The 258,769-nt window shown below is 43.1% G+C and overlaps 4 protein-coding genes across 10 annotated transcripts; 2 read left to right on the top strand and 2 right to left on the bottom strand.

The window, feature by feature from the left end:
• The first annotated feature begins 73,139 nt into the window (after nucleotides 1-73,139).
• CLUL1 (clusterin like 1) lies at nucleotides 73,140-93,715 on the top strand. The gene is made up of 8 exons (XM_030549552.1): nucleotides 73,140-73,184; nucleotides 74,555-74,664; nucleotides 75,927-76,075; nucleotides 78,877-79,044; nucleotides 86,942-87,386; nucleotides 89,706-89,843; nucleotides 91,433-91,647; nucleotides 93,536-93,715. The coding sequence occupies exons 2-8, from the start codon at nucleotides 74,562-74,564 to the stop codon at nucleotides 93,713-93,715; spliced, it is 1,398 nt and encodes a 465-aa protein (XP_030405412.1). The 5' UTR covers nucleotides 73,140-73,184; nucleotides 74,555-74,561.
• Nucleotides 93,716-101,696: 7,981 nt separating this feature from the next.
• Nucleotides 101,697-124,663, top strand: TYMS (thymidylate synthetase). Its single transcript, XM_030552875.1, has 7 exons — nucleotides 101,697-101,985; nucleotides 103,226-103,299; nucleotides 104,794-104,968; nucleotides 110,647-110,748; nucleotides 114,334-114,509; nucleotides 123,006-123,077; nucleotides 123,764-124,663. Exons 1-7 carry the CDS (start codon nucleotides 101,829-101,831, stop codon nucleotides 123,899-123,901), a joined length of 894 nt encoding a protein of 297 aa, XP_030408735.1. The 5' UTR covers nucleotides 101,697-101,828; the 3' UTR covers nucleotides 123,902-124,663.
• An 89-nt stretch (nucleotides 124,664-124,752) lies between these two features.
• ENOSF1 (enolase superfamily member 1) lies at nucleotides 124,753-155,131 on the bottom strand. Of its 6 annotated transcripts, none has more exons than XM_030552870.1 (16): nucleotides 155,003-155,131; nucleotides 153,915-154,023; nucleotides 148,233-148,348; nucleotides 147,497-147,583; nucleotides 146,266-146,292; nucleotides 145,474-145,546; nucleotides 145,213-145,251; nucleotides 144,594-144,676; nucleotides 143,666-143,700; nucleotides 143,063-143,150; nucleotides 141,162-141,296; nucleotides 140,470-140,511; nucleotides 135,332-135,461; nucleotides 134,906-135,005; nucleotides 126,516-126,597; nucleotides 124,753-125,824 (listed from the first exon to the last, which is right to left on the bottom strand). In XM_030552870.1, exons 1-16 carry the CDS (start codon nucleotides 155,084-155,086, stop codon nucleotides 125,729-125,731), a joined length of 1,326 nt encoding a protein of 441 aa, XP_030408730.1. In that variant the 5' UTR covers nucleotides 155,087-155,131; the 3' UTR covers nucleotides 124,753-125,728. The 6 variants fall into 6 exon arrangements, 4 of the variants coding, with proteins under 4 accessions (XP_030408730.1, XP_030408733.1, XP_030408734.1 ...); XM_030552873.1 differs by having other exon boundaries at nucleotides 124,956-125,824; nucleotides 153,915-153,983; XM_030552874.1 differs by lacking the exon at nucleotides 153,915-154,023 and having other exon boundaries at nucleotides 124,956-125,824.
• Nucleotides 155,132-163,793: 8,662 nt separating this feature from the next.
• Nucleotides 163,794-235,316, bottom strand: YES1 (YES proto-oncogene 1, Src family tyrosine kinase). Of its 2 annotated transcripts, XM_030552869.1 has the most exons (13): nucleotides 235,084-235,316; nucleotides 229,112-229,221; nucleotides 196,823-197,095; nucleotides 190,134-190,233; nucleotides 188,358-188,456; nucleotides 182,649-182,752; nucleotides 182,400-182,549; nucleotides 177,229-177,384; nucleotides 176,397-176,576; nucleotides 172,735-172,811; nucleotides 172,242-172,395; nucleotides 171,087-171,218; nucleotides 163,794-166,014 (listed from the first exon to the last, which is right to left on the bottom strand). In XM_030552869.1, exons 3-13 carry the CDS (start codon nucleotides 197,085-197,087, stop codon nucleotides 165,806-165,808), a joined length of 1,626 nt encoding a protein of 541 aa, XP_030408729.1. In that variant the 5' UTR covers nucleotides 197,088-197,095; nucleotides 229,112-229,221; nucleotides 235,084-235,316; the 3' UTR covers nucleotides 163,794-165,805. The 2 variants fall into 2 exon arrangements, with proteins under 2 accessions (XP_030408729.1, XP_030408728.1); XM_030552868.1 differs by lacking the exons at nucleotides 229,112-229,221; nucleotides 235,084-235,316 and adding an exon at nucleotides 228,053-228,240.
• Between the last annotated feature and the right edge of the window lie 23,453 nt (nucleotides 235,317-258,769).

The raw sequence follows: 258,769 nt of genomic DNA, 5'->3' as shown, positions 1-258,769 counted from the left end.
ACATCTGAATTAAAGTTGAGCAGCTTGGCTAATGTAAAAATAATTAATACTGCTGTAAAATAGTGATATTAGTGAAGAACCTGGGGGCTCATTCTTCAGGAAGGAAACCTCAAAAGCAGCTTTTTGTGATAGCATGTGCAATTGCCAAGAGCTTAAGATACTAAAGGACAGAACATAAACAAACAAAATGTTGCTGAGTATTGCAATGAGTTAGCTGATCTGGCTGGAAAAAAAACTGGAGAAGAAGAAAAACTAGAGAATTTGCAGACATATGGACCATGCTTTTAGACATTTATGAATCTGTTGTGTATTTTCCTGTGGTTTAAAAATATACATTTATTTATTAAAACTTGTATCCATTGTGGAACTTCATGTTTTTTAAGTGTATATCCTTCCTTGATCATCTGAATTGTATATTCTTTTTAATTAAATATATAATCCCTGCCAATCTTTTGCTAATATTTAAATAGCTTTTAAAATCTCTATTAGTGATGAGTAAAGAAGTTCAGAAAAGATAAGAACTGCCCCCAAGTCTCAACTCTTCCCTCTGACATAAATCCTTTTATGGTTCAGACTGCTTGAACTAAGTATTTCCTTTTTCTTCCCCACAGAACACTCTCCCAACTCCTAATCAGACCCCTGGATTGTGGACAGTTATAACAACAGTCCTTGTTAACTCTAACATTTATGAATCCTGTTGAAAGGCAACTGTTTGGACTTGTGGACTTTCCATGGAGACTCAGGGACTCTAGTGGACATAGTTAGTGTATTTTAAAATTTGTTTCAGAGAGGCTTAACTCTGGCTTCCTTGACTGCAAGGATTATTGATATAGAAGTGCATATATTCTAATAAAAAAATCCCTTCCATCAAAGACTGTTTGATTAGAAAGATCAGCGTCTGTAGCAGACTAAAACACTCTGATAAGATATTGTAGAAATGCTGGCTGTTGGTGGGGTGACAATATTCCCCACAAAAGTGATGCTGTGCCCCAGCATCTTGCATTTTCTCCCATCTTCATCTGACAATAATGAGAAATGAGGGTATGGCACAAACATCTAGAGTAGAATCTTGGACCTCAGCTTGTATTTCCCTTTCCTGTTGTCCAAGGATTATGGAACCCTGTACCATCCAGCTGTTGAACCAGGAGTTAACACTGTATGCAGTAATAAGGGTATATTACCATGCACAGAATGTTCTAGGCAGTTACTGAGCGCACTGTCTTTGTGGCTTCTGAGTCTTGTTTAAGGGTATTGTGCAATTTGCTAAACATGACTACAGCTGTTTCCTTATAAAAATTGTAAAGCTTCCTTATAAATCTCCTTATAAAACTGTTCATGTTTTCAGAAAATATCTCCGCAAACATGCTTTTATTTTATTTTATTTTATTTTATTTTATTTTATTTTAGGACAGTGCAGATACCTAGGTTGACTATCCTATAGTAGCATCTGATTTAACAGAAATATTTCATTTTAGATATTTTGTTTTTGTTCTAGTTCAATGGATGATTTGGAGACCCACTTTTTCATCACATGGTGTTCATAGAGAACCACAAAATACTGGCAGAGGGACAGTCTGCTATGACACAGCACTGTCATAAAGTGTCATGAACTGATATCACATTGTGGTCAAATGTAGAGGGGATGGGCAAATGTAGAGGTGGTGTAAATTACACTCCCTTAGTCTTATACCCATTTACTGTTGCTTGAGCATTAGGGTATCTAAATTCGTGCAGTTTACACATTAAGTTGAGGAAGTTGCTGGACTCAATTCAAAATGTTCATTTAAAAAAAAAGTTGAGTATTATAATGTATTTTGGAGATACATCTTCTTTCTCCTTAACAATTTCCTACTGTAGTTAATGACCTTTTTGGAGCTGTGCCCAAAACAAAGATATTTTCCTTGGATCTGGGTAATAAGTTTGTAAATGATCCTGAGCAAATGATGACGTTATTTACTAATCATTTTGTAAAGTCTACAGATGATCTTTTCCTTAATCTGGATATGTTGTCTTTTCTGTTTATCATCAGAATTTTGAAGTATTTAATTATTTGGACTTGTCCTGTACAAATGAGTTTGTTTTCAGCTGCCCCGCACCACTCTTTTTTATTCTCTGAACATCGGAAGTACAGATGGGCAAGTCCAGAAACAGTGAGCCACCAGGTTAGTCTTGAGTAGCTCTGTCATAAATAGATAGTTAAGGGTTAGTGCCTCTTTTACCTGTAAAGGGTTAAGAAGCTCAGTAAACCTGGCTGACACCTGACCAGAGGACCAATAAGGGGACAAGATACTTTCAAATCTTGGTGGAGGGAAGTCTTTGTTTGTGCTCTTTGTTTTGGGTGTTGTTTGCTCTTGGGACTAAGAGGGACCAGACGTCCATCCAGGCTCTCCAAATCTTTCTAAACCAGTCTCTCATGTTTCAAAATTGTAAGTAACAGCCAGGCAAGGCGGATTAGTTTTATTTTTGTTTTCTCAACTTGTAAATGTCCTTTTTTGCTGAGAGGATTTTACCTCTGTTTGCTGTAACTTTGAACCTAAGGCTAGAGGGGGTTCCTCTGGGCTATACAAATTTGATTACCCTGTAAAGTATTTTCCATCTTGATTTTACAGAGATGATTTTTACCTTTCTTGTTTAATTAAAAGCTTTCTTTTTAAGAACCTGATTGATTTTTCCTTGTTTTAAGATCCAAGGGGTTTGGATCTGTGTTCACCAGGGAATTGGTGAAGCCTCTCAAGGCTGCCCAGGGAGGGGAAGGTTTTGGGAGGGACAAGAAGTGCTCCAGACACTGAAATTTCTGGATGGTGGCAGAGTTACCAGATCTAAGCTAATAATTAAGCTTAGAAGTGTCCATGCAGGTCCCCATATTTGTACCCTAAAGTTCAGAGTGAGGAAGGAACCTTGACAAGCTCAAGCTAGGCACGGATGTAGATTTCCATTTTATATGTCATTCCCTCTACATTTGAATGTTGATGCTGCTAAGACCCATATCCTAATGGCAGCTTGTCAGGCTTTCCTTGCTGTGAGCTCTTCCTTTTGGAGACTGTACATTGTGGAATATCAACATTTCAAACCCTGGAAGCCTAAGATACAGAGATAGATTGGATGCTCCTATTACCCTGGATTTAAATAAAAACAAAATGCTTGAATGAAATTAAAACTACAATCGTTATAATTAGCTGCAGATGACATTTGGAAACCACTAATTCATATTTTTAGTATTTGATGAAGCACTTCATTATACTTTTCATATTTGGAAGCAGGAATGAATTTTTCCTGTTCATTAAGTGTGGGGAATTTTTTCCTGGCAATTTATAAACCAATAGGTTTGGGGTATGCAGAACAGGGAAGAGATGAGATCTGCAAAGACACAGGCCAAGTCATTCCTTCCCCACCCCTCCCCCCAAGGCTGGAATCAGCTCCTATCCCTTCCCTCCTGCATTGTGCTGAAAGGCTGCTGCTGGCCACCTTCTGGTGTGAATCCCCCGCCACACACATATGTTGCCTTGGGAAGATGCGGTGCCAGGTACCAGAACAGGCTGGTCCATCCCGGGGACCCAGCCAGGCATGGAGGGCGGAGAGTGCAGGGCAGGGAAGGTTGGGTTGATCAGTCACGCCCACTGTGTGAGAAGTGTACAGGACTGTTTGTGTGACCTCTCCCTGTGTGAACCCAACAGCCTTAAAGATAAGAAGGTAAATAAAAAGAATCCAGCTACGCAGTATTTCTTTTTAACAGGGGCTCAGTCAACTTGATGTTAATTTGAATGTTTGTACTGCATAGTTCTGAATGAATGTCGTTGAACTCACTTGAATATAAGTAATTTTACCAGATGTCCCGTATTCAACAGAGGGAAATATGGTCACCCAATCCTCAACATGTAGCTTACTACTACTAGAATGTAGCTTAATTCCTCTAGAATTCCATAGTTTAATTACCTTCCCTAGTTTTATTAATGAAGACCCCCTTACAAATGTATAACTTTCACTCCCCCTTACTCATCACCTCTGAATTTGGACCACAGAGCCTAAAAGTCTAAGCTGATATAACTCACATGCTGATTGGCCAGAAGAGAGAAGATTAGGAAGAAAAGTATCTAAACAGTATACCCTCCCTACTCTCACTTAACCTTGTTACAACCTCAGTATGTAAATTACACCTGTGTAGACTTACTTACACACCAGTAAGTGGGTGTCAGTAGGTCTCAGGGAGTGTTAAGTTACAACACTTTACCTCTGAATTTGGCCAGAAAGTATAAAAATAACTTTGAAAATAATGAAGCAACATGATTCTGACCATAAATTATTTTGCTTAGTATGCAGAACACATCTGTGATCTATGTAAATTACAGTTCATAGAAAACATTGAACCTTTGAAGTTTTGCTAGTTGAGGTGTAATGATAATAACCAATAACTGCTTTAATAAGAATTTTTAGTCTTATTTACTAGGTTTACATTGGTCATGCTTTTCAGATTAAAGGGGTTTCAAAAGGAATAGGTAGACTAAAAGATAGGTGGAGATAAATTGTCCTTTGTATATTGCTTCTGAGATCATATTATCAACGGTTGCCTTTGAAACAATATTTCTGTGTTCTTTCAGCTTGATTGCATACTGCTAGTTATTAATTGGAAATATTAATTAAAACTTTCAGAGGAGCATGTATCTTGTTTCCAGTATCAAACTTTATATGTATTACACATATAAAAAGATGTACTTCTACAAATGAGACCACAGGCTCTCAAGTCAAGCACCAGAAAACAAGGAAGACACAGTTAGTGACCTTTTGTGAAAAGTTTGGTTTAAGAGACTTGCCTAGCATCATATAGAAACAATGTGGCAGCATTCAACTGTCTTAACCATGAGGCCATCCTTTCCCTACCTGCAATCTCTGAACTCAGTCACTACACACCTTCCAACTTCTACAATAAATGAAGCAGGGGTCCTAATTTCCTTTATTACAAAACACAGATTTCATCCCCAGACTATGTGCACTGAATGAGGCAGGAGTCCTGTGGAAAGATAGTATGAGATCATGTAATTAAATACTGTATTATAATGCATATGGACAAGGGGTGCAAACTAAGGTTGCACAGGCAAACCTAATTCTGGCATTTCCTAACTTCTGAGTGCTTGACTTTGCAATCTTAATAATGTTCTTTTAATGTAGTTTTTTTATGTGTGTAATTTCCTGGGTTTTTTAAAAAAGCAAATGGAAAAAAAGCCCCTAAATTCCATCATGTGCCATCATATTGACACCCACATGAATCATCAGCAGGGTTGAAACCTTTAGATGCACTGCACAGACCTCTGCCACTTGAGCTGAGTAAGTGATAGTAATGGTAGATTATGACCCTCTGTGTGGACCAGTGCTAATTGGGACTGGGACACTTTGCCAGTGGGTTATAAAGATATTTGCTGACAACAGAAGAATGGTGAAATTAATGGATCTTGGGTTATATCCAGGCTCTGGAGGGGAGTGTGCTCCAATCAGCACAGACTCTTCTGCACATTCCCCCCAAATATGATCCCTTCTGTCCCATCTCCTCCAACCTGTTCCTTCCTGTCTTTTCCCCACCCCTGACTTCATTGTCTCAATCCTTTTCTCCTCTCACTTAACCAGTTTCAGTGTCCAGTCATCAAGCATCTCATCCCAGTCCTTTTGCACAGCAACTCCTAATCTTACTCTTCCAGATTCCCTGGCCCAATCCTGCTCTCCCTTCCATTCTCTATCTCCTTGTCCAGACATTCCCAGTTCTCTCACTAAGCCCCCAGCTCTTTCTCCCCAGTGTCCTTGCCAAGCCAGTCTCAGTTCCACTCCATCCCTTGGCTTCTTCTCGAATATGCTTCTCTATTCCACCTGGGCCTACAGTCACCCCCAGCCCACATTTCCCTCCTTGGGTACTTTGTCCAACCTCAGTGTCCTCTCCCTGACTCTTTGCCCCAGTCTCTTTGCCCATCCAGTCCCAGTTCTCCTCTGAACACCAGCTCCTCAATATGTGTCTCCTCTCCCACTTCAATTCTTTCTGCCATATCACTGATTCTCAGGCCCAGTGTCCTTGCCTAGCCAGTCCCAATAACTCCCAGTTCCCACTCTCCCATTTTCCTCTGTGCCCCCCTGTCCCACTCTCTCTGTCCAGCCAGCACCAGTCTCGCCCTACTTCCCTGTCCCAATCTCCAGTCCCAGTCTCTTCTCCACCTTAACTTCCAGTCCCACTTTTCCCCACTACCAGCCTCCAGTGTCAGTCTTTCCTGCAAGGGTCCTTGTCCCAATTTAATTCCCTGCTTCCAGGTCCTTCTGTTGTCCCACTGCATTTGAATTAGGCAGTTTCCTCCTCCACATTACCAGAAGTGTCAGAATGCCTCACTGCTTCCGGTCTGTGTTTCACTTGGGCGTAGGCCTCTGGGCACCAGGTGCGGGCTGCAGTGCACATGTTCACAGGCAGAAAGATAGGAGCCTAGGGAACTTTTACTATGAAAATATAGGCACCAGGCTATTTTAGGCACCTACAGGGCTCAGGGGCAACTGAGTGCGGTTTTTTTTTAATCTCTGTAGGGCCTAATTCTTGCAGTGAGGCATCTAAGTCCTTTTGTGAATCTAGACCAGAGTGACTTTAATCCCCCCTCCATCGGGAGGCATTGTAAAGGAACAATATAACACAAAATGTGTGCGGTGCTGTGTGGGGCATTCCTAACTGTCAAAGTGGTTAAGCACTGGAATAAACTGCCCAGGGAGGTTGTGGAATCTACATCAATGTAAAATTTTAAGAGCAGGTTGGACAAACACCTGTCAGGGATGGTCTATAATACTTAGTCCTGCCATGAGTGCAGGGGACTGGATTAAATGACCTCTCGAGGTCCCTTCCAGTTCTATAATTCTATGATTCTGTGATCAGGGCAGTCAGGATCTGAGTTTACTTAGTTTCTACCAGGGGTGGCCAAACTGTCACTCGCGAGCCATGTGCAGCTCTTTTATCATTAAATAGTGTCTCTTAATGCCCCCGTCCCTGCCCATTCTCCACCTACCAGACTGGAGGTGGGGGAGCTCAGGACCTCTGCCTTGCAGCAAGGTGGTGGGGTAGGGACCTCTGCCCAGTAGGAAAGGGAGTCTCAGGGCTTCTGCCCAGTGGGGAAGGGGGGGTCTTATGGTTTCAGCCCTGCAGGGCACACCTGCCAGGGCTCAGGTCTTCAACAGGAGCAGGGCTGAAACCCCAAGCCGCAGCAGGCATGCCCCAGCTCTCAAACTTCTGAAGATTGTCGTATGTTGCTTGGAGGGTCAGTAAGTTTGGCCACCTCTGGTGTATACCCTCAGCATTTCACGCTGACAGGGCTCCTGTGGAGCCTCAATGCAACGTACCACTGGTGGAAAACTCCAAGGGACAGTAGTAGTAGCAACACTACTTCTTAGTGTGAGTCCACCCTATGCTACTTCTTAGTGCTTCTGAGGGTGAATCCACCCATTTCCAGGGCATAGCAAGCCCAGTTGGTGCAAGGAGGCATAGTTCAGCCCTTTCTCAGCCTGCCTCAGTGAATCTGGCCCAAAGAGATTAGCTTTTTTAAATAAAAATGTTGACTGTGTGTGATTCTAGTTAAGGGAGGCTCGGACACATAAGCAGTTTTCGAAGTATTTCAGCCCAGTAGCAGTTCATTTTGCAGACCTAAAAAGTGGAATGAAAACCTTTTGTCAGCTGCTGACGTAGTCTGCCCAGCCCCTGGGTTAAGGGAAGGAATTGCTTCAAATTGTTCAGCAACAACCCTGGGGGAAAATAACCCCATCCACAGTCATTCTGAGAGAGGAATTTGAGGTTTGGATGATGTAAAGTACAGGAATTAGTATGTGGGAGAGGATTCCACACGGCTCTGATGTGGATACAGAGGGACCCTCAAAGAGGGAGACAAAATTATATCACTGCTATAATTCTTATACTTCTTCAAAGAAAATTAAAAATTCTAATTGAGGAACTACATAACAAAGGGATATATGGGCTGCTTTTCTGTCTATATATTTACATACTTATGTGGCCCCCATGACCCTAATATCTTAGCACTAATTATTTAAAAACATAAATAATAATAATGTCTCTCTTACTTTTCTCTTTATTCAAGAGAAAGTGACTGAATACTTCCTAATGTGTATGTGTTTGTGTGTGTGTGTTTGTGTGTGTGTGTGTAGAACTTACAGAGGGAAATGTAAGTAAAAAAACTTGAATTTTGGATTTATCTCTGAAAGTGATGGAGTATGTAGTCATTCTTATCTATCGTAAGAGTGAGATTCATAGTCCTGATTCACCTCTTGTGAACATTCTGTCTCCAGCAATCATGAGCCTCCACCTATTGTTTGGCAATTGCATTGTTTCAGTAGAATGTAGCTGTTGTGGGAGGTTCTGATTATGGTGGAAGAGGTATTCTTTGTGGTAGCTATGTAAGTTTTTGACTATCAGAACAGAGACCTTGAACTGGTTGGCAAGTGTAGAACTGGGATGATGTGTTTCATAGATTCATAAACTCTAAGGCCAGAAGGGACGGTTGTTATCGTCTAAGGTGAACTCCTGTATAGCACAAGCCAATAAAACTACCCCCAAATAATTTCTAGAATGTATCTTTTAGTAAAACATCCAATCTTGATTTATAAATTGTCAGTGATGGAGACTCTACCGCAACCCTTAGTAAATTGCTCCAATGATTAACTACTCTCACCATTAAAAGTTTACACCTTGTTTCCAGTCTGAATTTGTCTAGCTTCAAGTTCCAACCATTGATTTGTGTTATACCTGTCTCTGCTAGATTGCAGAGCCCAGTATTAAATATTTGTTTCTCCTGTAGGTACTTATATACTGTTATCAAGTCATCCTTTAGGTAACAGAATATACCCGTTTTCAAACCCTACACACTTTTGTAATAATCTATGTACAAAGTATGCCTTGTAAAGTATCATTTGAAAACTTATAATTTGCTGATCAATATCCTCCTGATAAAATACATGTGGCAACATTATATGTGAAGTTATAAGATTCCACTGCACTGTGCTATTAACACATGTTCCAAGCTGAAGTTGACATACAGGTCTGTCTCAAACAAAGGAATGTGTGCTCTGCTTAATGTGCATGTAAGCAGTAAGCAGAATCATCAAGCAGGAAAGGAAATATAGCTCAACTAGGTGAGAAAAAAGCAGCAGGGAACATCTTTCCCCATAGAACTTTTGTCTTCTGGTACCCAGCTGGAAATATTTTTCAAGAGGAAACTGAAACTACAAAAATGAGGGACAAGCACCCCAAGGCAACTCCCCCGCCCATAGATTCACTGCACCTGAATGGATAAAGGAAGCAGCTGTTGGACTGGAGAAGGAGTCTTAACATAAGAAGTTTAATCATGAAAGCACGTGGTAAGAACTTTGCTTTGAATTTAACATAGTAATTTAGGCACCAGGAGCATTTTACCTTTAGTTTTCTTGTAATCATTTCTGACTTTTATTTCTCATTACTTGTACTCACTTAAAATCTACCTCTTTGTAATTAATACATTTGTTTTATTGTTTTGTCTAATCCAGTGTGAAGTTTCTCAGAAACTCTTTTTGGGGTGGCGAGTTGTGTGCATATTATTTCTACTGGAGAAATAATGGACTTTATATAACTTGTGCTGTCCAGAAAAATGTTGGCCAGGCTGTACAGGCCATACATTTCTATGGGAAAATCTAAGACTAGGGGTGTATTGATGTCATTCTGCAGTATAACTGAGGCTGTTGAGAGCCAGAGTGTAATGCAAGCATGGCTGGCAGGCTGCAGATATTCACTCAGAGTGAGGTTTGCATGCTGGAGGGCTGTTTGTGAGCAGCCCAAGTGGGAGCTACTTCAGCAAAGCATTGTAAGGCACCCCTGATTTCAGGGCAGGGGTTACAGTTGCTCATTAGTCTGGATTGTACCCTGGTATGTCTTCTCTTTGTTAAACTAAATAGATTGAGCTCCTTGAGTCTACCACTGTAAGTCATCTTTTTAATCATTTAGTCCTTCTTGTGGCTCTTCTCTGAACCCTTTATCAACATTCTTTTTGAATTGTAGGGACCAAAAGTGGACACAGCATTCCAGCAGCGGTTGCACCAATGCCAAATACAGAGATAAAATAATCTCTCTATTCCTGCTTGAGAGTCCTCTGTTTATGCATCCCAGGTTTGCATTGGTTCTTGTGGCCACAGCATCACACTAGGAGTTCATGTTCAACCGATTTTCCATCATGACCCCCAAATCTTTTTCAGAGCCATTGCTTCCTAGGATAGAGACCTTCATCCTGTAAGTACGGCCTACGTTCAGTGTTCTAGGTCATGTGTTGCTAAGCAAATGGGCTGCTGCATTTTGTACCAATGGAAGTTTTTCAGGATGAATGGCTTCATTCCCAAATATAAGAAGTTGCCATTATTGAGTGTAGAGGTCAAAAATGTATATTCTGTGTCTTGTTCAGCACTATATTGGCAATTAATTTGTAATCATAAGATAGTAAGCGTGATAGAGCATTTTGTGACAGATTAAAATGCACTCTAAAGTCTCTGGCACAGATCCTTGACTGTGCCGGGGCTGCTTTGTGCTGGCAGTGCAAATTGGCGTTAAAGCCAGCTTAAGCAGCCCTGGGAGAATCATCACCCCATTGTATGTCCTGGTGGTACAGAGTCAGCAAAACCACTCCTGTGCCACTCTCTCTTCCTGATTTTGGGGTAGAAGATGTCACCAGGGCTTCTCTGAGCTGGTTATCACTGGCTGCTGTAATAGGCTGTTGGCAATCAGTGTCTGCTCTAAGTTACACCAGAGGACCAGACCAATATGCACCCAGCCCAGATTGGGCAGCACAAAGGTGGCTTCAAGCCACATTTTCACCCCCTTTCCTGAGCTGCACTATGCATTACTCTAGCACAGCTGAAGATTGCGGCCTGTAGTTTTATGTGGCTAACTTTCACTTAGGAATTAGTTGGTCATGCAGCCAGTAGTTTTGTTAAGATTTTCCTTGGCAAGAGTGCATTGAAATAGCTTATGTATAATTACACAATTTTACTTTGACTTGTATTTCCTGATTATATTGATAAGCAAGAGTCTTGGCTATTAAGAAACATATGTAATCTTATACTGCATACAATGATACTGTATGAACTGATATTGGAACAATGTCTAGAATTCTTTCCCAGCCTATTAACAGCATTCTGAGTGCAAACAGCTTTGATTGAACACCTGCTCATTCACACGCCATTGTACAGTCTAGTAGTACTTCTTGGAAAGATGCATTTTCTTCTTACATTAACTGCACATGAAAATACTATTCTGAGACAGGAAGACAGTTTATTAAAACTCAAATTGCAAGGACTAATAGAAATGATCCAGGCCTCTAGCTAAAACACTACATGTTATTGTTCCTCAGGGCAGACCTAACACCCATTAAAGCCAATGGAAAAATTCTCATTGATTTTAAATGGAATCTGGATCAGTCCCTTATACCATTAGAATTTTAGCCTTCTCTCTCTTTTATGGTTCATATTAGCATTAGATCCCTTAAGTGAAATATTGGCCCCATTGAGATCAATCGGAGTTTTGTATGGATTTCACTGCGGTCGGGATTTCACCCCATGTTGAGAGGTTTACCATTTTTGGTTTTTACTAGTTGAAAGGAAAGCTGTGACACTCCTATACAGTTAAATAAGGACGCAAGCAGTTTGGATGAATAACTCCACATTGGAGGCAAATTGGGCAAAAAATGTATCTACATTCACTAGAAATGTGAAATAATAACTAATTCATAACAAAATCCCAAACTGTTCAAAATCCAGAGTATTCTATATGTTGATGAAAAAATCAATACTGGGTTGATTTGGTGTGAAGTTCCTTAAAAGCAGGTAGATTTTCAAGCTAGTTCTGTGAAAACGGACAATTTTTTTTTAGCAAATGTGGGCCCATTTTAACTCATTTTTACTTTGAAATGGTCTCATTTTTAATGAAAAGATGTATTTCACAGTAAAAATAGTCCATTCATGTCATAAACAGATGGTTAAGGGTTAATGTCTCTTTTACCTGTACAGGGTTAAGAAGCTCAGTAAACCTGGCTGACATCTGACCAGAGGACCAATAGGGAGACAAGATACTTTCAGATCTAGGTGGAGGGAAGTCCTTGTTTGTGCTTTTTGTTTGGTTCGTTGTTTGCTCTCTGGACTGAGAGGGACGGGACATCATTCCAGGCTTTCCCAATCTTTCTGAATCAGTCTTTCATGTTTCAAAATTGTAAGTAATAGCCAGGCAAGGCGGATTAGTCTTATGTTTGTTTTCTCAACTTGTAAATGTGTCTTTTTGCTGGAAGGATTTTTTACCTCTGTTTGCTGTAACTTTGAATCTAAGGCGGGGAAGGAGGGGTTCTCTAGTCTATATGAATCTGAGTACCCTGTAAAGCATTTTCCATCCTGATTTTACAGAGATAACTTTTACTTTTTTTCTTTCTTTAATTAAAAGCTTTCTTTTTAAGAACCTGATTGATTTTTCCTTGTTTTAAAATCCAAGGAATTGAGTCTGAACTCACCAGGGATTGGTGGGGGGAAAGGAGGGAGGATGGTTAATTCCTCCTGGTTCTAAGGTCCAAGGAGTTTGGATCGGTGTGAAGCCTCTCACGCAACCCAGGGAGGGGAAAGGCTGGGGGGAAAAGAAGGGGAATGGTTAATTTCTCCTTGTTTTAAGATCCAAGGGGTTTGGGTCTGGGTTTGGGGGAACAGAAAGTGTGCCAGACACTAAATTCTGGCTGGTGGCAGCGTACCAAATTTAAGCTAGTAATTAAGCTTAAAAGTGTTCATGCAGGTCCCCACTTTTTGTACCCTAAAGTTCAAAGTGGGGGAAAAAACCTTGACATAATGAGCAGCGGTTGGGATTTTTAGGAACCAAAAGCGAATAGGATTTTTTTTCTCTCTCCTTTCTAGCTGTTTGGAAAGCAGCTTGATGGCAGAGGTGTTAAATTTTTAACAAGGGTCATTGTTAAGAGAAGGCTTCAAGCTGTGAGCCAGCAGACAGCCAGCAAAAGGCATTTACAAGTTGAATTGTTAGCTTTCTTTCTACCTCTCGGTATAGCTAGTTAGAAAATCTCTAACTAGCATCCCAGTCAGTAAGCTGCAGAAGTAGTGTGGCCAGCACAAGAAAGCAGAAAAAATGAGCACCAAGGAAGCAGTTAAACAGGAACTGGCTAGACTGGATGCAGAAGAGAAAGCCAAACAGGTTGACCACAGGAGAACTATGGAGATGAAACAAAAAGAGCTAGAGATGAAAGAAAAAGAGATGGAGATAAGAGAAAGAGAAGAGAAAGCCAAAGAGGCTGACCACAAGAGAGCTATAGAGATGAAAGAAAGAGAAGACAAAGCCAAAGAGGCTGACCACCAGAGGGCTTTGGAGCTCCAAAGGGAGGCTCTGGAATTAGAAAAGGCTAAGCAGGATGGAACAGCCAACCCTAACAATCCTTCTCCAGGTAGTGTTCCCCATCCCAGGAAATTCCCCACCTACAAGGCAGGTGATGATACTGAGGCCTTCTTAGAAATTTTTGAAAGGACCTGCCATGGGTACAACATTTCTACAGACCAGTACATGACAGAGCTGAGGCCACAGCTCAGTGGACCCCTAGCAGAGGTGGAGGCTGAAATGCCTAAGGAACACACGAACAATTATGAACTTTTTCAAACCAAGGCCAGAATCAGAATGGGGCTAACACCTGAGCATGCCCGTCGGAGGTTCAGAGCCCTAAGGTGGAAACCAGATGTGTCATTTACCCAACACGCCTACCACATTGGAAAGAATTGGAATGCCTGGATATCAGGAGCAAATGTTAACTCTCTGGAAGAGCTGTCCCTACTAATGCAAATGGAGCAGTTCTTAGAGAGTGTTCCTGAGGAAATAGGAAGGTACATCCTAGATGGGAAGCCCAAAACGGTAACCGAGGCGGGGGAGATTGGAGCCAGATGGGTGGAAGTGGCAGAAAAGAAAAAAGCTACTAGCAAGGGGAGCGAATATCACAGGAGGGAAACAGAAAATAAACCCTATAACCGAGGGCAACCCAAGACCCCACCTACAACCCAAGGAAAGCCCCAGACACCCTATTGTCCCACCTCACCAGTCTCCAGCAACCCACCTCGGCCCAGTGACCAATCAGCTGGGCGATGTTTTAAATGTAATGAACTGGGACATATAAAGGCCAGCTGCCCCAAAAACCCCAACAGAGTGCAGTTCATTACACTACCATCACACCAAAGATCCCCAGGCCCAGATGCCTCTCAAATACCCTCAGAGCGAAGGGAAACCTTGAGAGTGGGCGGAAAGAAGGTTATCACGTGGAGAGACACAGGGGCACAAGTGTCAGCTATCCACCAATCCTTAGTGGACCCCAAATTCATCAACCCAGAGACCCAAGTGACAATTTACCCATTCATGTCAAAATCTGTAAACTTGCCTACAGCTGAACTGCCTGTCCAGTACAAGGGCTGGTCAGGAATGTGGACTTTTGCAGTCTATGACAATTATCACATCCCCATGCTACTGGGGGAAGACTTGATCAACCAGGTGAAGCAGGCCAAGTGGGTGGAAATGGTTACACACAGCCAAGCCAGGCAAGCTTCCAGACCCATCCCTGTTCCTGAGCCATCCACAAGGGCCCCGTCTGTGTTACCAGAGACCCAGACAGAGGTGGTGGACCCAGATCCCCTGCCAATGACTGCAACAGCCATAGTGCATCCAGTCCTAGAACCGGAACTGGAAAAGCAACCAGCACTAGAACTGTTGCCAGCACTGACGCCACCACTTGCAAACCCATCTATCACTCCAACGCCAGAGGGCACCAGAGGGCCTGAACTGGCAGAAGCAGCAGACAACCCTACCCAAGAGGCTCATCCAGAGCCTGAAATATCGCATGGTGCACCAGCGGCAAGCGGTACACCATCAACGAAAACCACCCCATCACCTACATTGCTTCCAGAGGGACCAAGCCCAAGTCCACAGTCTAAGGAGGAACTGGTGTCTCCAGCCACAAGGGAACAGTTCCAGACTGAGCAGTAAGCAGATGACAGCCTTCAGAAAGCTTGGGCGGCAGCACGGCGCACCCAACCGCCTCTCAGCTCTTCTAAACGATCCCGGTTTGTTGTAGAACACAGACTTTTATACAAGGAGACTCTTTCTGGTGGACACCAGGAAGACTGGCATCCTCAAAAACAGTTGGTAGTTCCAACTAAGTACCGGGGAAAGCTCTTAAGCTTAGCCCATGATCATCCCAGTTGCCATTCTGGGGTGAACAGAACCAAAGACAGGTTGGGGAAGTCCTTCCACTGGGAGGGAATGGGCAAGGACGTTGCTAATTATGTCCGGTCTTGTGAGGTGTGCCAAAGAGTGGGAAAGCCACAAGACCAGGTCAAAGCCCCTCTCCAGCCACTCCCCATAATTGAGGTCCCATTTCAGCAAGTAGCTGTGGATATTCTGGGTCCTTTCCCAAAAAAGACCCCCAGAGGAAAGCAGTACATACTGACCTTCATGGATTTTACTACCCGATGGCCAGAAGCAGTAGCTCTAAGCAACACCTGGGCTAAAACTGTGTGCCAGGCCTTAACAGACATTTTTGCCAGGGTAGGCTGGCCCTCCGACATCCTTACAGATTCAGGAACTAATTTCCTGGCAGGGACCATGAAAAATCTGTGGGAAGCTCATGGGATGAATCACTTGGTTGGCCCCCTTACCACCATCAAACCAATGGCCTTGTGGAGAGGTTTAATGGAACTTTGGGGGCCATGATACATACATTCATAAATGAACACTCCGATGATTGGGACCTAGTGTTGCAGCAGTTGCTTTTCGCCTACAGAGCTGTACCACATCCCCGTTTAGGGTTTTCACCATTCGAACGTGTGTATGGCCACGAGGTTAAGGGGCCATTACAGTTGGTGAAGCAGCAATGGGAGGGGTTTATGCCTTCTGCAGGAATTAACGTTCTAGACTTTGTAAACAACCTACAAAACACCCTCTGACACTCTTTAGCCCTTGCTAAAGAAAGCCTAAAGGATGCTCAGGAAGAGCAAAAGGCCTGGTATGATAAACATACCAGAGAGCGTTCCTTCAAAGTAGGAGACTAGATTATGGTCTTGAAGGTGCAACAGGCCCATAAGATGGAAGCGTCATGGGAAGGGCCATTCACGGTTCAAGAGCGCCTGGGAGCTGTTAACTACCTCATAGCATTCCCCACCTCCACCCTAAAGCCTAAAGTGTACCATGTTAATTCTCTCAAGCCCTTTTATTCCAGAGACTTAAAGGTTTGTCAGTTTACAGTCCAGGGAGATGATGCTGAGTGGCCTGAAGGTGTCTACTACGAAGGGAAAAAAGACGGTGGCGTGGAAGAGGTGAAACTCTCAACCACCTTGGAACGTCTGCAGTGGCGACAAATCAAGGAGCTGTGCACTAGCTTTGCCCCATTGTTCTCAGCCACCCCAGGACGGACTGAACTGGCATACCACTCCATTGACACAGGTAATGCTCACCCAATTAGAACCCCACCCTACCGGGTGTCTCCTCATGCCCAAGCTGCTATAGAACGGGAGATCCAGAACATGCTACAGATGGGTATAATCCACTCATCTACCAGTGCATGGGCATCCCCAGTGGTTCTGGTACCCAAACCAGATGGGGAAATACGCTTTTGCGCGGACTACCGTAAGCTAAATGCGGTAACTCGTCCGGACAACTATCCAATGCTATGCACCAATGAGCTATTGGAGAAGTTGGGACGTGCCCAGTTCATCTCGACAATAGACTTAACCAAGGGGTACTGGCAAGTACCGCTAGATGAACCCGCCAATGAAAGGTCAGCGTTCATCTCCCATGCAGGGGTGTATGAATTTAATGTGCTTCCTTTCGGGCTGCGAAATGCACCCGCCACCTTCCGAAGACTTGTGGATGGTCTCCTAGCAGGATTGGGAGAATATGCAGTTGCCTACCTCGATGATGTGGCCATTTTTTCTGATTCATGGGCAGAACACCTGGAACACTTGGAAAAAGTCTTTGAGCGCATCAGGCAGGCAGGACTAACTGTTAAAGCTAAAAAGTGTCAAATAGGTCAAAACAGAGTGACTTACCTTGGACACCAGGTGGGTCAAGGAACGATAAACCCTCTACAGGCCAAGGTGGATACCATTCAAAAGTGGCCTGTCTCAAAGTCAAAGAAACAGGTCCAATCCTTCTTAGGCTTGGCCAGGTATTACAGGCGATTTGTACCACACTACATCCAAATCACTGCCCCACTAACAGACCTGACCAAAAAGACCCAGCCGAATGCAGTTAGGTGGACTGATGAGTGTCAGAAGGCCTTTACCCAGCTTAAGGCAACACTCATGTCTGACCTAGTGCTAAGGGCCCCAGACTTTGACAAACCATTCCTAGTAACCACAGATGCATCTAAGCGTGGTGTAGGAGCAGTTTTAATACAGGAAGGACCGGATCAAAACTTCCATCCTGTCGTGTTTCTCAGCAAGAAACTGTCTGAGAGGGAAAGCCGCTGGTCAATCAGTGAAAAAGAATGCTATGCCATTGTGTATGCTCTGGAAAAGCTATAGCCATATGTTTGGGGCCGGCGTTTCCAGCTACAAACCGACCATGCTGCGCTAAAGTGGCTTCATACTGCCAAGGGAAACAACAAAAAAAACTGCTGCAATGGAGTTTAGCTCTCCAAGATTTTGATTTTGAAATTCAACACATTTCAGGAGCTTCTAACAAAGTAGCTGATGCCCTCTCCTGTGAAAGTTTCCTAGAATCAACTGGTTAAAAATTGTCCTTAAAATGTGAAAAGGGTTGTAGTTTACATAATTAGTAGTATATGTAAAGGTGCATGTGTTTTATTAATCTGTTTATTCTAAAGTTCTAGGAAGAAATCACCGCCAGTGTGGTTCCACACTGTCTGAGATTTGGGGGGCATGTCATAAACAGATGGTTAAGGGTTAATGTCTCTTTTACCTGTACAGGCTTAAAAAGCTCAGTAAACCTGGCTGACACCTGACCAGAGGACCAATAGGGGGACAAAATACTTTCAAATCTTGGTGGAGGGAAGTCTTTGTTTGTGCTTTTTGTTTGGTTCGTTGTTCGCTCTCGGGACTGAAAGGGACGGGACATCATTCCAGGCTTTCCTAGTCTTTCTGAATCAGTCTTTCATGTTTCAAGATTGTAAGTAATAGCCAGGCAAGGCGGATTAGTCTTATGTTTGTTTTCTCAACTTGTAAATGTGTCTTTTTGCTGGAAGGATTTTTTACCTCTGTTTGCTGTAACTTTGAATCTAAGGCTGGGGGTGGGGAGTTTCTCTAGTCTATATGAATCTGAGTACCCTGTAAAGCATTTTCCATCCTGATTTTACAGAGATAACTTTTACTTTTTTTCTTTCTTTAATTAAAAGCTTTCTTTTTAAGAACCTGATTGATTTTTCCTTGTTTTAAAATCCAAGGAATAGAGTCTGAACTCACCAGGGATTGGTGGGGGGAAAGGAGGAGGGGTGGTTAATTCCTCCTGGTTCTAAGGTCCAAGGAGTTTGGATTGGTGTGAAGCCTCTCAAGGCAACCCAGGGAGGGGAAAGGCTGGGGGGAAAAGAAGGGGAATGGTTAATTTCTCCTTGTTTTAAGATCCAAGGGGTTTGGGTCTGGGTTCCCCAGGGAAGGTTTTGGTGGAACAGAAAGTGTGCCAGACACTAAATTCTGGCTGGTGGCAGCGTACCAAATTTAAGCTAGTAATTAAGCTTAAAAGTGTTCATGCAGGTTCCCACTTTTTGTACCCTAAAGTTCAAAGTGGGGGAAAAAACCTTGACAATTCAACTAGCCAGTTTGTCAAGACTGCAAAATTTCACAGAACAATTATTATTATTACTTGTGTTAAAATAGCACAGAGGCCCCAATATTAAACATTTCAATGAATTTCCATTAAACAAAAATTATGAATGCCACTCAGCTTAACTGTTCATCCACATTACAATTATTTGCATTGTAGTAGTGCCTGGAGATCTGAAGCAGATCAGGACCTGTCATGGTATAATCCCCCACTCTGAACCTTAGTGTCCAAAAGATGGGGTACCAGCATGAATTCCTCTAAGCTCAATTACCAGCTTAGTACTTGTAGCGCTGCCACCAACCAGGAATTCCAGTGCCTGGTACACTCCGGTCCCCCAAAAACCTTGCCCGGGGAACCCCAAGACCCAGTCCCTCTGGATCTTACCACAAGGAAAGTAAACCCTTTCCCTCATCATTGCATCTCCCAGGCTTCCCCTCCCTGGGTTACCCTGGAAGATCACTGTGATTCAAACTCCTTGAATCTTAAAACAGAGAGGAAAATTCACCTTCCCCCGTCCTTCCCTCTCCCCCTCCCAGACTCTCCCTGAGAGAGGAAGTAATCCTAACACAGAGAGAAAATTAACTTCTCTCTTCCCCTTCCCTCCTTTCTCCCCACCAATTCCCTGGTGAATCCAGACCCAGTCCCCTGGGGTCTCACCAGAATAAAAAAAAAACAATCAGGTTCTTAAACTAGAAAAGCTTTTAATTAAAGAGAGAAAAACAGTAAAAATTATCTTTGTAAATTTAAGATGGAATATGTTACAGGGTCTTTCAGCTATAGACACTGGGAATACCCTCCCAGCCTAAGTATACAAGTACAAAGTAAAATCCTTTCAGCAAAATACAAATTTGAAATCCTTCCAGCCAAATACACATTTGCAAATAAAGAAAACAAACATAAGCCTAACTTGCCTTATCACCTAGTACTTACTATTTTGAATCTATAAGAACTTGTATCAGGGAGTTTGGAGAGAAACCTGGTTGCACGTCTGGTCACTCTCAGAACCCAGAGAGAGCAACAACCAAATTCTAACAGCACACACACAGACTTCCCTCCCTCAAGATTTGAAAGTATCCTGTCCCCTGATTGGTCCTCTGGTCAGGTGACAGCCAGGCTCACTGAACTTCTTAACCCTTTCAAGGCAAAAGAGATATGAAGTACTTCTGTTCTATTAACTCTTACTTATCTGTTTATGACAGGGCCTCCTCAGGGTAAGCATTGTATAGACTGTAGTGAGACAGCATGGCCTCCCTCCAAGACTAAAGGGGAGAAACCACTCTCTGCCCCCTGGTGGTTGGAGCCAGGCAACCCCAGGAGAAGAGGTACACTCAGAAGGGGCAGGGCCGTCCAGAGGATTCAGGGGGCCTGGGGTCTTCAGCGGCTGGGGCCCCCCCACCGCCAAATTGCTGCCGAAGACCTGGCACTTCGGCAGCGGGTCCCAGGGTGGAAGGACCCCCTGCCACGGGTCTTCGGTGCACTTCGGCGGCGGGTCCCAGAGCGAAAGGACCCCCCGCTGCTGAATTGCCACCGAAGACCCGGAGCGGAAGAAGCTTGGGGGGCCCAGGCCCCGCAAGAGTTTTCCAGGGCCCCCGGAGCGAGTGAAAGACCCTGCTCCAGGGACCCTGAAAAATTCTCGTGGGGGCCCTTGTGAGGCCCAGGGCAAATTGTCCCATTTGCCCCGCTGTGACGATGCGGTTCTGGCGGGACCCAACTGAGAGTGCCAGTTCAGGACCAATTGCTTAAACAGAGCAGTTACAGCCCTAGGCTCGGGTTTTTCCATCTCTAAGGCAAACCAAACCAGCCAGACAAAGAGGACTTTGGTTTTACCCCACTGGCTAACCACAAGTCACACAAGCAATTTCCTTAGACACTCCAGTCTCCCAGTATCACCACCAGTCCCACTCGTCCTGGGGATGAATGGTTATGAAAACCAACACCCCAATAAAAGAAAACAGTTCTCTCGATCCCAAAGAATCAAGCCCCAGACCCAGGTCAATATACAAATCAGATCTTACCCACAAATCACGCTGTTGCCAATCCTTTAGAATCTAAAATCTAAAGATTTATTCATAAAAGGAAAAAGATAGAGATGAGAGCTAGAATTGGTTAAACGGAATCAATTACATACAGTCAGGGCCGGTGCAACCATTTAGGCAAACTAGGCAGTTGCCTAGGGCATCTAGTGGTTGGGGGAGCCTAAAAGCCCCCTCAGGCGAGGAGGTAGAGTGGAGGTGAGCTGGGTGGGGGGGGCGCACGGAGAGGATTGCCCACAATAACGAGGGGAGGTGCACAGGGGAACCGCTCCCTGCTCCAGCTCACCTTGGCTTCGCCTCCTCCGCTGAGCACATAGCCCAGCTCTAAGTCTCCTCCAATCAGCGCCACAAGCCTGGGCGGGGAGAAGAATTAAAGCAGCGCCAACGTGCACAGTGGAGGAGGCGAAGCCAAGGTGAGCTGGGGCGGGCTACCCAGGCAGGTTAGCTGCCTAGGGGGGGAAGGAGGGAAGTCTCCCCAGGCAGGGTTAGCTGCTGGGGGAGAGTCTCCCCAGGCAGGGTTAGCTGCTGGGGGGGAAGGGGGGAAGTTTCCCCAGCAGGGTTAGCTGCCGGGGGAAGGGGTGAAGTCTCCCCAGGCAGGGTTAGCTGCTGGGGGGGGAGGGGGGAAGTTTCCCCAGCTAGGGTTAGCTGCCATGGGGGGACAGGGGGAGTCTCCCCAGGCAGGGTTAGTTGCCATGGGGGGACGGGAGGGAGAGGGGTTAGCTGTCGTAGTGGGGGGGTAGCTGCTGCGAGGGGGGCTCCCCGGGTGGGGTGCTGAGTTGGCTGCCGTGGGGGGGCGGGGTTAGCTGGGGGGGTGCATGGTGGAAGTTTCGCATAGGGCGCGAAACTTCCTTGCACAGGCCCTGCATACAGTAATGGCAAAATTCTTAGTTCAGGCTTGTAGCAGTGATGGAGTAAACTGCAGGTTCAAATCAAGTCTCTGGAGTACATCCACAGCTGGGATGGGTCAATCAGTCCTTTGTTCAGAGCTTCAGTTCGTAGCAAAGTTCCTCCAGAGGTAAGAAGCAGGATTGAAGACAAGATGGAGATGAGACATCAGCCTTATATAGGCTTTTCCAGGTGTAAGAACTTTGTTCTTACTGACGAAAATTACAGCAAAATGGAGTCTGGAGTCACATGGTGTCAAGGTTCCTTCCCCACTCTGAACTTTAGGGTACAGATGTGGGGACCTGCATGGACACTTCTAAGCTTAATTACAAGCTTAGATCTGGTAATACTGCCACCATCCAGAATTTCAGTGTCTGGAGCACTCCCTGTCCCCTCAAAACTTTCCCCTCCCTGAGTTGCCTTGAGGGACTTCATCAATTCCCTGGTGAACACAGATCCAAACCCCGTGGATCTTAAAACAAGGAGAAATTAACCATCCTCCCTCCTTTCTACCACCAATCCTTGGTGAGTCCAGATCCAATCCCTTTGGATCAAAAAAAAAAAAACAAGGAAAAAAATCAATCAGGTATTAAGAAAAAAGGCTTTTAATTAAAGAAAAGAAAGGTGAAAGAAAACCCTCTGGGAGAGATTAGCACACCAGCTACTCTCACAGACAACAGATTCAAAACACAGAGGATGTTCCCCTGGGCACAAATTTAGTTACACAAAAAAGAAATACGCAAATACCCAATTTTTGATAATTCCCTTAATGATACGAAGACAAGTTACAAAGAAAATAAACATAAACCTATTTATCCCTTTCTAAAACGTACTACTCTGATAAGAGGCTGGTTTCTTGATCTTTTTCACTCCAGCTGAAACTGAAACTCTAAACAAAGGAAAAACTTCTCTCCTTTCTTCTGAAACATCTTGTTCCCCCATTGGTTCCTCTGGTCAGGTGAACTTTTTAACCCCTTACAGGTAAAAGAGGCATTAACCCTTAACCATCTGTTTATGACACATGGGCAAGTCTCTGCATACTTTGCTGAGTTACAAGGCGTATCTGCCTACTCTCCATGGGTCAATTGTGTAGCTGATTGTCCTTAATGGGCCATCAAGCAGGCTAGGCAGAGCTAACACCAACTTGTCTGGGATGTCTCCCAGAAGCACAGCAAAAATTTGAAATACAGACAGTATAGAGCCAATACTCTTAACTTCAACTACAAAATGATACATACATATAGACAGCATAATCATAACCAGCAACCCATAACCTGGTCTTAGACACCTTATATGACCCCCTTTACATAAGATTTGGTGCCACTCAGGACCTTGGTTGCAACCATGTTCTATATGGTCCCAGATTATATCAATAACCTCACATCCCACTCTGGGCGGCCCTGGGAAGGGGTAAAAGGAAGTACCCCAGAGCAACCAGACCAGACATTAGTCCAGTAGGGTTGCCAGAGTCTAGGTCAGTGTGTTTCAGTGGGATCTCTGCTGACCAAGGGCTTCAGCCCTCTGCCACTGTCAGGCCCTGGCCTAGGACCTGGTGGAGCAGGATGGGCCCAGTTCCCCCAGTCCCTGCTGCCAGGCTTGCCTCTGGGGGCAGCCTACCCATCTTAGGCCAGATGACCTAAGTTGGCTTATTGCTCTGCCGTTACCAGAGGGTCAGAGCCCCTAGACTTCTTGTTACTCTGCCTTGCCCAGAGGGGCCAGAGCCCTTAGATTGCTAATTCTCCTGTGGAGCATTGTACATCTAGGCACAGTAGTGAGCGTACATGGCCTCCCTCTGACACTGATTAGGAGGGACAGCCACAGATCACTACATACACATAGTGCAAAACACAGTCCTGCCCCAAAGATTGTGAAAGAATCATGTGCTTTTAAAACATCTCTTGCATGACAGTACCAGAAGTCAGGGATATGTTTTAACTTTACTGCAAGAAATGTAGCACAGATTTTGCTTTTTCTGAAATATTGCTTGTGGTGGACTGTGTAACTTGACCAAATTAGAAACATAAAGTGCAAAACCTTCTTTTGCAGGAATGAGGGTAGACATTAAAATCAAAATCCTCACTATTAGGCCATAAGTAAGACCTTGCTTTATTTGATTCTAAACACATTTTTGTCATTATGATCGGGTAAGCTTTTCAGCATTTTTTTAAAGGTTTGCCATACTGTTATTCACAGTAAGTCACTGATTCCCACTTGGTGGTGAACTAATAACAAGAAAGACTTCTGTCATCATACTTGAGGAAAAGAGAAACTTTGAGCTGTTGATTACTGATTACTCTCGCCCCTTGCTCCACCGATATGGCCACCAGGTGCCCGTTATCTACCGGGTAATGAGCGTTGGGGTAGGGCGGAGGTTCGATCACGGGATGCCCTGGGGGGGTGTCAAGTGCCCACGGGTAGCGACGGAGAGCACGCAAGCAATCACTCTTAGTGTTCAAGAGAATGAGGGTTTATTAAATGAATCACAGATAAGGATAAGGGAGAACACGATTAGTTACAGCTTGGGCTTACAATACACTACCAAAGCAAATAATACAAATACTGCAATTACAAATAGAAGCTGGCCCTGGTATTTTTCCAAGTCCCAGTAATTATTCAGGTCGTTCCAGGGGTTAGTAAAAGTAATATTGGTGCTATTAGTAATCATAAATGCAGCAACTAATTTTCCTAAATAAATTGTGAGGCTCAACTGATCCCCCTTGCTTTCAAGGTTTCCTGGTCAACGGGTTTCCCCTAGCAGGAGCCTTGGGGCGGCTGGAATCAGTCTTTGCCTCTTATCTACCAACACAGAATACTTAACAGCTAATTTTACTTACACATACAAACCACAAAAGTTTCATTACGGCCGGCAAGCGGTTAGGCTTCAGGAAACGCGTGAGCCGGGAGAGAATCTTCAGGTTGATCAGGCCTGGATACGGTTTCGACAGGAATTCGGGGTCTCTCCGCCCGTCCCCGGGAGGGGACCGGCAATAAATAGCGAATTTGTCGTCACAGTTTGTGATAAGCCAATTGGGGGGTCGCGAGTGGCAAATGCCCATACAAGGGAGGCAGTCGGGCCCCAACATCCCTACCCAGGAAGCAACCGTCGTGAGGGGAACTTTGTCCCTCCAGGCTGGCCGACCACAAGGCTGCTTTTCCTGTTGCAAGTTCTGCTTTCTGAGCAGCTACGTGACCAGTGGCAGTTCTGAGGGCTGGGGGAAAAATCCGTTGGGGGGGTGGAGGCCGGAGCACCCGTTGTCTGGCCCTGGGGCCCCACTTGGGGGTCTAACATGAGCCACAGGTATTGAGGATTTCAAACCTCTGGTTGGCCCTTTTGCCTATTTAGCCATTTAATTATGCATGGGTTTTGTGCTCCTTCCTAAGACACCTGCTCTCTCCAGTCATGAGCGCAGAAGAGAGGACAGAATTTCAGGAAACCACAGTAGTGGGGAAAGGAGAAGAAAAGTGCAACCGAGATATATATATATATATTTTAGATAGTTGGGCTGATTCAGATGGACAGTTTTGCAGTAAATGAGTGTCATAAACAGATGGTTAAGGGTTAATGTCTCTTTTACCTGTAAAGGGTTAACTAGCTCAGTAAACCTGGAACACCTGACCAGAGGACCAATCAGGAGACAAGATACTTTCAAATCTTGGTGGAGGGAAGCCTTTGTCTGTGCTTTTTGGGTTTTTTCTTTGTTCTCTCTGGGTTCTGAGAGGGACCAGACATGTATACAGACTCTCCACTTTTCTGAAACAGCCTCTTCTGTTCAATTTAGTAAGTACCAGTTAGAAAGGCGGTTTAGTCTTTTGATTGTTTTCTTTATTTGCAATGTATTTTGCTGGAAGGATTGTATCTCTGTTTGCTGCAACTTGTATTTATGCTGAGGGGAGAATTCTCTCTAGTGTCTATAAGCTGAAAGACCCTGTAACATTTTCCATCTTGATTTTATAGAGACAATTTTTACTTTTTTTCTTTCTTTTATTAAAAGCTTTTCTTTTTAAGAACCTGATTGATTTTTTTTTTATTCTGGTGTAAGACCCAAGGGGAGGGGGTCTGCACTCACCAGGGAATTGGTGGGGGAAAGGAGAGAAGGGAGGAGGAAAAGCCTGATTTCTCTCTGTGTTAGGATCACTGTCTCTCTCTCAGGGAGAGTCTGGGAGGGAGAGCAGGGGGAAGGTGAATTTCCTGTCTGTTTTAAGATTCAAGGAGTTGAATCACAGGGATCTCCCAGTGTTACCCAGGGAGGGGAGAATCTGGGAGGAAGAAAGGAGGGGGGAATGGTTTATTTCCCTTTGTTGTGAGACCCAAGGGATTTTGGGTCTTGGGGTCCCCAGCGAAGGTTTTGGGGGCCAGAAAGTGTCCCAAAACACTATATTTTTGGGTGGTGGCAGCTCTATCATTTCTAAGCTAGGAATTAAGCTTAGAGGGGTTCATGCAGGTACCCCATCTTTTGGACGCTAAGGTTCAGAGTCGGGAATCATACCTTGACAATGAGTCAAAACTGCAGATGGTCTTTAAGAAAGAAGAAGCAAAGTTGTTGATAGTAAAGTCAAAGCTGTATCCATAGAGCATATGACAGGGTGTTTGTGACTTAGTGACATCAAGGGTGTTAAGAAGTATAAAAACTTGGGCCTCGATCCAAAACCCATGGAAAGCAATGGGAGTCTTATCATGGGTGTTTCTTCAGATGTTTGGAGATCAGAAATCTTGCATCTCTTTTTTCTCTCTTCTTTCTATAAACGAGACCAAAATATGATATCTTCGCTTCAAGTTACATGCCAAGCTTTTCGTATACAGTAGCTCAAATTATGCTTTTCAGGCAATGTTTCATTAAGAAGGTGCCTTATATATTTGGAAGATTAGTCCATGTACCCTGTGGATTAACTATGATTGTATGCATGGGTAGCATGTAATGGAAGCTGAGGGAGGCTAAGCCTCTCCAAACCTTGCACCGCTGGCGGGGGAGCAGTGGTGGGTTACTGCATGCTGTGCCCAGGGGTCCCAAACAATTTGGGGCCCCAGGAAAAATCTCACCCTACCACGGCCCCAAGGCTGCCACAGCCTGGTCACTGGGCCGCAGTGAGGGGTGGGAGTCAGAAAGGAGTGAACTTGAGGTGGGACCCTAGGGGAAGATGCAGAGTGGAGGCGGAATGGGGGTGGGACTGTGGACAGAATGGGGGATGGGCTATAGGAGAAGGGGAGAAATGGGGTGGGGCCATGGGTGGTGCTGTTGGCAGAAGGGGAGAAACAGGGGAGAGGCTCCGGGCTTAGAGCTCTGGCTAAGTGACTGGCAGTCCCAGCCAGGGCTGAGCTCTCAGCCCTCCTCCATGGCCCTGACCGAGCTCTCAGCCCAAGTGAGAGGGGTCCTCGACTGGAAGAGGCGGGGTAGGAGGCTAGCCTCACCAAGGGGAAGCTTCACCCGGCGCTTATGATTGTATGTGTTCTATTTCTTTATTTATTTCTAAACTGCAGTAACTGGAAGACCAAGACTCACTTAAATAACAAGAGTGTAAGACTGACCTCTTTTCAGTCATCTTTTTCACAAGTAAAATCTAACTGCTAATGAATAGATGCTTCTTTATGATGGAACACCTTTGTCTTGCACGGTTTGCTTTGTCTGTGTGCTTGCAGGGGCACATACCTCTTAGTTACACCACAGAGATGGAACGAGATCACCAAAACACATGCAACAAATCAGTATAATGTCTTGGAAAAAGCTAAAAGTATGTATTTTATTTAAAAAATATGTATATATGTTCTGCATATGAGTGTGCTCTGGAAGTACTTTTTCATATTTCTCTTCTAGATGTGGGCCATTTGTTAATAGTGTTATAAGAGCAGAAAGCCAGATGGCTTAATTTTGAATTGTTATAAGACTTTCTTTTTCCACAGTGACTAATAAAAACTCATTTATGAAGCAAAAGAAAAAACACATTACATTATGTAGCTATTAGTTCATCACTGAACAAAAGCTATTTGTGATTCCATGAAAATATTATTGGATCAATATTTCCATGGAAGAAAATAGCTGACTTAAAACAAACATTGGATTAACTGACAGCTGCTAGAATGGCACCTTGTTGGCCAGTACACATATTCCTGGGAAGAGTGACTGATGTTGAGTGCACAGCATCTGTGCTTTCTGAGAGGAAAAACTTCACAGCTTTTCAAAGGCAACTGGAGCGTCTAGAAAATTCATAATGCAGCTGCTATATAAGAACTCTGGATGTTAGTAAAAAATGCCCTCATGTTACTGGGGTTTCCTTAACTTCTACTGCATATAGGATTCACTACAGCCCAGAATCCTCATGGCACTGAACTCTATATGCCTGTTTCCTCCTGGCCCCAGACCTGTCCAGGCTCATTCCCTAGACTGTGATTGGAGACATGCAGCGTAAGAACATTTACATAGGCCCCACACTGCAGAAATTCTACCTCAGCCAGCTGCTTCTTTAATGCCCCCAATATGCCGGTGGAGCAGCATAGAGAGGTCAGCATGGAGGCCAGAACTTGGCTTCATTATGACTAGGGATGGAGGGTGGTACAGACCTTCCCAGATTTTCTAGGCTGCAATAAACTCTTCCAAGCTGTACATGGAAGTGTTTAATGCTAAGGAGGTTTCTGAAGATACCTTTTTTCTAGTCTTTTCAGGTCTGAGCACCATAAGCCGGAGCAAAGTAATAGAACTATTGCAACTTGTGTTTCACAAAAAGCTTTCTTCAACGTAACTATCAGGGCACTTGAGTTCTAACAGCCATTTAAGTCAATGGGAATCTTTCCATTGACTTCAATGTATCAGGCCCTTGAAAAGGACACTTTTTATGCTGTTATACAGATGTGGAAACTGAGGCATGAGAGGGTTAAATGACAGGACTAAGGGAACAGTAAACAAGTAACAGAGCCAAAGCTAGATTGCAGGTTTCCTGGCTGCATGCTTGAACCACTAATGATTTTTCTATTTTAATCAAGGAACTTCATCTAAAGGGCTATCTCTGCTACAAATCATGACACTTTCTCTTCTGATACTTCTATATAACCTTTCATCTAGTGTTTTGCAAACATTAATTAGTTAGACTGTACGCCAGTGGCTTACAACCAGGGGTATGTGTAACCCTAAGGTTACAGAGAAGTCTTGCAGGGGGTACATCAGCTCATCTGGATATTTGCCTAGTTTTACAACAGGCTACATAAAAAGCACTAGTGAAGTTAGTACAAACTAAAATTTCATACAGAAATGTGTTTGTATGGCACAGAGCACAATGGGGTCATGATGGGGCTCTATGCAATAATACTGTACTACTACTAATAAATAATAATTATCCTGGCAACACCCCATGAGGTACATAAGTAGCATTATTCTCATTTTATAAATGAAGAAAATGAGGCACAGAGGGGTGAAGTGGCACATAGCGTGACACAGGGAAGAGCCAAGAATAGAAACCAGACCTCCTGACGCCCAGTCCCATGATCTCACCACTAGACTTCTCTCTCCTTTCCTTTGACAATGTTGATGGTTTACTGGAGAGGAAAATCTACAAACATTACACATTCCACTGTCAAAAAAAATTCTTTGTTACTTGATATAGGAGCTCTTTTAATACTGTGGTAACTTCTCAGCATGAGGTCACAAAGGGCAAATTTGTTAGCAGCATTTATTAGCAATCTCTCCATGGGTGCTCACATGTACAAGATAAGTCCAAAGAATTGGTTTGACACATTAGAGTTTATAATCATGAGACAATCTAGCTCAAGAAAAATAAAACGCCAATAACAGGTAAAGTAACATACTATTTTACTGGGGATAGGCGAACTGGTGCCAAAACAATGAGAACTGACCTGATCCTTCATCTTCTACAGTTTAAATCACACCCAAATCCTTTCCCATCTCTTATTTCTTTAGTTTCTGGCTTCAGATGGAATGAGAAACAGGAATCTAAAGAGAGACCCTAATCTTGCAAAATTTTCAGACTCATGAGTTTCAGCTAAGCAGTTTGCATCTACATCACACTGACTGTACTTCAGTAGTTTGTTTGAACTCTGTAATAAATGCATGGTTATTTGCATAAATGTTTACCTTGCATTTATAGAACTGAATAGGCTATTTGAGTAGTTGCTTTAATTTCTTGTGATCATTTTCATTAGCAGTGTTTTCATTTTTCATGAATGTTTCTATTCACTTTTATACCTTCTATAGATTAAACAAGTTTTACTACTTTTATAGAGAAAAAATAAGAAAAATCAGATCTAGAACATTCACTTGCAAATCTAGAGTGTATATTAAAATGGTCTAGAAGAAGATAAAAAAGGACCTAGTTATAGAAAAAGATGTAATATTTACAAAAACCTGAGTCCCGATGTGTCTCCATCTGAAGTCAATGGAAAAATTCCATTGCTTTTACGTCTCTACGTAAAAGAATAAATGGACACAAATCAGACGTCAAGAATTATAACATTCAAAAACCAGCCGGAGAACATGTCAACCTCCCTGGCCACTCCATTACAGACCTAAAAGAATCAATATTACAACAAAAAAACTTCAAAAAGAGACTACAACGAGAGACTGCTGAATTGGAATTAATTTGCAAAATGGATACCATTAAATTAGGTTTAAATAAAGACTAGGAGTGGATGGGTCATTACACAAGTAAAACTATTTCCCCATGTTTATTCCCCCCCACCAACTGTTCCTCACAACTTCTTGTCAACTGCTGCAAATAGACCATTTTGATTACCACTACAAAAAGTTTTTTTCCCTCCTGCTGATAATAGCTCACCTTAACTGATCACTCTTGTTAGAGTGTGTATGGTAACACATATTGTTTCATGTTCTGTGTGTGTGTATATATAGATATATCTTCCTACTGTATTTTCCACTGTATGCATCCGATGAAGTGGGCTGTAGCCCACAAAAGTTTATGCTCAAATACATTTGTTAGTCTCTAAGGTGCCACAAGTACTCCTGTTCTTACTGCTTTAGTGAACTTTAGTGAAGTTCCGCTGTCATAAACAGATAGTTAAGGGTTAATGTCTCTTTTACCTGTAAAGGGTTAAGAAGCTCAGTAAACCTGGCTGACACCTGACCAGAGGACCAAGCAGGGGACAAGATACTTTCAAATCTCGGTGGAGGGAAGTCTTTGTTTGTGTTTTTTGTTTTGGGGGTTGTTCGCTCTTGGGGCTAAGAGGGACCAGATGTACACCCAGGTTTTCTCCAATCTTTCTGAATCAGTCTCTCATGTTTCAAAATAGTAAGTTGTCATAACCTTAGTCCCAGATTTGGACCTTAGCGTCCAAAATATGGGGGTTAGCATGAAAACCTCCAAGCTTAGTTACCAGCTTGGACCTGGTACTTGCTGCCACCACCCAAAAAATTAGAGTGTTTTGGGGCACTCTGGTCCCCCTGAAAAACCTTCCCTGGGGACCCCAAGACCCAAATCCCTTGAGTCTCACAACAAAGGGAAATAATCCTTTTTCCCTTCCCCCCTCCAGGTGCTCCTGGAGAGATACACAGACACAAGCTCTGTGAATCCAAACAGAGTAACTTGCCCTCTCCGTTTCCAATCCTGGAAACAAAAAGTACTTCCCTTTTTACCCAGAGGAAATGCAAAATCAGGCTAGCCAATACAACCCACACACAGCTCTCCCCCCTGATTTCTTCCTCCCACCAATTCCCTGGTGAGTACAGACTCAATTTCCCTGAAGTAAAGAAAAACTCCAACAGGTCTTAAAAGAAAGCTTTATATAAAAAAGAAAGAAAAATACATACAAATGTTCTCTCTGTATAAGATGATACAACACAGGGCTAATTGCTTAAAAGAATATTGAATAAACAGCCTTATTCAAAAAGAATACAAATCAAAGTACTCCAGCACTTATATTCATGCAAATACCAAAGAAAAGAAACCATATAACTTACTATCTGATCTCTTTGTCCTTACACTTAGAAACAGAAGATTAGAAAACAGAACTACTTCTCCAAAGCTCAGAGACAGCAGGCAGACAGACAAAAGACTCAGACACACAATTTCCTCCACCCAAAGTTGAAAAAATCCGGTTTCCTGATTGGTTCTCTGGTCAGGTGTTTCAGGTGAAAGAGACATTAACCCTTAGCTATCTGTTTATGACACGCCCCCCAAATTGCAGACAGTGGGGAAGCTCACTGGCGGCAATTTCCTTCTAGAATTTGAAAATAACCAGGTTAATACAACACATGTACCTTTACATATACTACTAAGTATATAACTAACAGACTTTTACATTTTAAGAACACTTTTTAACTACTGGATTCTGGGAAACTCTCACGGGAGAGTGCATCAGCAACTTTGTTAGAAGTTCCTGTGATGTGTTGAATTTCAAAATCAAAATCCTGGAGAGCTAAACTCCAACGAAGAAGTTTCTTGTTGTTCCCCTTGGCAGTATGAAGCCACTTTAGTGCAGCATGGTCAGTTTGTAGTTGGAACCGCCGTCCCCAAACATATGGGCGTAGCTTTTCCAGGGCGTACACAATGGCATAGCATTCCTTTTCACTGACTGACCAGTGACTTTCCCTCTCAGACAGTTTCTTGCTGAGGAACACGACAGGATGGAAGTTGTGATCTGTTGCTTCCTGCATGAGTACTGCTCCTATACCACGCTTAGATGCATCCGTGGTTACTAGGAATGGCTTGTCAAAGTCCGGGGCCCTGAGCACAGGGTCCGACATGAGCGTTGCCTTAAGCTGGGTAAAGGCTTTTTGACACTCATCAGTCCACTTAACGGCATTTGGCTGGGTCTTTTTGGTTAGGTCGGTCAATGGGGCAGCGATTTGGCTGTAGTGTGGTACAAATCGCCTGTAGTATCCGGCCAAGCCTAAGAAGGATTGGACCTGTTTCTTTGACCTTGGGACAGGCCACTTTTGGATAGCATCCACCTTGGCCTGTAGGGGGTTTATGGTTCCTCGACCCACCTGGTGCCCCAGGTAAGTCACTCTGTTTTGGCCTATTTGACACTTTTTGGCCTTAATAGTTAGTCCTGCCTGCCTGATGCGCTCAAAGACCTTTTCCAGGTGTAGTAGGTGTTCGGGCCAGGAGTCTGAAAAAATGGCCACATCATCGAGGTAGGCAACTGCAAATTCTGCCAGTCCAGCTAGTAGACCGTCTACCAGCCTCTGGAAGGTGGCGGGTGCATTTCGAAGGCCGAAAGGAAGGACATTGAATTCATACACCCCCGCATGGGTGACGAATGCTGACCTCTCCTTGGCAGGTTCACCTAGCGGTACTTGCCAGTACCCCTTGGTTAAGTCTATTGTAGAGATGAACTGGGCACGTCTCAACTTCTCCAATAGCTCATCGGTGCGTGGCATTGGATAGTTGTCCGGACGAGTTACCGCATTTAGCTTACGGTAGTCCACGCAAAAGCGTATTTCCCCATCTGGTTTGGGTACCAGAACCACTGGAGATGCCCATGCACTGGTCGATGGGCGGATTATACCCATCTGTAGCATGTTTTGGATCTCCCGTTCTATAGCAGCTTGGGCATGAGGAGACACTCGGTAGGGTGGGGTTCTGATTGGGTGAGCATTACCTGTATCAATGGAGTGGTATGCCCGTTCAGTCCGTCCTGGGGTGGCTGAGAACAATGGGGCGAAGCTAGTGCACTGCTCCTTGATTTGTTGCCGCTGCAGACGTTCCAGGGTGGTTGAGAGGTTCACCTCTTCCACGCCACCGTCTTTTTTCCCGTCGTAGTAGACACCGTCAGGCCACTCAGCATCATCTCCCTGGACTGTAAACTGACAAACCTGTAAATCTCTGGAATAGAAAGGCTTGAGAGAATTAACATGGTACACTTTAGGCTTTAGTGAGGAATTGGGAAATGCTATGAGGTAATTTACATTTCCCAGGCGCTCTTGGACCGTGAATGGCCCTTCCCATGATGCTTCCATCTTATGGGCCTGTTGCGCCTTCAAGACCATAACCTGGTCTCCTACCTTGAAGGAACGTTCCCTGGCATGTCTGTCATACCAGGCCTTTTGCTCTTCTTGAGCATCCTTTAGGTTCTCTCTAGCAAGGGCTAAAGAGTGTTGGAGGGTGTTTTGTAGGTTGCTTACAAAGTCCAGAATGTTAGTTCCTGGAGAAGGCGTAAACCCCTCCCATTGCTGCTTCACCAACTGTAATGGCCCCTTAACCTCGTGACCATACACAAGTTCAAATGGTGAAAACCCTAAACTGGGATGTGGTACAGCCCTGTAGGCAAACAGCAACTGCTGCAACACTAGGTCCCAATTATTGGAGAATTCGTTGATGAATTTTCGTATCATGGCCCCCAAAGTTCCATTGAACCTTTCCACCAGGCCATTGGTTTGATGGTGGTACGGGGTGGCAACCAAGTGATTCACCCCATGAGTTTCCCACAGTTTTTCCATGGTCCCTGCCAGGAAATTAGACCCTGAATCTGTAAGGATGTCAGAGGGCCAACCTACCCTGGCAAAGATGTCTGTTAGGACCAGGCACACAGTGTTAGCCCTGGTGTTGCCTAGAGCTACTGCTTCTGGCCATCGGGTAGCAAAGTCCACTAAAGTCAGTACGTACTGTTTTCCTCTGGGCGTCTTTTTTGGAAAAGGGCCCAGAATATCCACAGCTACTCGCTGAAATGGGACCTCAATTATGGGAAGTGGTTGGAGAGGGGCCTTGACCTGGTCTTGAGGCTTACCCACTCTTTGGCATACCTCACAAGACCGGACATACTTGGCAACATCCTTGCCCATCCTCTCCCAGTGGAAGGCCTTCCCCAACCGGTCCTTGGTTCTGTTCACCCCAGCATGGCCACTGGGATGATCATGGGCTAAGCTTAAGAGCTTCCCCCGGTACTTAGTTGGAACCACCAACTGTTTTTGCGGCTGCCATTCTTCCCGGTGTCCACCAGAAAGAATTTCCTTGTATAAAAGTCCTTGGTCTATAACAAACCGGGATCGATTAGAAGAGCTGAGAGGCGGTGGGGTGCTCCGTGCCGCCGCCCACGCTTTCTGAAGGCTGTCATCTGCTTCCTGCTCAGCCTGGAACTGTTCCCTTGAGGCTGGGGTCACCAGTTCTTCCTCAGACTGTGGACTTGGGCTTGGTCCCTCTGGAAGCGATGTAGGTGATGGGGTTGTTTCCGTTGCTGGTGAACCGCTCTCCGCTGGTGCACCTGAGGGTATTTCAGGCTCTGGCTGAGCCTTTTGGGTATGGCTGTCTGTTGCTTCTGCCAGTTCTGGCTCGCTGGCGCCCTCTGGCGTTGAGTTTGAAGATGTGGTTGCACTTGCTGGTGCTGGTTGCTGTTCCAGTTCCGGGCCTGGGACTGGAGATGCTGTGGCTGTTTCAGTGGTAGGCATGGAATCCGGGTCCACTACCTCTGTCTGGGTCTCTGGTAACACAGACGGGGCCTCTGTGGACGGCTCAGGAACAGGAATGGGTCTGGAAGCTTGCCTGGTTTGGCTACGGGTAATCATTCCCACTCTCTTGGCCCGCCTCACCTGGTTGGCCAAGTCTTCCCCCAGTAGCATGGGGATAGGATAATTGTCATAGACTGCAAAAGTCCACATTCCTGACCAGCCTTTGTACTGGACAGGCAGTTGAGCTGTAGGCAAGTCTACAGCTTGTGACATGAAGGGGTAAATTGTAACTTTGGCCTTTGGGTTGATGAATTTGGGGTCAACGAAGGATTGGTGGATAGCTGACACTTGTGCCCCCGTGTCTCTCCACGCAGTAACCTTCTTTCCGCCCACTCTCAAATTTTCCCTTCGCTCCACGGGTATTTGAGAGGCATCTGGGCCTGGGGATCTTTGGTGTGATGGAGGTGTAATGAATTGCACTCGCATGGTGTTCTTGGGACAGTTGGCCTTGATATGTCCCAGTTCATTACACTTAAAGCATCTTCCATCTGATGGGTCACTGGGCCGAGGTGAGTTACTGGAGACTGGTGAGGTTGAAGGGTAGGGTATGTGTGGCTTTACTTGGGTGGTGGCAGCAAGTACCAGGTCCAAGCTGGTAACTAAGCTTGGAGGTTTTCATGCTAACCCCCATATTTTGGACGCTAAGGTCCAAATCTGGGACTAAGGTTATGACATGATGTAGCAGCGGTGGGATATAGACAGAATCCAGAAGCCAGTAGGAATATTATATTTTTCTTTTCTCTGCTAAGGGCTTTTTAGCAGAGAGAAACAGTTTGGTTTTAAAAGGGAACCAGAGAGAATTTTTTTTTCTGCTCTCTGGCAGTTTGTGGTTTGCATGTTAAGCGAGAAGCTATTAAGAGACTGTTGAGGGTCTTTTGTCATGCAATAGCCCTCCCATTAGGAGGCAAGTACCAGCACTTATATGCATGCAAATAAAGTGGTTTTTCAGGTTTACTTAACATTGAAGATTAGCTAAAGGCACTGTTGCTAGGCAGACTTCAGGAGGCAACAGAGCCTGCAGTTCAAAAGAGAAACACCGGAGGGCACCCCAACACAAGAAAACAGGAACCATGTCTACCAGGACAAAAATGGAGGCCGAAGACCAATTCAAAGAAGCTGAACACAGGCGAGAGATGGAAAAACACAAACAGGAACTAGAAATAAAACAAAAAGAGATGGAGATAAAAGAAAAGGAAGAAAACATGAAACTGGCAGCCTTCCAAAGAGAACAGGCAGCCCAAGAGGCAGCACACAAAAGAAAACTAGAAGAAGAAGAAGAGGTGGCCTACTGAAGGAAACAAGCAGAAGATGAGGCCGCCCACCGCCGAGACATGGAAAAACACCAAAAAGAAATGGAAAAACAACAAAAACAAATGGAAAAAGAAAATGAAGAGAAGGAAAAACAGAGAAAACATGAACTGGACTTGGCAAAAGCTGGGCTGCATGTGCCAGCCAACCCTAACAACCCGGCGCCAGTTATTGCTCCACAGCACAGGAAATTTCCCACCTACAAGGCAGGTGATGACACCGAGGCCTTCTTGGAAAATTTTGAAAGAGCCTGTCTTGGGTAAAGCATCCCCGAAGACCAGTACATGGTAGAATTAAGGCCACACCTCAGTGGACCTTTAGCAGAGGTGGCAGCTGAAATGCCTAAGCGGCAAATGAATGACTATAAACTTTTTCAAACCAAGGCCAGATACAGGATGGGGATAACCCCAGATCATGCCCGTCGGCGTTTCAGAACCCAAAAGTGGAAACCAGAGGTGTCATTTCCCAAACACGCCTACTACATTGCAAAAAACTATGAGGCCTGGCTAACAGGAAACAACATTCAAACCCTGGAAGAACTGAACCTCCTCATACAAATGGAGCAGTTCTTGGATGGTGTTCCTGAAGACATCACACGGTACATACAAGATAAAAATCCCAAAGATATCGCTGAGGCGGGGGAGATTGGAGCCAAATGGATGGAACTGGCAGAAAGCAAGAAAGCTACTGTCAAGGGGAACGATTACCACAGGGGGCACACAGATCATAAACCCTACAACCGAGGACAGCCAAAGACCCCACATACCACCCAAGTAAAGCTCTTGGGGCTAAGAGGGACCAGACGTACACCCAGGTTTTCTCCAATCTTTCTGAATCAGTCTCTCATGTTTCAAAATAGTAAGTATAGCCAGGAAAGGCGGATTAGTCTTATGTTTGTTTTCTTAACTTGTAAATGTGTATTTTGCTGGAAGGATTTTTATCGCTGTTTGCTGTAACTTTGAATCTCAGGCTTTGGGGGGGGAAGTCCCTCTGGTCTATATGAATCTGAATACTCTGTAAGCATTTACCATCCTGATTTTACAGAGATAATTTTTACTTTTTCTTTCTTTAATTAAAAGTTTTCCTTTTTTAAGAACCTGATTGATTTTTTCCCCTTGTTTAAGACCCAAGGGGATTGGGTCTGAACACACCAGGGACTGGTGGGGGGAAAGGAGGTGGGGGGGAAGGTTAATTCCTCTTTGTTTTAAGATCCAAGGAGTTTGGATCAGTGTAGCCTCTCAGGGAGGGGAAAGGAGGAGGGATGGTTTATTTCTCCTTGTTTTAAGACCCAAGGGGGTTGGGTCTTGGGTTCCCCAAAGAAGGTTTTGGGGGAACAGGAGGTGTGCCAAACATTATATTTTTGGCTGGTGGCAGAGTTATCAGATCTAAGCTAGGCATTAAGCTTAGAAGGGTCCATGCAGGTCCCCACTTTTTGAACGCTAAAGTTCAAAGTGGGGAAAAAACCTTGACATCTGCCCACTTACAATAGCAGTTAATTTGGTTCAATGGGAGCAGGATTTGGACCAAAAGCTGGGAGAACCTGGTGATCCACTGAGTGGTAAAAACTGATGAAATACAGAAGCCCAGAACTAGCAGTGTCCTTAGAGCCACATGACACTCATATCTCCAAAGTTTTGAGCTCTGTTCATAAGTCCCAATCCTGCCAACCCTGATATGTCTATCTTCAGTTCATGTGAGTGGGCCCACTGATTTCAAACAAACTACTTACTTGAGTAATTCTGTATATTGAGTATATCAGTGTTTGCATCACTGGGGCCAACATGAAGTGCCTACTACATTCCTATGGGTCATAAATTTAGCAAATTCAGGTCTCTTTTTTTAAAAAGTTCATATTAGAAAAGTGTTTGTCATCTAAATAGTCATGTCAAACAAGAGCTATAGTAATTAGTGGTAATGTCCATAATAATATTTCCTATCCATATATCTCAAAATGCTTTACAAAGATGTGTAAAGACAATTGTTATCGTTTTACTGATGAGAAAACTAAGAAACAAAACTGACAAATTGAAAAGTCAAAAATTTATCTCTTTTGAATTTGAACTCCTCTCCACATTAATTTTTTTTAAAGGTAATTTTGAAATGGAAAAAAACTCATAAGTTGAAAAAAATCTCATTTGGAAAATGTTGAAACACGGTATTTTGACTTTTTCACATTTTCTGAAAAAATATTTTTTTTTTAGTTTTTTTTTCAACTGAAACAATTCACTGAAATCAACAAGAATTTCTGAAACATTTAGGTCAAACCAAATCTGCATTTTTTGCTGAAAGAGTTTGGTGGAAAAAGTTTGGTGCCTTCAAGTTAGGCACATGCTTAAAGGATCTCGCTTGAGCACCTAAGGTCCTTTTCCTGCAACTTGATACACATGGTTGGGATCCCTGTGACGATCTGGATTCCCCACTGATGTTAATGGGGCTCCAAAGCAGATGGGGGGGGTGCATGTATATGTGTCATTCTAAAATAGCTAACCTTTCCAGTTGTTTGTATAAATATCCTATTGTATCTTCATATAAAAGGTGTTTTTATCCACCTTTACTATACTGAACATGTGAAATGTTTTGGATCACAAGGTCAAGTATTTTAATTTTTGGAAGGTCACAGTTGCTACTTCCCCTAAACACTAGTGGAATTTTTTAATATCCTTGGAGTACATTCCCTTTGCAAAGCAGTAAACATTAGTATGACAGGATGTCAAGCATGGATTTGATTCAAGATTATTTACTTACAATTAGACAACTGTGCTGGTCTCAGAGAGAGAAGTCAGCAAAATCAACATTATTTGAAATAGCAGGGGGAACAGCTAGAGTTTTAGAATCCATGGAATGTGGTTTTCCTAAATTCCTCAGGATTATGAGATGCTACCAGACCAACTACCAATAATTTGTTCTTTAAAGAGTTGTTTTGGACTATTTTACATGTGCTTCAATTTTAAAAGGTTTCTTTTTTAAGAAGGAATTGTGAATAATAACTTCTCAATTTTCACACTTATAAGATAAACTTTTTTCCATTATGACCAAACTAATTTTTTCTTTTCTTTAAAAATTGGAGGGAGGGAGAAAAACAAACACCTCCACACACACATACAAACCCATACCAGTACTGCAGTGCCTGCTGGGGAAGAATTAAATTCTCAAATGTAAAAGGTAGATAGTTTGACATACTGATTCCCTTTAGTGCCACCATTAGTGATTTTCAGTATTGTCATTCTGATTGTGCTTTGAGAATGAAGTAAGCTGCTACTTTTTAATATAAAGAACAGGAGTACTTGTGGCACCTTAGGCCTTGGCTACACTCACACTTTACAGCGCTGCAACTGGGGTGTGAAAAAACACCCCCCTGAGCGCTGCAAGATACAGCGCTGTAAAGCGTTAGTGTAATCAGGGCAGCAGCGCTGGGAGCGCGACTCCCAGCGCTGCACGCTACACCCGTAAGGGATGTGGTTTACATGCAGCGCTGGGAGAGCTCTCTCCCAGCGCTGCCGCTCTGACTACACTTACACTTCAAAGCGCTGGGGCAGCGCTTTGAAATTCCAAATGTAGCCATACCCTTAGAGACTAACAAATTTATTTCAGCATGAGCTTTCATGAAAGCGTGTGCTTTCTCAGGGAGTTTTTTGAGCAGATGGTGTCGTTTCTTTTGGTAATCATCAGTGGGATCAGAGGGTAATGGCCTGTAGAATGTGGAGTTAGAGAGCTGCCTGGCAGCCTCTTGTTCATATTCCGACCTATTCATGATGACGACAGCACCTCCTTTGTCAGCCTTTTTTATTATGATGTCAGAGTTGTTCTTGAGGCTGTTGATGGCATTGTGTTCAGCACGGCTTAGGTTATGGGGCAAGTGATACTGCTTTTCCACAATTTCAGCCCGTGCACGTTGATGGAAGCAATCTATGTAGAAGTCCAGTCTGTTGTTTTGACCCTCAGGAGGAGTCCATGCAGAATCCTTTTTATTATTATTCAAAACATTACCCTCTGATCCCACTGATGATTACCAAAAGAAACTACACCATCTGCTCAAAAAACTCCCTGAGAAAGCACAGGAACAGATCTGTACAGACACATGCCTAGAACCCTGAGCAGGTGTATTCTATTTGCTACCCAAGATCCATAAACCTGGAAATCCTGGATGCCCCATCATCTCAAGCATTGGCACCTTAACAGCAGGATTGTCTGGCTATGTGGACTCTCTCCTCAGGCCCTATGCTACCAGCACCCCCAGCTATCTTCGAGACACCACTGACTTCCTGAGGAAACTACAATCCATCAGTGATCTGCCAGAAAACACCATCCTGGCCACTATGGATGTGGAAGCCCTCTACACCAACATTCCACACAAAGATGGACTACAAGCCATCAGGAATAGTATCCCCGATAATATCACAGCTAACCTGGTGGCTGAACTTTGTGACTTTGTCTTCACCCACAACTATTTCACATTTGGGGACAATATATACCTTCAAGTCAGTGGCACTGCTATGGGTACCCGCATGGCCCCACAGTATGCCAACATCTTTATGGCTGACTTAGAACAACGCTTCCTTAGCTCTAGTTCCCCAACGCCCCTACTCTACTTGCGCTACATTGATTACATCTTCATCATCTGGACTCATGGAAAAGAAGCCCTCGAGGAATTCCACCGTGATTTTAACAATTTCCATCCCACCATCAACCTCAGCCTAGACCAATCCACACAAGCGGTCCATTTCCTAGACACTACTGTGCTAATAAGCGATAGTCACATAAACACCACCCTATACCAGAAACCCACTGACCGCTATACTTACCTGCAGGCCTCCAGCTTCCATCCAGGACACACCACACGATCCATTGTCGACAGTCAAGCTCTAAGATACAACCGTATTTGCTCCAATCCCTCAGACAGAGATAAACACCTACAAGATCTCTATCAAGCATTCTTAAAACTACAATATCCACCTGCTGAAGTGAAAAAACAGATTGACAGAGCCAGAAGAGTACCCAGAAGCCACCTACTACAGGACAGGCCCAACAAAGAAAATAACAGAACGCCACCAGCCATCACCTACAGTCCCCAACTAAAACCTCTCTAGCGCATCATCAAAGATCTACAACCTATCCTTAAAGATGATCCCTCACTCTCACAGATCTTGGGAGACAGGCCACTCCTCGCTTATAGACAGCCTCCCAACATGAAGCAACCGCACACCATACAACATAAACACTAACGCAGGAACCTATCCTTGCAACAAAGCCCAATGCCAGCTCTCTCCACATATCTATTCAAGTGACACCATCATAGGACCTAATCACATCAGCCACGCCATCAGGGGCTTGTTCACCTGCACATCTACCAACGTGATATATGCCATCACGTGCCAGCAATGCCCCTCTGCCATGTACATTGGCCAAACCGGACAGTCTCTATGCAAAAGAATAAATGGACACAAATCTGACATCAGGAATCATAACATTCAAAAACCAGTGGGAGAACACTTCAACCTCTCTAACCACTCAGTGACAGACTTTAAGGTGGCAATTTTGCAACAAAAAAACTTCAAAAACAGACTCCAAAGAGAGACTGCTGAACTCGAATTAATATGCAAATTAGATACAATTCACTCAGGCCTAAACAAAGGCTGGGAATGGTTGGGTCATTACACTAATTGAATCTATTTCTCTATGTTAAGTTCTCCTCACACCTTCTATGGGTCATCTCAATTATCACTTCAAAAGTTTTTTTTGTCCTGCTGATGATAGCTCATCTCAATTGATTAGACTCTTCCTGTAGGTATGCATACTTCCACCTTTTCATGTTCTCTGTGTGTATAAATATCTCCTCTCTGTGTGTTCCATTCTATGCATCTGAAGAAGTGAGCTGTAGCTCACGAAAGCTCATACTGAAATAAATTTGTTAGGCTCTAAGGTGCCACAAGTACTCCTATTCTTTTTGCGGATACAGACTAACATGGCTGCTACTCTGAAACCTACTTTTTAATAAGCATTCCTGGTAAATCCTTGCAGTGTGATTAGATCTTTTGTAGGCTTTAAAGGCAGAGGAAAGTGTCCCCATGCCTACATTTGTGCAATCTGTGTTTTAATAAGATCTTAATTATTCCCGTCTATTGAGGATAATAGATGTATTTCTTTTGCAAATACAATGTAATAAGACAACAGATTTTAAGTCTGGGCAGACCTGAAAAATAAATGTAAAGCTTATGTCTGTGTTAAAAAATGTGCAATCATTTAATTATACACACAATAGACCAGGTCCTCAGTTGCTGTAAACTGGCATAGTTGCATTGAAATCAATGGACCTATGTCTATCTATACCAACTCACTATTTGGCATAATATCTCTATACTGTAAAACAAAATGTTAACTAAGCTGTAAAAGCAATTGAGTTCAGACTGAAGATGGCAAAATCACTGAGCTCCATAAGGGATGTGGAGGATCCTTCAGGGAAGAAAGTTACTATATAATATTTACATTCCAGCTGGATCTCCATCAAAGAATTATTTCCTTTCTTAATGTCTAATGTGACATATGGCACGACTAATAGTACAAAAATGACTTGTACTGCACTGTCAGAACTCTGGATTAGCCCAGGTTCTGTGTGGGATATGAACATGTTCATTTCTACTGCATAAAAATCTGCAGAGTAATCATTATTTTGTAGTTTTTAATTATGTCTCAATTAAGCCCAAAATCTTACCTGTTATTCCTGAAGTCTGTTCACAATACGCTAATGGGTACTCAGTTTAACTTGCTGTTTTCAGAATTTTCCTGTGGTGCAGCATTGCACTTTAGCCATGTTTTACTGCTAAGTGGAATTAAATCCTACAATAGCACTGATCAAACATTGTGCATAAAAGCTTATTGTGGGTAGAGAGTCAGATTCATCAGTCTAATCTTGATTTTTCTAAAATGATCAGAAAATAAGCTGTCATTCTTTGAGTATTTCTGCTTGACTCTTTAGGTCTCAATTCTGTGGGGTGCTGGATGCCCTCAATGCCCATTCACTTCCATGGGTGTTGCAGTGCCTCTGCACCTGGTAGGATTGGGCTCTATGTGAACCAGAGTGGATGAAGTTTAAATAAAATGTCAGCTACAGATTACAGAAGAGAGTGTAAGAAAAGGTGTAGAATGGGTGGAAAATATCATACAAATGCCATAAGAAATTGTTCAAACTCACAAAAGAAAACAGGAGTCAGATGTAGACTGCAGGACTTCTGAGAGATGTCAGTACATTTATGTCATAAGCCAGGTTGGTGTTGCTAAAACATTAAAGAAATATTTTTACTCAACATTCTCATAATGATGGAGAAATGATTGCCAGAAACAGTCTCAAGGGAGGAAAAAGAATCACTGAACCAGGAAACTAGGCTTATGTTAGAGCAGATAATTAGAACATCTAAGGGGTGACAAAATCCCAGTGCCAAAACAGCTTCCTTCCAGATTCCTAAGGATGTAGCCAGAAAGATGTGATGTAACAAAGACCTCAGCAAGCATACTTTAAAATTTAACTTGCCTTTGTCTAGCTCACTGCTCTGCTGAATTCTGGTTACAATGAACCAGAAGTCACAACTACTGTGTTTCCTTTTTATTTGCACCCATTTATTCAATATTCACCTTCATAATTGTAGTGTCTTTACCCTCAGACTCTTGCATGAAGGCCTTGTGTATCACAGGGATTTACCTCAATTCCAATAGATGATGGCCAGTCACTATTGTTGCTGCACAAGTGCAAACCCCATTTGTAGACAAAAAAAGCCACAATTAGAACTGTACTTGAAACCAAACTGAGGTCCACTGCTGCAAATTTGCTATTTTTGCATCAAGGAACCTGAAACTGTTTGCAAGTAATTTGCAGAATATTCCTTTGTGGGAACTCCCTATTGGTGCAGATATGGTGGCTCCAAACCTGCTTCCTGGCATCAGGTTGCATCAGGGAAGAGAGAGGGTGGGGGCAGAAGCAGGCAAGTTAGGGCGCGGTTCTGCACTGCTCCATTAGTTGTGCAATTTAAAACTACCTGTCAGCAACTTTGTTTGTAGCAAGGTTGAGGCTGGTCCTCAGGGCTGTCCTTAGGATTTATGGGGCCCTATGCAGTATTATTAAACTGGTGCCCCTATGCTGGATGGCAGCCCAAGCTCACAGCCTGGTAGGGGAGGGGGAGGAGGGACTTGACAGCAAAGGATAATGAGATGCCCGGCCTGCCTCATGGTTGCGGAGAGTCACAGTTCCCCGCAGAGACTTCCATGCCCTCTCCCTCATGCAGAATGGACATGAAGAAAGTACCTAATTAAAAGCACTAAAATTTGGGAATAAAAAATGTCAGTCACAGGTTTTTTGATATGCCCTGAAGTTTGTCAGAGATTTATTTGCAAAAACTTCATAGTAAGGGTGAGTCAGCTGTCCTGCTGAATACAACATTACATATAATGGAATACATGATGCAGCTCTTCTCTGTTTTACATTTTCTTAATCAGTATTTCTAAACTGAATTTATATTTTAAATGTACTCAAATCTTAAGCCAGCATTCCAGATTACTACATATTTAACTCACTGAAACAAAGACATTCTTTTAAATTAATCAGAGAGGTTTAGTGTGTTCATATCAATGTTCATTGCTTTTAGAAAAAGGGAACAGTAATTTACTTTGTGTGATCTCCCTAACAAGAGACATGGTTATGAAATTTCACCAACTTTAAAAAAATATGTTTCCAAAGATTTTAGGTATAACAAGGATTTTGTCTTACTAAGGTACTGATTTTGCTGGAGGGTTCTTTTAAAACTAGTTCGTCGGATAGTCAGAAGTAAAGAAAGGGAAACTCTTTGTCCAGCTATCTGGAAGGGAAGGACTGTTGTCCCTTTAAGGGCTCTCTTCAGTGGGGAGTGGGGGAAGAGGTGGTGAAGGGATGGACAGAAAGGACACAGGAAGACTTGGAAGCACTTTTTTTTTTAACTATAGTAATTAAAATGTGTATTTTAGATAAGGGAGGTCTTTTGAAGGATTTATTTAAAAAACTGTATGTCTGAAGATCCACACATTTAAGGCTAAAGATGATTGTGCATCTAAAACTCTATGCAAGCATTTTTTAGAAATGTGATTTTATAATCTTCACCAGCTAACTAATGAAATATTTTTAAAGCAAATTTTAAACTAAGGTCCTGTAGACTGACATGTTCTGTGTAAATATTACATTAATGCACAATTGTTTTTGTCAGTAAAGTCAGAAACTGACAGTATAAAAATTTATTTGGGCATAAGCTTTCGTGGACATCTGATGAAATGGGTTCTAGTCCACAAAAGCTTATGCCCAAATAATTTGTCAGTCTTTGAGGTGACACAAGGACTCGTCCTTGTTTTTGCTGATACAGACTAACAGGACTACCACTCTGAAACCTGTCAGTAATATACCTTGAGGTTGGCAAATGCCTGTTAAATGGCTTTATTACCCCTTGAATGTCTCTTTATCAGTTTCAATGTTGTGCTAATAGGTCTGGCAGGCTGGAGGTTTTTTCACTTTTAACTACTAGATTCCCTCCCAAGGAAGACTCACCAGGCTAGAGCAGCCATTTGTGGGAGCCTGCAGGAAGGGTCAGAACAGGGATAGGAAAACTAGAGGGTGGACACTAAGACCCAGTGGTGCCCCAAATTTTCAGGTGCCCTACACAGCTGCCTATGTTGCCTATGCCTAAGGACGGCCCTGCTGGTCCTGATCATCAGGAAGCTGAATCTGAATCCCTCATTCCTTTTCCCACCCATCCCCATTATATTTTCCATTTTATGAATCCTGGGCCCTGGCCTGCCTTCAGATATACTTGCACAACTCCAACTGAAGATAGTGGGAGTTGCACAAGTGTATCTGAGGGCAGAACTGGGCACATTGCACGAAATTATGTATACTGCTTTGTTGGCAGGATATCAGAGATGGACAAGTGACAGGAGAGGGAAACCAGATGATGCAGGAACTTAAACTTCTTAGGGCTTGTCTACATCAGAAAGTTGCAGCGCTGGTGAGGGAGTTACAGCGCTGCAACTTTGAAGGTGTACACATCTGCAGGGCACCACCAGCGCTGCAACTCCCTGTTTGCAGCGCTGGCCGTACTCCCGTTTTGTCTCGGGTGTAGAGGATCCAGCGCTGGTGATCCAGCGCTGGTAATCCAATGTAGACAGTTACCAGCGCTTTTCTTGACCTCCGTGGAAGGAGGAAGCCTCTGGTAATCAAGCTGGTTTCCTTTCCCGGTTTGCTCTCTCGGTCCCGGAGCCACCCAGCAAACCGCAGGGAAGGAGACCTGCTTGCTCGGGGTTCCGGGACCGAGAGAGCAAACCGGGAAAGGAGACCAGCTTCGCCGCGGTTTGCTCTCGCGTTCCCGGAGCCACCCAGCAAACCGCAGGGAAGGAGACCTGCTTGCTCGGGGTTCCGGGACCGAGAGAGCAAACCGGGAAAGGAAACCAGCTTCGCCGCGGTTTGCTCTCTCGGTCCCGGAATCCCGAGCAAGCAGGTCTCCTTCCCTGCGGTTTGCTGGCTGGCTCCGGGACCGAGAGAGCAATCCGCGGCGTTCCCGGTTTGCTCTCTCGGTCCCGGAACCCCGAGCAAGCAGGTCTCCTTCCCTGCGGTTTGCTGGCTGGCTCCGGGACCGAGAGAGCAAACCGCGGCGTTCCCGGTTTGCTCTCTCGGTCCCGGAACCCCGAGCAAGCAGGTCTCCTTCCCTGCGGTTTGCTGGCTGGCTCCGGGACCGAGAGAGCAAACCGCGGGGAAGCTGGTTTCCTTTCCCGGTTTGCTCTCTCGTCCCGGAACCCCCTTTGAAGCCACCCAACAGCGCTGCAGTGTGGCCACATCTAACACCACTTGCAGCGCTGGTTGCTGTAAGTGTGGCCACTCTGCAGCGCTGGCCCTATACAGCTGTACTAATACAGCTGTAACAACCAGCGCTGCAAAATTTTAGATGTAGACATGGCCTTAGTTAGTCAAAAAGATTAAAGGTATTGGGTCTGTGAACTTTCAGAAAGAAAAAATTTGAAGGAATCTAAATGATGTATACAAAAATAAGAAGGGACAAGACAGCTACTAACAGCAGCTATGAGTTCGTGCCAAATACAAGAATAAGGGCATAGATTTAATCTATGGAATGACCAGACACAAAAGGAATTCAGATGGAATTTTTTCTGCCTGGAGAGTGGTTGATAGAGTATGTAGAAAAAAAAATTAGGTACTAAGAGCATAAGTAGTTTGAAAAAAGCATGTTATGCAAGCGTTGGATAAAAACAAATTATTGTGGAGTTTATCTGTAAACATCAAGGGGGCATAATAGACTTAATTATAAGGGATTTCTAGTTTCCTTGTATTCTAAAATGTCTCGTTTGCTGTTTAGCAGCTCAATGGGGTGTATGAGATAAAATTACTACTTTGATGAAGGAATTTCAAAACTTCACCCTAAGAGATTAAACTTGTCACTCAGAGCCTAGTACTGCAACCCTTCCCAGCAGTCCTACTTTTCTTTGGATGACTTAGTTGTGAGTGCTCAGAGTTTAAAGTCAATAAATTGTGACTTACACAAGAGAATGCTGTAACATAGCCCTCATTTATGAGCAATTCTCCGTAAGAGGCGTGCAACATAAGGCTGAGCAAGGTTTATACTTTTCCCCACGAGTTCATTTACCTCACAAAATACTTAGATGAGAAAAATGAGATTTCCTATGAATTTTCCACCTTTCCTAATATGACCATTGTTTCTGATTTAATTCCCTATTCACAGCTCCGAACAGAGAAAATGATGCAAATGATCCTATTCTGTAGCTATGTTAACATGTCTCATACTTCTCTGCAGACTAACTACTGCCCTGACTTACACCCTATGCAACGTGATTGCTGTGTGTGAAATGGAACTAAACAGTTATGCTCTTCAATAATTAATAAACAGAGATGTCAAGGTAATGTACATCAAAGGTATTTACAATGAGATCTTTAAATTAAAAGAGATCATCACTTTCCTTGATCTGAATAGAGAAAATGGAAAAATTTACAAAGTTTAATATTTTGGCCACTTTGCCTTCCTTAGGAAACTCTGCTGAATAAGATGTTGAAATGTGAAACTTTGTTTCTCTTCCAATGGGGCTGCTCAATCAATCAAATGTCAGCTGGGAAAGAAATACCATTTAAAACCTTTTTTTAAAAGTCACTTTGATTCTTTTTAGATATGCAGGAGATTCAATATCTCTTTCTACAGATTGTGGCTGCCATAGGAAATGAACTAAACCTATATTACAATAGGAAAAGGAGAGTTATCTATTGCTGTGGATATGAATAAGACTTCAAGCTTATAGATACAAACTACTATGATATGGCTAACGAGGTACTAACACATCTCACAGACTTCTCCATAACAGACTGAAAAAGGAAGCAAGGCTGCCCAGAAATAACATGATTTAATTTGTGATATAAACCAAAGAGCTAAATGTCAGAAGCAGATCTGTATTTCCAACCTTAATAATGAGGCCATTTCTGGGGAGGTCAAAATAGCCTAAAATGTAAGTCCTGGAAGCTAAATTCTGCCTTGAGATCTGATGGTGGGACTTCCTTTGTTGCCTTCAAGTGGGAACCTGAGATCCTCCCAAAGGTGGAATCTGGCTCTCTGTGGCACAGAATTAATCATTTATGATTTTCAAGAATGCTTGGGTCTAATAATTCTTCCCCCATATGGGAAGTTGTAGTTTTTCTGCTAACCAGTGAGTCATTCTTCTGTAAAGCGTGATTTTTTTATTTTATTTTATTTTTTTTTGTGGGTGAATGCAGTGACTCTACATGGTTTCCATAGACATCTCCCAATTGTGGATTCCCTAGGCAACAGGAGGATAACACTGTTTTCTTACCTTATCAAAACATTGGCAAGAGTTTGGAAAGCAGGACTTCCCCGCCCCCCGCAGATGTTTGCCTCTCTATTGCCAGAGAATTTAGGCTTGGTGTAGCCTGCAAACAACATGCAAGCAAGTGGCCTCCTCCTGAGTTCACTTTAGTTTAAGAAGACTAATGTCTATAGAAGGCAAAGCTGGTTTTTCTCTTTGGAGAAGAGTTTCAAAACATATATGGACAAAATACTACAATACTTAGTCCTGCCTTGAGTGCAGAGGACTGGACTAGATGACCTCTTGAGGTCCCTTCCAGTCCTGTTATTCTATGATTCTATGAAAACGTACTACTTGGAGGATAAAATGGATGCTATGGAGGCACATTTAGGAGAGTATGATGAAGACAACAGTTAAACAAGTGGTCACAATAGACTATAAATTAGGGGCACTGGAAAATGTGACAAGGAACAGAAGTATCCTCATTCTGGGGGTATCAGATGATGTAAATACCTCTGTCCTAGCTGACCTGGTGGAAAATGAAAAGTTAAACTTGGATACATTGTCAAAGAGAAAGCAGCTTTCTCCCTTTAAAGGATATCTTAATTAATTATTATTCATGGACTACATTGTTTTGGTCTTTGCTCAGTTTTTACTTCAATGGGAGTTCTGCTTGCATAAGGATAGAATAAAAACTGAATAAGGATTTCAAGATTTAGTTCATTGTGTCTCTCAGAAGCTTCAAAATGCTTTATAGAATTACAAACTAAATACCATAAAGGGATCACATCTCTCCATTCAACACCAAAATGCTGCCACTATGATGCTGCAAGCATCACTACACAAAAATATAGCAATAGGGAGTGGAGAAAAATACTTTGTCCTATTAAATAAATGATTACTTAGGCAGATGGAATTTGTTTACCCATTTAATGGAATTTGTTCAGGACATTAGAACAAACACCCCTAGTCTTGTGAAAATAGCATGCTTGTGAATGATTGGGAATGCATTATTGTACCTCATCCTAACAAATGCTGTTTCTGGCAGCTTGGTGCCCTTTAGTATCATGCAGAATCTTTGACTTAATTCTCACTCAGAAAAGAGTGTTCCTACTAATTAACCAAAACCATTTCCCGCAACACTAGGGTTTTTCCATGGAAGTCTTCCATGCTATGCAAGTACTAAATAGGCTCACTCCTGCTTCCTTTAGCTTGTGAGATTTCACCACAGACTCACTGATGAGTGAATCACCCTGACAATTCTCCACCAGTGAAACTGAAAGTGATTTATAAAGACAACTTTTGGGTATAATGTTCAAAAGGCCTAGGCTTCGACTATAGCTTGCAAATCTGCATTTGCAAATAACTGATTGCTTAATTACCCAGATTTTCATCTGATAATGTGGCTTTCATAGACCCACAAAATAGAGACTCTGTAAATTTAGACCTTTCATTTTAACATCAGTTTCTTGACTACTCAAAAAAAAAATGAATAAATGGAAGACCAGGACCCTAGAGGATTCAGCTGTTGAGTGATAAATGGACAGATTATGTGCTAAGAACATACAATTGATATTTCTGGCAAAAGTCCACATTGAAGAGGACATGGGGCTGTACATATGATATGTGTAAGTGCTGGATATTGTTGGCAAAATTTAATTTTATAGTTTTTTCAGTGGTTTGTAAAATCCCTTTCTCTATTTTTGCAAGAAGATTAAGCCCTATGCTTAACAGCAGATGCTGTTTAAAAGCAATCAAACATTAGAAACAAAACCTGGGTAACATTTTATGGAACAAAATTGTTTTAACTATAGTGCTGCTTCCCTAAGCATAAATTCAACTGAAGAATGTTGACATAAATTTCATCTTGATATTGAACAATGTTGAAATAAGTAGTTTTAAGATTATGGATGCTTATTCTCTGAACAATTTCCTGCTATGATAGAGGTGATTATAAGCACTTGAGATGTACAAAGAATCTGATAATGAAACTGCTAATTTGGTCACAGATGATGTGTAAAGAAGCAGGACACCTGGTAGATGAATCCATAGGAGGTTCAAAATGCTAATCCAAAACTGGGTCCACATGTCTTTGGACAGGAGGTAAAGGAGCTTTTTCCTCTTTGGAAGAGAGGTTCATGGTCACAGTATTCATAGCTGGTTCTTTTAGTAAAAGGAATCAGTGTCTGCTGAGGAAGAAGGAAATTAAGACTTAGAGTATATCTACACTACAATACTGTCATAGCTTTGTTGGCAAAGCTATACTGGCATGTAGCCCTGTAGTGTAGAGGCAGCCTATACCAAAAGAGTGGATTTTTCTTTTGGTGTAGGAAAACCACCTACCCATATGACGTCAGCTATGTCTACAGAAGACCTCTTCTATTGACATAGCTGCACCTACACTGGGAGTTATGTTGGCATACCTACATGGGTCAGGGGCATAGGAGCGGGAACTAGAGTGCAGGGGGTGCTGCAGCACCCCTGACTTGAAGTGGCTTCCATAATATACAGAGTTTACAGTTTGGTTCATTGCCTCTCAGCACCCTCTCTATACCATTGTTCCAGCACCTCTGGTCAGGGATGTGTTTTTTTCACACTCCTTGCTGACACGGCTGTGCTAATATAACTTTTCAGTGTAGACCAGGTCTAAGGGAACTATCTTGCTTAGCTCAAGGGAGTGGAGGACGGACATGTCCACGTGCTTTTTAATGAAGCAGCATATAAACAGAGCAATCTATAAAGGGGAGCCCAACCTTCAGTTCCTAGAGCAGGGGACGGGGATGTGACTACACTAACCTTCACATTTTTGTGTATACACTGTTATGAGCTGGGAAAAATCTTATTATGAGTTGAGTTAAAGCCTCATTCAAAGACATGTGAATGCACTTGTCATGTAAGATAATCATAAGAGACAGTTAAGGGACCACATTTAACACAAGGTCTAATCGAGTCTGCCTAGAAACTAGCACTATGTGGATGGGGGGTTCCCACTGGATGTTGTGATCAGGTGGATGTGTGAGCAAACACACAGAAACTGAAAAAAGACAAGAACAGAGAGGGAAGCAGAGGCCAAAGCTAGAAAGCCAAGCAGTAGCCTGTGAGCACAGTGTGACCCTGGAAAAAGCTAGAGAGAGTTTTTGGGTCAGAGGGTTAAGGAGGTTTTGGGCTGAAAGCTAAAAAACTGCTCCTTTTGTTCTTGGTTCTTCTCGTGTTCAGAGAAGCAGGACTTTATAAGGTCCTTGTAAATAAGCAAGATTACACCAAAGAAAATACCAGATTCCATCAATGTCTACTTCCAGCTGGAACATCCACAGGCCCCACGATGTGACCGGTTGTTTGGGTCAAAAATGGGTAATAACACTTTTGAAGTCTCTTATTTGTGTTTTCAGTTGTAATAGTTCTGAATAAGCATCTCACAGGCACTGAGAATTCTGGATTGTGCTGGCCCTCTTCACGAAAAAGGTCTCTCTACAAAAAAGGTTGTTTTCTTTCACTTCAAAACTACCTCTGTTCTATGAGAGAGAATCTGGACCTGGACCTTGGACACAAACACACTGTTAAAATAATTAATATTTTCTGATGCCATATCTGATGCAGGGTACTAGTTTAGAATTTCTTCAGCTATCATGCAATTACTTTCTGGATTTCATGTGAATGTATATTTTTCTTCTGTGATCAAAAGCTCCTAAATCTGCTCCTTTGGTGTCTATGTATGTTCTGAAAACACTTCAGAACAACAGCCTGCACTGTTGCGGTGCTGGGAGCATACATAAGCATATGATGGTTCAACAAGGATAAGTGCTTTGTTATCACTTCCAGTTTGTCACTAATACAGAGCGTTGGCCCTACTTCTAGCTGTACTGAGACTTTGTTGGGCCATGGGCAGGGTGTGCATAAATCAAGCCAGAATCTTAGGAGAAGATTCTGGAGGAGCCAAAAAAGGGGCTATAACCTGGCGTACTTAAGATAAACATATGCAAGAGTCTCCCTCACACAAAGGCAATTGTTGGGGATGGGGTGAACCACGTCAAGTGCACACCTGTGCTCACAGCTCCATGAAAGAGCCACCAGCTGATATTCCCGGTGGGCCGTGGAACCATGGTGGAATACTGGCTGGCCCACAGGGGTTCCTCACCCTCTGCAGATGGCAGAAGGCCCCACCACTGGTTGATAGTATTCAAGTGCAGCAGATCTGTTTATGTTGGAGCTCTGATAACAGAACTGTATCTCTGAATTGTGATCTTTGCTATTAATCCCTCTGCAGGTAATTACAGGAACTATGCACACTCTAACTAAAAATAAGGTTTGGCTCTCTACTGGGGCCAAACACAATCTGAGGGGTTAGAGTTACAGCAGGATTTGTCTCCCAAAGAAAGCTAAGTACAAATACTGTCGATGGATATCAGGGGTATGAACAGTGACTTTATTCTTTAATCAGTTTTATTGTGTCATGCATTATTAGATTAAGGAACTCATGTTATTAATAAAGGAAATGGTGAACAGTGAAAACTACAAGTGACTGCGGTGATTAAGGTATGTACATCTGTGATTTTAAAACCCCCACAAGTTTTATTTTGTTCCTCCAAAAGATTGACTGAAAGCCAGAGCATGCATTTCCATTATTGTCTGGACATCATCAGATTACATCTATGCCCCTTAAATGAAATGGAAACACATTTATATTACCTCTAAAAGAACTATGGCTTTGCTTTAATTTCATTATTGTGAAACAAAAAGACAATTTTCCTGTACAAAGCAGAACACGGAAGATTTTTGAAAATGTCTCCATCTGGTGGTGTTCAATTGTTTCTGTTTGACGGTAATCCCAAAATTACCTTTCAAAGCAAGCCAAATGGCTGTGTATCAGAAGTGATCTGTTGTGTTCTGCTTTGTTCAGCCAGCCAGAATAAAGTATGTAGTAACACATACAGACACCCCTTTAACATAAGAAATATAAAAAAAATTGCAGATACTGTATTTGCATTTTAGAAATATTCATCTGATTTAATCTTTTTCTGTATGGAAAGATACAGTACTTACCCCAAATATTTCAGCTAAAGACTAATGGAATAAAGATGCTGCCTTCACTATTATTAGAAGTAGTTTAGGCTGATTAGTCAAGCTTAACCTACTTGTTTTGACAAGATCTTCGAGTTTACGTCTGTTTAAACAAAAGTGTAAAGCTCTCCACTGATGTTTATGTAGTTTGAAAACACATTTTCCTTTAGTTGCAGTGAAAATAAATGACTTTTCAAAGGTTCAAAGCAAACACTTTAAGAATAACATTCAGAATAAGTGACATATATCTAGTTTTCCAAAAATCAATGAATATATCCAGTCAATGACAATGTAATATCAGGAAGAGAGTCAAGATCAGACGTATTGGTTTGTACATTTGTTGGTAAAAGATTAGATATCGTTATCTAATAAAGAATGAAATAAAGACAGCATGATGAAAGGGTACAGGAAAGAAAGTGATAGGAAAGTACAAGTTGGAATGCTGAATAATAAACATTTCTTAAACTTTGCTTGACCTTGAAGAATTTGAAAGGAAATCTAAATTCTGAATGTTATTCTGGGCCTCACAAATGCAGACTGAGGCTTCAGTGATTTTCAAATCTTTGTATCAAACAAACTGAATTTATTGACAGGACATTTTCTTTGCCTTCTAACTTCCTGGGCCTTGGACAGATTTCCTGAGACACCCTCTCTCCACAACCCCTGCCCCTTTAGACAGTACTAGTTAATAAGACAATTAAATCCAGGGAGGCATCTTACTTATGCAAGTCGGGACAGGAACTCTTCTATTTGATAATGCAGAACAGTGGCTAGCAGGGGGCTAGATCACCCAGGAGTTATGGTCCTGACACAAAACAGGGGGATGAGGCACTGAGTTCCTGTGCTGTTGTCTACAGATGTTTTCCATCTTCCTTGGGCTCCCCTTTTAATTAGAGGACGTTTTGCTGTGGATGTCACCACCTGAAAAATCATGCCACATCTCTCGGTGTGCTTTAGTTTCCTCATCTTCAAATGGGGACAATAGTACTTACCAACCTCCACAGAGACATAATTCCAGGGTGATTTAACCAACTGCTAGCCACTGTCAATCAAAAGGCCTCCTGTCCAGACTTGAATAAGTAGGATGCCTTCCTGGAGATAATTGTCTTCAGTGGGAGATGTGGGGGCTAAGCACCTCTGAAAATCAGGCCATAAGTGATTTGTCCAAAATCTCACTGGAAGGATGGGGCTTAGCTAAGTACAGGACCCAGATCTCCCTTCTCCTTGTCAGTGCTTTAAGCATACTTTCTGGGTGCCTTGTTTTTCTGGGATGATTTATAATGGGCTGTGTTAGTAAAGCAGCTTCATGTAGTCCACATGTGGAAGTTATTAGCATCTGACTAATTCTGTTTCCGTAGTCACAGATTCATAGTTGTCCATCTCTCTGCCAATACTGGATTATTCCCTACAAAACATTTTCCAAGGTTTTGTCGAGTCTAATTTTAAGTGTCCCAAGGAATAGGAATTCCAGTAATTCCCTGGGAAAATTATTCCACAGCTTAATAAATCTCTGTCAGGATGTTGTCTCTGATCGGCTAATTTTTCTCTTTAATCCCTTTGGTTCTTGCAGTACTTTATATAATTCCTCTCTCTCATTGGCCATTACACCCTACACCTTGTTAACGCATTCCCTCATAGACAAGCTATACATATTCACCTCTTTTTAACTTCTCTTTGCAAGTCTGAACTTCCAGTCCTGTCATTTTTTTCTTCTTCACTGAATAGTCTCCAGTTTGTCTGTTTTTCCAGTAAAGAGAGAAATACAATCATATTTTTGAATGGGTGGGGAAGCAAGGTAGGTGGAACAGAGTTAAAGATGGAGTTCTGTAGGTACTCCCTTAAAATAGTTTGAAATAACCAGGGCAACATTAGGGAAGTCATTTAGGTAATTTGTGCCCATCATTTGTTTGCATCAGTATCAAGGGTAACCAGATGAGAGCCAAGGAGACCTGGATACTAGGAAAGTCAATGGGAAATGTGGATGCTCAATACTTCTGAAAATCAGGCCAGTCATTCATGCATCTAGATATGGATTCAGGTGCCTAACTTTAGGCACCCAAACTGAAAAAAGTTGGCTCTCATTCTTTTTATATGTGTTTAAAAATACTTAGCCATGGTTGTAGGTTTTCTGGCTGGCAAATGAAAAGAAGATTTTTTTTGTCTATGCTTTTACGTCTTATAAAGTCATAAGAATTTATGTACTCACTATGAGAAGAGCAGAAGACAAATAGGTTTTGTCCCTAAAAAAGACACAAAACAATCGTATGTAAATATCACTGCCTCAGACTATACATAAAGATGATCATGACAACAAAAAGCAAGTAGACTGAACTGGTGTATAATAGCTACTGTAACAAATTGGTATATTCCTCATTCCTCAACAGATTTCAGCATCTAACCATCCTCCATATATTTATTTAAGCAGTCAGGAAATGGCAGAAATGTTAGATAAACACCTACCTAATCATGATAATGGCTTACATTTATAGAGTGCTTCTCTTCCAGAAGACTCCGACAGCACTTTATAAAGTGGCCATGATAAACCTCAGTTACCCACATGGAATTGGGACCTGAAACTAATTCAGACACATTCAAGCAGTTCTGAGTACCAGAAGAGTATTTGACATTATAGTGGGTAAGAGGTTTCTAGATAATCTATATCAGATAAGTGAAGTTTCACAGTGCTGTTGTCACCTGCTGGCATGCAGGCACCTCCAGGATGTAGTGTGGTGACTACTATTTAACAGCATGCTGCAACATTACATAGGAAATAAAGAAAACTGTCCCCAACTGAAACTATAATGAGCATTATTTTTAGGTAGAAACAACTAAGATAGGATATGGCTTAGTCATTTTATGATCATGTGTTTAACATTTTATCTCTTTTGTAAAGAGTAAATATCAATGCACAAAGAAGTTATATTTTGCAGACTGCATTGATATTTAAACCTGATTCAGCTCAGCATTATTAAAGATAGGTGTTTCTGCAACTGTGATACACTGAAAATTTTGTACTATTAATTGCTTTCAAACTCATTTATATGTAGGGCCTAATGCTGGCAGTGGGCTGTCCTAAGGAAGCATGTAGCACACTAGCTTATTATACTGCTGAAAAATTTTAACAGTGTGGATGGGATCCTCATATTTCTACCAGCTAAGGATCTGGCTCTTTACGTGGTTCTTTCTTCCTCTTTCCTCATTTAAAATCTTGCTGACATGTATGTAAACCTGTCACGGATTCATTATGAGCTGAATTTTGTTCTGGGTAATGAACAAGCAATTTGCTGAAGTAGGAAGGAAGACAACTACCCTACTTCCGTCTAGACAGTATGGCATGTTTAAAAGCACAGTTTCTGACTTTTGGGGTGTCTAGCCACAGATAATCTTTCTGTTTAGTCCTGAAGAAGTTCACTAGGCCAGGGGGGAAGTGTGAGTGTAACCGGTTCATTTTAACAATGTTGCAACATTATTGCACCACCAAAAGTACTACCGTGAAAGTAAGAGAGAATGAGGCCTGGGCTACCCTACAAAGTTAGGTAAACATGAGCCGCCTTACACTGACCTAGTTGTGTATGTGTCTACACTTAAATTTGTCTCCCATTGATGTAAGCTCTCCATTACACTGACATAGGAGCACCACCTCCCCAAGTGGCATTGAGCCATAGTTGGTGTACTGAGGTTAATGTAAATTGCAAATTTAGACACTGTGTTACCTATGTTGACCCTAAGAATCCTCCAGCAGCTGTCCCACAATGCCTGACACTGATAGGTCTGGTCACAATTGTGAACTCCACTGCCCAGGGGTCAGAGAGATCATGTAAAGCCGACTCCCACTTTAAAGCCCTGTGAATTTTTGAAATGCCTTTTCCTGATTGTCCAGCTTGGCAAGCACACCTAGCAGCTCTCCATTGTTATGTGCAACTGCCAAGCTAACACACTCTCTGACTTGGAGTAGAGAGGAGATATTGGATCTCCAGGACCTGTGGGGGAGAAGAGGCTGCCATAGAAACATGGACATCTGTGAGATTTCACAGGGGTGCAGGAAAAGGGGTATGACAGGGACCCGCAGCAGTGTTGCATGAAAGCAAAGGAACTGTGGCAGGCATAGCAGGAGGCCAGGGAGGCCAACAGTCAATCCGGTGCTAAGCTGAAGACCTGCTGCTTTTACAAAGAGCTACATGCCATACTTGGTGAAGACTCCACCACCCCATTCACCACTGTGGTTACCTCCGAGAAGCCCTAGTCACAGGGCGGATGAGGAGGAGGTGGAAGAGGAAAGGAGGAGAATGGGGCATATGCAACTGTAAGTGGGAGAAGGATCCAGCTATGCCACAAGCCAGGACCTATTTGAGACTCCACTGCTGTCCAGTCAGTCCTGGCAGCTGAGCATAGGTGAGTCTGAGGTAGAGGAAGAAAACTGTAGTTAGGCAGGGGCATGCGGTGCAGTTTGCTTATGTACACAGGAATGTCCCTTGAATCCTCCTGAGTGATCTCAATAAAACTTTCCGGTCAATGCTCTGCAATCCTCTGCCGAAGGTTTCTATGGATGGCAGCCGTATTTCTTCCTCCCACATAGGACACTTTCCCATGTCAGTTGGCAATAGCTTTGGTAGGAAACACTGCAGTACACAGGCTAGCAGCATACGAGTCTGGGTGATTTCAGGATGCCAGCAGCAGCTGCGCTCTCTGTGCCTTTGTTATCCTCGGGAGTGAGATATCTGCAGAAATCACCACCTTCTGTGGAAAATGGCGCCAGTATTAAGTGCCATTGCTCATCACTCATAGTTCCATGCAACTGAGCAATCCCTTCCTCATTTCCCTCACCCTTAGCAGGCCTTACTCACCATGGCTGGAGCTGTGAGTGGTATTGCGCACAAACACTCTGAAGCAAAAGTGTCAGCAAGCATGTATTCTTGAAAGCTTTCAGGGAGCAAGGGAATGGAGTTCTGAATCTTAACTTTGCTTTCCACTGTGAGTATACTGACAATGATACCTTTGTTTTCTCTGTAGCTGCTGTCATTGCAGCCTTGAGCAGTTTCACCTCCACATCTGCATAATGCTTGAGCCAGATAAGGAGGAGTAAGAAGAGGATTCGGGATGACAGGAGACAGGGCCAAAAGTCAGGGAGGGAGATGCACCAGAACGTTATGGGTCTTCTCTGGCAACAAACACAGATGCAGCAGGCACTCTTGTGGATCTATAAGTTCAAGAATCCTGGGCTTGCCTCCCTTTACAGTCCATGGAGAACTGCAGTATAGCACCTTTCTATGCCACATGAAATGTTGATGGGTGGGAATCAAGGGCGACATCCTACTCCTACCACTCCCCACCAGAGGCCATTACGGACCACACAGCTTCACATACACTGACCTGTGAAAGGCACAGTTGATGTCTATATTGCTAAAATGGACATGAATGTTCCTTCCCCTTTGTTAAGCTCTGTTCCATAAACTTATTACAGTTTTAAAGTATTTGCTTTTAACTTGCACAGAATTTTTTGGAAGTGTTTTTGTTACTTGTTCAGAAAATAATTCATGTTCATTAGTTCCCAGCATATGCAGCTGAATGGCTGGTTACACTGAAAGCACTCACTTACTTGTGATTGTAAGCTTTGACACAACTCATAAGATCAGTGACAAAAGTGTAATCATCATAAATGTACAGCAAGTGCCACAAAATTAGTAGATGCATTGTCAGTGTCACGTTCCTGGATGTGCACCAAGCACCACGCAATTCTTAACAGCCCCAGATTGCAGGTCCAGGTAGAGCACTGCCCATCACAGTGCATTACGGTGGCTCGCTGTTGAAGTGCTCTTTCAAAGCCTCCCCAAGCCTTATAGCTCCACACTAAGTTCTTTTGACAGTCCTTGCGTCTGATTGTTCAAACTCACCAAATAGTAATTCCATCTTTGCCCTCAGTCCCGGCAGCAACTTCTTCCCCCTTTGCTTCACAGATATTGTGCAGAAAAAAGCAGGTGGCTATAATCATTGGGATATTTTTCTCACTGACATCCAAACTTGTGAATAAACAATGCCAGCACCCCTTCCATCTACCAAAAGCACATTCAACTGTCATTCTGCATCTGCTGAGCCAGAAGCTGAATCTTCCCTTGGTACTGTCGAGGTGGCCAGGGAAATAAGAAGTAGGCTGGGTCCCCCAGGATCACTATTGGCATTTCAACATCACTAATGTTAATCTGCTGCTCAGGAAAGAAAGTCCCTGCTTGTAGTGTTCTGAACAGTCCTGTTTTCTTAAAGATACAAACATCATGCACCTTCCCTGACCACCACACATTGATGTCAGTGAAGAATCCCCAGTGATCCAACAGCACCTGCATAGCCATGGAAAAATAGCCCTTTCAGTTGATGTAGTCTGTGGCAAGGTAGTCTAGTGCCAAAATAGGAATACACGTGCCATCTATCACTCCACCACAGTTTGGGAACACCATTGCTGAAAATCCATCCATTATTTCCTGTCCATTGCCAAGAGTGACAGTTCTGTGTAGTAGGAGATGACTAATGGCACTGCACACTTGCATGACAATGGCCCCCACTGTGGATTTTCAAACTCCAAAATGATTTACCATTGACCAGTAGCAATCCAAGCCAGCAAGTTTTCACAGTATGCTCACCACTTGCTTCTCCACTATCAGTGCAGCTCTCATTCTGGTGTCCCTGCACTGGAGTGCTGGGGCAAGCTCAGCATGCAGATCCAGGAATGTGGCCTTGTGCATCCGAAAGTTCTTAGCCACTGCTCATCATCCCAAGCCTGAATTGTGATCCCACCCATCAGCGCTTTTTTCTCAATCTGTTTGCAGCTGCTCCATGAACACCACCAACAATCTTGAATTAGTTCTTGCTATGTCCCACGGCAATCTGACCTCCAGGAAGTTGTCATGTTCCTCCCGGCTCTTCTTGCGGCTCTGCAAATACTGGAAGATAGTGAGTTCAGTGCTTGCAATGCTCATGATGATAGTGAAGAGCTGTGCAGGCTCTGTACTGCTGTCAGAGATGGCAGACAGTAACAAGTCCCACAAAGGTTTGTGGGATTTTTGAAATAGGCATAAAATTATGAGATAGAGATGGGACTGTGGGGTGGAGAAAGCTGCATGATGGGAACTTAATCCCACAGTCCCAGTCACCCCCACATGACTCATTTCTGCCTCACCATGCACGGCCAAAACTTCCCAAAAGACAATGTGCTGGGTGGTGGCTAGTTGCATACTGGGACACCTACTCCTGGTAGGCAACATTGTGCATTGAAACAAGCATTCCTAGTGAGTACATGCAGTACTGGTGCAAGGAGCCAGGGAGGCATGTGCATAAGCAATATACTAACTGTACCGGCTTCATGATGATGTAACTTGTGTCAGCAGAGGTTTGTAGTGTAGACATGCCCTAAGGAAAAAAGCACCAGATTACTTCACTATTCACTATAGAAAGATACGGTGGATTGGAGGCAAAATGGAAAAAGTAACATTTCACCAACTATAAGCCACATCCTTCTCACCTGTAACTAACTTTAGTTGTCCCCATTAACTTTAATGGGACTATAAAGGTGAAAGGATATGCCCTGTGGATATATTTATCTACTTAAGTTTTTGCAGATTTAAATTTCATGAAGATGCTATTACTAGTCTTTTGTGAGTAGCTCTGTTTGTTGTCATAAATACATGGGTCTATTTACTCCAAACTCACCGACATTGTCATCATACTCTCACTGATTCTGATAGAAGTTTTATATAACCTACAGTCTGATCCAATGCCCTTTACAGTCAATGGGAATCTTTCTGTTGACTTCAGTGGGATTTGTAACAGGCTCATAGATAGGAAAACAGACTCTCTCCCTCCCCTCGCTTTTGTACTGTATTCAGCACAGTTAACAGCCATATGTGTTCATTTTTTAAGCCCTGATCCAGCAAAGCATTTAAGACCACTGATTTCGATGGAATTACTCTCCTGGCTATTGTTAAGCACTTTGCTTAAATAGAGTCTATTATTTTGAATGTTCTCATTTACTTTTTCTCTTTGTTGATGATATTTGGTCTCTGCAAAGTGTTAGAAGCACACTATTCAAATTAAATAGCCCAGTGTGGCGTCATGTGGTTTGAAATACATGATTTTCATGACAGCTATGTTCAAAGCAAAAGGAATTTGACTGATGGATACTAGTGGCTTTTTGTATGCTATTTTCTTTGAGGAAGTACTGCTTTTCATTATTGTTAATTCCATTTGCTGCCCAGTTGTGTGTTCAGCAGTGCCCCAAACTGCTTGGCACTGTGTTTGGTTTCCTAAAGCTAGACATGGAGAAAATTATATGTGTATACACATTTGTCATTAGTTAGTCCAGATCAATACTCTGTCACTGAAATCAATAGCCTATGCTAGTTTACACCAGCTAAGGATCTGGCTCATTGTCTATCTCAGTGTTTCTCAAATGCGGCCACCATGGCCACATGCAACCACCAGGGGGTTTTCCTGCAGCCACAGCAGCCTCTTGGGCCATGATGGTACCCCAAAATTTGGACCCAAGGCATTCCAGTACCGGCTTGCCTATCATCATAAATTGATAATCAATTTATTCTGCCCAAATAGGTAATAAGGTGGTGGTGCATCCTCAAGGATGCACCAGGATTTTATCAGGGGGTTTGTCTCCAACTCACAGAGCTGGCTAATCCTACTAACCCATGGGAGGACACATAAAATCCTCCACTCAAAGGACTGATATTCAAGCAGTAATTCTTTGAAAATAAAGTATCATTTATTTAAAGGAAGTAAGCAGTTACAATGCATTCAATAAAGCAAGAGGGAATATATTATAACACAAGATAGTAAAACACTATGAATTCTTATTTAGATATTATTTTATTGGGCTGCTTTAATGTATAAAGACACAAACTACACAGAACATGTAACATACACAAATCATATAACAGTTACAATGTGATACTTAAGGCACATGGAGATCCTGCATATATATGTTTACAAACCCTACTACAATGCTGATACATAATATTGCGCTTGTTACCATCTACCAAATAGAGACTCTCTACACACACACACATATATACATACACACATATTACAAGTTTGTATATGGAAAAGACGGTACCACTTTACATAACCATTCGTCAGCAGTGATCAAACGGTCACAGAATGGGATGGGGTGAATATCACTCAGAAGCATCCAGCTTTATTTACAAGCACCCCAGACAGTCTTTTAAAATAGACAGAAAATCAGACTTAAACTCCCTTTGAACCGTCTAGGGTCCGTCCTTCTGTCCTGTCCACATAAACTGCTGTTGCTGTCTCAGATCTGCTGCTGTTTCTTCAACTGCTATTGCTATCTTCTCAAATCTTCTACTTCTTCCTTCTCCTCAGCTCACACCCAAACACCAGCCTGCTGGTTGTCAGCCTTATATTCAGTCCCTAGCCTTCTCTGATTGGTTGCTTTTCAAGCTCAGAAATCAGCATAGATCCTCCCTGCCTAATTATACCAGCTCAGCCAATCAACTTGAATTTATTAGCATAGACCTTAATCCTGTCTTGATCCTCCTTCTAGCTATTAGCATAAATCCTCCTCCTAGCTCCACTCTTCAGGCATTTTGGAGAGGAAGCTGAGTCATGCTTGTTGAACTCTATTTCACCCCTATCTCTTATCTGTTATTAGTCAATTTAGTCTGTGTCCTTCATTTTGATGTTTCTAATAGAGAATTATTGCAGTGGCCATTTTGGATTTTTCACTATAAATGATCATGAATTATTACTTATCTAAAGCTATAATTCTATAATTCTAAGATAAAGCATTATGATACTGCCACCATCATTGTTATGCAAATTTGGAGAGGTGATTTTCACTATGTTTTTAAACCCCACACTAGTTTTCCCCCCCTGCATATCTCTGTCCTAGGTGCTGCAAGGTTTTTCAGAATAGGTAAAAGCAAAATCTCTTGTATCAATGGTGAGGGAGCGGGGGCAGGGCAAAGCATTGCCCCCCCCCACCTCCCTCTCCGTTGCTACTGGAGGTGCAGCCCTGCACCGCCCCTGGAGACAGGTGGGGCACAATGCTGCAGGAGCAAGGTGAGTCCTCTTCTTTACATATGGGGGGGGGGGTTGTGGGGCTTCCGCCCTGGGGTGTTTGGGAGGCCGGCTCCAGTGGCAGGACTTAGGGAGCCTGGCTGTGCAGACCAGGCTTCAGCCACAGGGCTTTGGGCGCCAACACCCATCTCCAGCCTCAGCATTTCAGACACTGACCCCCAGCTCTGCCACATGGTTTCATCCACAGGGCTTCAGTTCAGGCTCCAATCCCTGGCTGTGAAAAGTAGCAGCAGAATCATACAAACAAGAGACACTGGCAGGGTTGTACAACAATATCCTCATTGTTAGCAAAACATTGCAGAAACTCACTTTTGAGTATTTGTGAGAAATCAAGTCATTTTGCAGCCATAAGCTGTTTTCACTCTGATGCTGGTGAACTTTTCCTATGGGAAATTCAGAAAAGTCCAAGTAGGATTTTACAATTTCCCAGCCTTATGGGGGAAGGGAGGAAGCTGTGGGCCATAGCAAAGGTGGGCTATTGACTGGGGTAAAACTTGAAAATACTCATGAATCTATGTGAATTGTATTATTATTTGTATTATAGCAGCATCCAGAAATCCCAGCTGGACTGGGGGGCTCATCATACTAGTTACTGTACAAATAGATACTAAGGCTATGTCTACACTAGCACTTTTGTCCATAAAACTTTTATTGACCAGGGGGTGTGAAAAAAAGCACCCCTCTGATCAACAAAAGTTTCACTGACATAGCTACTGTCACTCGTTGGGGGTGGGTTTGAGAGGCTACACAAGAGACCTGACAGTGGTTGTGCCACTATAAGGTCCATAGTGCAAGCATAACCTAAGTCACATAGGGAAATTTATCTCTGCAGTCTGGCCCTTTTGAACAAGCTTGTTCATAGAACAAAGCGGCTGCAGGACAGTCTAATCTGTATGCAGGTGGCCATCTACAGGAGGCACAGAGGTAGCTCTGCTGGCTCTGCATTCCTGCTCCTACCAGTGGCCCTTGCAAGGGGATGAATGGCCAGGGCAATCTCACATGGTGCTGATTCTGCATTCGTGCAATGGTTCATAAAGGCTAGGGAGGGACACAAGCTAGAGCAGCCCTGAAGAATGCCCTAAGCTGTGCTAGGCAGGAGCAGAATAAAGGAGATACAACCTTCCTCCTCTCTGCCCCTGCAGTGGCCTTTGTGCCCGTCCAGGGGTGAATCTAGCTCATAGTTCTTGCCCTGAAGAGTTTGACCTAGTTTAAGATTCAATACTACAAGTGGGTAAAACAGACAAAGGGGAAGGGACTAGAGCAACAATAAAAAACATACAGTCACACAGACTAGCTGTGTTCACCAATGGCTGGACGTGAATCATTCAGCAGGGTTTTTTCTTTGTAGTAAGTTATGTGAATAAAACAAAAGAAAAAATAATATTGATATCTGTAATCCCTACTGGCCATTGGCCACCTGCCTAGAACTGAAAATGTCTAATGTTGCACTAGACACCAGTTTATGTAGCTGTCCCAAAATTCTGAATGTAACTTAATACCAAAGAACAACTAAACCAGATTTTAAAAGTGTTCAAGTCTAATTTTAAATTCTATTAATTTATGCCTAACACAAGAGTTTTCTTCTACATTTTATGAATGTAACACATTGAGCTAAACAGCCAGACTATAGCTAGGGGCTGTAACTGTCTCACATCCTATATGGATCAGAAACAGCAAGGGACATGTAAAACACACTGATTTGTGACCTAACTTGTGCTGCAGTTTGTATATTCAGAACTTATCTATACCCCTGTAAACCAGAATTTTTGCACGCACAGATCTGATAGTTGGCTTGACAAATTTGTACAGGAAAAAACAGAGTTGTTCCGCCCTTTGTGTTGAAGATTTATAATTATTATTTTTTATTTTACAGTGTCCAAAAGTGTGCTGGGCAATTTAGAGCACAAACACCAAGGTCTTTGACCTAAAAAATTTACTATCTGACTAAAGATGTGACCCAAGAAGTAAAGTTAGATGGGGAAGATGGGTGAGGAACCACAAAGGTTACACACTTACTCAGGTTTTTATGCACATGTTGATCAATTTTTTGTTGTTTGGATGAATTATTTCTTATTTGTAGGTGACATGGCAATGTACTTGTACATTGTACAACTGCATAGCCTGTTCATCCTTAAAAATGATTTCCTTTTAAATTCTGGTGCTTTGTGGACTCCACCCTCTCTTTCTCATTTCCTTTTTTTTTTTTTTTGCTTCTTTTGTCTCCTTCCTTCTCTCTCTGTCTTTCCTTGTGTTTCTTTTTCTCCCTCTTGCTTAGAGGATTCATCTCCCCCACCTCCTCCTGATCACTCAAGCCAATATTTCTATCATAGAACCTCTTTTGGTACTAAGAAACAGATGTTATGAGTAGCATAGCATGTATATAAGAGACAGCTGTAAAAACATACAAGATGGTAATTGGACAAGAACTTCTAGATGCATAAAATCATTAATTCTAATTTGCAGTGAAACTCTTTAGAAACTTTAGCTAATATTTTAATGAATAGGGGGAAAGTTCAGCTTCAGGCTGCATTCCAGCTCTGCTTCCTGAAACAACTCCATTTCCTTTTCACAACGAAGTATGGAGTTGTGATTGTCTTCTTATTGAACATATTGAGGAAACTTTATCTTTACACATCCCTCTTTGTGCATCCTCTCCCTCAGGCACTAGAACAGGTTTCACCCTCAGTTCAACAGAAGCAAGTACCCAAGAGTCTAGCCAAAGACTTTTTAAAAGCAATTTCCAGTGGTCTTCACTGATTGTTATTAAGGCCTGATCCTACAAAGTACTGAGTGCTCCCAACTACATCTCAAGCAGCTGAGTGCAATTAGCAGCACCTATCAGGAAGTGCTCACTACTTCACGGGATCAGGCACTAATTCACTCATCTTCAGTTCATTAAACACCAGGGTTGTTTCCAATAAGCAGCAATTCCAGGAGTAGCTGATACTGAGCTGAATGCAGAATACATGTGTTAGTGAAGCAGATGAGCATGCAACATGGTTTCATTCTAACCTGTCCCTTTCAGTGTCAGCCCCAAAGCTGATTTATTACATGACTGCATGTAATAAAACTTCTTTCTTTTAACTATCCTAGGGAAGCTTGAAACTAAACCCTCACAAAACATCTGGTTGAAAACTTTAGCATTTTCATATTAAATGCTTCCTGAAATCTATTTGTATAACTGCTCTATGCAGACTTGCCTCATAGGTTTGGAATAAATAGTTCCTAACTCATTTTGTTATCCTTGCACTGGCTTTGATCTCTCCTGCTGATAACATAACATTTGTAATGGTATTTTTCCAAGTTCAACAGTTAGCTGATATTCCAGACACAATTTTTGAAGACTCCAGAGTATACTTTCAGATTTCAGCTACATATTGTATCACTTTTCAGGTGTTTATAATACTCTTTAATGTTTTTAAACTCCTTTACCTAATACATTTGTCTTTCTCCATTCAATAAGCATAATGCAGCATTTTGTTAATGCTTTAGGAGACAATGGCTCCCTTTTTCTGTGTAACAGCTTTGTGGAAGATGCTGACAAGAGATTTCCATACCTTTGTGAATAGCATTTATGGCTGGGACTGCTATTTAGAGTATTATGCCAAAGCCCTAGGTGGCTTAAAAAAAAGAATTCATCAGCGGAGTGATAGATTTCCCACCCTTCCCCTTCCCCTTCCCCTTTAGATACTTGGAATCTAGAGGATGTCTCCTAACAGACTGTCAGTTCTAAGGTAAGAAACTTTGATCTTAAATTTGAATTATATTTATACTCCTATTTATATATCAATTTCCAGTCTGAATGGCTGCAAAGCACTTTACCTAATAGAAATCTGTCACAATGAAATACAGCAACCCACCTGTACACGTCATTGTACACGTTAGTGTGCGAAGGAGAAATTTTAGCCAGAGACTCTGGCAAAACTTCTTGTGTCTTTTGCTCTTTACACATTATACCTAGTGTGAAGGAAGCCCCCTGGGCACAGTGGGGTCCAAATAACCATGTTTGCTAAATATATATAATATTCAGGGTCTAGCAACATATATACGCTGCTCCTCTGGCAGGGTTCTGGTGGCTTCTGAAACACAGATGACAGAGAGGGCCACTAGAGGGCTCACAAACTGTTTGAAAGTTTACTACTCATCATACACAAAAAACCCATTAAGGCTCCAACCCTGCAAAAACATTCACATGTTCTTAACCTTAAGCACATGAGTGTGCCCATTGGCTTTAGCTTCAATTCAAGTCACATGATTAAGGTTACACATATATGTAAGTTTTTGCAGGATCAGGATCTATTTCTTAAAAGAACCTTGGGATCTTTAATGTAATTATATAGCACTTAATTTATTGATTCTGAGAGACTAGATTGACACTGCCTAGTTAAGAGAGTATAGATATTCCAGACTTGGTGTTTAGACCAGTATGCAATCCCAAGTAGGAGTTTGAAGATGTCTGGTATGAAAGCAACTCTTCTATACTGTGAACAAATTATGTTCATACAATATAAATGAAAGAAACTTATAATGACTCGATACTGCAGGAAATTCCTATACTTCAACATCTGTTTTGGTCCGAGTCAAGGCAAAAAGTTGAAATAATCTTAACAGATTTAGATTATTAAATCTAATGGATCAATAACAGGGATAAACTGTGGTGCACAATGGGAATTGTTATCTGGCTAGGGAGCAGGGCCCATAGTGCAGAATGAGGGCACAAGGAACTCAGAGCTACAACTCCCATGAAGCACTATGGTAGCTCAGGCTTACAGAGATTAATGCCTACCAACCCTGAAGTGAAATATTTCATTTGAACTTTCTGAACATAAAATTCCCCCCAAATCAATCCTGTCTTGTGGAAAATTTCAATTTAGCTGAAACCCCATTTTCAAACAGGAAAATGTTTCATTTGAAATGTTTTGACCGGCCCTAATAATAACATATTTATTTTGATAAAATATAGCATTAGTGGGATTTAAGACTATAAAAAACAGCCCAACCCTGCAATCCTTTACTCATACAAATAGTCCCAATGGGCCTAGAGGCATGAATAAGTGTTTCAGAATCATTCAATGATTAATAGTAGCAAAAATGTGGGCCGAATTTTAGGATGTTACAGAAATTTTCTTGTTATAGATGTAATGCATTCAATGCAATGTAAAAACTGAACAGGGTAGTATAATAGTGTGGAAAAAATGATATGTTGTGGATGAATATATTGTCCAAAGTCAAGTGTACTGTATTACGAGAAAGACCACTGCAAACTGTAAGCAACACATAGAAGATTTGTCAGCCCAAGTTTGGAAAGGTTTGAAATGTTCATAATAGGACAGGGCAGATTGAATCTGAAGAGTTAAGAAAGTAAAGTTAAGCCATCCCAAATATGAAACTTGCTGATAAAATTTGTGTAAAGTTTGTAAAGTTAAAACTCAAGAGTGCTGCTTTGAGATTAGGAGGACTGCACATTAATAACAGGACTTTCTCAAGTGTGAAATGATGAGTCCTTTGGAGTCTCCTCAATCCAAAACTTAGTTTTTTAGATCAATGGTTCTCAACCAGGTTCTCAACCAGTGGTTCTCTGCGGCCCCTTGGGGGCTATGAACTGGTTCCAGGGGACCACAGGGCCCCATGGCAGAAGCCTGGCGCCCCCATGGGGCTAAAACCAGGAATGGAGCCGCAGGGAGCCCCAAGCCCTGGCACTCCCACAGGGGCTAAAGTCCCAAACCGGCACTTCCCATGGGGCTGAAGCCGGAACCACGGGGCTGAAGCCCAGAGCCCTGGTGGCACTGCAGCAGGGCTGAAGCCCGGAGTCCCAGCATCCCCACTGTCTGTGGGCTTCAGAGTCCCGGAGTCCCAGCACCTGCACTCTGTGGCTGAAGCCCCAAGGACCCTTCCCCCCCCCCACCCCACCACTGGGCCCTGGAGTTCTTATAGCATGTTGGCGGGGGGCTCCGAAAGAAAAAGGGACCCCTGCTTTAGATTAACTCTAATAAAATATTTGATTTTTCCAAGTGATCTAATATTAACCCTTGCCAATATCCATGCCAATATTTCTTTATTTCCTGTTTCATCTTAACTTGCCATCCTATACTTTGCTAAATTAACTGATTTTTTTTCTTTTCCCAGTCAGCTGAATTTCTCTCTAGAGATCCCTTGGCTGCTTAGACCATCAGTTTGCCATTATGTAGTTGTAAATAATAAAAAAGCCAAAGGCCAGATTTTATTTTCCTCACAGAAAATGAAAAACATGAAACTAATCTCCATTTGTGTTTAGACTACATATTGGGTTAGTAAAACATAAACATTTCTCAGTAAAATTTGTGTAATTTCTAAGGAGATGTAACATCCAGGGTACTATAATGTATGGATAATGAGTGATGTTGACTCTTCAAAGGAAGACATGCAGAAGGAACTCTGCACTAGACAAGGGTTTCAGCACCATAAAAGTCCTGTTATAGATATCCTTGTGGGGCTATAACTCTGAATGTCTCAGAGGAGTGCTTAGCACCAGCCCTAAACAGGGCTTTTGCCAAGAAGTTCTATTGTGAATGAGCAACTAGTGGACCCAATGTCCTCAAACTTTTATGTGTAGGCTCAGAAGAAAGAGGCACTGCAGCTCTTTACTGTCCCTGCAACATGGAGGTGGATTCCTTCCTCCCAACTTGCCATGGTTTCCCCACACAAAGCTTGTAACTATTGACCATTTTTGACTGAATGGAATATGTTTCTCTCTAGATAGAGTCGATTGGCTTTTGACTAGCCAGCACTAGACTTACCATATGAACAAACTGAAAATAAAAAAGTGAAAAAGAGAGAGGATTTAGTCATTTTTAAAGGGAAAAAATTTAAAAGAGAGAAAAATCTTCCCTGATAAGGATCCTGTTCAGGGTGTCGGGCCAATAAATCTTCACTAGGCCTTGGCTACACTGGCGCTTTACAGCACAGCAACTTTCTCGCTCGGGGTGTGAAAAAACACCCCACTGAGTGCAGCAAGTTACAGCGCCGTAAAGCGCCAAGGTAAACAGTGCCCTGAGAGCGCGGCTCCCAGCACCGTAAGCTAATCCCCACGGGGAGGTGGAGTACCTGCAGCACTGGGCTTTGGAGTTTCAAGTGTAGCCAAGCCCTAAAGCGTCCAGACTCTCTGCCTATGTGAGTATAGCTTCTACAGACATTGAAGGGAGGAGATGCAATGAGTGCCAAATCCTAACACAGTACTTGATCCAAGTAGACAGGCTGGCTGTGAGTCCTTACCCAGAACTCTCACAAGAGGCAGGGGTACAGGGGTGTAATAGTGAATCCTGTGGTATTTGGTTAATTCCCTCGAGTTCTCTGTGATATGCCAGATACCACACCACCAAGAACTCAGAAGTCCTGGACCTCTGGAAAGGCATGTTTCCTGACTGATAGCAGAATACCAAATGATCAATAATTCAGCAGGGATGCTGCTGTCAGTGGGTCAACATTTAACATATACCAAGGCCAAAATTTTCAGACTACACCAGCTATTCACGAAGTTTGAATATTTGGCTGTCCAACTTAAAACACTTGCTTTTCAGAGTACTTGAACACCTGCAGTTCCCACAGACTTCGATTGCAGTCACAGGTGTTCAATATTTCTGAAAATCAGGCTAACATGTCTCAAGTGAGGCATCCAGAAACGGAGGCACTGAAAATCTCTAGAAACTTTTGGCCCAGATGCAATGTAGATCTGGAGGCAGATTCCAGTACAAATATGTGTTTAAAAACACAAACAAACAAACAAACAAAAAGCCACCTCCCTAAATAGTGTCGATTATGTTTGATCTTGGCCTTCATTCATGGCATTTAGTTGTTATGGCTTCTGAGGTAAAAACATATTCAGGACATTTTAAAATGTGATTACAGTACGTGAACTTTTTACATTTTGTGTATTTTAATGGATTCCCCACTTCTCTCCTCCACTTTGACTTCAGTGGGGAATTGCACTTGCACATCACAATGTGGAATATATATCGACTAGTAACACATCATAGAGATGCTATTAGTTAACTTAAATATTTGATTTCAATATTTAGCAACATATGTACCTAAGATTCTGCAAATCTTTCGCATGTGTTAATTTGCATAGTAATTAAAAATCATGCAAGTATAAACACAGAGATGTAACAATGTACAAAATGATAAAAAGTGTTTATGTCCTATCAGACCATTCTCATATGTATTTGGATCAGGAGTTCTCTTGATTCCTGAATTTTATTTGCCGTTTTTTTTGTTGTTGTCTTACTGGATATTTTTCTAGCACATGAAAATGAAGGTATTTTAAAATAACTAAAGGTAGAAATCATTTTTAGCTAAAGTAATTTTAATAAATTTACTCAGATATCCTCTACCACAAGCTGTAGATCTTTTCTGACTTAAAAAGGAAATAATTCAAGAAGCCACTGGTCAAAAATACTAGGGTCACTAGATAAGGGGAAATAGAAAATCCATGTTATGTCCAACACTCCCTCTAGTGTTTATTTTTGCTTGTAAGCATGGGCAAGTCTTAAATCTGAAACAGAGGGAAATCCTATAGCCTAATCACAAAATGTCTCATTAATAGGATTAAGTACCTTGTCATCAGATAAGTAGAACATGCAAAATCCCTGACACACATGAAAATTAGATCAGAACACAGTCTGATTCCTTCTTGACGCTGGGAACAATTTTTACAAAGGAGATATTTCAGTATTAGTGGTAAATATATGCTATTTTCTAGATTCATTTGGTTAACTAGTTTGCACTTCTTTGCAAAGTTATTGCTCATCTGCTATTGATGGAAATATAAAAGTGAATCCATGTCATAACCATACTTTAATTTATATGTAAACTTGTAACTGATATCATTACTCTTGCTTTGGAAAGGGTGTATTGTCTTAAAAAGAGAAGTGTAAGTATTGTCTTTCATTTGATTAAATGAGAACTTGTAACTACAGAATAAACCCCTCTATGCTATAGCTGTGTATGAAGGGGAACTAAAGTAAATGAAATTATTTTTCCATAACTTACTGCATAGAAATAAGTTTCAGTTCATTGATGAATTTTTGATTCATATAATTAATTCATTTCCCAATTTCTTGCCACATCTATTCTTTACTTTCAACACAGTTAGCATGATTTTGAATGACAGTGGCAAATACATTTAGGTTACAAAAGAACTACCTTTTTGGAGATGAAGAAAGAAGTAATAGCCTGGAAGATTTTCTTTTGTAATATGGCATGTGTATATAGTAGAAATACATTTATATTACTGAACTAGTAACTAAAATGAGTAAAAATGATTCATTGTGGTGTCAGTATTTAAGATTTTTTGTGAATTGGAAGAAAGTAAGAGTGAGCTGAATAAAATTTACTATACTCTATAATAAACTAATATAAAAAACAAGGGATCTGATTCTGATTTCAGTTACACCACTTTACACTTGACTCAATGGATTTACACTAGTTCAAGTGTGATCAGAATCCAGCCTGCTGTAGAAAGAGAGATCCGTACTAATGTGTTTTAATTAATTAAAACATTCAGATGTGTATTATATAAAAGAGAAAAAATATTCAAGACGTTGGGCTTTTATCACATTTTAAACATTATTTAATAAGTTTGGAAATAGTGTCAGAATTTTCACAGACATTGCTGCTGCTTTTATTTAGGTATAATTCTGAGTACTCATTTGAAGTCTAGTATTGGTGCTGTACAAGATCTACAGCTACTGTATTTGTATTGAGTGAAAAAGGGACAGTTTTGAGATGTCCCAGAAAAGAGCGTCAGAATGTTTATTTGGGTAATTTCATGGAGCACAAGGAGCAAAAAGGGCATTTTTGACAGAAATGGGTTGCCTGAATTGGGCCCATTGACTTCAATGGCAAAATTTTCAGATTCCATGGGAGCAGGATCAGCCTCTTGTATTACAGAATCTTAGGACTCACACTTACTAATATGAGTAGCCCCACTGAAGCCAATGGAACTACTCCTCACGGTAATAAGCACTACACTTGATAGTAAGCATTTGCATGATGGGTCTCTAATGTTTTACATTTAACTTGTATTAATTATTCTATTCCTTATGCAGAGAGAACATGAAGTTGTGTTGGCTATTTCTGATATACCTGTTATGGCTGAGGGGCCATCAGTGTGCACCTATAAAGGAGGAGGAAATCAATCCATGGGAACACCTGAAAAGTACGTATTCTTTTACTATTAAGTATGGATTGAAAGCTCCTGGGCCCATTTCTGCAATTAGATCTGCATGGGAGGGCCTTTGCTCCCACACGGAGTCCCACTGAAGTCGATAGGGTTCTGCACAAAGGTCTGCCAGTGCAGATCCAATTGCAAGTGTGGGGCCTTAAGATGTGTGACATTGGTGGTTTCTAGTGATGCTGAAATAAAGCACCCACAAAGCATATTCATTATAAATTCCCATTTTAAGGGGTCCATAAAAATTGAAACTATTTATACAAGGGATCACTGAAGGTAGCTCATTTTTCCTTTTTATTTCTTATTTTCTAGGTATAATTTTTTTAAATTACTTTCTTAAATTACTGGAGTAAAAGCTGAAAACTAAATTGAATTCAACAGGGTTTGGATTATTTTAATTTGTTTAAACACATTTTGCAAGTTTTCTAGAACAATATGCTGGACCCTTTTGCTGTTAAAAGTTATTAAAATGGTAAAAATACCTTGGTTTAAAAGCATCTATAGTGCATTTTGGAAGTGTTTTTATTTTGCCACTTACTACAAAAAGGACCGATTATGAACATATAAACCAGACTGGGGCAAAGAAACATACATATATCAGACTAAAAGTGAGGGGAAAGAAAGATATGAAAAGAGAAAAGAATAATGTATGAAAGTGCATTTTATAATTTCATATGCGACATATACTTCACTTGGTTTCTGCAGTTCCCATTGATGTCGGTGGGATTTCTGTACAGGGAACAAATGCAGATTATGTCTCAAGCATGATAGCATGATTTTTGTTTTCAAAACATGGGCCAAACTGAGTTGCCACTGAAGTCAATGGTCATTTTGCCATTGATGTTCAGCAGGAGCATGATAAAGCCCTATATTCTTATGGGAATTAAATTAAGATTCTTCTAAACTATATTTTAAAAAAAAAGTTAAGAGAAGTAGTTAGGATTAAAAATAAATATGTCAGCTAAGTAGAAACAGGTGGCTGAGGATTAACCTGAACTAGATCACATTAAGCTACAATAGGAGCATATATCTGATCAACAGAAGGCTTTGCGCCAAATCCTCAGCTGGTGTAAATCATCTAAGCTCCACTAACTTCAGCTTGCCCCAGCTACGTATATAGTCTTTTGTCTGCTTAGAAATGTAGAGCCGTTTAATTATCCTTTGTTATCAGAGTGCATTACGGCAATACAGCAATTAGGCCCCATTTTAAAATCTGGTTCGTTTTAAAATTTGGTCTGTTTTTTTAGTTTTATCTGAAGTTGGTGAGAAATATGTAGATGAAGAGGTAAAGAAAGCTCTGGTAGGCATTAAGCAGATGAAAGTTATGATGGAAAGAAATGAAGATAAACACGTACATCTGATGAAAACCTTGAAGAAGAGCAGTGGAGAAAATCAGGTAATTGTAAATGGTAATTAAAATCTAAGGAATTATATATGATCATTTTTATATTGTTACTTGTCTCAATCAGAGACATTATGGGCTAGGTCATCACTTTGAGAGATAGCCCATAGTAAGAGGGGCACAGTTTTATGATCCCCATTGAGCAGCCCAGAAAAATCTGTGATTCAGGAAGTCATAATCTCCCTCCTGGTTTCTTCATGCCTCTGGGAAGGAGTTAAACTGTATGCCTGGTGCAGTGTATGCCTCCCGACATGGCAACACAGCTACACCACTGAGCATCTTGGGGGAGATAGAGTCAAGGCTCTGCTCATCTCTGCCCCCTTCTACCACTTCCCAGCCATTTGCATGGGGGGATCGGGTCATCGCTACTCTGCATAGCCTACTACTCCCAGAGCACTAGAAGCAGCAGTATGGCACACCATTGCTTACATCCCCTTACCCTCTGGTACTGGAACACAAGAAGAGACGTGCTCTGGCCCTATACAATTACATTTCAATATTATTTAGAATACTAACTCTCATATTTGCCAATTTCTTAGGGAAGAAGACTAGGTCTTCCCATATGTATGTTTGGAAAATGGGGATCCAATTGTAATGGGGCCCTGTGGGTGCTAGAGCAATCTAAATAGTAAATGATAATATTGTGCAAATATCTGTTGGGCAATTATAACATCTTTCAAGTTTTGTTGCATTATTCATTATAAATAAGCTATCTGTGAACTTTCCCTTTGACTCATAGTATGGGATTTGCAATCCATGTCACATAATACTACATTTTGCTCACTGATTTGGGGACTGAAACATTTTAAAAAGGAGACCAACAAATGACATAACAAGTATTCTTGTTCATGTACCAATACCCTGATCTACGTGCATTCATAAGAAGAACAATTATGCCAAAAGGTCTGTGCAAAAACACCACCATTCATGTGAATGGTTGTAAAGGGTAAATGAAATGTGGCACAACACTCCTGAGCCAAAGCTGGCACTAGGTTTGCAGTATTTGATCAGCTTTAGTTATGTCCCTAATTTGTCTATGACTTCCGTCTGCTAGCAGTGACTGGCTTGCTCAGATACTCAAGATGAGAAAATCCAAACCATTATATAGTTTAGGATTCCTTAGTTCAAACCTGACAATTCAAAGCCTAGTTCCCAAACTGGATGAGCATCATTTGCACTCCATAAGCATTACTTCATTCAAGTCATGTTCAAGAGTAATGAAAATATATAAGAATTAATAGAGCTTTCATGGTACAAAACATTTCTTACATATAAGAAAGAGAAGTTAGAAAAAGGGCAGTTCAACAACAACAACAAAAGGTTACATAGGCAAGTTGTTATACAAGGCACAATTACATCAAAGTGGACTCCCTCCATAGGTTTATAAACCCCCAGATAAGGAGTTCTGAATTGGAAGTGGGGTGTCATGAATTTACAATCTAAAAGCATGTATTCTCTAAGGCAGTCATTGCTTTACAATGTTATCTCCTCTCAGAGCTGACTGTGCATATCCAGGCTGTCCCTCAAGTAGCTGTTGGAGATGAATCCTGCAGCAAATGCAGCCATTAGTCTCTGTTGGTGGAACTGAAAAAATACAATTGCAGAGAGAATGATCTGACAGTGTAACTGTGTGCTGTGCTGTATAAAGTATTCAATGCACTGTTTATTCTGAGGATCATGATTTATTTACAAAGCAATCCTTCCCCACCAACCAAGACTACATTACAATATAGCACAAATGAGGACACATAAAACAAATAACATAAATATAAGTGCTGTTAACCCCCCTCCCTGCCCCAGTATGCTCTTACAGTGTATACAAGTTCTTTTTCAAGGACCTTGTCCCTGTTGTAATGAGCCAACTGTCTCCTGCTGCCAGAACCCAGAAAGGAACAAGCCTGGCTAATAAATAAGTTAAGGGGAGCATGTGTACTTCCAAAGGACCTGGAGTTTTGTTTGGAAATTTAAAGTATTAAGAAGTACATTGCACTGGCAGAGAGAGGCCACCCACCTCTAACTCCTGTCTGATGCTGAGAGCTTTCCCTTCTGTTCCAGTGTCAGCTTCATTTTGAAGTGCTTATCCTAATCAGTGCTTGGCTTTGTGCACTAACACATGTAGAATGAAGCATAAATTAGAACAAACCCTGTAGAAAGTACCATGCATGTGTGCAGTGCAGAAAGAGCTCCTAACATCTGGCAAATGGTAAGGAAAGAAATGCTCTCACTCCAGGCTTTTAATCAATAAAAGCCAATAGAGGGGAAATTCAATACTTCTCCATATTTCTTTATTACGAATGGGTTTACAGACAGCAGGAGCTTAAATCACTGAAATATTTGAGCTGAAGGAATGCAGTATTAACAAATGGAACAAAAGGGAATATTAGCTAAATGGGAGAGTGTTCTGGAATACTGTATGGGAAAATAAAGATTTGACGTTATAGGCATGAGGGGCTGAACTGGGGCCTCTCCATAGCCTTGGCCTCAGCATACCTAGTCAGTCAGCTGAGCATACCCTCTGAAATAGAAATGGATCTCAGAGATCTACTGGGTTTCGTGAGCTATGGCCACTAAGGGAAAGACACCAGGGAAACTATTTAAGGGGAACTTTACAGAGTTTCCAGCCTCCTCCATGTGCAATTCAGGCAGAGGGGCTATCTGGCCCTTTGTTAGGGATGAAGGATAAAGCATAAATAACAACAGAGAACTTAATTACTGGTGGGCTGGGATGAGTGTTTCACTAATGTGAAAACTGGAATTAATTAAGTGAACAAATTGTGAACCTTTTTCTCAATTAGGAAGCTCTGCAGCTTATGGACGAAGTGGAAGAACAATTAGAGGAAGAAGAAAGACAATGTCAGGTGTCTATGAGAAATCTCTGGGATGAATGTAAAACTTGTTTAGAAAGTAACTGCATGAGATTTTATACAACCTGCCAGCACGGTTTGTCAACATTTACCAGTAAGGTAAGAAGAAAGTCAGCCTCCAGCAAGCACTCTTCCTTTAGTTGCTGCTTCACCTAACTCTTTTAAGTGAGCACATCTTGTTTTCTCAAATAGGCAGATGTGCCATTAGTACTGGGTTATCAAAAACAATTTGACATTGGGATCTGGAATTATGGACTTGGGCGGAACAGATCTCATTTGGCTTCAGTTCGTTGCACATTGAGCCTGTTCTGTGACACTGGTGTAACTCAGGTGTGACTCCACTGAAATAATGGAGTAATTTGCTTCAGTGGAGTTACTCCAGATTTATAATAGTGCAACCCACAGTAGAATTTGAATTAAGATGTTCAGTAATTTGTGAAAAATGCCACAACTTTTGTTTTTCTTCTGAGAAACAACACATCTTAAACTGTGGTTATGATAAATAAAGTGACCATTTAAAAAACTGCATCTTCCTACACAACAATTCTCCTTCATGTGTTTATTCCATGTCATGTCGACTACTTTTGAAGCAAAGATAAGTTTTTTACTACTTTTAACTCCTGTTAGCACTTCAGAGTCAACACAGTTCTGAGAGAAAAGATAGATTTTTTTCTTGGAATGTTCATCATCAACAGAATTGTTATCTAAATTCTAACTGCAAAATCTTTACCTCAAAGCATACATTTTAATTACACCTTAACGTCACCTGAATACACCACAGCTGAGCCAGAGTTACTAATGATAATGCACAACTCAGAAAGAACACAGTTTGCTTTTCAGCTCCGAGGGCATGTTTGCTATTTATTTTTTACTGGTTAAAAGAGCACAGTTGTTCTGAAAGGCAGACAACAAACTTCAAACCCCATCATGCCATTTTTACAAAGTAATTTTTTAGAGTCATATCCTACTTTAAATACACACACACTGTAGCATCACGCTGTCTTTGGCATTATTTTGGTGATCTCCACAGTGAACTCTATGGGTTCAATGAAATCGTCACACTGGTAGTTGTAATGATGAGCTTATATTGAAAAAAAAAATTTAAAAACAAGGAAGCAATGCGTATTTGAGGCCAAATTCCGAAGACTTTACTTAGTTCTTTCTTGGGCCAATCATCCACTGATTTCAAAGATTGTAGCCTAGGGTGACCAGACAGCAAGTGTGAAAAATCGTGATGGGGTGGGGGGTAATAGGAGCCTATATAAGAAAAATACCCAAAAATCCCTATAAAATCGGGCCGACGTCTGGTCACCCTGTTGTAGCCAGAATAAGAAAAGACGGTTACTCACCTTGTAACTGTTGTTCTTCGAGATGTGTTGCTCATATCCATTCCAGTTAGGTGTACGCGCCGCGCGTGCACATTCGTCGGAAAACTTTTACCCTAGCAACTCAGTGGGCCGGCAGGTCGCCCCCTAGAGTGGCGCCACCATGGCGCTCCATATATACTCCTGCCGGCCCACCCGCTCCTCAGTTCCTTCTTGCCGGCTACTCCGACAGTGGGGAAGGAGGGCGGGTGCGGAATGGATATGAGCAACACATCTCGAAGAACAACAGTTACAAGGTGAGTAACCGTCTTTTCTTCTTCGAGTGATTGCTCATATCCATTCCAGTTAGGTGAATCCCAAGCCTTACAAAGGCGGTGGGGTCGGAGTGAAATGTGGCAGAATAAAACTGCCGAGCCAGAGGCTACAGCCTCTCTTGACTGCTGAACCAGGGCATACTGCGAAGCAAAGGTAAGGACCGAGGACCAATGGAGCTTCGCGACAGGTCTCGTGGGTAGAAACACGAGCCAGCAAGGCGGCAGATGAAGCCTGAGCCCTGGTAGAATGCACGGTGATGTGGCTTGGGGAACTATGAGCCAAATCATAACAAGTGGGGATGTCCGCCATCACCCAAGATGAGATCCTCTGAGAGGAAAACAAGCAAGCCCTCCCTTTGGCCCGCTACCGGGGCAGAGCTGGGGCGCCGTAGGCAATGATTCTGTCAGCACAATATAATGCGAGCACTCCACAGATGTCCAAGGAGTGCAACGGTTATGCCCATTGCGTTGAGCTGTGGGTAACATGAAAGGCCAAAACACTTTAGGGAGGAAAGCCGGGTGCGGTCATAACTGCACCTTGTCTTTGTGGAACCTTCGTAAGAGCTCTGATCTCAGAGACCCGTCTGGCCAAGACTAGGTTGAGGTCCCAGGGCGGGGCTGGGCGGCGCACCCGAGGGTGCAAGCGCTCCAAGCCCTTGAGGGACCTCGAACCCATAGAGCGTGGGACACTGAACGTCCATCTTAGCCTGCTGGAAGGTAGGAATGGCTGCTGAGAGTATCCTCAGCGATGATACCGCCAGATCCTGCCGCTGAAGGCCAGAGGCAGGCCAAATAGAGGGGATCGAGACCTCAGCAGGAGCAAGATCGAGCGTACTGCAGCTGTAAAGGAAACGCTTCCACCTGGCTCGGTACGACCAGGTGGAAGGCTGCCTGTCACCCCGACTCAGGTACGCAGGAGCCACCGTGAGGCGAAGAGGCTGCAGGTCCGAGTGGCGAAGCCTGTCATTGCCCTGAGTGATGAGGTCTGGGCTGACAGGCCGAGCAACGTGGTATGTCAGTGCTGCCTGGACCACTCTGGAGTGATCATGATGATGCACGCTCTGCCCCTGCGGAGTTTGAGCAGGACGTAACGAACCAGTGGGAACAGTGGGAAGGCAGAATGCAGTTGGCCGTTCCACGGCATCAGGAATGCGTCCAAGATCGATTCCGAGGAGAGACCTTGGAAGGAGCAGAACACCTGGCATTTCCTGCTCTCGCGATGAGCGAACAGGTCTGTGTGAGGAACCATCTCCACTTCCGGAAAGCGGGACGCCTCACATGGGGCAGAGTGATCACTCGTAAGACAGGAAAAACCTGCTGAGTCAAAGAGTTAAGACGTTCCGAACGCCTGGGAGAAAGGATGTCGCCAGCTCCATCGAGTGGGCCATGCAAAAGACCCGGAAATGGATGGCCTCCTGACAAAAAAGGGGGAAGGACTATGTCCCCCCTGAATACTTATGAAGCACCTGGCCATTGAGTTGGCTGTAAACACCGAGATACAACGGCCTCGCAGCTGCCGCTGGAACCCCTGGCATGCCAGGCGGACTACTCTCATTTTTGGGGCATTAATGAGGAATGCCAGCTCCCTAGAAGACCGAAGGCCTTAAGCTCGGAGGTGACCATGAGCACTCGAGCAGAGAGATGATGCGTCCGCCGGCAGGGGCAGTGAGGGCTGGGGCGGATGAAACCGCATCCCTGTCCACACCAAGGAGGGAGTTAGCCACCACTCTAGGGAGCCTAAGGCGTTCGAGGGAACGGTGACTACCATGACCACTGGCTCCCTGTCCAAGCGGTACGCCGAGGTGGGCCGGACTTGGAGAGGACGGAGGCGGAGCTTGGCGTGTTTGGTTACAAACTTGCAGGCAACCATGGACTCAGGAGACTGAGACAAGAACGAGCTGAGGTCGTTGGGAAAGCCTTCAGACCTCAGATGATTGTTGCCATCGCCTAAAACCGCAGTTGTGATAAGCAGGCTCCGGCTAGGTAGGAGACCAAGATCGCCCCTAGGAAGCCCAACCTCTGCGTGGGAACCAGAGTGGATTGCTCTATAGTAATCATCAGGCCTTGAGCTGTGAATAAGACCGTGACGATGCCCACGGGCTGAGTGGTTTGTGTCTCAGAGTCTCCTCGGATAAGCGAATCGTCCCAATAAGGAAAAACGCATATCCGACATAGCTACGGTAGGCGGCGACTATGGCCGTAAACCGGGAGTATTCACCGCTGGCTATAAAGCGGAGGCATCTCCCGTGCAGAGGGAAGATGGCATTGCGAAAGTACGCGTCCTTCCTATCCAGGGCGGCATAGTAGTCCCCAGGAGGCAAGGATGGAATAATGGTTCCCAGGGATACCATGCAGAACTTCAACCTTATCCCAAACCGGTTGAGTCCATGCAGGACCAGGGAGGTCTGAGACCTGTGTTCGAGTGGGGGACTAGGGCATAACCGGAGTAAAACCCCTAGCCCCTTTCGTCCGCTGAAGGGGGACAGGGCTGGAGCAATTTAAAGGTGGTACCTATGCTCCATCGTGCGCAGGACCCAGCGATCTGAAAGTAACTGGGGCCATGCCAGGAGAAAGCGGGATCAGGATCCCGTCCTGCGACTGGTACACCGCCCTCCGGCGAACCTTGGAAGGTCCGTCTTTTGTCCCAGTGGTAATTGCGAGGGACCTTGACTTTGGCTTTTTAGGGGGCCTGACTTTTGTCTGCGACCACCTTGGCCTTGCCGTTCTCCAGAGTTCTGCCTCTGGCTAGGCACAGAGTATGGCGGCTGGGGCCATAAAGGCCTGCGTTTGGTCGCTGGCGTATACATGCTGAGACGCATTAGGACCCTAATGTCCAGCAGGCTTCGCAGTCTGGGGCTGTCTCTGCCGCGAAGATGCCTTTACCAACAAAGGGTAAATTCTTTCCCCCGTCCTCCAAGACGGCAGCGAACTCCAGGTGGGAGGTTCGAGGGAGAAACTCCTCCACCCAGGTGCGATAATTATCGCAGCTAAGCAAGGCTTGTTGCTTTGCTACCCAGAGGTGCAGGGCCCCTGCAGAGTACACCTTGCATTCGCCAAGGCTCTTTCTGCTTCGGGGCTGGCGCCCGCTGGCCATCATATCAGGATCGTGGTCCTGAGCATAAATCTGCGCATATGGGATGACACGGATGCGTGTCCGGACGGCCATGGAGGTACGAAAGAAGGCACGGGCCGAGTCTCTGACTCACTCGGACCTTGCCCAACTCGGCACCGGGGACCGGCATCGGGAGGCGTATCGGTACCTGGAACGAGATCCAGACCCGCAACCAGAACGGTGTCGGGAGGTCGACCGAGATCTCGAGGCTCGGAGAAGAGCTACAGGAGTCAAGGTACCTGCCCCGGTGCCAGATGTCGGAACGGTGCCGATGGCGGGTCGGCGAACGGGATACCGACCGGTGCAGCGAGTGTGACCAGTACCGAGGAAAACAGCACCGGGACTGCCAGTGGTGTCCGGCGTGCCGACAGGACTTGGAGTGTCTGCGGGACCGTGATCATGAACGGTGCCGCTCTGCTGTACTGACAGGGGACAGTCCCTTGAAGAGACTGTATTACCCGTACCGGCGGTGCCCGGGTCAGGCAGCACTGACTCTGTCATGGCACTGAGAGCCCTCGCCGTTGGTAACATCTCCGGCGTGCAGGGAACAGCAGGCTCAACCACAGAGCGTACTGGGGAGCTGTCAGGCACCGGATTCGACGGCCCTCGTGGGGCCGGGATCCACGGTACCGAGGTCATCAGAGCTTCGGTAGGTGCCGGTGCCGGGCGAACCGAGCTAGATAAGCTGTCTGGCTGCGGTGCCGTCAGCACTGAAGCAGCGGGAGTAATACGCTCAACCACGGCGCGTGCCGGGGAGCCGTCGGGCACCGGATTCGATAGCCCTTGTGGGACTGGAATCGACGGTGCCGATGTTGTCGGTGCCTCAGAGGCTTCGGTTGGCATGGAAGCAGCGGGAGCAGGAGCTCAACCACGGCGCGTGCCGGGGAGCCGTCAGGCACCGGATTCTACGGCCCTTGCGGGACCGGGATCGACGGTGCCGACGTCATCGGTGCCGCAGCAGGTGTCGGTGCCGGGCGATCCGACTTAGACCAGCCCTCTGGCCGCGGTGCCGTTGGCACGGAAGCAGCCGGAGCATTAGCTCGACCACGGCGCGTGCCGGGGAGCCGTCAGGCACCGGATACTACGGCCCTTGTGGGACCGGGATCGACGGTGCCGACGTCATCGGTGCCGCAGCAGGTGTCGGTGCCGGGCGATCCGACGTAGACGAGCTCTCTGGCTGCGGTGCCGTTGGCACGGAAGCAGCAGGAGCAATACGCTCAACCACGGCGCGTGCCGGGGAGCTGTCAGGCACCGGATTCTACGGCCCTTGTGGGACCGGGATCGACGGTGCCGACGCCATCGGTGCCGCAGCAGGTGTCGGTGCCGGGTGATCCGACGTAGACGAGGCCTCTGGCTGCGGTGCCGCTGGCACGGAGCAGCAGGAGCAATACGCTCAACCACGGCGCGTGCCGGGGAGCCGTCAGGCACCGGATTCTACGGCCCTTGTGGGACCGGGATCGACGGTGCCGACGATATCGGTGCCGCAGCAGGTGTCGGTGCCGGGCGATCCGACGTAGACGAGCCCTCTGGCTGCGGTGCCGCTGGCACGGAAGCAGCAGGAGCAATACGCTCAACCACGGCGCGTGCCGGGGAGCCGTCAGGCACCGGATTCTACGGCCCTTGTGGGACCGGGATCGACGGTGACGACGTCATCGGTGCCGTAGCAGGTGTCGGCGCCGGGCGATCCGACTTAGACGAGCTCTCTGGCTGCGGTGCCGCTGGCACGGAAGCAGCAGGAGCAATACGCTCAACCACGGCGCGTGCCGGGGAGCCGTCAGGCACCGGATTCTACGGCCCTCGTGGGACCGGGATCGACGGTGCCGACGTCGTCGGTGCCGGGCGAGCCATCTTAGACGAGCTGTCTAGCTGTGGTGCAGCTGGCACAGAAGCAGCAGGAGCAGTAAGCTCTACCACGGCGCGAGCCGGGGAGCTGCCAGGCACCGGATTCCATGGTCCTGGGGGACTGGAATCGACGGAGCCGAAGTCATCGGTGCCTCTGCAGGTGATGGTGCCGGATAACGCAACTTAGGCGAGTTCTCTGGCTGCGATGCAGGTGGCACGGAAGCAGCGGGAGCAGGGGGCTCAACCACGGCGCGTGCCGGGGAGCCGCCAGGCACCAGCAGGAATCGTAGACTCTCTCAACCTCGGAAGAAGGGAGTGGTGCCGAGTCGACATCGGTGCCGGCGACGGTCGGTGCCGAAAGGCCTTGGTGGTACCGGCGGGGTCCGGTGCCGAGGAGGCGCTTCTGCCCGCCGCTTGAACATCGCTCGGCGCCCAAGGTGGAGGGGTAAGTGAAAGTCCCGCACCTTTTGTTCTCGGCTTAAAAGTCTTGCAAATGGGGCACTTATCTGTCAAGTGTGATTCCCTGAGGCACTTCAAACAGGAGTCATGTAGATCTCTCTTCGGCCGCGGCTTCTGGCAAGCCGGGCCCCTTTTAAAACCCGGTGAGCCATGCATGGCTCCGGCACTGGGCTCATGGAAGGGGCTACTTCCTGAACCCCGCTAACTAAACTAACCAGGTTAGCAAAGAAAACACGTATAACCATACAAATATATATATAAAAGTGTTATAACTGCATAATTATATACGAGAAAACGAGTAGCTAGGGAAGTGGAGGTCAGCTAAGCCGCGCTCCACTGTTCCAACGACCGACACGGGCGGTAAGAAGGAACTGAGGAGCGGGTGGGCCGGCAGGAGTATATATGGAGCGCCATGGTGGCGCCACTCTAGGGGGCGACCTGCCGGCCCACTGAGTTGCTAGGGTAAAAGTTTTCCGACGAATGTGCACGCGCGGCGCGTACACCTAACTGGAATGGATATGAGCAATCACTCGAAGAAGAACTTGAGGGTTTGGGCCTTGGGGAAAGAATTGTTGATATCTGAACAGGAGAGAGAAAACAATTGCCTTCTGTTCAACATGTATTTACTACATTACTATAATGCAGCTCACAAAGGTGATTCTCAGATGAAGACCAAAGTTTGTTAATGATGCCCAAATTTAATTTTGGGGCCCTGTCGCAACTATTAACATGAACTGAATGGCTCAATAAATTAGAGGCCAACTGGTTCAAAGACAGGCATCCTCTTTAGTGGGGATTTAGTGTAAATATTAACACCCTGTTGACTAATTAGGGATGCATTCCCTTCATCTTTAAACAGTTGAAGAAATTCTTTATAGCAGCTGCCCTAAGAGGATGAAGATCTGATAACTTGTCTGACAGCTGATGTATTTTTGCATATACAGGTTGAAGATTTTTTCAGGAAAATGTCTCCGTTGACTTTTACTTTTCATGAGGATCAAGGAAAAGATCTCCAGTTAAATGAAAAGCCCGAGAAAGAAGATGCCCAGTTAGTACAAATGGAAGATTTATTTAGCCAGCTGTTATCGGATATGAGCACAATATTTGATAAAAGCTTTGCTTTTTTCAAACAGATGCAAAAAGAATTTGATCAATCTTTTCAAATATATTTCATGTCTGATCTGGACTTAACTGAGCCTTACTATCTGCCTGCTTTTTCTGAGGAGCCTATAAGAAACAGTGGTTTTCAGAAAGATGGGGGTATGCCAGGCCTCCTTCAGACATTTTTTGACTTCAGCAAGACTCTGTTTGAAGGTATCAGCGAGGTGATTACTGAAGCATTTGATGAATACACAGACAGTACAAGAGATTTGACAGAACAAGCCAAAGGCAAGTGTTAGAAGAAGTTAAAACAGACTTTGGTACGAATAACATCAAACTTTCACAAGTGTTAGCAATAGTTATTAAATGGCTAGCAATTCAGTTTGAGGCTATAAATAGCATAACACATGTTGTGTGAAGGTCCGAAAGCCCTCTTGGATAAGCAGATATAGGTCAAACATAAATTTATTGGCCAAATTAAAATTTGGAATAATAAAATAAAAAGACAGAATGCCAAATCCTCCAGGTCCATAGAATGCTAGTTAAGGGTTTATGCTACTGTCTCCATAGAGCCTGATTCCTACAATAATTCTCAAAGCATTTGCAGGAATTTCTGGGTGTTCAGTGCAGATCTGGATTTTCATGTGGCTGACTGACAAATCTGATCTCAACATTAGTCAGGAAGAACCACATATTGTGCTGATGTGCTTCCATTGCTCCTAAAAGGTTAAGACGCGTGACCAACCCTTACAAAATTTAAGGAAATAGATGTGTCAGTCAGCTGTGAGACCTGCTTGTAGCTGTAACAGGCATCTAATGTGCCAACAAGAAACAAAGACATGAAGGGCTCCAGCAAATGGGAAGAATTCCATTTAGGACATCTAAGTTTTGTTTGTTTTTGAGGGGATGACAACAGTTTTCAAGGGTGGGGGGTGGAGGAGAGCATCATAAGACAGGCTGTTGACACCACCCACACTCCATTTATAACCATGCAGAGGAGATAGTCAAACTTTCTGCAGCAGTAATTCTTTGCAAAAACAGAGTGCAACTTTGGGTTGCAAAGTTGATCAGCAACCGCGGAGAGAAAGATGAGAGCTTTGCTCTCTGCCCTCAGTAACTTTCTGTAGCTTTGTGCACTATAAAACAAACACAAAAAGGTGTGGATTGGGGAGTGCTTTTAGTTAGTTGCTTTCTCACTGAGTTAGCTGACATCATGTGCAGGATATGTATCAAACAGCCACATATTGAACCGGGCAATTATACAATTGGCCAGGAGCATTTGTTTATAAGACTTGATTTGCCTCACTCTGAAGCATCAAAGGTATAGGCCGCCACTGGAGGCATAATACCAGACAAGATGATCCAATGATACACTCTGGTAGAGCGAAATTCATGTTTCTAAATTATTGGAATGGACAACTTTTAGCTTTGGCCTCTAGCATATTGGTTTTTAAAATTACTCACCAAGAGTTTAGATCTTTTAGGACAAGATCTGAAACCATGTCATGGTTCTTTAAAATATCTTAAATAATTAAAAATATATTATTATACATTTTTGGTATGTATACCTTTTTTCTTAAAAGACTTCCATTTTAGCAGAATCAAAGCCAACAAGTAGCCTAATAAATGACATCTGATGATGTATTGGTTGGCAGACTGAAGGGACCAACTAAAAAGTAAGTACATTTGCATGTTTCTGTTTTTTAAAGAGACAATGTAGGTGAAGTAATATCATTTATTCGACCAACTTCTGTTGGTTGAATCTTTTGAGCCACACAGAGCAAACAACTATGGAAGATATTAGTTTTTTAAAGGCAATTTCAAATGAAAGTACATAACTCAGAAAAGTATCAGTGCATGGACTCTCTTTTGCAGCCCATGAATATGAGTAGTTTGGGTATGAACTCCCAGACAGCTTTTTTCTTTAAATAGACAAGAAAGGGAAAAATATTCCAGATATCAGGAAACCTGAGCTCTCTAAAAAGAAAAGGGAGTTTTAGTTTTAATGGATACAATCTTGAGTCCAAAATATGAAAATTTCAAAAGTACATATAAAAATATTCTTTATATTTTAATAATATTAAGGGAGAAACAATCATTATTTAAACTAAATATATGCTAGTACTTGTCTAAAAAGAAAATCCCTTATTTTTAAAAAAGCTAGATTACTCTACAGCAGTGGTTCTCAATCTTTCCATATGATTGACCGCATATTATCACAATAATCAGTTTTGTGAGCCCATTCTTATCTAGCAGTAAATAAAGGGACAGTGGTTGCAACCCCTCTTGACCAGTTAATTACATCCTTGGAAGTCACAACCTGCGGATTGAAAACCATGTTCTACAGGAATAGTCTAAAACAGTATAGGTAGTGTTTGCATGCAGAAAAAATTGGTATATTTTTATAAGGGATCATATGATAGTGACACGTACTGTTTCAAGGGAAGCATGCTTTGGTTACTATTGTTCTGGTCTTATACTCATTCATTTTGAATTCAGGCCTGGAAGTTTTATTGACAAAAACAATGGAGTAGGAAACAGCAATAAGAAGATATCAACAGGCCCCTAACTTCAGTGGGCTCATTTTATACTGTATATTCACTCTAGATTCTGACAAAAGTGGCATATTTTCAAAGATCATACCAGGACACAAGAGCGCTCTGTGTAAGGAGCTCCGTCAGAATTCATCAAGATGCCCACAGTTTCATGAGAGATGCCAGAAATGTCAGGACAACCTGATGAGAGGTAAATTGTTATTTTCTAGTGTGTTTGTATAATACCTTGTCCATGATGAAGCCGTGACCTTTCTTTCTTTTTTGCAGATACTGTTGCTATAATTTTCTACTGTCCTATCTACATATTTCTGGAATTAAGTTTAAGCTTCTGCAGATTTACTATTACTGTGAATTCAAAAGCCACAGTTGATCCAAATGATTTCATTTCCCCTTCCCCAATGTTCCACACAGTGTCAGTATAACTCAGTTGTTAATACTCTTATCCTCATTTCCAAAGTGATGTTCCACACCAAGATAGTATGTATTTTATTGGTAAAGATGTCATCCTCCAGAGAAAACAAGGGGCCATATGTGATTGGCCCTGCTTGGGTGCAATATTGCAGAGGGGTTACAAGGTGACTCTAAACCGTTCCATGCTCTGTGTGCTCTGGCACAGGGCCAGGCGTAATTTTACTTGGGATTCATTTCCTCAAAGGGAAAGTGAAAAGTGAAAGCAGAGCTGAGCTGGTGAGTGGTAACGGAGAAGGCACATTGTACTATGTAAAAGGGTGGCAGAGCTCTGGCACGCTCTCCAGGAGACTTTAGAGGAATTCTGACTGCATCAGCCAGAATTGCTATAGAGACTCCTGCTGCTGGGTAGTATCTATGTAGCAGGGCTGGCTCTAGCATTTTTGCTGCCCCAAGAAAAGAAAAAGAGAAAAAAAAAAAAAAAAGCCACCCGGACTGTGTCGTCCCAAGAATGGACGGAATGCCACCCCTTAGCATGTGTTGCCCCAGGCCCGTGCTTCCTCCACTGGTGCCTGGAGCCGGCCCTGCTCTGTAGCCATCCCACCCCATCTTCTCCCAAACTAGTGATGCCTTAAAAACCACAGTGATGCCTTATAAGCACCCCCCTCTGTAATTAAAAATATAGCAATCCAAAATACTGAATGAGAAACAAGAAATACAAATGTGACTGATCAGTTTGAGAGACTTCACTGGGAGTTTTAATGATGTTAGAATTGGGCCAATTTTATTTACTAGCACAGAAATTAAAATTATAGTCACAAAGAGTTCTCTGAAGGGGTTTTTAATGGTACTTTGTGGGCCACATTCTAATCTCATGTGCAATGAGCATAGCTGTTTACAGAACCTAAAAAGCTACCATTATGCTTACATCTACAAGTTCAGTAACAGATTAGTCTAGTTACATACTAATGTTTATTGCTCCTCTGAAATAAAATTAAGCCTTAAAATTCAATAGTAATAAAAGCTAACAGCATGTATTATAGGCTTACTTGCAATGAACAGATAAAGAGCTACAGGCAATTAAAGGAAATCATAGCCAATTTATACACTAACATAAATCTCTATATGTAGTAATAGCAAGGTTTTTATTTAGCATACCACAGTGTCCAGTTACCATAAAGGGTAAATGACTCTAGGTGTCATGTTTCTAACCCAAACTCATTGAAATACTTCAGCAAAAATTACTTCGGATTTTTTTTTTTAAACCCACACTAGAAATAGAACCTAAATCTGTACTTTTATACACATACATAAGTGTAAAAAATGAATGCTTTCCAATAAAGCTTGATGTCTGTTTGTTTTTTTAACCAGACTGTCCAAACGTCCCTGAACTACACATAAAGTTTGATGAAGCCGTTAAGCTGGTTAATGTCTCGGGTGAACAGTATGAGCAGATCCTCCAGGTGATTCAGCGTCACACAGAAGACACTTCCAACTTGTTGAGCAAAATGAAAGAAAGGTTCGGGTGGGTGTCAGAACTATCCAACATGACCATTGGACCAGAAAACATTTTCAATATAGTAAAGGTAAAGACTAGTTATTCAAAGGGAAATTACTATTGCACAGTGATGTCTGTGCTCTATATTTCACTCACACTTAAGCCTCAGGTATCAGAGGGTAGCCGTGTTAGTCTGGATCTGTAAAAGCAGCAAAGAATCCTGTGGCACCTTATAGACTAACAGACGTTTTGGAGCATGAGCTTTCGTGGGTGAATACCCACTTCCTCAGATGCATGTAATGGAAATATCCAGGGGCAGGTATATATATGTGTGCTAGCAAGCAAGCTAGAGATAACGAGGTCAGTTCAATCAGGGAGGATGAGGCCCTGTTCTAGCAGTTGAGGTGTGAAAACCAAGAGAGGAGAAGAGAAGTTTCTCCTCTCTTGGTTTTCACACCTCAACTGCTAGAACAGGGCCTCATCCTCCCTGATTGAACTGACCTCGTTATCTCTAGCTTGCTTGCTAGCACACATATATATACCTGCCCCTGGATATTTCCATTACATGCATCTGAGGAAGTGGGTATTCACCCACGAAAGCTCATGCTCCGAAACGTCTGCTAGTCTATAAGGTGCCACAGGATTCTTTGCTGCTTTTACTTAAGCCTCAGGACAAGTTGGGAGGATAGTGTGTGTTTTGTGTGTTATTTTTGGTCTTTAAAACATCAAGCTCTTACTAAGGTTGATTTTAAGTATACTTGATAATCCCTTGATGATCTAAAACTCCAGAGATTAAAAATGATTCTACTCTAAATCCTTTTAGTTTGATGGATAACTGACAGGACCAACCTAGATCACTGCCTGACAGGAGTAAATTGGCACTAACAGGTTTGATTGCCCCCAGGTTACCTTTCCAGAAGAAGGGAGGCTCTGCCAAGGGGTAACACAGAACACATACATCTTTATTAGATCAATATAACAAAATTAGAGCTCCAAGTATCAAAAATGTAAAGAATTTTATTACCACATAGGTTGTTTGGCACACAAAAATAATCCAGTAAATACCTTATAAATAACCAGAGCTCTTTCACACAGTGATAAAACAAGAATAAATAATACTAACTTGTACTGGTATAGGGACAAACCCTTCTCTCTCTTTGCAAAACACCGCTTTGAGCCTGCTGTTATCTCTACATTGACTCTATGTAGAATCATTAGCTATGCCATTACCACTGCACAGTTAGCACATACTCTTTCCTCCATAGCATCTTTCAGGACTGGGCTCTTATTTTTCCCAGTATTATATGGTTTGATCATGTAAAAAAAATTGACGGTATTCCAGTTTCTGAGGGCTTTAATCCTAAAACAACCCCTCACACTGGTAGACTCAATATAGTACAGTTGCCTTTTGTTTAAGAAAAATGCAAAAACAGGAACACAGAGGACAAACAATACCTCTGAACATTTTTTCAGCCTGACTTCCAGTTGTCTGCTTTGAGAAATACAGAGGCAAAGCTCAAGTGTGATTCTGTAAACATGCTAGCATGAGTAACTAATCACATGAATCATCCATTGAAATTAATAGGACAACTCCTGTATGCCTATATGTTTGCACTTTGGGCCCCTCACTGTCATGTGTCTAAGAAATAAGAGGACAGAAGTTTTTTTTTTAAATGCAACAATACTTAGCATGAGTAAAGTACTGTACAAACACTAATGTGCACGTCTCCATCATGGTGGTGCAGTTCCTTATTGCCACACCTGCATTATTGCCAACCCTGCCAAAATGTATATTGACATGAATCTAAAAAGCTATCGCTCACTTTAGAAGAAAGCCACTAGATGAAAATACCCATGTTTAAAAAGGCCCTCCCTTTTCATTTTTCATTCTAAAAGTAAGAGGATGCAAAACAGGTATTAACAAATTGACAAAGTACACTGGGTTACAGTAACCAAACCAGGTTATTCTATTTCAGGTGTCACCAAGTGTCCAAGGAACAGATTCTTCCAGTCTGAATGAAACAGTGGTGCATGTGAATATTCTGACTTCACCTACTTTCACAATTAAAGTTCCTCATGATTTAGTTATAGGGAGCTCTGAATTCATTGAATTTGTAGCTGGGAAAGCTTTGCAACTTTACAAGCAGATTTTTTAAGGACAGTAAGCTGTTCCTCTTTGTATAGTGATTTTAAAATTTAGTGGCATCCACCTATTTCTTCTGCATTGCAATGGATTTAAGCTGGAATAGGATTAGGTCCATGATACAGTCTATGCCTGTCTCTCCATTAGACAGATGGAAGATAAAAATGATATGAAAAATAAAACCAAATGCTCAGTGTTCTGGTCTGTAAAATTCAGACCTGTTGTGCTAATATCCATAGACTACACTTATTTATATATTAGAGCCTCCAGCTCTAAATAATATCTAGGACAAGATAATACTGAGGCAAGTGTTCAGTCCAAAGATAACTGTGTCACAACTACAGAACAGCACGCCAGGACTCTGGCATTAAATACCATGCCTTCATGTCCATTAATCAAAGATAAAAGACTGCTAATTAGTCTGATCATAGTTTAGGTCATCTTGCTGTGCTTGACACTTTTTAAACATAGAGAAGGACAAATTCAGAACAGATGTAGTGACTTGTAAGAGCTCGTTATAATATTGTGCCATACAGTCTTGGGATAAATACTGCTCTCTAACTAATGAGCATATTCTAGATTCACATACAAAGGGGAAGTGTCACATGTTTCCTCCCACCATTTGGGTGGAAGGGGGCTTGGCCATCCTCCCTCCTCTGGGTCTCACAGTGGCTGCACTGCAGGTGTAGGGATCTCCAGGAGGGAAGGGCAGGCTGGAAAGATGCATAATGTTCTCTAACCCTGAGGAGAACATCCAGAAAAGATACTTATTACTTCTTCTGTGGAGCCCAACCATCCTCTGCACTCAGGGATGTTCCTGCACAGTTCCAGTGGAGTCACACTGAGAAAGGGACCTGCTCAGGGCCAGAACCTCTGAAGGCACAGGCCTCTTTGCAAATGAACCTGGCATCCACTAAGGCTGGGGCAGACTCTGTGACCTTTGGCTAGGGATGAGGTGGGAGGGGAGGGCAAATCCTATCCTTGACAGAGCAATGTGGGGGTAAGTCATTGTGAGTGGGTGAGGGGATTCTCTCAGAGATTTCTAGTGTTGCCAATTCATAATTTTAATCACCAGTGCAATATTGGTGTTTTTCTTGGGTCTTGGAGTTTATGATTATTTGAGAATTTCAGCTTTTATTTTTTTTTAAAAATGTTTCAGGTCTACGGAGAAAAAGCTGGAAAACAGGGCCTGAGCTCATTAGAAAGGTTCAAAAGCCAGCAGGAAAATAAAAAGAACACAGCATTTAGTATACTTTAAAATCACGTGATGTTAAATGCAATCTCATGATTTTCTGCGGCCTGACTCATGATTTTTGAACACTTGGGATTGGCAATGCTGGATTTCTTCCCCAGAATCTCTTCCTGCAGAAGAGGATGAACTGGGTCTTAGAATATACGCATAATATAACAAAAACAAGACTACCATCCATGTTGGTTTGGTTATGCTGGTGCACCTAAATGGACATTACATCAGAAATTGACCTAGAAGTGAGTCTTTTGTCAGGAAAATAAGACAACTCATTTCACCATGATTGTTTCTTCATAGCTATTATCCCTATTAGATCTAGCTATTAGCAATATTCACTCTTTTTTCACCTCACCCAAACCTAAAAATGGGAACACTAAGGGCTAGAAGCCTAATAGTAATACTCTTAACTCTCTTAGGGAAGGTCTGAGTCCTTGTTCCATAATCTGATCCTCCTGTGCAATGCACATTTGTGGTCATTCTTATACCTGAATGAAATGAGTGAAAAGATGGTATATGTTGTCAGAGGTGTTGTCAGAAGCGCTACCGGTATGGTGCTCTGCTCTGCTCTCTCCTTGTTGGTATCACTCGGCTGCGTGCGTGTGTTCTCTCTGTGTGCTGCCCCAGCTCTGCGCAGATAGCTGACACAGCAGACCCGAAGAGAACCCCCAATGACCCCAGAGTCTAGTAAGGTATGAAGGCACGTTGGCCAGGTTTATTGCCGTATTGGATACAATAATAGTTCCCTGTAGGTTTCTTAGCCTAATTCAGGGCATACTACGAATATGTACCCACGGTCAATGGACTCGGCTCAGTCAGTAGCGGGACTTTCCACTGCCCCCTAGGCCGGACAAAGACATCGCCCCAGAGATGCATTCTTATACACAGGTACAAACAAGTTACACATCACTCCTGATGTATTGAGGTGCAGCCCCTTTACGCAGTAAGGTACAACCCCTCTACGTAGTAAGGTGCCGCCTCTCACCTTGTACAGACTGGTTCGATCAAAACAACTCTATCCATCGTATTACCCTTTTGCCCCTGTCATTGGGATGGGTCAGTCTGTTCCTTGTTATGTGGGTGGAATGTGCAAGTATGTGAATGTTCTGATCTCTAGTGTTCAGTACCTTTTAGGTACGTATCTTCTTGCAGCATCAGCCCTTTCCTTGCCAGTTTCTGTGAGCAGGGCCTGTCTCTGGCTCACAGCTTCACTTTGCTTTATGTTAGCAAAGTCTTGACCATTACTTTAGTTCAGGCCTTAGGCCTCATACCAGGCCTCTGATACCAAGGTTTATATCTTAGGGCCTCCTCTTACTACAGTATAAACTGCTACTAAATCATAATGGTAGTATTTTACATCTACTTTGCACAGGTGTACATGACTACACACACACCAGTGGGGAATCCCAGAGGGCCCTTTGTATAAAAGGAAAAAAAAGAATAACTACACACTTCACTATGTAACCAACTGGATTTTTTTGTGTTGTATGTTCACTCAATAGGAAGATGTATCCATTATTTATGTTATTCATTTATATAACACCCTTCTTTAGTACAAAAATAGAAAAAAGACAGTTTGTTCAAAAACACACTATGGTTACTGGTGAACTGCACAATGCAAACCTTATTTTTAACCCCTCTAGACAAGAAGATCTGTGGAATATCATCCACTTCAAATCCAGCATCCTCTCCTTACAGGGAAGTACTCCAAAGTTCAGTGGACAGAGAACTGTTCTATGAATAGGGTTTTTAAATGTTTGCTTACAAACAATATATTGTTTAATAAGTATTGTGACATCAAGTATTCAGTATTTACAGTAATTTAATTGCATGGCAAATTAAAATCCATGTCAAATTGTATTCCTTTTAAATGAAAAATTATATTCATGTATGGTACATTATGTGATTGTTGGTTATCACTTATGATCCCAGTCTTACAAAGACTAAGCACATGCTCAGCTTCAACCATGTAAGTTGTCCCCATTGCCCTAAATGCTATTACTTGCATGCTTAAAATTAAGCACATGCTTAAGACTTTGCAGGCTAGGGCCTAAATCCCTTGTATACCCAGCTAAAATTGAATCAACTGAGTCTGAATGTATATGTAACACATTAATACATGTATTCTGGCATTTTGTTTCTTCTTCCAGTTGCTTTTACATTTATAATGTACATTAAACGGCTTTTTCTAAATTTGTGATGCACAAATTCTTCAGCTTTTTGCATAGTTTACTTGTAGTTTGCCACTAAAGTAATTTTTTAACAAGGCAATAAATATTTTCATTGGAAAAAAAGTTTGTTTTGTCCATTTTACATGTTTGCTTGAACATCACGTGTAAAATATAATAAAAACTAAAATCCTTATGCTATAATACACTCAGTGCTAGGCAGAGCTCTGAGTGATTTCAGTTTCATTTGCTGTGCACACCAAGAGTGGTACATATCGCAAAGAACATTTCCCCATTCTCAGCTGTATTTTTTCCTAACTCACTTTTCTTTATTTCTAAGTGCACAAAATATGAGTTTCCAAGATAATAAAGCTGCACCTTTTTGTTTATATCATATTACGCTTGTTCACGCCTACTTACCTAAAAAAAATTAACAATTTTAACCAACAGAAAGGACAGGCTTTTCAAGAGTCCTCTTTATTTCCTTTATTCGGCAAAATATATTGTTCGGGCAGGTGAAGTTCATTCCAGTGCAAGGCCCTATGCACCACTGAAAGGAGGTTAAGCATTAAAGATAGCTAGTACCAATAGGGGCCTAACCCTGAGAAGTGAAGAGCAGCCACAACTCCCATGTGAACTAGCATATCTCAGGACTGGGCTCTAAATAACTAATAATGAAGCTTCTAAATGCTTACCCTCAAATGATTTTGTAAGGCATCAGCTATTAAAGCAGAAGTATTTGGGGAATATTCAACTAATCATGGCTACCTATTAACTCCCTCACAATCCAGAAAATATCCACCAACCTAGTATCAGCTTGGAGCAATGTGTTAGTTGCTGTAATTCTGTCCCCCCATTCCTTTTTCAGACATATGTTCAGTACTCCCAGGAATTGAAAAGCTAATAATAAAGTGCTGAAAACAAAGGATATAAAGTTATTAAAATTCAAGGTACTTTATTGCTTTGACAAATTATACAAAGATTGCCAAAGAGTTATACAAAGTAAAGCATTAACTGAAGGCTTTTTCAACCCTGAGGCTGACTGAAAAGACCAGCTCCCTATTCTGAATTTGCTATCCATCAATTCATCTCCAAAAAAAGAGTAAGAAAAGCACATACTGAACCACTTTTAATACCAACCAACAGTAATTGAAATATATTAAGCCAATTATTTATTATAAGCATTTTTGTAAGCAGGGCTGGCTCTAACTTTTTTGCTGCTCCAAGCAAAAAAAAACCACACCGCCCTGCCGTAACACCCCCCCCGTGAGTGCCGTGCCGCCCAAGTCCCCGCCCCCCCCGAGCGCTGTGCTGCTGAAACCCCCCTCCCCACCCTTGCCACCCGAGTGCCACCAGGCCAAAACAAAACCAACCAACCAAACCGAAAAAACCCTCCAGCGCCGCTAGGCCGAACCAAAACAAAAAAACCCAAACCAACCCGAGCATTGCTCTGCCCCAAGGTGCCGCCCCAAACACGTGCTTGGTCAGCTGGTGCTTGGAGCTGGCCCTGTTTGTAAGAAAGCATGATGTGCAATGAGTGCAACAAGCATAGCTTCCAAGAAAGGTGAAGAATAGAGGGAACAGCATTGGATTTTGGATTAGAATATTCTCACAGACATTTGTTTAATGTAATAAACAAAAGAACAGAAGAATGGCCATACTGAGTTAGACCAATGATCCATCTAGCCCAGTCTTCCAACAGTGCCCAGTGCCAGATATTTCAGAGGGAATGAACACAATAGGGCAATTTATTAAGCGATCCATCCTCTGTTGTCCAATTCCAGTTTCTGGCAGTTGGAGGATATGAGTTATACTTTTGTCCTTCACAACATCCTCTGGCAATAAGTTCCACAGGCTGACTGTCCATTGTATGAAGAAGTACATCTTAGGTTTGTTTTAAATGTGATGTCTATTAATTTCATTGGGTGACTCCTGATTCTTGTGTTATGTGAGGGGGTAAATAACACTTCTTTAGTCATTTTCTCCACACCATTCATGATTTTACAGACATCTATCATATTCCCCCTTAGCTGTCTTTTTTCTAAGATGGCCCAGTCTTTTTAATCTCTCATTATAGGGAAGGTGGTCTATATCCAATCATTTTTATTGCCCTTCTCTGTACTTTTCACAATTCTAATATATATTTTTTGACATGAGGTGACCAGAACTCACACAGCATTCAAGGTGTGAGTGTACCATGCATTTACATAGTGGCGTTATATTTGCTGTTTTATTATCTATCCCTTTTGTAATGGCTCCTAACTTCCTGCTAGTTTCTTTAACTGCTGCTGGATATTGAGCAGATGTTTTCAGAGAACTATCCACAATGACTCCAAGAGCTTTTTCATGGGAGACACATAATGAAAGCCAGAGGAGGCTATGCCTTCTCAAACCTCCACTAATGCTCTCTGCCACAGCACTGGGGCAGGGCTAGAGTGGGGCTTAGAGCAACTCCAGGTGACCAGAGCTTGGGGCAACTTGGGTAGGTGGGCCAGAAACAGCTCTGGTGGGCAGACTGGTGCGCAGGGCAGCCCAGGCCAGCCAGCTGGGGCTCCTCTAAGAGTGGTGGGGGGCTTGGGGCAGATGGCTCAGTGGTTTGCGTATTAGCCTACTAAACTCAAGGTTGTGAGTTCAAGCCTTGAGGGGGGCCACTTAGGGCTTTGAGGCAAAAATCTAACTGGGGATTCAACAAGCAGGGGGTTGGACTAGATGTCTTCCAATCCTGACATCCTGGGGACAGGGCCTCAGATGGAAGGGGCAGGAGACTAGCTTCCCAGAACAGAGGGTTCACACACCACCCACAGTCTCTTACTTACACCCCATCATTTTGTATGCATAGTTGGGATTATGCTTTCCAACATGCATTACTTTGCAATACAGAGGGGAGGGAAGCATCTATTTTCCTCTTTTCTTCATCTGTCTTCAATGCCCCTGTAAATTTCCAAACTGTCTCCTTACCTGGCTGTCTTGTGTGGTAACATTGTCTTCCTGTTTTAGGAGAAGGGAACCTTATGACCCTTCTCTGTACTTATTTCTAGGCTTGACAGCAATTCTCCCTTTCCACATCTCTAGATCAGGGGTGCCTGAGGGCACCATGGCACCCACAGAGGCATCTAAATGCACCCACATCCTGGACAGCAGTCAAGCATCCACTGAAATGCCACCAAATTTCAGCAACATTTCAGTGGCAACACCTCTCAATGACACCACTTGCCACTGACAAGCATCATCATCGAGAGGTGTCACCACCAAAATGCCACCAAAATTCAGCAGCATTTCAGCAGATGCTCCACCACCACCACGGTCCTTCATCTGGCACCAGCCAGATAAAAAGATTGGGGACCACTGCTCTAGATGAACCAAGTCTACTGATTACTGTACTGTACATGAGAAAGTGTCAGGTGTTACATACGTACAGAAAGGGGACTTCAAATGCATGCAGGGCCAGCTCTAGCCATTTCACCACCCCAAGCACGGCGGCACACCATGGGAGGCACTCTGCCGCTCGCTGGTCCCGCAGCTCCGGTGGCTCTCCCACAGACATGGCTGCAGAAGGTCCGCTGGTCCTGCGGCTCCAGTGGACCTCCCGCAGGCGTGCCTACGGCTGCTCCACCGGAGCCGCGAGACCAGCAGAACCTCTGCAGGCACACCTGCGGGAGGTCCACCGGAGCCACCTGCCGCCCTCTGCAACCGGCAGATCGCCCCTGTGGCATGCCGCCCCAAGCACGCGCTTGGCGCACTGGAGCCTGGAGCCAGCCCTGAATGCATGGCAAGGTTGAAATTTCCAGAGAGACCTGAAAAGATTCTTGTAACAAAAGGTACGTTTGTATGGGAACAACAATGTAAAACAATTGCCTCTCTAAACAGGGAGGATGTAGTTGTCCTAAACACTTTAAACAACTCTCACAAAGTAGATCAGGCAGGCACTTATGGCAGGTGCTTCCTAACCAGCAGAGAGGAACCACCACTATGAAAATGTTTTCTGCTGAGGATTTTAGCAAAAGTGGTAAAAACATAAATCTAATGATTTCATTGAAATAAATAATGGTCACGGGCTACTGTAGATATACCTGACTGAGCATCAATTTGAGTTAATGAAAAATCCCAGGGGAATAATCAGCACCATCAGACTACATAGGCCATTATCTACTCCAGCTCTAGAGGAAGAATTGAATCTAAACAGGCTTCTTTCTGTTTCACAAAGTAGTTACACAGAGAGAGGACACCGCATCCCCCCCGTAGGGCTGGGTCCAAGAAGAAATCCACTCCGGGAGCCCCGCCTTTTCCTGGGCTGCTCGGCTGCCCCGCGCCAGGTGCAATCACAGATTTTAAAGTGGGGAAGGTCCATGATGATGATCTGCTCTGACCCCCCCGCAGAGACTTCCCCGGCCCGCGGGAGGGAGCAGGGCCCCAAGAGAGACAAGCGGCGGGCGGGGCCCTGGGTACCGGGCTAATCAGATCGCTGCCCCGCCCCAAGGCCCGCGCTGCGGCCAGGCAGCCACGCCCCTTTCCTCGCGGCCATTGCGAGGGGATGGGGGCGTCCCAGCCCTGCCCACACTGGGACGCGAGGAGGGCGGGAAGGTCGCGCGGGAGGGCCCGAGGCGCCTCCCGCGCGCTCCGGGCCCTACGATTGGCTGGCGCCTGGCGGGCCGCGGCTGGCGCCAATTCGAAGAGCGGGAGCGGAGCGGCAGCTAGTCCCGGCCAGTCCCGCCATGCCCGAGCAGCAGAGCCCGGCGCCCCCGCCGCAAGGGGAGCTGCAGTACCTGGGGCAGGTCGAGCACATCCTGCAGCGCGGCCACCGGAAGGAGGATCGGACCGGGACCGGCACCATCTCCGTGTTCGGGCTGCAGGCGCGGTACAGCCTGAGAGGTGACTGCGCCGGCCCGGCCCAGAGCCACTCTCATGGCGGGGACTTCTCGGCCCGCTCCTCGCAGCCTCCCTCGCCTTTGGGCCCCCTCCCCGAACCCCCTTCTGCCCCTCCCCAGACCTCCACCCTATGTGCCCCTCCAGTCCCTCACCACATCCCACCAGCTGCCCCCCGGCCTGGTGACTGGCAGACCTGCCAAGCGCTGCACATCCCCCCTGAGCTGGCTGCCAACACCCATCTCCTCTTGCCCCCAGACTCCCCCCCCATTGCTGTTTGCCCCACTCTTGCAGAACCCCCCCCACTTGTCATGGGCATCTGAGGGAGTGCGGCTGAAACCCCCTCCTGTTGTCTTCTGGGTGACAGTCTCTATCATTCCTGTGGGAGGAAGCCATTGTGCCACATCACAGAGGGCAGGCTATCTAGGGGCCTGGCCCTTTGCTCTGCTGAACTCTGCTCTAGTCTAGCCCCCATCTTTATAGGCAGGGATTGGGTGGGGGTAATCCAGATTTGGGCAGGTGTAACTCCCACCTATAGGGTAGAGCCTCTAGTTGCCCTCCTTCCTTACACATAAGGTCCCTAAACCCATCTGTGCCTCTCCTTTTTTTTATTGCCCTAAGTGGGGAGTGGCTGAGTCCCCTTGCATCTGTCCCCCATAGTTGTCTTATGGAGAAAAAACAAGAGAAGAGGATAGGTCTAATCAAGGCTAACCTCCTGAGACAATTTTACCACCACCCTGTCTATCAAATATCCTAGGTCTGATTCACCTCCATGTTAGTAAAGTAGGCTTGACCAGAACTTTATTTTGAGCCTCTGAATTCAGCTGCATGTATGCATATTTTACCTCGCCATAGGCTCTTAATTGCACCCCATGGTTGAGTTTTATGAATGATCCATTTCTAATTAATCTCTGCTTTTATCTGGGAATGTACTTGGCCCCAAAGACCATTTTTTAGGAATAACATTGGATGCCTGTGTTCCTTGCTCTAGCAAAGCAGTAGTAGAATTTACACTCATCACTGCATGCTTTGCTGACTATTACAGTGCTGTACGGAGGGGTGAAAACATTATCTAAGTTCTAAACAAGTGCTCCAATAAACTAGGCTCTTATTGTGATAGCACATAATGCACAACAGATCAATATCTAAGCTTTAACACTTTTGGTATTTATAAGTGAAAAGCAATCTGTGGTATTTGATGAGTGAGAATTGATTTTGCTGCTTTGACACGTTAAAACTTTTTCAGATCAGTTTCCTTTGCTGACAACAAAACGAGTGTTCTGGAAGGGAGTGCTGGAAGAGCTGCTATGGTTTATCAAGGTATGATGCATGGTTGTCTAAATCTAGTTATGTGCATTGATAGTGCTGTCTATAGAATATATCATACTATGGACTGGTGTATTTGAAACACTTAAGATGTTTCCATTCATACAGGGAACAAACACGTTATGAGATTCTAGTATTTTTCCAACTTATAAATATGTCCATTATCTTCAAAACATTTTGTTAATTTTGCTAAGGAGCTAGTACAATCTGGTGGGAATGTTGGTTAAATCTTACCTTGCTTCTTTTTAGTGAAATATTGTGACGTGATGAAGGACTTATGTACACTAGAAAGTTTTGCTTTTTAAACTATACTGCTGTAGTTAAAACAGGAAAACCCTGTCTGAATGCTTTTATACTGGTATAGCTTATTCCTGTTGTGTAACCAAAATTAGATACTCCAGTATAAGGCACTCTTGTACTGGTATAATTACATCTATCCTAGGCTTTTTACCAATACAACTGTTGGTCAAAAAAAACCAAAACAAAAGTAAAATAAAAATCCCAACCCACACTTCTAATAGATGATCACAACTCTAACTACCATAGTTTATATTGGTAAAACTTGTGTAGACAAGTGCTAAGATGGTGTGTTGCCCTATAGATGTTCCCTGATGTGGTTATGAGTAGCATTTGATTAAATGCTGGTACACTGGGACTTGAAAAATCAACTTATCCAGATATCAGGTGTTTTTGAAGAACACTTTTTAAAAAAAGAAAATGAAGGCTTATCTTTTCAGCTGTAAGGGCTAGAACCTTTCAGATGTCAACCAGCACAGTGCTGTACTCTGAGACTGTAGACTTGTTCGGTAGCAGAGAATATTTAAGTCTCTATTCACTTTCAGTGCTATTTTAAACTCTGGGATTTGTTTTCTTACTCTCATCTCTAGGTTTTATACAAAGTGGCAGAGTAGAATATGGGAGCCTACCATCTGCTCAGTGACTAAACAGAACTTCAGGCTATTTCTAGTTGGCATCTCTCAGGAGCATGTAATTTAAGCTTCAAGAAAACAGAAAAAGCAAGGAAGAGAGAAGGGACTGAATAACCTTTTCCTCCCAAAATGACTTGTAAGCTAGTTCACAAAGGCTGACAGCAGGTGTATCAGGAGTAGTAGAATTGTTACATTGTTCTTGTTACATCAATGAAAAAGTAAAACCTTGTTTGCTGAAGGGCCTGTGCACAAGCAACTGTAGGCAATCATGTTTAGCCTTGAACCTCCATTGGCCTATGGTATACAAGGCTAGAGATGAATTAATTAGATGACTAGAGCAGTATAATTCAATTCTCAGTAATATATTGTTTATAACATAGTTTTATTGTGTGTGCACATCATACAGGAGCCAGATCCTGAGGCTTAATCCCAAGACTTCTTATTCTCTCCATAGTAACTAAAGAAATACCATATAATAGTATAATTTAGGACCACTATTTAAAGTCTAGCTCTTTATCCTGGCAAGTAGAATTGCTTTTGTATTTCTTTCACCATATAGGGTTCAACAAATGCTAAAGAGCTCTCTGCAAAAGGAGTGAAGATTTGGGATGCCAATGGATCACGTGAATTCCTGGATAAACAAGGTTTCACTGACAGAACAGAAGGGGATTTGGGACCAGTGTATGGTTTCCAGTGGAGACACTTTGGAGCTGAATACAAAGATATGAATACAGGTGAGGAAAGTAGATTAAAATCTCTAGTTTTCCCCTTTTGAAGTTATCTTCAGAGATTAGTAAGACTGACAAGATTACTGAGGTACCTCAATTCCAGGAGGTTATGAAGGCATGGAAAGATTGTAATGAGGACATGTATAATGGAAACTGAGAGCCAGAATAAGTAGATCTTTTGGGGAGGTTATACTGAGCTTTTTGGAAAGCTTACCATTATGAAATATGCAGTATTGCAGGCAGTAGCCTATTTGTAGAACGGTTGAATCATAGGCAGTACACTGTTCTGCTAATGTGCTGCTATGATCACCTGCAGGTGGGAGGATATTTTGGTTTCCATGCCCATTTAATTCTTTGCTTTTCTGCTTAGGCTGCCAGGAAAGGTGCCAATTGTAACAAGATGCTTTTTTTTTTTAACTACACTAAAATCACTCATTTCAGAGAGCTGCTATTATTAATTTGTATAATTTAGCACATTAATTTGTGCTGTTTACAGAAAGTAACATTGGAAAATCGTGACTCTTCCATGCTTAGCTTTCATAATGATGATGGGGGTGGTGAACTAATGTTTTATTCAACCATCAAAAAGTATTTTCTCCATCTGAAAAGGCAAGTAAAAATGTAAAGAACTACTGCAGCTCTTCACAATATCAACCTGGGCATAATTTCTTTTTTAAAGAGAGAGCGCTGTTATACCAGATTAATCTCCACATATTCATATGTTGGTATAGGACACTCTATTGGATAGGGTGATAAAAATAGCATGTTAGTTTCACTCTATTTAAACTCTGTAGACTTTAAGACCCACTGTCAGATATGCAGACAGACCTCTCAATTGTTCTCCAAAGTCTCAGCTTTCATTTAAAGTTTTAGCTGCTGTTATTGAGAAGAAAATGTTCAAACTTGGGCTGTATCTACACTTTGGACACTATAGCAGCATAGCAACAGTGCTGTAGCTATGCTACTGTAGCCGCAAAGTGTGGCTGCAGACTACAGCGATGGAACAAGGTTTTCCATTGCTGTAGGAACTCCATCTCCCCAAGCGATGATAGCTAGGTCAACAGATGCATTCTTTCATCAATCTAACTTTGTCTACTCTGGGGGTTAGGTTTGCATAGTTACAGCACTCAGGGGTGTGGATTTTTCACGCCTATGAGTGCTGTAACTATGTTCATGTACGTTTTAAATGTAGACCTGGCCTTGGGGTGTAAGGATGCAGGCACTTCTGTGAGTTTGCAAAGAGAGTGAAAGAATAGCTCTGAGGTGTGTATGACCCCATTTCAGCGGGTACTAACCCTGATGCCAGTGATGATGCTTTAAGTGTCAACAATAACTATTTCACTTCTCAAAGCATGCAAGAAGAGGAGGGATGGTGACACCACCTTTTCCCAAAGCTTGGAGCACTCATCTGGGGCCCCCAAAGGACTACCCAGAAGAGAGAGGGGGGAAGGCTCAGAAAATGTATTAAGGTGTAAGTCTTTAACAATCCAAGGTGGGATCAGAAGAGGGCACAATTAGTGTAATTTTCCGGAAGGGTGTGGGCTTGGCTTTCAAAAGTATTTTTTGGGGCAGCTCTAAGCTATTGTCAAAACAACCTTAGGCTTTCTGACTTAGCCTGGTTTACACTACGAAGTTAGGTTGAATTTAATCACATTAGGTCGATTTTATAAGCAATGCGTCTACACAGCCAACCCCGTTCTGTCGACCTAAAGGCCTCTTAAAATCAACTGCTGTACTCTTCCCCAGTGAGGGGAGTAGCGCTAAAATCGACCTTGCTGGGTCAATTTGGGGTAGTGCGGGCGCAAATCAATGTTACTGGCTTCTGGGAGCTATCTCAGAGTGCTCCAATGTGACTGCTGTGGACATCACTTTCAACTCTGATTCACTAGCCAGGTACACAGGAAAAGCCCTGGGAAATTTTGAATTTCATTTTCTGTTTGGTCAGCATAGTGAGCTCAGCAGCACAGGTGACCACACAGTGCCCCCAGAATCGCAAACATGCTCCAGCATGGAGCAAACGGGAGACACTGGATCTGATTGCTGTATAGGTAGAAGAATCTGTGCAGGCAGAACTCTGATCAAAAAGAAGAAATGCTAATAAATATGCCAAAATTGCACAGGGCATGATGGACAGAGGCTACAACAGGGACACACGGCAGTGCTGTGTGAAAGATAAGCAGCTCAGGCAAACTTTCCAAAAAACAAAGGAGGCAAATGGTCGCTCTGGGTCAGAGCCCCATATATGCTGCTTCTATGAACAGCTGCATGGCATTCTGTGGGGGGACCCTACCACTACCCCACTACTGTCCATGGACAACTGTAAGGGGGAGGAGGATTTTGTGGATGAGGAAGAGGAGAATGCATGGCAGGCAAGTGGAGAGTCCGTTCTCCCTGGCAGCCAGGACCTTTTCATCACCCTGGAGCCAATGACCTCCCAAGGCGGGTTCCCGGACCCTGAAGCTGGAGAAGGCACCTCTGGTGAGTGCACATTTGTAACTATGTTACAAGGTTTAAAAGCAATTGTGTTTAATGTTTGGATTTGCCCTGAAGACTTGGGATGCATTTGCAGCCAGTACAGCTACTGGAAAAGTCTGTTAATGTTTTTGGGGATGGAGTGGGAATCCTCCAGGGACGTCTCCATGAAGCTCTTCTGGAGGTACTCTGAAAGCCTTTGCACAAGGTTTCTGGGGAGGGCTGCCTTATTTCGTCCTCCACAGTAAGACACTTTACCAGCCAAGCCAGTAGCAAGTAGTCTGAAATCACTGCAACACAAAGCATGGCAGCGAATGGTCCTGGGTTTTAGTCGCATTCAAGCGACATTTGGTCTATGTCTTTCTGTGTTAGCCTCAGGAGAGTGATATCATTTATGGTCACCTGGTTGAAATAGGGGAATTTTTGTAAGGGAACAGTAAAAGGACCCCGTTCATGCTGGGCTGTTTGTGCTTGGCTAAAAGGGATCATACCTGAGAATAGCCATGCAGTGGGGGGAAGGGTGAAGAGATCATCCCAGAGATCACTTGGTGGGGAGGGGTGTGCTGCACGTCCACGTGAAAACCGCAGCCCCTCCTTTTAAAGGCAAAGCCAACCGGCATTGCTTGCTATGGGAAAGGAGGGCACTGCAGTTTGAAACCATTCCCACGTTGTGAAGGCAGGAAAAGCCAACCCCGCCTACCCTTTGGCTTATTGTGGCTGCTTGGAAACTGAATTCTGTTGCCCAGCTGTGTGTGACGTGTCACCATACTGGCATTTTGCCTTTATATTGAGCACCTGCAACCTTGGACCTAAAGCACATGTGCTGTCTGCTGTGAATGCTTGACTCACGGTGAAAGTCTCCCTTTTGTTCTCAGAAACGTATCTTCTTAAATTCTACTCTCCCTTTTTATCCCCCCACAGGTGCAAATGTTTCTGTGCTCCCCCTATCATCTCTGTCCCGGAGGTTATTGCAGATTAGAAGGCAAAAAAAAAAAAATGCACTCATGATGACATGTTTTCCAAGCTCATACAGTCCTTCCGCACTGACAGGGCACAGCTGAATGCATGGAGACATACAGTGACAGAGGCCAGGAAAGCATACAGTGAGCACGATAAGAAGAGGTAGGAGGTGATGCTGAGGCTAATGGGGGAGCAAATGGACATGCTCATGCATCTGGTGGAGCTGCAGGAACGGCAACAAGACCATAGATGGCCACTGCAGCCATTATATAACCGCCTGCCCTCCTCTCCAAGTTCCATATCCTTCTCACCCAGATGCCCAAGAATGCGTGCCGGGGGGAGGCTCCGGGCACACAGCCACTCTGCTCCAGAGGATAGCCCAAGCAACAGAAGGCTGTCATTCAAACAGTTTTGATTTGTAGTGTGACTACAATAAGCAATGTGGCCTTGTCCTTCCCTCCTCGCCCTACCCGGGCTACCTTGTCCGTTATCTCAGTGTTTTTTTTAAATTAATAAAGAAAGAATGCATGGTTTCAAAACAATAGTGATTTTATTTCCTTTGCTAGCTGTGATCGAAGGAGGGGAGGGTGGTTGGCTTACAGGGAGTTAAAATTGACAAATGGGGCAGGTTTGCATTAAGGAGAAACACACACAACTGTCACACCGTAACCTGGTCAGTCATGAAACTGGTTTTCAAAGCCCCACTGATGTGCAGCACGCCTGGCTGTGCTCTTCTAATCGCCTTGGGGTGTCTGGTGTCTGGCTGCTCAAGAGGGGAGGGCTGGTGATTTTTGCCTCAACCTCCGACCCTGCCATAATTGTCTACCCGTTACTCTCCCAGATATTATGGCGCACACAGCAGGCAGCAATAACAATGGGAATATTAGTTGTGCTGAGGTCTAACCTAGTCAGCAAACAGTGCCAGTGCGCTTTTAAACATCCAAAGACATATTTTACCATCATTCTGCACTTGTGCAGCCTACAGTTGAACTGCTCCTTATTACTGTTCAGGCTGCCTGTGTATGGCTTCATGAGCCATGGGAGTAAGGGGTAGGCTGGGTCTCCAAGGATAACTATTGGCATTTCAACATCCCCAACAGGAATTTTCTGGTCTGGGAAGTAAGCCCCTTCTTGCCTCTGTTCAAACAGCCTGGAGTTCCTAAAGATGCGAGCATCATGCACCTTTCTGGCCATCCCACGTTGATGTTGGTGAAACATCCCTTGTGATCCACCAGTGCTTGCAGCACCATTGAGAAGTACCCCTTGCAGTTTACCTACTGGTTGGCAAGGTAGTTTGGTGCCAAGATAGGGATATGTGTTCCCTCTATTGCCCCACCACAGTTAGGGAACCTCATTGCAGCAAAGCCATCCACTATGACCTGTACATATCCCAGAGTCGCTACCCTTGCTAGTAGAAGGTTAGTGATGGCCTTGGTTACTTGGATCACAGCAGCCCACACAGTATATTTGCCCACTCCAAACTGATTCCTGACTGACCGGTAGCAGTCAGGCGTTGCAAGCTGCCACAAGGCTATCGCCACTTGCTTCTCAGCTGTCAGGGCAGCTCTCATCTTGGTATTCTTGCGCTTCAGGGTGGGGGAAAGCAACTCAAAGTTCCAGGAAAGTGGCCTTACACATGCAAAAGTTTCGCAGCCACTGGGAATCATCCCATACTCGCAACACTATGTGGTCCCACCAGTCTGTGCTTGTTAGCCGGGCCCCGAATCATCATTCCACTGTATCAACTTGCCCCACTGCAGCCATGATGTCCCAATTGCCACATCCTGTGCTTTCAGGAACATCTGTGTCCACGTCCTTCTCACAATTGTCCTTGTGCTGCTGGCTCCCAGCCAGGTTCTGCACATACTGCAGGATAATGCGTGAGGTGTTTGCCATGCTATGGCGTCTGCATGGGTAACCCAGGAAAAAAAGGTGCAAAATAATTGTCTGCTGTTGCTTTCACGGAAGAAGGGACAGGAGACTGACAACATGTACTCAGAACCACCTGCGACAGTGTTTTTGCCCCATCAGGCATTGGGAACTTAGCCCAGAATTCCAATGAGCAACGGGGACTGTGGGATAGCTATCCACAGTGCACCGCTCTGTGAGTCAATGCTAGCCATGGTATTAAGGACGCACTCCACTGACTTAATGCGCTTAGTGGGGACATACACAATCGACTGTATAAAATCAACCTAATTTTGTAGTGTAGACATACCTTTATTTAAATCTTGTTTGGTAACTTTCTTCAGATTATTCAGGCCAAGGAGTGGACCAGCTGCAGAATGTAATCGACACAATCAAAAACAATCCAGATGACAGAAGAATCATCATGTGTGCTTGGAATCCCAAAGGTACAGGAGTGTGTTGTGAAGTGAATGTAGTTGCACCTTAGCAAGTTGCTGCTAAGCTATTTCATTGGTGCTCATTTAGTCCTGAAAGCTTGCATAATTACCGGATCCTGTGTCTACAGCCATCTCTGTTGATGGTTACATTTTTGCTGCAAGAAAAGGCAAGCTTACATAACTGATATGTGATTTCATGTTCTATAAATTGGTGAATTATAACCTGGATTCTCCTGTTTCTCACTGATGTGAGAGGATATTCAGACCCCAAAACATCTTGATTTCAAACCTTTTTTGTCTTAGCACAAATGAAAGTACATGATTATCACTGCCCTCTACATACAGTCACTATTCAAAGATACTTTGCAGATCATAAAAAAATATGTAACTTGTTTTTTAAGGAAGCTTAGAATTGAAAAATATAATCAAGCAGCTGTTTTTTTTTACTTTGTATTAAATTATAGGATGGTACTAAAACTTGGGAAGGGAGGGAAGAAGAGAACAAAACTTAAAAAATTACAATGCTCTTTTTCGTTGTTGTTAGTCTTTTCTGAAGATAGGAGCCTGTTTAAGAACTTTAGGAATTAAAGGTATTCACCAGCTAGAAGAGCGGGAGATGCCAACAAGCAGCAGCCAGTTACAAAATGATCATTTTAACTGTTTTCCCTGCTATAGTTAAAGAGCCAGTTTCCAGAAAGGCATGCTGGGGAAAGGTTCCCATTAAAGGGCAGCTGTATGGTAGGTGGAGGGTTAATAGAGATCAGGCAGGTCAAAGGAGTGTGACACCTTGTGGATGTCCAGATGTCAGCTTAAGATCAACAAAGCCGAAACAGGGTTCTTAATCTTCCCTCTGCAATTCTTCCCTTTTTTCTCAGTCAGTGGACACCATTATCTTCTCTGTCACTTGGCATCTGTAACTTGACCATTTCTCTAGATTCTAACATTCAGGCTGTGTCTAAATCATGGTTTCCCTGTGGTGCATCATATATTCCATCAGTTCACTTCACAGCCTTTTTTAAAGAAGGTGGTACATGAACCAGTAAGTTTGGGTCCTGCTCATCTAAATCTTGTTGATCCTTCTGCCTAACATCTCTATACATCTTCCTTCTCTGTCGACACAGTTCACTCATCTAGTCTCCCATGATTTTGACTCCTGCAACATTCTCTTCTCTGATCTTGAGAAATACAGTCTAACTCGCTTATAGCCATTCAGAATACTTTTGCAAAGATCATTGTCCTAGTTTGTTTGACCATATCATCCACTTTTGCATCCCTTCTTTTTCCATCGCCTCAAACATAATCTACTTGCCTGTACCGTCAGGGCCCTTCACAGCCTATCCTCATGCTACCTATCATCTCTCATACTCTGCCAAGATGTTGACTCCCACCTCCACCTTGCCAATGATATCAGCTTTTATCACTCACTTGTTCAGTTTTCTAAAAAGTACCTTCATGCTTTCTTCCATTCTGCCTCTCATGCATAGGAAGAGCTGCACATAAACATCCACAAAACCACTTCATTGTCCTCCTTTAAATTCCTCGTTACAACTCTCCTTTGCTGTGATGCCTACACAAATGTGAGAAGTAGTAGGTGTATTGTATTATTTTAGATGGAATAAATGGGCCCAAAGAGCTAGTGGTGTTAAGATGACCCTGAAACTGTTCAACCGTAAACAGTTTTAAAGCGGTTTGGTATACAGAGATTGCAGCTTGTTTGTATCAAGGCAAACACACCATTAAAAATCTTTTTAACTTTTTATTAAAGATACAGAAAAGAAGGAAAAATAGTTAAAGCATTTGAAATGTAAAGTAGTAAATAAGGCTTCCATTTTAACAACATCCCTTGTTCCCTGTCCCTTTAGCTGGAGAGAGCTGTTAAACATGATGGTTTTCCTTCTAACAGCCTCTTGGGTGGTGATAACCAACCTTTTTTTGGGAAAAGAGAAGACGTTAGTTGAGATGCGCTGGAGCTGTTGTTATCACTGTTGGTAAAGTCCAATCCTGTGTCCTAGAAAACAAAACAAGACAAACTCTCGAGGGGAGAGAAAAGAACAACAAGGATAGAAAATGGAGGTCTGTCTCTGGTGTTGACTTTACTTGCAAGCTCCCTGCTGGAGAAAAGCATAGCACATGGTCTTATCAACCATTCCAAGACCTGACAAATTTATTCCAGCATCAAGCTGTTTAGGTGATGGCTTTTAGCTGCCTCTCTGGTCACAGGCTTACAGCAGTGTTGCAGAATATGCAGTTTTGGCTAGTGAAACCAGACTCTTATTAGACAAAAGAAAAAATGAAAGGGATAAGGAAAGAAAAGAAATACATTGGAAAAGGAAAATGTGTGTATGTTTCTCTCTCTCTCTTTGTCCTGCGTACACACGCACATATGCATGTCCAAGTCTGTGGAGGTGGCGATGTCATCTAGCTCCCACTTTCTTGTGTGGTCTGGTCAGGAAACTCTTGAGGATCAGAATAATGAAGGCCCAGTGGTGTTACAGTAAATACTGGGGTCTGAAAGCGACAACGGGGGTGAGGGTGGACATGATCATAAGGCTCGCTCCTTTCTTCTGTCTTTCAGTCAGCCATCGTTTTGGATTTTTCCCAAGTCATTGTCATCCCCTTGTTTTTTATTATCATTGTCATCATTTTATTTTATTATTTTTCTAAGGACCCCAAAAGGGGAGTGATGGGTGGAATAGCCCAGTCCCTCATCATTTTGTCCACCAGTTGGGACTGATTTCCGATCCCACACTCCTTGTTTACTGGGCATGATGTTAACACAGTCCTTGAGTTATATCAGTAGGCCTTGTTGTTTGGACTAATTGTCTTTGTCTTCCTTTTGCATCTTTTCTCATCAACAGTTGTTGTAATAGGTTATTATAACATTTTTATGAACTTTCATTTTTCACATGCAGGCTCACAATTAGGGTAATAATTGGGCCAATAAATTTACAGCAGCTGGCAGGAGTGCTCTGACTGCTGCTTATCATGCTGATCAGTGTTGTCTCGTTCCCTGTACTCCCTCATTTGTCTCATTCCACCTGTTACTTTTTGTCTTACACTGTCTGAGGCAGTAGGTGTCTCTCTCTCCTCCCCCCTCCCTTGTCTGTGTAGTGGTGGTTCATGATGGATTCTGAGGTGCTATTGCAATACAAAGAATAAAAATTAGAGGCAGGTACTTGTTTAAAAAGTAAAACATAGGCTGAATGACTAAAGCTCTGAATGCTGCAAACACTTGACATCAATAGGACTAATTATGTGAGTAAAATTAAGCATGTGCATAGGTCTTTGCAGTATGAGGGCCTAAAACCTTTTTTCCAGTGGAATTTCTACATGTGATTTTTCCTCTGCTCACCACCCACTTATTGTTAACAAGAGCAGTTACATAATCAAGCAATTAATATCTGGTAGTGGTAATAGCTGGATTTAAAAAGTCTTAAGAGCAAAACAATAGAACTACAATATGTGGTTCAATATTGCTATTTGATGTATTTATGCATATTTATTTCTATATACATATGTATATTTTTTCTGCTCTTGCATGGTGTCTTAATACTGTTCTCCTCCCACCCCCCTTACTGTTTTGCATCTCCTTAGATATTTCACTAATGGCTTTGCCTCCATGCCACGCTCTGTGCCAGTTTTATGTTCTAAATGGTGAATTGTCTTGCCAGTTGTATCAGAGATCTGGAGACATGGGACTGGGGGTGCCTTTCAATATCGCCAGTTATTCACTGCTCACATATATGATTGCTCATGTCACAGGCCTGAAGGTATAGTATCCTTTGCTTAGATATTTATAATTTGAACAGAGGACCGAAACATTAAATAGACTAACATTTATGTAGGAAGAATTGGAATAAACACAATGTTCAGAAGTTTAGATATGTACAGGAACGGGCTCTGTAGATGAATTGTATTTAATGTATGTGTTACTGGGGTGGACTACAGTATGAGAACTCTATAAATCTCATAGTGGTCACTTATATCAAAGAATCTCCAAATCTTGTGGAAAAAACTTGTCACAATTAAGATGTGTCCTGGCTTATTCTACTAGTTTATCTACCAAAAATCTGAGTTGAGCACATTTCCTTCTGATGACAATGAAAAATGCCATGGGGTGTCTTTTTGTGCAACTGAAACAGCTGTCTTCAAAGTACTACCAACTTCCAGCCATTAGAAATGTCATAGCTTCTTTTTTTTTTGTTTTTTTTATTGGACTAGACAGAGCATTAAAAAGACGGTTACTCACCTTTGTAACTGTTGTTCTTCGAGATGTGTTGCTCATATCCATTCCAGTTAGGTGTACGCGCCGCGCGTGCACATTCGTCGGAAAACTTTTACCCTAGCAACTCAGTGGGCCGGCAGGTCGCCCCCTAGAGTGGCGCCACCATGGCGCTCCATATATACTCCTGCCGGCCCACCCGCTCCTCAGTTCCTTCTTGCCGGCTACTCCGACAGTGGGGAAGGAGGGCGGGTGCGGAATGGATATGAGCAACACATCTCGAAGAACAACAGTTACAAAGGTGAGTAACCGTCTTTTCTTCTTCGAGTGATTGCTCATATCCATTCCAGTTAGGTGAATCCCAAGCCTTACAAAGGCGGTGGGGTCGGAGTGAAATGTGGCAGAATAAAACTGCCGAGCCAGAGGCTACAGCCTCTCTTGACTGCTGAACCAGGGCATACTGCGAAGCAAAGGTAAGGACCGAGGACCAATGGAGCTTCGCGACAGGTCTCGTGGGTAGAAACACGAGCCAGCAAGGCGGCAGATGAAGCCTGAGCCCTGGTAGAATGCACGGTGATGTGGCTTGGTGAAATATGAGCCAAATCAGAACAAGTGGGGATGTCCGCCATCACCCAAGATGAGATCCTCTGAGAGGAAAACAAGCAAGCCCTCCCTTTGGCCCGCTCCAGGGCAGAGCTGGGGCACCTTAGGAAATGATTCTGTCAGCACAAGATAATGCGAGCACTCCACAGATGTCCAAGGAGTGCAAAGGTTATGCCCATTGCGTTGAGCTGTGGGTAACATGAAAGGCCAAAACACCTTAGGGAGGAAAACCGGGTGCGGTCACAACTGCACCTTGTCTTTGTGGAACCTTCGTAAGAGCTCTGATCTCAGAGACCCGTCTGGCCAAGACTAGGTTGAGGCCTCAGGGCGGGGCTGGGCGGCGCACCCGAGGGTGCAAGCGCTCCAAGCCCTTGAGGGACCTCGAACCCATAGAGCGTGGGACACTGAACGTCCATCTTAGCCTGCTGGAAGGTAGGGACGGCTGCTGAGAGTATCCTCAGCGATGATACCGCCAGATCCTGCCGCTGAAGGCCAGAGGCAGGCCAGATAGAGGGGATCGAGACCTCAGCAGGAGCAAGATCGAGCGTACTGCAGCTGTAAAGGAAACGCTTCCACCTGGCTCGGTACGTTGACCAGGTGGAAGGCTGCCTGTCACCCCAACTCAGGTACGCAGGAGCCACCGTGAGGCGAAGAGGCTGCAGGTCCGAGTGACGAAGCCTGTCATTGCCCTGAGTGATGAGGTCTGGGCTGACAGGCCGAGCAACGTGGTATGTCAGTGCTGCCTGGACCACTCTGGAGTGATCATGATGACGCACGCTCCGCCCCTGCGGAATTTGAGCAGGACGTAACGAACCAGTGGGAACAGCGGGAAGGCATAATGCAGTTGGCCGTTCCACGGCATCAGGAATGCGTCCAAGATCGATTCCGAGGAGAAACCTTGGAAGGAGCAGGACACCTGGCATTTCCTGCACTCGCGGTGAGCGAACAGGTCTGTGTGAGGAACCATTTCCACTTCCGGAAAGCGGGACGCCTCACATGGGGCAGAGTGATGACTCGTAAGACAGGAAAGACCTGCTGAGTCAAAGAGATAAGACGTTCCGAACGCCTGGGAGAAAGGACGTCGCCAGCTCCATCGAGCGGGCCATGCAAAAGACCCGGAAATGGATGGCCTCCTGACAAAAAAGGGGGGAGGACTATGTCCCCCCTGAATGCTTATGAAGCACCTGGCCATTGTGTTGGCTGTAAACACCGAGATACAACGGCCTCGCAGCTGCCGCTGGAACCCCTGGCATGCCAGGCGGACTACTCTGATTTTTGGGGCATTAATGAGGAATGCCAGCTCTCTAGAAGACCGAAGGCCTTAAGCTCGGAGGTGACCATGAGCACTCGAGCAGAGAGATGATGCGTCCGCCGTCAGGGGCAGTGAGGGCTGGGGCGGATGAAACCGCATCCTGTCCACACCAAGGAGGGGGTTAGCCACCACACTAGGGAGCCTAAGGCGTTCGAGGGAACGGTGACTACCATGACCATTGGCTCCCTGTCCAAGCGGTACGCCGAGGTGGGCCAGACTTGGAGAGGACGGAGGCGGAGCTTGGCGTGTTTGGTTACAAACTTGCGGGCAACCATGGACCCAGGAGACTGAGACAAGAACGAGCTGAGGTCGTTGGGAAAGCCTTCAGACCTCAGATGATTGATGCCATCGCCTAAAACCGCAGTTGCGATAAGCAGGCTCCGGCTAGGTAGGAGACCAAGATAGCCCCTAGGAAGCCCAACCTCTGCGTGGGAACCAGAGTGGATTGCTCTATAGTAATCATCAGGCCTTGATCTGTGAATAAGACCGTGACGATGCCCACGGCTGAGTGGGTTGTGTGTCAGAGTCTCCTCGGATAAGCGAATCGTCCCAATACGGAAAAACGCATATCCGACATAGCTACGGTAGGCGGCGACTATGGCCGTAAACCGGGAGTATTCACCGCTGGCTATAAAGCGGAGGCATCTCCCGTGCGGAGGGAAGATGGCATTGCTAAAGTACGCGTCCTTCCTATCCAGGGCGGCATAGTAGCCCCCAGGAGGCAAGGATGGAATAATGGTTCCCAGGGATACCATGCAGAACTTCAACCTTATCCCCAACCGGCTGAGTCCATGCAGGACCAGGGAGGTCTGAGACCTGTGTTCGAGTGGGGAACTAGGGCATAACGGGTGTAAAACCCCTAGCCCCTTTCGTCCGCTGAAGGGGGACAGGGCTGGAGCAATTTAAAGGTGGTACCTATGCTCCATCGTGCGCAGGACCCAGCGATCTAAAAGTAACTGGGGCCATGCCAGGAGAAAGCGGGATCAGGATCCCGTCTTGCGACTGGTACACCGCCCTCCGACGAACCTTGGAAGGTCCGTCTTTGGTCCCAGTGGTAATTGCGAGGGACCTCGACTCTGGCTTTTTAGGGGGCCTGACGTTTGTCTGCGGCCACCTTGGCCTCGCCGTTTTCCAGAGTTCTGCCTCTGGCTAGGCACAGAGTATGGCGGCTGGGGCCATAAAGGCCTGCGGTTGGTCGCAAGCGTATACACGCTGAGACGCATTAGGACCCTATTGTCCAGCAGGCTTCACAGTCTGGGCTGTCTCTGCCGCGAAGATGCCTGTACCAACAAAGGGTAAATTCTGTCCCCCGTCCTCCAAGACGGCAGCGAACTCTAGGTGGGAGGTTCGAGGGAGAAACTCCTCCACCCAGGTGCTATAATTATCGCAGCTAAGCAAGGCTTGTTGCTTTGTTACCCAGAGGCGCAGGGCCCCTGCAGAGTACACCTTGCATTCGCCAAGGCTCTTTCTGCTTCGGGGCTGGCGCCCGCTGGCCATGATATCAGGATCGTGGTCCTGAGCATAAAATCTGCGCATATGGGATGACACGGATGCGTGTCCGGATGGCCATGGAGGTACTAAAAGAAGGCACGGGCCGAGTCTCTGACTCACTCGGACCTTGCCCAACTCGGCACCGGGGACCGGCATCGGGAGGGGTATCGGTACCTGGAACGAGATCCAGACCCGCAACCAGAACGGTGTCGGGAGGTCGACCGAGATCTCGAGGCTCGGAGAAGAGCTACAGGAGTCAAGGTACCTGCCCCGGTGCCAGATGTCGGAACGGTGCCGATAGCGGGTCGGCGAACGGGATACCGACCGGTGCAGCGAGTGTGACCAGTACCGAGGAAAACAGTACCGGGACTGCCAGTGGTGTCCGGCGTGCCGGCGGGACCGTGATCATGGACGGTGCCGCTCTGCTGTACTGACAGGGGACAGTCCCTTGAAGAGACTGTATTACCCGTACCGGCGGTGCCCGGGTCAGGCAGCACTGACTCCGTCATGGCACTGAGAGCCCTCGCCGTTGGTAACATCTCCGGCGCGCAGGGAACAGCAGGCTCAACCACAGTGCGTACTGGGGAGCTGTCAGGCACCGGATTCGACGGCCCTCGTGGAGCCGGGATCCACGGTACCGAGGTCATCAGAGCTTCGGTAGGTGCCGGTGCCGGGAGAACCGAGTTATATAAGCCGTCTGGCTGGGGTGCTGTCAGCACTGAAGCAGCGGGAGTAATACGCTCAACCACGGCGCGTGCCGGGGAGCCGTCGGGCACCGGATTCGATAGCTCTTGTGGGACTGGAATCGACGGCGCCGATGGAAGCAGCCGGAACAGGAGCTCAACCACGGCGCGTGCCTGGGAGCCGTCAGGCACCGGATTCTACGGCCCTTGCGGGACCGGGATCGACGGTGCCGACGTCATCGGTGCCGCAGCAGGTGTCGGTGCCGGGCGATCCGACTTAAACTAGCCCTCTGGCCACGGTGCCGTTGGCACGGAAGCAGCCGGAAAATTAGCTCGACCACGGCGCGTGCCGGGGAGCCGTCAGGCACCGGATACTACGGCCCTTTTGGGACCGGGATCGACGGTGCCGACGTCATCGGTGCCGCAGCAGGTGTCGGTGCCGGGCGATCCGACGTAGACGAGCTCTCTGGCTGCGGTGCCGTTGGCACGGAAGCAGCCGGAGCAATACGCTCAACCACGGCGCGCGCCGGGGAGCCGTCAGGCACCGGATTCTACGGCCCGTGTGGGACCGGGATCGACGGTGCCGACGTCATCGGTGCCGCAGCAGGTGTCGGTGCCGGGCGATCCGACTAGACGAGCTCTCTGGCTGTGGTGCCGCTGGCACGGAAGCAGCAGGAGCAATACGCTCAACCACGGCGCGCGCCGGGGAGCCGTCAGGCACCGGATTCTACGGCCCGTGTGGGACCGGGATCGACGGTGCCGACGTCATCGGTGCCGCAGCAGGTGTCGGTGCCGGGCGATCCGACTAGACGAGCTCTCTGGCTGCGGTGCCGCTGGCACGGAAGCAGCAGGAGCAATACGCTCAACCACGGCGTGTGCCGGGGAGCCGTCAGGCACCGGATTCTACGGCCCTTATGGGACCGGGATCGACGGTGACGACGTCATCGGTGCCGTAGTAGGTGTCGGCGCCGGGCGATCCGACTAGACGAGCTCTCTGGCTGCGGTGCCGCTGGCACGGAAGCAGCAGGAGCAATACGCTCAACCACGGCGCGTGCCGGGGAGCCGTCAGGCACCGGATTCTACGGCCCTCGTGGGACCGGGATCGACGGTGCCGACGTCGGTGCCGGGCGAGCCATCTTAGACGAGCTGTCTAGCTGTGGTGCAGCTGGCACAGAAGCAGCAGGAGCAGTAAGCTCTACCACGGCGCGAGCCGGGGAGCTGCCAGGCACCGGAGTCCCTGGTCCTGGGGGACTGGAATCGACGGAGCCGAAGTCATCGGTGCCTCTGCAGGCCGGATAACGCAACTGAGGCGAGCTCTCTGGCTGCGATGCAGGTGGCACGGAAGTAGCGGGAGCAGGGGGCTCAACCACGGCGCGTGCCGGGGAGCCGCCAGGCACCAGCAGGAATCGTAGACTCTCTCGACCTCGGAAGAAGGGAACGGTGTCGAGTCGACATCGGTGCCGGCGACGGTCGGTGCCGAAAGGCCTTGGTGGTACCGGCGGGGTCCGGTGCCGAGGAGGCGCTTCTGCCCGCCGCTTGAACATCGCTCCGCGCCCAAGGTGGAGGGGCAAGTGAAAGTCCCGCACCTTTTTGTTCTCGGCTTAAAAGCCTTGCAAATGGGGCACTTATCTGTCAAGTGTGATTCCCTGAGGCACTTCAAACAGGAGTCATGTAGGTCTCTCTTCGGCCGCGGCTTCTGGCAAGCCGGGCCCCTTTTGAAAACCCGGTGAGCCATTCATGGCTCCGGCACTGGGCTCATGGAAGGGGCTACTTCCTGAACCCCGCTAACTAAACTAACCATGTTAGCAAAGAAACACGTATAACCATACAATATATATATAAAAGTGTTATAACTGCATAATTATATACGAGAAAACGAGTAGCTAGGGAAGTGGAGGTCAGCTAAGCCGCGCTCCACTGTTCCAACGACCGACACGGGCGGTAAGAAGGAACTGAGGAGCGGGTGGGCCGGCAGGAGTATATATGGAGCGCCATGGTGGCGCCACTCTAGGGGGCGACCTGCCGGCCCACTGAGTTGCTAGGGTAAAAGTTTTCCGACGAATGTGCACGCGCGGCGCGTACACCTAACTGGAATGGATATGAGCAATCACTCGAAGAAGAATCTGTGGTTGCTCTCAGATTCCAATTTGCATATTGTGATTTGCCTACCTAAATTCCTGCTATGGTTTCAATTGGATATTTTTCACTACTGACTGTAAATGGTTGTGTAGTACTGCTCTTTTCTGTTGTCTTTCACCAAAGATTGCTCTACCAAGTCACAAGAATGCAGCTGAAGTTTATTAAATTTAAATACATTAGTCTTTCTATCTTCTAAAAGCTGACTTCCTCACTTCTTAAAGATTTAATACTGATAGTGTGAGATTTTGACCCCCCTCCTGGTGCTATCATCAGGAATAGCTGCTTCCATTTTTAGCACTGAGGAGATAAAATGGGTGAGTGGAGAAAATCATGCTTTATAATAAGGACTTGGTGTAAGTTTTATATCAAAGGCAATTAAAGTAAATGAAGTTTGATGTCTCCTCCACAACTTCATTTTACTATTGCATCTCCTCTCAAAGCAAAACACTTATTGTGGGAGAGATCTGCAGTAAAGAACATAAACATAAGACTTGTGAATATTTGCATAACATTAAATACTGCAATAACAGTGCAGATAAATTTAATAGCTCTGCTTTTACGATTCAGTATTTCATCACATGCTATTGCTAAGACTACTGCAGCAAAGTAGTGCAGATACTTTCAGGAGCAGTAAACTCTAAGCATTACACCTAAATCAGTGATGATGGTAGTAAATTGTCAGGCAATGTTTGTCACAAAAAGGCTTATCCAGGGTGCTAGATGCCTTTGCCATAAGTGAAAGAAATGTTAATGCAGACAAACCAAGCTGTCAACTTTTCCAGTTAGAAAAAATACCAGCCCTTTTCAAATGTGAGGATAGCTGCAATTTGTAGAATGCCATGAAGGCCAACAGATGTGGACTATTTCAGAGTAAGAGGCTGAAAAGAGAATTCCAAAATTCAGGGCTTGTTACGGAAAACATCCTGCTAGCAGCTCCATTTTAAACTGAGAAGACTGGCTTTCAAGTGCTTCTGCATACCATAACTGTGGCAACAGTGAGGCATGTTTCTCAGCTAGGCAGGTTCAGAGCCATTTTGGATATGTCTACATTGCTGCTGGGACATTGTGCTATCTCTGCTCAAGCTAGTGCACTAAAAATAACATGGTAGCATGGGTGGTGGCTCCATCCAGCTGCCCGAGTCCAAGCCCATCTGAGCTCGGGTGGCTAGCCGGAGCCACTGCCTTTTCCACAATAATCATTCTGCTAGTTTTAGCATGCTAGTGAGAGTCTGTCTACCTGGGCTGAGAGGCAGACTCCCAGATTTAATGTAGACATACCCTTAGGCTTCAATTTGTCAAGACAGATCATGGTGCACTAGTTTCATGCAATCCTGCAAGGAACTCCTTTTAATGAGTTGCTTCAGTTTCTTAATAGGATTAAGTGCCACAGTATACATTACAGTAGTCTAATCTTGAGCTAGAAGCATGGATCACTGTAGCACTGTTAATATCTAAGAAATACTTGCAACCTGTCAGTTCAAGGTATAGATGGAGATAGCTGTATTTTTCACTACCCCCATCTCCTTCCACTTGTGTTAACAGATAAATGAGTGCTCAGTTGCTATATCTGTTGCAAAATCTTTGCTGTAGAACTTCATATTCTGCTTAGAGTAGCTTAACATAATGATCAGTTACTTTAGGGAAAGACAATATTTGAACTTGTAAGGAGAACAGGTTATCGGGACAATCTGTTGCAGGACCTACACTTCAGCAACAGAGGTGCTGGGAATCTCTGGCACAAGCATTGCAATGTCATACAGTTCTGAAATGTGCTACCCTGTTTGCGTGAAGACTTTTTTTTTTCCTCTTTCTTCAGCCTGGTGAATTCATACACACACTAGGAGATGCTCATATATATCTGAACCATGTTGAACCTTTGAAAATTCAAGTAAGTATCCATGGTGACTGGAGCCTGGCTATCTTTTTGATATATATCTACCACAGCTGGTTGAACAACTGATGGTAATCCTGCGTTTTTAGACCTGGCACTTTCATTGTAAATACTATCTTAATTTGCGTTGCTGATCCTCTGATTTCTTCTCCAATACTACCCTTTACCTATGTTCAACTCAGGTTACAAGTGAAAACACTGCAGAATTTTGATCGAACCGTACACTAACTTGGTCTAAAAGAGTGGCTCTCTCTGCAAGTCAAAGATGCAAGAATTTGTAATCTAATCTCTATCATTGTTACAAAATATTAGTGTCCTTATACTTGTCTTATCAAAACAAAACTATAACTGACTAAATGAATAAAATGCACTTTGATGTATTATCCTTAATTATACATATATAGTCAGTTTGCAAATCAGTAATTCTTAGTGGATATTCTTCTGAATGATAAGGCTCTACTATACTTTTTTGGTCTCTGACAGAGACGTGTTCACTTCTTATCAATCTTTCCACCTTCTTCACACAAATATCTACATGCTATGACAGGATGGAGAATGTTATGGCAGGTGAGGTCTACCTAACCCAAAGAGCTGTCTAAATCGTTGATTTTCACTGTGCGCTGTTTTTTTACTTTTGAGCGCTAATCTTGTACAAATGTAAGTCAAACTCTCTTTAATTTCAGCTTCAGAGGCAACCACATCCTTTCCCAAAACTCAAAATTCTTCGTAAAATTGAAAACATCAGTGACTTCAAAGCAGATGACTTTCAGATTGAAGACTATAACCCCCATCCAGCTATTAAAATGGAGATGGCTGTTTAATACACTTAACTTTTTAAACATGATAGGAGTCTGTTTCATAAGTATGTTACCTTCTCTGTACTTAAAGCTCAATCTAGTGCTCTTAAATGTTGCTAAAACAGTTACATAACTGCTTCTGAACAGTCTGTGGTCTAGAGCAGGACCTCTTTCAAAATATCTTTAATGAGAAATGGGTTGCCTTCCTACAGGTGTCATTGAACCAAATCTTGCTGTAAAAAAAATTAGCACTCTGTTTACTAGCCAGTTTTTGAGTTCAGGACCTCTGTTGGAAGATGACTCGGGGTTGTATATTTTTACTGTCTATAAATCATTGAGGGATTGACTGGAGCCCCCCCTAAGTTGTTACTGGGTTTAAGTTAATATTTCAAGTTTTTCCTTGCTCTGCACCGTAGCCTGAGCAGTGAAAGGGTTTAGTTTTGTTATGTATTAGTTACTTACCCTTATGTATTAGTAGTAAGTATTTAAACAAAACACTTGTTACAGCAGGATTTTTTTAAGCTTGGAAGGCGGTGATAAGAATGTTTAATAAACTTGTATAAATATTTTTAATAGTGTTTGGGAAATGTGTTGTATCTTTAAGGTCTAGTACTGAATTTGTGTTTGTAACACTAATATCAAGTAGAACAAGGTAACTTTCAGAGGATTTTGAGATTTCAAAGGTTTGGCATTGTTCAATTTCAGACCAAAAATCAAAGCATTAACTCTCCTAATTGGAGTGGGGGCTGTGGAAGTTCTGACTCACAGGCAGGGTACTTGGTAGAATACACTGAAGCTGGGGACTGCAGGCTTCCAGATGCTGCACTCCCCCTGGCAAGCTGTTAAGGAGGTGAGCAAATTGTCAAGAAACCAGGCAGGCTTCCTACAAAAGTTTATTGGACATGGATTTCAATTTTGATGATTTGGCAAATGTCTAGTCACAAGTCTTGATACAAATAAAGCATAACACCTAGCTCTGTCAACTCTACCCTCGCTACAGGTGAGGTCAGGGCCAGTTCTGGTCCTTTCATGATGCTGCCCATCTTACCAAGTCATGGAAGTTTACGTACACACATAGTGACAGAGTAAAAACTTGAGTATTTTCATTGAGGCCCAAACTTAAACATACAATCAGTAGGACAACTCTGAATAGCTCGATCCTTAACATGCATCTGAAGTGTGTTTTTTTTAACCCACAAAAGCTTATGCCAAATAAACGTTAAGTCTTTAAGGTGCCACTGGACATCTCATTGTTTCTGTACTTAACAGTACATGCAACAGCTTTTGGTTCCACAACATAACTGATATGAAGTTTTGTATATGATCAGGACAAGAGTAGACAGTAAGGAATTTTATTTTAAATCTCTAAATTCAAATACTTCAGTATAGTGTGAGAAAATCCCCTGGAAAATTTACCAAGGGTCACGTTGGATGCTCCAGTTCAAAAGGAATTATTTTGGGGAAATTCTAAGGTTTGTATTAGGCAGGTGGCCAGATTAGGTGATCACTGTGGTCCCTTCTGCCCTTGGAATCTATGAAAAGATTCTGCAAAGTTACTGGTTTGTAGACTAGATCTAGAAATTCAGTTCATAGCCCTCCACTAGTTATACTTTAGTATAACAACTTTGCTGGAATATAGGCCCCAGTCATTTCTTTAAACTACATCGATCAAAAACTAGACATCCTGGACTATGTGTTATGTTAATTCCTGGAGGTTTTTGCCTGATTATACAAAAGCATTTACTGGCAGCTGAAATCTTGTATCATCACCTAACAACAGTGTGTGAAAAGCTTGGGAAATTTAATCTTCAGCCTGAAAATTGTCAGGGTTAGGCTTAATGCAGTTGTATTTTATGGCTTACAAAGGATCTTCTGCCAAACTTCTCCCTGTGGAAACAGGTATTTCCTTGCAGACTCTTCTTTCATTTCAGTGGAATATCCAGCATCCTACAAGATTATAAATAGTAATAAATAAATAAATAAAATTGAGTGATACTAGCTCTAGTCCCCTCTTCATTCAAATAACTCAACTGCTGTCATGCAATTGGAGAATAATTATTGTAATCTCTGTGCTGCTGGGGATCATGCCAGGCTAATTTGTAATACAAAAGGTATCAGCTGTAACTAGTGTCAATCTCCTAACGCCTGATGCAAATGTTGAATGGAAAACTAGAGTTCTAAAGAGTCTGGGCTGAACAGAATTGTAGTTAGACAATAATCTTTAGTTTTGGAATACGAGTTTCAGTTAAAAACTATTTTAAAGCCTCTCCAGTGGATTATCCTCCCTCACGTCGTCTTCTCCAGCTGAACAGAGAAGTATAAATACTTTTTTTAGCTAAGTTGGTTAGCCCAGCAATGCAGATACATTAAACATCCGTAACTAGAGAATTGCTTTGGGTTGAGTTTTAAGCCAGGGTCACACTCCACTTCCTGAAGCGTGTGTGCTGGAATGTACACCTTGCCTTTAACAGTTCTGAACCGCCAAACCTATGCAATAGTTTAGTCTAATAGCACATCTCCAACTTTTTCATTCTGCAGATGACTTTGTAAGAGAGCCTTTCAAATGCAATCTTAGCTTTAAACTGCTTGTAATTAAGATGCTTTCTTTACTAGGACAGTTGACCATCTCACAGCATACCTGAGGTGGTACATAGGAAGCTTTCTTGATTATGGCAGGATATTTGAAGTGTTCATGCAAATGATCTACGTACTCACACATCCTGCAAGAAAGAGGAGGGATGTTTTTCAGTTTTACCTAATCTTGTACTTATTCATGGCTATTATCCCTGACAAAGAAACAAGGTTTGGGTAAAAGTTGGACTCATATTTGTATCCAAATTATCAGCAAACTAGGCGGCTTCCTTTTAGAAGCAGAAACTACTGCTACATAGTGCTTCATATTGAAACTGGAATCTTCTTGGCATTTTAGCCTAGTGAGGATGGGTGATCTCAATAAAATAAGCCAGAACAAGAATACAGGGCAGAAGCTGGGCCCTTTGGGCAGTATGTAGGGTTAGGAGAGCCAGATTCAAACTTCGTTTTTCAATACAGACAGAGCTTAATAAGCCAGAACAAGAATACAGGGCAGAAGCTGGGCCCTTTGGGCAGTATGTAGGGTTAGGAGAGCCAGATTCAAACTTCGTTTTTCAATACAGACAGAGCTTAGTAAAATTATACAGAAGAGCTGTGTTTCCTGATTGTGGATTTTCCAAAGTACTACAAAAGCTTGATTCTTATGTTAGCCAACATGGATACAGAATGTGGGCATCTAACATAGGTATTTAAAAGGTATAAACAAGACTCTTTTCTGCAGCAAGAGAAGTCACTAATGAGGGCAGCTGAAGGGCTGGGTCTGCTCCTTCTTAGTTTATGAATTACCAAGAACACTGCTGAGGCTGTAGACCAGCAAAATTTACTAACCATGGTCTAAGGCAATTTTAAATATACTGCTTCAGAGAGGGAAGATCAAAACAGGAATGGGTTATGATACAACTGATTTTAAATGTGAGCAAAAGGTAAAGCTACAATATTTGATATCAATATTTGCAAGACAACTAGTACGAAGAACAGGAATATACAGCTGTCATAAACAGATAGCTAAGGGTTAATGTCTCTTTCACCTGAAACACCTGACCAGAAAACCAATCAGGAAACCGGATTTTTTCAACTTTGGGTGGAGGGAAGTGTGTGTCTGAGTCTTTTGTCTGTCTGCCTGCTGTCTCTGAGCTTTGGAGAAGTAGTTCTATTTTCTAGTCTTCTGTTTCTAAGTGTAAGGACAAAGAGATCAGATAGTAAGTTCTATGGTTTCTTTTCTTTGGTATTTGCATGAATATCAGTGCTGGAGTGCTTTGATTTGTATTCTTTTTGAATAAGGCTGTTTATTCAATATTCTTTTAAGCAATTGACCCTGTGTTGTATCATCTAATACAGAGAGCGCATTTGTTTGTATTTTTCTTTCTTTTTTATATAAAGCTTTCTTTTAAGACCTGTTGGAGTTTTTCTTTACTTCAGGGAAATTGAGTCTGTACTCACCAGGGAATTGGTGGGAGGAAGAAATCAGGGGAGTTCTGTGTGTTGGATTGCTAGCCTGATTTTGCATTCCCTCTGGGGGAATAGGAAAGTACTTTTGTTCCAGGATTGGGAACGGAGAGGGGGAATCACTCTGCGTAGTTTCACAGAGCTTGTGTCTGTGTATCTCTCCAGGAGCATCTGGAGGGGGGAAGGGAAAAAGGATTATTTCCCTTTGTTGTAAGACTCAAGGGATTTGGGTCTTGGGGTCCCCAGGGAAGGTTTTTCAGTGGGACCAGAGTGCCCCAAAACACTCTAATTTTTTGGGTGGTGGCAGCAGTACCAGGTCCAAGCTGGTAACTAAGCTTGGAGGTTTTCATGCTAACCCCCATATTTTGGACGCTAAGGTCCAAAATCTGGGAATAAGGTTATGTCATGGTGTAGCAGCGGTGGGATCTAGACAGAATCCAGAAGCCAGTAGGAATATTATATTTTTCTTTTCTCTGCTAAGGGCTTTTTAGCAGAGAGAAACAGTTTGGTTTTAAAAGGGAACCAGAGAGAATTTTTTTTTTTCTGCTCTCTCTAGCAGTTTGTGGTTTGCATGTTAAGCGAGAAGACTGTTGAGGGTCTTTTGTCATGCAATAGCCCTCCCATTAGGTGGCAAGTACCAGCACTTATATGCATGCAAATAAAGTGGTTTTTCTGGTTTCCCTTAATTGAACATTAGCTAGAGAGAGAAAGGGAAAAAAAACACTGTTGCTAGGCAGACTTCAGGAGGCAACAGAGCCTGCAGTTCAAAAGAGAAACACCGGAGGGCACCCCAACACAAGAAAACCGGAACCATGTCTACCAGGACAAAAATGGAGGCCGAAGACCAATTCAAAGAAGCTGAACACAGGCGAGAGATGGAAAAACACAAACAGGAACTAGAAATAAAACAAAAAGAGATGGAGATAAAAGAAAAGGAAGAAAACATGAAACTGGCAGCCTTCCAAAGAGAACAGGCAGCCCAAGAGGCAGCACACAAAAGAAAACTAGAAGAAGAAGAGGTGGCCTACCGAAGGAAACAAGCAGAAGATGAGGCGGCCCACCGCCGAGACATGGAAAAACACCAAAAAGAAATGGAAAAACAACAAAAACAAATGGAAAAAGAAAATGAAGAGAAGAAAAAACAGAGGAAACATGAACTGGAGTTGGCAAAAGCTGGGCTGCATGTGCCAGCCACCCCTAACAACCCGGCGCCAATTATTGCTCCACAGCACAGAAAATTTCCCACCTACAAGGCAGGTGATGACACCGAGGCCTTCTTGGAAAATTTTGAAAGAGCCTGTCTTGGGTACAGCATCCCCGAAGACCAGTACATGGTAGAATTAAGGCCACACCTCAGTGGACCTTTAGCAGAGGTGGCAGCTGAAATGCCCAAGCCGCAAATGAATGACTATAAACTTTTTCAAACCAAGGCCAGATACCGGATGGGGATAACCCCAGATCATGCCCGTCGGCGCTTCAGAACCCAAAAGTGGAAACCAGAGGTGTCATTTCCCAAACACGCCTACTACATTGCAAAAAACTATGAGGCCTGGTTAACAGGAAACAACATTCAATCCTTGGAAGAAGTGAACCTCCTCATACAAATGGAGCAGTTCTTGGATGGTGTTCCTGAAGACATCACACGGTACATACAAGATAGAAATCCCAAAACTATCGCTGAGGCGGGGGAGATTGGAGCCAAATGGATGGAACTGGCAGAAAGCAAAAAAGCTACTGTCAAGGGGAACGATTACCCCAGGGGGCACACAGACCATAAACCCTACAACCGAGGACAGCCAAAGACCCTACATACCACCCAAGTAAAGCCACAGATACCCTACTCTTCAACCTCACCAGTCTCCAGTAACTCACCTCGGCCCAGTGACCCATCAGATGGAAGATGCTTTAAGTGTAATGAACTGGGACATATCAAGGCCAACTGTCCCAAGAACACCATGCGAGTGCAATTCATTAAACCACCATCACCCCAAAGATCCCCAGGCCCAGATGCCTCTCAAATACCCTTGGAGCGAAGGGAAAATTTGAGAGTGGGCGGAAAGAAGGTTACTGCGTGGAGAGACACGGGGGCACAAGTGTCAGCTATCCACCAATCCTTCGTTGACCCCAAATTCATCAACCCAAAGGCCAAAGTTACAATTTACCCCTTCATGTCACAAGCTGTAGACTTGCCTACAGCTCAACTGCCTGTCCAGTACAAAGGCTGGTCAGGAATGTGGACTTTTGCAGTCTATGACAATTATCCTATCCCCATGCTACTGGGGGAAGACTTGGCCAACCAGGTGAGGCGGGCCAAGAGAGTGGGAATGGTTACCCGTAGCCAAACCAGGCAAGCTTCCAGACCCATTCCTGTTCCTGAGCCGTCCACAGAAGCCCCGTCTGTGTTACCAGAGACCCAGACAGAGGCAGTGGACCCGGATTCCATGCCTACCACTGAAACAGCCACAGCATCTCCAGTCCCAGGCCCGGAACTGGAACCGCAACCAGCACCAGCAAGTGCAACCACATCTTCAAACTCAACGCCAGAGGGCGCCAGCAAGCCAGAACTGGCAGAAGCAAAAGACAGCCATACCCAAACGGCTCAGCCAGAGCCTGAAATACCCTCAGGTGCACCAGCGGAGAGCGGTTCACCAGCAACGGAAACAACCCCATCACCTACATCGCTTCCAGAGGGACCAAGCCCAAGTCCCCAGTCTGAGGAAGAACTGGTGACCCCAGCCTCAAGGGAACAGTTCCAGGCTGAGCAGGAAGCAGATGACAGCCTTCAGAAAGCGTGGGCGGCGGCACGGAGCACCCCACCGCCTCTCAGCTCTTCTAATCGATCCCGGTTTGTTATAGACCAAGGACTTTTATACAAGGAAATTCTTTCTGGTGGACACCGGGAAGAATGGCAGCCGCAAAAACAGTTGGTGGTTCCAACTAAGTACCGGGGGAAGCTCTTAAGCTTAGCCCATGATCATCCCAGTGGCCATGCTGGGGTGAACAGAACCAAGGACCGGTTGGGGAAGTCCTTCCACTGGGAGGGGATGGGCAAGGACGTTGCCAAGTATGTCCGGTCTTGTGAGGTATGCCAAAAAGTGGGAAAGCCTCAAGACCAGGTCAAGGCCCCTCTCCAGCCACTCCCCATAATTGAGGTCCCATTTCAGCGAGTAGCTGTGGATATTCTGGGCCCTTTCCCAAAAAAGACGCCCAGAGGAAAGCAGTACGTACTGACTTTAGTGGACTTTGCTACCCGATGGCCAGAAGCAGTAGCTCTAGGCAACACCAGGGCTAACACTGTGTGCCTGGCCCTAACAGACATCTTTGCCAGGGTAGGTTGGCCCTCTGACATCCTTACAGATTCAGGGTCTAATTTCCTGGCAGGGACCATGGAAAAACTGTGGGAAACTCATGGGGTGAATCACTTGGTTGCCACCCCGTACCACCATCAAACCAATGGCCTGGTGGAAAGGTTCAATGGAACTTTGGGGGCCATGATAAGAAAATTCATCAACGAATTCTCCAATAATTGGGACCTAGTGTTGCAGCAGTTGCTGTTTGCCTACAGGGCTGTACCACATCCCAGTTTAGGGTTTTCACCATTTGAACTTGTGTATGGTCACGAGGTTAAGGGGCCATTACAGTTGGTGAAGCAGCAATGGGAGGGGTTTACGCCTTCTCCAGGAACTAACATTCTGGACTTTGTAAGCAACCTACAAAGCACCTTCCGACACTCTTTAGCCCTTGCTAGAGAAAACCTAAAGGATGCTCAAGAAGAGCAAAAGGCCTGGTATGACAGACATGCCAGAGAACGTTCCTTCAAGGTAGGAGACCAGGTTATGGTCTTGAAGGCACAACAGGCCCATAAGATGGAAGCATCATGGGAAGGGCCATTCACGGTCCAAGAGCGCCTGGGAGCTGTAAACTACCTCATAGCATTTCCCAATTCCTCACTAAAGCCTAAAGTGTACCATGTTAATTCTCTCAAGCCTTTCTATTCCAGAGACTTACAGGTTTGTCAGTTTACAGTCCAGGGAGATGATGCTGAGTGGCCTGACGGTGTCTACTACGACGGAAAAAAAGACGGTGGCGTGGAAGAGGTGAACCTCTCAACCACCCTGGAACGTCTGCAGCGGCAACAAATCAAGGAGCTGTGCACTAGCTTCGCCCCATTGTTCTCAGCCACCACAGGACGGACTGAACGGGCATACCACTCCATTGATACAGGTAATGCTCACCCAATCAGAACCCCACCCTACCGGGTGTCTCCTCATGCCCAAGCTGCTATAGAACGGGAGATCCAGAACATGCTACAGATGGGTATAATCCGCCCATCTACCAGTGCATGGGCATCTCCAGTGGTTCTGGTACCCAAACCAGATGGGGAAATACGCTTTTGCGTGGACTACCGTAAGCTAAATGCGGTAACTCGTCCGGACAACTATCCAATGCCACGTACTGATGAGCTATTGGAAAAGTTGGGACGTGCCCAGTTCATCTCTACAATAGACTTAACCAAGGGGTACTGGCAAGTACCGCTAGATGAACCTGCCAAGGAGAGGTCAGCATTCGTCACCCATGCGGGGGTGTATAAATTCAATGTCCTTCCTTTTGGCCTTCGAAATGCACCCGCCACCTTCCAGAGGCTGGTAGACGGTTTACTAGCTGGACTGGGAGAATTTGCAGTTGCCTACCTCGATGATGTGGCCATTTTTTCAGACTCCTGGCCCGAACACCTACTACACCTGGAAAAGGTCTTTGAGCGCATCAGGCAGGCAGGACTAACTGTTAAGGCCAAAAAGTGTCAAATAGGCCAAAACAGAGTGACTTACCTGGGGCACCAGGTGGGTCGAGGAACCATAAACCCCCTACAGGCCAAGGTGGATGCTATCCAAAAGTGGCCTGTCCCAAGGTCAAAGAAACAGGTCCAATCCTTCTTAGGCTTGGCCGGATACTACAGGCGATTTGTACCACACTACAGCCAAATCGCTGCCCCATTGACCGACCTAACCAAAAAGACCCAGCCAAATGCCGTTAAGTGGACTAATGAGTGTCAAAAAGCCTTTACCCAGCTTAAGGCAACGCTCATGTCTGACCCTGTACTCAAGGCCCCGGATTTTGACAAACCATTCCTAGTAACCACAGATGCATCTGAGCGTGGTATAGGAGCAGTGCTCATGCAGGAAGCAACAGATCACAACTTCCATCCTGTCGTGTTTCTCAGCAAGAAACTGTCTGAGAGGGAAAGTCACTGGTCAGTCAGTGAAAAGGAATGCTATGCCATTGTGTACGCCCTGGAAAAGCTACGCCCATATGTTTGGGGACGGCGGTTCCAACTACAAACTGACCATGCTGCACTAAAGTGGCTTCATACTGCCAAGGGGAACAACAAGAAACTTCTTCGTTGGAGTTTAGCTCTCCAAAATTTTAATTTTGAAATTCAACACATCACAGGAGCTTCTAACAAAGTTGCTGATGCACTCTCCCGTGAGAGTTTCCCAGAATCCAGTAGTTAAAAAGTGTTCTTAAAATGTAAAAGTCTGTTAGTTATATACTTAGTAGTATATGTAAAGGTGCATGTGTTGTATTAATCTGTTTATTTTCAAGTTCTAGAAGGAAATTGCCGCCAGTGAGCTTCCCCACTGTCTGCAATTTGGGGGGCGTGTCATAAACAGATAGCTAAGGGTTAATGTCTCTTTCACCTGAAACACCTGACCAGAAAACCAATCAGGAAACCGGATTTTTTCAACTTTGGGTGGAGGGAAGTGTGTGTCTGAGTCTTTTGTCTGTCTGCCTGCTGTCTCTGAGCTTTGGAGAAGTAGTTCTATTTTCTAGTCTTCTGTTTCTAAGTGTAAGGACAAAGAAATCAGATAGTAAGTTCTATGGTTTCTTTTCTTTGGTATTTGCATGAATATCAGTGCTGGAGTGCTTTGATTTGTATTCTTTTTGAATAAGGCTGTTTATTCAATATTCTTTTAAGCAATTGACCCTGTGTTGTATCATCTAATACAGAGAGCGCATTTGTTTGTATTTTTCTTTCTTTTTTATATAAAGCTTTCTTTTAAGACCTGTTGGAGTTTTTCTTTACTTCAGGGAAATTGAGTCTGTACTCACCAGGGAATTGGTGGGAGGAAGAAATCAGGGGAGTTCTGTGTGTTGGATTGCTAGCCTGATTTTGCATTCCCTCTGGGGGAATAGGAAAGTACTTTTGTTCCAGGATTGGGAACGGAGAGGGGGAATCACTCTGCGTAGTTTCACAGAGCTTGTGTCTGTGTATCTCTCCAGGAGCATCTGAAGGGGGGAAGGGAAAAAGGATTATTTCCCTTTGTTGTAAGACTCAAGGGATTTGGGTCTTGGGGTCCCCAGGGAAGGTTTTTCAGTGGGACCAGAGTGCCCCAAAACACTCTAATTTTTTGGGTGGTGGCAGCAGTACCAGGTCCAAGCTGGTAACTAAGCTTGGAGGTTTTCATGCTAACCCCCATATTTTGGACGCTAAGGTCCAAAATCTGGGAATAAGGTTATGTCATGGAAATTTGTTTGCAATAATGTGAAAAAATTGTTCATTGCCCGCAAAGGCGGCTAATACGATTCAAAGCTGATATTAAACAAGACAAGGGAAGTTGTTAGATCCTTTTGGGAAGCTACACCTAGAACACTATTCAGCTTAGAGCAGGGAGCTAATCCTTTGGTCATGCATGTGTTGGCCTGCCACTGTAGTTGGTGGCGGGGGTGTAGGAGTGAGAGAGATGCCAAAATATAGTTCCAAGAGTATCAAGCAGTCTTTGTCAAAACTATTCCTGGCTGTTTGCCAGGCAATTGCCAGAGTGAAGTTCACATACTTCTGACTGGTTTAAAATTCTCTGGGAGAGCCACAGGGAGGCGAGTTGGGGTGTGGTGTTTTTGTTTACTGGTTGTTATTGCATATCAACAGCCTTTTGGAAAAATAAGCCATCACCACTATTGAATGTTACAATAGCATTTTACATTACTAACCTGTTTTCAAGGCTTCCAGATACTGAAATATAGTCAAATATTATCAAGTGCTGTACTAACTCACAGAGCCCAACACCCCCAGCATGAGGACAAACAGGAACTGAAATGAAAACAGAACAATCCCTGTTTAAACCAATCTGAAGAGTAAGGGCAAATGACTAGATTATTCAGAAAGCTTGTGTCCCAGCTCAGCTGGTGTTTAACTGCAGCTCCAATACCATCCCCCCACCCTAGGGAAACTCAGCTCCCAATAATAAGGGACCAAAGGCATTTTGAATTAGTACTAAAGCACGACAGAAAACAAATGACTGAACCACCCACAAGGGCATGCTTGTGAGTTAGCAACACGACAGCTGAAGAAGTTGCATGGCAAACTGGCTTAGGACAAAAGAGGTGTTAGTACTGACACACTTCCACGAGCCTTACTTTGAAACTTTTTGGCCATCAGCAACACAGACAAGTTTTCATTCACACTTCCCAGCCTGCAGCTGTCAATCTGGAGATAGCTCAGGGCCTTAGCCTGTAGGAGCTGCTTAAATATCACTCTGTTGTGACACTGCAGCAGGGAGGGAAGGGGGAAGAAAAAAATTGTTAAGCCTCAGATTCTAAGGAATTGGCAGGATATTGCAAGAACTGTTGGCAATGCAAGTCAAAACAATTGCACAATGTTCCCACTAGGTGTCCCATTAAAACCAAGTTCTTTTTGTTATACCACTTAGTTGGAACAATGCACAGAAGTGCAGAGGATTGCAAAGCATTTTACAAACATTAAAGAATCACAGTACAGTTGTAAGGTAGAGGCATAGTAGAATTACATCCATTTTACAGCTCACTGAACTGAGGCACACAGGAATGTCACTATTTGCCTAAGTTCACACAGCAATTCAGTGGCAGAGCTGGGATCACAACTGAGGCCATGTCTACATCTAAAATTTTGCAGCGCTGGTTGTTACAGCTGTATTAGTACAGCTGTATAGGGCCAGCGCTGCAGAGTGGCCACACTTACAGCAACCAGCGCTGCAAGTGGTGTTAGATGTGGCCACACTGCAGCGCTGTTGGGCGGCTTCAAGGGGGGTTCCGGGACCGAGAGAGCAAACCGGGAAAGGAAACCAGCTTCGCCGCGGTTTGCTCTCTCGGTCCCGGAGCCAGCCAGCAAACCGCGGGGAAGGAGACCTGCTTGCTCGGGGTTCCGGGACCGAGAGAGCAAACCGCGGCGAAGCTGGTTTCCTTTCCCGGTTTGCTCTCTCGGTCCCGGAACCCCGAGCAAGCAGGTCTCCTTCCCCGCGGTTTGCTGGCTGGCTCCGGGAACGCAAGAGCAAACCGGGAAAGGAAACCAGCTTCGCCGCGGTTTGCTCTCTCGGTCCCGGAGCCAGCCAGCAAACCGCAGGGAAGGAGACCTGCTTGCTCGGGGTTCCGGGACCGAGAGAGCAAACCGGGAACGCCGCGGTTTGCTCTCTCGGTCCCGGAGCCAGCCAGCAAACCGCGGGGAAGGAGACCTGCTTGCTCGGGGTTCCGGGACCGAGAGAGCAAACCGCGGCGAAGCTGGTTTCCTTTCCCGGTTTGCTCTCTCGGTCCCGGAGCCAGCCAGCAAACCGCGGGGAAGGAGACCTGCTTGCTCGGGGCTCCGGGACCGAGAGAGCAAACCGCGGCGAAGCTGGTTTCCTTTCCCGGTTTGCTCTCTCGGTCCCGGAACCCCGAGCAAGCAGGTCTCCTTCCCCGCGGTTTGCTGGCTGGCTCCGGGACCGAGAGAGCAAACCGCGGCGTTCCCGGTTTGCTCTCTCGGTCCCGGAACCCCGAGCAAGCAGGTCTCCTTCCCTGCGGTTTGCTGGCTGGCTCCGGGACCGAGAGGGCAAACCGGGAAAGGAAACCAGCTTGATTACCAGAGGCTTCCTCCTTCCACGGAGGTCAAGAAAAGCGCTGGTGAGTGTCTACATTGCATTACCAGCGCTGGATCACCAGCGCTGGATCCTCTACACCCGAGACAAAACGGGAGTACGGCCAGCGCTGCAAAGAGGGAGTTGCAGCGCTGGTGATGCCCTGCAGATGTGGACACTCTCAAAGTTGCAGCGCTGTAACTCCCTCACCAGCGCTGCAACTTTCTGATGTAGACAAGCCCTGAGTCCTAATTCCATGTTTTTTGTTTTAATTGCTATGCAAAACTGCTCTTAATTGCATGTTACCCCTTATAGGAATGACTGGGCTACTGCAGGACTCAGATGGCAGTAGTGAACACACAGTGGTTCTGTTGGCTGTGGAAGACCATTTCTTCTTATGGACTCCTGCAGACCAGTGAGGATTAGGGTCCTACCAAATTCACAGCTGTGAGAAACATGTCACAGACTGTGAAATCTAGTCTTTTGTTTCCTTTTACCCTACTACACAGATTACATGAGGAGACCAGCATTTCTCAAACTGAGGGGCTTGACCAAAAAAGGTGTCACGGGGCAATGGATGCTGCAAGGTTATTGTGGGGGTAGGGGGGTGTCACAGTACTGCCACCCTTACTTCTACACTGCTCTGAAGGCAGCACCCTGCCATGCCACACTTACTTCTGTGCTGCTGCCTTCAGAGCTAGGGTCAGGACGCCTAAAGTTACACCACCATGAAATTTCAGATTTCAATAGCTGAAATCATGAAATTTACTATTTTTTAAATCCTATGACTGTGAAATTGACCAAAATGGACTGTGAATTTGGTAGGGCCTTAGAGATGGATGGTCTAGTAGTTAAGACACTTGACTAACACTCAGGATTCCATTTCTACCTCTGCCACAAACTTCTTGCATAGATGTTGGCCAAGTCACTTGATCTTTGTGCTTCACTTTCCCATCTGTAAAATGGGGATAATAGTACTCCCCTACCTAACAGGGGAAGTACGATAAATACATTCATGTTTATGTAATGCTCGGATATTACGCTACGGAAAAACCTCTACATACAATATATAAAGCCTATTACTCAGGAATTGGCCTTTAGTCTGCCAGGCAGGCCTGTCCTAATAGTTAATTCAAATCTATTATCCTTAACGGATGTCATTATTCATACCAAAAATTAAATGTTCAATCTACTGGCAAACAACAGCTGGAAGTCAGCATCACAGTGAAATATGGCGAAAGCAGGCCTTTGCATGAGAAACTGGCAATAGAGTAAAACTATGCTAATACAGTATTTCTCTCCAGCTGCCAGTGAGCAATGAGAATTTGCTAAATTATGTTGCTCTGCTCTGTAGATTTAGTAGAAGGGTTTGGCAGGAAGAGGTATGTCATTCATGAGCACAATAAAAAACAATTCAATAGTTAATTCACTTTGATTCAGAAGTTGGTTTTCTTAAAGGGACCAGTCATTTTATTGATAGCTAACAGTTTGTACCTTACATCCAGAGAGCAGCTCAGGAAATGGGGTCTTCGGACTGCTAAGATACTTTTACATGCTACTGATGTCTAGGGTGACCAGACATCCCATTTTTAAAGGGACAGTCCCATATTTAAGCCCTCCTGAAGGTGTCCCAACTTTCTTAAAAACAGGCAAACTGTCCCATATTTTGTGTCCCCCTCCCATCAGTACTGGTGGGTCCTGCTGATGGCCGGATCCCTGCTCGCCAGCCGCCCACTCACAAGCAGTAAGTAGGGGGCAGTCCAGTGGCCAACAATGCAGGTGGGTGTGCAAGGCTGGTGGCAGGGCAAAGATGCAGCATGGAGGGCTGGCTGCTCCCCCTGCTGGTCCGTCAGCACAGATCCCACCTCATGCTGGCTCTCAGCCAGCAAGGCCCCCCACCCCATTTCTGGCCAGTACTGGCTGCACGCTGCGAGCTGCAGTGGCTGGGGAGTGCAGGCAGGTGGCAGCTGGTTGCGTGTCATCTCTGCTGCCCACCCATCAGCCCTTTATGTGCTCCCACTCTCACCGTTCTCTCTCTGCTTTGCCCTTTCCCACTCCCCCCCTCCCCCCAGCCTCACTGCTCCTCCATATCCCTTGCAAACAGGCCGCATCCCACTACCAATGCTGTGTGGAGAACAAGCCCCTGGTCAGAGTGCTCAGCTCATCAACAGCCTGGCTGGCAGGCTCCTTCCTTCCCCCCACTGCCTCTGGCTGGGCCAGCACTTGGGGAAGCCCAAGAACCTCTAGCCTGGGGCGCTGCCCAGGAGGAGCCAAGCCCTGCATGTGCCAAAGCTTTGCACAGTGCTGGCACAGGGAAGCCTCTTTACCCCTCAGCTAATCTCCGGAGGGGCGGGAGGTGGGAGAGGAGGAATAGGACAGCAATTTCCAGCCTGTTTGCGCCCTGACACTGCAGGCTCCACAGTAGCCCCCCGGGCAGGGGCTTAGCACCCTTTTCACCCCTGCCCCCCCAGCCTCCTGCCCTAGGTCCAGCCCCTAGGCATCCTCTCCTGCTGATCCACTTCTCTGGTGAGGTTCGCTGAAGCCCCTGCAGTCAGGTTCCCTGGGCCCTTGTTCACAATGCATTCTTACAGCTTAACCCCTTCCTGCCCACAGTGCAGTTGGGGCACAGGAGGTGGCTGGGTTATGTAGGTGGCCAGCAGCAGCCTGGAGGTGTTAGCTGCCTTTTAACACTGTGCAGGCAGGAAGGGACAAGCTGCTTCCAGCCACGGGGGAGTGTGTGTGTTGTGGGGAGGCATGAACTCTGCAAAGACACAGGCCAAGTCATCCCTTCCCTATCCCACCCGTGGCTGAAAGCAGCTCCCGTCCTTTCCCTCCTGGCAGAAATCTGGGGAGGGGGACATGTGACGCTGTGTGCCCCTCCCCCCCAACGTTGCTTCGAGAAGACGCAGCGCCAGGTACAAGGAGAGGCAGATCTGTCCTAGGGGCCCAGCCAGGCATGAAGGGCGGAGAGCGCCAGGCAGTGAGTGTCGGGTTGGTCGGTCACCCCCACTGTGAGAGAGGTGTTCAGAAGTGTGTGTGTGTCACCCTTCCTGTGTGAACCCAACAGCCTTAAAGATAAGAAGGTAAATAAAAAGAATCCAGCTACGTAGTATTTCTTTTTAACAGGGGCTCAGTCAACTTGATGTTAATTTGAATGTTTGTACTGCATAGTACTGACTGAATGTCGTTGAACTCGCTTGAATACAAGTAATTTTACAAGGTGTCCCATAGGGAAATACGGTCATCTGCCACCTCTCAGGTAAGCCCTCTTACTCCAAGGCTACAGAGTCATTCTAACTCCTTCTCTGGCCCAATGAAGACTCAGTTGCTTAATTAAAGCAAAGGAACTTCAACAACAGACACTGAGGGAGCGCCTCCATCAGGATGTTTCATAGGCCAATGGTTAGGGCACTTAACTGAGAAGTGGTAGATCCCTGTTCAAACGTTCGTAACAGATTCATCACAACAAAATCTTCCCAGATTGTCCGAACAGATGTGGGTGGGGAAGAGAATACCTATCAAAAGTATTAGTTGGTCTAAAATTATGTGAAATAAGTCCAAGGCTGTTTTCAGCCATGTTATTTAATTCCCAAGTGGGAAATCAGAGTGAACTTTGGCAAAATTCTCGAAAGTCCCAGACACTACATTAAATAAACGACTGAATGAAAAAACAATTAGACACCTACTTACTTGTTCTCCTGTTGCCACACCAATTCCTAATGGCGCCAAGGCCTACAAAAGTAAATAATAAACAAAACAAAACAAAAAGGACTTGTTTCTAATCTGTAATTCCCAAATACAGCTTTTCACCAGAACGAGGGGACAGGGAGTAGAACAGCTAACGAAGTGCAATGCTCGTTACTTGCTGTGCATTTGGAAAAGAATCAAGTGTAGTGTCATTTTTGTTAGTGCATTTTATGCGGCTTTTTTGCTACCCCAATAATATGTGAAGACTTATGTAAGAGGGTGTGTGCTGCCATAAGAGGATAAACATCTGGGGCTCTAGCATCACTATTAGCTATATCACATTATGAGCACATATCCTGGGCTAGTATTACTCTAACTTTACTGAAACACCAATTCACAAAGATGAAAAGACACATACAGGTTTCGGGGCAAATCCTGATTGCTTTACTTGTGCAAGAATGATAGTTTCCTGACCTTTTATAGAATCTTTGGCCCATGCTTTTCGTTTAAGTGCAATGGAATACAAATACAGGATGTGCCCAGGATCTTGCAGCAAACATATCTAATGACTTTTGACAGCTATTTCAGCCTGAACTTTGAGCATTCCAAACAGCAGTGTTAATAAATGAATCACTACTGCTCTCTGGCATGTAGTCACTAAGCCATTATCGAAATGAAAAACAAACACTTCCAACCTTAGAAATGGCTGCATGTCCAAGAATATCATCAGGAGAAGTTGGCTCCTCAATCCATAATGGTTTAAATTCAGCTAATTTAGTGACCCACTCTATTGCTTCCTTTACTTCCCATCGTTGGTTAGCATCCAGCATCTGAGAGAAATTACAAAGAAAATTCACTTATATGACTCTATTGAATTTTTATGAATATGAAATTGCTAAAAAATACCCATAATGTTGCTATAAATTAATGAAAAAAGGAAATTCAGACAGTGTACATCACTGCTGTTTTCTGATCTTTAGCACATCATATGACATTATATAGCACGTTCTACAATTTCTAGACTTAATAAAATAAAAGGCAAGGATAAACTAATAGCCTAAAAGATGAACTCCAGGTGGAAATCCCAAATTTTGCTTTGCTGGAAATGCTGCTTTGAGACGACACATTAAATCAAAGGCCCTGGTGCGCTGTCATCGTTAAAAGACCCCAGGAAACTTCTTACAAAAGTGAAGGCCACAGATTTGGTCTCAAACCCTTATTCCAGCTGAGATAGTTGTATTCTGCTTTTCTGAATTTCCTGAGCAGGTTTCAAAATATCATGAATATGATATTGTCTGAACTTCTGTGTAGTGTTCTTACACACCATTAAAGAGGTGCCACACGGAACTCCAGAAGTGACTGTTTCAGTAGCAGGCAAACAATTCCTATATAGCAACTGAGTTAAGCCCTCTGGAACTGGGATGGTTGAAATTTTTCAACAGAACTGGGTTGGGGGGTGGGGGAGGGGTGTCAGAAAATTGGGTTTTTGACTAAAATATGTTCACAAAAGATGTGTTTTCTCTTGGAAAGTTTTGACTGTGTTGAAAACTGAACATCTGAAAACCAAAAATTTTGATGTGGAAATGCTGCTACCGTGCCTAATAGGAGTTGTAGTTTGGGTGCCTCTTGTCCTCACTTTCCTCTGTGGCAGCAGTTCTCAATCTTTTTCTTTCTGAGACTCCCCCAACATGCTATAAAAACTCCACAGCCCACCTGTGCCACAACAACTCTTTTTCTGCATAACCAATAGATTAAAAGCCAGGGCTGGCATTATGGGGTAGCAAGCAGGGCAACTGCCCGGCCCCATGCCACAGTGGGCCCCACAAAGGTAAGTTGCTCAGGCTTCAGCTTCAACCCCAGCCCCAGGCAGCAAGGCTCGGGTTTCAACTTTCTGCACTGGGCCTCAGTGAGTCTAACACCAGCCCTGCTCTCTGGTTTATTTTGGCAGATGCCCCGAAACCTGCTCATGGTCCCGCCCACCTGCCCTGGCAGGCCCCAGACCCCGGATTAAACACCACTGCTCTATGGGCCAGACTCTCCACCCAGACTAGAATACCCATCATGCACTATATCCCTGAAGCCCCCATAATACACTGCATCAGCTAAGCAAGATGAGAGACTGTGGTGAGTCATGAGAGGCAGAGTCTGGTCAATGATCCCAAACTCTAGAAGACTCTCAAATCACAACACCTGATATGCAGCACAGCAGTTTTTCTAAATCAAAATTTATCACTTTAATCCAAATTTGGCTGAAATTTTTTGATAATTTTTTTTTCAGTTTTGTACTGAAAATTCAGTTTTCCAACCAGCTCTACTTTGCTGTAGTTCTTATTCAAGCAATACTACTACAGAAGCCAGTGGAAGTTCTGGCACAAGAAATACATGACTGATCTCTTAATTCATATGTATTTTGGTGATGCCATTTATTAACTTTACATACTACTCTCACATCCAGGAAAGACATCATTATTAGGGAGGGAAAAAATACCTTTCAAGAATGCCATGTAATCTAACCCTGTACCAATATCTGCATGAATAGACAGCCATTTTATATTTAATATTACTTAATAGTGTAGTCATTAAGAAAAATATTCACCAATGTCTTGTCAGGGCCAATCATTTCTCTTATAAGTCTGCATCTACGAATGTCATCCGGCAGATCAGCACCAACCTTTACTTTGAACCTAGACACAACATTTATAATGAAATGTAGGTCACTTCACCATGATTAATGTAGCAGTGATAACTGTCCTCTATGAGAAACTGTAAACTCAAATTTACAAAACACCAGAGTCAGTGTGTTATGGTCAGTATTTTCTTATTACATCTGTCCCTTTTCCAGCATATCTCATCGTAGCTTAACAAAAAGAAAGACAGCAAATACTTTTCCACGAATCAACAGGAAAGCAGTTCCTTTGTTAGCTAGCAGCTTACCAGGAGGATAGCTCATTTTGCCATACATTTACTTAGATACCTACTGTAATGGTATGTAACGGAATAGCAGAAAGGGAAAATATTTAAAAAAAATATCAGAAGCAAAGACATCTCTTCTCAGAATGTAGAGACTGAAAAGACCTATAGGGTCATCCATCTAGTCTGTCTTTGTGCCAAATAAGGACTGATCTTGATAGTATATTTCTACTTGCTACTAATCATTAAACAGAAAAAGTGCAGCATTTGAGATAATTGTTTACTATACCTTGTCCAGCCATCCTTCAATGCCTCCGTGCATAGCTGCAGAGACAATTACATCTATTATATCTCCAAGTAGCTGCACTACTCAGTATCTAGACTAGTATTTATTTACAGGCTGTCTAACCCAGGATGAACTTTCTAGCCACTTCTTTATTGACATAAGTGTAGAGCAGACAGTAACTGAGAGCAGAGGTATGAATAACATCCAGCTGAAATGTAGGATCCAAAAACTCCTCAATCTATGTAAATAAATACTTTCTGCATTTCTTTATTTTCATGTACTATGCATGACAGTCCTATGATCTAACAATGCTATTTCCAGATTCACAGAAAGCTGAACTTTTCCAAAAACTAAACCAGATGATAAACATGTATTGTATTAACCAGACCTCAGATCCCGGAGCTGTGAAGAGCCTTCATGATATTTCATTTGAAGGAATATTTAGCTACAGCAAACTAAGGCCACTTTACTTCTGAAGGACAGTGTCCACACAGGGGTTTAATGCGCTTTAACTTCACATCTTTTGTTAATTCAACTTCACTCTCCTGAGCATCCCCATGCAGACAAAGCCCTTTGTTTGCACCAACATAGCTGCACAAGTGCAATCCTATAGTTATACACAATACATCAGTGTAAACTGGCTTGCAGTGGTCCATGCTTATCTCCAACAGCTACACGTAAAACCCCAATGTAGACAAGGCCTTAAAACCTTCCCATTGCAGCTAACACAAAAGCCAATGAATGACTAGGCCCACAGAACAGGGCCAGCTTTCCCTCCCCCCCCAACACATGCAATGCGTAATTATTTCACTTTGCATTTGAGCCCAAATTAAGGAACCCCTTGAGTGCTGAATCGTCAACTGTTGGCATTCCCCACCGGATAGAAATGTTTAAAATCTTACTTCTGTAATCTAACGTCAAAGAATCAAACCTGTTTTAACTGCTGGTCTGGGTAGCCCAGCCAGGCACAAGATGTGGTGTAAGCAGGGTATCCATGCTTTAACATCTGCTCTTCTGCAAAGCCAAAGAATGTCACCAATGAACATATGCTGTTTTCTCTTTAACAGATGATTAGATTGTATGGTAGTTTTAGATAAGTTGTTACTCATGGAAATGAAAGGAGTTTAAAAATCAATCTCATTTTAATCAGGGTAGATGAAATCTGCTGAGAAAAACCCGCCCTATACTCACCTTCTTTCCAAATGTGGGAGAGCTTCAGCTCAAAAAAAACAACAACAAACCTTTAGGGTGAAATCAGCACAGTCACCATGCCATTGTGACTGACACAAACATTCACCGAGTGGTTCCAACGCAAATGGCCACCAAGACAGCACAAGCCCTCTCTATGTGTATACCTACCACCTCCCCAATGACTGATAAGGAGGAGACATCACACAATGCATTCAACCTCACCCGAGAGCCTCCATTGTTACATTCCACTTCCCAGTGACTAGGACACTCTGGGATGCAGAGTGCCACATCAATCATGCGGTGTGTTCAGTCCTTTATTCTCCTACAAGACAGCGAAAGTAAACTTGGTTTAAACATACCTCTTTCCTTCTTCCCAAGTAGGCCATTTTGGAGTATTTCTGCATGGGCACAGGGGAGAAAGAGAGGAGAGATTATTGCATTAACCAAAGTTCAATTCCTCCACATCTCCAGATCCTACCACCACACACTGCTGTTTTCATAAAACAAGAGTCTGATCCATTTACCTACAAAGAGTAATGCCCTACTGCTCGAGTAGTCCCACTGAAATCAAGAACAGGTCAAGGAGTAAGGAGATCTGTTTCAACAGAAGGATGACTTACCATGAGCTTCTTCTTCTGTTAGTGCATCAGTAATATACCTGAAATCTATGCAGGATAACAACTGCTTTGGGTCCTGTTAACAAAATATTTAATGTAAAACAAACAGCAAAGAACAATAAAATTACTTGATTACAAAAAGGCAATACTAAGGTAACATATATATCAGCCTTTTTCCCTGTCACAGACAGTACTGTGAGCGAATTCACCGACTCTAAAATCAAACTGATTAACTGACTCTGGCAAACTTTAAGGTTCTAATCCAACAAATATTGAGGCACGTGCTTAACTTCAGGCATGTGAGTAATCCCATTTAACTCAATGGTGCCACTCACACACAATGTTAAACATGTAAAAAAATATTTGCAAGATCAGGGTGTAATTGATTAATAAACATTTTTTAAAAATTACTAATCCATTTGGAATGCTCCGGGTGTGCCAGCACTTAAAAAAAATATAATGTACTGGTATCGGTATAGATGGGTTCCAGTTCCATATACAGTATTGTAGCTGGCCAGGGCAGAGTCTGTAACAGTGCTCCCACTAACAGGGCCAATTTGCAAAGCTGTGTGAGGCCAGAAACAGACACCTTGGAAGGAGAAGAGCCCTCCAGAACAAAATGTCACATCCACAGCCTGCAGAACCCTCTGGTTTCTAGAGCCTTGGAATGAGCTACATGGCCATAGAGGTAATTTTAGCCTAGATACTGCCTGAAATTTTTACTCTTCTAATGCATCAAAAACATCAATGTGGAACAGTGGTAACATTAGCCCACATAGAAGAAGATTTTCTTACCATGTCGACTAGTAACTTCCAGAGAGGCTAAAAAACAAAATGATTAAATGATATGAAATGGATGGAGATCATATAAAAGCAGCATACAGGTGCTATTTGTATCTTGAAGTGACAAAAATAAGTGTGGAAAACATTTACATTTGATGCCAAATGCATCTGGCTCATGTGGTTCCCAAATCAAGACAGGAGATTCAAGATGTCAAGCTCCAGATTGAATTACTTTAACAGGATTCTCTCTCTCAGCTCTGCCTCATTATGGCCAGGATCCTGATCCTGGACCCACAAATAGCTGGTGTTAACTCATTTTTATTATGTTAAATTAGTCAGACTTGAAATGCTGATGTAACACTACTACTGGAAATGTTGTTTATGCTGAAGAAATTGATCCTTTCTACTTTTAAGATTTCCGTGACATTACTTTTCTTATGCCCCTTATGTTGGGGCTGTGTCACACTCCTGGATGCTGAGAAGTTCAAAGGTGCCCATTACTGTTTCTTTCCTAGGAGAGGGTATCAGAATAACTCTATAAGACAATTGTTTGCAGTGTTGTCCTAGCTGTCTTGGCCCCAGGATATTAGAGAGACAAGGTGAGTGAGGTTATATCTTTTACTGGACCAACTTAAGACAGTAGCAATGATTTACTAGTACAGTACTACTATTTACTACTTCTATTGTGGTGGCATCTAAGAGCCCTAGTCACAGACCAAGACCCCATTGTGCTAGGTGCTGTACAAACACAACAAAGCGACACTCTCCGCCGTAGTTATTTATTTTACAGCGTCTAAAACCGTGCTATGTGCCTCAGATAGAAATCTATGATCCTTGCTCCAAACAGCTTACAAGATCATATTAGACATGGAAGTGGTTACAAGGAATTCATAATTTTATGAACAGTCCGCAAAGGAAGAAGAAAAAAAGAGGAAATCAAGAAAAAATTAGTTGTTAAGCAGAGCTGGTCAAAAGCTTTTGTAAAGATGTCATCATTAGTCAAAATTCAAACAAAAAATGTTGCTGAAAGTTCCCCCCCCACGACTAGTTCTACTGGTAAGTGGTGTATAAAGTGTCAGCTATTAAAGCCTCAGTCCTACAAAACAAATAGCCCCACTGAACTCGGTGTGCATCCATGAACTTAGGACCAGGGCCTAAATCTGCAAAAAGCATATCAGGAGCAGGACACTCTAATTTAACAAATACAGGGACATTTTTTGTCCACGTGCTCTAAGTACATCACCTTTCCCTCCTGCTTAGCCCACAAATCCCATATGGCATTCAGAACAGCAGCGGTAGCCAAATGCACAGCACCTTTCTCTGGACCAATCTGTTGAAAAAAATCATACAGTTACCTAAAATGCTTTAGCATTCTTTCGTGTCTTCATTTCTAATTAATGACCATTAGCAAATTTACACATCTGGAAAACACAACAAAGGAAAAACCACTGGAATTAAAAAGATAAACCTCTCTTCATTAGAAAGAGAAAAATCTGAAGTTGGTGTGTATTAAGTGCATTGTGAGATTACTACAATGGCTATACTGATCTCTAGTTCCTCTTAATACTAGCTGAGTTTTCAATTTCCAAGAATACTAGACACTGAATAGAAATAATATTGTGTGAACACTTGCAAGTCGAAAAAAACAGGTAAAGACACAGCTTTTGGGCTCTAAACACAGGGAAACAAAGATCTGGACCCCAGGCCTCACTTCTGCTATTGGATCTATGTGGGTGGATACTTGCATTTGTCTAAAGCTGCCTTGAAAACAACAGGGCTCTGGATGGGTTCTCTGTGCAGATCCTATTGCAATGTTAGGGCCCTGGTTGCGAAACAGAAATTTTCTCTCCCCCCCATAACTGCACAGAGATTCTTATCTAAAAATATTTTACCTTACGTGTCCTTACAGTGTGTTCATAACACAAATTCACGTTTGTTGCCATCCACTTCACAACAACACTCCATAAGATACCCCTTACCCATCGGAGCTGTCCATCACTGGTGAGCTGCCTGTAAAATCCTCTAAAATCATTGACAATTTCTTCAAGGTCTTTATTAACCACGTGAATGGAGAGAGCATTAACTGCACAAACAACTGCAAAACACACCAGAATTTAGTGCTTTAACACCACACAGTGACTAGAACAAAATAAAAAAAACACTAGTTTTATTGTTCAACCCACGTTTTAGAATTTTACCTTTCCTGCATAGGTGTTGGAACTAGGGGTGCTGCCACACCCCCGGCTTGAAGTGATTTCCATCATATACAGGGTTTACAGTTTGGTTCAATGGATCTCAGCACCCCACTATGCTAATTGTTCTAGCCCCACTGCTTTTCTGAGAGGGGCTTGGTCTAGCAGATTGAATACGTAACTGGGAGCCAGGAACACTTGACATGTAACATTGGCTCTGCCAAGGATTCAGTTTGTGTGGCCTCAGATAAGCCACATAACCTCTCTGCATCTCATGTTTCCCTATTTGGGAAAGATAATACCTACCACCAAGAGAGGCTGTAAGGCTCAATTAGTTAATAACTGAAAGATGTTTGAAGATGAAAAGTCACTTGCACACCACCTTTCACCTCAGAGAAAAAGATCCTGCTGCCAATGTAATTCTCAGGCACACACCACAGTAGTGGTCAGAGGAGACAGTGTTACGCTGTCGTGAGCACTAGTAAATACAGAAGTTTCCCTAAAATGCTGGGAGAAGATTGTTTCTTTGAATTTGATAAACCTCGCCCACAGGACCTGTTACATCTCATGCAGTATATATGGTACTTACAGCCATGTTAAATTTCTCATTTCCTCATAAGGGATTTTGTTTCTGGCTATAACATAATAGTTGTGATCCAGTTGTTTTAACTCCCCTAAAATCTACCACTAGTGATTTCAACACAAGCTCCAGCAGAGGCTTTTGTTAGAGCAAAATACTAGCAAATCAAGAAAGTATCTTATACACCACTGTTATCTAGCAGGCTGGATAGGATGGAGGCAATCACAGAAAGGAGCAGACATGTCAGAAATTTTAGCATCGTTCAACCATCATTTTCTGACACAGAAGAAATAAAAGAGAGAGAGCTGCAAACTGCACAGGAGACCTTGGGCCCAAGCCTGTTAGGTACGCCTATTTAAGGCATTAGCTTGAGATTTGGGATGGGTGGGTTCAAGTCCCTGCTCCACCACAGGCTTTGGTGACCTTAGGCAAGTCTTTGGTGATCTTTCTGTGCCTCAGCTGTCCTTCTGTAAAATAGGGAAATATTTCCCTTTCTCAGAGGGGTATTGTGAGGATAAAGACTGGAAGGTGCTCAAATAGGGTCCAGATAGGTAGTACCTAACACCCTCAATTCTCATGAACTTCGGGGAGAGTGGAGGCTTGGCAGTGCTCAGCACCTTGCCATACCAGGTCAAAAGTACGCACAAAGGACCATATCTTTATTGAAGGTCTTATCGAAGGCAATGGCAAGACTCTTGATCCAGGAACAGATCGCTTTATCATGGAAAGTGGGATTATGTACACTACACTGGAATATTTAGAGATTATTTTGCCATTATATGGACCAAAAAACCCTGCTGTTTTTGATGGAGAAGACTATACGTTGTGAATACTAGAGTGGTGTCTTTATGCATTCAATGATACTTGTTTCCTTTTAAAGAGTAAATGGAAATTTTTTGGAAATGTTTTATAAATATGGCTATAAAGAGAGAAACACGACACAATCTGTTGTAGGGTATCATCTCCATGAGGATGATTCCTGAGAGTTTGTAACATATTTAGTATTGTTACTATACTTGAGGGGCAAGGTTTTCATGGATTATGATTTTGTGACTGTCATATGGTGATCTGACAATGCTGTTAGCTGGAAGGTTTCCAGGCAATAAAACACTTATGAAGAGTTGCTTAGAGACCTACTCTCGTAAATGGATAGTTAAGAGTTAATGGAACAGAAGTACTTCATATCTCTTTTGCCTGTAAAGGGTTAACAAGATCAGTGAGCCAGGCTGTCACTTGACCAGAGGACCAATCAGGGGACAGGATACTTTCAAATCTTGAGGGAGGGAAGTTTTTGTGTGTGCTGTTAGTTTTTGGTGGTTGTTCTCTCTGGGTTCTGAGAGTGACCAGATGTGCAACCAGGTTTCTCTCCAATCTTTCCAATACAGGCTCTTATAAGTTCAGAATAGTGAGTATGAGGTAGATAAGGCGAGTTAGGCTTATGTTTGTTTTCTTTATTTGCAAATGTGTATTTGGCTGGGAGGAGTTCAATTGTGTATTTGGCTGGGAGGATTTTAATTTGTACTTGTATACTTAGGCTGGGAGGGTATTCCCAGTGTCTATAGCTGAAAGACCCTGTACCTATTCCATTTTAAATTCACAAAGATAATTTTTAGTGTTTTTCTCTCTTTAATTAAAAGTTTTTTGTTTAAGAACCTGATTGTTTTTTTATTCTGGTGTGAGACCCCAGGGGATGGGGTCTGGATTCACCAGGGAACTGGTGGGGAGAAAGGAGGGAAGGGGGAGAGAAAGGCTAATTTCTCTCTGTGTTAGGATTACTGTCTCTCTCAGTGAGAGTCTGGGAGGGAGAGAGAGAAGGAGGGGGGGAAGGTGCATTTTCCTCTCTGTTTAGGATTCAAGGAGTTTGAATCACAGTGATCTTCCAGGGTAACCCAGGGAGGGGAAGCCTGGGAGAGGCAACGATGAGGGAAAGGGTTTACTTTCCTTGTGGTAAGATCCAGAGGGTCTGGGTCTTGGGGGTCCCCGGGCAAGGTTTTCGGGGGGGACCGGAGTGTACCAGGCACTGGAATTCCTGGTTGGTGGCAGCACTACAAGTACTAAGCTGGTAATTGAGCTTAGAGGAATTCATGCTGGTACTCCATCTTTTGGACGCTAAGGTTCAGAGTGGGGAATTATACCATGACATCTACTTAGCATTTTCTAAGAAAAAAGATGTGCAATGGCTACATTACTACTTCATAAAGGCACAAATCTTACAATTGTTCAGAATGACCCTGGAAAGATACAGGTTTGGTCCAGGATTGTAAGCTTCCTCCACCAAATCATCAGGCAGTACCTAATGATTAACACATTACAGGATTTGCATGCACAATGCTTCTAAACTGATGCTAGCTTCTGACCAGATAAGGGATACGTGCAGTGCAGATGCACTCCTGGGCTCTATCTGTGTAAGAGTCTGAGTCTTCAGTTAGCTATGGACATGTGTAACTAGATGTATCTTGAACGTACAGAAGAGCAGGAGGTGATTTTGCAAAGATAAATGTGTAAATAAATACACACAGATCAAGCCCTAAGTATCCATTTAAACCTATCTTTTGTTCCCTTTTCTTGCCAATACTAATGACACCTATGTTTTCTTTCTCCAAATATTTTCTCCCTAGGGTCATAATAATAATATAAACTGATAGGCAGAAGACTGAGCTACACAGTTCAGATCATTTCACGTAGAGCAGTGGTTTTCAACCTTTTTTCATTTGCAGACCCTAAAAAATTTCAAATGGAGCTGCAGACCCCTTTGGCAGTCTTAGTCTGCAGACCCCCAGGGCTCATGGACCACAGGTTGAAAAGCACTGACCTAGAGCAAGCCCACAGCCTTCTTTACCCTTTCACAATTTCATTCCAGCCTTATAAAGGGTGTGTTATGGCTGCAAAGGAACATTCTCCATGACCAAGGGAAGGCAAAGCTGCTATTAGAGTGAAGCAAGTATCACTGTGCAAGAAACCCAGTTATTTTGTGTTTGCTAGACCTCATCACCTCAAGGATGTCTAGAATGCGATCTCAGCTGTGCCTTGCTGCAATACGTCTTCTATATAAAAGAGAAACTGCTTAGGCCTGAAACCTTGAACACTTAGAGGACATGGACTTTCATACTGTGCTCATGGCACTGGGTGAAAATGCTATTGATTTCTGAGAATACGGACTTGTTCTTGAAATGTGTGGAGCACTCTGGCCCCGATCCAGCCAACCACTTAAGCACGGGCTTAATTTTAAGTGAGTGGTTCCCTCAACTTCAATTGGCCTACTCAGGTGCTTATGTGCATTGCTGGAGTGGAACCATTGCTGGAGTGGAACCAGAGTGTTCAGCACCTTGCAAGATGAAGCCCTTGTGTCATTTATAAGGACACAGACATGTCTCTAAGGGTCACCAATCAAACATCTAAGGCAATGGAGCGGGTCTTGGAGACTACCATTTAAACTTTAAATTACTAGGATGGATGAAGAGCCTAAGGCCCTGCCTATAGCAGGGACATTTTCTAAAACTCTCACTGTTTGCAGTGGTGGCAGTGTAGACAGGCTCCCAGCACTTTAAACATCAGATCAATGAGACCTGCTCCTGGAGGGATTACATGACACAGTGATAAAAGGCTGACAGCCCATCTATTCTACACTAGGGTAGTGTAAAAAGTTTGTCTCGCTCACCAACAGGAGTTGGTCCAATATTACCTCACCCACTCATATCCTTGGCTCAACGTGGCTACAACGATGCTGCAGACATTTAAGCGCAAGAGGCATTTAATTGTCACTCTTCTTATTGAGGATTAAAAATAACTTAATCGTACTCACTATATCAGATAGGACATACAAAGATTTCTTGACCTTTCACAGTTAATTAGTCAATAACTTCTCAACTGAAGTAATCTGGAAGTTCATATCTACAAATGTCCATGGACATTTATATACAGCAGAGACACCCCAAATCCAGCCATTATTATTTTGACAATTTATGCAATGGACCCAAAAAAGCATGCAGGTGTTTTACATATTAAAAAAGAGGCATGCTCCATGCCTTTATCATCTATGGCCCTGATTCTGCAAATAGAGCTGAACAGGTGGATAAATGGGTCAGGGAGCTAAGTCAAAGGCGCGATATGGGCGCAGGGATTTGTTCACACCTTTCTCTGCAGAATCAGGGTCTAATTTTCAGAAAAAAATGTAAATAATTGATACGACTCCAGTAAGTCTACATGGCTAATGAGGGACTTAGCAGCATGAGAGGTTATTTGAACTTGCACAACTACTGAGAAGGAAAGGGGGTAGAGAGAAAACATATTTCCCCCCACCCAACTTCTTACTGTTCTGTGAATGTTCTCACTGATGCCCTCTCACTGTTCACATCTTCCTCCAGCTCCTCAAAATAGTTGTTGTTACACCAATGACCAGAAAGAGCTGTAACCCATGGTAAAAAATTGTATGGCAATGGCAATTTCAAAACAGTCAGTCCTGTTTTCTGTTTCTGTATAGGGGAAGTTGGAGGTGGGGGAAGGAGGGGAAGAAAGCAAGCAAGGGCTGTTAAAAGCTTAAAGCATTTATGAGACTCAGCAAGTTTAGAATCAAGCAACCTGCAAGTCTAACAACTGCAGCCAGGATTACAACTTTTTTGTAACAAACTCTTTTAGGGGAGGTTATAAAGGGATTTGGCAGAAGAGGTACTCCAATAAGTGATGTATTGGAACAAAGATCAAGAAGAGGGCTTAGTAGCCTCTACAACCCTGTAAACTGCCCCAAGACCTATGGCTTTTTTAAATTCAGTGATGGTAAAATAGTCCTGTATTTCATTTTCAAAAATGGAGAAACTGCATTAGCCATTGAAACTAATGGTTTTAGTGTGACTTGAGGCTCATTTGTGTTTAGGGACAGGATAACAACTTACCAACTTCTGTGCCTTTACCCAAAGTAAATGTTAATCCGTAACCTTTGAGTCCATCACGGGCATCAGTTTCTATTACAACATAGGCAGCAGAATAGTCAGGGTCCGGGTGCTAAATTAAAGACCAAAAACACCACCCAATAGCAGAGCAAGAAACTTACAAAGGAGGATTGACAGGGATTCACCCACCATAGGTCACATACCTCTTAGACCAACAAAAAGCACTGGCATAGAGGGCAGCAATTGAGGTAATTTAAGATTTGTGGCAAAATAAATATAAAAGTCTAAATCTGTGGGACTAAGGTAAGTCATCTCTCACTGAACGGTGCAAATCATTACAGGGAGTACCTGATAGACTGCATCACTAGCATTTGATCTGAATGAACCGAAAAGATTTACACTCAAGGCTCAGGGGGTGGGCGCCTCCGCTTAGCTGTGCAGGTGCCAGCTACAGCCACTGGCTCTAGCCCCAAGTTCCCTTGCCCTGTTTAATGCAGTATCCCCACATATCCTCCAAGTCCCCTTGCCCTGTTTAATGCAGTATCCCCACATAGCCCCCAAGTCCCCGGGCCCTGTTTAATGCAGTATCCCCACACAGCCCCCAAGTCCCCGGGCCCTGTTTAATGCAGTATCCCCACACAGCCCCCAAGTCCCCGGGCCCTGTTTAATGCAGTATCCCCACACAGCCCCCAAGTCCCCGGGCCCTGTTTAATGCAGTATCCCCACACAGCCCCCAAGTCCCCGGGCCCTGTTTAATGCAGTATCCCCACACAGCCCCCAAGTCCCCGGGCCCTGTTTAATGCAGTATCCCCACACAGCCCCCAAGTCCCCGGGCCCTGTTTAATGCAGTATCCCCACACAGCCCCCAAGTCCCCGGGCCCTGTTTAATGCAGTATCCCCACATAGCCCCCAAGTCCCCGGGCCCTGTTTAATGCAGCATCCCCTGCGGCCAGCGCTGCGGCAGATCGGCTCGTTGAGTCCCGCGGACCTGCTGGTGCTGCGGAGGGGCCTGGGGCTACTGCAGCGCCGGGGAGCGAGTCCTAGCTCTGCGGCCGCTGGCTCGGCCCCAGGGAGCCGGCTGCAGCGCTTACCATAGCATCGGAGCCATGGTGCCCCAGCGAGGTGGGGAAGCGGATGTCGCTCGCCGCCAGCCCGGTGATCCTGCCCCGCACCATGGCGCCAGCCCCGACCCAGGCTGCCCTCCGCCCGCACCCCCGGCAGCCGCGTGCGGAAGTAACTCGCCAGCGAGAGCTCGCCCCGCCCGCCCTGGAGGCCACTCTCAACGCTGATTGGTGCGCGGCACCTCGGACAACGGAGGTGCGATTGGCCGCTCGGGGCGTTCTAGAACGTGGACCGGGCGTTCCGCGGCGCGGGGAAATCTGGAGAATGGGTGAAGCGTTTGGGGCGAGCAGAAAGGACGCAGCAGTAGCAGGAGGCTGGTCCCGATATCGGTACATTACAAAGGTGTGGTCGGAATCTAAACTGTCACAAAACTAGGACTCCAGCCCAGAGCTTTGGTTTGGCTTGGTATGAAAAGGACGGTCAGCGGGGGAATTCAGCCCAAAGCCCCTTCCAAATCAAATCCGACATGTTTAGACCCAGAGATTTGGTCTGGGGGCCTTGCCCCAAATTACACAGCAGAGCAAAACTACTTTATCAGAGCAAATTTTAACAGAAATCATTGGTTGTTATACCTGTTTTTAAAAAATGACGTATGTTGCCAACACTTAGTTGCAAGTGTAGCATGTGACCTTGATAGGCCTGGTCTAAACTACATGGTTAGGTTGATGTAAGCTGCCTTGCAACGACCTAGCTGTGTCTCTTCGATTAAATTTGACTTCCACCAATGTAAATACCTCTCTGTGCTGGTTAGTAACACTACCTCCCCAAACAGCATAGAGTCACGGTCAATATAATTAGGACAACACAGTGTCAGTACAGACACTGTGTTGCTTACCTTGAATGTAATTAGTCTCCTGGAGCTGTTCCACAAAGACTCACACTGACACTACAATCAATACAAGCAGTCCTGGTGAGGACATGCACTGCTGACACAAAGAGTGAAGTGTGCATGTGCACAAGTGAATTAATAACTACGGCAGCTCTATGCTGATATAAATTAAGTCAACATAATTTTATAGTGTAGACATTGCTTTAGTGTTTTTCTTAATGCCCCGGCTGCTGGAGTCATAGGAGCACATAAGAATCTTGGCTTTCACTTAAAAGTAAGTTTCTAGCCTTCGTGATTGTGGAGAAAAGTTTAAAAGTGTGACCTAAGTATGCCCTAAAGACCACCAGAAAGCAAATAAAAAACACTAAAAAAAAAAAACTACGCTAAAGAGTCTATTTGGGGGGAAGGGGCTGACTCATTATTTTTGAATGCTTGGGGTTGGCAATACAAGAACTAGCAGTTTATGGGACTGTTTCTCGAGGAACCAAATTAAAATAATTACAACGAATGGCAAATTTCTGATATATGGTATCTTGTCCTTTGAACCCTCTGGTTCTGGTCACTGTTAGAGGCAGGATATATAAGCACTGGTCTGATTTCATAGAATCATAGGACTAGAAGGGACCTCAAAAAGTCATATAGTCCAGTCCCCTGCACTCCTGGCAGGGCTAAGTATTATCTAGACCAGTAGTTCTCAAACTTTTGTACTGGTGATCCCTTTCACATAGCAAGACTCTGAGTGTGACAACCTTCCCCCTTATAAAGTTAAGAAACTTAATATATTGAACAATATTATAAATGCTGGAGGCAAAGCAGGGTTTAGGGTGGAGGCTGACAGCTCACAACCCCCCATGTAATAACCTCACGACCCCCGGAGGAGTCCCAACCCGCAGTTTGAGAAACCCTGATCTAGACTATCCCTGACAGGTGTTTGTCTAACCTGCCCTGAAAAGTTTCCAATGATGGAGATTCCACAACCTCCCTTGGTAATTTATTCCAGTGCTTAACTACCCTGACAGGAAGTTTTTCCTAATGTCCAACTTAAACCATCTTTGCTGCAATTTAAGTCTATTGCTTCTTGTCCTATCCTCAGAGGCTACAGAGAATAATTTTTCTCCCTCCTTCTTCATAGAATATCAGGGTTGGAAGAGACCTCAGGAGGTCATCTAGTCCAACCACCTGCTCAACCTTTGTAACAACTTTTTATGTACCTGAAAACTGTTATGTTCCCTCTCAGTCTTCTCTTCTCCAAACTAAACAGACCCATTTTTTTCAGTCTTCCCTCATAGGTCATGTTTTCTGGACCTTTAATCATTTTTGACATTTGACAATCATTCTAGACATTTAATCATCTTGTCTGGATTTTACTCACCAATTTTCTGAAATCGATTTCTCAGATCCAGCTGTAGGGGAGGGAGGAAAGAGAAGATCATCCTTTGCTGCTAATCCTGATGTTAGATTTTACCTAAAGGAAATATTTATGTGCACATTGTAGCCACATTACTTAATTCAATAACAGCCTGTAAAGGCTTTGAGTGCTGAGACTATTTTAATGGCAATGGCTCTACAGGATAAGTTACACTTTCTAATAACCTAATCATTTGTACGTTAACCCCAGTCAAGCAGGCTTTGCCTTCATAAATCACTCTCTGCAAATAGCTGTCTTTCTGACATGTGTGTTGAGAAGATGAAATGTAATGTTTTCACCACAGTGTTTCTGGTAATTATGGCACTTATGTAACTGTACCAAATGTTTAAGGGGCCATCCATAAATTATGTAATACTTTTTTAAAATGGAACTGCAAGACCCATCCACCACTTTGTAATATTAAAACAAACTCACACAATTAAGAACCCACCCATCTCTTAATGCATTATCTAATTTATGGACAGCCCTGAAGTACTTCAGGGTTGAACATTCCCCCCGATTGTGGTTGTACAGGAAATAATGAGGCACTCAAGAAAGCCATAATGGAAGCCCCATAGATTGTTCAGGAGGACAAGAAATAGTATTTCCAATAAAATGTCTACTTTTGATTTAAATCCAGGACCTTGAATACTAATACTAAATTAAAATGGAAATGCAGAAGAAAACCTCCATTTATTGCACTTGAAACTCTATTACAGAGCAATGAAGACACATAGAAGTAATAAAACAACATTAAAATGAAAAAATGATAATCATTCTAAAAGTGAAAAGTAGTAGAGGTGCAACACAGACTCAACTTGGATAAAACAAAAACACACCATTGCTCTGCTGACAGCAACAGAGGGCTGACCTTGCTCCTCTTAACTTCAGTGCTAGTAGGAATGGCTCCTGGCTCTGGAATTTACAAGTTTTCAGCATGCCATTTATTTAACTGTAGCCCAGCCCTGAGGTGTGACTGAATTCTCCCTTTCCTCCTCAGGGTTATGGGTACTTGTTTCACCTATAAGGGTGCCTGGTGCCTCCACCCAAGGAAACCCCCTTCATGCAGAGAACACAGAGGGCTTGTCTCTTGACAAAATATTTCACAATCTCATACAGAGGGGGTATCAGAGCACACAAAACTAAACTAGCTATCACAATTCTCAGAGTAATAAAACAGTAACTGGGTCTTTATTAGGTATGAGGAGCTCAGGATAAGGGACAGTAGAACAGGGGATTAGGATAAAGAGACAAAACAACAATACCTAACACTAGCCCTCCCAACATTAACAGCCAGTACAAACCTCCCAGCACCTGCATAGGCAAATAGCGAGCTTAAGCTCAGTCTTTCATAGAACCATAGAAGATTAGGGTTTGAAAAGACCTCAGGAGGTCATCTAGGTCATCTCAAAGCAGGATCAACCCCAACACCCATCTTTAATGGGTGGTGCAGCGCTGATGTCCATGGTGGGCTTAGAACGAAATAAAAAAAAATAAACCAGGGTGTTCTCTCAACGTATGTGCACCAAGGATAATAAGATCTTCCTTGGCGCTCTTGTCTGGATGCTAATGTGCAGTTAGGCTGGCTCTTGGTGGCCTAACCATGGCTCTCCTCAGTCTCCAGAGTTTCTGGTCTCTGGTGAGATGACACAGTGTAGTGACCCAGAAATCCCAAAATCTTTCCTTGGGTAGGAATGTGGAGAGGCAATGCAAAGGGGCCTCTCGGCACAGATGCATCTCTCCCTGCTATACTTCCAACACAGCTAACATCAAAAGTAAAACCAAACCCTTTGTCTCCGAGTTCTGGCTTATGATTTGTTCAGGTAATGTTACAAGGCAGCTGCATAGCTTTTGATGTCAGGGAGCTGTTGACATGCACATAAGTTTTCCAAGATCATTTACTTTTGAGGCTGTATGCATGTCTAATGTGTGAATCAAACACTAAATTTGCTGAATAAATATCATATTGGCACTATTTAGCTCATCAGAATTTACCCATCACAGTTTATTGCTAACAGCCATCAATAACTCTAAGCTTGGAGTTTATGCCAGCTATGAACCCTGCATCATCACAGGGAGAGCAACAAGAAAAACTGTAGCACTGCCCCTCTCCCTTTAGGAGGAATAGGAGAAGAATCTTAGATGAGCTGGAAGTGAAGCTTCTGCCTAGCCCCACTCCTTCCTGGACCTTGCTGGTGATGTTTGCGGAGTAGATAGGAGACAAGAGAATGAAAACTGCCAGGAAATCACCACACCCTCTTGATTTCAGATAGCAGAAGTGTGTGCACATCTGTGTGGCTTCCCAGCAATCACGCCAGGCTAACTCTTGTAGCTTAGATCTTGCTAGCCTCTTTAGGATTATGAGCTTCCTAGCAGATAACTCTCTTTCCCTGATATAAAGAACCCATAAATGTAAAACAGAGTCTCAGCTTTAATTTAAATAAAAGGCAAACATTTTTAAACTTGAGGTAAGCTAACTTGAAAAACAGGGATTTGTTTGAGAGATGCTGAGCACCTATATCTCCCACTGACTTCAAATGCTCAGCACTAATGGGAAAACCAAATTTTGGCCACTTATTTCAGTGCTGGATTTAGCTTTCTAAGTTGAAACAGTGGAGTTTAAAACTGTTGTCCTAGCTTTCCCTTTTACTTGCCCCAAAAGCCCTGAAAACAAAAGTTGCCAACTAGGTGGGAGGGGTGAAAGCTTGGCACTGATTTCCCTAAAGATTACAGATTATTCACCCCCCCCCCCCTGATGTCCAGAGGTGGGCTGTTATCCTGGCTTTTTGAGGACTCCAGATCAATTTGGAATTGCATTACTGCTGATGGCACTAAGGCTACTACAAGTTTCCTCCTGCCAGGTAGCTGCTCACAGCTAGGCTGGCACATTCGCTGAACACACAATGCAACCGATAACAAGCATGGAAAGCTCAATAGCATGTTAGACAGCAGGAGCTAGTGGGCTATATGTTGGCCAAGAACAAAGAACGCTGGCATTTAACATCTCCCTCCCTGCCCATTCTTTTATATAAAAATGAATGTTGTGTTGGGATGTTAAACAATCCTCCCACAACAGTCACATTTGCCCTGGATAGTGGTGTGTTCATGGTAGACAAGTCAGTTAGGTGTAGTAGAAAGAGAGGCTGAAGCATAGGCCTGGTGCAAGGCCTGAGACCTGAACCAAAGTCAGCAAAAGTTATGCTATGAGCAACAGTCAAGCCCTTTCAAAAGCAAATGCGTGCCTGCAAATCAGTATTCGGTACACAAACTCAGCACCGGTATTGCTAGCATTGCTAAAACACACATTGAATAAGTAAACACATTCCAGCAGGCCAGCACAGGAACATCCCAACCTAGCACATGACAAAATGGTTTGACAAAAGTGAATAGTGATATTTTGTCTGAAACATCAGGAGAAAAGTACAAGAGGAGATAACAATCGTGTCATGAAATGCGTAAGGTGATACGCAAGTTGTTGATCCCAAATTGTTTGTCTCAGTCTATTAATGTTAGGATACGTTGCCTTAATCCTTCGTCTGGTCTAGGGGGCAGTGGAAAGTCCCGCCCCGACTGAGCTGGTCCATTGTCAGAGATGTATCGTGTTAGTGTACCTGTAACCACTGAGCTGGCGCATTAGCACCATGCTTCGTTGGCAATAAATCTGGCCGAGTGCCTTCACTACTAAACCGAGTTTTGTGGTCTTAGTGGTCGAATCTGTCGGAGCCTGCTGTATGGGCTATCTGGTCAGAGCCAGTACAGCACACAAAGAACACACACACTCAGCCAAACATCTGACAACATTAGGTTTCTGAAGTAGTGATGAAAAACTATTTGGAAGACCCACCCAAAACCAGCAAGGTCAGTTCTGGTCATATAGCTTGTGCTCCTTATCAATTTATTGTACATGCCATCAGCTGTTGAGGAGCTAGCAGTTGCCTGAATCCACTCTAATGTCTCCAAGGTTGATCTCTTCATTTTTGAGAAAGCTGAGTGATAGGGTAAATTCTCTCCCCGATTTGTGGATTGTTATCAGGGTGGTCAGGTTATTTTTTTTGGGGGGGGGGGGGGGGGAGTGGGGAAGGCGTGTTCAGCAAAACCAGGAACTATTTGTCCAGCTGCTATAAGAACTGGCAGTTTCAAACTCTAGAGCAGAGATTAGTCCCAACATGCACGTGACTATTAGAAAATATCTCAGAAAATGAAATCTGTGTGTGCGTGTGCTGGGGGAGAAGAGATGCAGAACCTGGCACTAATTCAAATCCAGCTGAGGTCAAGGAAAAATAAAAGTTATTACCATTTAATGCATATTCATGGCCTCATGCAAAATGCACTAGTAGACACATCCACATCACTTAATGTACAGTTGTTGACAGTTTCAGCTGGAAGCCCAGGAACGAAGAATTTAAAACCCTATTGCCAGGGCAGAGGAAAAACTTTCAGTGCTTCCGTGTAGCTATCCTATGGATAAAGAGAGGACTGCACAGTTGTCAAGCTGGCATCTGTTTGCAACATTATTGCAGCCCTGTTTGTCCCAGAATATTAGAGAGAGACAAAGGTGGATGAGGTAATATCTTTTATTGGACCAACTTCTGTTGGTGAGAGAGACAAGCTTTCAAACTACACACGGACCTCTTCAGGCATCTATCCATCTGTGAACAGAGTATGTAAAGTTTTTATTCAGGTCCTCTATAACTTCTGATTTCTCCCCAGGCCCCACTGTATACAATCTAAAATTGGTCCTTCATTTTTTAGGAATGGCATTTAGGGACCATATGTTTTCTCTCTCATCTAAAATAAGTCAGAAACTCAGAAGAAAGTGGCAATGTTCAGCAAATGCAGAGGAGGGTGCAAATGATCTGAAATTTTTATACTGTCGAGTTTATTCTCATTTAACACAATAGTATGACTGAAAGAAAAAACTATTCTGAAAATAGATATTTATACAGCAGAAATAAGTTTGTACACAAGCGACTAAAAAAATTTAAATCCTCACTATTTTGTGATAAACTTAATCACTTACAATAATTTGATTCATTTCCAACGAGAACTCCCAGTGTATTCTGCAGCAAAGCTGTTGCATTTTGTGGCAGGTTGGTGGAAATGCACAGTTCTACAGCACCTTTAGATAAAATATTTAAAACAGAAATTTTATTGGGTTAAGCATGAAAATGAACAATTCATTCACTATACCCAAGGTACTTATTTTGATATTAAATTTAGTTATTTTTAAGTTCTGTCCACATTTCCAGTTTTTAATTTGCCACAGAACACCACTTTTAGGGTTATCATCTTAGATCAAAGGGGAAGGTCGCAGCTCTCTGAATTGTTTCAGACTGTCTGCAAGTTCATGAAGACAACACTGCATTGGTTTATGGTTTGTTTACCTTTTCGAGGTCCTCTTCACAACCCATGAAACAAGAAAAAAAAAACACACTATGGTACAATACTATATGAGGGATACGATTCCATAGCTGCAAGACCCAGGAATACCCAAGGCCCTTTTTATAACTACGCTAAAGTAGCTACTTATTTTCTCTAAAGAGTAGGCACATACACAACGTTTGTACTTTTGGAACTTTAATTACTCAAAAGTAATATAAAAATATTTTAAAAATACTAAAGCTTGAGAACACTGCATGATAGAAACAGTTTGAAAGTCTTCCACAAAAGAAGTATATGACAAAACTGATGAACAATTATTTGAGTACAGTTTTTACCAGAAATATTACATAATTGTTCCCATTTAAAAATCAATAATAAAAAAAAAGATTACACTACAGGAAATACTAAAAAATATGGTAAACTTTGCAGCTTATAACTTGTGTAGAAAGAATCTTTTGTTTTGTAATTTTATATTAGAATTGTTGGATGTAGCTTAGAAAACATTTTAAGTAGCATAGTCTCAATATACAGTGGCCCTCCTCTGCCATTGGGAATTTGGGATTGACTGTAAGTGCCCATTGAATGATAGTGATCACGGTGACAGCTGATGTTTCTTAACTTTAGGAACACTTATGTCTATCAGAAGAGCAGATTTTATGGCTTCCAAGAACAATTACACATAAATCAATAATGGCTGTTGACAACAGATAAGGTACAAGAGAGCAAACAAATGCTTGTCTGTAGTAAGGTGATGCCCAACTAGAGGATTTTGTTTACTTTGGAATTTCTCTTACGGGAATTCACATAATACCTGTTTCTTGTATGGGGCCAGAGTTGTAAGATTAGATAGGATTCGTTCTAAAAGATCACTACTAAGAAGTTCTGAAGTACTCTAGAAATATCTTCACTTTCAAAATAGGATTTAAACACACAATTCAAATCTCTCAAAAAGTATGTTACAAATAGCTTCAACAGAAAAACAAACAAATCAAAACTCAATTCTCTGCAGCTTTAAAAAAAATTTTCCTCCAAAAAGGAGCTAGCAGATGAAGTAGTTTTGAAACCAAACTATTTTATCTTTTTCTAAATAAAGCAGGTGCAATGAGGGAGAAATTTATTTTAAACCAATTCTGCAAAAGAATTCCACAATGCCATACTTTAATTATGTAATTAAGTATTTTTATAAACTTATTACTATTATATAAAAAGTGTAATGTGAACTTTGAACTTCTTGTTAGGGTAAGATCCATATCAATGTCTTGAGGTGAAAGACGATTAAAAATAAAAATTTCATATACATACAGAAACTCTTTCTGGAGAAGTTCTATAATACACAACCATTTACAATGAACAAACTCATTAAGTTAGTGTTTTATTTCTTTACTATACAAATGTTATTACAAGGAAAATTGTTCCATTCAGTCATTAAAATCCAATTAATGCCAGCACCATTTTCTGGCATTTTTATTGTAACTGTATTAGTACATAAACTTGTATGATTGTGTTACCCATTTTAAAATATTTAGAAAAAAATTACAATTCCATAGTGTTCTTGGTTTTTTACATAAAGCCCTTTTAAAATTTGATAATCACATGTGTATAGAAGATAAGGGAAAATGCAAAATGATGGCACTGTTCTTACAAAGTTCCATTTAGTGGAGAGATTCAGTATGAAGAATGTAGTGTAAACATGTGAAAAACAATTTTTAGTACCAGAACTATATTGCCCACTTGCATGAAATTCATTTGTCAGATAGTGTTACACTGATAGTATGATCATCATCATGATACTAGAGAAAACCATTTAGTTTAATAATTAAAGTATGTTAGCTTAATTTGAAATTCTAAACTTCATGCCACCAGATGAACAGAGGACATGAAGTTATTGCTTAATATGTCAGTAGTTGAAGAAAATATTGTAGATGCAGTGTGAGCTGAGCTGAATGCCAGCAAAGGTTTGTCATCACTGTATGATGTCAATATTAAATATACTTTATCCCTCTAATTTTTAAACCTTCACATTTTCTTCTATTTATTCTCACTTAAATAATTCTGTGTGTAAGAGTCTTTATAGTCAAGAAAAGCAAAAGTGCAATCAAATCCCTGAACTAGTGTCATTTTACATTTGTGGCACCCATCACCGTTAATACGTACTAGCCACATCTCACAGTACCAAATCTGTGTTTTGATGTGTACTGTCTAAAGGTGACCATTTACCAGCTAAGATCTTGATCTTGCAATGAGCTTTGTTTAGGTAGTCTTCCTACACAGAGCTCACTGTAGGATTGGAGCTTAAAAGATTAGAGAATTTTCCCTCTGATTGTACTGTATGGTTTCAAGTTCAAACTTTATCATATTTTATCAACACAACTTTATAAAATATTACCTCATTCTCTAGTTATCTTCATTATTAACTATGCAGAAAAAAATAAAAATGAAAAATCTCTCATGCTACTTTCCAGTTACATTAATAGAAATATGAACACAGTGCATTATTCTCTCCAATTCCACTACTGAGGTCTAGCATTTAATCAAGTTTGTCATACACTGTTTAAAATTTCTGTTTTAACCTTGTCTATCCTAATTAAGTCCATGCAAGAGGAAGCTTAAACTGAAGATTACTATCAGTATCTCAGATATGGCTGTACCATCTTTAAGGAAAAAGTTCATCTAATTCTGAACACAGGAAATTTTATAGAACTGGAATGGAATTGTTTGGTCCCATAAAGTTCCTTTGTTTAAAATTTTTTCCACCCCAAGCTCGTGTGTAATTGAAGACAATTCTCCCTTTAATAGAATGTATTATTAAATGCTAGGTAAATAATTTAAAATGTTAGGGTTTTCTTTTTTTTTTTGCTAGTAATTGTCATGCCAACACTCACTTTACCACTGAGTAATTTCAGCACACTCCTTTTGGACCCTGAAATCATTTTTTTGGGGGGTGGGGGGAAGGGAGAGGAAATCACATCATTGGTAAATTAGGGTATAACAGTTTAAAAGTGGTTTTGTGCAACTGCAGTGTGGAATTCCAGTTTGCCATTAAAAGCATGCAGAGTGAAGATTTTCCTTCCTTTGATTCCTTTAAAGAAGCGAGGAACCCGTTGAAAGTCTTTTACATTTGGCAGATTTGTGCATGTTATGTAGGTTGTTGACTTATAAATTGTCTCCAGGTTGGTACTGTGGTTCTGTAGCAGTGAAGTAATCTTCCAAGAAAGACTGAATATATTCAAATGTTGGTCTTTCATCAGGGTCCTTCTTCCAACACAGTTTCATTAATTCATGGAGAGACTCTGGACAGCCCTGTGGGCAAGGCATCCTATACCCACGTTCTACTTGTTCCAGAACTTCACGATTCACCATCCCTACAATAAATAATTTAGGTATTAATGACATCACACAAAGAACAGTTTCCAAAAATCCCTCAGCTTTTTTCTGGAATCAGACCACCTGATAATTAAATTTAACTCTCAAGATAACTGTACTGCCACAAGACACTCTTCACTATAGACCAGGGGTCGGCAAACTTTCAGAAGTGCTGTGCCGAGTCTTCATTTATTCACTCTAATTTAAGGTTTCGCGTGCCAGTAATACATTAACGTTTTTAGAAGGTCTCTTTCTATAAGTCTATAATATATAACTAACCTATTGTTGTATGTCAAGTAAATGAAGTTTTTAAAATGTTTAAATTAAATTAAAATGCAATTAAGCTCCTTAAAGAGTCCCCCGGACCTGGACCTGGGCAGTGTGAGTGCCACTGAAAATCAGCTCGCGTGCTACCTTTGGCATGCATGCCATAGGTTGCCTACTCTTGCTATAGGCACAGTATGTTGGATTAATTTTGTAAAATTTGAAAATAAATATATTTTCTGAAATACTCAATTTTACCCATGTTTCTCAAATAGTTAGTACTGGCCCATCCTCATGCTTATTCAAATACTTTTGCTACAGAACATTTCCTATTTACTTGGGGAAAATTCCTGTAAAAGGAGATCCCCACAACGAGACCCTTACTCTTGTCTGGAGTTCTATTCATGGGCCACTTGATCAGAACAGAATAAAAAGAGATTCTGTATACCAAGGGTCGGCAACCTATGGCATGCGTGCCAAAGACGGCACGGAAGCCAATTTTTAATGGAACACTGGAGCCTGCCGGGACTCCAGCGTGCCATTAAAAATCCTGCATAACTCGGCCTGCTTTCCTCTGCCCTCTGCTCCCCCAGCAGGGGCAGGGAGCAGAAGCATAGCCGAGCGCACAGGGAGGGCAAATGGCCCCACTCTCCCAGCACGGCAAGTCGCAAAGTCCGCGCTCCTGGGCCGGAGCGCCGGGCCGAGTGCAGCAAGCTGCCGGCCCCTCCCTGCCTTCTCCCTTCCCCTGGAGCCCTGCTGCGGCGTGCAGCGCTCTGGGCATCGGGGCTGCGCACTCCTGCGGGTCAGCATTTGGCTCTGCAGGGAGGCAGACATGCTCCCTGCTCAACTGGAGGGGCGGAGCTGTGTGAGCCCACGGAGCAGTGTATCTAGCTCTGTGTGGAGCCTTATGGTAAAGGGCCCAGGGTTGGGGGGGGCTGTATAGGGGTGGGGGCAGACAGGGGACAGGGAGCAGGGTGAGTTGGATGGGGGGGTAGTTAGGGGTGGGGGTCTCTGGAGGAGGCAGTCAAGGAGCAGAGGGGGTTGGATGGGGCATGGGAGCGGATAGGGGTCAGGGCAGTCAGGGGACCGGGAGCAAGAAGGGTCCTGGGGGGGCAGTTAGGGTGGGGGGGTCTCTGGAGGGGGTGGTCAGGGGACAAGGAGCTGGGGGGTGTATGAGTCAGGAGTTCTGGGGGTCCCGTCAGGAGGTAGGGGTGTGGAGAGTGGTAGGGGCAGGCAGGGAGCGGGGGGGGGGAGTTGGATGGGTTGGGAGTTCTGGGGGTCCTGTCAGGGGGTGGAGAGTGGTTGGATAGGCATGGAAGTCCCAGGGATCTGGTTGGGGACAGGGGTGTGGATAAGGGTTGGGGCAGTCAGGGGACAGGTAGGGGGTAGGGTCCACTCTGGGGACAAGGATCAGGGAGGCTTAGATAGGGGGTGGGGTCCTGGGGGGCAGTTGGGGGCAGGGGTCCCAGGAGGGGGTAGTCAGGGCTCAAGGAGCAGTGGGGTTGGGAGTTCTTAGGGGGGCAGTCACCCAGCCCTCTGCCCTGAGCCCTGACCCCCGACCCCCCACACACAAACACCATGCCCTCTGCCCTGCACACCCCCAGATCCCTGCCGTGAGCCCTGTACCTCCCTCATACACACCCAGCCCTCTGCTTCACTCCTTCATTCCCGCCTCCCCCACAACCCTAGCCCTGACTCTGGCACCCCTACCCATACCCATTCCCCCCTCTGCCCTGACACCTACACCCCCCCACATACCCAGCCCCGACTCCAGCCCTCTGGGTCTTGGCTGCCGGCCCCACACAGCCCGCTGCTGGTCTGGGGTTCTGGCTGATGGACCCTTGTATTACCAGCACATTAAACCTTAAATTAGCGTGAAGACTCGGCACACCGCTTCTGAAAGGTTGCCGACCCCTGACATATACTAAAGTTCAGTTGATACCTTGCCCAGAACAAAAAGTATTATATAAACTCAAATTAACACATCAAAATATTTCATATTATTTACATTTATTGATCTAAAACTGTGGAACCCTGCCATAAGGCAGCCATTTTCAACACATACTATACAGATTCTGGCTGCAGACAGCATCAGGTTGCTCTAAGTCAGGAAAGCCCCAAATCTGAAATTTCAGAAGCGAGCAGATAGAAAGCAAGTTTAATATTCTCCTGTACTCAGTATTCTTAAATCTTATCAGTGGGATGTAAGATACTATGGGGTCCTAAAGCACTTTAAATTTAACCACGCAATAATTAAACTGCAAGGCAAAAAACTAGACAGATGTGATTAGAATAAAAATTATAAAATACATTTTACATTTCAAAAGGAGTAAGAGCAGGATTTCCCAAAACAGGAGCTTACAGTTAGGCTCTTAAGTCTCTATTTATCTGCCTAAATGAATAGTGGAGTTTAAAACAAAACAAAAAAAACTCAATACCCTCCCAGCTCCCACAATTTTCTGTTTTTGAAAATGAGTCCTTCAAAAGCCACTCTTTATGAAAATTATCAAAATATTTCCCTAAAAACCAAACAGTTCAAAATTTCAGAATACACTTTATTAGATAAATAGCCGTCCTAGTTCAGGGAAGAGGTGTTTGCTGAGATTTTCAATAGACCCTACAGGAGCATGGTGCTCTAAACCCTCTGAATTCCATTGAGTTTGAATGCCTAACTAACTCTCTTAAGCCTGGTCTACACTGGGGAGGGGGTGGGAATCGATCTAAGTTATGCAGCTTCAGCTACATGAATAACGTAGCTGAAGTCGATGTACTTATATCAACTTACCGTAGTGTCTTCACTATGGTGAGTCGGCTGCTGCCGCTCCCCTGTCGACTCTCCCTACGGCTCTTGCAGGAGTTGATGGGAGAGCACTCGGAGATCAATTTATCACAACTAGACTAGACCCCATTAATCGATCCTGGCTGGATCAAGTGCTGCCCACCGATCCAGCCGGCAGTGAAGACATACCCTTAGGCTTCTTTGAAAATCTCAGCCATAATGGTTAAATGATACTGCTTAAGCAATGCACTCTGTTTTCTCCCCATAGAGATCCACAGCAGTCCAAATGGTGTTCTGCATAGGAGACTGCTGTAGGCAGATTTTAGGGACCCGGGGAGTAGATGCCTGCATGCTGTGGAGCCTTACTTTTTAGGAGCTCCCTGCACTTTGTTGCACATTATGATTGGTGGAAGGGCAGAGGCAATGCATCAAAACAGAGTTAGGGCTAGAGGATCTGCCCCTCCAGGATCTAGCTGCATTGTTTCCTGCACCAATGGCAGTGTTTGCTACTGCAGTCTCAAGGCTGCAGCAGCAGTAGCAGCAACTGCCAGAATGGTTCCATTGCTTGGGGTATTACATACTGAATGTAAGTTTCACCTTCAGTCTCTATAAAACCACTAGTGTTAAATCCTGCTGCTTGGACTTGGCCTAGAGAAAAAGGATTGGGTCCTAAAGAAGCATGACTAATTATGACAATCAAGTATGAGTTAAAATATTTTACTTAGGACTTGTCATATTTTCCTCATAGCGTTTATTCATACTGGATCACTGAAATAGTTTTCTGGAAGTTATTGGTATGAGTCACAACAGCATTAAAATCCTGAGGTATCAAAATTATGCTAAAAAAGTGAGTGTTCTGGACTTGCCTACATTCTGAGAGAAGACTCTTATTTGCAAGTCTTATCCTTGACACTCAAAATATTATGCCTGCTTTAGGAATAAATGTTGCATCCCTGTCTTTTTGGCTGATTATAGCCTGGTAAGCATTACAAATTGGTGTGGTTCTGATGCACAATGTGTTCTGATTCAGGAATTCCGCTAGTAGGTTCTATGCCCTCACATATTAGAATGTTATGCTCTGCAGAACCCATTCAAAGCAGCACCCAGAGAAGACTGAGGACATGGCATGGCCAATGGATCCTCAATTATGCAGGTCCGCTGATCTCCTCCAACAGGTGGTGGCAGCCACAGAACACTATAACCTATGGTGTAAAAATACTCTACCCTTGAAACTCATGGCATTCACCCATGCGCAGGGAAGAGGATTTGGCATGTGGCAATGTAATGTAATGTAACGTAAACTATGCTTTTTACAACACTGGCAAAAAACACACAAGCCAACAAACAAAAACCCCACATAACCAACAAAAATCCAAACAGAGCAAAACCACAAACGAAACCAAACTGAACATTTAAAGTAATGAATATCAATCAACAACACTGATTAAACATCCTTAAGGCCTGAGTCAAGACGACTTTCTGTGATTGAAGAAAAATTTCCTGGTTTCTCGAATTTATATATTAATAAGGCCCAAGCTGCGTGTAGTGTTATAGAAACAGGACTTGACATTTCTTTCTGCAACTTTATATAATGGAGCACTCTATACACCATTATTGTCCTCCTGGAAAATCATTTCACTCCTCTAATATTCTGTTAAAGGGTAGCTTGGCTTTCTCCACTAAGATCTGAAGTGGAGCATGTTAAAATGGCAGTCTAACAGTCGAATATATTAGGAGAAAGACAAGTTTCTTCTGTTAGAAGCAGTTCATATTTCCAGTATTCAATATTCTACCTCTGATTCAGACATAGGAGAAGTAGAAAAGAAAGGAGCAGGAGGAAGATTTCAAACAGCTTTATTTAAGATTATACTGTAAACTGGAATAGGATCCAAATGAGCAGTTTGAGAAATTAGGACTAAAGGAATATCTTTTTTGAGTTTCACTACCTTAACACCAAACTATATAAATCCCATTATGATTATCATAACATAATATCTTCTAATAAAGGCTTATTTAATGCTTTCTTACCTGGATATGGCACTCTACCCTTTGTTACCAGTTCTGTCAGCAAAATTCCAAATGACCACACATCAGATTTGATTGTAAACCGACCATATAATGCTGCCTCAGGAGCTGTCCATTTAATTGGAAATTTGGCTCCTAAAACAGTGGCGAGAAAAAAAGACTTTTTCTAGATACAGTTTGCTCACACTGTGTGTACGTGTATACACACACACACACACACACACACACACACACACACACAGAGCTGTGTTATCTGGCCCCGTATGAACTAGAAAGCTCCATAAACTGGCATTTTTCTAAATCTTCATAGAAAGTCTGGTTTATAGTCCGGTTGGTGCAGGGCTGGCAGGCTTCCTAACTGGCTCCATATGGCTCCCTGGAAGCAGCAACATGTCCCTGCTCCTCCTAGGCAGAAGCGTGGCAGGAGACTCTGTGCACTGCTGCTGCCCCCGCAGCTCTTGGTATGTGGAGAGCCGCTTGAGGTGAGCACCCTCTGGATCTGGCACCCTACATCCCCTCTTGCACCTCAATCCCCTGCCCCAAACCCCCTCCAGCATTCAAACTCCCTCCCAGAGCCCGCTCCCCACCTCCCAGTCCCACACTCCAACCCTCAGCCCCAAACTCCTTTCCTCTTAGTTAGCCAGCATTTTTCACTTATCAGAATTTAATTTTTGCTGTCCTAGTTCAATTAGTTGGATGGCTTAATATCTTTTAGTATAAAGGGATTTTTCAAACTGGAAAACATTAGAGCAATAAATATTGGCCAAGATTTTCAAAAGTGACTTGGGATTTTGGTGTCCAGCTTGGGTCACTTAAAAAGGACCTTATTTTAAGGAAGAGCTGAGTACCCTCCCTCTGAAATTCAGACCTCTACAATGAGCCTGAGCAGTTGGGCTCCCAAAATCACTAGTCATTTTTGATAACTTAAGCCATTATCACCAAATAATTTTCAGAGTTTACCTGTTAGTGAAAGCTGCAGGAACTAAAGTAGTGGGGTTTGGGACCAAACATATACGCCTTCAAGGGTATGATTATTACATATATATGCATAAACTTTCAGTATGTAGATAAGTACTCTGATACTCCCCTAAATTTGATATTTGAGCAAATACCTCAAAGTATATAGATTTATTTATACAGTAAATAAATCTGTCTTACCTTGTCTGGCAGTGTACTCATTGTCTTCTATTAACCTTGCTAAACCAAAATCTGCAATTTTACACACAAGATTGTCTCCTACAAGAATGTTAGCTGCCCGAAGGTCTCTGTGGATGTAGTTCATTCTTTCAATGTACGCCATGCCATCAGCAATCTGAAAAAGAAAGGTTTTATTTAAAAGCTATTTTTGGTGACCAGGCTCATTTCCCCAAAAACATAACATATAACAAAGCAGTCTTTTTGGCGCCAGTTCTGCTATAAAATATATCACAGCTGACCATTATAGCTTACTGATTATTAATAAAGTGTATTTTACTCCAGGACATCTAACACAGAGATATTTCTTGTAGCAAATTATAAAACTTCAACAGAAGCTGTAAAGATTAAAAGCATATAGAACATTCAGCTGTGATTTTCGGTTGGTATATCTGTTTCACATTTTTAACATGTTTTCTATGTGGGAAATACTTTGTATAAGTCAACAAATGAGTACCTGAGCAGCCATGTCAACTAACTGTGGAAGTTTTAAGCATTTCCCTTCTCCTTCTTTAAGGAAATCTAGTAAGCTACCTGTAAAAAGAAGATAAATATAATTTAGGAAAAATACAGACACAATCATTAAGGTCTAGCTGAAAGCCTCTAAGAGGGAGTTTTTCAAGACACAGATGGGATTTAGGTATCCAACTCCCACAGACTTTCAAAGTCCCAGTGCTTTTGAAAATCTCCCCCTAAATATTTCCTTCTCCAAAATGCATTATTGGGTTTGCACGATCTAATAGTGTTCTTTTAACTGCACACGTGAAAATTACTAACAGCAAGTTTCATCCAATTCTGCATGCTCTTCTGTTTAAAATAAAAAAATTGGTCATAAGAATGTCTCTCCTCCTCCCATATCTCTGATACTTCACCACATTTCAGAAACAAGTGCTCACAAGGTCAAGATGAAGAAAGCAGACATTAGGAATAAAATGCTGCTGTGTCACTTACCAGTACAATGCCTTGGATGCTCATGGGAATCCTTAGAAGGTTTAGCCTAAACTTTAATTAATCTATACAAAATCTTGACGTTAATAGAATGTTATGGTTGCATGAGGAAGCACTTACAAGCCAGAAACTGCCCAAGATAACTTTGCACATGCCACCTTAACAGCACTTCTTATTCACATGCTTAACAGTCTATCTGTAAAATGGGGATAATATTGACCTCCTTTGTAAAACACTGAGCTCTACTGATGAAAACTGATTTATAAGAACTAGTTATCATTTCTCAAATAATACATTATATAACCTTAGATACATGTGCAGAATCTTGCAATCCTATGTGCCACTGTATATAGAAGCAGCAAAGAATCCTGTGGCACCTTATAGACGAAGTGGGTATTCACCCTCGAAAGCTCATGCTCCAAAACGTTTGTTAGTCTATAAGGTGCCACAGGATTCTTTGCTGCTTTTACAGATCCAGACTAACACGGCTACCCCTCTGATACCTGTATATAGAAAGTAGTCTATGCAAGTAATTTATTGAGAACATAAATCATTACACAATGTTTTAATATAAATTAAGGATTTCATAAAAAAAGTATATCAAAAGAACGTTAAGATTGCAAAATCAAGCACTCTGAAGTTCAGAAACGTGACTTAACTCAGCTAACTTATGCATGTGCATTACAATACAGTCTTTAATTACATGATCCCAGTATTTTTCTGTTGGACCATCCATCTCTTCCCACTTCTCATCTCTTTGTCACTGAACAAGCTAGGCTGTTTCCTCCCTGATAAATGGGAGACAGCAGGGGGAGCACTAAGAACAAAGGAAGAGTTTCAATGCCCTCAGATCTGGTAACTGGTGCCAGAGTGGCAACCAGCAGCAAGAAGAAACAACTGCAGGAAAAGGCTTGCTCAACCCCTGCAGCACTGGGATGGTGCAAGATCAGTCTGGTAGGCACATAGAAACTGTGTCAGGATGGAACATGTTCAGTGCAGAGAAAATCTCTGAAGAATAATGCTGCCAGTCACTAGGAAACATGTTAGTGGGCATGTGCAAATTGAAATGAACAGAAATGTTTAATTTGGCTACATTTGAGTGGATTTTTCACAGGAAGAGCAAGAGATACATTGCTGACAGGAGCTTAACACCTTTGCCAAACTTCAAGTCCCTACTCTAAAGCATGGATATAGGACAGCTTTTCAATGAAATGGTTGTAATTAACATAGGAAAATACTATTTTTGCCTATATCCTCAGTCAAGGAAACAGCAAAACCATTTTGCTGAAACATCAACAAAAAAAAATACATATATATTTTTCAGCCAGAGGCAGACATTCTCAATAAGCATACCATAAGGGTTCAAGAAAATGTTCTCTTTAGTATGAAAATCTGTTAAAATTCTAAGAACTGGGGTAATTTAAGAAAGTCACATCTTCCAAAATGGTAAGACAAAAATGGAATGAAAAATGTTAAAAATAAACATGTCACAGACTTTTCAGAGCAACCTCATCATTGTAACTACCACAAGTTTAAATACATCTGATATATTTATAAATCATTTGCTACAATCTTCTGTTTAAAGGAACTGCGATGGGCCAAACCAGGATCTCTGAGGTTGATGTTCTGCACTAATTCATGAGATACGAGATTTCCATATCCTGTTTCTTGAGGAACGAGTATTGTGGAGGAGCAAAGACCTTACTCCAACTTCTAGTAATCTGCCTGACCAGGAAAAATGCTGTTAGGCTCTGTGGTGCTTCCATGCAGCTCTCTTTTCCTTGAAGAAGGTTGTTTTAATGTTGGAGTCTCTGAGGCTAGCTAGATGAACCATGAGAGGTAGCACTGGCAATTCTCTTGGGGTGGGAAAAGCAGTGCAAACAATGAAAAGTAATTACAAAACAAAAATATACCAAAACACAAAACCCATCAACCTGATTTGATTAAAATGCCACAACCTTATTGTTTCAAAGGTTTTATGCTACTGGGGGTAAACATAAACAAAACAGTTTATGCACTAGTATCAAACTGATTCCCTCCCCTCTCCACTGGCTTTTTACATTTTCAGAAAAATAATGAACAATTTGTCTCAGATTAAAATGAAAACGTTCGCTGGAGTTTTACATTTGTAATATCGACAACTGTACAGTAGATTTTTGTAATTCTTTAAAGTAATCTTACTGTGTTTTGGCAACGTTCCAATTCAAGTTTTAATCTTTGCTCTGTACCGTTCCCTCTCCAGTAAGTAAATAAATACATACATACATACATAAATGGCTTATTCTAAACAGTGAAACCTGACTTCACAAGGCTGTTTTAAGTTTTGCCATCAGAGAAACTGCTTCATTTCCATTTTGTTTTTATGTTTATAGTTTGAAATCTTCAGTTCCTGTCCACCCGATTTGGCCTGATCCAAAGTTTTAAAAATATTTTATATGCTATATGCTCTTTGATATAATTTGTAAATTTTGTAATTTCAGTTTCTGACTTCAATCTGATTTCTGTCCTCCTAATATTGCCACAACTCTCTCCAAGATGAGCACAAGAGATTAAATTCTTCAAAAATTAAAGTATTTGATTTGGGACCTATTCTTTTTAAAGATTGTTTAATACTAGAAGTAACCATTTAAAGCCTATTACACACATCCTGAACCCTTAAACTTCTCTCTTTTTGGAGTGAGGAGTAGACTGGGGAAAAACACGAGGAAAGAGCACAGCAAACAATTTCAGTTTATAGTTTAGTTTGCAGAACTATTCCAAGTAGTTCAAACTTTTGACCTACTAGCCTCAGTGTTTTTTTTAATTTCAACAACAACTTTTATTGATTCAATGGGATGATTACAAAGACTTCTGCCACTAACAGGCAATCTCTGCCAGTTAGTTCCTAGCAACTAAAAATCTAGATCCTTTACTGAACTCAACCAGATGGGTTTTGCAAAGAAACAGGCTATAGCAGATTTGAACAAACCATGGTAGCACAAAATTAAGACTAGAAAAAAAATCAGATCCAACAAAGACGATTTCAGAACCTATCATACATTAAAACCTAATCAAAATGTCACATGCTGGACTAGGTTTACACAGTATTCAACATGAATCAAAATATACTTTTTTTGGTTACTGGAACTTATTAACTTTTAAACTTCGTGCCTTCCAGTTAATATCACATACCTTTTGTCATGAATTCAGTGACTATGAAGATTGGCTCCTCAGAAACAACAGCATATAGCGGAACAAGTTTATCATGTCGTAATTTCTTCATGATCTGAGCCTCCTGCAGGAAAGCTTCTGGCATCATTGTACCAGGTTTTAGTGTTTTGATTGCTACTTTTGTGGTTCCATTCCAAGTTCCTAGAGAAACAAGTACATTTTATTGCCTCAGCTACGCTTCTAAGAGGTTTTCAACTGAAACTACTTTCATTCTTTGTTTCAATTTTTTTTTAAAGGGGATAAAGCAGGAAGAACTATACTGAAAATTAGCTTTGAACTTAACTATATATAAATATACAGAATTACCAAATACATATGAGGGCATAATTTAATAATGGAGATCTAGTAAGTTACAAAGCAAAATTCTTTATGTAGTCACATGAACCACTGAGATGGAATTATTAAAGCTCATTTTTCAAATGAGCTTTATTCTGATTCCCCTCACACTTCTTGTTGGGATTTCCCTCTTCATTTATTACTTCTTGTAGCCACCTTTTCTCCTCTCAGCATACTTGTGATTGCTATTCCCTCCTCACTCTTTCTTTATGGTGGCTGGACTGCTTCATACCCCCTAATCGCAGATTCCTTCCTACTGGCTAAAACTCATAATTCATGGTGCGAATTCATATAAAAAATTACAGGGGATTATGCATTGAAAGCTCGGTCCTTGACACATATCACTGCTATTAGTAATTTTGCCTTCAACTCTTCATCAGATTATCTTTCCAGACTATGATATTTTAGGTAAAAACAAATAATTCCAACAGGATATGTGCATATATCATACTCTTACCCATCCATACTTCTCCAAAGCATCCTTGGCCCAGCTTAACTTCTAGCCGCAAAGACTCTCTAGGTATTTCCCAGGCATCTTTTGATAGTCCCTGGGTCTGGGGTTTCACAGTTGGACACACAGTCGTTAGTTTATGACACAGGCCATCAGCATGTTCTGGATAACGGGAAAATGAAATCATTTAAGTTAAATAATATGCAAAAGACTAGATAAAAGGAAATAAAATACAAAGAATGTCTATCAAAAAGTTATCTGTTGTATTTTTTTTTGCCATAGCTAAAAAGAGCTTCATTATTATTTAAAAAAAAAAAATCAGCATACTTACTAAAAGAACCACCAGACATATAGGGTATGTCTACTTTACAATGCAAGCCCAGGGTTGGTGGGACTCAAGTCAGCTGACCCATGTTAGAGAACTCTGGGCCTTCAGTAGCCTCACTGATACTTAATCCGTTAAGACTTTTCTAAACCAGGCTTGAACCTGGGGCTCCAGTGTCTACGCTGCAGTGTGTAGACCCAAATCAAAATCAACCATATCCCAGAGTCCTTAGCACCCTCCCGAAATGTGGCTGCTTAGTCCTTTGACCACAGTGCATGGTGGGAAAACTTTATTGCCCGCCCTGCATATTACAGGAAGTTTGATCAGGCTACTGAGAAGACTTTGTGGTTTGTGCACTCCCAGCTACCGAAGCCAGCAACATGGAGGCGGCACTTTTTGAAGAACTTCTCTGGCTTGCGCTTTCACTCCTGTGTCAGGAAACAGGTAGAGCATCCATGAGGTGCTGGTGGATGTTTTGGGGGTGTTTTCTGAACCAAAGGCATCTTACAGGGCTTAGGATAGAGCAGGTGGAGGTATACCCAGGCATTGTGGACTTGCGCTGGCTGATGCTGCTCAGTACACTTGGTATAGCTGCTGATGCCCCCTACGTAGACTGACGATTCTTGTGCAGGGCCATAAGCACAGACTGGTGGGATCACGTCATCATGCAGACCTGGGACGACCAGCTGTGGGTCCTGAACTTTTGCATGAAGGTGGCCACATTTCTGGAGTTTGTAGGCAGCTTGTCCCAATCCTCCAGCGTAAAGACAGATCCGCTGCCAACCAGTTCGGTGTCAGAAAGTTGATTGTGGGTAAAATGGTTTCTGAGGAAATCAGATGTGTGGTTTACCCCACGTGGGCATAAAAGATAATCCTGAGGTAAATTGCTGACTTTGAGAGAACGGGGTTTCTGAAGTGCATCGGAACCACTGATGGGACTTATAGTTTGCCCTCCTCAAGAAACACGAGTACATAAACCACAAAAGGTACTACTCCATCGTTATGCATGCCCTCAGGGACCACAGAAGATGATTTATGAATGTCAACAAGAGTTGCATTGGGAAGTTCATGGTGCCAAGGTTTTTCGCTCATCGGGAGTCTATTTATGGACAGGCTGGGACACTCTTCCCATCAAATGACATGGTCATAAATTGAGTTATTGTCCTTACCATTATTCTGGGGAACCCCGCCATGACCCCTTTTGCTTTGACTTAAGAAACCATACTCTGGCAAAAGACGGCTTAATTACACTGTCAGCAGGTGTAGAATAATTGTGAAATGTTTATTTGAATCCTGGTGGAGATGTCTGTCTACCGATCCATTTGGATATCAGTGTTGTCCAAATTACCGTGCTGTACTCTTTTCAATCTTTGTGAAACCAGAGGTGAGCCATTTTCCCCTAACTGGACCTATGACAGCAAGGGGCCACTGAATTGGCATACTCAGCCAGAAAGTGCATCTACCGCAGATGAAGCTGGATGCACTGGGCAACAGATGTTGGGAATGGTTTGTGCTCTCACATTATAGACTTACATGACACAATTGAAGAAGGAACAGTACCTTTCTGAATGTGCTTGTGAAGGGGTAAGGCTGCAGGTCATCAACTGTGAGAGGTTTCAGTGCTTGGGGAGCAGTGGGGATTTGATTGCCATGAAGTGTATTTATGAATGACAGGACCATTTATGAAATGGGGCCAGTGGCTGATTCACAGCATGGATTGATGTAAGCAAGTGGTTGAAGTATAGATTTATGTAGATAATCATACTGAGGAAGCGTGTTTGCAAACTAATTCCTAATTGCCCCAATGCGTTTATCTTTATTATTTTAAATACACATTGTATGATGTGATGCAGTGATCGCAATACACTTTCTTGATGAAATAAAAGATTTATAAACAAGTACAATATTCACCTATTGCCAGGCAGCCAACTGCCATTACCAAGCCAAACATCAGTAACCGAACATTTAAGAAAAAAAACAAAAAAAACCAGAAAGTGCATGAACAAGTGCAAACAGAGAAACCATATACAAGACAGAAGCCCCCTACTGTTGCATGTGCCCTGCCCCCCCGTTGTCCTTTCCTTGTTTGCCATGAACATGGCAGTGGGGGTGGAGGCATCCATACTGGAGGGGGTCCAATATGGAGGACTACACGGGGCAAACTTACCCTGCCTAGCCATTCATGGGGTCCAACTGCATGGGCCACCCAGCCATGGAATTTTCCAAGCCGTTTCTTGACTGCATCAAAGGGTACCACACAGGTGCCTCAGGCTGTGGCATTGGTGATGCAGCAGGAGCCACTACTCATGACCATTAGCGATATCAGCTGCTCAAACAATTCTTTTTGCTGAGGTCTCCATCCTTAGCTGCCGTTCTTGTTCCAGGAACTGCGAGGCAAGTGCCTGCTCTCTCACTGAAACCCTACCCTCAAGCTGTGTAGCCAGTCAGAGCCTTTCCTCTTGCCTCTCACCATGCTTTTCCTCTAGCCATAAATACCTCTCTGTTTATGGTATTGGACCTGCTTGTTCACCATGTCCAGACCTTCAATCACAAATTCATCACGGAAATGCTTCCTCTTGGAACGGTCCACGAAGGCACACTGACCCAGGTGTCTGTTGTAGTGTGGGTGAGCTGTGGAGCTACCACAGCCAGTAGAGCTCAAGGGGCCTGGAATAGGACAAGACACAGAGTGCTATTGTCTCAATAGCTCACTGCAGGAGCATAGAAATTGTAGAAATTCAAGGACAGAAAACTTTACCAAAGTGAACTTTAATATATTGTAAGAGGAATGCTTCAGACCACAGAAGCTCCCTGGACAGAGCCTGGTTAATCTCAGCAAAAGAAGTGCAGAGACAATGATAAGTTAAAAATTCAAAAGATGTTTTTTGTTTTCTAAAAATTGAAGAACTACTTGGGTTAGCAGGGTGCCATCAGCAGCCATGCTACAAAAGCTTTTTCTATTATTTCCACATTTTGGGAGAGAATAGTTGCTGTGGTGCCCAATTGGCAAAGAAAATTTTATTTCAAGCTGCTGGCGGGACACCTGCAGTGTACGCAACCTATGTATTCAAATGTGTAGGGACTGAACAGCTCATCTATGGATTAAGTGGGCTGGTCAGCTACTGGGGTGGCCACAGAAAATATGTCCTTCTCCAAAATGTGACTGCCTATCTGGAGTTCCCGCTTCAGGAAAAGTTTGCAGCTATCAGCACCTGGGATTGGGTCAGAATTCATAAAGGGAACTCAACAGGATGATGTATTAGTTTCCATATGGCTTAGCCTGTTTGGAAATACACAGAACTCCACATCCATCCTCCTTGTCCCCCCTGCCTTGTCCCCATTTCCGGACAAAATTTCAAACCCCAGTTGAATTTGGGGCAAATGATTTTTTCACCTATGGATTACCTTTAACTGAAATGGACTAGATTTGTAAATGGAACACATTCATTTCCTCCCACCCCGGCCTCACCCACCCACCCACATCACTGTTTCCAGGCAACTCGTTACACTGTTGAGTGGTTACAAAGCCACATACTTACAGGCCTGGCAATGTAAGGTTACTTTAAAGAAATAGAAATGCCCTAGTAAAAATTCACTTTCAAGGTGCTTTTACTGTTTGCATGCCATTTTGAACTCCACACAGAGGAAGGTAGGAAGTGGGGAGCTAAGCCACTGGTGGCATACAGTCTGCCATTAGCGGATACACACTACTAGCTGGGTCTTTTAATAATGAGTGCATTGGTTCATAGGATGGAAATCCCTCCTATCCCTATAGTAATATAACATTAAAATAGAGCCAGAAACTTACCAGGTCCAGGGGCAACTTCTGTCCCTTCAGTGTTTGCTGCAGGCTCCACAGTAGGCTATGCCTCCAGGGGGGCAGGTGGGTGGGGGAAATCAAACAGCTCCTTTGAGTATGGCCCCAGGATGTGCTGCTGCTTCTCCTGCTACAAAAACCTCCTCTGGGACCGGTTTCAGTAAGAGTCACTTCACTGTAATCATTTGGCACCTGCTGCTGGCTCCTATCAGTCCCCACGTTGGATTCTGGGACTAGAAGGACGCCATTCTGGCTGACCAAGTCATGGTGCACTACTGTTGACTCCATGTTCAGTGTAATGCCTAGTATCCAGTCAAACTCCATATAGAACAGGCATGATGTTGGCAAGTTGTCCAAGGTGCAGTTCTGGTTCTTGTTTTCATGTACTCAGTCTTGAGCCACTTAATCCACTCTGGTTAATTTTCAGTGCTGCCAGCCTCTTTGTTATTTGCTGGTATGTGTAGTCATTCCCGATACTCTTACTAAAATCCACTGTTTTGCTGGCCTCACTCTAGAGATGCACCAAAATCTGGCTGTGCACCCATGACCATGAAGCAGTGTACTTTGCAAAAGGCCTATTCTGCTCAGTCTGCACTGTACACACAGAAGGCTCTCTGATGGCATGTTTGCAGCTCAGTGTTCAGAAGACAACAGAAAGGTTAAACGCTGACTCATGGAGCTGCTGCACTACACCAAGGGGGCTTGCTTCCATTTCCCTGGAGTCGACAGGAGATTCTTGGGATAGAGAAGACAACGGAAGTTGTCCCATGGGATACTTTTGTCAGACTCCCAGAGTCCCGAAGAGGTGTGTGCACGCACTCTGTGTCTACATCAAAAAGTAATAGGGCCAACCTTTGGTCTCTGCTGGATTCCTAGGTCCGAGCCTGAGAGATGAGTCTGTAGACAAAAGGGGGGTTTGGGCTCAAGCCTGAATGAGCCCATTGCAATGCAAACATACCCTTGTACCATTTACTCAAATTTCTTTTCTTGTAAAAATCATTAAACTAGTATTGGACCATACAGACTTCAGCCTACCTGTATAGTGTTTAACCAGCTTCTGTAGAGTCTCAAATTGGGCTCTAGTTGTGATATAATATCCACCACTGTCAAGTTTTCTGATTTTGTAGTGTTTCACATTATCGCCTCTGATCTCATCCCAGTCACGTATAGAAAGGGAATAAGCACCTAGAAAAAACAGTTAAAGTTTTGTTTCTTACAAAGAAGTGTGTATATATGAAACAATATATTTTTGGCCTAGAAAGGAAGTAAGCTTTAAAAAAATACCTTTAGTGGTTTCACTCTCTCGTACTAAGAAAATACCACGTTGGTTCCCAGGATTTAAAAGTAATCTCTCTGCATCTTTTCTGCCCATCTTACCAAAATACCATCTAGAAGAAGTTTAAGAAAATATTTGATAAGGTAAGTGAAGATACTGTGGTAATAATCTGCATAAAATAGCACTATAAATTCTGCTTGTATAAATTCCACTTTTTTTTTCCTCTTTCAAATCTTAGGGGCCTTTCCTAGACCCTTACACCTAAATAGGCAGCAAGGTCTTGAGATACAGATGCAGTGCTGCTTAATCATCATTACTCATGTAGTGATTTATAACAGAAGGCCAAATACTGAAGTGTTTCTGCTCATAATGCAAACTCCCAAACACTGATATTCATCTCAATATAGCAGTAATATAGATTTGCGTGAACTATCTGTTGGACTACTGATAAGGAACAGCAGGGATTTAAGTATCTGACTTCACTCTTAATAGCAAAAATCTCTGGACTGAGCTTCCATTCACTGCAAAGAAATTCTGACTTCTACATTAAGGTGCATTGTGCTAGCATATTTTACAGATTATATTTTTCTATTCATTTCATAGAAGCACAGAAATACAGGGCTGGAAGGGACCTTGAGAAATCATCAAGTCCTGCCCCCTGCACTGAGGCAGGACCAAGTAAACCCACACCAACCCTGACAAGTGTTTGTGGAACCCTACATCACTGGAGGTTTTTAAAAACAGGTGGGACAATGTCCCTAGAATGCCTATTCCAGACCTTATCTACCTTATAGATATTAGCAAAAACTTTCAAACTAACTTAAAACTCTCTTGCTTTAGATTAAGTCCAATACTATTTGTCCTACCTTCAGTAGACAGGGAGAACAACTGGTAAGATTTTTTAAAGCTTAAATCATTTTTGTTGCTCTCTCCTGGATTCTCTCCAGTTTATTCACATTTTCCTGAAGTGTGGCACCCAGAACTGGACACAGTACTCCAGCTGAGGCCTCACCAGTGCTGAGTAGAGAAGGACAGTTAACTCCTGTGTCTTACATATGACAGTCCTGTTAATACACTTCAGAATACTATTAGCTTTTTTCACAATTTCATCACATTGTTGATTCTCATTCAATTTGTGACCAACTATAACCTCTACACCAGGGGTTCTCAAACTGGGGGTTGGGACCCCTCAGGGGGTCACGAGGTTATTACATGGGGGGTTGCGAGCTGTCAGTTTCCACCCCAAACCCTGCTTTGCCCAAACCCTGCTTGCTATGTGAAATGGGTCACCAGTACAAAAGTCTGAGAACCACTGCTCTACATCCTTATCAGCATTACTACCTTCCCAGACAGTTATTCCCCATTTTGTAGTTGTGCATTTGATTTTGCCTTCTAAGTGAAATACTTTGCACTTGTCTTTATTAAAGCTTATCTTGTTGCTTTCTGACCAGTTGTCCAATTTGCCAAGGTCATTTTGAATTTTAACCCTATCGTCCAAAGTGCTTACAACTCCTCCCAGCTTGGTGTCATCCACAAATTTTAAAAGCGTGTTCTCCACTTCTTTATCCAAGTCATTAATGAAAATATGAATAGCACAGGACCCAGGACTGACCCCTGCAGCAGCCCACTATATACACCCTCCCAGTTTTACAGCGAATCATTGATAATTACTCTCTCTGTATAGTCTTTCAACCAGTTCTGTACCCACCTTACAGTAATTTCATCTAGACCACGTCACTAGTTTGCTTATTAGAAATGTAATGCGGGACCGTGACAAAAGGTTTATTAAAATCCAAGACGTAGCACATATACTGCATCTCCCATCCACTAGGCCAGTAACCTTGTCTAAGAAGAAAATTAAGTTGGTTTGGCTGGCTATTCCTTACAACCCTATTATCCTATTGGTGCTCACAAACTGATTTTAATTTGTCCCATAATTTGTATACATTAATATACAAAAAGAAGCCTCTCTCTATAAGCTCTAAGTTCCCTTGACATATTAACAGAACATAACAAAACCCAGGATCAAACCTAACACCTTCTTCTGATCTTCCTCAGAGACTGGGCTCAACAGCACAGGCTGGATCATATGAAAAAAAATACATTACCAGCATACTGAAAACACTGCAGCAGCCCATGCTTCCTTACTATCCCTCCTCCTAGCAGCCTTGTTACACGTAAAACAGGAGGATTATGTAATTTAAAGTATGCATACGCACAAGTGCATGCACGTGCACACACACACACTTGTACTATGCACGTGGAACTATCCATATAATAAGCACTTTTTACCCCCTCACCTGCATTCTGCCAGCTAGTTCATCTCTGTACTATTTCTAACATTCCAAACAGCTGCCATTTACCCTGCCTAGACATGAGCCATAAAAGGTAATTCCTTTTTACACCCCCAAAATATACTCTCCTGATTTGTAGGACAGGCAAAATTTAGACATGGGCCAGTACAGGTTTAAGGTCCACACTGTGAACCACCATGGCTAGGAACAGCACTTATTCCTAGCCCAGTAGATAAGATACTGTGCTTCAAAAATCATGAAAGGATGCAAATTTTTTTTTTTAAGTTTCTAGTGTTTTAAATTTGGGGGTTGTGCATTTAGAATCATGGAATCAAGCGAGGCTAGCTTTATAGGTGGAGGGAAGTGAAAAACAGTACCAATAATCTCTCTAAAATGTTTTTAAAACTGTTGCAGATCATACAGGGAAAAAAAGTAAAGGTCCGGTATATAATGGCTTTATCGGCACTCCTTTTGAATGATCTGCAAACAAAATTAGGCATTCCAAACTCAAGCCAGTAAAAAATTTTTAGCACACCACACTATTATTTTTCTGCCATACCATACTTGTAATTTGTATATATATACACACACACATTTATTTTCAAATTACAGGTACCTGTGCCTCCCCACTCCAATTTATACTTTTAAGCTGACTGGGTGTAAACTATCTTATTGAATGAAGAGGCTTTCAATTTGAGTAACTACCTCCCATTGAAAGTCCTCTTCATCAGAGTATTACAACATTCCACAAAATAATTTTTAAACGGCCATTTTATTTTACCCCTTGAAAAAAAATAAGAGGAGAATTTCGATGAACTTTTCATTGTCATTTCATATGTACATTATGGTAGTGTTCAGAAGGCACACAGTAGACATGGCTCCTGCCTCAAAAAGTTTACAATATAATTCTTTCAGGCTCAGAAGTGACTGCCTAGGAGGCAAAATACTAATACTTTCATAGTGTGTGATGCTCTTTCCCCATTAACTCCATTGGCAAACTCAACGGACAATCTGTAAATGCTCTTAAAAGTCAAGGGCTAATAACTGAACTCTGGATCATCCCATTTTGAGAACTACAGCAATATTTAATAAAGTGGCAATTCTTTAAAATGGTTAAAGGATTAAAATCAGCTTGTCGCCTCTCTTATACACTTGAGACCCAGCCTTCTCACTCACCTGCTACAATCCTTCCTTTTCCTACCTATACTCCTTACTCCGGGGGAATTCTGCACCAAAAAATTTAAAATTTTGCACATAATATTTTAAAGTTCTGCATATTTTATTTGTTAAAATAATGCAATATAATCATGCTGGTTTCAATTATTTTGGTAATTTATTTAAACTACAATACAATGGATGGAGAATGGGAGTGGGGAGCACTGGAGGAAATCCTCAACCCCACCGTCTAATAATAATGTAGCTAGTATTGACCCTTCACTTCTAGTTATTAATCAACAAATATATATGCAGCCATATGCTCAGTTACATCATAGGCAACTGAAGAGCAAGTGAGGGCTGGGGACTCAAACTCACAATTTATATTGGCTACTGACCATCTCCAAAAAGGTCAGTAGCAAACAGTTCACGGAGTACATTTTGATAGGAAATTTTTTCAGTCCAAAAATTTAGACCAGTTCTAATCACTAAAGCATCATAAGCGTTTATAAGGTCACACTGTCCTTTACAATAAGGCTCCTTTACACCACTCTGGCAATGTAAAGGAGCCTTCACATTTTTAAACCTGTTTTATACTCCTGGGGGAATTCACTAAGAACAACGGGAACAATTCACTAAGCAGGCAGGCTGCTACATTCTACTCTGCCTGAGGGGACAGAGCTTGCCCAACACCTACCTCCTCAGAAACACCCCAAAGCCCTGCTCCTTCACACCGAGCGTGCAGCAATACAAAGCGAGAGGGACAGAATGTATCTCTTTCTTTCTCACAGGACTACTCAGCCCCCTCACCCTGGCAGTGATCTACATTTCTACCAGCTGCTCTGGGCGCTCAAACTGATCTGCCTGCATTGCAGGGGAAGGATGCGTGATTGCTCTTACGGCTTCCCTTTGCTTTCCTGTCAGAAGTCATTTTTCTGCGGGGAAGCAAAGAAATCTGCGGGACCATCAATTCTGTGCATATGCAGAGATGCAGAATTCCCCCAAGAGTAACTCTTTGGGCAACATCTGACTTCCAGAAACAATCCCTGAACCTTGGGTAGTACAGCACTACCAGCTCCACTGATGCCACTGCTTGGCTATCACAGGTGCAGCACTGCAGCCATAGTAATTATGATAAACTTCTATTAGGAATTTTAAATATGTTTTTGGCTATATAGAGCAGCATTTTGTAAGCAACTGAAAGATTTAATTTTTAAGAAGAAATGGTTGTCTCTCTCTGATGCAGTTGCTATTCAATATTAAAGGGCCAGGTAGTGGCAGCAGAAGCAGTAGTGATTCAATCTGAGACTTCAGTGTGATTCAGGAAGCAAGCTGGGAACTGGGTTACTTTCCCAGAAGTGCAGAGAGATGTGTGAAGGACTGGAAAAGTCCTGACCACACAACAGGGCAATGGAAACTGGGAAACATTCCCACTGCCAGCATTGTGGAGGCAAAGGCAGTAGAGCTCTGTAAGTCTTAATGAAATAACTAGGTACCCTCCACCTAGCAAACAAGCACTACCTGAGACATCTCAGAATCCCTGAAGTAATTCCAGGTGATTCCTTAATTAATACATTAAAGATTATGGGCGGTGTCTGTACTCAGTTGTAAGAAGTGCTGGAAGTAAAAATGGTAATGTTGCCTCTATTATCAGAGCTCTTTGGGGATGCTGAGCAATTTTTTGTCCCCTAACACAGATCTGTCTCTTAGATTTGGAGGAATCAATGGCTTTAAACCCTGGACAGCTTGGGAATGCCATCTGTGTAAAATGTTTGCTTAGACTTTTGATTTCACTCACTGTCAGGGTGATGGATCCTGCTGGGTCTGCCCACCCCAGTTAATAAACAACATTCCAAAGTGTACATATCTTGACTGAAAAACAGATGGCTGTTAGATGTCAGCAACAACACATTAAAGTGTATGTGAACCAACTGAGGTATCTTCACACTTGGGCACATTCTTGAGTTTTTTTTTTTAAATTTAATATAAACACACACACACACACACACACACCCCTCAATAAACAAACAAACAATCTCATACCTATTAAATACATTCTACTAAAAAGGTAGTCACATATCTATACTTGTTATTATTTAAGTAGTATTCTTATTCATTAATTAGCGAGAAGCATCATATTCTTACTTTACTGAATTAAACGTTATCTTGGTACTCATGTGGCACTGTAATAAATTAGTTTCTACATACAATTCTTTGCTAGTAAATTGTGGGCAAAAATGACTAACGGAAGACTGAATAATGCCTTACTCTTCTGCCTGAATGGAGTCTGCAGGAGCTACATAATTGCTCGGGATGTAGCCAGTCTTTCCTGTCGCAATGGATCTTGCTTCCCACCAGTCTCCTTCCCTGAAATGCAATAGCAATTATCTCTAAAATGCATAAACATTGCCTCTGTTACAGGATGATGTATTATCGTTCACAAATATTCAACTCAGAACAAATTTTAGCCAGTGCAAAATTAAATTCAGAAACAGCATCCCAACTAGAATGCGGAACCTGCAAGTAAATTTTTCACTTCATCATAAACTGTATGTGTACACCTTAATTTCGTTTAATATTTTAAAACAAAAATATGTACAAGAGAAACGCATTTACTCTATACCTTACATGTCAGTAACAGACTGCTTTGTTAAATGATTATTAAGCAAATATACTGGCGTTCCAGTTATATATTGTGAAGTTCAATTTTTAGGCAGGTTTTTTAGAAGTGTCTTCTAGCCGCTTTCACACATTTCAGACAAATATTTGCCACTGTTGACAATTTGGACAAAATGGCATTTCATAATGAACAGGATAAAAAAAACTGCGAAAAGAAAAAAAAAGCGATGAATGCATTTATAACATTGTAGAAAATTGTAAGCTGTAGATAAGCAAATTAAGAGATGTACCACACACTTTATGGCAATTTAGAGTATCTCAGAGTGCTTTTTCCATCCTTTAATTTCCAGTTTTTAGACAAGGAACAAAATCCTAATCACTCAAGTCAATAGCAAAAGCTCCCCATTGACTCGTGTAAGAACAGGACTTTATCCAAAAGAGTTTAAGTGACTTGCCTAAGGTCACAAACCAAATCTGTAACTGCATTGGGAATGGAACCCAGTTCTCTAGTCCTTTCCTGTTGAATCCAGAACTCTAAGTACTGTTCTGTAGCTACCACAGCATGCTGCCTTTACGTACATACTGAGCTACAAGGGAGGGACACAGTAAATAAATAAAATTGTGTACAAATTTTAGATTAGATAATTATATGAACCGAGCCTATTACCACATGTAGTTCTAGGATTGCCAACCCTCCAGCATTGTCCTGGAGTCTCCAGGAATTAAAGATTAATCTTTAAATTTAATATTATATCATGTAATAAAATCTGCAGGAATACATCCAAACAAAACTGGCAATTCTGTGATTCAAAGGAGGGATTTGAATCCATATCTCCCACCTCCCAGGCGAGTGCCTTAGTCACCAAGCTATAGACTCCCCCCCCCCTTTGGCCCAATGAATATTTAAGTATTACACAAAGTGGAACAACTTCAACAGAAGTGGTTGAGAGCCGTCCACTCCAGAAAACCTTGTAGCCCATTGGCTAGGATGCCCACCTGGGAGGGGGGAGATCTGAATCCTTGCTCCAGAGTTGGTATTCAAACCAGGGTCTCCCACCTCCAGGCAAGTGCCCCAAACACTAAACTAAAAGGTCAGAACGGGACACCCCCCTCAATTTTTGGATGACACAAATTGGGCTTTTCCAGTTTGCTGGCAAATTCAAATTATTTTCAGAATTAAAACCAAAGTATTCTTCTCTGAACTTTGGTTTGCTGGCCAAATTTGGGGGGGGAGGGAGAGGAGGAAATCAAACCCAGCTCTAATTAGCATGTTAATATCATCCTCTTAAGCCTATATTTATGGAGCTTTGGAAATCAGGTGTCTACTCTTTGTTGAAAAATCTTAAAAGGCATATAAACAGTCTTAAAAGGTATTTATTTCCAACTTAACACTGATTATAGAAGTCTCTGGCAGAAAATACTTACGTGTTGTTTATTATCTGGAACCGTTCACCCTTCTTAAACGAAAGATCATCTGTAGTTCTAGCTTCATAATCATATAAGGCCACAAAAACAGTTACACCACCTTGAAAAGAAAGGAGGCATATCATGTAGCAATACCACTGTAAGATTAATTTAAAAAAAAAAGCAGTCTGGCAGCAGCTAAACAATTTTGCTTTGAAAACAAACAAAATGTTCTCTGCATACTAGATCCTGTCAATCTGAAAAAGCTGACTTATCAATAGACTGGCTAACTTCTTTTGATTAAGAGAGAACTTATATAAAGAGAATCCTCAGATAAGGTGAGTTGAATTATAAAAAACAGATTATAGCAGTTCATTAGATAATCAAGAGTGGTACTTTCAATCAGAGCATATATAGGGCTAAATATACAAAAGACATCAAGAATGATAAACTCAAAAGAGTTGCTTTTAAAAATATATTTTAAAGAAGTGACATACAATAGATTCAAAAGCCATTATCATATTTAAGATTTTAACTTAGATTTTTATAAACTAAACTAGTTTTATGGCAGAGCATCTCCAGACATTACACCATGGATTCTCCACTTTCTGGAACTAAAAATCAAGATCTATGTATGAGATTAACCGGACAAGAGGCCAATTTCAGAGGGGACAAAGAATTTTCATTCTATTATGCTTAAAAAAAAAAAGAAGTCCTCATTCTAGCATAATTCCACCCAATACTAAAACATACATGTTCTCTCCCAGCCATAAAAAGCAGGAAGGAAGTTGAGGATGACGCACAGTTGCATCACCTTGAGGGGAGTGCTGAGTAAGATTTTTTGTAAGAGAAATGAGCCCACTGCATCGATCCATTTTGAATTTGCTCCTCCAAGCCTTTCTAGCCAGTTATCCCAAGCATGGGGACTGTTAATGTGTCCGTCCTTTGAGTGAGGTATGAGAAGTGGTAGGGCAACACACCATCTTGCCCTAAAAGATACCTTATGTCACTTGGCTAAATAATGACAAAGGAGGGATGTGATAAGAGTCTACAAATATTTGAAAGGCATAAAACACCAAGAAGAAATTGAAGCAGAAGCAATTGGATAGAACTGAGAATGGAAAATTTCAGATGGACTATCAGTAAAGACCTTTCTCAGATCTATTACTGAGAAAGGGTCTCAAGGGAGTTCTGGAAGGCCCACTGTTTCACATATTTAAAACTAAATGCAAACATTTTGTAGAAAGACAGTACAGACAGTGCAAACATTTTGTAGAAAGAGGGGCTATGTGACCCAATATGTCTCTTCCATCTCAAGTTTTTCTACTATTGGTATGTCCTAAAGCAGAGATCAAGGTGGCTAGGAGGCCTTCAGCTAAATTCATGGAAGACATCTTGTTAGATTGTTCATGAAATCACATCAAGTCAACGTTATGAGACAGAAGCAAAACTGAAAATTAAGTTTACAGATATACAAGGATTTTTAAAGAATTGCAGCAGTCAAGACCACAAAGAATTTAGCCTGCTATAAATAGAGAATTGGCCACAGCTTGCCCAAGAAATTGGGAATACTGTCTGCACTTTTCCAGAAGTTGAAGGATGGTGCAGAAAACTAATTAAATCAACATGACTTTCATCAGTTTTGCCTGGTAACCACTCGCTTAGTTTGAAGTCAAGGTGGTGCACAAAACATGAAAATGGCGAGAATGCACATTTTAAACACATACACACACAAATATACAACTGATGCTCAAACTGTATCTTATTATATTTTTAGCTTCAACATCTGGCAAAAGTTAATACTCTAGAGCGCCATTATGATAGATGCATTGATTGCTTACCAACCAACCGACACGTTTCATGATAAACTGTACAATTTACAGCAACTAGGAAGTTATTAATTCGGTTGAACTACACAATACTAACCAAAATAAGATTAATGCATGCAAATTCAAATCACACAGCAAAAGTTATTTACCAATGCTGTTTTTTGACCATTGCCCTGTCAGTGAATACATGGAAATCTCTTCCAAAGGCATCTCTGCTGGTAGGAGCATGAGCAACCAAACATCGCATCATACATCAGATGCCCAGATCTATATAAAGGAATGTGCTCCCCCACAACAACCTCAGTTCCTTCTCCTGAATTGCTGAATTCTAATGACAGGTATGTCTACACAGTATTTTGGAGCCTGTGGGAGCAAGACTCCGAGCCTCAGCTGATAGACTCAGGCCAGTGGGAAAATACCTGGATAGACAGCACTTTGAAGTTGTGGCTCAGGCTGGACCTTGGGCTCTGAAGCCCATACCTCCACAGCCTTCAGAGGGGGATCTTATGCCTAGATAAGATGCTACATAGTTCTATGCACCTCATATTCTACTGAGGAAGACCCTATTTAGATCTAGGTTTTCCTGGACTACAGCTGTGAAAAACTGAGACTTTTTTTTTTTTTTTGGGGGGGGGAGGGAAAATCATTCTGAATTATGATAAAAAGCCAAATTCTAAAACATTTTTACATACTGAAATCAAGAAAAGTTTTGGTTCAATCAGAATGTTTCCTTCAATAAATATGCAACATTTAATTTAGATTGATAATTTTTGTTTTTATAGAAAATAAATTTTGAAGTGAAAAAAATCAAAACTTTTTCTTCTGAAAATGTCAAAATAGAACACTGACACTTAGAGGGAAATTTTTTTTTGATAATTTACTTCCCAAATGGAACGGTCATAGAAATGTTTATGATTTTGTGAAAAATTTCTATTTTATCAAATATGGCATTTTTCTGATGGAAAACTTTCACTGAAGATTTTCTGACTTTCTCCCAGCCATCTTTCCCATAAGCTACAAAAAGAACCTATTTGTCTTCTCTAAATAGAAAAACATAATCATTCAAATTGTGCAAATTACCTGCCCAGGATGGGAATAGGTCTGGGAAAGATAGGGAGGAACATATATTGGGCTGAGGTGGAAATCCGATACGACTTTCGGAACAACACTTGGGTGGGGTCTCAATCACTTTTTCTTTGTGGATCACAGTAGAAAGTGGCATAGTCATTAAGGTCTGTAGTTCACTTATTTTCCTATAAGAGGCTATGGCAATTGGAAGAGCAGCCTTTAAAAGACTCATTCTAGGGAAATTTCCCTGAAAGGTTCAAAGGAAGGGCATATATTGGTTTCATAAAGCTCTTTGGTAGAGGGTGAATGCATTGATCAAGACTTTAAAAAAAAAATAAATCTATCAACAGTGGATTGAAAAATATAAGTCTGCTTCAACATGTTGATAGTAAGCAGAGGGGCTGTTAGGTGTGCTACGAGATGCTGCAAGCAGGTATAAGCACTTTACACAGAAGACAGGCCAGAATTCCAGCAATTTTAGACTAAGACGGAATCAAATCTTTATTAGGCAACATTTTCAATCTTGGATGCTATTTTTGCCTGCAACACCTCACAGTAGAGATCTGTTCTTGACTGGGTTAGAACTGACTGCATTTTGTCATCAGGAGTGGTCAGTAGTGGTTGGGCTATTATCCTCTGCGTTGCAAGCTGACCATTTTAATGCCTGTAATCTTGAAGGAGAGGCAATAAGGATCAGCTCTAGGAAACAGTAACAATGTTGGTGCGGATTTAGGGGGGCTACAAGGCTACGTGTACACTACCACAGTAAGTCGACCTAAGTTAGGCAACTCCAGCTACTTGAGTAATGTAGCAGGAGTTGACGTAGCTCAGGCTGACTTACTGCAGTGTCTACACTGCATTGGGTTGATGGGAGAATCTCTCTCGTCAGCTTACCTTAATCTTCTCCTTCGGCATAAGAGTACTGTGGTTGACTGGAGAGCAATTTGTGGTTGATTTGGTGGGTCTTCACTAGACCCGCTAAATCGACTCACAGTGCATCTGTCTCCAGGGCATTGATACGGCAGTAGTGTAGACACAGCCCAAGAATGAGAATTGCTTTGTCTATCTGATCTTCCAAAAGACTCTGAGAAACACAAATATTTTGAAGGAAGGCACATGAGCTATGAACACCATCTCATGAGGAATGTGTCTAATAGGAATTTCTAGACTCTTCCGGCTCTGGTACAATACAAGAGGTATTTTGTGTTTGCTCTAGAAGTGAAGAGCTTGATATCTGGGTGGTCCCATTCTGGAAGAGGACATTGGTTAGTTTGTTTTAGAGACCACTCATAACAGATTTAGTCTTTCTGCTTAGCTAGTTTCTGCCTGTACGTTTTCTTCTCTTGCTAGGTGGAGAACTGAATAGATATGTTGTTTTATGTATCACAGCCACAGCTTCCTCACCTCTAAGGAGAGACTCAGTGATTGTCTGTCAGGACATGTAATACTTTGATGTTGCAGTGATGAGAAGACCGACCTTCAGGGCACAGAATACAGCCCTGAGTTATCAGATGTTTACACAGAGTGTCAAATGCCATGTGTTTCAGTGGCCAAGTACTTTGAGTTTTGGGTAACGTGCACCCCAGCCCAGCTTGGATTCATTAGTGATCCCTCAGAGTTTGAGGATGATTGTTAACCTTAAGATTCTGTCACAGGTATTTTTAGTAAAAGACAGGGACTGGTCATGGGTAATAAACAAAAAAACACAGAAGCCCGCAACCAGTCCCTCACTTTTACTAAAAATACTCTGGGAGACACGGAGGAAAACAGAGTGCCGCCATGGTTTGCCCCTGCTCCAGTACTATCACTGCTCCAGCCCTAGCAGGAGTTGACCCAACTCAGGCTGGTGCCACCCCCCTGGGAGCTCCTTTTGCTGACAGCTCCAGCAGCCCTGGGACTGACAGTTGTGCCAGCCCTGCCTGAGAAGAAGTCCCAGAAATCACGGAATCTGTGACCTCCATGACAGAATTGTATCCTTAATGATTGCCTTCCATAAAATGATTGCCAGTTATCTCTGGTGGATCCACAGGTGGCTAATGAGATGGATCCAGGAATCGCAGATCCTGTCACAATTTGGGCAGACATTTCCCAATGGATGGGGCTGATCTGGACTGTGGAGTCCGGCTGCAGTGCATTCTTTCCTTCTTTGCTGTTGTCTCTGTGTGATCTCAAAATACTGGAGTCCTTGTCCCAAGGTCCTTTTCCATACTGGTCGGTCTAGGGCTTGGGTTTCCCATGAGTTGATGTCAATAATACATTTCTTCATGTTGGCTCTGAGGGTGTCTTTGAAGCACCTTTTTTTGCCTACTCCTCGTCTGTTGGCAATGGTCCAATTGCGAGAACATGACCTGCTTTGGGAGATGATTTTCTGGCATTTGAAGAATATGACCAGCCCAAAGGAGTTTGTGGTGGATGATCATAGCTTCAATGCTGGAGGTTTTGGCTTGCGACAGAACACTCATGTTGGTGCATTGGTCATCCCACTTGATTCAGAAGATTTTCTGGAGGCACTGTTGATAGTATCATTGAAGAATCTTGAAGTGTCTACTGTATGTGACCCAGGTTTCGGCACTATATGGTGAACTGAAGGTGGTGTTGAATTTCCTCACCAATGTCAGCTCTCTGTAACAGACAGCTGTCAAGGTAAAGGAAGTGTTTGACATTATTCCTAGGGGGAATTCTGTACCATTGCGCATATGCAGAATTCATGTGCTCTGTTGATTTTTTTCCTTTGCAAAAAATACGTTCTGCCAGATCGGTGCTGCAGTTACGCCTTTCGTCCACCAGGGGCTGCTGTAGTGCCAGAACAGCAGCAGCTGACTCACCGCTCACTGGCCACAGCAGATAGCAGCCAGTAGGGAGGAAGAGGTTATGTTCCTCAAAGCTCTCTGCCTGGGGGGCCAGGTGAGGAGGCAAAAGAATACGGGGTCACAGACGGAGTGGAACACACGGAGCTTCTGGGGGATCACAGACTGGGGTTCAGAAGGGCTTGTGGAGGGAGAGATTGAAGCACGGGCTGAATGGGAGTTGACATGCAGGGACACATGGGGACGGGGGCTGGAGGGGCAGTACCACACAGGGACAGGGAGGACGGATAGCTGAATGGGGGCGTAGCACCACATAGGAACAGGAACAGGTGCTTGACTGATTGGGAGAGGCTAGGCTCAGCCAGGGTCTGATGGGAAGGCTCTCCAACTCCTTAACAATCCCTTCCTCCCCCCATCCCCACTCACACAAAAACACTGTTCCATGCTTCTCCCATCCACACCCTAAGCTTCTTCAGGTTCACTCCCAAGGCTTCTTCCCCAGCAATTACTTCCCTCTCCCTCAGCTCCTCCATTACCCGGCTCCCGCAAGCCTTTGCACTGCTCCTGATGGGTGTGGAAAAAATGTTTCTATATTGTAGTTTAAATTAATACTCAAAGTTCTGTATTAATATGCCTAGTAAGAAATCTATTAATCAAAAAACAGTTCCTGAATCTTTTTTGTTGTCCGTATTATTACATTTTGAATCATTCCCCCAAATTTCAAGGTCATTATTCCATACAGGTATCTTTGATGTCTCAGACTCACAAATACAGTCTTACCTGCTTCTGTTACTGCCTTGGATTTCCATTGACGTTCGCTTTGCTTTACTCTTTGGAATGATATCCACTGAATTACCATTGGAATGGTAAAGATCTTGAAAAGCAGAAGCCCTTAGAAAGTGTTCTGTTTTGGCCCTATACGTTTTCTTGTGTTGTATGGAACTATAACATTTAATAGATGAGACTGTCAACTGATAAAAACTAAATTATTTTACAGAAATCTCACCTGTTAAACTATTAGGATATTGACTTGGCACAGCTGAAAACGAGGAAGAGGCTCCTCCAAAGGGGGTCATCCCCGAAGGTCCTCCAAATGGAGTCATGGAATGACTGTTAAAGTTAACTGATGGTCCCTTCATTGCAGGCGACTGTGTTGGTTGGAGAGAATCTGATCCATAATGGCTGATGTGGGAACTAACAAGTTCTGGAGGGCTATCAGTTCTATATTTCATAGTTGGACCTTTGTTCTCTTTGCTTTTAATGCATCCCATGGTTGCTTCTGCAGAGAAAAATAAATAAATCATCTCACCGTTCATATATAGTTAATGTAGAAAACATGAAGAAGGCTTATTATAAATACTGATTAAGTACTGCTTAAAAAATTAAAAAGAAGGTGGTAGTTGGTTTTACAGCCACAGAAACTGCTGAAATTTCAATAGATAAATGCTGGAGAAAATAGTTAAGTTAGCTTGCTAGCGCACCTGGATTAGTAATGAAAAAAGTTTTCTGGATGGAAAACTGTAGAATTCATAGAATCGATAGAAATTTACTTTTCCCTGAAATGCTACACCCTGACAGCCCTTAACAAGAACATTTGGATATTTTATATGAGATGAGACTCAACTTGAACCTCCATTTCCGAGGTGTTCATAACTTTGAGGTTCTACTGTATGCTAGCTGGAGCACTGATCTGACAAGACAGAATTCTTAACTCTGGAATTGTCATAACTTCAGAAGTGGAAGTCTCCTTTAACATGAAATAATTAGCTGTCCACATCACTGAGAAATTTAGAGAAAATGATGGAAACCAGCAACAAATTGGAAGCATTTAATAAAAAATATAGATGTCAATGAAGACTATGGTTAATATTTCATGAATCTTTCTTCTATAGCTGGTCAAATAAGTATGAATACTGGAGTTCTTTCTTCAAGTAATTAATTGTGTACACATTTTCTCATTTGCAATCATCCCTGATTTCTTCAATCATTAGATATATGCATCTGGAACAAACAAGTTCTAATCATTGCCCCAATCCATCTACTTTCAAATTTTTTTTCATGTTGTGTGTGCATTATTTCTCTTTTCATCAGGTCATTAAAATATTAAAGACACTTTTGATTTTCTTCAAAACTAACTCTCAGGCCCTGGAATGGACAGTGCACACATGACAGAGAAAGCATACAAAACTATGTTCTCTTTTCAATGCACATAAATTCCTATACATCAGTATAAGAATATTCACCATATCACTTTGGTCTCTAACATTTGTGGTACTGTACTAGCTAATAAGAATATTAATAAAAAAAGAGAGATCCAACCTAGCTGAATTGTTGCAGTCTGCAAATATAGTTTAAAAATTCTGCAGGGATGAACAAAACAAAAATATCACGGAAATGCCAGAATGTGTCCAAGGAGGTGGGTTTTTTGTTTGTTTGTTTTTATTGTAGTTAAAACCTAATCTGTTGATGTCTAAATGTTACTAGAACAACCAAGTAAAGGATCACATAAATGCATGACTTCAAGAGAAGTTAATGAGTTCAGCTGTTTAAAAACACCTTACAAAAGAAATCCTGCAATATAGATCTGGAAGGCTCCTAACAGGTAACTCCCAATTAAGTTTAATCCAATGACAAACTCCTATTTATAACCTCTCCACTACGCTTGGACAATTACATCCAGTAGGATGTGAACCATCATATTTTGTCTGTCTGGATTCTCAGTGTGGTTTGTTGCCTAATCCTGAGGCCTACCCCCTTTAGTAGAAAATGTCCATTGCAACTTTTTTTTTTAAAAGTGTATAGTATGAACCATAGTGTACACTTGCAAAAGTGTGTTTTGCTAGCAGTACTTAACAAAATGATATATTATCTGGTTTGTAGCTATAAAGTTATACAAAGTCAGTGCTTCAAGAAGACAAATACATAATTTTTGTTTTAATAACTGATACTTATGTAGATTAAAAAAGACAGCAAAAGAAAAAGCTGTTGCATCCTCAAAACATACTGCGCCACTAAATCTCTCTCAGAGATGGTTCTGTCAAGTTTTTAACTCTAACATCTGGCTAACATGCTAATAAGACTTCAGGACTAAAACAAAGTTTGCTTGACTTAGTAAAACCTGCTGGATTCTGTCCAGAGCACTTGTACATTTGGCCAAATGTACAGTGTAAATGTTAATGTATGTTGTAATGATTATAAATAGTTTCTGTGACAAGCCTCATTAATTAAAATAGTGGCTAGTAATGAAAAGTACTATCATGTTAAATTTGAACAGACTGCAGAAAGACTTATTGAGGATTTGAATTCATATTCAAAGGAACGCGGTAGATCCCCTTGCCTTTTGATTCACTGTTAAGGTAATCTTCTTTTTGAGGTTTAAGAGATTAACAACAGATATTCAATCGCCACTTCAAGGAAGCACCACATTCAGACACAAACAGACAAAGAAAATTCAAGAGCTCTATGTATGAAAAATAAAATCACATACTCCGCCCTTTAAAAACAAAACAGAAAAATGACAAAAGCCCTTGTTTTAAAAGAATAAAAAACATACATGAAGACTTTCTACAATATATTGAGGGGGAAAGGAGTGTTAGGGAAGTTGGAGAGAGAAACAATAGGCTTTTTTTAATGTTTAGCTTTGTAATGCATTACTAGAGAAAGGAAAAATCCTAAACAGCTGGTCTGTAATGTGGGGATTTGGTTATTATAGTACAGTATGTGTTACTAAAAATTTACACAAATACTTGTTGGAAGCTGCTCTGGTTAACACCTCTTTTCTGCTGGTCTTACCAAGGACAATACAAAAACAGTTATATGAAGGATAGGTTTGCCAGTTACAATTTATGCCTACCTTCCAGGAGCATTAAGTTTTTTCACCTCAGACCAAGGTTATTTTACAGATGAGCTAAACAGACACGTGGAAGAAAGCACAAGATCTTTTGAAGTATAACTGTATAAATAAAAACTTGGCCCAAGTTATGTTTACACATGAAACCAACATCATTTACTAGGCTTCACAGAAATCTGACTAAGGATAAAGGCTTGACAGATTCCCAACCCTTGACTCCTTGGAGATAAGAGATGAATACCTATGATCCCATGGTACTGACTTGGTAATCAAGTGACAGTTTTCCAGGAAGCTATATTCTGAAGAAAAAGGACTAAAAATGTAGGTGTCCAATTCTGGTCTCTGATTAGAAAAGGGCCCAATTAGAATGATGTCCAAAAAGAGTATGAGAAATTGGCTGCAGGAAGGACTGAAAGATCATCAAGTAAGCCTCCCTGAGGGCCAACAGAAGAAAAACTGTTCTAGGAGACAGTTGACAAATGAGATTTTCAAGTTTCCATATTGAATTTTGCCCTTTTGATTGATTTGTCCAAATGGTTCAGCTCAAAGATATTTGCAAAGCAGCAAAACTACTTGGGAACTTGGTGATGGAAGATGGAGTATCCCTTGGTCTTTGTCCAAAGTGGAGTAGTTTGAGAGGCTCAAAATATAAAGGCTATTTTTCCATCTTCTGTTCTCTGACTTGTGCTTTGTTAGATTATGGAATGTTAGGGAAAACCAAACAACTATCTGTAGGTCTGAGTGATTAATTCTGTTGCATAGACCTTGCTGATTATCTCTGTCACCTGCCTGTTCAAAGAAGGGGTGATTTCCTAGTTTGAAGAACCAATGAGAGCCACCATATCTCAAAGAACGCACTGGACAAGAAGCACTCCAAGTTTTTGTGGCAGAACATCTGGACAACTTATCTAGTTTTCCGATTTCAATTTTTCTTTGTGGTCTGAGTCTTGTCTATAGAATCTAGCAAGGAAGGAGTCACAAAAGGAATGCCTGCTTTTTTATTGTTTTTCTTTCCTTCTTCTGATAGGAGAATCTTCCTGAAAATGTCTTTTGTTTCAAGAACTGCTTTTCCATTGGTTCTCTAGAACACTTGGCTCCCACAGTGCTTCAAAGAGGCCATATTTGATGTTTAGGCTTGTACCAGAAGTATCTTGGGAAGGGCTCACTTTTACATCTTTAGGACTGATGGATAAAACTTCTGATGATCATTTAAGGCTAACATAGGCAGAGCAAAGCAGGCTGAAAAGCCCTCAGAACAGCGGTTTCAATTTTTCCATAAGGTGGATTCTACCCTGTGGTCTGCGAGGTTTTTTGGGCAAAAAGTCACCTTTGGTATCCAAGCCTTCAGAGAATTACTGAGCATTCAACGGGCTGGCAACTGCTGTATGTAGTGAACGCAGATTTTTTTTTTTTTTTTAAGTAATTTGGGTGCGACACTGAATTTTTATAATGTGAGAGTCTCTTATGTTTGATTCACTTGTGCCTACTCCGTTTTAACAACATTCTCCTCCTTAGGATCAAGGAGAATGCAGAGTTTCCTCTTACAAGGCATGCCAAAAAAGAAGGTTTTGTTTGTTGTTTTTTTATTTTAATTTTTTATTTTCCTCCTGATTCAGCATACACTCGGATGCCTCTTACAGAGTGTGATTCTGAAGTGGTCCAGAGGGAAGCCCTTTTTGGGGTCTCTTTCTTTGTTACAGTCTGAGCGCTTATTCGCTGATGACAAGGGAGAAGAGAATGACTTCTGTTCATACATTTCTCTTTTTCAGAGTGCCAAGAACTTCTCCCTCCGCCTCTTAATAATAGACTGGCTCTACGCAGTCAATTCAGAGCATATAACTTAATTCTCTCTCTTTTTTATGGATACTTGAAGCTCCAAATTAGTATTGAAGGAAAAAAAGTCTTGTTATTAAAATTCTGTGTGATTATAAAAATAGAATACTTTTTATAATTCAAAATGCCGCTAATATTCTGCAGGTTAGTCGAGTGGATCTTCTAGGTTTAATTAAAATTTGATTGTTTACTTTCACAAATTCAGTTCTACTGTCACTTGTTTGAGTGGAGACTGCTTGCTTACTGTATTGCTGGGCAAGCACAGTGGAACAGGTGGTTTCAGATGGTAGTAGTTAAAACTGATTTAATAAGGTAGGAGGGTGGTGCAGATTAAAAGAATGGGGGAAATCTAAGAGCCTCGCTAAGAATGGCTAAAAACCTATGCTCCTAATTCTGGTTCTATTATGATATTCTACTAATTCCATCTAAAAGGTATATGTTTGGATATGAAAGGTGTTGCCTTTGCTATAAAAAGTGAAGAAGAACATACACATAAAAATGCATACTTCAAAGGATAAACATCAATTGTTTCTAGTCTTCACAACACTGGCATAATCTTTTGTCTTTACTTGCATTACATCACATGTAAATTATTTAATACATTTTAACTGGCAAATCATGAAATTTTCTAATTTCACTGTGACCAACCCATGAAATTTGAGACCATTCATTTACAGGTTCTCATCAGAATTAATTATAACAATATTAGCCTAATACAACCACCACTTAAAATCCCCAGTCTATTGTTATGCAGCTGAAAATGGCATTGGGAAAGAGTGAAGCCAGTGAGACAGGAGCATAAAAGAAGCCAGTGAAACAATGGATGGAATTTAACTACCAGAAGTTCTGTGATTAGTACAGCTAATATTAAAGTGTGGTTCTACAACGAAAAGTTACTGGAAAAACAGCACCGTTGGCTCTGTTTTGGGGTGTCTCAGGTCAAAATCTGTTTAGTTTAACAGCAATACATATTTTTCCCCTTCCTTACTTAAAGCACTGTAAAACCAACCAGTAAGGGGTTCCAATACTGTCCTCAACAGGATTGCACAAGGAACTGAGGCCAGAATTTGGTGCTGCAGCTGGAATTTAGTTGCTTTCACTGACTATGCAGACACGAGAATAAAACCAAGCAGTCTCCTATAACACTGCAGCAACTGAAGTAAAGCAAAAATACAGGACTCTGAACACAACGGGAATAAATCAGTTATGCAAGAAAATGCCTTTTATATTAACTGTATATTTTTAAAAGTTTTTTTGATGGGAAAGTTGTCTGCCAAGATTGATATAAATTAGTTCTTAATTGTGTTTCTTAATTGCTCAGATGCCATCGCTGCTATTACAGTTAGCTTTCTGTATAAAATGATTTTCAGCAAAGATTTGTAAACTTGTTAAAACTTCCTAAATAAATAGTTTTAAAAAATTAAACATATGAACATATTACACCTGTCCTCAACCAGCCTGCGGTTCCTTCTGAAATTAGATTTATGTTTCTGTCAAAGTTGGTTCTTGAGGGTGATTGATTTTCTCAATAAAGAGCCAGTTTCTTGACTAACAAGGACCTTTCGAGGGTGCAGAGTCCAGTCCAATCCTGAATATCTACACAGTGATTTTTAGCCCCATAGCCCAATCCCCGTGAGCCCAAGTCAACTGACCTGGGCCAGCTGCAGCCATGCCACAGGTCTTATCCCAGCACAGCTGTACCCTGAAAGATACTTGCCACACAAGGTAAGCCCTGCTACCTGATCCCAAGGTCCTATGAGATTGTAATTTTGAGGAGCAGAGGGAGAATAAAGTCTATTTTCACACCAAAAAGAAGCAGGACTAGAGAATGACACAAGAGCTGGGTGAAGCTGAGATCGGTAGGGAGGACTGGGAGTCCCCGCTTCAGATTGTGCTCTCCTGTTTTTGCGTGGTGCCTGACCTACGGGATCCACTACTTGCTCAGTGCTTACCATGGGAGGTGAACTGTATCTGGAAGAGCTCCATGGAAGCTACAACATCTGGTGCTTCTCCTGAAGTTTTTATCTATTTGTATTATGGTTGTGCCTAGATGCTCCAACCACAGTCAGGGCCCCACTGTGCTAGGTGCCGTACATACATATAACAAGAAATAGTCCCTGCCTTGTAGCTTACAAATCTAAAATGGACAAGTCAGACAGAGGAAGTATTATCCCCACTTTACAGATAGAAAACGGAGGCATAGATAGATTAAGGACTTGTCTGGATACATGAGAAAGTATCAGTATGAGTTAACGCATGAATTTGAACCAGTTTTTATACCATTATAACCTTACGGTGCAGACACATTTTTTCTGGTATGAATGCCTTGGACAGAGCACTGGACTGGAATTTAGGAGACCTGGGTTCCAATCTTGGCTTGATCACTGGGCTGCTGGGTGACCTGGGTAAATAATTGCATCTGCCTGTGCTTCAGTTTCCCCATCTCTAAAATGGAGATAATGATGCTGACCTCCTTTGTAAAGCTCTTTGAGACCTACCAATGAAAAGCACTATAAGAACTAGGTATCACTGATTTTATTTTATTCACTTTATCTGATACCGTTTAGGAATGGGTTTAAGCTACTAGAATAAGTGCTTCCATAAAGAGAAAGGAAGAATGGCTATACTGAGTAATCATATGGGTAAAACTTTCCCATGTAGACAAGCTCCTAATGGCTTATCCAGAGTCACACAGGAAGTCTGTTGCAGAATCAAGAATTGAATCCATATCTTCTGAGTCCCACTCACTTCACTAGAAAAACCAGCCTCCCTTTCTGCACTGCCATTTGTATGCTCCACTTCAGTTAGGAGCTGCCTACCCAGTGTGAGGTAACTGAACACTGGAGAGGGGTGGGGCCACAGGTTGCAAAGAGATAGGGCTGCAGTAGACTCAAAACTGCTTAACAGCTAGAGCTGAGGGTGCCTAAACTGGAGCCAAAAATTCAAGCAGAGAAACATTCAAGTAATTTTAGAGGTTACCTGCAACAACAGATACAAAGTTTTCAAATTAGATTTTTGCCGTTAAGTTGTTGGTGTACCCTTCAAGGTTTCCTAGAAGTCAGCATATTGTTTATATTCAAGAAGTGAAATATTATATATATAGATTACTGAATATATATTAAATATGCTCTTGGGTGCATCATAAAAAATCCCCATTCAAACCACATGAAATTGTATGTGATACTGATGTCCATCTTCCTTACTCCAACAGCCAAGAATCCAAGAGATTTTTTGCTAAAACTACAGTTAGCAAAAGAATTTTCCTTTACAGCAGACATGTGCAACCAGGGTATGAAGGAATAATATTTAAAATAAAAATGTAAATTCATGTCTCAGGAGTGAGATGTATTTTGTGCTGCAGCACACCGTCACCACATGAAATCTTCTAGAGTACTAAAAATACTACAAACACACCATCACAATACATGAACCATATATCATTGCTATTGCTCCACAAAGTCTAGTCAGTGCATTCTTTTCCTTAAATGTACATAGTCAATCAATCAATGCAACAAATACAAGTAACAAGGGAAGAATTCCAATGCTTTTTTGATGCACTTAAAAGCAATTTAGTCCTATGGATGTTTAGTTGAATGGTTAAAGAACATTTAACAGATTTAAGAGTCTTGCACGTTTGAAAAAGCATGCCAAAAGTTGGTTTCAAATTAAAATAAAAATACGTTATAACTTATCTAAACCACCTAGTCTACTTCAGACTGACTTTATGAACTACTGCCAGTAAGAAAATATACACCGCTACCTCGATATAACGCCACCTGATATAACATGAATTTGGATATAACATGATAAAGCAGTGCTCGGAGAGGGGTGGGGGGGAAGCAGGGCTCCGCACTCCGGTGGATCAAAGCAAGTTCAATATAACACTGCAGGTTTCACCTATAATGCAGTAAGATTTTTTGGCTCCCAAGGACAGCATTATCTCGAGGTAGAGGTGTATCTGGTATCTCTGAAACCTATTTGCAATAGGGCAGCTGGGTGAATCTTGTTCATTTCACAGATTCTATTTAAGCAACTCATTGTTTTCCAAAATTTTCTATATTTAATACATTTGTTCTCAAAGGGGGCAGTCAGGGGACAGAGAGCAGGGGTGTGTGGATGGGGCAGGTGTCCCAGAGGGGCTGTCAGGGAACAGGGGGTTGGATGGGGCAGGAGTCCCGAGGGGGGGGGGCAGGCAGGAGGTTGGGCCTGAGCCACGACCCCCTCCCCTAACCAGCATGCCATACAATTTATGAAACCCAATGCGGCCCTCAGGCCAAAAAAGTTTGCCCGCCCCTGCTTTAGGCTTTCCAGTGTAGACATGATATTTTTGCTATGTTACAGTCTTGGATAAAATAGAGGAAATACATCTCCTCTCCTCTTGTCTTTAGAATGTGAAACTTGGCTATTCTTGGGTTGCTGCTATTACAATGGTATTAAGAGATGTCTTCAGTCCTGGTTAATTCCAACGGCTGAAGGGAGGGAGTTACGCAACTGTGGACCAGCCACTGGAAAAGCCTAGTCTTTGATCCCATGAATCTCACAAGGCAATATAAATTCCTGCTGACTCAGAGGCCTGATGAATCAAACTTTCCAACTCAGGACAAGCAATTTCAGCAAAATGTATTGTGTATACTAAGTCTGCCACGCTTGATGTTAACAGGAAACCTCATATTGTGCATTTCCTATTCCTTGTCCGTTTCCCTTTGGGCAGATCTTCAAATGTATGTGGAAAAACAAACAGGAATTGCTGCAACAGTTCTAGGCAAAGGCCAAAGAAAGACATTATAGAAAGAGGAGGAAACAGTGTTGAATGACAACAAAAAAAAACAACCACGCACCATAAACTTTTAGTGGTGCTTCTACCCGAAAGAGTGAAGAAAGAACAATCAACCATCCATTTCATATTCACAAGGAACGCTGAAGTAAGTAAAACACACAAATTTTAAAAATGTAATCTCTTAAGGATATGTCAGCTCTCCCTGTCTTTTAGGGATATGTAACAAAGGGTGCTGCACTTGCTCAACAGTCTCTCCCTGTAACTTGGCATTCTGCAGCTCAGACGCCATTGTGCTATCCATATTGCAGACAGTAAAGTTAAATTATCCAGAGTACACACAAAGCCCTGTAAGTCACTGTGCTCCAGTTTGCAAAGTGAAGCCTACCAACATTTTAGCAACTGCACTTTCCAGTCCATTCCATCATACAGAGCAAACCAAGGGGCTAAGCCTGTAGGAATAAAAGAAAACAGGGAGTGGGGAAGGCCAGGTGTTACAGGTCTAGAAAGTGTTACACACCTATCAGGCTAATTGACCCAGATTCAACCTTTAGACACATATTAGTAGGGCCCTACCAAAGTCATGGTCCATGCTGGTCAAAAGATTTAAAAAATAGTAAATGTCATGATTTCAGCTATTGAAATCTGAAGTGTCAAGGTGTGGTAATTGTAGGGGTCCTGACCCAAAAAGGAGTTGGAGGGGTCATAAGGTTATTGTAGGAGGGTTGTGGTACTGCTACCCTTACTTCTACGCTCTGCTGGCGGTAGTGGCGCTGCCTTCAGAGCTGAGCAGCTGGAGAATGGCAGCTGTTGGCCAGGAGCCCAGCTCTGAAGGCAGCGCCACTGCCAGCAGCAGCACAGAAGGAAGGATGGTTTGGTATGGTATTACCACCCTTACTTCTGCGCTGCTGCTCGCAGGGCACCAGCTTCAGAATTGGGCCCTCAGCCAGCAGCTGCTGCTCTCCAGCCACCCAGCTCTGAAGGCAGCAGTTCAAAAATAAGGGTGGTAATACTACAACCCACCACCTAAAATAACCTTGTGACCCCTCCTGCAATTCCCTTTTCGGTCAGAATCCCCAATTTGAGAAATACTGGTCTCTCCCCATGAAATCTGGTCTTGTGTGTGTGCTTTTACCCTACAGATTTCACAGAGGGAGATGATATTTCACAGTCCATGATGTGTTTTTCACGACGGTGAATTTGATAGGGCCCTACATATTAGTAGAGAATGTTGTGTTGCATGTTTACATATATATTTTAGGAGGCTGACAATGTAACCAAACAGTTCCTCTCTATCCCAGTGTTCTGTTATTCCTTTAAATGAACTGTGCTTGTAGGATATCACGTCTTAATTTCCCTTGGAGGCATGTAGCAAAACTACCTGTAATGGAGGGAGACAGGCAATTGTCTTATGTAATCCATTTAGCTAATTACAGTGTACTAGGAAAGAGGACCATCTACTTTAAAAGCTAGGATAAATTGTCTATTATTCACCCAAGGACTGCATACTGTCAAGAGGCTGCCCATGAACTGTATTTTAAACACACACACACAGTCTCTCTCTCTCGGGCCCTTATCCTTTTCATCTCAGATCTACTTAAGCTTCATCACGGGAAGTGTGAGCCGAAAGACTGAAGTCTCCAGTCCCAGCACCCAAATACTGGACATTGGACTGAACCTAAAGACTAATTCTGAAAGAACTCTTTGCAACTCTAAAGCTTACCATCTCTACTATGAAACTGACCTAAAAATTCTATTCCTACCTCTATGTATAATGATCTTTTAACCAATACTCTCTCCTTAATAAATTTTAGTTTAGTTAATGAGAATTGGCTGTAAGCATGTACTTGGGTAAGATGTGAAATATTCACTGCCCTGGGTGAATAATGTGTCCAATCATCTGGGACTGGTAGAACTTTTTATATGTTGAACACAATTTTCAGTGATCCTCCTCATATTCGACTTGGCTGTCTGGAAGGAAGTCCAAGGCTGGGATGCTTTAAGGGAACTTTTTTGGCTTCTGGGTAACAAGCAAGGTTCTGCGGAAGCTGTTTTGTTGCTGGCTTGATGACTCTAAATATTAGAACCACCATCAGTTTTGGAGGACTGGCTACCCCATTATTTGCAGTTTGCCCTAATTGAGCAATTGCAGCATGGTCCCCCTAGGACCCCAGTCACACTGAGAAACTGGAATATCAGAAGGAGCAAGTCCTGTGGAAAAGTCAGTTCTCTTTTTATAAACCAAGGAGAAGAGCCAAAAAGAATCAATATCAGTTTACCAAGAAAAAGAAAAATCAGTGTTTTAAGTGGACATTTTATTGGTGTATTGGCACCCGCCTTCCAGGTTTAGACTTATTTTTCCTTCATCCATTCCCACCCATATCTATACCTATAAAAATATAAAGAAATCAGCCATTTCAAATTATGAGGCATATGACACCTTGTTTCAGGTGTATGTAACTCATGTTTAAAGATTTACTTAAGGCTAAATAAACATGTTCAGCCCTGCAGTAAGTTTTCTTTTTCTTCTAAACCAGAAAATGGAGCTTGTTGAAGAATTGTTTTAGCTACCAGAAACCCATCAAAAAGAAGAAAGGATGTTTTACTTTAAAAAAAAAATTCACAGATTTAAATAAAGGCTGAGATTTGGCAAAAGTAAGTTTGGCAAGTGACCAGTTCACAGTTTATTCCCAAGAGTTTTTGGAGTGTTGAAAGCTGGATGACAAAAATATTTAAATTATGAGTAATAACAATGGAGATAGTAAATGAACAACTTTTAAAAGACATTTAATAATGCATTAAACAAGTACATTGTGAAGACAAAACACTGCATGTCTTCAAACACTTGAGGCATGTATTAACAGAGGGCTGAAACATACCCTGTAGCAACGCTGTTATAAGATAGCTCTAACTCAAAGCTGTTTTAAAAATATGTCTATTTTAAAAAGCATTTAAAAACAAACTAATTTTACCATGGAAAAAGTTGTTCACAGGGAAATCATAAAACAAAAGGAGAGAGAGAGAGAGAGAGAGAGAGTGAGTGTGTGTGTGTGTGTGTGTGTGTGTGTGTTTAAAATAGCATTTCTGAATTAACTTTTGTAATGTTCTAAAACTTCTTCTCTAATTCCAGTGTTCCAATGCTTATTGGGTTGCTTTTTTCTAGGGGTTCACAGGAACTCCCTACATGCAGGTTTCTTACTCTCTCATTAGAAAAGATAAAATTGGGATCTATTTAATACAAGACATGAAAAAGACACTTGTCTGCTTGACAGTGGAGAGAAACATTCCCTAGTGGATGGAGGAGGGGTTGCTAAGCCATGAATTTCTGCAGAATTCAAACTTTCAATTTACAAAGGAATAACTTTTAATTCTTATGGTTGCAAATGTCATCTTCCAAGTAAGTGAGAATATGGTGCTATCTTCCCTTAGAGTGAACCTAGGCCAGCCTGCATGTTTTCTAAACATCACTGTTTTTGTCTCCACTAATTGCTAAATGCAGTGAAACTGTCAAGAAGCACATCAATTTAATTCTTCTAATGTTTTACCAATATATGAACAGCAGCATATCTGGGCTCCGCAGCTATTCACAAAGGAGAAGAACCCAAAAATATTGAGATTGGGGAGGAGTAGCAGAGAACCCAATATATACCCCTATAGCCACCAAGAGAGGATGATGATGCAGTATTGATACTCTCATTTGCAGTTGTGGAGAGAAAGACAGCATGAGACTAGAAAAGAGACCCTTAAAGGGGAAGCGTGGTAGTTATGGCACAATGAGAAATGAATATGATTTTTCCAAGTTCCAACTCAATGTGAAAAGAAACTCAAAATTAAGTGTCCAATCCTGTGATGTTCTGAACTCCTTCAAATATTCTTGACTTGAAAATGTTAGAATAGATATCTCAATCGCTAAAAACAATTCATAAGAGAAAAGCAGAGACCCTTCACTAAACTGGTATAACAATCAGTTGGGCAAGTACTCTTATTTAATAATCAATTGTTTTCTCCCCTCCTTAAAATAAAGGCTCATGATCTAATTCTCAGAGGTATCCAACTCCTACTGGCTTCAATGGAAATTATGGATGTTCTGCAGCTCAGAAAACTGGGCATTGTTATTAAGGTTATTACTGAATGTTAATGAGTGTAACAGTTTAACCCTACTCCTCCCATGTCATCCCCCACACACAGCCTATTAAATGAAATATTTCTAATTTCCCTGTGAGTTTGTATACTCAACAGGTTGCTTTGAAATGTCAATGGTTTCTGAATGACCTAAGCAAACATATTCCACAATGAAACGTCCTTAATCAAGAAAATAGAGTTAGAGAAAAATAAACAGTTCCAAAAAACCACTAATGCAGTATTTTGAAGAAAGCACACATCAAACAGGAGTTTGTACCACACAGCTGAAATACAGGTTGTACAAGGATCCTGGTCTCCAGTGTTAGTAATGTTATTTGAGCAATAATTATGTGAGTTTACAATAGTTGTGATTTAAGAAAGAATTCATTTCAGAAGGTTGTGCAACCACTTTGCCAATGAAACTTTATTATCTCATTTACAAAACGTTCTAAATTTGTATCCGGAATGGTTTAAATTATGCTTAGTTAAAAATTAGCAGGCACTACTGTTTTCCCCATACACAGTTGTCAGAGCTGTCCATGTGTGGGGGGTGAGGGAGGAAAAGAGCAAATCTTTCAATAAAAACTCCAAACATTTGACATCTTCATGATAATTATAAACATATTAAATATCAGAATGTATTATTGTAAAATAATATAACTATATACAGAAAGTCATATGGAAAATTTATAGGATGGTTTCCGAAAGAATCTCTCTCAAACAAAATTGTATATAGCTGGATCAAAATATATGAATGGCTATGATTTACAGTCTTTTAATCAGCCTAAAAATTAAAAATTGTGCTTCTGAAGAAAATTAGGACTCTGAAGGAATCAAATTCAACAACAAGCAAACACAATGGGGAAATGAAAGAGAAAGTGGTGTAAACTTAAAAAAAAATACACCAACTCCAGAAATATTATTTTTCCATCCTTCTTTATATATAATCAATTATGAGGAAATAAAATGTAAAAATCCCAGCTGATTTAACCAAGTATGATCATGGCATAAGGAAAATGAAGACAGTCACATTAAACAGCAATACCATCATTGTAGCAAATAGGTAGTATTCTTCTAAAAATCAGCACTCCCATTCTACACAAATATGCCTTTAAAAAAAATTTTACACTTCTCCCCCATTAGCGGTTATAGGGATCTCGGTTATTTCCATGATCAGAATTCTATTTTTCTATGGCGTATTCAGTCAGATTTTGCACAGCCCCATTTGTGGGAAGGGAGGGCAGGACAAAGGTATCCTTTGGTTTCTACCCAACTCACTTGCCTCCCATCAACTACTTTTCCACTGAGACCTGGCACAATTTTACTCTGAGCTCTTCGGAGTCCAGGAACTGATCTTTTCCAAAATTAGTGAGTGGGGGGAGAGAAAAAAAATTCTAAGGAAACATACAGTGTGTCAGTTTGGAATGTAAAAACAGCTAAGAATCTGCAAGTAAAATAAACTTAATTTTCCTTTTGCAAGCTTACAAGGCAGACAGCCTTTTTGGTTTATGTTTAATACAGCACCTAGCACAACTGGGTCGTGGTCTATGACTAGGGCTCCTAGGCACTATGGTAATACAAATAATACATACTTAATTGAAAATATCACTTTTAATCATCTTAGGTGCTCTTAGCAACATATATATATTGTAAACATTTACTTTAGTTAAGTCCGAAGTGTACTTTTGTAATACAAAGTTAAGAACTACGTAACTCATGAACTTTTCAGTAACAATTAACATTTCTGATTCTTAAAAAATGTGTAATCAAGTGTATATGCACTATAGGTAAATATCTTGTTACTCCAAATATAGCATAACCACTTAAGAAAATTATTACTACATACACCACCACCGCTTTGGGATTTTTGGTTAACACAGCACAAATTAGTCTGGGGTATATAGCCTGAAGGATTCTGGGAAATAGCTCACAGGGGAAAAAAGTGAGTGGTTTTAAAGTTGCAAATAAAAGGTGACCACAAATACCTTGAATGGATATCCCAATTGGCATTTCCCATCTCTACTGCTGTTCTAACATCCCCAAATTTGTTTTTTTTTCAAAATTACAGAAATTATACATTTTCTGATTTTCAAACAGAAAATCAGAAATTCAACCCCCTTTTAAAAAAAATATCAAGTCTATTGTACAATTTTCTAGCATTCAGAAGATGTAAACATTCCAAGAAAAAATGCAAATTTCTAAGCAATCTCTTCGTTAAGATCTGGAACATGAAATTTTATTTCAAGTGGAGAACTGCAATCTTTGGCCACATTTACTGAAGAAAAATTCTCTCTGCCCCACCCATTCACTCTAAAGAGTATTATTCCATAAACGTATGCTCATAAAAGGATGAGCAGTTCAATCATCTTAACAGTTTGTTTTGTTTTTTATAGTATGGCACCCCCACCCCCCAAATTGGCCGGTGAAGAGTGAATCATTTATTTTGTAATTGAGATTCTCTAATAATCTGTTTGTAAAGAAATATTGCTTTTAAAACATTTAACTAAAGTACAAAAATTCAGAACTCTTGCAGAAATCACCCATTTGGTAGCTTCAGACACTAAAGAAAATATGAAGGTTATCAAAAACATCCAACATTTGACATACATTGGGCTATATATATATTCAGTGGTTATATGAAACTGCAGTTTTGTTTACAAGGTTTTCAAATGAAACCTGAATCTCAAAGCCAAACTCACCAAGTTTTTCTCAGTATCTATACAAACACACCAAATTTTGCCTTATTGTCCATTCAAAACCAAAGATCCCTTCCCAAGATTTGAAAATAAACCCAGACTTACTAAGTGCTCTCAAGCGTTTCGGTAAACCAGGCCCAAATCGTTTCATTATGACATTTTTGCTCGCTTCCAATTAGATTATTATATTTCTTTAAAATAACACAATGTACTTCAGTCTTTCCCTATCCTGTCTATAATTTTGACATACAAAATGTAATAGACTAATGGAAATATAACTGACTATTAATAATGCTATAAAACAATATCTTTGAATTTAACATCTTACTGTAGGGCTGGGGGGGGGGAGTCCACCCACACACTATGGGCAAGAAGATTACCTTGGCAAGTGAGGGGCTTATACCCTCAATTTCTGCAGAACTTTTCAAAACAAAAGAAAAAATTAAGTTTTAACACTGTGGTTGCAAAAATCAGCGTTGCAAAAATCCTCATTCCATATGCGAAAGAATGAAGGGCCAGGATGTCTTCTCAATTCAAGCCCTCTGATGCTGTTGGGTTTTTCAGACAGCAGTGAAATTAACAAAACCCATGTCATTTTCACTGGTGCTATGAAGAACCCTGTGGCAGCTATGAAAGTGACAAGATCAGGTAAATTCCACTATGATGTTGTTTTGGGGAAAAAATGCGCAGAGGAACACATTGGTATAGTCACAGAGATGAAATGGAATGGAAAAAGCTGAGAGAAGAGCAGAATTGTAGAGCACACCCCCAGGAGGCTGTTGATAGGAAATGGTAAGCCAAAAAGCAAAAACAAAAAGATCATTCTCTCTTTCAGAAGCCAGATGGAGATAGAACTAGGGTGAGGATGAGACAAAGCTTTCTGTTGCCCTATATCCTGCTCCCAATTTCTCACACTAAAAAAATGAGTATTTAAGTCTTAACTTATAAAATACGTTATTCTGTTAGCAGCCTGGCTGCCTTTACAGCAATTACAATTGACAATCTCATATCACTCATAGACTGCTCATTCCATCATAGGCAGCTAAACAGCTATCCCCCACCAAACTTCTACAAATTAGTCATTTTATTCCCTTGATTCCCTCCCATGGGTTCTGTTATTAATTCCCATCTTTCCTTATACCTCCTGACTCTATTATCACCTCATCCCAGACCTCATGGCCCTCTGGGTGACACCACAACTTCCCCCTGGATTTTCTCCTATCTTTCTTCCCATGTCTTCTCTCCAGGCTGTAATGTAGACAAAGACATGTGTGTTAGACCTCTAGCTCACACCACTTGAAGAGGAGAAAGGAGCACTACACCAGGATTCAGCACTATGTTTTCTTTCTACCTTGCAGCCAGCCATATAGTAGGAAAGCAGCCAGAAACATCTGCCCTTTCCCTCTCCATACACAGTTTATCAAAGGGGTTTGGGAAGGCAAGGGGAAAAAGATGGTGATGTTTAGGTTAGGTGTTTAATAAGGCTGCATTTTGCCAAGATCAGCTTCTTAAATTAATTTAAGTTTTCCCATCAGTCACAGGTGTTTCCAAGATACTGCACGCTCCAATAGTAGTTTGGTTAAATAATATTTCAGTTTTTAACATTTATCTGTTAAGGTACACATGGATATTAGTCATGTAGACTACAGCTCTGCTTTTACACTGTACCACACATCTGACAGTGTTTCAAGCACACATTGTGTTGTTATTCAATAGTGGAGGAGCAGATTACAACATGAATCTTCTATTCTCTCCACCAATTTAGTGGTGCACTTCCCAAAAATGTCCATTTTAAAGTGATATTGCACATTTGATCAGAATACTGCAGCTCTGTTTGACCAAGGAGCATTGTCTAGCTAGTTTCTTGGACTTGAACTTGCACTGAAAAGGAACAGTGGATTATAATATATTACACACATAAATTTGGACATAATCCCAATCATATTATTACAATTTTCTGGCAATTGAAATTTTGGGCCAACATTGGTAGACAGTGTCCATTTAAAGACTCTTTCACACTTGTGAAAAGTTAAAACAACTTGGCACTCTCTCTGGTAGCCAATTGTATCCTTTAAGTAGGAACTCTATTCATTCAACTGAATTGCTGCATTAAGGGGAACAGTTGGTTGGCATGGAGAGGATTGGGTTGATTGACAATGTCCTTTAGTCCCAAAGAAATTGCAGCAAGAGTTTCTAAAAATCACAGTGGGTCTCTCAATAGATTAAGCTAGTTGAAGATGATACAAGTACAGAATGTTTCCAGGGAGCAGTTGAAGATTCAGTGCATTTCACCAGTCCAAAAGTTACTTTTGTGTCTTGTTTGTAAATTTAGTAGCTCAAATTTAAAAGGAGAACTCCTGCTTTGACTTTTAAGTCAGCACAAGCTACAATATCAGCATCAAACACGTGCTGAATCTGTAGGGTATGGTTTGTGGGATTTCTGCAGAACTACAGATGCTTGACTGAGAATTTTGTGGATCTTCATTCTTACATTTTATGGTATTTCATTATGCCCATAACATTTTGATATAAAAAGGTACTCAAATTTAGCTCTAAGTATTTTTTAAAATTCAAAATTTCAAATGATTACAATCATTCTTTTTGTCCCCAAGTAAAATCATGCAGTGCTTACTGAAAGAAATCAGAGTGATCTATTAAATGAATGCTTCCAATAGATGGAATCATTAAAAAAAATTGTATTTATGCATGTTGAAATACTGCAAGAAATTAATAAGACACTACTGCATATATAAGCAATGCATTCAAATTGTAAACACTTTTGGATACTTTGGCTTTTGATATCCTTCATATTTACAATTTGGACATCACTGTATAAAATCTAGTAACTATATAGAAGGCCATAATATGTCTTCATCCACTGAAGTTAAAGAAGTTATTCTTGATGAATACTGGAACAAAGGCAGGCAAAAATTTGGTCCAGTTTTTTTACTTTATTTTGTTTTCTTTGAACACACTTGATTTTCCTTCGCACCTGGTAAGATTATATAGAGTTGTCCACTAATAAAACACTTTGAACAATAACCACTATGATTATAACATGAAATACCTGGCATAAATCCCAACATTCAGTATATTGTTTGTTAAAACAAATTGGAATAGTCATGTCAGCATAGTTGTGCAGGCATAGCCCCCTATTGTAGTTGCAGCATAGAGACAGAAGAGTTCTGCTGGTGTAGGAACACTATCTCCCAAATGACATTAGGCTTGTCCTACTCCTGAAAGTTACATCAGCATAGTGCTGGTCAGGATGTGACTGATAACTACTCTGACAAAACTCCCAATGTAAAGGCAGGTATGTTGACAGAAATGGGATTCTGTCAATGCAGCTAATGTTTGTGAAGGTGGTGCTCCCATACTGATAGAAAAACAACTCCATCCATATTGGTTGTGTCCACGCTAAGGGCTGGTCTACACTGGAAAGTTAGATCAACACAGCTATGTCGCTCAGGGGTATGAAAAATTAACAACCTGAGAGATATAGCTAAGCTGACCTAAGGCCCAGTGTAGACAGTGTTAGGTCAATCGAAGAACTCTTCACTCAACCTAACTACCATCTCTTGGTAGGGAGGATTTACTGCAGTGACAGAACCACCTTTTCCATCCCCTGTAGGAAGTGTCTATGCTACAACTGCACAGCTGCAGCTGTGCCGCTGTAGTGGTAGCGTAGACATAGTTTATGGGGTTATGCCAGCATACACTCTGTAGCGGACATAGCCTAAGCCAGCAGAAGCACTCTTCTATGCTACGTCTATAGCTATGCTGACAAAAAATTTTTGATGTCGTTAGGGTGTGTCACTGAGTGACATAGCTATGTCAGTACAAATTTGAAGTGTAGACTGGGCTTTAGAAAATAGGGCCAATTTCACTGCTAGGATAAGCAGATAAAACTTTTCTTTATTTTATACCTCAGTGAAGTTGACTTCAATAGAGTTGCCTCCACTTATTCCACCAGAGAATCTGGACCTATCGTGCAAAGACTAATCCAGCTAACTTTCATGACAACAGGATCAAGCCCTAAAATAAGTAGGCTAAAATCTCAGCAAATCACACTAGATGCTGACATTTGTCTTTGCCTAATTAGCTAATAAAATTATAGAATTAAATTGGTGTACTGAGCAATTTAAGGGATGGAAAGTGTTATTTTGATTTTGACTGAAATCATGTGACCTGCAAATCAGAAGCCAGTCAGATCAAGGACTTAAAAAAAAAAAAAAAGAAAAAAAAAGAGTTCACTGCATTCAAAGGATTTAAATAGTGAAGGATTTACCGTTAAATTTGTCTGCCCCGTCTTTTCAGATTAAAAAGACTAGAAACTGAAATCAATGATAATTTCAAATCTCAGCCAAGCATCATAAAAATAACTTTGAGTTAAACTGTCACATTACTTCTAGCCTCAAAATGGCTCAAAAACATAAACCATCCACTTGTGTGGATACTGCCTATACTATATAAAAATGAGATGACTCAGTCTAAAAAGATGAGATATTGTACACATTTTAAAATATAATTCATAAAGTTGTAGTGTGGAAAATACAACAGAACTGTAGAGTCTAACTTCATTGTACCGACTACGTGTTAGGTTAACCACCATTTCACCTTGCACACATCAAATCAAAATAGCATTCAGAAGTCCTACAACAGCTCAGACTTCTCAGGTGTTTAAAAGAAAAAAAGAAAGATACCTAAATTTAACCACAACAGTATACTACTTCTACCAATAGATAATAGGGCTGCAAACAAAAATGTTCTTTGCACAAGTCAGACCAACCCAGAAAAGATAGTATATGAAACAATTTTATCACTTCTCCTCGGGGTTCATGGATAAATTGTTAGTTCAGCCAGAACCATAATTAAACACTACTACTTAAGTTTCTATACATTAAGAACAAAGAAATACTTCCCAGAATTTACAAATGAAAATTGATTTCTTTAAAATTGATAATACACAATTCTTCAGATGGGGGGCGGGTGGGGTTTCCAATTAAAAATAAAAGGGGACTTCAAACTCTGCAATTCATAAATCATGCTGTTGTTTTTTTTTAATAATTTTAAAATGCAGTGATATTTTTGGAATGTTACATGAACCTCACTGTAGCTAAGGATCAGTCACCATTTCACTTGATGTATTTGCATTTTTAGATTTTTCATCATTTTTCATTTTTATTTTGCCTATTGAACTGATATACAATCCCATAATACTTTAAGAAAACAGTTTGAAAACAAAGATTTTATCATTTCCATGCACACTTCTTCCCATGAGTATTCTGCAACGTGCAATTTCAACCAGTTGGTCTTTCAAACTTGTAGATCTTTTTGGCTATTAGAGACCAGACTTGAGCCTTACACTCAAGGAAACCACATTGCTAACTACCAATTTGATACTGCATATATGTATCCTGCAATGGATAAACTATATGAATTGCAGCTGAAGGGACAGAAGCTGGAAAACCATAAAACAGGTGCCCTTACAGGTCTGAATGGAGGGGCTACTGGGCCAAACTTTAGTAGTGTTGGACCATGGGAGTGCAGGACAGGCAAAGGGAGAGAGCAGAGCTGGGCAGCCAGGGTCAGGAGGAGCTACCCTAGCTTCAGATGAGAGTGGAGTGCTGAGTCAGGGGCTGGGGATAGGCTAAGAGGGAAGTGTGGAGCGTTGGGGGACGATGAGGTTAAGGGCTGGGATGTTGGGGGCCGCAGCCAATGGGGCTGAAGTATCAGGAGCTGGGGCCAGTGGGGCTTCAGTGAGTTGGATGTATGTCAGGGCTTCTGGGATGTGCGGGGTTTGTCAGAATAAGTGGGGGCTGGTGGAGGGCTGTTGGGGTATATACAGGGTTGGCAGCGGCATTGGCGGATTTGTGTATTGGGTGGGAGGAGGGGCATTCTCGGAGTTGTGTGGTGTGGGGAATATATGGGCCAGGAGTGCTTTAAGGAAAGTGAATCCTCTCCCCAATTTCTATAGCGTACAGGGGTCCAAAATTCTTTCATCTGGGCCTGGCAATGGCAGACCTCAAATACGTATATTTAGATAGTACATGCACAGATGCAAGAGACCACTATGTTATTAGACCATCAGTTTAACTCATGGTTCTAGATTAATTCCTTAATGGAACATCCTTTACATTACATTGTGTTATTGGTTAAAGTAAATGCTCCTTTTTCTACCCTTAGATAGCAGTAATACAAATATTAATATGTTATGTCATGTATATATGTTGCATGCATTCACTGAAGCGATGCAAGGTTGGTATGAGCATTTTTGAGATTTTTCTTTCAGAGGCGGTGAAAGCGTGTACCTCATAATCTTTAAATTTCCATTAAAGCTTATATGAAAGGAGAAAACAGTGACCCGGCCCTAATTCTAAATTCCTTTTCCTGTGTATTTAAGTCAAATTCTAACAATTTTGTTTCATTGACTGAAAACACCTAACAATACTTATTTTAGAATGTTATTAATTGATCCACAATCAGGAATAGAAGTCCTACCAAAGAAAATCAAAGACGTTCTAATGATTGTGGTGGATAAAGGTTTAATATTGTTATTTAATTACACTTTAAATACCATCCATCAACAAGCACTTGTTTGTTCTTACAATTAAAACTGTAAGTGTATTAAATAGGCTTTTAAAAGTTTTAGCAGTTACCCCAAGCACTGTATTGTTTTCCTCCCCAAGCTAAGCATTTCATAAGCTTGGCTTAGCAGAAGCAACTAAGGCAGGGGTGGGCAAACTACAGCCCGCGCGCCAGATCCGGCCCACGCAATTGCCCCCTGTGGCGCCACAGGCCTCACACTGCTCTCAGAAGTGGCCAGCACAATGTCCCTGCAGCCCCCAGGCGGAGGGGCAGAGGGCTCTGTGCATTGCCCTTGCCTCCAGGCACCGCCCCTGCCCCCCGTTCCCACTGGCCGGGAACAGGGAACCACGGCCAATGGGAGCTTCGAGAGAGGTACCTGAAGGCACAGCAAGGGCAGCGCACGCAGAGCTCTCTGACCTCCCTCCCGCAGGGGCTGCAGCACTTCCTGGAGCAGCGCGAGGCTGGGGCCGGGAGCCTGTGCTGGCCCTGGTCCATGCTGCTGCCACCCCAGAGTCGCTTTAGGTAAGCGGCGCTGGGCCAGAGCCCAAACCCCACTTGCACATCGCCCCCCAACTCCCTGCCCTAAGCCCCCTGCCTGAACCATGCACCCCTCCTGCACCCAACCTCCTTCTCTGAGCCCCCGTTGCACCCTGCGTCCCAACCGCTGCCCTGAGCCCCATCCCGCAGTCTGCACCCCTCCTCTGCCCCAATCCCTTGCCCTGAGCCCCTTTCAGCACCCTGCCCCACACTCCAACTCCCTGCCCCGGCCTTGCATACAATTTCCCCACCCAGATGTGGCCCTCAGCCCAAAAAGTTTGCCCACCCTTGAACTAAGGGGTGCATCATGACCACTTCAGCTTTCTACCGCCCCATTCCTGTTTTGTTTTTTGTTTAAAAAGGCCAGACATATACTGTAAAGCAGATGAGACCCTAGCTATACTTGTACCATGAAGTTCATGGTATGATTAAAACATAGTTATAGCCTCATCTGTGTTATGAGACTGGGAAATGCTTGAAATGCGCATAGAAGAGAAAGTAACAATGGAGGACCTGGGTCTCTTCCAGCATGGTTGTTTCTACAGTAATATTAACAAGCCTTAAATATCAGATGGCTAACAAGGACATCTCCCACAAGTTTCCTCAGAAGTGAGCTATGGGTCTGATCTGCAAAGATTTACACACAAGTAACTTTGCTCATGTGAACAACCACCTTATTAATGGGGTTTCTCATGTAAGGTTATTTGTGTGTTAATCTGTAGAATCAGGCCAGGTAGATAAATACTATTAAAGTATTCTTTATTCTTTTCCATCTTTCTCTACTGGGTGTTCTTTACACCAGATATTATTCAGCGGGCATGCAGATTTATCCACAGGAGATTTTGCCCTGAAGTACCAATCGTTTGTGTGAAGAATCATTTTAAATGCAGCAGCAGCGTCAGTATTTAAAGTGTACACAGCTGAGCTGGTCAACAGTTTGCTCTCATATGAAACATTTTTGAAGCCATGTCTACTCTAGTGAGCTCACCACAGCACAGCTGTACCGATGCAGCTGTGCTGCTGTAAGATTGCTCATGTAGCCGCTCTATGCCAATGAGAGCGAGCTCTCCTGTCAACACAATAAAACCACCTCAACAAGCGGCAATAGCTATGTCGGCAGGAGAAACTCTCCTACCAACATAGTGTTGGGCACACTACCACTTATGCCAGCAAAATTTATGTCAACTATTGGGTGTGTTTTTTTCCCCACACTGCTGAGCAACATAGATGGTAGCGTAGACATGATCTGAATATCTAACATGTGTAGCACACATCTGAAACACATTCAAGATCACAAGAAACTCAGCAAGTTGTCTCCACCCCCAAAATGCAAACAGAAAACAAAGCCACACTGAAAAAAAATTATCTAATTTCCTGTGCAGCCTCCTGGAGTACTCAAGAAACTGAAAAACAAGTATCAGTCTGAGGTTTTAGTGGTCATTACTTCTCTAACCATATCCTGTAACACTACATATTACTACTCCTGACAAGAAAAACAAATCAAAACAAATCCCCATCCTCAGTCCTGACAGCTGAGATTAACCAAGGCACTCTCAATGACAATCCCCACTGTGGTACATTAGGAGATTAGAGCTCTCAGAGAAAGGTCCTTGATTTTGGAATTAACTTCTCCTGTTGGCTGACAGACCACGTGGGTCTGTATACTCTTAAAAACACTACAGCAATGGAGGGGTATTCCTGTTGCTGTAGTTCAGAGGTTCTCAAACTGGGGGTCAGGACCCCTCAGGGGGTCACAAGGTTCTTACATGGGGGGTCATGAGCTGTCAGCCTCCACCCCAAGCCCCTCTTTGGCTCCAGCATTTATAATAGTGTTAAATACATAAACATGTTTTTAATTTTTAAGGAGGGGTCACACTCAGAGGCTTTCTACGTGAAAGGGGTCACCAGTACAAAAGTTTGAGAACCACTGCTGTAGTTAATCCACCTCGAGAGGCAGTAGCTAGGTCGATGGAAGAATTCTCGTCTACACCAGGGGTTAGGTTGGCATAGCTATATCTCTTGATGGTGTAGATTTTTTACACTCCTGAGGCCTGGTCTACACTACAATTTTAGGTCGAATTTAGCAGTGTTACCTTGATTTAACCCTGGACCCGTCCATACAACAAAGCCCTTTTTTTTTTGGACTTACAGGGCTCTTTAAATCTATTTCTTTACTTCACCTCTGATGAGGGGATCAGCGCTGAAATCAGCCTTGCTGGGTCAAATTTGGGGTAGTGTGGATGCAATTCGATGGTACTGGCCTCTAGGAGCTTATCCCAGAGTGCTCCATTGTGACCACTCTGGACAGCGCTCTCAACTCAGAGGCACTTGCCAGGTACACAGGAAAAGGCCCGTGAACTTTTGAATTTCATTTCCTGTTTGGCCAGAGTGGCACGCTGATCAGCACAGGTGACCATGCAGAGCTCATCAGCATGATGTGCACATTGCTGGGGCACACTGCCCAGCCCGTACTTTGTGAGAAGTCTGTGATCATGTCTATGCCCTCATCACTCTCGTCACTGAGCTGCTGTCGCCTCCTCTCCTGGTTTTGCGCAAAACAATTGTCTGCCATTGCTCTGAGGGGAGGGAGCGGCGACTGATGACATGGCTTACAGGGAATTAAAATCAACAAAAGGAGTGGCTTTGCATCAAGGAGAAACACAAACAACTGTCACACAGAATGGCCCCCTCAAAGACTGAACTCAAAATCCTGGGTTTAGCTGGCCATTGATTTCACAAATCTGGTCAATTTCTTGTTTTGATCCACTCCACCTTCTACATCTTAGGCTGGCAGCAGACGGTGCAGTACGCTGGCTAGCCACTGTCATCTTCTAGGTGCTCTGCAGAAGATGCTGCATTACGATTGCTAGCCATCATCATCTCCTGGCTGCTCACCAGAAAACAGTACAGTATGAGTGCAAGCCATCATCTCCTGAGTGCTCAGCAGAAGATGGGAATGACCTGGCTGAGTCACTCCCATATCTGCCCAGGTGCCCCGACCAACCTCACTGAGGTCAACTAAAAGAGCACCCAGGAATATGATGACAATGGCTACCAACTGAAATGCACCGTCTGCTGTCAAAAGGCAATGAGCTGCTGCTGTGTAGCAATGCAGTCCCATGTCTGTCAGCACCCAGGAGACATATAGTGACGGTAAGCTGAGTGGGCTCCATGCTTGCCATGGTATGGTGTCTGCACAGCTAACCCAGGAAAAAAGGCACGAAACAATTGCCTGCCGTTGCTTTCATGGAGGGAGAGAGGGGCCTGACCACATGTACCCAGAACCACCGGCGACACTTTTTGCCCCATCAAGCATTGGGATCTCAACCCAGAATTCCAAAGGGCAGCGGAAACTATGGGATAGCTACCCACAGTGCAACCCTCCGGAAGTCGACGCTAGCCTCGGTACTGTGGACGCAGTCTGCCGACTTAATGCACAAAAGTGAGGACACACACAATTGACTGTATAAAAACGATTTCTAAAAAACTGACTTCTATAAATTTGACCTTATTTTGTAGTGTAGACATACCCTAAGGAGACAACTATACACTGAAACTAAGTCTGTTGATCTCCAGGGCATGTGGCAAGGCCAATCCATTTACTCAAACTTTTGCCTGAAGTAATGGGTGAGGAAGGAGCTGTTATTTGCTATTGCTCCAAAGTTCTTAGTTTCTCTCAACGTCAATTTAATTATGCTTTAATCTGCTTTTTAATACACACTTACACTTTTGTAAAGGGAATATTTTGATATCTTGAAAGTAATATTTTAAACCAAAAACTAACATAAAACCCATTTATAAACATGTTTATTTCTGTTACTAAAATCTTAGCCCCTGTGCACATGCGTAACTTTATCCACAGGAGTGGTCTTACTGACTTCAATAGGACTACTAGTGCGCTTACGTAAAAACTTAACATTGCTTGCTAGATGAGCCCTAGCAGAGTCTTTTACTTCAACAGAACCAAGATTTAGCCCTTTAAAACTAAAATTTAAATACTTGACCAAGAAGAAAACAGCATCATTACCATAAAATTGAAAATACACTTGGGAACTTTTCCAGATTTGTCTTTACAGAAGGTGACAACTAATTATGTAATACAGGGCTGTTGAGATCTCAGTCACTGGTTTGAATCTTTCCTAGCACAGAAGCCATAGAAAGTGGTTACCATACCACATCTGTGAAGCGGTTTATATAAAAAGAATCAGCGATTGCCACAACACAAAAGCCACCAGTATAAAAAGCACCCTTGTTGACATTCCCAGAGAGGCCAGAGATTTAAGTGAACATGAACATTAGCCTATCTTCTCACTCAAAGACGGTGACTCCAGGAGAAGGATTACATCACACTAGTAGGGTGGTGTGGGAAACTGCATTTCCACTGTCTGTGCTGAATCTACTCTGAGTATTAACATCTTTCACAATAACTGTCCTCAGAGCATTTTCTTCTAGAATCTCTCAAACACAGCTAATGTTTGTTTGGGTTTTTGGGAGGAGGGGGGTGAGAGAAAGAGAGAGAGAAGAAGCATGCTATTTGACAGAGCTCATTTAGTCAAACCTAGTAGAATAATCTAGTGTTCTTGTGATACAGTGTTTGTTTTGGCACTGACATTAATTTTTAAATTCTTAACATCAAATTGCTTGTTCAAATTGTTTAGATTATGAAATTAGTGTAATCAGTTCAACAAACAGTGAATGAAGATGAAACAGCCTACTTTTCCTAGTAGTGGCTTCAACATCTGGACTAGTCCACCGAAAATGTGTTGCTTATGTTTTTCTTTTGTCCATACATGGTTTTTACAATAGAAAATATAGAACATAAAGTCATGTTACCACTTAATTCATAAAGCTTTGGTTATATAAACTGACATTTGTCACAAAACAGATATTTATTAACTTGTCACAACACCACACATTTACCACAGTGGAACACAGTTCTGATTTACTCTCTTGGAGTTGCTGGAAGTATACTGCATATCAGAACAAGAAGGTAAAGCCTCTTATCTAATAAAAAAAATTGCTTTCTAGAGCAGAAAATTTTCTTGTTCGTTATGTTACATGAATATTGGTAAAAAAACAGCTTGACGTTTTCAAATAATACATTCTGCTGTTCTATGTTACTTTGGTATAATATATGCCAGACTTAGTGTCTGTAGTTAAATGCCGACTTCACTGTTTCCCAATATTCTAGAACACTTCAATTGCAAAATTTTCTCCTAGAGGCTATCAACCATATTTAAGAAAGAAATCTGACCTATAAGTCCTCCTCCTCAAAGGAAACCTGCACAACACTTTCAAAAGATGAGCCTGGAAGCTTAAATTCATAACTTTGCTAGACACTAAAAACCATGGACTGAATGGACACTGCATTTATGACTTTTCTAATCTGTAACCCATGAACAATGCTACACCCACAGCTGCTTAATTTCCCAAACCTGAAGAAAACTTCTGTGTAACCCCAGAAGTTTGTCCTTCTCACCAACATAAGTTGGTCCAATAAAAGATATAACCTCATCCACCCTGTCTCTTTAAGAAAGTTTCGCAGTTTAAATATATTTTTTGATGTAGTTCTTTTTTTCTATAGAGCTAAAATTCCAGTTTAGTTGCAGGTATAGGATTGAGGACAAAAAAAATAAATCCACTTTACAACATAAAATACAAATTATATATACTTTGGGCCCAATCATGCTCCCATTGACATCGATCAACTTCAAAAATTCAGGATCTGAGTCCAAAGTAATGAAAGATTTATGAAAACCAAACAAAAGGCCTGAACAATTACTGTCAGTGTTTTACACAAGTCTTTTTCTTGTAAACTTAATTGCACACATTGTATTGTTTTTTTCTTTGAAACTTGATACAGTCCTTCTGATGTGTAAGCTTCATTTATGTCAAACACTACCTTGTCCTGGGACTACATATCAAGTACCTGATTATACAAAAGTTTTGTATATGCTTAGCTTTATGCACGTGGACTCAATGGAACCATTTGTAAATAAAGTTATATACATGCTTAAGAGTAAGGCTCATACCCAAAGTTCTACTGGTCAGTAAAGGAGTCAATTTTGCAATTTATTAAGTCAGCAGAAACAGCTGTGTTAAAACTGTATTACAGAATTTTGGTGGTGACACTAACACTATATCTGAAAGCAAATTTATTGTAAATGTCTGTTTCATGCTCTTACAGTTTCTAAAAGAAAAAAATATGGTTTACACTGAAGTTTCACATCTTGGATTTGTGAACAAACGTTAATTCTGTCTGAGAAATGACAAAATTCTATTTAGTTTTATGAAATTGTCAGCATGTAAAAAAGGCAAAACAACTTCATTCCCTGACAATATTCTCTACATTACAAACTGTTTTCAGACAGGTTTGCTCTAGGATCCCTCAAAAATAGCTAATTCTAACACGAACAAACAAACTTAGTTTTAAATGAGGACAAAAATTCTTCAGTATGTTTGGGGAAATCTACCTTGAGAATAAAGTTATATAGTGTGATATTGTACTTTGACAATGCAAAATGGAGCACTTCATATCAATGTGCGTACAGGTTGTATGGAGTTGCATATATTACAATAAATGCAAGCAAGTGCATGTATCTCAGTCGAGGTATAAGATGTGTGTGTGCGTATATACATACATACACACACACATACAGTATGGCCCCTATCTTATGGGAACCATGTACATGAGTAACTGTGCAGTGCAAATAGTCCCATTCAAGTCAATCTGACTACTCACAGTGTCTAAAGTTAAGGACAAGCCTTTGTAGGATTGGAGGCCTATGCATTCTCTCTATATATTCTTTTAAAATACATATAAAAGAAGACTTGGTGAAGTGTTCTGATTGAAAAATATATAAAACTCAGCCATTTAAAGTAACCATGCCTCAGCTAGACACACAGATATAATAAGGCCTAACAATGAATGGAATATACAATACTACATAATAATTAAACAGTGGGGCCAAATTAGTTGATTTGGAAGTCAATTTTCCATTTCCTGACTTTGCCAGTTTACATTCTCAAGACACACTGCTTCTTTAACATAGTTTTGGGTATTTTTGCACTGAACTGACAAAAGAAGCAATTCAACCTTGGCCCATGCTATACTGGATATGGCTCATTATGAGCCAAGATGGTCAAAATTAAAGTCAAGAAACAAATGCTCTTCCGTCAATACCAGTGTAAAACATATGCTGCAGTAACTACGAGGAGAAAAGGAAAAAAACCTTGACCCTACTCCTCCAAGGCGCATGCTGGGAGCTGAAATGCCGAGCAAACTGAAAGGGGTGATAAGTGAAAATGAAAAGTGGAGCCTGCAATGAACTTGTTTGCTCTTTCACCCACTCGCAAAACAATGAGACACGTTGTGGTTTTCAATCATACCAAGCCAGGGAAGGCAGAGACCCCTCTCCCCAGAACAGCTGTTGCCAGGCTTCAAGCGGCCAACAGACAGCAGCCCCTGCCACCCTTGCAAGGAACGGGGCTGAAGGGTAGAGGGGAGCCACCAGCGCCCCGCACCTCAGAGATAGTCCCCGGGGGCGCAGCCACCCCCCAGCCCGGCCAGACATACGGGCTCTGCTCCCTGCTGGGCAGGGAAAAGTTACCGGGAACTTTCTGTCAATCCCAGGGGGGCAGTGGAAGGGGGCGGGACACCGCCCAGCGTCCTGCCCGGCACACGGAGCCGGCGGCGGGGAAGGGGCTCGCCCAGGGCGGGGAGGCGGCCACGCTGACTAGGGGCTCCGGAGGGGAAGGACCGGGGCCTATCGCTCTCCGGCCGCCGCCGCCGCCGCCGCCGCCTCTCCGAGGGTGAAGGCGCGGCTGGTTTCTCACCTGCTCCTCAGCCGCTCCGGCGCGGAAGGATTCGAGCCCCCTGCTCCTCCCGGGGCCGCCGGACCGGGCAGCGAAGGGGGGAGGAGGAATCCGGACGCGCTCTGCGTGCGGAGACTCGCTGCGAGAAGGAAGCTCCCCCGCCCGGCCGGCCTCCTGCCTCCCCCGCCTTCACTAGCGCTGCGGCAGCCCCATGCGCCCGGGGAACCTCCCCCTCCCGACCGCCCGCAGCCCGACTTGGAGGCCGCGGGGAGGAGCCGGGCGGCGGGGGCGCTCCCCGCCCCAGCTCCCCCTCAGCGGAGCGCGAGTTCAGCGTCCCGGCCTAACATGGCGGCGGTGGCGGCTCCTCGAAGTGTTCCCGCCGCAGTCGGGGTCTCCCTAGCAGACCCTAACCAGAGGAGGCGCCTCCGCGGCCAGGGCAGCCCCGCTGTCGGGGGGGGGCGGCATGGAGGGGCTGGCCCTGGATTTGGGGGGCACTAGGATAGGCAACGGTCAGGTCGGGTATCAGGAGCCATAGCGGGGCGCAGTATGAGCGGGGAGGGGGGGCTCCAAGTGTTTGCGGGGTGGGATGAGGCGGCAGGGAGGGGGTTGCAGGAGGTGGCGCTGGAGCAGTTTGAAGGGCTTCGTAGGGATTAGTTATATGGGGGCAGGGGCAGCACAGGTTTGGGGAGACGTTTTAGGGATTTTTTTTATTGGAAATTAGGAATCAGTAGTGAGGGAGCAGCCCCGAGAGTTTTTTGGGTGTGTGTGGGGGGGAAATTAGGAAGAGCAGGAATAAAGTGGAGTATGTTAGGAGGAAAAGAAGCTTTGGGACTTCTTTTTAGAGGGGTGGAAGAGTGCAGAGCAGGTCCCAGCAGAGCTTTATTTTCTCATCTTTCTTTTCTCCGCTGCATCTTACATTAGGACTGTGACTAATTCAGTGAGTAAGTTTTTAAGTACAGATATTAAATCTTTCCAACGACAAAATTCTTAATGAGAGAGTCTTTTAAAAATTGCTTTAAAGTATTCCCCAAGTCTGCAAACAAGTAAGATTTGGATGGCTCCCTGTATTTCAGTCTTTACCTTTTTTTAAACTTGTTCAAGTGAAACAGAAGAGCCGTCTGCGTCTTTCAGAAGTGCTTCTATTAGGCTCCTGCTGAGGGCGTTTACTACTTGCAGATCAGAGTCCTTAACTAGGAAAAGGTCAAAGTGACACAACAGAATACAATAAATAAACGTTTGAAGTAATGTGAGATTAGCTTTTACATCATCATTTCCTGCAACTTCAATTTCATGATTTAGCATTTCACATGTAAATAGTCTAAAGTAATAACAAGCAACAGTTTTTGTGAGGAAGAGGTAAACTTTAGTCTGCACAAAGGGAATTACCTCCTGCCTATAACTGGCCTTAATCTGTTGACCATTACTTTCATCATGATTTTTCCAGTACTGATGATAAGCTTCTACCTAAGAACAGAAGAACGGCCATAGTGGGTCAGACCAAAGGTCCATCTAGCCCAGTATCTGTCTTCCAACAGTGGCTAATGCCAGGTGCCCCAGAGGGAGTTAACAGAAAAGGTAATCATCAAGTGATCCATTCCTAACCTCTGCAAACAGGCTAGGGACACCATTCCTGCCCATCCTGGCTAATAGCCATTGATGGACCTATCCTCCATGAACTTACTAGTTATATTTTGAACCCTGTTATAGTCTATAATTATTTGGCTCAGCGGGATCTCTTTTCTTCAGGACTGGTATAACTATTGCCTTTAGCCAGTCATCGGGTACCTCCTCTTGTTCCCATACTTTATACATTTTTCTTAATGCTCTGATAGCACTTATCCCATAGGCTTTTAGCAGTTCAGCTGTAATATTGTCTATTCCTGAAGCTTTCCTTTTTTTTTTTTTTTAACTGAGACTTAAAGGAGTGGGTGAAGGGCAGCATGCAGGATTGGCTGCAGTCAGAAAGATTACAGTGCAGAAACTATAAAAGACAAACAGATGATAGGATGCCAGAGAAAATAATGTGTAATGTTTGATTTAAAACAAATGAGTTCATAGTTTCATATTTGTATCAGGAAGCAATTTAAAAAAAATAAATAAATTGCAAGGCAAGTTAATGTTTTAGGATCTGAAATTTCATTACCATAAATCCCACTCAATGTGATCTTGTTAAAATCAGTTAAAATCAGTAAAGTCTATCATTTGCTCACCTAAAATCACATTTTATAGAATTGATATTTAATTTACAAATTAAACACCAAGGTTTACAGACTCTCATTGGCAATGAATTACTTAACCAAAGAGTAGCAAGGAGTCCTGTGACACCTTATAGACTAACAGAAGTTTTGGAGCATGAGCTTTTGTGGGTGAATACCCACTTCATCTGATGCATGTAGTGGAAATTTCCAGGGGCAGGTGTGTATATATGCAAGCAAGAAGCAGGCTGCAGATAACGAGGTTAGTTCAATCAGGGAGGATGAAGCCCTCTTCTAGCAGTTGAGGTGTGAAAACCAAGGGAGGAGAAACTGGTTTTGTAGTTGGCAAGCCATTCAGAGTCTTTGTTTAATCCTGAGCTGATGGTGTCAAATTTGCAGATGAACTGAAGCTCAGCAGTTTCTCTTTGAAGTCTGGTCCTGACGTTTTTTTGCTGCAGGATGGCCACCTTAAGATCTGCTATTGTGTGGCCAGGGAGGTTGAAGTGTTCTCTTACAGGTTTTTGTATATTTCTATTCCTAATATCTGATTTGTGTCCATTTATCCTTTTCCGTAGAGACTGTCCAGTTTGGCTAATATACATAGCAGAGGGGCATTGCTGGCATATGATGGCGTATATTACATTGGTGGACGTGCAGGTGAATGAACTGGTGGTGGTGTGGCAGATCTGGTTAGGTCCTGTGATGGTGTCGCTGGTGTAGATATGTGGGCAGAGTTGGCATCGAGGTTTGTTGCATGGATTGGTTCCTGAGCTAGAGTTACTATGGTATGGTGTGCAGTTACTGGTGAGAATATGCTTCAGGTTCGCAGGTTGTCTGTGGGCGAGGACTGGCTTGCCACCCAAGGCCTGTGAAAGTGTGTGATCATTGTCCAGGATGGGTTGTAGATCCCTTATGATGCACTGGAGGGGTTTTAGCTGGGGACTGTATGTGATGGCCACTGGAGTCTTGTTGGTTTCTTTCTTGGGTTTGTCTTGCAGTAGGAGACTTCTGGGTACACATCTGGCTCTGCTGATCTGTTTCCTTATTTCCTCGTGCGGGTATTGTAGTTTTGAGAATGCGTGGTGGAGATTTTGTAGGTGTTGGTCTTTGTCTGAGGGGTTAGAGCAGATGTGGTTGTACTTCAGTGCTTGGCTGTAGACAATGGATCGTGTGGTGTGCCTGGGATGGAAGCTGGAGGCATGAAGGTAGGCATAGCAGTTGGTAGGTTTTCAGTATAGGGTGTTGTTAATGTGACCGTCCGTCACTTATTTGCACCGTGGTGTCTAGGAAGTGGACCTCCCTTGTAGATTGGTCCAGGCTGAGACTGATGGTGGGGTGGAAGCTGTTGAAATCGTGGTGGAATTTTTCCAGAATCTCCTTCCCATGGATCCAGATGATGAAGATGTCATCAATGTAGCTAGCGTAGGTAGAGAAGGGGCGTGAGTGGACGAGAGCTGAGGAAGCGTCAGCCATAAAAATGTTGGCATATTGTGGGGCCATGCGGGTGCCCATAACGGTGCCACTGATCTGGAGATATATATTGTCATCAAATTTGAAATAGTTGTGTGTGAGGATAAAGGCACAGAGCTCAGCAACCAGTTGTGCTGTGGCATCATCAGGGATACTGTTGCTGACAGCTTGTATTCCATCTGTGTGTGGGATGTTCGTGTAGAGAGCCTCTACATCCACGGTGGCTAGGACGGTGTTTTCTGGAAGGTCACTAATGCATTGTAGTTTCCTCAGGAAATCAGTGGTGTCACGGAGATAGTTGGGAGTGCTGATGGCATAGGGTCTGAGTAGAGAGTCCACATATCCAGACAGTCCTTCAGTGAGAGTGCCAATGCCCAAGATGATGGGGCGTCCAGGATTTCCAGGTTTGTGGATCTTGGGTAGTAGATAGAATAACCCTGGTTGGGGCTCTAAGAGTATGTTGATTTGTTCCGGTGTTAGTACAGGGAGTGTCCTTGGGTGGCAGGCCAGTCCTCGCCCACAACCTGCCAACCTGAAGCATATTCTCACCAGTAACTGCACACCGCACATAGTAACTCTAACTCAGGAACCAATCCATGCAACAAACCTCGATGCCAACTCTGCCCACATATCTACACCAACGACACCATCACAGGACCTAACCAGATCTGCCACATCATCACCAGTTCATTCACCTGCACGTTCACCAATGTAATATACACCATCATATGCCAGCAATGACCCTCTGCTATGTACATTGGCCAAACTGGACAGTCTCTACGGAAAAGGATAAATGGACACAAATAAGATATTAGGAATAGAAATATACAAAAACCTGTAAGAGAACACTTCAACCTCCCTGGCCACACAATAGCAGATTTTAAGGTGGCCATCCTGTAGCAAAAAAACTTCAGGACCAGACTTCAAAGAGAAACTGCTGAGCTTCAGTTCATCTGCAAATTTGACACCATCACCTCAGGATTAAACAAAGACTCTGAATGGCTTGCCAACTACAAAACCAGTTTTTCCTCCCTTGGTTTTCACACCTCAGCTGCTTGAAGAGGGCCTCATCCTCCCTGATTGAACTAACCTCGTTATCTGCAGCCTGCTTCTTGCTTGCATATATACACACCTGCCCCCGGAAATTTCCACTACATGCATCCGATGAAGTGGGTATTCACCCACGAAAGCTCATGCTCCAAAACTTCCGTTAGTCTATAAAGTGCCACAGGACTCTTTGCTGCTTTTACAGATCCAGACTAATACAGCTACCCCTCTGATACTTAAGCAAAGAGTATATACAGCATAGGACAATTCTGTTCTCACTAATGCTGGTCAATGGAGTTAGTTTGAATTTAAGGAGCAGAATTTGGACTTTAGGGCTCAGTTGTGTACTCATATAAAGAGGCAAGTTTTGTTGCCTCTTGTATGCATAGTTAATTTTACTTGGTCAGGTTTCTACTCAGGGCACCCTCCTCTTTACCTCTTGACTGCTGTCGTCCCTTAAAATCAGTATAAGGAGTGAGTGAATTTTGGTGCAATTCCTATTGTCTGAACAGTTCAACGTAGCCTCGCCATTTGTGCATATCAGTGAAGGTTTGTGTACTAGCCATGTGTAAATAGTTGTTTATGCAAAGTATCACTAAATATTATTGGAAAATTTAGCCCTCAGCTGTTTGTTATTTTAACTCCCAGAAGGGATGGTCATTATTTATACCACTATAAAACCATTTTTATTTAGATTAGTTAGCTGAAGGACTGGGGCTAGGGTGACCAGATTGCAAGAGTGAAATATCAGAACGCGGTGGGGGAGACAGACAGACACAGGTGCACAGCCCTGACCGGAGCCAGACGCACACTGGTCTGCCTGGCCCTGTGCTGCCAGCATGCCCTTTCCTGTTGGGGGTGGGCCCATGCTGCGCCACACAGCTCCCCTGCCCAGTGCCCCCTGGATCCGCTATGCCCAGAGCCCCCCCTACAAGCCTTTCACCACAAATGCGCATACACCCCGCCCAGCGCCCCCTGCCCACAGCCCCACCACAGCTGCCCAGCACCCCACACAGAACTCCCCACTCTCTAGTTTCCCAATACACACAGATTTCCCCTCCCTCCCTTCCTTCCTCTCTCCCTCCCAGTGCCTTTCCCACAGCCCCGCCACCAAAACTACACAATGCCCCACACAGACCTGCACTGGCCAGTGTCCTGACACACACAGATCTCCCCCACTGCCCAGCACCCCCCAACAGGCCCCTACTGTCTAGCACCCCAAAACAGACAAACGTCCCCCACTGCCCAGCACCCTCCACACCTTCACAGCTCAGCACCCTACACACATCTCCCAGACACTCATTCCATCACAGCCTGCCCCCTTCCATGACCACACTCACCAGCCCTGCTGGGAGGTCTCTGGCTCCTAGGGTGAGAGCAGCAAGGGGAATTTCCAGACTCTCCATGTGCTGCGCCTGCCGCAAGCGCGAGCTCCATGGCTCCCATTGGCTGGGATAAGTGCCAGTGGGAGCTGCCGGAACCGCAGAGCAGGGCTTGCAGGTGCCAGCAGCATGCAGAGCCCCCCACCCTAAAAGACAGAGGGACCTGCTGGGGGCGAGGTGGGGAGTCCCAACAGTGCTCACCTGGGGCGGCTCCCGTCCCAGGAAGCATCCAGCAGGCTGGTCCCTCTGGCTCCTAGGGTCATGGGTCAGGTGGGGGGGCAGAGGGCTCGCTGCCCACTCCCGGCGCCTGCAAGCCCTGCCCCTGCAGCACCCGGCACTCCTGCCGGTGGGCGGACGCCGGGAGCTGCCCCAGGAAGCGGTGAGTGGCGTCGCTGCGGTTGGACGGTCCCTGATACTGGGACTGTCCCGATAATTTCAGGACATCTGGTCACCCTAACTGGGGTGCCTATGCAACTCTAATACAACCACTACTAATGAAAAGGCAATGAAGTATGTGTGAGCAGGAGAAGGAACAGAAAGAAAGAAGGGGAAGCGGAGACAAAAGATAGAAGGAGGAAAGCCAAGTTGTATTGGGCATCTTTATGGATTCACTGATGGATGACCAAAGGAGAAAACAAAAAGAAACCCTTTGAGATTTTTGAAGATGAATGGGCTGAATTCCTGAAGAACTTTGACAGATGAATCTGATACATGAGGAAATTAAAGCATGTTACACTTTATAGACAGTAACTGGAAACATTTAAGGAAAACTGATAACTTATTAAAATGAAGGAGGATTGTATTGAGGCTTAGTGAAAAAAAGATACATTTTCAGCGGTTGTACCCTGCTCAGATTTTTTTTTCTTCCTGCAAATGTCTGTGCAGACCAAAAAGTCCCTTGCCCAAGTCTGTCCCTCACACCAGTACCTTAGGAAACTTTGGGTTGCTGATCTCTTACCTCAGAGCCTCAGCAATAAAGGACTTCACAGAGTCTCCCTTCTCATCATTTTGTTTCTGGACCAATTCCTCGGTTCAGTAGCAGTCCATTGGGAGCACAGCCCCTCAGCTCTGTGGGGGAATTGCAGTCCCCCTCCTCTGTTTTCTGCTGCCCTCTTTTACAAGGGTCAGGTAATTAAGTTCCATCTCTCAGGTGCTGCAGGCAGAGCTAATCAGCCAACCAGTTGCGGGCCTCTGAACGTAGAAGAACGGTATCTCTTAAACCTTCACAGAGTTATAGAAATCCTTTGCGTGGATTCTATATTTCTCTGGGTATATGGCATATATGATTTTTTTAAACATTTTATACAATGTAAATACATAAATATAGGAACACTTATGCCTCAATTCCCCAGTACAGCATTTTTGTTGGCAAAGTGAATGCAAAAGACAGTGGCCCAAATTCCTCTCCAAGGCAGCCATACTGAAGCAATGAATTTAGCACCCCCCATTGTTCTAGGCACTGGGCAATCACATAACAAAAAGATGATCCCTCCCCCAAAACCTAAGTCTTATTGATTTCATTGGTACTACTCATTCACATGCATAACTATGTGCAAAATTCGGGGCTTTTTATACACAGGTGTTTCTCTGAAATTTCTCTGTTTTTCTAAGTTAAATATGGCAGTTAACATGATAAAATAAGAACTAATTCCTTAGCATTGGGTCTCTTAATAAGTTCTTTTGGTTTTTAATAGTGAAACACCTTTACTGCAAATCATGTAAGTTATGTATGAATCTGGTAATGCTGTAAGACGATTGAGTGTGAGGATGCTAACTGATCAATTTGGTATTGTTTCTTTTTTAAATTTTTTAAAATTGTTTTTCTTTTAACAATTGATATAAACTTGTTTTTCCAAGTGAATAAAAAAGTGTCAAGAGCCAAACTTTTCAATTACTCTGGTGTAAATCCAGAATAATGCCATTGATTTTAACGCATTTATTCCAGTATCATACTGGCATAATTAAAATGCAGAGTTTTGCTCAAAGTCTAGCTTTTGTTTCTATGAAATTGGTACTTCATGTACAAAGTCATTTTGACCAGTTAAAGTTTTCTTTAGTTATTCAGGCAGGGGAACTATTCGTATTTCACAGCCATTCTCTGAGTATCTAAAAGCATACAATATTGTATAAAGAAAGATATAACCACTCGCAAGTCCCCCTCACCTTAAGCACAGCCAGCACCTGGAAATGGCCAGAATTTTTGTATTTGCTTCTCAAGAGGTCAAAACCTACCATTCTTATTCAAGTAAGGTGTCCATTTTACCTTGCTGAACATTTCTATTTATTTTCTGCATATTATGTTTTTAGCACACACAACAGGATCTCAATTTTTATAAAAGATAACTTGAATTTTTTAAAACAAAGTGATTCAGTATTATGTATAAAGTTACACTTTAGCTTCAGAAACCTTCAGCACATTAACATTTTAAGACCTGTTGCTATTCATTTGTGTCACATCCAGTTATATCCGACATGCTGGATTACATTATATAATACAAGGCATACGTATTGCTGTTGTCTAATCTTTATCTCTTAATATCCAGTCTCCTTTGGCTTGCACATGAGCATTGCTTATGGTTACTTAAAATAACCACTTATTTTTGTTTCAAGGACAGTGGTATATCTGATGAACACTTAACACTCTACCTTATTCTGCCAGCAGTCACACATCCTGTATCTTTGATTCTTGTATAATTTAAATTAGAACTACATTGATAGGGCTCTTTCATTTAAATTACACAAATCAAACATCTAAAGTCCATGAAGTCATACATGTCAGAACTCTAGTGCTTTCAGTTGGGCCAGCGTGTGCGTGTCCTTCAAAGAGGCTGAGACTTGCCCTTCCCTTTTCCCCAAACCAGGGGTATATAGTCTCCCCCAGAAACACATCCTGGAGAAAAGAAATACATGAGTTAAAACTAACCTTGGACAGCTGTAATTTGGACATTAATGCTGGATCCCATTCATACCCTCAGAATGGTATTGGCTGCAGAATCAGATCAAATATATGCTGACTTCAATTGGAAATGCACACATGTATTGGTTGCATATGTTATATTGTCCTAATACAGAGTACTAAATGCCTTAAAAATTTCAATACAGGAAGCAATTTTACCACATGCAAAATGTATTACTACAACATCTAGGGTTAGATTTTACACCCACTTGAAACAAAATTCACTCATTTCCCACAGCAATCTGAACTTCACACCCTTGCAAGTATGTGTTGCTGGATCTTTCATTATATGCCTAGTGTTATGAAAACAAAGTGAAATGCTATTCAGCAACTTTTTTTAAAAAGCACAAACACAGATTAACACGCAACCTTAATTCAGCCTCCTTGTGCCCCCTGTTCAGCCCTCATCACCTCTTCTCCTGTCCAAATCTACCCTCCCTGCCCCCTACCAATTCCTGTCCTCCTCTTTTCCCTCTGCTATTCCTCACCCTCTAATTCCTGAAACCCCCTCTCTTCTGTCAGCATTCATATCTCATGCTTCTGGCTTCTTCATTCTGCCTGTGAGACAGCTGGGGAACACTGAGCATACAATCTCCCTGCTCTCAGTTTTGTGCTTGTGACACAATGGCCCCCAGCAGATGGGAGGATCAATTACAGGAAAAGTCCTGCTCAGCCTCTGCAGCCCTGGGATGCAGCATGCTCAGTAGCTTGGTGGGGATGGAACATGCCCAGTCTGGTTGGCCTATAGGAGCTGAGAGGAGGTGGTGCAGGCAGAATCTTCAAAGAATTTAACTGTTAAGCTCTAGCAAGCCTCTCCTGAGCATGTGAGAACTGAGATGTTTCTGAGGCTCACAATGTGGCCAAATTTGGGTGATTTTCACAGACATAGCAAAAGGCACAGCCAGGCACCAGGGATAATCTCCCCCCATATTTCAAGTCCATACTTCAAAGCATGGAAGCACTAGTGCTTATCAGCAAAAATGTTGGGAGGTTTTCTTTGAACATGTGTCAAACATTTTCCCTGAACATTCTCAGAATGAACAGTTTGTAGCTGACACTTCAAAAAAACAAACAAACAAAAAAACGAAACCAACTTCAGCTTGAGAGAGGCGGACATGTGGTCCAAGAGTTTGACAAAATCATGAACTGAAAATAAGAGTTTCATACAGTGGTGTGTTGGATAGCTGTAATTATAGGTGGTGCCACCAGCTTTACATACAATAAATCCTGGCTTCTTTCATCTTTTATTTCCTTCACATTTTTAAAGTTAGTTTTGCAAGGACTCATTTGCATATTATCTAAGTGTGCATTAGCTCAGACACTTGGATCCACATTTATTCATATATTGGTCCATATTTTCAGCCCTGATTCCTCTTTGTCTTCCCTGCCTCAGCAGCATAAATCAGGCAGAAAGCTGCCCTAGAGGGGCAACTGAAGACAACGCCCCTCCATGAGTGGGGCAGGGAGGTGTTGGAAAGAGGGTACTGAATAGGCAGTGCTTTGCTCGATTTCTGGCTGGCACAGGGGTCCCTGCACTGGGCTGTTGCAGATAGGTTTTAATTTGTCAGCACCTAGCCTCAGGATTAGGTTAGCAGAACCACCTTCCCCTATCACTTCTCACCTTTATCATGGGCCCAGGCCATGGAGCACTTTGAAGATAAGGACTGAGACCTTGAACTTTGATTTGATATTCTTCAAGAAGCTAGGAGAGGGACCAGGAAAGGTTCACTCAGAACTACCCCTGGAAGAAACAGCCAGCCCTTTTTACCTTTTATTGTAAGGATACAAAGCATTACAGATAAATCATTAAAAACAATAAGGGAACCTACATGCATACTAATAATCTTACCAGAATCAACCCCAACTCTAACACAGATTCTGGCAAGCCCAGTCCTTCCAACACTGCCCTAAGCATTGAGGTCCTCTGTGGACCAGAGTGTTATAACCTTAGTCCCAGATTTGGACCTTAGCATCCAAAATATGGGGGTTAGCATGAAAACCTCCAAGCTTAGTTACCAGCTTGGACCTGGTACTTGCTGCCACCACCCAAAAAATTAGAGTGTTTTGGGGCACTCTGGTCCCCCTGAAAAACCTTCCCTGGGGACCCCAAGACCCAAATCCCTTGAGTCTCACAACAAAGGGAAATAATCCTTTTTCCCTTCCCCCCTCCAGGTGCTCCTGGAGAGATACACAGACACAAGCTCTGTGAATCCAAACAGAGTGACTCCCCCTCTCCGTTCCCAGTCCTGGAAACAAAAAGGACTTTTCTATTCCCCCAGAGGGAATGCAAAATCAGGCTAGCCAATTCAACACACACCGATCTCCCCTGATTTCTTCCTCCCACCAATTCCCTCGTGAGTACAGACTCAATTTCCCTGAGGTAAAGAAAAACTCCAACAGGTCTTAAAAGAAAGCTTTATAAAAAAAAGAAAGAAAAATACATACAAATGTTCTCTCTGTATTAAGGTGACACAATACAGGGCAATTTCTTAAAAGAATATTGAATAAACAGCCTTATTCAAAAAGAATACAAATCAAAGCACTCCAGCACTTATATTCATGCAAATACCAAAGAAAAGAAACCATATAACTTACTATCTGATCTCTTTGTCCTTACACTTAGAAACAGAAGATTAGAAAACAGAACTACTTCTCCAAAGCTCAGAGGAAGCAGGCAGCCAGAAAACAAAGACCTCAGACACACAATTCCCTCTACCCAAAGTTGAAAAAAACCGGTTTCCTGATTGGTCCTCTGGTCAGGTGCTTCAGGTGAAAGAGACATTAACCCTTAGCTATCTGTTTATGACACAGAGATCCTGTCTGTTTGCTGGATCAGGAAGAAGGCCATGAGCCAGTTTAATACCACGCTATTTATCCAAAAATTCTTTCTTTGTCTGTTGGTCCCCAGAGAATCCAGATTGAACTAATATCTGTGTACTTCTCCAGGGTGGTTGGGGGTGGGGTGGGGGTAGTTTCTCTGGAGATATTAGAAGTGAATTTGCCTAATCCCCCTCTGCTGTCCTCCTATTTACCCTTCCCAGAGAAATATACAATTCAATAATTGCATTTTTAATACAATGGCACCCAAGGTATTAACCTAATTCAATAAAGTTCATTCAGGATATTGCAGGAAATTGTTAGTCTGTCAAACTCTGATGCTGCACTTACATGTGTGTCACGTTCTTAAAGTTAAGGAAGTACACAAGGTTCTGTCTACACTGGCAAGTTTCTGCAAGGTAAAGTGGCTTTCTGCACTGTAATTCCTGAGGTGTACACACTGCCAAGCCACTTAGTGCGCAGAAACTGCTCAGTTGTAGCACTCTAAAAAAACCACCCTGATGAAAGGTGTACAGCTTTCTGCTCTGGGGCTACAGCACTGCAGTGCCAGCGTAGACACTGTGTGATTACAGCACTGCGATTGGCCTCCGGGAGATGTCCCACAACGCCTTTTCTCACTTTTCTGGTCATTGGTTGCCCTCAGGTGACTGTCATCCCCACCTTGTACAATCCTTTGCAAATTTAAAAGTCCCTTTCCTGTTTGCTTAGTGATGCGTACAGTGGTCTCAGCACATCCTTCCAGGTGGCCATGCCTGCTCCATGCACCAGGTGACCCCCCGCTTGGAGCAATGATGCATGACAGAAAGAGGCCATCACTGGGGCACACAGTATAGGGTAAAAGTGAAGGAGCTGCGGAACGTCTACCACAAGGCACAGGTGGCAAACTGCCACTCTGGTGCTGTGCCCATGAGCTGCCAGTTCTACAAAGAGCTGGACATGATACTCAGTGGTGACTTGACCTCCACTGCAAAGGCCCCTGTGAATATGTCATTGGCTCATGTGCCAGCTGAGAGTGGACTGAGCCAGGAGGAGGAAATCTTGGATGAAGATGGGGAGGAGGACCCAGAGGAACAGGATGGCTCAGAGGCCAGAGATGCATTCAGTCAGGAGCTCTTTTCTACCGTGGAGGAGCCTAGCCAGTCACAGCAGTTGGATCTTGGCAAAGTGCAAACAGGAGAGGAGGCCCCTGGTAAGTGGATCTGATTTTGGGAAATGCTGAAGCGAGTTGTTGGGGGCAGGAGGGTTGCAGAAAGCAGGCTTGTCTCCTACCACATGCCTATTCTGAACGGCTGAACACACTGTTGATAGAATCTCTAACTTCACAGGAATCTCCTTCAGAGATCTCCAGAAAACTCTCTTGGAGATACTGGGCAATCCACTGCCGCAGTTTCCTTGGCAGAGCTGCTTTGTTTCTTGTCCCATTAACGGTAACTTTCCTGCACCACTGTGCTGTCACAGGTTGGTGGTGAACCATTTCTGCACACAGGCGAGCTGCATAGGGGCCAGGGCAGAAGCTGCAGGCTTGGAGAAAACCCTCCCTTGATTCCCTGCTCATCCTCAGCAGCAAAATATCTTCCATAATGATCACATCCTGTGGAAAGTGTGGGGACAGAAATGATTATCAAGCCGGCCCCATACAGTGCTGTCTCTTCCCAAGAGCCACGTGCCCAGTGTACAGCAGGGTCCGGGAAGAGTGATTCACCCTGCCCCTGTGGCTACTCACCATTTTGGGAGTCTTGTGGCTCATGTTTGCTTGCTTGGAGTCAGCCAGTTAGTGACAGGTGTGTGAGGACTGGCTGTGTTTTAAAGCACTGAATCAGTGTTGTCTGTGTTGCAAACAATACTGCTTCTGTAAAATGTTGCATTTAAACTTCACAGAGATGACCTTGAGAGGCCAGCTTCTCTTATCGGCGGCAGAATGGCTGCGCAGAATTAGAAAGCGACCACAAAGAACTAAGGAGAACTTGATCTGTGAAGTTACAATGCACTCCGCCGCTGAGAAACAGGAATTGAAGGAGTGGCAGGACAGCAAGAAGAGGGAATGAAAGGAGAACACACACCAGAAAGAAGCCACAGAGCAGCTCTTAAATATTATGGAGCACCAAGTGGACACGCTCCAGGCGATACTCGCTCTTCAAACCAAGCAGCTCCATGCCCGCCCTCCCCTGCAGTCACTGTCACAAAACTCTTTCCTATGCGCCCCCCCTCCACACTGCCAACACACTGTTATCAACCTCCTAGCTCTACTCTCTACCCACAGCATACCACTCCTTCTGCCTCATAGTCCAGCAATGTGGACGTGTTGAAGTACAGCACCCACTGCACTGTACTCAAAAGGAGAAGGTTGGGTAAGATCCCTGGACATACATAAATCTGTAGCCATCCTGGGACACCTCTTCCACTGCAAACCTTCCCTTCCCCCACCCCCTCCCTGCTGATGTATTTTTGTCATTTGACTCTTTCCTCCAGTTGTTGTTTTCTAATAAAAGAATTGTGTTGGTTTGAAAGCAATCTTTATTCTATTAAGTGAAAGCAAAGAGAGCACTGCAAAGCAACATGCAATTATGTTAAACCCCCTTATTGCATCATGTACACCAGTCACCTCCTAGCATTATAAGCACTGCAATCCTGAGCATAGCAGCAAATATTAATGGCTTTCAGCTTCAAACTGCTGCGTCAAGGCATCCCCAATCCTTATGGCCCCATGCTGTGGCCCTTTAATAGCCCTTCTCTCTGGCTGTTCAAATTCAGCCTCCAAGTGCTGAGCCTCTGTGGTCCAGCCCTGGGTGAAGCTTTCACCCTTCCCTTCACAAACATTATGGAGCATACCGCATGTGGCTATAAGCATAGGAATATTGTCATCGGCCATGTCCAGCTTCCCATACAGGTATCGCCAGCAGGCTTTTAAATGGCCAAATGCACACTCCATAGTCATTCTGCACTTGCTCAGCCTATTGTTGAACTGCTCCTTGCTGCTGTCAAGTTGCCCTGTGTATGACTTCATGAGACATGGCATTAAGGTGTAGGTAGGGTCTCTCAGGATCACAATGAGCATTTTTACTTCCCCTATGGTGATCTTCTGGTCCAGAAGAAATTCCCTGCTTGCAGCTTCTTGAACAGGCCAGTGTTCCAAAAGATACATGTGTCAAGCACCTCTTCAGATCAGGCTGTGTTAATGTCAGTGAAATGTCCACGGTGATCCACAAGTGCCTGGAGAACCATTGAGAAATACCCCTTGCGATTAATGTACTCAGTGGCTAGGTGGTCTTGTGCCAGAATTGGAATGTGTGTGCCATCTATCACCCCTTTGCAGTGCAATGCACAATGTCATGCACGTTTCCCAGAGTCACAGTCTTTTGGAGCAGGATGCAATTAATGGCCTGCACACTTCCATCAACATGACTCCAACGGTCAAGTTTCCCACACTGAACTGGTTAGCGACTGATTGGTAGCAGTCTGGAGTAGCCAGCTTCCACAGTAAAATCGCCACGCACTTCTCCAATGACAGGGCAACTCTCATTCTCGTGTCCTTGTGCCATGCAGCTGGGGTGAGCTCATTATACAGTCCCATGAATATGGCTTTCTTCATGCGAAAGTTCTGCAGCCACTGCTCGTCATCCCAGTCATGCATCATGATTTGATCCCACCACTCAGTGCTTGTTACCCAAGCCCAAAAGCGGCATTCCACTATGGTCAGCACCTCCGTGAATGCCACAAGCAATCTTATGTTGTAGTTACTATGCATGGCGAGATCAATGTTGCACTCTTCTTGCCTTTGTAGTTTAAGGAATAACTCCACTGCCACTTGCGACGTGTTGGTCAGAGCGAGCAGCATACTGGTCAGCAGTTCGGGATCCATTCCTGCAGCCTGAAAGAGGCTGGGCATGCAGTACACAAACCATTGAAAGATGGCACTAAATGTGGATGAAAGCACAGGGATTGCTGGGATGCAAAGCAATGCATCACAGGGCATTAGGACTGGACCCAGGATGCCCCGCAAACCCCTCTGCATTCCCACAACTCTTAGCAGCAAAAGAGAAAAAGGTGCTCTGTGGGATAGCAGTCCAGAGTGCATCTCTCCAAATAGCGCTGCAAGTGCCACAAGTGTGAAAACGCTACTGCACAGGCAGCTGTCAGTGTGAACACACAACAGCAGTTTTTCTTCTGCGCTCTCTGAGTGGCGCCGTAACTGCCGGTGCTGTAACTTTGCCAGTGTAGACATGCCCTAAGTCTTTGCAGGACCCAGGCCTCCCAAGCAGTCTTTCCTACTCATCACTGACAAGAGCACTACCTAGTTAAGTTTTGAGGTGGTGTGGTGGATGCCTGGAAGTTGATTTACAGTAGTAGTATGTGTGGTCTTACTGTGATTAATTCTATGAATACCACTTTACTGTAAGACCTGAAGGGACCATTAAATCAAAGGGACCGCCAATATATCACAGGCGCTTAAATTTCATCCTGTTACTTCTGTACTGAGCCCAGTAACTTGCATTTGGCTAAAGCAGATTTTCCAGAAAGGCATCTGTGACAGAGGTTCCTTGGCAAAGGATGCCCTCTACTTCACAAACCAACTCTCACTCTAGACCTGACAAATTCACTACACCAAAACACATCTTACAGGATATTTAGTAGCATGTAAGGAATCTCCAGAAAGTTTGTAACTTGTCAAGATTCATAATCATTCTGAGATATATGTCTGAGTAATATTTAAGGAATAATGTCCATAAAGCATACTTTCAATATAATTACTTGGAGTAAAAGCTAGTCACCCAGAGGATAATGTGTCTAGGTGACTGCCCATTTAGGAAGGAAGTTGTCATCCCACCTTGGTTAGCTTCTGATGTAATGTCAGGCTCCATTGTCTAGCCTTGTTCCATCCCAAAACTGTCAATGGAAAACCATCAGAGACAATTCCAAACAGTCAAAACCATTTGGAGATAAAACAGGAACATTACAGATACAAGAGTACTTGTGGCACCTTAGAGACTAACACATTTATTTGAGCATAAGCTTTCGTGGGCTACAGCCCACTTCTTCGGATGCATAGAACGGATCCATTCCATGCATCTGAAGAAGTGCACTGTAACCCACGAAAGCTTATGCTCAAATAAATTTGTTAGTCTCTAAGGTGCCACAAGTACTCCTGTTCTTTTTGCGGATACAGACTAACACGGCTGCTACTCTGAAACCTGTCATTATAGATACAGACTCACTCTGCCTATGAATAAAGACAAAAGATTGTTATACTGAAACAGAAGAGGTGGAAGGACCCTCTGGATCCTTTCACTGAGGAGACCTCTGGGGATCAGGGAGTGTTCTCACAAAAAAATGGATCCTGGACCCTGTGAAACCAGCCAGTTCTGCAACGGACTGAACTTTGGAGGGGGGGAAGGGATATGGAGAAACCTACTTTAGTAGATGGGAAAGGTAACTGTTAATAAGTTTAGACCCAGGTTCATTTAAAAAAAAATTGTTTTGTGTTGTAACCATTTGTTTCCATGATACTCTCTTGTTTTTAGTTAAGTCTCCATACTTGATGAAACCAACTTTTGTTTTATTTTAAGTGCTCACACATGCTTTGTGATTTTACAGGAGTGGTGGATATAAAGTAAAACTAATAAACTGGGGCACATGACACCTTTGGGGCAGAGGATCTCGGATTTCTGTGATTAGTCATTGTCAGAGGCTGGATATCACAGGGGAATGCTTCAAAGGGAAGGGGAAAACAAGGTGACTCACAGTCCTGGGTGCCCTGAGAACTGTCATAGCATTCAGTCTTGATTTGATGACATCAAGCAATGGAAAAATCTTTGAATTCTGGTGAGATATCTTTAAGGATCTCTCTGCCAGAGAAAGAGGAAAGGGAAGATGTAGAGGGAAATCTACTCAGAACTCAGCATGACATTTGAAGTCAGTTGCCTGTCACAGCTTGATATGCAGAACATCTGGTCAACTTTATTATATGATCATTCGTCAAGCTCTTTAGGGCAGGGATCATCTTTTTGTTCTGTGTTTGTTCAGTACATATCACAATGGGGTCCTGGTCCATGACTGGAGCTCCGAGGCAGTTCCTTAATACAAATAATAGACAACTCTGCACTGTCAGACAGCTACAAAATATTCACAAATGCAGTAGGCCAATTTTGGAGCTCAGATGCACCATTGTTAATGCAGAGTAACTATTGAATCCAGTGACGTTATTGCAGATTTACATTGTTGTAAGTAATCAGAAAATACTCTACCATCTTCAAATTCACTTTGTTTCTAAGGATGTCAGTGGAGACCAATAAAAAGTTGTAGAATTAATTTCATAGTGGAGTGCTTCCTTGGAGAGTGCTTATTGCTTGTAACTTTTTTTCTTTGAATTAGTAACAAGTAGGTCCTGCTCAAGATGATTTGAAAGTGGTTTGGCTATTTTTAAAGTATATTTTATTCCTTGTCAGCATCACCTCAGGAACAGAATAATTAACACATTCAGTGTGTTGCAAAATGTATTTATTTTCATATTTTACTGCACTTGGTGAGATTTTTCTTCTATAATTGTTTTGTCAGTCGCTTCCATGCCCAGCTACTACTGAAAGCCATTCACTTCTCCACTGCACTTACAAATCTCATTTACTCCCTCTTTTGGTGGTTAGTAATTAGTTCATTTTGGTTTCTTGAACATGTGTTACCTTTGATTTCTGAACAAATAAAATAAAACCAAGTCACAAGAATGACTTTAGAGGCCATATAACAATGCAGCTTCTCAGATAACTGCACAAAACTTCTGGTGGAGTAGAGAGAGAAGTTTAGAGTGGATGAACTGACAGTTTTTGGGAGAAAGCTTATGAGAGAGATTTTCAAAGGCATGTAGTGAAGCTAGGTATCCATTGACAAATGTGGTTTCCATGGCACTATATTCTTACAAATCTTGATTTTGCTGTGTGTATTTGAAATTCTCAGTTTAGAATGGAGCCTAAGAGCTAAGCATTTTGATGTTAATTCCTAATGTTATGCCTGCAAAATTGTATGTGTATTGTTTGTGTGTGCAAAATCCCATGAATGCAATTAAATATTGTGTATTTACACATGCTAATATAAGTTTTGCATGTACTTCAAGGATATGCATATCTGAAGGCCTATGTTAGTTGCTAACTTTGAACATTTAAAGACTTTAAAGATCTATAAGTCACAGCTTGTAATTTTTTCTGCCACCACAAAAAATATTGCATTGAAAACTAACCAGGAATAGCCTTGAAGTGGCTGTGTGGTGATGGGGAAGGAGCAGGGCCGGTGCAAGGATATTTTGCGCCCTAGGCGAAACTTCTGTCTTGCGCCCCCCCTCCCCCAATCACATACATTATACACAATACATGGTCACAGAGTAACCTGTTATAATTTAGAATTTATGTTTCCGCGCTTTAAGTTTAGCAAATTTAGAAACAAGTTCCTCCAAGTCAATGCTGTGAGCAATGTCATGTACTATTGACAAGGTAGATAGCCCAACAAGTCTTTGTTGCAACATTGATATTCGCATATATGTTTTTATCAACTTGAGCTTCGAGAAGCTTTGCTCACCACTGGTCACAGAAACTGGGAGAGTCAACAGGATGCGAAGAGCAATAACTGTGTTAGGGACACTATCTGTCAGCTTATTTTCCCATGTGAAGTTCAATACATCTTGCGGTGATGAACTCCTTTGGACTCATCTTGCAATAGCTTACAATTCACTGCACAAGTCAAAGGCATCAATATCTTTGGATTCACCATGTTGCAAAGCTTTCTCCAGATTCAAGCAATGTTCCATAATTTGCTTTGGTGTTTTATTTTGCAAACTGTAAACAACATATATGAAGCCAAATACTGAACTAATTTGCTGCATCAATGTGAATCTTTCTTCAACCGAATGTATTGCTGTGTCAATGACTGCAAAGTAAAAGTTCACTTTGAATTTTTCTTTCGGATCATAAATAGGTTCGTCATCTGCTTCATATGTGAATTGCTTCCTCTTCTTTCTAATACAGATTGGATCTGGTTCAAAAAGTGCCGGTACATCCAACTCCTCTGCAAGTTCACCTGCATCTACCAATGTTTTCTCAAAGGCTGCATCACTTCTGCGGCCCACAAGAAACTTCTTGGTTTCTCCAAGTTGATTAATGGCATCACATATATCAAATTCTTTTGCCTGAAGTTGTTTGCTAGTTATGTTGATCTCAAACAATATGTCATACCACAAAACAAGAGAAACAAGAAACTTGAAACTAGAAATGGCTTTTGTAAGAGCCTTTGCATCAACTCGTGATGTATTGCCAGATGATCCTGTTAGAGTATTATCTTCATAGATATCTACCAGAGCATCACAGATGTCACCAATGAAAGCCGGATGGAAAAGCTCCCCCCACAGAAGACCTAAGACATGATGGCTGGATACATAAACAGACACCTGTCCCTCACAGGCACTACCTCATAACAAGCCAGTTTTGCTCAGGACAGAACATCATAGAGGAATACTATGCATTCAGTGGTCTCTACACTGGCCAAGCAACAGCATGACAACTAACCTAACCAGTCCATCCAACTTTTTTGACTGCTTCTTGGGCACTGGTGAGGGGTAGCGGTGCCAGACTGAGCCTGGTGATGGGTGCACTACAAATCTACAAACTGAGGCAAGGTGCTGGGCCTAGAGTCCTGCTGAGACTGCTGTCTTGCACCAAGTGGAGCACAGCCTCCATGAGGAGAGAACTCAAACAAATATCACGCTCCTTCTGCATGATTCCCCCAAGCACTTCTTCAGGCAGCTGCTATAGGGGTCACTCACAGGCTTAGGCCTGCCTGTTGCAGGCAAAACACAGCAGCAGGGCTTAAAACTCAGACAGGGCTGCCCAGAGGACTCAGGGGGCCTTGGGCAAAGCAAAATCGGGGGGCCCCTTCCTTAAAACATTTGCAATACTATAGTAACATGTATTAGGAAATGTAAAAAATAACTAGTGAAATACATTCAAAAATTAATTTGTAATAATTTGAAAATAAACTAAATACATTATTTAAAAACATTAAAAGCTGTAATGGTATGTATACATTTGCAATTACATAATGGGCAGTTGCTGGGTGATTGTGATAGTTGGTACCAATGGGCTGTCGTTGCCTGGGGGTGGTGCTGTTGTTGCCCACGGCTGGGTGGGGAGCTGGGCTCTGGGTTCAGGGGTGCCCAGCTCACAGGGACTGGGCTCAGGGATGTGGGGAGATAGAGTCAGGGGGGTATCCAGCTCAGAGTGGCTGGGCTCACAGCTGGGGGTCAGGGCTGTTGGGGGGATGGGGTCAGGGGATTTCCAGCTCAGAGGGACTGGGCTCAGAGCTGGGGGTCAGGGCTATGGGGGGGATGGCATCGAGGGGGTTTCCAGCTCAGAGGGCCTGGGCTCGGAGCTAGGGGTAAGGGCTGTGGGGGGATGAGGTCGAGGGGGTTTCCAGCTCAGAAGGACTAGACTCGGAGCTGGGGGGTCAGGGCTGTGGGGGGGATGGGGTCACGGGGGTGCCTGGGGGCACTGGGGCAGTTCAGCTCTGCAGGCTCCTGTTCTCTCCAGCCATCCAGGCACAAGGGGAGCAGGAGCAGGGACCAGCTAAGGACCAAGGGGGCAGGAGCACAGGCACCTGAGGCCGACCTGTGGGGAGGCACTTGCTTACCTTGCCCAATGCATGAGCGCTAGGGTCCTCTTTCTTCCTCCATTCCACCAGACCACCACTGAGGCTCTTTTCTTCTCCGTGCCCCTCACTGGGGCTGACCTGGAGGCTGAGCCAGGGGGCAGCTGTGGCTTTCCTCCAGAAGCAAAGCCCTGGTGTTGCGCCGCTGTTGCAGGGCTCCTGCCACGTGCCCTAAGCAGAGCTGCGCAGCTCTCCCCAGCCGCCGGCGCCCCCGCCGGGCAACGAGAAAAATTGCAGAGGCTGGAGCCCCTGCTCTGGGAGGGAGAGGGATTCTGAGCCTCTGCCTGCAGCTCAGGAATTCCCCTGGGTCAGTGCAGCCGCGGTCAGCCCAAATCTCTGGGCTGCCGCGGCGGCGCGCTGACCCCGGGGACGTCCTGGGCTGCTGGGCTGCCTTGCCGGCACACACCCCGGGGGGCGCTGTGGGCTGCCGGGCTGCCTCAGTGGCTCCCTGACCCCGGGGGCGCCCTGGGCTTCTGGGCTGCCGCGGCGGCACCCTGACCCTGGGGGCGCCCTGGAATGCCGGGCTGTCGCGGCGGCTCCCTGACCCTAGGGGCGCCCCAAGTGGCTGGGCTGCCGCGCGGCGGCGCGCTGACCTGGGGGGCGCCCTGGGCTTCCGGGCTGCCGCAGTGGCTCACTGACCCCAGGGATGCCCTGGGCTGCTGGGCTGCCGCCCTGACCCTGGGGGCGCCCTGGGCTGCTGAGCTGCCGCGGTGGCTCCCTGACCCTGGGAGCGCCCTGGGCTGCCGGGCTGCCGCGGCGGCTCCCTGACCCCGGGAGCTCCCTGGGCTGCTGGGCTGCTGCGGCGGTGCGCTGACCCCGGGGGCGCCCTGGGCTGCCGGGGCTGCACGCTGACCCCGGGGGCGCCCTGGGCTGCTGGGCTGCCGCGCCGGTGCGCTGACCCCGGAGGTGCCCCGGGCTGCTGGGCTGCCGAGGCTACGCGCTGACCCCAGGGGCGCCCTGGGCTGCCGGCTGTAGGTAGCTGCTGCCGGGCAGCTCAGCCTACCTCTCCAGCAGCAGCGGCTGCAACCATTTAAAAAATTTGGGGGGGGCGCCGCTTTTTGGCGCCCTCAAATCTTGGCGCCCTAGGCAACCGCCTAGTTTGCCTAAATGGTTGCACCGTCCCTGGGAAGGAGCAGCAGCTCCTTCCTGAACTTCTGTGGCCCACATGCAGGTTAGCTTGAATAACAGCAAGGCATTCCAGTGGAGCAGAGATGGGCTACTGAGGCCTGGTCTACACTACGCGTTTAAACCGAATTTAGCAGCGTTAAACCTATTTAACTCTGCACCTGTCCACACAACGAAGCTCTTTATATCAATATAAAGGGCTCTTTAAACCAATTTCTGTACTCCTCCCCGACGAGGGGAGTAGCGCTGAAATCGGTATTGCCATGTCGGATTAGGGTTAGTGTGGCTGCAATTCAACGGTATTGGCCTCCGGGCGGTATCCCACAGTGCACCATTGTGACTGCTCTGGAAAGCAATCTGAACTCAGATGCAGTGGCCAGGTAGACAGGAAAAGCCCCGCAAACATTTGAATTTCATTTCCTGTTTTCCCAGTGTGAAGCTCTGATCAGCACGGGTGGCGATGCAGTCCCAAATCCAATGGACCGTACAGGAGATACTGGATCTGATCGCTATATGGGGAGACAAATCTGTTCTATCTGAGCTCCTTTACAGAAGACGAAATGCCAAAGCACTTGAAAAAATCTCCAGCTATGATAGACAGAGTCCACAGCAGGGACTCAGCACAGTGCTGCGTGACAAGCGTAATGGAAAGCCAAAGAATGAAATGGACGCTCATGGAGGGAGGGAGTGGGGATTGAGGACTCCGGCTATCCCACAGTCTCCGCAGTCTCCGAAAAGCATTTGCATTCTTGGCTGAGCTCCCAATGCCTGAAGTGTCAAAAACATCTTCCTGGGTGTTTCAGGGCGTATGTATTCAATTTACACCCTTCCCCCCTCCGAAAGAAAATGGAAAAAAATTGTTTCTCGCCTTTTTTCAATGTCACCCTATGTCTACTGCATGCTGCTGGTAGACGGGGTGTTGCAGCACTGAACACCAGCATCCCCTTCCCAGTGGCAGACGGTGCAAAATGACTGGTATCCATGATCATCATCAGCCCGTGAGTGCTCCTGGCTGGCCTTGGCGAGGTAGGCCGGGGGCGCCTGGGTAAAAATAGGAATGACTCCCAGTCATTCCCGGCAGACGGTACAGAAGGCTTGGTAACCATCCTCATCACAGCAGCTGGAGGCTGAACTCCATCAGCCCCCCCACCCTTTCATGTCTAAAGAAGATTCTGTACTCCCTGGACTATCATAGCAGCTGGAGGCTGCGTTCCAATTCCCCCCCATCCTTTAATGTCCTGCCTAGACTATCATAGCAGCTGGAGGCTTCCTCTTCCTCATTTTATCTCACTAAAAAGTCAGTGTTTCTTATTCCTGCATTCTTTATTACTTCATCACACAAATGGGGGGACATTGCCATGGTAGCCCAGAAGGGTTGGAGGAGGAGGGAAGCAATGGGTGGGGTTGTTGTAGGGGCATCCCCTAGAATGGCATGCAACTCATCATTTCTGTGGGATCTCTGGGGCTCTGACACGGAGCAGCTGTGCTCTCTGGTTCTCTAGTACACTTGCCCCATATTCTAGGCAGGACTGACTCTATTTTTAGACAAAACATAAAGAAGGGAATGACCAGGGGAGTCATTCCTATTTTTGTCCATGCGCCCCCGGCCGACCTCAGTGAGACCAGCCAGGAGCACTGATGACAGCAGCAGACGGTACAAAAGGATTGATAGCCGTCATCGCCAATTTCCAAATGCAAACAGTGCAAAATGACTGATAACCATCATCTCATCTCCAATTTACAATGGCAGATGGTGCAATAGGGAAGGTAAATGTCTCTGCTACCTTGCAAAGGCAAATGAATGCTGCTGTTTAGCACTGCAGTACCGCATCTGTCAGCAGCATCCAGTACACATACGGTGACAATGACAAAAGGCAAAACAGGCTCCATGGTTGCCATGCTATGGCGTCTGCCAGGGCAATCCAGGGAAAAAGGGCGCGAAATGATTGCCTGCCGTTGCTTTCATGGAGGAAGGATTGAGTGATGACATTTACCCAGAATCACCTGCGACACTGTTTTTGCCCCATTATACATTGGGATCTCAACCCAGAATTCCAATGGGCGGGGCAGACTGCAGGAACTATGGGATAGCTACGGGATAGCTACCCACAGTGCAAAGCTCTGGAAATCAACGCTAGCCTTGGTACATGGATGCACACCGCCGAATTAATGTGCTTAGTGTGGCCGCGTGCACTTGACTTTATACAATCTGTTTTACAAAACCGTTTTCTGTAAAATTGGAATAATCCCGTAGTGTAGACATACCCTGAGAGGAAAGGTGCTGGGAGAAGTTGGAGATGACATTGACTACCCATAAAGAGAAGTGGGAGTTGGGGTGGGTGGGAGGATGGAGTACTTGTCACAGGGCTGTAGCAAAATACTCCCATCCCTGTAATACAGTGGTTCTCAAACTTGGGCCGCTGCTTGTTCAGGGAAAGCCCCGAGCGGTCCGGTCTGGTTTGTTTACCTGCCGCGTCTGTAGGTTCAGTCGATTGCAGCTCCCATTGTCTGCAATTCATCGCTCCAGGCCAATGGGAGCTGCAGGAAGTGGCACGGGCCAAAGAACGTGCTGGCTGCCCTTCCTGCAGCCCCCATTGGCCTGGAGCAGCGAACTGCAGCTAGTGGGAGTTGCAGTCGGCTGTACCTGCGGATGCGGCAGGTAAACAAACCAGCCCAGCCCGCCAGGGGCTTTCCCTGAACAAGCAGTGGCCAAAGTTTCAGAACCACTGCTGTAGTGCATACTGAGAGCTCTGGGAGGTATTGTGCTCAAAACACAACTCCTGGTGTTTCCCTTGGAGCAGTGCAGCTCTGTACCACTTTATAGTGAGTACAATTTTACTTTAAGGGACCACTCCTGCATACATTGAAGTCAATGTGAGTTTTGTCATTGGCTCAAATGGTTGGGTATGGACTGTTATATTTTTCTTTGGTTCATGACACACAGTTTATTGTGTGGGTATCAGAACTAATGATCAGTGATTTTAAAGACACTGTGGCAATCTAAGATGGAGTCTGAAAATTGTCATCTTGTGACTCCATCTTGAGACTTCTGTACACTGTCAGGCTGGTCTGGATAGAACTGGACTGAATGAGATTTTCCCGCCATTGGGCAATCCCCAAGGTTCCATCACCTCAGACCATTTCCCACCTTTCTATGGATCGTACCATGTTTTCCCACAATAGACTCTATACAAGAACTGAGATCACAGGCTGATGGGGCAGTCCACCATACTGACTGTGTGTGGTTTTGGGTCTACATGGCACTCGTGCTCATGCATCAGCGAAGAACACCTTTGTTCCCAGAGGGAAAAGAAGAAAACACATTACCTCCTATCTGTGCTGCACCTGGAGAATGTCACCATCCAGGGGGTTCCTGGTCGGCTTCTTCTGTCCTGACCTCCATCAAGGGACTCTCCAGTGTCCCTCCTCCAAGGGTTTCAATTACCTATGGAGTAGAGGTCCTGGACTTCACCTCCGCCACTGAAGTGCTGGGAATTGAGTGAGAAAGCATGTTGGGAATCATATTTCTTGAATGCCAGGGTGGGTTTAGTTTCATTCTTGGGCCTGAGCTTCACACTCGCAGGGAAGAGCTGCTGCATCACTGGGTTTGTTTGTTATATAGCTACTAGTCATTTACATTTATCTCTTCCCTATCTGTGTAATTCTATCCCCTAATACATTTACTTGTTTGTTTTGAACCTTATCTCTTTTCAGTTATATTTGTTGTGCACCACACAAGGGGAGAGGTGAGGAGATCTGCACCAGTCCACAGTGTCCACTGGTGACAGATAGTGGAGATAGACAGAGAGTGAATCTGTTCTTGTTTCTGTTCCGATACCTACACCACTGTACACATTCAGAGTTATCTTGGCTCCCCTTTGAGATAACAAAATGAATGCAAGACTGGGCCATAATTACTGTATTGTATTGTGCTGATGTGCTTTGTTGTAGGAGCTCTAAAAAGAGACTACATTTATAAATAAAATTAATATGCAGCATTCTCCAACAACACTAGCAAAAATTCATAATTTGATAGGTTTGCCAGAAACCAAAATATTTCTTTATATTTGTCTCATTTTTTGATGTAAAACTTTTTGAGAAGAAAAACTTGACTTTTTCCTGTAAAAAGCTCCTTTCCCGGCCAGTATAATCACAACTTTGTTAAAATGGTGACTTTCTGCTTGGGATAAAATCACGGAAATCAAACAGTTGATGAGAGGTTAATAGTTTACTGTTTGCACTGTGAGAAGTTATGTTCACTGGTGAAAGCAGTAAAAAAAATCCCTTGGAGCAAAATTTTCAAATATTTGTGAAGGTATTAGTTGTCACAAGTGAATTTTGATAAAACAATTTAGAGTCTTGCACAGTTTTAATACAGACTTTACTAACTGGTTGTAGTTCATTTAGAGTAACCTCTGATAGCTGTAGGACGTACAGCTACTATTCTTTCTCAGAGCAAAGGGATAACTTGGCCTGCTTCTGCTATCAGTTGCAGATCTGGTAGACTCTAGCCTATTCTGTGCAGGAGATTAATTTTTTTTTTAAATCATAGAATCATAGGTCTGGAAGGGACCTCGAGAGATCTTCTATTCCAGTCCCCTGCACTCAAGTCAGGACTAAGTATTATCTAGACCTGACAGGTGTTTGTCTAACCTGCTTTTAAAAATCTTCAGTTTTTTTTTAGCATAAAGTGCCTTGTGTCTACACAGAGTTTGGTGCCTTAGGCCTCTTTCAAAGCAAAATTAAAGTGGGATAACTATTGTGCAATGAGTTATGCTAATATAAGTTTCATGTGGATGGAAGAGTTGAATTTATAGTGACTGATATGTAACTCAATTATATTTATTCAGTATGGAGTCATTTATAGCTTTTAATTTCTCAGTCTGCATGTATTCTATAGTCCGTGTATCTTTCTCATCACTGAAACATTCCCTCGATGTTTCCCACAAAGAAAATAATAATAATAATAATAATTAATAATAAACAATAAATAAGAAAAAACACATTGGTTCAACCTACTTACTTGTGAAGAAGGGTAGAACCTACTGTCAGAGGAGTCTAGAGAACTGTTAATAAATCAAATTCATCTGAGGAGGAGCCATCCATGCCAATTATAGAGCTACTGGAGGCTGGGAAGAGAGAAGATGCCAGTTGGCAAACCAGAGGTGAATCCACTAAGAAGTAAACGGAGCTCTTAAAAAAAAATAAGGGCAGTCAGAAGGTCGGCAGTGGACAGAAGAAGCCAGGGGAGGGAGAGAGAAGAGTAAACAGAATTTTAAAAAAAGAAGGGAAAAAAGGTGGAGGGAAGACAAAGGGATAAAAGAATAGATAGAGGAAGAGGAGAGGGTCCAAGAATTCTCTTGATGGCCCAGCTTCTCATGTTTATTTCCTGCAATCAATAATTTATTCAGGACCTGATCCAAAGCCGACTGTGCTTAGTGGGAGTTTTTCCATGGACTTATATGGGCTTTGCATCAAAGCCCTTGTTCTCCCTCCTCCTCTTGCTCCTCTCTCTCTCTCTGTCTCACTCACACACACACACACACACACACACACACACACACACACACACACACACACACACACACACACACACACACACACAAGTTGCCATGAGCAAGAACTTGTATGTTGTACTATGCCTAGATTTCAACATTTAGGCATTTGTTTTGATTATTTTATTCGTAATTTATTTTTGCATTTACCTTATAAAACAAGATGATAATTGCAAAGCAATTCCAATTGAACCCCTACTCCGATTCCATTCAGCTGTATTTGAAGCCCTCACCAAATGGCTTCTTCTCACAAGCAATGCCTGCACCTCCTCTGGGAAATGGATTAGCAAGGAACTGGAGAACAGAAGACCAATAAAGAACAGGTTGGATTACTATGGGAGAGCCAAGAGCCATATGGTGAAATCCTGAGTTGTTGCATAAAGCCTTTGTAAACTTTTAATGATTTGTCAAAAACAGTTTATTTGCACTGAAATTAGGTGAGGAAGGATGGTATTATGGTTGAAGCACTGAACTGAGACTCAAGAGTTCCAGGTTCATTTTTCAGCTTTGCCCTAGACTTTCTATATGACCAAGGGTAAGTTATTCTCTCATTGCCTTTATTCCCCATTTTAAAAAAGGGAATACTGCTTCCTTCCCTCAACCCTTTTGTTTGTCTTTTGGCTCTAGTTTGTAAGGTCTTTCTGCCAGACTGTCTCTTACTAGGTCTATGTACAGCATCCAGCACAGTGGAGTCTCAGTCTTGATCTAGGGACTACTGTGAAATAAATAATATGCTGGTAAGTTATTCAGAATGTAGCATCAGCAATTCATGCTAAAATATTTTTAAAAGCTGTACAAATAGTGTGTGATAATTGATATTTTCATTCTATATTGTCAAACTAATAAATAGAGCTGCTCAAAGCAACAATTTTCCATCCAAAAATGAAGTTTTACCAAAATCCAAATGTTTTGCAGGAATTTGGTAAAATTGTTGATGGGAAAAAAGTCAAATGACTTGTTTTGACTTTATTTCATTTTGATAAAATAAGTTTCATTTCAACTTTGCTGTTTTGATTATATTTAAATATCATCTAATACTTTTTGTATTTTAAAATATAGAACAAAAAACAAAGTGAATAGACATAAAAAAATGATTCAAGGATCCCCAATCAAAATCTCAGATTTTTTGGCTTTTCATTCAGATTTAAAATGAAAAAAGTTTGAAATATTAAAGTCTCCCGCAAAATGGAAATTTTGAATTCTGACTAGCTCTACTAATAATTACATAGGAAAGAAGACATTCTACAAATTGCAGTGTGTGTGTGTGTAAAAAACAGTCTTACATGCTCTTTGCTGGATAGATTTCTATGGGATGAGTTCTTAGGGCCACTACAGAAAGCCAGTTTCCTCTTGTCTTGAGCCTTCCAGCCCAAGTGAGGATGTGAGTGGTGAGGAGATGCCTGATCTTCCAGTTAATCAGAGTGCAGGTGACCTGGCAGCTACTGCAGCATCTTTCCTGCTAAACTTACTCTCCACACTGCTAGATCTCTCCTATACTGTATTTCTGTGGTGAGGTGTCCCCCTACCTCGCTGTCATACCCTTTTCTCTAAGTTGTTGTCTCTGCCAACTTAAGTATTTAAATTCAGTAAACAGAGATAAAAAAAATGTTCAGGCTGAAACCTCTTGTGTTCTAGATGAGTAGAGAATGATCTAACTATGTTTAATCCTCCTTTTGCTAAAGGCCAAATAGGGCAAATCTATACAAAAATTTTAGCCTCTTGATATTTGGGGACTGGGCCTTATTATACTCCTCACTAGAGACCACTTACTTTGTTCTTAAAATAGAAGGACCTTCTAGTCAATTCCTCACAAAACAGTTTACATAGTTCCCAACAAATTCTCTAGTAATTAATTGGCTAGTTTCGCTACAGCACAATCTGTCTCTCCCTCACTCTGTGACATGGAGGACTGTGCTTCACAACAGCATTCCTCCTATTCTACTTTGCAAGATTTTGGGAGCCAACACAGGGAGTGATGTGCAGCTTGTGAACCACAGAGCTGGATCCAGAGGATCTCATTGAGTTACATCAACGTTGGGGTGGGTCCAGTGGTTCACTAGCTGTTCAACAAGAGTAGTGTGTACTTCATTCCTGAGGCTGGAATAACAGTCACAGAATGACTTTGTTACTATTCTGTGGCTTGGGGGTAAAGGATTCCTCCCCTCCAAACACCCAAGGAGAACTCCATTGAACAATCCAACCGACAGGATCCTGACAAGGGCAGTCATGACCAAGGGTCAGAGCAGGGTCGAACCTGAAGTTGAGAGTAGCAGAGGAACTCATAGTCAAGTTCCAGGCTAGGGTTAGTACCAAGGATCAGAGTTCACATCAGGTTTCAGGGTCTAAGTCAGGAAGAAGGTCTAAATGGCAGCAAAGTCAAAGCCAGGCATTCAAGAGCAGGCAGCAGAACAGGTTGCAGCAGCTACAGAAGAGCCACACAGTTGCCTAGACACTTTCTGGACCGTTCCTGAGATTTATATAGTACTGGG

Source organism: Gopherus evgoodei, chromosome 2, assembly GCF_007399415.2.
Source record: "Gopherus evgoodei ecotype Sinaloan lineage chromosome 2, rGopEvg1_v1.p, whole genome shotgun sequence".
NCBI classification, from domain to species: domain Eukaryota; kingdom Metazoa; phylum Chordata; order Testudines; family Testudinidae; genus Gopherus; species Gopherus evgoodei.
Note: the sequence above shows the minus strand (reverse complement) of the source record. Positions and strands in the feature narration are given on the sequence as shown.

Coding starts and splice junctions, on each gene's coding strand:
- CLUL1 (XM_030549552.1), top strand. CDS start 74,562: ATGAAGTTGTGTTGGCTATTTCTGATATACCTGTTATGGCTGAGGGGC. Junction 79,045..86,941: donor TGTCAACATTTACCAGTAAG/GTAAGAAGAAAG, acceptor TTGCATATACAG/GTTGAAGATTTTTTCAGGAA. Junction 91,648..93,535: donor ACATTTTCAATATAGTAAAG/GTAAAGACTAGT, acceptor ATTCTATTTCAG/GTGTCACCAAGTGTCCAAGG.
- TYMS (XM_030552875.1), top strand. CDS start 101,829: ATGCCCGAGCAGCAGAGCCCGGCGCCCCCGCCGCAAGGGGAGCTGCAG. Junction 103,300..104,793: donor AGCTGCTATGGTTTATCAAG/GTATGATGCATG, acceptor TTCACCATATAG/GGTTCAACAAATGCTAAAGA. Junction 104,969..110,646: donor ATACAAAGATATGAATACAG/GTGAGGAAAGTA, acceptor AACTTTCTTCAG/ATTATTCAGGCCAAGGAGTG.
- ENOSF1 (XM_030552870.1), bottom strand. CDS start 155,086: ATGGTGCGGGGCAGGATCACCGGGCTGGCGGCGAGCGACATCCGCTTC. Junction 146,293..147,496: donor GGGCTAAGCAGGAGGGAAAG/GTGATGTACTTA, acceptor TTTGTTTTTTAG/CCTCTCTGGAAGTTACTAGT. Junction 126,598..134,905: donor TCTGGAAGCCTTGAAAACAG/GTTAGTAATGTA, acceptor TCTTTCTTGCAG/GATGTGTGAGTACGTAGATC.
- YES1 (XM_030552869.1), bottom strand. CDS start 197,087: ATGGGATGCATTAAAAGCAAAGAGAACAAAGGTCCAACTATGAAATAT. Junction 190,234..196,822: donor ATATCCTAATAGTTTAACAG/GTGAGATTTCTG, acceptor TTTCTTTTCAAG/GTGGTGTAACTGTTTTTGTG. Junction 172,396..172,734: donor TAGTTGACATGGCTGCTCAG/GTACTCATTTGT, acceptor TTTCTTTTTCAG/ATTGCTGATGGCATGGCGTA.